The following is a 288358-nucleotide window of genomic DNA, read 5'->3' on the forward strand; positions in this document are numbered from 1 at the left end:
CCGCGCAATTTTCGTAAAAAGGGATGCAAAGTTTTTGCTTCACGTATTAATATATAGATGAGATGCTATTTCATAAAAAAAACGTTTGGTTTTGCTGTTTCTTGTTACAACTGAGAAGCGAGCAGTTTTGTATTGGTCACCCTGATATACATCTTTCATGGTTATCTTAATTATAACATTAATATAAATCTATATCTATAATTAATATAAGTATTAAGATTCAAGTCTAAGAACCGGCCATTGGAATCTTATTATTCGAACCGATCTGGGTTACGAATTCCTATTCTCACGGACTTAAGACATGTCAAAAAAAGTTTCTTCGGTTTTCACCGAGTTCTAGCACCTAATTAAATTCTTACGTTGAATCTCGGTTTATTATTGTCATTAAGCCCTAAAAGTACTTATAATCAAATGTTTCAATGATTGATCTAAATTTCAAATTGCAGTAGCACTGCAGTTTTATGCAGCGACTCAGCTAATCCACCATAATTACTAATGTATTGACATTAGTATACACGGCACATTGGTGCAGTGCATTCAATTGTCTTCTAGTTAAAAAAAAGATGCGTGGTGTTGTGGGACACCGGATAGGAACGAAGTTCCTTATTATAAAAATATTAATTTTAAGTTCTATTCGAGGTATAAAGAAAATAATTATTCGAGTATACTTTTTTTATTATCATTTTTTTATTGATAAAAATAAAAATAATCGCAAGGGTCAGCCACTCCGGAGTGCAATGGAGCAGCTTCGCCCTGGGGGAAAACCACCTGCATGTTCACGGTGTCCTCTATACCAGGTAAGTATGAATTAGCAAAGAAATACGAGAACGTCTATCAACTGTGTAACATTTCGTCACCGCGATTCAGGAATTCTTGAGTTTGCGTGCAGCGACATCTGTTGATAACAAACTAAATAGAAAAAATCTTACGTTACGGACGCATCGTCCCATGAGAAAAAAAGCTGGCATTTTTTTAAAGTTCCATGCACGGAATTTTCGGCAAGAACGTGAGAAGCGAAGTGTCTGTGTTTCTCAGCATAGTCCGTTACTCTTGGTAGAGCAGTCGTGGTCATGTGGAGTCCTTGTTTATTAAGGCCTTAACAGTTGTTCTCCATAGTTCACGAACTGAGGCTTGGTGCTCGCATTTGTTAAGTGGGGTTTTTGTTAGGATTTTCATCTTATTTTATGATTTTCTTCAAGTTTAAACGTCTAATAATATAATGGTGGCTTATTGTCCGTTTAGCACCCGTGTGGAAAATGCCACAAAGCCAGTGAATGTGACTTCTCGGGTTCTTCCAAAAAGTTTACTGACGTCTCCATATTATGTATAACTTTATTGAGTTTTTATTTCATTCCATCTTATCTCGTTTAATTTTTTATTCCAATTGATTACTGTGTTAGTTAAAGTCGACGACATAGCTGTCAAAGCTTGCAGACTAAAGTGGCAATAGGCCGGTCACGTCTGTCGAGCCAACGACGCCAGGTAGGGGAGGAGTGTCCTCGAATGGAGGCCATGGATAGGTACCAGGAGCGTGGGGTGGAGATATAAGGACTGGAGTACTAACCAATTCGATTGTCTCTCCATTAAGACAATTCATTCGCAAGTCATCGTGACTTACAGAAGACAATACTTGGTCATTTGCTTGGATCCTGCGATTTGACTGTACTTGTCTACAGATCGGTGATTTTAAGGAAATTTGTCCCTAAAACGTGTTGACGTGTTGACGTACGACTTTGACCATGAATGAAAACTAACTCGGAGTAATAATTGCTGGTGGTGGGGTGCACGGTGAGGCCGCACGGATAGTACCGGCGTCTTATCTATTTCTGCTGTAAAACCTAAATCAGTACAATTCTACAATCCTAAAATTCCTAGGTACAGTCCCATATTTGATTAATTACCTGCAATAAACATCTCGTCAGCAATACCCAAGCAACCAACCAAGCGACATTCGCAGAGCGTTTCCGTAAATAATCGCGCCATATAACTTTGCATGACGTAAACAATATTTGCACTTAGTTAAGAGTTCGGATCAAAGGCGTCGGTAATGTCAGACCCGTGTTAATTAACGGAACTATAGTGGCGATACGTGGGCTGTATTTACGCTGTAAACTGCTTTATCTAAACGATTCTGCGTTGGAGAATGGCATTAGAATACTGTTTTAGTGCGCGTAGTTTGCAAGTTCGAAGTTTCTGGGTGTTTATAATTTCGTAGTCACGGACGACCAAGGAAGGGTGTAGTTAATATTTGTATTTTAATAACCAAAATCGTAGAGTTTATATTTTTTACGTAATTATTGAAGTTGGGGCGTGTTGTAAGCCCGCACGGGTTGGTGCGTCCTGCCTATTGATGCATCAATGCAGTCATGCGTTCCAGATTGTAGATTGGTATAGGTGTTAGAGAAAAGGAAACGGTCTTCGATATCATCTCTATAAATACAACAAAACAACTCGATTAGAGAAGTCAATTATGTGTTTCATTTAGAACAATTTCGGTGCATTTTATTTTTAAATGTGATACAAGTCTAGTGTATTGTGTATTCGTTTAAGGACACTCCGTGATGTGTACGATCCGAAAAGATCGGAAGTTGTAAATTGTTCAAACGTATCCGATTATACTAAGTTTTTTAAATAAGAGGAAAAGTTTGGTTTTCAAATTTTCTAAAACGTGTAGGTACTTAGCGTAAGTAAGCTGTTTTTTTTTCTTCCTACCTATGCTGATAGCCTTTGGAGGCTATTTCAGCTTCACCTTAACGTGTAGGTGAACTCACGGAGCTCAAATCAGAAGTGTTGCTAACATTGGCCCTAGCAAGAGCAGTGCTTCGCAGAATCTACCACCGGATCGGAAATGCGACCCAATGAGAAGATCCGGCGAGAAACTCAGTAGACAATAAGCTGGTGCGACAATCCTCTTTAAATACATTAAGTATTTCATCATTGCTGAATGTAACAGATCATTTTCATAAATAAAAATAATATAAATAGATTTGATGGTTGAACAAGCTCACGAGCTTTACGGGCCCACTTTATGTCAATGGCTACCGGAACCCATAAACATCTAGAACGGCTGCCCTACCCTTCATACCGAAACGCATTACGGTTTTACGGCAGAAATAGATAGTGGTCGTCTCACAAGTCTCAGACTCACAAGTCGTCCTAACACTAGTAATCACGCAAATTATAATTTGGTGGGTTTGATTTTTATTACACGACGTTGTTCCTTCACCGTGGAAGTTTATCGTGAACATTTGCTAAGTACGTATTTCATTCGAAAAAATGGTACCGGGCGTTTTAATCCTTTAGGCCACGACTATTTCAGAAAACTAACAAATGTGACAAATATTAAACATAAAAAAAAGAAAAATATTTATCATTGTTATTGAACACTAATTTTGAACAAACTATTTCACTTAGATCCATAATTCATCGTGATAATATTTTACCGAGAATTTCATTGTGGTTGCCAACATCGACAGACCCAGTCCAGATCAAGCCATGTCGTTGGTATTTCATTCCTCGAACATTCCATGACAATGCTATATACAACTTATAGTTTACTAGCTGTACCCGACCGCTTCGCTGGGCATTTAAAATTAACATTATTATTTCTCACCCCCACAAAGATTCTCATCATTAACACCCCTACAACTGGTGTAGAGAGTCCAACACTCATATAAATATTAGCCTATCCATTAAGTACATGTATTTTCTACATGGATATCAAGTTTCAAGTCAATCGGATGCATGGTTCAGCAGTTATAATGGAACATCCGTAAAAACCACCGTGGATTTATTGTATAGATTGCACACATTACTATTGTCGGATCTCTGTTTTACTCGTCATAAATACAAACGTGCTTAGAAGAATGTGTCCAGTTTCCATAATCGCCACACGGTGGATCAGTTGCCATAATGGGTTGGTATTTTTCGAATTACAACGATAAATAAACTTATCCGGCCGCGACGGGACAAGGCAAAGCCGCCGTCGCCAGAAACATATCTTGGAGGATCCCCGGATTCACTCTCGGTGTTTTTAAGCCTCTCAAGCACCGGTCACAGTCCCCGTCGAACTCGTCGATTACGACGAGCGAACTAAACCATAGACACAGCCCACGGAGTTTCTCGTCGGATCTTCTCAGTGCGATTCCAATCCGGTGGTAGATTCTGCGAAGCACTGCTCTTGCCACGGGCTAGTGTTAGCAAATTCTCTCAGGTTGAGCCCGTGAGCTCACCTACCCATCCGGACGCAACTGAAAGAGCCCCTTAAACTACCAGCGAAAAGGTAGGAAAAAAAAAGATAAATGAAATTTCTGGTTAGTAATCTTATAGATGTATGTACCTACATCTAAACATATTCTAAATACAATCCAATATAATAACCCATTTAGTACAATGTCCCTTAGTAACAGAGACTAAAAATTCCCACAAAACGCAAATAAACTGAGAGTTTAACAGAAATCTATTTCTCAGTCCACTAATTAAGTTGAGAGCTCGAATGTCTTCAGTACTAGATTTTCCGAAGTTATGTAAATTTTGTTTACAACTTGTAACGAAAGACGCACGCACGAGATTTCGAAACAAGGTTTTTAATGGCTAAGACTATCAGACTATCAGACTAGAAGACTATAAGGCTATCCATCTATGTATAGTCTATAGTATAAAACAAAGTCGCTTTCTCTGTCCCTATCCCTCCTTATGTATGCTTAAATCTTTAAAACTACACAACAGATTTCGATGCGTTTTTTTTAATAGATAGAGTGATTGAAGAGGAAGGTTTATATGTATAATAATATCCATTAAATAGTAGAGAAATCAATAATAAATTACAGTTTCCGAAGCGAAGCGAGGGCGGGTCGCTAGTAGTCTATATAGATAATTTGTGGAATAAGTATTTTTAAATAGGTCTAGTGAATAAAAAAAGCTATCATAATATACGTTTGTAGAAGTTTGTTGTTTGACCGAAGAAGACATGGATGGAGTGTGTGAATGACGATATGAGAGAGAGAGGAGTGAGTGTTGAGCTGACGGCTTATGGAAGAGAATGGAATTGAAAAAATAGCTATGCCGACCCCACCTAGTGGGATAAGGTGAAGAAAAAGAAGATAATATACGTTTTTATTATATATTATCTGTTCACGACTTAACCTAACCTAATCAATCTTAAGAAGGAGGGAGCCTGGAGATCAGTAATACAGATCTTTGAACCTATATAGTACAGGATTTCAGCTCTTTCAAAGGCTTACAAAATAAACTATAACGTTAATTTCCATTTGTATTTGTACTATACCTTTAAGAGAGAAATAAATAAATTATTATTATTATTTATTTAAAAAATAACCATATCTTTATTGTTGAATTCTTCGTACAGAATTGAATCGTGGTTTGTAAGATTAGCTTTATTTACGATTTTGTTTATTCAACATTTGATTTAATCGTTTTGAAGTGGAAATGCAATCATAGCTCTGCTTTTTAAGTTTTTCGAGCACTTGGGTCATCATCATACAAAGGACCCTTGCTTTTGTTTTGAGAGGCTGTATTATTATAGTCTACCTTTGTAGAGTTGTATGTAAATATCATTTTTGTTACCTAATAAAATCTGTAATTCTAGGTATGAGAAGAGAGCCACAGACCTCATTATACAATAAATATTCTAACGACTCTCTTAAGCGTAAGGAGGTTTCTCAAAACGCAATCCTTTTCAATAATGATTGGATATCCTTGATTAAATACTAAATTGATCGTATTTTACATTATTTCACTATTAACCTATCCATAACTCACTACACTTATCATTTAAGAACTGGAATTGTACAAAATATTATTTACAGCGACTTATTTCCCGGCTGCGACTTTAAAATCCAGTGCGAGCCGTATTGAACTTTCATTCGGCGCTAGCCAACAATGTCATTTATCATTAGCAGTAACTTTCGTTCCGCGATAACGTACAATGCGACTGGTCGCCATTTCTGTTTGTTGGAAGTTGATCGGTATGTTTTAATAAATGATTACTATTTTACAGTTTGTTTTTATTGCAAAAGTATGTAATTGTGCGTCTGAAGCGTTAAATTGTGAACAATTGGACCGGAATCTTGACAAATAACCGATATTTGTAGACATTATAATACAATCAGTTGCTTAATATTCATTATGTCGTAATGTGTAAGTAACGTCACACCCAAGTCGGTAATAATATAATGACGTTAAAAAACGTGAGATTAAGCCGTAAAAGTAATTTTAAACTGATGAAAATATTAATAAAAGTATATATTTGTCAAAAAAAAGTTTGTCCTTTAAAATATACTATACGATATTCGACTAGCGGTAATACGGGAAGGCGTGACATTGGTATTCCTTATAAAATGATTTTTTTTAAACCGTTGGAGTCTGTTACGGGCAGTGCTTACAACTTAGCTTAACACCAGGTGGGCTGTGAGCTCGTCAACCCATCTAAGCAATAAAAAAAAAAAAATGTGATATGTGTGTTTACTGGTGGTAGTATGTCTTGTGTGTCCACACGGGAATATCATCTCAGGAACCCGGGAAACAATAAAAACTGAGACCATAGAACTCGTCTCTCAAGGTGGGTAGCGACATTTAAGTTGTAGATATCTATGGGCCCCGGTAACCATTTAATACCAGACCGTGAGCTCAGTCACCCACCTAAGCAATAAAAAAAATGGTCTATTCGATATATCTATAGTAAATCTTCAGGCATTGTTCTTGTAGTCATTTGTTTGTGGTCCATTAAATGTATAGTAACATTGTTTATGTGAGATTCGAATCATTCACGGTAGACAAGAATAGCCAAGGAACGCATATATTTTCTATAAATTCAGTAACAGTGGCGTTTCGGTTGATGTCAATTACAATGTTAAACTGCCTCTTTGTGCCACGAACCAATCATCCATTCCATTGTAGGGTGGGATAGTCTGTATATAATTCAATGAGATGCATGTGACTAGGAGATGTATGGAAATGGTAGAGCAAGGTAAAGGGGGAAGAGGTCGACCGAAAAACGACGTCAACGTCGACGATATGAGACAAACAGGAGTGAGTGTTGCGATGACGGCTGATAGAGGAGAATGGAAGAGAAAAAATTGCTGTAACGACCCCACCAAGTGGGATAAAGTGGAGACAAAGAAGAAGACTACGACCTCGTGTCTTAAGGGCTAATTCATGTTGTTGTCTGTGACACTCGCTAAATGCACAACACCAGTTGGGTGGGTAGGTCATTCACCCGTTTTGGCGGTAAAATTTTTAAACAATATGGCGGAATAGTTTACTAAGGCAATTGAGACTTCGAGTTTCTAATTGTAGGCGAAATAATTCAATTTGTAATTGTCTATGAGCACCAGAATCCGCTTTGGAAAATCTAATTTTAGATTTAAAGCACGTAATAGGAGAGAAGCACATTTTGTCTACCGGAGGAAAAATATGGGAAATATTGGATAACGAAATAAAACAATATACGCATTTTATTGTGTATTTTATTAATTACAATTTCGCACATCAAATTTTACATACATTTATATTGATGAGATCACCATCTTCCCTAGTTGTCCCTGTGTCAGGGGTTGGCGCAATATGTCTTCGTCGTCTATTCATCTTTAGTTTTTACATGTAAACTCATCAGGTAACTTGCATTACTTTCTTTTAGTAACGTCTCCGAACCACGGTGACTAAATTAAATTAATTACAAACTAGAATCGCTATAAGCAAATTTAATTTCGATTAATAATTGAAGAAACGTATTATTTTAACGTGAAAAGGATTTAATTGTCTGCACGCTTAGTATCGAAACAGATCTGTTTCGAAGGAGGATTATATTTTAGTACAGTAGCGGAGTCAATGCCTAAGACATTCTCTACCAGTCAATGAAGGGTGGTGTAGAGTCCTGGGGTAGGTGCATTCCTTTTTGAGACAAATAGTAGAAAAAATAGTAATAGTAGAAAAATAAACTATAGTATTTAAGTGCAGTCGTTGCGCAGATTGTTAGGTATCATTATCAACCTATAGACATTCGCTATTGGATATAGACCACCCCCAAGTTCCACCACAATTGCCGATTTTTTGTTTTCATGTGACGACCGCGCAGACGCAGCATGGGCAAATCTCTCAAAAGGCAGATCGACGCTCTTACGAAAAACGCGGGAATTCGTCCGATATAGGCGTATTTGTATATAAATACATCAGTTAATCTATTTACGTAAAAATCTGTACGAAACTACACAAATAAAACAAATTAAGCTCTTTTATTCGCGATTAAAAATGTTACGAAGTCTAGTGTCTATGTTCAGATTGACAAAGATATTTTGTGCATATAGTACTATCGGTTTGTAAAGCAAATGTTGTTATTTATTCTCCAATAGTCTCAGGGTAGCGTTCGTATTTTCCATGGTACCACCGCCCGCATTGTGCGCTCTGTGGCAGATAGTTAGGTATACTAATGCACAGGAATCTCGGACATTTGACATGTGAATCAAAATATGAGTTCAACAGTAAAACGGAACGTTTCGGATTAGATAGTACATAATTTTTATTATTCTTAATTAAATTAAATTTAAAATATATTACTGTACTAATATCCAATATCATATATTAATATATCATACAAAATTACTATAGAAATTTTTTATATGTATTTACAAAATCTTAAAATCTAAATACTTATTTGATGAAAGAAAATATTTTCATTCATTCAGATTTATCAACATTATAGATAGTTTAAGAGTTGTGCTTAATAGCACAACTCTTAAACTATCTTCTTAATAGAAATTTAATATATTTACAATTCTTATGTACTTAAATAGAGAGATTACTAGATTTATATGTAGCACGTTTTTTGATTGATAAATGTAAATAGCTTGAGTAACGATAACTCATTTTGAAGAATTAATCTTGGAATTGATTAGAACAACACTAAAATAATGTTATTAATGTTGATCAGAGTCAACTTATTATATAATAAAATCTTTTAAATATGACAACACAAGCTCTCACAACTCAACCTCGATTATATTATATTATGTATACCTTATGATTGTTATCTCGAATGGCACGAGTGTTAAATCTATATAAAAAACCCACACGTGAATACATAATAATATTTACCAAAAATAATCATCCGCCTTCGTAGATAACTCCGACTTAGATCTATCATTAACTCATTTGAATTATTCAACAATAAATTGATATTTTTTTATTTTAAACCATAAGATATCTTCAAGGAAAAATACATCCATTTTGGCATGTATTTAATGTGAATATTTTTATAAATGCAATTCGTGTAATGTTAAAATTGAATGAAATATTGAAGCCATAAAACATAATGTTGGTCCATTTTTATTGAATTTTTACTAAAGAAAGATTACTTAAATCATATCCAGTTTTTAAATTACATCTATAATTACAATTAGTTTTGATTGTGTACTTATCAATGAACATTAAAAATCTATATAATTTAATTGTATAATCTATATTACACACATAATAATATGTTGTATTTTAAAATTTAAATCTAAATATATCATAACACACATAAGATTTATATGTATATACATACATCTAATACTTATAAAAAGGAATATTATTTTGCGATTTATTATGCTATTTCACAAAATTATTTTATTTTATGAATACATCGATAGAGCGCGCAGGAGCAGACTATAATGTTTAGTGCGTATGAAATAAAGATAATTTACCTAGATGTATCTAAATATTTTAAAATTGCCAATATTACGATTTTTTTTTATATAATAATTGTTATTAAAAGATTTATGAAAGTAGACACAAAACACACTTGTGTTGATAATAAGAATTACGTCAATTTTAGAATATCAAAATAAAAAATGTTTTTTTTTATTGTGACGACTAAGGGTTGATTAACACATTGATTTCGAGACCATTTTCTAAGGGTTTTCAACTCAGACCATTAGGTCTTTTCCAAGTAAAATTTTACTTCTTTCTTTCTTTCTTTCTTATTATCCTAAAAAAGCGTGATATTCTTACAAACATAAATATGTACATTCAAACATCATTGTCTAATATTAAAATCAAAAGTATACAGACGCTTTCGACTGATGGCATTAATTCTATTTATCGATATTCTATCTCGAACGAGCCATTACAATGTACATCTCAATTATTGCTCTGATAAGTCACCGCAATGTTCCACTGGTCAAAAATATGTTTATAAGGTCTGATTTTTATTTAAGCACGTTCACGCGTACAGTTGTTGTGGGGTGAGGGGGACGCGCTCGCGTCGGTCGCGTCAAATCCACGTGCGCTCGACGGCGTGGGCGGAGGCGGTGGCGGCATGCGGGGGGCGGGCGCGCGTCCCCTCGCCCGCTACGCCGCGCCGAGGTCATCCCGCACTCACCGACGCGTTGTTGTTGTACATGCTATGCATCGAAATCCGGATAGTGCCTACACAAAACCACCAATTTAAACCATCCAAAGCCCGATCGTGGACGGATCGACACCGACTGTGTTACGGGTATCGTACACCAAAACGACAAAACTAAAGCTGTCATAGTAAGGAGACAGTGTAGACAGAAGCCAGTGGATGAGGTTGCGAGCACGAAATGCGATAGACGAGTCTAAGGATGGACCGGCGTAACTACTGGGGGTGAACGAGAAAGCAGACACATTATTCTCACGTGCCATCGGTATATGTATTGAAGTTTGCAACCGGCCTCACATTAATCTTACTTGTATATCTGATTTGCATGAAGCAATTGGGGAGAGCCAGGTGGTTTTTTGATGAATTTTGTAGTCTTGAATAGACCTATGAAGAAGAAGAGAAAAAGAGTGTACATACATCTCGACGATAATCGATTTCAATGAAATCAATCGAGATTTGCATGTCAAAACTTAAAAAATTCGTGTAGATTGAGTTAAATTTTTGGATCAGATTGAACTCTCAGAAGTTTGAAATCGAAAGAGAAAGAAGACGACGATAACATGGACATTTTAAATAAACATGAAATCAATCAATCGAAATAATGAGTCTTCTGGACCTTCTAGCGTTACGCCAGTTAATTTTAATAGCTTCTATTTTATGGTACTAATGATTCCTGAAAACGAATTTCAGCAATCTTTAAACTATGTAATGTAAGTACAGAGGTGACTGCAGTGATATTGGTAAAGTGAATTTACATACTTGTTCCGTTCTTTCGGCTGGGTGAGAGGGAGCGCATGGATCTATCCGTCCTGTCTGGTCCCAGAGCCCTGTGCCTGGCGAGGCCACCACCACCGAAAGCACCACAACACCAGAAGAACTGCTTAAAGCCTCGTCGGAATCTGGAATCGGAAAGGACAATGAAATTTACCAATATTCAATAGCCGAATTACGAGTTATATTCAATTAAATCATTATTACTCACTTTGAGTTCATCCAGCAATAAATGATGGGATTATACATCGAGTTACTCATCGCCAGCCAATAGATGCCCAAGTAGATTTCTTGAATATGCGGGTAGCTCACAACATCAGGATAGTACGATATTACCACAAAGTAAACATGGAACGGTAACCAGCAGACAGCGAAGATGACGACCACAACGATCATCATTTTAACTACCTGTAAAAGATATGTAGCTCTAAAATTGACTTAAACAATCTATAATCTCACGATTTACAAGGAAGTTCTCTTCTGGGTCAATTAAACATTTCAATACAGTAGATTGGGGGGATTAGGGACTAGAGGTAGAATAGGGACAAATCTGGGATGTCACAATACTTTTGTCGGGCTGTTAGAGATTTAACTTTGTTGAACTGAAAATGACTTTTATTTAGTGTTTAACAATATTAAATAGTTTAATTTAGTCATCAAGGTTTTGTAACTCATTAGAGATGTTAAAAATTCCGATTCCCCCCATTTTACCATACGTTTCAGAGTTGAAAATTTGAGGTTCGATACCGCCGTATATCCAAGTCATTGCTCGTTGGAAAAACATCAGGTGTGTCAGGGCGAGAATCAAGTCCGTTCTATAATGACTCAATACAGTTGTGCGATACACGATATCTCGTTAATGACTAATCTATTATCGATGAGATTTTCCGTCAGAAATCACATTAATTCATTAGCAAAATCATTACAATATATGACGTACCAAAGAGTGATATTTTAACCCTGTCTCTGAATCTTATAAACAGAATGTCGTGTACAAATCTAATATCTCATCCAGCTGTTAGTGTCTGTTGAATCTATTTCGATCAAGAAATAAATTGGATTTACAAAGAACTGGCGACCGTCAAAGGGCAACGTTAATTATTATTTCTTTGAATATTGAGGATCGAGATCTCTTGGGAAATCACTGCTTACAAAACGTTGTTGCCATAAATCGAAATGCATTACTACCTATATCTATTTATTCTGTCAGTTTTTGAGATTTAATAGTCAATGTCATTTAATATATGGAAATGGTAGTGCAAGGTGCAGGGAAGGGGAAGAGGTTGACCGAAAAAGACATGGATGGAGTGTGTGAGTGACGATATGAGAGAGAGGGGTGAGTATTGAGATGACGGGTGATAGAATAGTATGGAAGAGAAAAGTTAGCTGTGCCCATCTTGTACCTATCCCATCTAGTGGGATAAGGTGGAGAAAAAGAAGAAGAATTACTAATATATGATTCAATTTTCTATTTACTTTATATTGTTCTTTTTCCATAAACACGTCATTGTACAGCGTAGGTTTTATTCTTGCAAAATAAATTAAATCTCATTTCTCGTAACAATGGAATATTCTCACCCGTCGTTTGCTCTTTACATTGTCTAGTTGTCGTTGCGTGCACTCTCCAATAGACTGCGATCCCCACAGCTCCACCCCGACCCTGGAGTATGCGTAGGTCATCGCTATTATGGGCATGAAGTATGTCAGCACCATGAACAACACATTGTACCTGCGAAGGTTGAGCTATTGTTCGGAAAAAAGGTGTACGATTTCAAAAAGTCAGATGTGTATATTTGTACTCCTATTGAATGTTAACATTTAAATGTTTTGGTCGAAATGTTAACCACTCTTTTTAAAAACTAAACCATCAAACATTTTCACTTAATGCCGAATCGTTGGATATCCTATTGAAATGTAGTATTTTTGTAACGAAGTTCCTTATGGGACGATGCGGAGGGGTACCCTAACCGGGAAAAAACGTCCGTAACGTAAGTTTTTATTAGTAATGCACACAGTGTACGACTCAACTTTGTAATAACGTACAAATCAATAATACACACAGTGTACGACTTAACTTTGTAATAACGTACAAAAAATAACATATTATTTTTTTATCATTCATTGACCACGATCTCAGAGCGTTCGTTTGCGCAATACACTAAGTCTTATGGAAACAACCGTGAATGAAGTGTACCACAATAAGTTCGCACGTTACCGAATGACCGTGGGTAGTTGCGAAACCTCCAGTTTCATTTTCTTTATATCTCGAATAGAACTTAAAATTAATATTTTTATAATAAGGAACTTCGTTCCTATCCGGTGTCCCACGACACCACACATCTTTTTTTATATTTAAAATTTCTACAAACAGAAGTATAATGTAATGATGGTATCGAAATTTTATTTTCAGAAAAGTCCCGGAGAACTCAAAAAATAAATCGAGCCAGGTTAAATTGCCCGTAAGAAAGTCTGACTTGCAATGCTATATTTCATCAATTGACTTAGCTTGCTGTTTTTCAAATGTAAGCTACAGTTGCAAAGAAAGTTACTCAGCGATTATTTTGAATCACGACTCTGCACGTCCTAGCTCTCTGTGTGACGTATTAAAAGATTCGATGTCCAATAAATTTGAATTCGAGGCTATAGTTTTTCATGAAACAGCAAAGCTGGAATTTGTGCTCAGTATAAATTCATACGTACGCATATTCTAAGCGAGATCTAGTCGTCATACCGTCTGGCCAATGGGAGTAGCAAACACATCTGTAACAATTAAATTATTATTTAGCTTTTACATATAGATAAAAAAAAGACATTTGATTGGTATATGTAATGATCATGATCCCGATGCTGAGGTTTTTCCCCCCTGCCTATTCGCTGCTAGCCTAACAGCTACTCCCGGAGGAGTAAGTGAATTCACGAGCTCAGTTTGAAAGATTTTGCTAATACTATTCCTAGCAAGAGCAGTGCTTCGTTGAATCTACTACTGCAGCGGAATCGCGACACACTGCGAAGTTCCGGCGAGAAACGGCTTATTGAGACTATCAGACAGACAGCAAGACAACAAATTGGTCATCCTTGGCAAAACGAACTCCTAAATATGATTTTAATTGTCTTACGCATGGTTCGGATACCCTTGACTCTTTACAGCATTAGAACTGTCACATCTATCAATGTATTTGTATTGCAATTGTACTTCAATATCATGTTCAAACCTGATAGTTCCGTCGGGCAAGGAGACGTTTTCAGTTGTGAAGTAAATGAGGTTGGGGCTGCTGATGAAGGAGCTCCACGCCCAGATGGCTGCGGTGATGCCGAGGGTCGCTCTCTTGCCGAGACGCGGCTGAAGTGGACTCATGATGGCGACGTAGCTGGAGGTGAAAGATTTGGTAAAGTCGTGGTGTACTAAGCAACGGGTGGTTGAGTTATTTAAAACAAAGTGAAACAAAAGTATTTAAGGGTATTATTGTGTATGTACTGCATGTGTTATATCGCTGAATGTTTATCAATTGCGTGAGTATCTACTGCGTGTTTGTGATTTCAAATAATTACGTACTTTTTAAGCTATTGCATAGATTTTATCGCGGGCCTTGAGCGCGGCTTGAGAGCGGAATCGTGAAATTCCGTAACGAAAAAAACCTTACACCCCTCACTACGCCTACTATGTACTACTTTGTGAATATGCGCGCGGCATGACGTCGCACTGCATGCGCATTATGAAAAGTCTGCCTATCTCTCTCTCGCGCGGTCTAGTTTATGAGTGCGAAGGGGACAGTTAATGTTTCGTTTTTTTAATGTTTATAAATATAGCGCGGTCTTATTTTATTATTGTTTTAATATTAAATTACTATTGTCTAATTATAATTTCATAAGTTGATAAAAAAATGCTATGCAATAGCTTTACCGCGGCAGGCCCCGAGTGCCAAACGTGTTTTTTCTGCCTATTCTAGTAGACTCGAAAGGTTATACTAGATTCTTCAAGCGAGACGCATTATTACTCCAAACGCTGCGACAGTTCACAGTGTAAATATTAATGTAGAAACATAATATCAAGTTACTAAGCAAACATGAATCGGATAAACGTAAAAGAAAAGCAAATATTTAAATTGTGACATCGACAATCGTGGAAACTGTGTAATGGATATACCGTGTCAAAGTTCTACGTTTACCGAGTTTATGTAATTTATGAGTTATCAATCTTCCTCCCGAGTTCTTTGTTTACGTAAGAAAAATGTAATATGCCCCAGTCAGCCTATCGGAAAACAATATAATAATTTATTTTGTTTCTCTCTTAAAGGTGTAGTACAAATACAAATAGAAATTAATCTTATAATTTATTTTGTAAGCCTTTGAAAGAGCTAAGATCAGATTAAGACGACTTTGGAATCCAGTATGAATGTCGCTATCCACTGCGCGGAGGACAGAAGTGAATGGAGGAACATAGTCCTAACAAAAATGCTCCGTAAAGTTCACGACCCTCAGCACTGAGAAATACGACGCACGGAGGAGGAGGAAAGAGCTAAAGTCTGTAGGTACTAGGTTCAAAGACTTGTATTACTGATCTCCAGGCTCCTTCTTAAGATAGATTAGGTTAAATAGGACTATTTTAAATATACAAATTTGGAAAGTAACATTTATTTGTTCTGCGCTTCCATATTATTATTCATATGTTGAATTAGTTGCGTATATTAGTGAAGTAATTTGATGAACAGTAATTTGTTATTTAGTGAGTTGATGAACGATAATTTGTGATCAATATTTTTTTTGGGGACCACGGGGGTCGTGTTCTCTAGAGGAAGAGGTAGACCTAAGAAGAAATGGATGGATTGTGTGAGAGACGCTATGGGTAGGAGGGGGGTGAGCGAAGAAATTGTATATGATGAAAGAGTACGGAAGGAGCAAACATGTTGCGCCGACCCCAGGTGACTGGGAGAAGGGCAGGATAATGATGATGATGGGGGTCGTGTTCTACGCGTGAAACAAATAAACTAATGATACATTGGATATTACCATATTCGACCTGCATAGCTTACTGATTCTTGTAAATCTATGGCCTAAATTAGTTGTTGATTAAGCTTGGATTATTACAATACTATATCATGTTTTACTGGTGGCAGGACGTCTTGTGAGTCCGCGCGCGTAGGTATCATCACCCTGCCTATTTCTGTCGCGAAGCAGTAATGCGTTTCGGTTCGAAGGGTGGGGCAGACGTTGTACTGTAAAAACTGAGACCTTAGAACTATTATCTCAAGGTAGGTGGCGGCATCCCTGGACATCGCCAATGCGTTCAACACCCTGCCCTGGTCGGTGATCGCAGGGGCGCTGGAGTATCACGGCGTCCCTGCGTATCTCCGTCGGCTGGTCGGGTCCTACCTCGAGGACAGGTCGGTCATGTGCACCGAGCACGGTGGGGCGGTGCTCCGCTTCCCCGTCGAGCGCGGTGTCCCACAGGGGTCGGTCCTTGGCCCTCTCTTGTGGAACATCGGCTACGACTGGGTCCTTAGCGCGGGGTGCCCTTAGCGCTCCTCTCCCGGGTCTAAGTGTAGTTTGTTACGCGGACGACACCTTGGTCGTGGCCCGGGGTAGGGACTTGCGCGAGTCTGCCCGTCTTTCCTGCGCGGGGGTGGCCTTCGTCGTCGGCAGGATCCGAAGGCTGGGTCTGGAGGTGGCGTTCGATAAATCCCAGGCCCTGTTGTTCCACGGGGCCCGGAGAGCGCCGCCTCAGGGGGCCCACCTCGTGATCGGAGGCGTTCGCGTCGAGATCGAGGCGACCGGGTTGCGGTACCTCGGCCTCGTACTGGACGGTCGTTGGAGCTTCCGTGCTCACTTCGAAAGATTGGGTCCCCGACTGATGGCAGCCGCCGGCTCGCTGAGTCGGCTGTTGCCGAACGTCGGGGGTCCCGACATGGTGGTGCGCCGCCTCTACACGGGGATGGTGCGGTCAATGGCACTGTACGGGGCGCCCGTATGGTGCCACGCCCTGACCCGTGACAACGTCGCAGCGTTGCGACGTCCGCAGCGCGCGATTGCGGTCAGGGCGGTTCGTGGGTACCGCACCGTCTCGTTCGAGGCGGCGTGCGTGCTCGCCGGGACGCCTCCCTGGGACCTGGAAGCGGAGGCGCTTGCTGCGGATTACGCGTGGCGATGTGATCTCCGCTCCAGGGGGGAGCCGCGTCCCGGCGCGGCGGAAGTTCGAGCGCGGAAGCTTCAATCTCGGCGTGCCGTGCTCGAGGCGTGGTCTCGCCGCCTGGCGGACCCCGCCTACGGGCGACGGACCGTCGAGGCGATCTGCCCGGTCCTCTCGGACTGGGTGAATCGCGACCGCGGACGTCTCACCTTCCGAGCGACGCAGGTGCTCACGGGACACGGCTGTTTCGGTCGCTACCTGCACCTCGTCGCCCGGAGGGAGCCGACGCCGAAGTGCCACCACTGCAGTGGCTGCAACGAGGACACGGCGGAGCACACGCTCGCGTGCTGCCCCGCTTTCGCGGAGCAGCGCCGCGTCCTCGTTGCAAAAATAGGACCGGACTTGTCGCTTCCGACCGTCGTGGCTGCGATGCTCGGCAACGATGAGTCCTGGCAGGCGATGCTCGACTTCTGCGAGTCCACCATCTCGCAGAAGGAGGCGGCGGAACGGGAGAGGGAGAACTCTTCCTCCCTCTCGGCGCCGTGCCGCCGCCGTCGAGCCGGGGTCGGAGGAGGGCGTTTGTCCAGCTCCGGCCCCTATGAGGAGGCAGTCTCCTCCCGGTGATGGTCACGGGGCGACCTAAGGGGGCTGAGACTGCGCCGCACGCTACCGTCACTCTAGCGCGCTGGCACCAGGAGGACGGGACGACGCGTCGGCGGCTGCGGACTGCGATGCGGTCCGCATTTTCGTCATCGCTGTCGTCGCCGAACATACTGTGGAAGAGCAACCCGGTCGGCGGTGTATCGCGTTCCGACCCGGCAGGCTGGTTCTGGCCCAGCGGGGTATCCCGGAACACCAGCGGCATCGCCCGGGCGGCCTGAAGGGCCGCCGTACCGCGGAGACTGACGTCGTTGGTCGTCGACTATCGCCTCGACGACCCGTCGGTCGGGCGTCCTCGGGGTGGCGCCGCGTGTCTGGTTGTAGTGTTGACCGCGGGAACCCCCCTACTCTGACCGGGTTTTGACCCCGGACGGAGATCGGACGCCGGGTGTAAGAGTGCAGGGGAGTCGTTTAGTGGGTGGGCCCTAAATTCCTTGGGCCCGCGGTCTGCTCTCAACACCTGCAGATCGTAGAGTCTCACATACCCCGCGCGCCCCCTAGGCGCGGGGACCTCGTAGGAGGTTCGGCCCTCGGCCCGGAAAAAAAAAAAAAAAAAAGGTGGCGGCATTTACGTTGTGATATCTATGGTCTCCGTTAACCACTTAACATCAGGTGGGCCATGAGCTCGTCCACCCGCCTAAGCAATCAAAAATAAAAAAAATGTTTTTCAAAACCCATTATGCTTTTGTACTATGTTGAGGTAAATTTACCTGATTAGCAGTCGACGTCAAACTTCTCCAACAAGGAAAAGCTTCGGACATCTGTTTTGTGAAACTTTTAAGTAAACTCGTCAACCGATTGAGAGATTAACAATATTAACGAGTTTCTAAAGCGAGGGTCCGTATTTAAGCTTCTCCGATAATTGAAAATAATCTTGTCTGTCCAAAATGACTATAAGGTTTGCTTTCCTAAACAAATATTACAAAAAAGCCATAGGCTAGTTTTGTTATTCTGTGATTTATGAAAAATGTTGAAATTGACTGAAAAATATAACGATTTTGTAACCTATAAATTTTTCGTATTATATTTTTCGTAAATTTAAATTTAATTAATTCTTCAGGGGTGAAGGAGTAAAAAAACCTAAAGCAAACAAAAAATAGATCTTAATGCTACTATAGTATACTTTTAAGTGACATGTGATGAGACGGAATGAAAATGAGGTTGGTAAGAGAGTGTTAACTATGAATGTGGAAGGAATTAGGAACAGAGGTAGACCTAAGAACAAATGGATGGATTGCGTGAAAGACGATATGTGTAAGAGGGGAGTGAGTGAAGAAATGGTATATGATAGAGGAGTATGGAAGGAGAAAACATGTTGCGCCGACCCCAGGTGACTGGGAGAAGGGCTGGAGAATGATGAAGTTACTATAATACAAAACATATTCGTATGGTCCAGGGTCTTTGATAGGGAACGAATCGTAATAATATCATACACGAGGACCTTAATAATTGTAACTATGGATATTTCCTCTTAAAACGAACAACGATTTATATAGTGACCAAATTAAATTTTCTTTCAATTTAAATTATTTCTCCGGTTTCCACGAGTCGTAAAAATTAAGATTACTTGTACGGCTTATGTCCAGCAGTGGACGTCCATGGGCTGACAAGAAGAAGAAGAAGTACGGCTTAATCTCGGATTCTTCATAAAATATAATTAAAATAAAAATGCGAGATTAAACCATTAAAGTAATTTCAATTACATGATTAAATATGAATTCGAATACTAAATGAGATATCAATATCAACATATCTTACCGATCAACGCTGATCGCAAGGAGCGTGAAGACAGACGCAGAGATGCTTAGTACCGCTATAAACTGACAGAATTTGCAGTAGAAATGTCCGAAGGGCCAGTTGGAGTTCAGCATGTACGTGAAGTTGAAGGTGACGTTAAGTGTTGACACCATTGCATCGGCCACCGATAGATTCACTATATAGAAAAAAAAGGTTGTTCTGTAAAAAGGTGTTACAGCTATGCGGAAATGAATTTTACTCGATTTACTGGTGGTAGGACCTCTTGTGAGTCCGCACGGGTAGGTACCACCGCCCCGCTCATTTCTGCCGTGAAGCAGTCATGCGTTTCGGTTTGAAGGGTGGGGCAGCCGTTGTGACTATACTGAGACTTTAGAACTTATATCTCAAGGTGTGTGGCGCATTTACGTTGTAGATATCCATGGACTCCAGTAACCACTTAACACCAGGTGGGCTGTGAGCTCGTCCACACATCTAAGCAATAAAAAAAAACCTTTCAGGGAAATAGGTACTACATTTTTTCAACGAAGCATTTCGTTTTTTCGCATTAAAAGTGTACAATTTCCAAAAATATTCGAAATTGAGTTAATATGTGGAATCATTTGGTATCGCCAGTATTTTTCTCATAAATACTGTCAAATGAGGGTAGTTTAGTTTTTTTTTTAGTTTACCTATATTTTGACTACTATTAACAAAATTAATACATAATTTTATCTTACTTTAAAAGACAAAGAATGTAACTGGTAAAAACTAAAAAATAACTGTTGTAAAGATGATTAATATTAAAAATATCGTATGTTAAACCTTTAAAACACTCTCCTGTAATATTTAGTAAGTTTTGAGATTATACAGTTTTTATGCGAAAAGACGATTTGAAGATTAGTTAGCGCTGGACATTGGTATGATTTCGCAGGAGAGCTTCGGTGTCCTGATCATCAGTGCCGTCTACTCATCTGTATGCTTTCTGTAGGGTTTCGCCCTTATTCTTAATACGATAAAGAACTCTTTTCTCTATATCTAAGGCTGTACAAATTCATTTAATCTTTTCAAATGTTCAACCCGGTTTTCTTTATTTTTTAAACCAGTGTTTTATGAGTTTGACATTCGCTGTTTCATAGTGAAAATCTATTACTATCCTCTGTTACAGGTGGCAAATTTATAGGCAAGGAGACAAAAACATTAAAGGAGCACTCTTTCAATTTAATATTACTTATATGTATTTATTTTATGTGTTTCATTATATATGTACGTATATGTATATGTTTATGTTATTTATGTGTGTAATTGTGTATATATATAGTCTGATATATTATATATTAGTGTCTTTTATTATTATTATTATTATTGTTATTGTGTATTGTATCAGTAAATTGATTATATTGTATTCTTCTACCCACTCATGTAAAGCTTTCCTTCTTTAAGAACGGTTAGCTGGTAGATAACTCAATTGTTGAGTTAAGCTCGCCATTTTTATATCTTATCGCAATTACTGTATTATATTAACTGTGTACAATAAAGAATAATAAAAAAATAACATACATTAACATCTGGAATGTTAAACGTGGCTATGAAACCTTCAGCAATTCAGAATACTTCAATTTCCGCGTTATTGAAATATTATGAGTTCGTATTATGGATTCCGCCAATGTAAAATACTTTTAATGACATACCCAAGAAGTAATTGGTGACGCTTCTCATCCGCTTGTTGGTGAGCACTATCCAGATGACAACCAGGTTTCCCACGGTGGCGACGACCACCATCCCAGCGAAAAGCACCGTCCACAGAATCTGCCTCCACCACGGCAGGATGAAGGATTGGTATGGCTGGTTCAATAGGTTCAATTATTAACATCAACTTTTAAAATACCTGTAGAATTTACACCGAAATAGGCAGGGCGGTGGTACCTAGCCGTGCGGACTCTCAAGAGGTCCTACCACCAGATTATCAGATTATCTCAAAATACTCAATACGTTTTCTCTTATATAAACGAACGTAATTTTTATGATGTTTTAGATTTTAGTGAAGCTTCTCTCCGCTCCGGTGAGATAAGATCTAAATCAAAACAATTTATAGCCGTTTGTTAGCACTCGAAGTTTTAATCGATGTTCATACAACTCTCATACTCTGTTTCAAAGTACTTGTAAAGTTACTGAAACCACGTATCAAATTTTATCGTGTATATATATAAAGACTGTTTTAATTATTTTTTTTATAGCTTAGATGGGTGGACGATCTCACAGCCCACCTGGTGTTAAGTGGCTACTGGAGCCCATAGACATCTACAACGTAAATGCGCCACCCACCTTGAGATATAAGTTTTAACGGTCTCAGTATAGTTACAACGGCTGCCCCACCCTTCAAACCGAAACGCATTACTGCTTCACGGCCGAAATAGGCAGGGCGATGGTACCCACCCGCGCGGACTCACAAGAGGTCCTACCACCAGTAATTACGCAAATTATAATTTTGCGGGTTTGATTTTTATTACACGATGTTATCCCTTCACCGTGGAAGTCAATCGTGAACATTTGTTGAGTACGTATTTCATTAGAAAAATTGGTAGCCGCCTGTGATTCGAACACCGGTGCATCGCACAACACGAATGCACCGGACGTCTTATCGCTTAGGCCACGACGACTTCGACTTTAATGATTAGAAACGAGAATATTTGCGAATATTGTAGAGATTTCAGCTTCAGGTTAACAGGTAAGCTGCGAGTCAAAATCAAACTATCGCCTGTCGTACACAACGCACAATTACAAAGTATTTTTTTATATATTTTTACGAATATACCGGACGTCTTATCCTTTAGGCCACAACGATTTTTTATTATGGAACGGATGTAGTACCATTCAAATTGGAAGGCATGACTGCTTTTCGGCAGAATAGGTGGTAGGGTACTGGTGGTACGACCTCTTGTCAGTCCGCACGGGTAGGTACCGCCACCCTGCCTGTTTCTGCCGTGAAGAAGTAATGCGATTCGGCTTGAAGGGTGGGACAGCCGTTGTAACTATACTGAGACCTTAGAACTTATATCTCAAGGTGGGTGGCGCATTTACGTCATAGATGCCTATGGGCTCCAGTAACCACTTAACACCAGGTGGGGAGTGAGCTCGTACACCTATCTGAAAAAAAAAATACGCAGAAAACAGCGATGTTTCTTTATTATTTAAAGTTAATATTGACCGCATTAAATTAGGTATCTTCTTGTTTTCACTATTATCTTTTTAGTTAAAATTTGCCGATTGCTTCACAAGGTGTTTGAAAATTTCTGATTAACAAAAGCATTAATTTTCAATTTGATTTAATGAACAAGTAATTCCCTTCGGCTAGGCAGAGATGAATAACACGCTGGAATGTTTATATTTATAGTTTACTTTTTTTAACACAGTTTTTTTTCCTAAATACAACGTAAGAAACTTCGGTATTGATTTTCATGCTTCTTCCTTTAAAAGTGACAAATTTTCAGTACAATTTTTTAACCTCTAATATAATACAAAGCGTATTGGTCAGAGTTACGATTTAGAATACAACATGATCTTCCAATGGTCTTCCAAATAAACCTTCATCCCGTAGTTTTTTAACCAATCAGGAGTGAAATTTTCAAAAGCCTTACTACATATTTTACGGTTACTAATTGATCGAGTGACCGCTTTTTTTGTCTCAAGTTGGTATAGATAGGTAGAACTGAAAACCGATAGTAATCGTACTGTATTTTCTATTATATTCCCAACATTACGACACTATAACATACCGTAAATAATAAACACTTAATCTCACATTTTAAAAAAAAGTATTGTAATCACATAGACGATTATGTGAGAATAAGATATTTTATTGCGGAGACGTGAGGAAGAAATAAGCAGACTAATAGTACCTACATATGCGGGCTTAAAATACGCATAACTCCTAGTGGTTTAACCTACTAGTATCGGCTCACAGATGCTCACTGCTGGGCATCGATCTTCCTCAAGCCTCGCCACAATAACCAGTTCTGCGCTGTCTTTGTCCAGTGGATTCCCGAGACCTTCAATAAGTTGTCGGTCCATCTTTACTCATGTTACATCTTTCCGGCGATCTGTTTTATGAGGAATGTGCCCTGTTCACTATCATTATATCCTTCGGGTAGCGTTCTTTGTATTATAACAGTATACTGAGATTGATAATCCCAATGCCAAACGTGCCAATTAAGGCAGCCCCAATAACATATAGCCCCAATATGACATTAATAGTTACGCAAATACAGATGTTATTCCTCCATCGTTACCGTCGCAAAATTGGCGCTTACCTGCAGTATTTGAACATCGAGATGGTCTATTGTTTGATATGCGCACACCGGGCGTCTTAACTGCAAGGACATGGCGACTTTAATTAATAATGATTACGTAATATTATGTGGAACCCTTACCTCGGTTGCGTTTTGCGAATCGTTAACATATCTCTCGTTTTCGACATCGTAGAACGTGACGTAGAAGCTATCGAGATCCGCTAGCGAGGTTGACTGGTTGGAGGCCACTGTTGGCCCGAGCTCGTCCAGCATCATAGCATCGGGACCTGCTTTAGAAATAAAAACATATTTATTAGTTTTTTTAAGCTATTGCATAGTTTTTATCGAGAACTTCGAGCGCGGTGACCGAATCAAAAAAATCCGTAACGAAAATAAAACCTAACACCCCACTCGGCCTACCATTTAGCTCCCGTTCAACACATTCACTCGCTGCGCTTGTGTACTGTTTGTGAACAAGCGCACAGCGTGACGTCGCACTGCATGCGCATCATGAAAAGTTTGCCCATCTTTCACTCGCGCGGTCTAGCTTATAAGTGGGAAGGGGATAGTTAATGTTTTGCTTTTGTTAATGATTATAAATATAGCGTGGTCTTATTTTATTATTGTTTTAATATTAAATTATTATTGTCTAATTATTGATAATAAGCATAAGTTGATAAAAAATGTTATGCAATAGCTTTATCGCGGCAGTCCTCGAGTGCCACACGTGTTTTTTTGTTTACAAACTTTCTCCCACAACAACTTCTTTCCTATTCTAAGCAGAACGCATAGATCTCTTACCGTCGAAATAGGAAGGGTGGTAGTAAACATTGACGGGCTCAAAATCCCTCCAAATTTTGTAATTACTAAAGTTTAATTTTTATTTGATAGTTTTTTTTTTTTAATTTGTCGATCGTAAGCCCGTGTTAGGTCTAATAGACACATGTTAATTAGATACCTGCGTCAGAATTTCAGCCGTTATGATCGCACTATGCGATCTACATGCGAATTTAGGTACCTGGTGTCTTGCATATTAGCTATGCGCCATAAAGAAGACTCGATTCAATTATGGTCGGTTAATGCAAACGTTTATTTTTATTTGCTTTTATAATTGGGGTTAGCCCGGCGTTTATCCTAATTTGACATTCTTTAATCGACTCCGAAACAGAATTATCAATTAGACTGTATGTTTTCATGTGAATTACCTCCGAACTGTTGTTCGCTCCGGGCATTTCAATATTGCAATAATTGTTACGTTATAATACTCATTGTAAAAATGAATATTAAAAAAAGACATGCCCGCTGAGTTTCTTGCCAGTTCTTCTCAAGACGGAGGCTAGTTTTAGTGAAATGGCGGTAGTTCTTTTTGACGTTCAACAAGTATGTACTTTCATTTATGTTGAATGATTTTTTTTTTATTTGATTTGAACTGTTTTTCTAGGTGAACCGATTTTAATGAATTTTCGATTTTGTTGATATTTGTTTATTTGAAAACTGGTACATCTCGTGTGATCCCGTTTAATATTATCCAGATCTGACCAGTTGTCTTCGAGCTATATGGATGATATTCTCATCTTATTCTATTATAATGGGTTTTCTCCTTCTTTTTTCTTTTAACTTCGTTTTGTTACTTTCACTTCTGTGGATCACTCTGAATAATCAAATAGCACGAGCGTACCGTCCTTAATAATTTCAGTAACAAACACAATTTATTAATAAAATGAAATACACATTTAAATATATTTCAATTGGCTTGGGTTTTTTTACATGTAAAACCGAAGCACACTCGTCAATATAAATCTAAAAGATTGCAAACTATGGGCGTTCTTGAGCAGATGATGTCACCTATTATAATTATATTAATAGCTTTGCCAGGATCATTCTTAGCAGAAGAATGTACTCAAAAGACTTGACAAGAACCCTCAGGTGGGCTTTCCATTGCCGATATGACTGTAATTACAATCTAGACGTAGGAACATAGAAAGAATACACTCTCTCTATTCATAAGAGAAAAAACTAGCAATTATCCCTCAGACACAGCCCACTGAGTTTCTCGCCGGTTTTTCTCAGTGGGTCGCGTTTTCAGAATAGATAAAGGACTGCAAAGGACTGCTCTTGCTAGGTTAGTGTTAGCTAATTCACCAGGTCAGACCCCCATGAGCTCACCTAGCCGTTCGGTGAATCTAATATGTCCACACCTCAAAGATAGAGAGGAAAAAAAATTTAGCAGTAATTTTTTTTGTGGCTTTGATGGGTGGACGAGCTCACAGCCCCCTGGTGTTAAGTGGTTACTGGAGCCCATAGTCATCTACAACGTAAATGCGCCACCAACCTTGAGATATAAGTTCTAAGGTCTCAAGTATAGTTACAACGGTTGCCCCGTCCTTCAAACAGAAAGCATTACTGCTTCTCGGCAGAAATAGACACCGGGCGGTGGTACCTACCCGTGCGGACTCACAAGAGGTCCTACCACTAGTAATTACGCAAATTACAATTTCGGATATTATAATTTTCGTCACATAACGGATTCCAACGAGTTAAATCAAATTGAGGTGGGATAGGAAATAATATTTTACATTAAGTAGACGGAATACGAAAAATAAAATTATGTTGTAAGGAAATAAAGGAAAATGCTAAGGGGTTTGTCGTATAAATGTCATAACTCCGGCACTTAATCACGCTAGGACCAGGTAGTAGATAAATTTATGGGCTCACGGCTTACGGAATTGTCTGTTGAGTTTACTTAATTTTAGAGATATTTTCGTGTGATTTTTTGTACCATGTGATATAATGGTATTCGAAAATCTAGTTTTAAGGTTAATTAAGGTTGTAAGAATCATAATCAAATAATAAAACGAAAAATGGTAAAAGAAACACTAAAAAAAGAAATAGAAAGAGTTTTTTTTTTGCTTAGATGGGTGGACGAGCTCACAGCCCACCTAGTGTTAAGTAGTTACTGGGCCCATATACATCTATGACGTAAATGCGCCACCCACCTTCTAAGGTCTCAAGTATAGTTACAACGGCTGCCTCACCCTTCAAACCGAAACGCATTATTGCTTCACGGCAGAAATAGGCAGGGTGACGGTACCTAACCGTGCGGACTCACAAGAGGCCCTACCACCAGTAAAGTCATTCCGATAGAGGCACCCGTCACGTGCGGACGTGCTCATCGACCACTCGATCGCCCGGCCTTTGTTCGCCCGGCTTTTGTTAGCCCGGCCATTGTTCGCGCGGCTTGTGTTCGTGATACATCTGCCGATCAAGTGTTTTTCCTGGAAGTTTTTATTTGTATTGTTTCTTTTTGTTATTTCTGTGTTCGTGGTACATCTGCCGACCAAGTGTTCCTGGAAGTGTTTATTTGTTTTGTTTCTTTTTATTATTTCTGTTTTGTTGTGTTCTTTGTCCTGTAGTAATAGCGCCGCATCGCCACCTGCGTTCAATAGAACCGCTCAGGTCCGAGAAATTGGGGCCGCCCCACCTGGGCACTCAGCGATCATGGACGCTGTATTTGCGGAGTTCCTCCGACTTCGCTACCCACAGCTCGCCTCAGAGTTTCTTACCTTCAAGGCTAATCACACTGCGAGCCCTCTCGAGGACTCCGCCGTGCTCGCTGCTCCTGCGTCGCCTGTACCTGCGTGCAACGCTTCTACATCGAGCACCGCAGCCTCCGTCGTGCCTGCCGTTCCCGCGTCGCCTATACTGGCGAGTAAAACTGCTGCGTCGTCCGCCGTGGCCACCGTTCCAGCAGCGCGATCGTCCGCGGCCTCCGTCGCGCCCTCCAAAACACCTGCTCGTAGGTCACCTGCGCCCGCCTCCTCGTCCTCCGACTCTGACTCGGAGATGGAGGTCGACCTCGCCCCCGCCTCATCGACGGATGGATTCACCCTGGTACAAAAGGGTAAGAAGCGTGCCGCGGAGTCTCGAGCTCCCGCGGCCGCTAAAATTAGCAAAGCCGCGAACGCGTCGCGCCCCCGCCCTCAGACTCCCGTTGCGCCTCCAGCCCGTGCCACTCCGTCGCCGCGTCCGGTGGCACAAAATAAAACCCAGACCCCTCCCCCGGTAATCCTCCAAGAGAAGGCAGCTTGGGATCGAGTTTCCCTGGCCCTTAAAGCCAAAAATATCAACTTCACGAATGCCCGTAACCTCGCGAACGGCATTCAAATTAAGGTTCGAACACCCGACGACCATAGGGCCCTCTCTTCTTACCTCCGTAAGGAGCGTATAAGTTTTCACACGTATACGCTCCAGGAGGAGCGCGAACTCCGTGCCGTCATACGTGGCATCCCTAAAGAGTTGGATGCCGAGCTCGTTAAGGCCGACCTTCTCGAACAAGGCCTACCGGTTAACTCCGTACACCGCATGCACACAGGCCGCGGAAGGGAGCCATATAACATGGTTCTCGTCGCCCTCCAGCCTACCCCCGAGGGTAAGCAAATATTCAACATCCGAACGGTATGTAGCCTTTCCGGAATCGCCGTCGAAACCCCACACAAGAAAGGCACACCTAGCCAGTGCCATAACTGCCAATTATACGGGCATTCTTCCCGTAACTGTCACGCGTGCCCCCGATGCGTCAAGTGTTTAGGCGATCACGCCACGGCCCTATGCACTCGCGATCAAAAAACCGCGACGGAACCGCCTAGCTGCGTCCTGTGTCAAACACAGGGTCACCCCGCAAATTACCGCGGATGCCCCCGAGCCCCGAAAATAAATCGCCGCGTCGCCCGCCAAAACCGCCTCCGAGCTTCCAGCCCAGACATCAAAGCCTCGGCACCCTCTGTGTCGCAGGCTAAGCCAGCGTTCGTTCCGGCGCCGGTGCCCAGTGTCTCGGCTTGGGCGAAACCGCTGCCGTACACGAACACGGTTACAACTCCCTCCTCCGCGATTCGTCCCGCCCCCGCAACTCGTCCCTCTCCCGCGACTTGCCCTCCGACCGCGTCCGACAATCTCGCTTTAGCGATCGACTTCTTTCAGTCAATCAACTTTGAGCGCGTTAACGCTTTGGGCGACGCCATTCGCGCTGCCTCCACTGCACAACACTTTATCGCCGTTGTGCAAGAATACGCCGACGTATACGCGTCATTAAATACGTACGTCCTCCCCTCACTCCGCCGGTAATCAATGGCGTATATAAGTAGAATAAAGCCCCTATCCGTAACGATAGGATTTTTTAACGCTTACGGTCTCGCAAATCAACGTGATCAGGTTTCTGACTTTTTGCGTGACCATCAAATTGATATCTTTTTGGTGCAGGAGACCCTACTTAAGCCCGCGCGCCGTGACCCTAAAATCGCGAACTATAACATGGTCAGGAACGACAGGCTCTCTGCTCGTGGTGGTGGTACCGTCATTTACTATAGAAGAGCCCTGCATTGCGTCCCGCTCGATCCTCCCGCGCTCGCTAATATCGAAGCATCAGTGTGCCGAATCTCACTGACGGGACACGCGCCGATCGTTATCGCGTCCGTTTATCTTCCACCGGATAAGATCGTTCTAAGCAGTGATATCGAGGCGCTGCTCGGCATGGGGAGCTCTGTCATTCTGGCGGGCGACCTAAATTGTAAACACATCAGGTGGAACTCACACACCACAACCCCGAATGGCAGGCGGCTTGACGCGTTAGTCGATGATCTCGCCTTCGATATCGTCGCTCCGCTAACACCGACTCACTACCCGCTAAATATCGCGCATCGCCCGGATATACTCGACATAGCGTTATTAAAAAACGTAACTCTGAGCTTACACTCGATTGAAGTAGTTTCAGAGTTAGATTCAGACCACCGTCTCGTCGTTATGAAGCTCGGTCGCGCTCCCGACTCCGTTCCCGTCACGAGGACTGTGGTGGATTGGCACACGCTGGGCATCAGCCTGGCTGAATCTGATCCACCATCGCTCCCGTTTAACCCGGACTCTACCCCGTCTCCTCAGGATACCGCTGAAGCCATAGACATCTTAACGTCACACATCACCTCAACATTAGATAGATCATCGAAACAAGTTGTAGCGGAGGACTTCCTTCACCGCTTCAAATTGTCCGACGATATTAGGGAACTCCTTAGAGCTAAGAACGGTTCGATACGCGCCTACGACAGGTATCCTACCGCGGAAAATCGTATTCGAATGCGTGCCCTACAACGCGACGTAAAGTCTCGCATCGCCGAAGTCCGAGATGCCAGATGGTCTGATTTCTTAGAAGGACTCGCGCCCTCCCAAAGGTCTTACTACCGCTTAGCTCGTACTCTCAAATCGGATACGGTAGTAACTATGCCCCCCCTCGTAGGCCCCTCAGGCCGACTCGCGGCGTTTGATGATGACGAAAAAGCAGAGCTGCTGGCCGATACATTGCAAACCCAGTGCACGCCCAGCACTCAATCCGTGGACCCTGTTCATGTAGAATTAGTAGACAGTGAGGTAGAACGCAGAGTCTCCTTGCCAACCTCGGATGCGTTACCACCCGTCACCCCGATGGAAGTTAAAGACTTGATAAAAGACCTACGTCCTCGCAAGGCTCCCGGTTCCGACGGTATATCCAACCGCGTTATTAAACTTCTACCCGTCCAACTCATCGTGATGTTGGCATCTATTTTCAATGCCGCTATGGCGAACTGTATCTTTCCCGCGGTGTGGAAAGAAGCGGACGTTATCGGCATACATAAACCCGGTAAACCAAAAAATCATCCGACGAGTTACCGTCCGATTAGCCTCCTCATGTCTCTAGGCAAACTGTATGAGCGTCTGCTCTACAAACGCCTCAGAGACTTTGTCTCATCCAAGGGCATTCTCATCGATGAACAATTCGGATTCCGTACAAATCACTCATGCGTTCAACAGGTGCACCGCCTCACGGAGCACATTCTTGTGGGGCTTAATCGACCAAAACCGTTATACACGGGAGCTCTCTTCTTCGACGTCGCAAAAGCGTTCGACAAAGTCTGGCACAACGGTTTGATTTTCAAACTATTCAACATGGGCATGCCGGATAGTCTCGTGCTCATTATACGGGACTTCTTGTCGAACCGCTCTTTTCGATATCGAGTCGAGGGAACCCGCTCCTCCCCACGACCTCTCACAGCTGGAGTCCCGCAAGGCTCTGTCCTCTCACCCCTCCTCTTTAGCTTATTCGTTAACGATATTCCCCGGTCGCCACCGACCCATTTAGCTTTATTCGCCAACGACACGACTGTTTACTATTCCAGCAGAAACAAGTCCCTAATCGCTAAGATGCTTCAGAGCGCAGCCCTAGCTCTAGGACAGTGGTTCCGAAAATGGCGCATAGACATCAACCCAGCGAAAAGTACTGCGGTGCTATTTCAAAGGGGAAGCTCCACACGGATTTCCTCCCGGATTAGGAGGAGGAATCTCATACCCCCGATTACTCTCTTTAGACAACCCTTACCCTGGGCCAGGAAGGTCAAGTACCTGGGCGTTACCCTGGATGCATCGATGACATTCCGCCCGCATATAAAATCAGTCCGTGACCGTGCCGCGTTTATTCTCGGTAGACTCTACCCCATGATCTGTAAGCGGAGTAAAATGTCCCTTCGGAACAAGGTGACACTTTACAAAACTTGCATAAGGCCCGTCATGACTTACGCGAGTGTGGTGTTCGCTCACGCGGCCCGCACACACATAGACACCCTCCAATCTCTACAATCCCACTTTTGCAGGTTAGCCGTCGGAGCTCCGTGGTTCATGAGGAACGTTGACCTACACGACGACCTGGGCCTCGAATCTATCCAGAAATACATGAAGTCAGCGTCGGAACGGTACTTCGATAAGGCTATGCGTCATGATAATCGCCTTATCGTTGCCGCCGCTGACTACTCCCCGAATCCTGATCACGCAGGAGCCAGTCACCGTCGACGCCCTAGACACGTCCTTACGGATCCATCAGATCCAATAACCTTTGCATTAGACGCCTTCAGCTCTAACACTAGGAGCAGGCTTAGGGACCCCGGTAACCGTACTCGTCGAACTCGACAAAGAGTTCGCCGTGCAACCTAACCCATGAATCAGCTCGCTGAGTTTCTCGCCGGATCTTCTCAGCGGGTCGCGATTCCGATCCGGTAGTAGATTCATTCGCGAAGCAGCTGCTCTTGAGCTGTTAGGTCTCCTTCGGAGGCGCTCGGGTAGCTGTTAGCAAAGCCCACCCCTCCTGGCTGAGCCTTTGCTCGCCCACCTGTCCTGGTGAAACTGGAAAGGCCTCCGGGCCACCAGTAATACTTCAATCATAAAAAAAAAAAAAAAACCAGTAAAGTAAGTAAGTCTCTCCCTCTATGGCTGGTAGGCAGTGACTTGGCCGTGCCCCAGGCATTGCTGGCTTACATGAGTGACGGTGACCACTTACCATCATTTGGGTCGTATGGTCGTCTGCTTACAAAGGCAATAAAAAATAAAAACGGTACGTTGCGATGGACATATAATAAATACTACAGGAGATATAACCCAAGGAGGTTTTACGTTGACAGCACGTGTAAATAACAAACTGAACTTACAATTAATTTCATTTTTTAACACGTTTTTATTAGGTTCATACGTACGTTACTGTGTATGTATGTAACGGAAAATTCGAACATGATTTAGACCTCCCTACAAACCGTCGCATTTACTCAAAATTATCAAGAACCGATAACAATTCAATATTTTATACAGTTAGACCCGTTATTTATTCTGTCAATACTGTTCTGTATATTAGATGTAATTTATAAAATTATTATATTGTCGGCTTATTATTATATAAGTCTTTGTTGCGCCTGTAATTTTCCAGTAAATTGGACGTTTCTAATTCCATGAAAATGACGTTTAAAGGTTCTAACACATAGGTACAAACATTTATAGATGGAACTTAAGAACTTAATGTGAATTTTATTACTGTTACGCCGGTAAGAGTAACGTCATCTATCGCCGAATAGTCGAACGAATATAGAAGGATCTAGAATGCTCGAGAATCACAACGCCATCTATTATCAGATAGCGGAAACTACTACTAGAGAAGTGTGGAATATTCTCGATAATTCTAGGGATGAGATATCGGCTATAAAAGCGTTGTAGGGATGGCACGCAGTCAGTAATCGGAACTACTCGAAGCGAAACAGCGAACGGATCACCTGAAGCGAAGCGGAACAAGCGAATTGAGAGTTTTAAAGCGTTTGTTGAGTGTTTAAAAGTGTTTGTGAAGTGTGTAAGTGTTTTAAGTGTAGAATACAGTTTTAAGTTGTACTTTGGTGACATTTTATTTATCCCGAATCCCAGCGCGTAACATTGCCATTAAGTTTTCTTATTCTAAATAAAATTGTAATGTTTGAATCTGCTAGGGAATGCGGCCAGGAAATATTTACTGAAAAACGCCGTGTAATGATATTATTTGTACTTAAATTGCTTTTGAATTACAGATCTTAAGAGCATCCGTAGCTAAACGTCAATAACATTAATTAATGATTAGATTACAAATTAGCAATTCTTAAATGTAGAAACTGAGAGAGATTTTCCTTTCAAGAGTCCTGAAGTTAATTAATTAAGTGGAAATTAAGAGTAGGCACTCTAATATATTGAAAATATAGGACCTTTGATTCAGTTTATTGGTATAAACAGTGGGGTATGAAAGGTTATTTCGGTTTCATTTATTGATTTATATATTATGTTGGAGACGGTCATTAGTTTGGTAGCTAAACGAAACGCAGCACGATTCCCGAAAGATTGTAGCACGACTGCGGTATTGTCGGGACTCGGCTAGCTTCGTGCTACGACAGGCCGGTAACCACCTAATCCATGCATCAGCCCGCTGAGTTTCTCGCCGGATCTTCTCAGTGGTTCGCGATTCCGATCCGGTAGCAGATTCATTCGCGAAGCAATTGCTCTTGAGTTGTTAGGTCTCCTTCGGAGGCGCTCGGGCAGTTGTTAGCAAATCCCACCCCTTCTGGCTGAGCCTTTGCTCGCCCACCTGTCCTGGTGAAGCTGGAAAGGCCTCTGGGCCACCAGTGATCTATCAATAAAATAAAAAAAGCTACGACAGAGCCTAGCCAATGGAGGCGCGTAGACGCCATCACACTTACCAACCAGCCTTCTTGTAGTGCGATGCCTCCGTCCTAAGAACTGTCATTAGTTTTCGTTTGCTAACGTCAAGAGAGGGCTTCTAAATTGTTGTTAGACAATAAACCTGATTGGTGTACTCAATATTTCTTTTAGCTCGATCACCCTATTCGCCCCTACGATGTCTGATGATGGTGTTAATAATGTAGCTTCTCCGACATATATTTATATCTACTAGGTCCTGTAATAGATAATTTTGTTGCAAGGCACCATTTTTACATTTATACTCTTTTCTTCTCCAAATAAGGGTTGAATATATAAATAAATAAGTCATTAAAAATCTAGTAAAAGCAATAAGTAGTCAGTCTCGTAACGAAGCTAAGTGGCAGAATTGCGTTGCCACGGTTGTTGTTAATTAGATATGAGCTAGTTCTTGATAAAATAAAATGCTACAGATTCCATGGACCGCCTTTCGCACCAACGTGTCTATTCTGAGAGAGCTTCATATCAAAGCCAGACTGTCCACTATATGCCTTCGTAGGGTGCTGGAATTCTTCGGACATATTGCTCGTAAAGAGGGTCACAATCTTGAACAGCTGATGGTGACAGGAAAGGTAGATGGCAAACGTCCCAGAGGACGCAGTCCCACGAGATGGTCGGACCAAGTACGATCTTCTCTGAGCATCAATTTCCATAATGCCCTTCATGAAGCAAAGGATCGCGGCAGATGGAGGGAAGTCGTATGGGAGAAACTGATGCAGCGGGGGAGTCTCGACCCTCAGTAATGAGGAAAACGACGCGAGGAGGAGGGAGGAGTTCTTGATCAAGTTGTTTGCGATAAATAAAACTGAACAGTAATTTATTATTTATCATTTGCACCGCATTATGTACAAAATCCTTATTTTTATTATTAATTCGAAAATTTAATGATTATTAAACATCTACGTAAAATGAATAAATTGTGAAAACACAAACTTTATTTACGTAACAAATCGCGTCATTATTATTACGTATTTAATGTAGGTTGGTAGTAATAAGTTCTTGCAAAGCTATTAAGAAAAATGATTAAGTTTTGTGGTTAACAATGACTAAGCACTAAAACGGAAAATGTTCGTTGTAAGTTTGTATAATAATCGTGTTTGTAATGTACTTCTTCTGTTCTGGTATTTGTTTAACTCAATTACATCATAGACTTCAATAATGCCAGGGGCAGAGCCAAGCCGCTGCCTACCTATTTTTCATCGATTGAATTAAATTTTAACAGTCTATTAAAAAACTCAACATAGATCAACGTTTTATATATACTAGAGGTCCCACAGTAGTCGAGATTCGACTATAATTAATTGGAATTGTAAGTTTGTACACATACTATAATCACAAATTTCGCCAAGGCTACACTAAAAAAAAATATTAATAAAGACAAACAATATTTAATCTATTCTCAATTTGACCACAAACGTCAAGAACTAAAGTTTGACAATAAATAAATAGCATGCGTGTGTGCGTCAAATACATGGTATGTAGTGTGTGTAATGTTTTCTTTATAGATTTAATGTATCTTTTATGCATTATTTACAAAAAATTTTAGCATTGTGCACTTCTTCTCTATATTCCCAAGCGTGGAAAATTTCATACTCCTCCGTCCGCGCAATTTCCGTAAAAAGGGATACAAAGTTTTTGCTTCACGTATTAATATATAGATATTTACCCACATGCACAAATAGTTTCATAGACATACAATATTTTCAATCCCAACTAAAGTAATAATTTGGCAAAAAGCCTTTGGATTTCTGAAAATTCGATACATTGCCTTTACCCAACTTTCGGGTGTACCTCCACCGTTCAAACAACGGTATTCACTTACCCGATTGCCAATATTGAAGTTTTTGTTGTGTAATTTACGAAATATTCAATTGAAATTCTAATAGCTTTAATTGCGAATTGTTTTTAAACTTTAGCGGTTAGGTACCACTTAGTGTGTTATTAACTTTACGAATACTATTTATTATTTAACAGATTATTGCTACGGTATTTAATTTGAATTGTTCACGAACTGACGACTTCTATTTTATAAAGAAACTAGCGAACCGCCCTCGCTTCGCTTCGGAAACATTAAATTTTATTATTGATAGGCGAAGCCCGCCATGTTGCGCGTGGTACGACAATAACTGCGGGTGACGCCGCGGGGCGAAGCTAGTCTAAAAAGTAAAGCCTAAGTTACTCCTTATATCATTAGCTACATATTAGTGAAAGTCTCATCAAAATCGATCAAGTCGTTCCAGAGATTAGCCGGAACAAACAGAGAGACAGACAGACAAAAATTGTAAAAAATGTTATTTTGGTGTATGCACCGTATATATATTCATATGCATGTAGGAAAAAGCGGTTATTTCAATACTACAAACAGACACTCTAATTTTATTTAAATGTATAGATTACCTAAGCTTTAATAACATATTGTACACGTAGTTTATTTATCTATCAGCCGACAAACGTTCACGGGTGGATATAGGTCTTCCTCATATTTTCGTAGATATAAGTGACTCCTCGCCCCACGATCGCCTATCTCTAAGGCGAAAAACAAAAAACTAATTCAAATAAACAAAATTTCGTCCCTGAATCATTATACTGTATTATTTTTAAACGAAAAATATTCATATGCGCATCCTACACTCAATTCTAAAGTTATAAAATGAGATTTCAACGCAATTTTCAGTAAAAACGGCATTCCCTTTTCCCTTCTGTGCGATAGAGCCCGCACGCAAATTTTCAGTCTAATCAAGTTCTGAATTATCTCGTTACCCACGCACCTTTTTCGTAAAAAAAAAACGACTAAATTATTAACCTACTCGTGTTATTTTTTTTTGTAATTAGTAAACCATTTTGTTTTTTAAGCGCTCGAAACTATTTTCTACGGAGCGTGCTCTAAGCAGCTCTATAACGCTCTATAAATAGCTCTATTTAGTTGGAGACCGTAATTCTGAATTCCTCATTATATTAAGTTTGTTCGTGTTTCTCAAAGTTCTAGTAAAGTAAGTAGGATTCGTTGAAGAACGCGATCGTCTAGTTTACAAAATGGTTTCATAAATATGTAGATACATATACCAAAAAAACAATTTACCAAATTTACAATGATTCAACGATTTTTCTTATAACTCACCGAGTTTTTTTTTTATTGCTAAGATGGATGGACGACCTCACAGCCCACCTGATGTTACGTGGTTACTGGAGCCCATAGACATTTACAACGTAAATGCGCCACCCACCTTGAGATATAAGTTCTAAGGTCTCAGTATAGTTACAACGGCTACCCCACCCTTCTATCCGAAACGCATTACTGCTTCACGGTGGAAATAGGCGGGGTGGTGGTACCTACCCGTACGGACTCCCAAGAGGTCCTACCACCAGCGAGTTTGAATTGGGACTTGCATTTGCACATATACGGTTCACATTCGTGTGTGTTTTCTGGTAGAACGATAAGAAAATATTAAGTTTATAATGGAAAACAGTGGCTCTCAAATTGTTTGTGGCACTGTTTTGGACACGCGACTGAATTTACAAGCTATCAAAGAGGTAAACTCGTTTCGGATATCAAATTTTCATTCGCGTGGTTCTGGTCGTAACGGGACAAAGGTAAATTGAATATTAGAGAAATGGAAGATCAAAGAGCACGACGAGTAATAAAATACGAATATTGCAACTACTGGTTAAATATTAGGCGAAGCCGGTTACGATTTGTGTAGTTCTAAATAGATTTTATGATCAAACGTGGGTATGATGTAAAAAATCTGAGGTACTTCAAAGGATTATTGAGTGTTCTTGAATAGTTAGACTAATACACGGCTCACCTCGTGTTAAATGCAATACCGTCTTTACCATAAGGGCACACGGGGCCCGTGCCCAGGGCCCCCATTCTCAGGGGGCCCCGAAAGACCGACAATTTCTCTCACACGTTTATTCTCAAAACATTTTTGTCGGGCACATTACACTTTTTTCACTAATCAGTAATCAGAAGGTATTTACAAGGCATATACTATGCCTATAATAGAAGATTTTGCTCAACAGAAATCCCGAAAGAAACCGCTATCGAAATCGTAACCAAAAAACCAGCAGCATTCTAATATAATTAATGACATATTATATAATACTGTATTTGATTACCTATAATAAATGATCTCAAACTCAGTAAAAAAATGTTATTATAATTCGCTTTTTTTACTTTCCAAAAGGGCCTCAAATTCTTGTGTGCCCAAGGGCCCCATCCTAGTTTGAGACATCCCTGGTTAAATGAGCGGATACCGTGGACATCGTCAATTCAATCAATCTTACTGGTGGTAGAATATCTTGTGAGTACGCACGGGTAGGTACCACCACTTTGCCTATTTCTGCCCTGAAGCAGTAATGCGTTTCGATTTGAAGGGTGGGGCAGCCGTTGTACTGTAAATACTGAGACCTTAGAACTCATATCTCAATATAGGTGGCGGCATTTACATTGTGTTGTATGGGCTCCGGTAACTAATTAACCCATATAAGCCATAAAAAATAGGATTGGTCGACAAAACAATCACTAAATCATGCAGTTGAAACCCTTTACGGTTTGACATTGTATTCGTTGTGTGACTTCTAATTTGCGAACACTATTCAGTGGATAAGGGACACCACTCTTCATTATACGCTAAATTTGAATAAAATAAACCCGTAAGTACTATTGGCGGGCTTTGTAATAATTCAACGGGCACCCAATAAATATAAGGCACAATGCGAGTCATGTGAAATGCTATTGTTATTTTGAATAACGACTCTACGTTGTTGTCGTGACCGCACGGCATCGTACTTTCGCGCGTAAAATATTTATTTGGTTTTCAAACGCGAAAATTGTTTTGTGCGCCGAAAGTGTTTAGCATAACCGAATGTCTCTAACGTTCAAAACGAAGCTCTTTGTCAAAGCAACACCGCAAATTAACTGGTGTTCATATTTTGAAGGTACACCGATCTCATTATCTTCCTACCTTAACGGCTGTGATGTTATGATACAGTACCTACAAAAAGATATAATTTTTGTTTTAAATATTTTTGCCTCTAGAATTTCGGAAATAGAAACATTTAGATATTTTTGGAACGAAGTTCCTTATGGGACGATGCGGAGGTAACCGGGAAAAAACGTCCGTAACGTAAGATTTTTATTAGTAATGCACACAGTGTACGACTTAACTTTGTAATAACGTACAAAAAATAACATATTTTTTTATCAGTCATTGACCACGATCTCAGAGCGTTCGTTTGCGCAATACACTAACTCTTATGCAAACAACCGTGAATGAAGTGTACCACAATGAGTTCGCACGTTACCGAATGACCGTGGGTTGTTGGGAAACCTCCAGTTTTATTTTCTTTATACCTCGAATAGAACTTAAAATTAATATTTTTATAATAAGGAACTTTGATTCTATCCGGTGTCCCACGACACCACACATCTTTTTTTTATGTTTGTTTGTTCGTGATATGATTCGCATAATTGTTGTTTATACGATCGTCTTGAAATTTAGTACGTTTGAAGGATCAAGGGCTAGTCTTATTTATTTTTTATTGCCCCTGTAGACAGACGAGCATACGGCTCACCTGATGTTGAGTGGTTACTGTCGCCCATAGACTTCAGCGATGCCAGGGGCCGAGTCAAGTCTCTGCCTACCGTTAACAAAGCAAAGGCTCGGCTTTATATGCTTCGCATACACGTCCGTCCTAGCAATACGTATATTAAACGATACATATAATCACAGAGGTGTGAAGGCGGGGTACGCTGGTGTTCTAAAAAAGAGGCTGTCTTACATGTTCCCGGTTTTTAATTATTTTGAAACGCGTACCTATTGAAGTATGAGTTTTAAATGAAGGCACTAATTACTTTTAAATTTAACGTTATGTACTCGATGAGAAATGTATTTTATGTTTGATATTTTTAAATTAAGATAAAATGATATTAGTAAATAAATAAATAAGGTAGACTGCAAGGTATTTTTTAGTAAATAAATTTCTTTGAAACTAGGACCGCTATTTGAGTCGATAGGAAAAAAGATAAGCAAACATTTAAGCCTTTTGTCACTCCATATCTTTGTATTAGAAAAACAAAATTCAGCTTAGCCCTGTAACAAACAATGAAGACTAATTAAACTCTCTGATAAATATTTAGAACATCACTCAGATCGCTACTAATGTTAGAGATAGGAAAATACCTGTCTTGTTACATTGTATAAATTCGCTTGAAAGGCAAATGTGACTAAGCGACAATGCGTGAACTTTACTGTAGACTAATTTAAAGTTGAAATACCTGAAAAAAATTCTATTTTAACGAATCTAGCTGTAGGATTGAAATTATTTTAATAGACCTAGAAATATAAATTTTTTTGCGCATCGAATATGGTTATTAATAAAGCAGTTAATTAAATTAGTAATAAACTTAAATTAGTAATAAAGCAGTCATTGTCGCTTAGTCACGTTTGCCTTTCAAGCGTCGATATGTACAATTTGAGTTTTGGACTAGAAATTAGCCTACCCTTCATTACGTTGTTAATTGATATAGAGTGTATTCAACGTGGGCGAAACTGCGAGTAGAACTCTAGTTAATAATGAACAAAAATTTCAACATCAAACGGCCTCAAGGTAAATTTTCACCTGTGTTATGTTCGACGAAAACACGTGCGAGATAAAGAAAAGTTCACTCGGACCCTTAAACTCAAATATCTATTAAATGTTATAGACATCTATATATAAATATTAATACGTGAAGCAAAAACTTTGTACCCCTTTTTACGAAAATGCGCGGACGGAGAAGTATGAAATTATAGAGAATATAGAGAAAGAGTGCAGAATGCTAATATTTTTTTTTAATGATGCATAAAAAATACTTTAAATCATTAAAAAAAAACATTTCACACACTACCATGTAATTGCCACAACACATACATGTAACATAAATATAGTCTTTGTTTATTGTTAATTGTCCAACTTTTGTTATTGTTTAGAGTCTGTGGTCAATTTGAGAATATATTAATATTGTTTGTCTTTAAAATGTAGTTTTGGTGAAATCTGTGATTCTATTATATTAAAGAAGTATAATAGTGTTTGACAATAGAACCATAATAATGTATAAACTTATAATTTCAATTAATTATAGTCGAATTTCGACTACTGCAGGACTACTTGTATATATAAAGACAAGTCCGGTGAGTCATCAAACCCTTGATTAAGTTGATATGGCGTTTCAGAGGCGTTTTAATCTATATCGTAGGATTGTTTTTTCCGGAAACCGTGTCAATCGTGACAGCTGGAAGCCAAGGCAATGCCCTAGAAATCCAAATACCCTCGATTTTCTCTTTATAAAATACGCATCGTCAAATTGGTTGTCTCTGTGCGTATTTCAGACGAATCTTTTAATTGATTGGACCAAAGATTGGTCGTATATTGACTCTAATTCGAACTCAATAACTTCGAAGGTCAATGTGATCTGATACTTGATTGAACTACGAAGTTTATTATTCTATTTACTGCCGAACTTTTCTCATAAACATTTTCTTTGATATTTTCATTGAATATTAAAAATTTAAGCATTATTTGTTTTCGATTGTGACTGCACAAAGTTCGCTTGCAATTGCTTTAAATAAATTATTAATTATTGAAAAAACAGCATGTAAAACTTATATCATATCATCATCTACACTAGAGATGCTAGTAGTGAGCTTTATCATATCATATATTCGAATTGCCTCGGTCACTAACAAAAATTCTTAAAGTTTTTATTTAGAAGAAAAACCCTAGTCATAAATTCAAAGTAAATTATGTAATTAGTTCTATAATCGTTCAATTACTGTTTTATAATCCGCCGTGTAAAATGATACCTTAATATCATTATTTTTCTCCTAGACTTAGTTATTACTGTTAAAAATATAAATATATGTAAATTATTTTTAATTACTTTTCTTCTATAGTTAGTGATGGTTTTTTTAATATATCACACATATAACAAATAAACTTTAATGCTACAAAAGATTTCCGACGAAACGATTTGATAGTCTTTTACGATACCCACCTATGACGTTTGACCACAAAATCAAATCAAAGAGGTACGGCTGCCAATGAACCTTTTCAACGTATTGTGATTTGAATATCGATCGATCTCATTGAATAAGCAAATAGCAATCAATAAACATAGGGTCCCGGCTCGTGGTTAGCAATTCCGAGATAATTATCATAGTAGCTATTCATGCTGTGCGATATTTATCTTATATGTGGTTCCAAATTACTGTTATTAGATGTAATTGTTCTATAATGGATTTTTCAAAATTTAAATGTAAGTGAATTTTTCGAAATGTTTTTTCCTCCCTAAACTGATGTTCTAGAGATACCATATCAGCGTAACCTTAACCAGTGAGTTCACGGGGCTCAAACCTGACGATGTTCCTAACACGAACACTAGCAAGAGCCGTGCTTCGTAGAATCTACCACCGAATTGGAAACGCGACCCACTGAGGAAAACCGGCGAGAAACTCAGTGGACTTAAGTCACTCTAACGGATGTCACTAATCATATCGTAATAATTTTCTAATTCAAGATAACGTTCCCAAGAACCACGGCCATTTAAACTAAATTAAACTGTGACACGTGACCAAGTTTTGCCGAACCCCAATATTGGATATTTTTAAGATAGCTGTTGATGTAATTGTGCTTATGTGTAGACATCTTTGAAGAGAAAGCTTTTCACTTTAGGATAGCAGTCTGTTCAGAAAGCGATTTTATATTTTTTATGGTTCTCAAATTTGTTTCTGTGGAATAAAAAAAAACAATAATAAAAAAACGCTATATTTTTTTGTCTATATTAATTGTTACTGGTTGGCGCTTTTCTAACACCTGGGATCCTCTTATCGTGAAGACGAAAACCTAAGTCGAACAAACGGCCAGACGTCAAGATACTATTAATTTAAAATTTATTTGGAAACTTAGTCTCCTTCTGTGTGAAATGAAACGCAAACGTCTGGATTTTTTTTAATATTCAAATTTCGAACAAAAACAAAAGCTTTGGAATATTTGAAACGTCAGAAATAATATAACAACAATAAAAAAATAAGATTATCGGAATAAAACCGTAACAGTAGTTACAATTAAATATTAATTAAATGACCTAATCTATAATAAAGTTTTGTTAATTGTAACATTTTTTCTTGTTAACCTAAGCATCACACACATACATATGTATGTACGTATGTATAAGTAGTAAAATAGATCGTGACAATTTATCTGAGCCTGAGATTTGTTTTGGTTTCGAGTGGGGCCACATGTATTGCGACCGCCTTCAACCAAAGCTTTCTCAAAATTTGATAGGCGGAATTAAAAATTAAGAGCTACCCGTTACCTTATTATGAATTCGCCGAAAAACAGAGTAAACCCCTGCGCCCGCGGTTTGCTCTTGTCCGCAAGATAACCTGGGATACTACCTCAGGAGGTTCGGCCCCGGCCCGGCTTATTTTTAAATGTATTCAACCATAAATCTTCAACCTATTTACGTAGAACGTATGTACTAATAATGACACCTCAGCTTACGAAAATTCGAATATTTTCAGCTATATCCAAATTTAAAAGAGGAATGAACAATTTACCGAGATAACGAGACTTGGAGTCTTTTGTAGCGTTCTTGTGAAATTATATTTAGGGAGAATAAGGCGGAGTTTGTTCTTCGTGTGATTTTGCGTAATGACGTCTCAGATGTCGTTCATATTAAGATTAAAAGTACATAGAATAAATTTACGTCTACATTGAAGCCGGAATAGCTTTATTAATGATTTTGTTGGCTCGATTTTATTTTTGTGAAGGAGTTGTTTTTAAGGTATTGCATAGATTTTATCGCGGGCTTTGAGCGCGGCGACTGAATCAAGAAATTCCGTAACGAAAATAACCTGACACCCCCACTACGCCTACTATGTAGCTTGCGTTCAACACATTCACACGTTGCGCTTGCGTAGTGTTTATGAATAAGCGCGTGGTGTGACGTCACACTGCGTGCGCATCATGAAAAGTCTGCCCATCTCTCTCTCGCGCGGTCTAGCTTATGAGCGTGAAGGGGACAGTTAATGTTTTGCTTTTATTAATGTTTAACATAGCGTGGTCTTGTTTTATTATTGTTTTAATATTAAATTATCATGGTCTAATTATAATTGCATAAGTTGATAAAAAATGCTATGCAATAGCTTTACCGCGGCAGTTCCCGAGTGCCACACGTTTTTTTTTAATCGCCTATATACATATGTACACAAAAAATTACGTATCTCTTATATATGAGTTTAAAAAACATGATGGCTGATGTCATTTTAAGAATACGCTGTCGAATCCTAAACACTAAATAACTTATGTGCATTGATTTTGAACCAAAAAATAAATACAAATAATTTATTATTTATTTTTCTTTGTAAAACAAATGCAAACAGTACCAAATTTAATCCTGAAGTTTTTTATTTAATTACTAGCTGACCCGGCAGACTTCGTAGTGCCTCAATCGATAAATAAAAGACACATCAAGGGGACACATCAAAGGAAAAACAAAATTGTTTGTTTTTATATAATTCCGAGCTTTTTTATATTTTCTCATCTTTTAAACCTTCCCTGGACTTCCACGAATAATTCAAGACCAAAATTAGCCAAATCAGTCCAGCCGCTCTCGAGTTTTAGCGAGACTAACGAACAGCAATTCATTTATATATATATAGATAAATCATTACATCACTCAAATAAAAAGTTCCAACAACGAAATTAATTTTGTTAGGCGCAAAAAACGTAGTTAACTTTAATTTATCGACCAATGAATTGCGATTCGCACGTATGAAATTAGAATCGTTTTCTATACGACTAATTACCTAATTGACTTAATCTACTAATTGTCGGTAGCGGTGTTCTGAAATTGATATGTTGTCGTTGGTCGCGACATAATGAGTCATGTATTTGAGCTACATAGCTCCACGCTTTTGTTTTTCTTAATACTAACTACAAAATATTGTACAAAAAACAAACAATTAATACTGTTTTATATTTTTACTGGTTGTAGGACCTCTTGTGAGTCCGCACGGGTAGGTACCACCACTTCGCCTATTTCTGTGAAGCAGTAATGCGTTTCGGTTTGAAGGGTGGGGCAACCGTTGTGACTATACTGAGACCTTAAAACTTATATCTTAAGGTAGTTGGCGGCATTTACCTTGTAGATGTCTATGGGCTACGGTAACCACTAAACACTAGGTGGGTCGTGAGCACGTCCACCCACCTAAGCAATGATAATAAATAAATATATATTTACGTGTCGGAAGTAACAGTTAGAATTTAAGTGTGTGTAACGGAATACTTAAATAGCTTGCTTGCTAAGTATATATCGACGCTTGAAAGGCAAACGTGACTAAGCGACAATGCGTGAACTTTACAGTAGACTAGTTTAAAGTTGAAATACCTGAAAAAAATTATATTTTAACGAATCTAGCTGTAGGATTGAAATGATTTTAATAGACCTAGAAATATATTTTTTTGCGCATCGAATATGGTTATTGCCTATCATTTATGTACAAAGCAGTTATTGTCGCTTAGCCACGTGTGCCTTTCAAGCGTCGATATGTATCGGATATCGGTCTGTCTGTTTAGCTACTCCTAATAATACCTAAAAAAATTAGCAATAAAAAAGTTTTAAAGCGAGCGCCTTTTCGAAATAGCGCAGTATTGTTTTTTTTTCTTTATTAACACGTGGATTGCACCAGCTCATAATTTACCTGCTAAGTCTTACCGGAGTTCATGGAAATCACAACGCGAATGCAACCCTGCTTGAGACATGAGGTCAATGTCTCAAGGTAATGCTTTTTCGTTCTTTAGAAATAGGCAGGATTCCACGATCTTTTATCCGAAATCTACCCGTACGGGCTCCCAATATAAGGTACCACCAGTAAAAACCGGTTAACGATTGCAATGTGCTAAAACTCAAACTATGTTACCCATCTCCGGTGAATCCCTTACGTCATAACAGTATATGACGGTCGAAAGTTTAGTGGGATATTATTGAAAAAGTCAGTTTTTGAAAAAGTGCACACAGCTATGATGATGATGATGATCATGACATATTTACGAGATAAAAAAAAAAGTATAATAATGGTAATAATATAATATACTGATGGTAGGATCTCTTGTGAGTCCGCGCGGGTAGGTACCAGCGCCCTGCCTATTTCTGCCGTGAAGCAGTAATGCGTTTCGGTCTGAAGGGTAGGGGGCAGCCGTTGACCCGTGCGGACTCACAAGAGGTACTACCACCAGTAAATAAATAATGTAAATAATATATAATACTTCATCGCGAATGTGTGCTCACGTTTGTTCGTTAATGTTTCGCTATCGACCTTTTACACTCGATTACCAGCGTATTCTTAGTTCACAATGCTCTACGTTCAAGATGAATTGGATGGTAATATTTTCAACAATTCGTCAGAAACATCGCTTCGATAGCGCCTTAATAATTTTCAATAATACGGTTTTATGTCGATGGTCCGAAAACTAAATTTGAGGCCAGGATTGGCGAACTTTAAACATGCACACCGCATTGTTTTCTAGTTCGAAGAATACGGCCAGCTGTGGTTTTGTTCTGCTAATTTTAACACTATTTGTATCCAATAACACCTAGAGAGGATCAGTCAGATCCATTAGACGGCTTGTAGGTGTCTACGACTATTCACCACCATTCCGCGTATTTCTACCGTGAACTACCAATCTGCTCCGGTTTGAAGGTTGAGACAATGTGTGTGGTCCGCAGTGGTGGATTTGCAGTCTCGGCCGCCCTAGGCCCCAAGCCATCAGCCGCCCCTTTCTCAGCATCCACCATATATTGCCAACTTTTATCTAAATAGATTTAGAAATTTAATATTATAATAAGTTTTAGTATATAAGAAATTTGTAATAAGTTTTTTGACACGATTGGGGCCGCCCCTAAATCTGGCCGCCCCAGGACCGGGCCTACCGGGCCTCAGGGTAAATCCGCCACTGGTGGTCCGATTTGTTAGGTTCCCTCGGCTTACGGGCTACTGCAACCTATGGAGTATCGCGAGCCAATTTTGTTTTTGCATTTTCTCAAAATAGAACCTTTGACGTTTGATTCAAACATACACAAATAAATACTTCAAATGCAAAATAGGATTTTCGTAGCAATTTATTATTTCATTTGTCCCTTGTATTAATCAAAGTTCGCTAAAGGCATGGCTAAATTCTCGGCACTCGGCACAATGTATTCAACGTTTCATGATATTAAAAAAACATCGATTTCAAATTAAGGGCGTGTTATTAAAACACGACCTATTAATTCAAAGGATATTGGAAAATCCATTTTATACTCGTAGTTGATTTGAGTTTCACGATGTAGGAATAACATCTAAATTAATATTACAAATGTGAAAGTTTGTACATATTATGTTTGATTATTACGTACTAGAGGCCCGCTCCGGCTCCGCTCGGGTCTTTAACAAAAATTTAACGATATTTGACGTTGTTTTATTTTTAAAAATAAAATAACACTTATTCCGGCACAACTATAATAGTTAGACATATGCTATCGCGACACTTTTTGTAAATAATAATGTGTTCTACAAAGTCGTAGTACATTATTTTATTCTATCATCAATAGTTTTCGCAGGGCACGCGATGTAAAGAACATTTTAGGTAATTTTTTTACACCTTGGGTTACATTATTGGGGTTTTAGTAAGGATCCCTATTTTTTTTTTAAAATATTATAGCCTATGTCACTCGAGAATAGTGTAGCTTCCAAGCAGTGAAAGAATTTTTCAAATCGGTTCAGTAGTTTCAGAGACTATTCAGTACAAACAAACAAACAAATCTTTCCTCTTTATAATATTAGTATAGATAGATGGCTAAATTGATTTGTATGAATTTTCGCGCAAAGATAGCCTAGATTAGCATTTCGGATACTTTCACTAAAGTAAATGTCCCGGAAAACTCTTGGTGTGTCTCGTGCAACAAATACAGCAGTGGTTTCATTAAATTCATTAATTTCATTTCATTTACTGATAGTCTGTGGACCTAGGAGTGACAAAGATTGTCTTGGGAAAATGTAACGCTATTCAATCGTTTTGATAAAATTTAGCACAGGCGAAACTGCGTGACACGTCTAGTCGTGTAATAACAATTAGAACAGCTTATAATAAAGGTATTATAAGGCCGTGCATCATCATCCTATTTAGTTCTGTCATGCAAAAGTCATAATAGATATTAAAATAAATATATGTGGGCAGTGTTATTTTTATTGCGTTTTCTCAGTTTTTTTTTTTTTCGAATATTTATTTTGTGCCTGTTGCAATGGCAACATTCTATTAAGTTCAGAAAGAGATAGTAGTTTAAGGTTAGAGAGGGTAGTTCGAAAAAGGAAAAGTTTGAGAAAGACGTGTACTAAGTGATTGTTAAGTAAAATAAAGAACTTCGCTATATTCATCCCACTTTTACTCATGAACGATCCCACATAACTAGTCAGGTCATAAGTACTGTCACATAGTAAAAACTTTTCTTTTAGAATGCTGGCCACAAAAAAGTTTATTGAATTCGAATTTCGAATTATTCATGAAAAAAAAAATGTATACTTTTAGAATTTTACTCATTTTTAAATATGGAGTGGACGCTTAAAGAATACCGTGTTGCAGTTATTGCGTTGCATCGTTGCGGTTACGCGCCAATTAAAATTTTTAACATACTGGAAAATTTTAATATAACCAAAAGATTCGTTTATCGTACCATCAAACGATACAATGAAGACTCTAGTGTAGATGACAGGTCAAGAAGTGGTCGCCCTCGGTCTGTTACGACTCCAGCAGTGATAAAAGCTGTGAAGGCGCGAATTCAAAGAAATCCCAAACGTAAGCAGAAACTGTTGGCCCTTCAGATGGGGTTAAGCAGAACCACGGTGAAAAGGGTGTTAAATGAAGACTTAGGGCTTCGGGCATATCGAAGAAAAACAGGACATCGTTTGAATGCTCGTCTAATGGACCTGAGCGGTACGCGGTTGAAGCGGTACGCGGGAAAAAAATAACGGGAAATTCTTTTTTCGGATGAAAAAATTTTTACCGTAGAAGAGAGCTACAACAAACAAAATGATAAGGTGTACGCACACAGTAGTGAAGAAGCGAGCAACCGTATTCCGCGTGTCCAACGAGGTCATTTTCCATCCTCGCTCATGGTATGGTTGGGAGTTTCTTATTGGGGCTTAACAGAGGTACATTTTTGTGAGAAAGGTGTAAAAACGAATGCAGTTGTGTATCAAAATACAGTCCTGACGAACCTTGTGGAACCTGTTTCTCATACCATGTTCAATAACAGGCACTGGGTATTCCAACAAGATTCAGTGCCAGCTCATAGAGCGAAGAGCACACAAGACTGGCTGGCGGCGCGTGAAATCGACTTCATCCGGCACGAAGACTGGCCCTCCTCCAGTCCAGATTTGAATCCATTAGATTACAAGATATAGCAACACTTGGAGGAAAAGCTTGCTCAAAGCCTCATCCCAATTTGGAGTCACTCAAGACATCCTTGATTAAGGCAGCCGCCGATATTGACATGGACCTCATTCGTGCTGCGATAGACAGATTGAAGGCCTGTATTCAAAATCACGGAGGCCATTTTGAATAAACTTTAGTGTCATAAGAATCTATGTTTTGTTAAGTTCATTTTGCTATATGAATGGTTACATAATGAATAAACTTGTTTCAATTATTTTACATTAAACATGTGACAGAATTTATGACCTGACTAGGTATATTTCCGGATTTATTCTAATAAACGCAACTCAACAACGATACTAACGAATTTAATCAAATCTTCCATTAAGACGTTTGTTTTTTTAAAGTCTATATTTGTAAATGTTTTTACTCTGACAAAAAACGCGATTTTAGGCATAAAAACATTTTTATAACGCCACAATGTAAATTTCTGTACTTGCATTAAGTTTATTAGACGTTCGTGTATCTATTTTAACTATAATACATATATGAGATGGCCTTACAAAGCACATGTCATTCGTATCGGTGGCCCGGATGCTTTATTAACTAAAGGGTACAGAATCTAGATAGTTTTAAAAGTGCCATAACAAATTCCTTCATTGTGGCGGACTGTGGACGAAGCCTACATCCATTAGTGGAGCTGGCTGATGATGATAACGAATTGCAACAAAAAAAAAGATGTGTGGTGTCGTGGGACAACGGATTTTTGTACGTAATTACAAAGTTAAATCGTACACTGTGTACATTACGAATTTGTATGTTATTACAAAGTTAAGTCTTACACTGTGTGCATTACTAATAAAAATCTTACGTTACGGACGTTTTTTCCCGGTTAGGGTACCCCTCCGCATCGTCCCATAAGGAACTTTGTTCCAAAAACTTAATTTAAAACAGCTTTCAATACATTCGTAATCGAAACACAAACACACAAGAAATACCCGATGCGTGTGACGAGAATCCTATTCGTTTCCAAAAATTTCGCTGTTATCCCGAATGCCTCTCGGTATCTCCCTATTGTGCAGGATATGGCTTATTTAAGGAGATCCCGACAATCAAACGAAGCGTTATTGAGCACACAGGGCTGCCACCGAGGAGACATTAAATTCCCGAAAATCCCAAGCCACGAGGTAAAATCGTTTTCGTTCCTTTGAGGAAAAAGCGAATGTACGGGAACACATTAAATATTTGTTATTGTTTAATTGGATTGCGAGATTTCGAGCGTATCTTGTACAAGTAATTTTTAATTAAATTTGATTTCTATTTTGATGACAGCGATCAAGATACTATACAAAGGCCTACCACATTTTTCATAATCGGGAAAATAGCAAAAAATATATTAAAACTAGGTGACCCAGCAGACTTTGTAGTGCCTCAATCGACAAATAAAAGACTTAAACTTTTGTATAAAATAAATTTAAACAAACAAAAGGAATCCGTACGACGGGAGACACATCGAAGGAAAAACAAAATTGTTATTTTTATTTAATTCCGAGCCTTTTATATTTATCTACCTTTTAAACCTTCTCTGGACTTCCACAAATAATTCAAGACCAAAATTAGCCAAATTGGTCCAGCCGTTCTCGAGTTTTAGCGAGACTAACGAACAGCAATTCATTTTTATATACCTAAGTATATATTATAGAAGATAAAAGATTAGCATGTACGTTGTACGAAGGGAGAACATATTTGAAAATTTGTATCAACAGTGAATGATTTTAAGGAGTAATAAATGAAAGTTGGATTTCGAGATATAGAAGGAAGTTATAGACACGAAACATGAGAAATGAGTCTTCATACGTATTGCAATGATGTCTTAAAAAATTAAAAACTACATATGCCAGCCCTAACGGTCTAAGAATTTTCCCCGCTTATCGGAATTTCCGTTGATATTGAATGGCGTTTAATATCAACTATGCCGCGTGCAATGAACATTAAGAGTGCAAGACTATTGTGAATTGTGAAGAAATAAAACTAGAAATATTTTTTCGTTAACTCATTACAACATAATAGTCGACATCAAACATTTTATTTTTATGAAACGAATCACAATTGGAATGTAGTTCGTTACACAAGATAATTTAAAAATACGGGCTAGAACATTATGTTCTTTGTCGATGCACGGACATCGACGATCGGACCGGGAGGAGGACAGCCGCGCGGGGTAGCGGATTAACACCGGCTTCGTCACTTCGTGCAGCAACGCCGCCCGCGACACTTACTTGTGTTCATCTTGTTTTACTCTTTTTATAAACTTACCAAATAATACAGTCCACTCTTTTATTTTATATATCACCGGTCTACCCCAGAGCAGTTCGAAACATTCTTCTTAAACCACTAGCAGAGCCTTTACTTTCATTTCATCGACTTCACGTTATATAAAGGGGACATAAAAGCGGCGGTAAGTGGCTCATCATCATTATGGAGGAGAGCGGCCGTCAGAGAAGAGTAGCGGCGTGCCGTGAAGCTTTCCACCAATGCCTGAACCGTCTGACCACGACCACTCTATTAATAGCAACACCAACTAGAAATAAGAAGAAGAATAAAGCTGAGAATTCATAACTGAACAAAAAAGGTTTACAAACACATTTCTTGAATTTCCTTTATTCACTATCTTAACTTAACGGTTGACTCTGCCTCTGGCATTGCTGAAGTCCATGGGCGACGGTAACCACTCATCATCGGGTGAGCCGTATGATCGTCGACCTGCACGGACAATAAAAAAACCCATCGCCTGGGGAACGCCCAACAGCTGCGATCTGCACACCTTTAGCCTAAAAATTCATCATTTCACCTTGCTAAAGTTTCATTTTTCTATAAAGCTACATTGTCTTTCACTGATAATTGGCCGTTTTTATTTGGTTTTTAAACAGCAAAGTCTGGATGACTACTTGTATATTTGAGATGTGCTCTCGAAAAAGTAACTCTGGCAAAAGTAATTTTAAAATGTTTACGTAAAAAAATAATATTGTATAATTAAGAGTCTTCAATCTCGTCATGTATCTGTACCATATAGCTTTGAATACCGTTTCATATCATTTGCTCAACTTATCTATATCTATACTAATATTATAAAGAGGAAAGATTTGTTTGTTTGTTTGTTTGTTTCGAATAGGCTCCGAAACTACTGGACCGATTTGAAAAATTCTTTTTCCATTAGAAGCCGACATTGTCCCTGATGAACATAGGCTACTTTTTTTTTTTTTTTTTTTTTTTTTTTTTTTTTTTTTTTTTTTTTTTTTTTTTTTTTTTTTTTTTTTTTTATTTCATGTGTGTTTTAATGTTTCCGAAGCGAAGCGAGGGCGGGTCGCTAGTCATAATTATAAACTGCGTATTATAATGTTGTGGTACCAGCTGTGGTTTTGTTGCAGTGAAATGATACCACCAATTACAATTTTATATTTAATTAAATAGCGATAAAATACAAATGTTCATAGCGGAGCACCCAGCGCATGTTTGTCTCGAACTCAACCGAATGAAAGCATTTTGCGTTTTTTTTTTTCTACCTATGCTGATAGCCTTGAGAGGCTATTTCAGCTTCGCCCTAACGTTTGTAGGTGAGCTCACGGGGCTCAACCGGAGAGTTGCTAACACTGACCCTAGCAAGAGCAGTGCTTCGCAAAATCTAGCACCGGATTGGAAACGCGACCCACTGAGAACGGGTTCGACGAGGACGGTAACCAGTGTTTGTGGTGCCTAAAAGCACCGTTAATGGAGCATTTTGCGAGTACCGTCGAATATTATATATAGTGCGATGCTCCAGCGCAGGGCCGTACTCAGCGCAGGGCCGCTCACTCAGGCTCGCTACAATGTAAAAATAGTAGTAAGAACCCGTTAAATAATAGTGGCAATAAACCCACTCACAAATGTTGAGAGTGTTGGAACAATTATCATCATTCAGATCAAAGTTAGCCCGTGAAAAAAAAGTGCCTAAAAATAGCAAACAAACCAACAAAACAATCAACAACAATAAACAAATAAAAACCAAAAAAATCGGCTTAGATCGTGAAATAATGTGCAAAAATCAGAGAAATTCAATTATGACCTTACAAAGACAATTAAGAGATTACGTCACCTAAGCCAATAACGCCAAGAGCTAGTAATGACTTAAAACATTATTAGTTAAGCCTTAAATTACATTCGATAGTTAAACGCTTTGAAGTTATAAATGCGTACTAGCGTGACAATTTATCGAGTTATATTAGTTGTAATTATGATAATACCGTATTCTGTAATTACGACATTTTGACTGTCACAGGCCTGTTGATAATTCTGCTATTTTAAATCAACTAGATCCACCTGATTTTATGTACTAATCGGTACGTGTTTGTTAAATTTAACAATTCTTCTCAGAATGAAGAACCCATGTTTATGGCCCAAAAAGTAATGTATTCGATTTGAAGTTGACGGCCTTTATATAATATTTGAGTCTGATAGTTTATATAAAGGCATTTTTTGGTAATCACTGCTAGCTACTTCACTAGGCGAGGTTTCGTTTAGTCAGCCTTCTTAGAACAAAAAAGAAAACTTTAATTTGGCTTCATAAAACTACAAAAATAATCCAAATAATGAATTTGGTATAAAAAAAATAACTCACAGTAATTACGTAATTAAGTTAAATTGAATTACTAAACTGGTCTTTTTCGAAAAGGAAAACACTTGATCAGCGAAATTGAGCAGGATCCTGGGGAATTTCCACAAAACACCTATAAACTACTGGTAATAGTTTAGTTGCCAGGAGCATAATGGTCTGCGGATCCAGTTACCTAGGGTTGCTCGCTCAATAATTATTTCCTAACAATTAAAAATTGTAATAAAAAAAAGAAAAAACAACACGGTTTCATAGTAAACTAAACTAATAATAACAATAATGATATTTATCATCCCAGTTATCTTAGTCAGGTCAAATATACTAATACTGAGCAAAATTAATACATTTATTGTATTCTCATTTATATTTGAAATATCTCCAAAACTTTCAAATCAATCGAACGTCTTGAAATTAGTAAAAGTAAATTGAAAGATTCCGCTTAATAAATATGAGCGTGTTAAAAAGCATGACTAAGAAATGTGGGATAATCTGAAAGATGCCCAGGTATAACAAACATTATAAACGCAGGATTGCAAACTATTGAGAACTATTAGAAGTCGTCGTGTCCTAAAAGATAAAGACGCCCGGTGCATTCGTGTTGAGCGATACACCGGTGTTCGAATCCCAGGCGGGTACCAATTTTTCTAATGAAATACGTACTCAACAAATATTCACGATTGACTTCCTCGGTGAAGGAATAACAGCGTGTAATAAAAATCAAACCCGCAAAATTATAATTCGCGTAATTACTGGTGGTAGGACCTATATAAGTTCTAAGGTCTCAAGTATTACAACGGCAGTTCTTAAAGCCCGCTGAAACGTAAACAATGGGCATGTCCTATTTTATATTTTTTTCTTTTTTCTTATTTATTTATTATAAGCAAGTTGTATATAATTAAGTTTATCTGGCATTAATTTACTATCTAATTTTCAAAGCCTGAGAGAAAAAAATTAAGATTTATACCGCAAAAGCAATCGTTCCTTACGGTTTGAAGGATGCTGCGAGAGCTATTCATTCGTGATATTAAAGGAGTAATGGAATACGTTTTTCATCCTTCAATGGTTCACGTCCATTGCGGTTTTTTATTTTTATTTTTTTTCTGTTGCTTAGATGGGTGAACGAGCTCACAGCCCACCTGGTGTTAAGTTTACTGGAGCCCATAGACATCTACAACGTAAATGCGCCACCCACCTTGAAATATAAGTTCTAAGGTCTCAAGTAATAGTTACAACGGCTGCCCCACCCTTCAAACTAAAATTATAAACTAAAATTATCTAACTAAGAATTTTATTGTTTTTTTCTGGCATCCTTGGTTATCAACTTTGCCTTTTATTGTCATAAAATACTTTATGGCTATTTAAATATAGATCAAACAATCGATAGAGAATCACCGAGGGATCTAATACGGAAGCTTGATAATACCTACCCGTGCGGTCTTACAAGAGGTCCTACCACTAGTAAATGAATGGTTGATGAAAAAGTCCAATTATGATCAGCCCCAAACAGAGCTACAGTCCTTAAAACCCGCTGAAACGTACTAATGGGCATGTCCTTTTTTTTTTTCGGGTAGAGGTCCGAACCTCCTACGAGGTCCCCGCGCAAAAGGGGCGCGCGGGGTATTTTTAGGACCCACCCACTAAACGACTCCTCTGCACTCTTACACCCGACGTCCGATCCCCTCCGAGGTCAGAACCCGGATGAGGTAGGGGGGCTACCGCGGTCAACACTACAACCAGACGGCGCGGCTCACCCCAAGGACGCCCAGCCGACGGAGCCTTCGAGGCGAATCGAAGGCTCTGAAACGTCGGCCGTCTCGGTACGGCAGCCCGTCGGGCCGCCCAGACGGTGCCGATGGTGTCCCGGAATACCCCGCTGGACCAGAACCAGCCTGCCGGGTCGGGACGCGATACACCGTCGACCGGTCGCTCTATTCACTCCACGGCAGCGCGCTAGAGTGCTGGTAGCGCGCCGCGCGGCCTCACCCCCTCAGGTCGCCCCTTGACCTTCACCGGGGGGAGGCCGCTACCTACAGGGGTCGGGACGTATGGGCGTATTCCCGCCTCCAGCCCCCGGCTCGACGGCGACGGATCGGTGCGGAAAGGGAAGAGCTCTCCCTCTCTCGCTCCGCCGCCTCCTTCTGCGAGATGGTGGACTCGCAGAAGTCGAGCATCGCCTTCCAGGACGCGTCGCTGCCGAGCATCGTAGCCACGACGCGCGGCAGCGAGAGGTCCTCTCCTATGACCGCGACGAGGGCGGCGCGTTGCTCGTCGAATCCAGAGCAACGCGCCAATGTGTGTTCCGCTGTGTCATCCTCGTCGTGGTCCGCGCAGTGGTGGCACTGCGCCGTCGGTTCCCTTCCGGCTATTTTGAAAAGGTACCGGCCAAAACAACCATGGCCGGTCAACATTTGCGTCAGCCGGAAGGTGAGGCATCCGCGGTCGCGGCCCACCCAGTCCACGAGAACCGGGCGGACCGCCTCGACGGTACGGAGGCCGGCCGACGGGTCCGTCAAGCGGCGAGACCACGCCTCCAGCACGGACCGCCGAGATTGGAGCCTCCGCGCTCGAACTACTCCTTCGCCGGGGCGCCCTTCCCCCCTAGAGCGGAGGTCGCTACGCCACCTGTAATCGGCAGCGAGCGCCTCCGCCTCCAGGTCCCAGGGTGGCGCCCCGGCGAGCAAGCACGCCGCCTCGAAGGAGACGGTGCGGTATCCTCGGATGGCCCTGACCGCGATCGCGCGCTGCGGACGTCGCAGCGCGGCGACGTTCTGGCGGGTCAGGGCCTGGCACCTGGTCTATGGCACCATACGGGCGCGCCGTATAGTGCCATCGACCGCAACACCCACCCCCATGTAGAGGCGGCGCGCCACCTGATCGGGACCCTCGACGTTTGGAAGGAGCCGGCTCAGAGAGCCGGCCGTCGCCATCAGTCGAGCTATTTTATACTTTTTTTTCTTATTTATTTATTATAAGCAAGTTGTATATAATTAAGTTTATCCGGCATTAAATTACTATGTAATTTTCACAGCCTGAGAGAAAATTTTTAAGATTTATACCGCAAAAGCAATCGTTTCTTACGGTTTGAAGGAAGGCTGCGAGAGCCATTCATTCGTGATATTAAAGGAGCAATGGAATACGTTTTTCGTCCTTCAGTGATTCACGTCCATTTCGGTTAATTTATAAACTAAAATTATCTAAGAATTTTATTGTTTTTTTCTGGCGTCCTTGGTTATCAACCTTGCCTTTTATTGTCATAAAATACTTTATGGGTATTTAAAGATAGTTCAAACCACCGATAGAGAATCAATGGGGGAGGTCATACGGAAGCTTGATAATATGAATCAGAAACGACCTCTATAACATTAAATCTATTTCACAAAATATTCACAAATGCCGAAATTGCCATTCTACAATCGATTCTGCTTTCGATGATTCTGATTGTATTTATTATCTAAATCCATTCGAACGATTTGATTGTAACAACCCTAATTTAAGTGGATCGTGTCCCACCGGGAATGTCGGTGGATTCCATTGGAGTGGCGACTCGTAAACACGTCCACTCTGCTCTATTGGAACCTCGTTTTAAAGTCCTGTTTGACGCACGACAGGGTTTTACGCCCTCTTTTTTATTTTAATAAGTCGTAAAGCTCAAGACGGAATATTTAAGGCTGCGTTTAATCAATTTTATGTGGTCCGTACTTTTCTATGACCGTCCTCTCTAATTTTTAACACTAATCATGCCAACACTTACTGGTACTTATTTCTACTATAGTGGGTAGATATACGACAAGTATTACTCCAAACAAAACAAAACAAAAAAATTGTATTGGTAAGAATAAGTATTGAAGTCATGTGCAAAAGCAAAAGATGATACGTGAATTTTCAATGCAAAAATTCAAAATGGGTCATTTGAACCCGTTATGGTATGTTTAGTGTTAAATACGTGTTGGGAATTGCATGATATAAATCTTTCATAAAACTTCCCTCCAACAACTCTACTGCTCGAAATAAATGAGGTAAACAGCACACAAATACGAACAAATAAAGTTATAAACGTAAATTTTTATGTTCATGTTTGTAAAGATCATTATGATCATATCATCATACGCCGCCTATAGGTTAGTGGTATTGAAATTTTCATATACATAGATTGATTCGCAAACAAATTTTTTTGGATTACCGGCTTAAACATAATTAATAATGTTAAAAGAACTATTTTAAAATAAAGACGAAAGTCAAAGAGAAGTTTAATGCTCAACAAAGTCGATAGCGATTGTTGACGATGAAATCGCGAAGTTAAACCAAAATATATGTTCATCAATTCAAATCTGGATTAGGAATATGATAAAAAATTAGCTAATAAATATAGTTTAAAAACCATCGTTTACTTAGAATTTTTAAGAGTAGCTAACAACCAAGTTTCTGGATGGAATGAGGAAGGAAAACGTGTAGTTTTTAATAATTCCCTCCGAGGAATTAAGTTATCCTGAGTGCTGGTGGCAGGACGTATTGTGGGTCGGAACGTGCTCTGAATTTAAAAGTGATCACAACATACTCATGTTTCCATTTATGACGTCTCACAGTTACCGGCGAACAGAAACTTTTTTCCTATGCTAATAGCCTTGAGAGGCTATTTCGGCTTCACTCTAGCGTGTAGGTGAGCTCTCGAGGCTCAAACTGGAAGTGTAACTAACACTGGCTCTAGGAAGAGGAGTGCTTCGCAGAATCTACCGATAGAAGATCCGGCAAGAAACTCAGTGGGTAGAGTAGAAACACAAATTCCTCATCGAACAAGTCTTGCGGAGAATACTTAACGGTAGGCAGCGGCTAAGCTCCGTCCATTGCTGACGTCCACGATCGGATGTAACCTTTCACCATTTCATATATTATTATCATTATTAACGAAGGTTATTCGAAAGAACAGAAACATGATATCACTTTACTAGTATCAAATTATTGCGATCTTGTTACTATCTTGCGTGGCTAGAACATGACTGTATAAAACATATTATATCAGAGTTAACTGTTAAATCGATGAAGCGAAAGAAAAGTTTGAGAGCCATTAATAACAGTGAAAACGTATACAAATGTTGAGTAAAAATATATTCAGACGTAGTTTATTCTCTGTTAATTTTCATCTATTTATATATATATAAAAATGAATTGCTGTTCGTTAGTCTCGCTAAAACTCGAGAACGGCTCGACCGATTTGGCTATATTTGGTCTTGAATTATACGTGGAAGTCCAGAAAAGGTTTAAAAGGTGAAAAAATCTGAAAATGCTCGGAATTATATAAAAAACAAACAATTTTGTTTTTCCTTTGATGTGTCCCCCGTCGGACGGATTCCTTTTGTTTTTTTTTTAAGTTTATTTTGTACAAAAGCTTAGGTCTTTTATTTATCGATTGAGGCGCTACGAAGTCTGCCGGGTCAGATTCTTTGAAATAAAAAATAATTTAAATGCACATGAATTTCAAGAAGAAAAATAGACAATCTATTATATTATGCCAACGCTGAGTTTGAAACCGTTCTCGCTTGTGGCAGTGTAAACAAATAAAACAATAAAAAATGTTGCCAACTTATCCTGAGGACTACAGTAAAAATTCAAATTTCACGGAACATTTGTGAAAAAAGTTTTAAGAGTTATAGTTTATAAGTTTGAAACCTTTTTGAAACACCAGTTCTACAGTTCTTTGTTTGCGGAGTACATTCATAATTTTAAAATGCGAGTTCTGTTTGTACTTATACTAGAGCCAAACTGTATAGATTAAGTGAAAAATCATTTTGAAAGAATACAAATATAGCTTATGATAGTAAAATGTGTAATCGTGTTCACATTTTAATATGATCATTCCATAACTTGATTAGGCGTCGTGACCTGAAGAATAAGAGTTAAAGACGAATAAGCTGGAATTTAAATCGGGCAAAATGTATCAAATAAGAAAATACGTAAATGAATGGACACTGTCAAATACTTCTCGATAAAGCAATAATACTGAGTAATAGAAATAGGTAAATTTATGCATTTTGAAAATAAATACGTAATTGTCGGTGCTTGGCCATATATATATTTTTTATTACTTAGATGGGTGGACGATCTCGCAGCCCACCTGGTGTTAAGTGGTTACCATAGGCCCATAGACATGTACAGCGTAAATGCGCCATCCACCCTGAGATATAAGTTCTAAGGTCTCAGTATAGTTACAACGGCTGCCCCATCCTTCAAACCGAAACGCATTCCTGCTTCACGGCAGAAATAGGCAGGGCGGTGGTACCTACACGTGCGGACTCACAAGAGGTCCTACCACCAGTAACAAACAATATATAATAACATAACAATGTACATAGCTCTATATAACAATGTAATTAAGAATTTAACGTGGCTTGCGGTGCTAATATTTATTGGCTTCGCTAACCGCCGAATAACAGAAGGCGGTGAGCGTTGTCTATACGTCTTCACTAATAAATAACTAAACAACAGAATCAACATTTCATTAAATTTACGACAATAATAATATAAAAAGACTATAAAAAAAACATCATTATCATGTTACAAAGAATTCACAGATTCGCAGCTGTGCGTGAGAGATCGAACGTAAAACATGCCGGATTTCAACAAAAAACCAATATTGACTCGGGTCCCAGCTTGCGATTAGAGATCCTAGGAGCAAAGGAAACATATTTTCTCGATCAGTGCCTCCGTATACATTATTTATAAACACAGGTGGTAATTTGGTTATTACTAAAAAACACGGTTTTATAAAGTCACGCAAGATTTTATATTTGTATAAATATATGTTTAAGGGCGAATTTTTTATAAATTTATTTTTTAATAATGTATGACAATATCGCCGTTTTTTTTTAAACCGAATAACAAAGGAGTGCAGTCATTTTATTTTAATAGATCATTTATTTTAAAAAATATTTTAGACTTGGTTTTGACATAGTTGAAGGAATATTACGCTATTATAAACAATAAAAATTTATATTTGCTTAATAATATTGACACATAACTCATTTAGTCATAAATTCAAATATCACTATTTGATTGCAAATCCAAAGGTGTGATAGTTTTTTATAGCAACGTGTACCATAAAGTGCATTAATTAATTCGCACCTTGTGATTAAATTAGCTTTGTTCTGATCGTGGTGTAATAAATTTTAACGTACTAAATCTTACGAGACAACCATTTTGGATTTATGAGAGAAAGGGAGAGAGAGCGAAATATAGTATACTTTATAGTACACAAAAAAATAATACTGCAAAACATTAAGTACAAAAAAACGTACAATTGGCAGACTTATCGCTAAGAGCAATCTCTTCCAGACGACCATCAGGTGGACAAGAGTCACTTTAGGAAACTAATTATACGCGGTATACCTATCGATTGAAATATATACACATATACACGTATGCACCCACCCATATGTAAATACTCATTTATGGAATAAATTCAATGTAAGATTTATTTACAGAATATGCCAGCTAATATTGGATCTATTTAAAGCTTAAAGCTCTTGATATACGATATATCGAATACATGATGTGATTGTTTCGTGAAAACACATTATAGGCAGGTAGGTATCGTGTTCACGGATATAAAGCTCCTCATTCCTGCCGTATTTGGAATTTGGTATTCCACGCTCTCGCAGATCATTTTAGTCAATATATTTTTATTTATTTCTTCATACCTATTCTAGTAACCCCGAGGGGTTATTCTAGATTCACCGAACTAGTAGGTGAGCTCGCGGGGCTCAAACCTGACGTTGTTGCTAACACGAACCCTAGAAAGAGCAGTGTTTCGCAGAATCTACCACCGGATCGGAAACGCGACCCACTGAGAAAATCCGGCGAGAAACTCAGTGGGCTAGTCAATCACAATTCGGATCTGGTTTAAATTTGCTTCCACGTTGTTTCCCGGGCGCCTTGAAATGGCCTTCTTCGAGGATTTGAAAATTGAAGGATATCTATCTACTCAATTATCACCATAGATTAGGGCAGGATTGGCTCGATTTATTGTTGTACAGAAATCATCTTTTTAATAATGAGTGAATATTAAGAAACGTCTCAATTATAGGAGATAAGTTACGGGACCTCAGTACCTCCTCTGTGATAATGTTTATAACCCTTTCAGCTCGATGTTGTGTATGTCGATCGATGACTTTCCCTAGCGAATCATGTTGCAGTAATTTATCATGTCACCGTGTCATTACATGACGTAGCTAATAAGTATAATATATTACTGTAGGCACTGATGACCTAATTTTTTTTTTATTACAAATTTACTCCGTAATCTGTGTCGTGTGGGGTTTTAATTATGTCGCGCCATAACACGTGGGTCGTGACCCGTTGGGATTTACGTCATTAGACAATGTTGTGTGTTTCGATATTTAGCTGCAGTAATAATGAGTTCGATTAAAATTAGTTGACTACGATTATCTAATTTATGTTGATGTCGATATATTTGCAAACCGGAATTTATGGAGTTTGATATATTATACGGTGAATTGGAACGTCAAAGATAGAGAAAAAAGAAGGTTCGATGCACTAAAAATGTGGTGATGGAGAAGGATGCTCTGTGTATCTTGGATTAAGCATCGCACCAACGCGTGCAACGGCTCGATCCTAAAGGAGCTTAACATCTCTCAAAGGTTGTAGTCAACGGTGCAGTCCAAGATTCTCCGATATTTTGGACACATAACGCGACGGCCAGCAGAGTCTACCGAGAAACTTGTTGTTCAAGTTATATCCAACGGTATAATACGGACGAAGTCCCATGCGCTGGACTGATCGATTAAAAAACCGTACGAAAACACCACTTAAGGAGAGCGTGCGCCAAAATTATAATTTGCGTAAGTACTGGTGGTACCGCTCTGCCTATTTTCTGCCGTGAAGCAGTAATGCGTTTTGGTTTGAAGGGTGAGGCAGCCGTTGTAACTATACTGAGACCTTAGAATTTATATATCAAGGTGTATGGCGCATTGACGTTGTAAATGCCTATGGGCTCCAGTAACCACTTAACAACCAGGCGGGCTGTGAGCTCGTCCACCCATTTAAGTAAAAAAAAAAAGAAAAAAAGGCCTCAGTTCGCAAATTATGGAGAACAACTGTTAATAATAAACGGGTATTCCACATGACCACGACTGCTCTGCGAAGTGTAACTAACTATGACGATGGTGAATTTAATAGCAAAATAATATTTGGTGCTAATTTTTTTTCGTTTAAAACCTAACCGAGCTTACAACATTCCCCGCCAACAGTAATAATTCATCATCCAAACCAAACAATGTATTGCTGTTATAGGGTTCAGCACAAAAATATCACCCAGCAGAAACGAAGCGGGGTTTGTACCTAAAAAAATACAAACAAAAAAACTCGAAAGGAAAAATTTCACATTTCCCGTGTCGACTCGGCATAGACGTGAACCATTTATTATACGTAAATACACAAAAAAGTTGGCATAAATTTAAATACGCAGAGAGAACTGGATTCGTGCAGTTTTCAGGAGATTAGAAGGGATGTGTATTTGTTTCGGGCACAGTAGACGGTGATATTGAAATGGAAAAGCCGCGCTGCTTAGGTTAGGTATTTTAGTTTTTTATTCCGCGCTTGAGAGAATAATCGCTTTAGATTTCGTTTTGTTTTAAACGGGATTAAGATTTCACGGCTTTAAGTTTAATCAAGAGACGGCAAGATTAAAACCTCCAATTCAATAATGGCACTTTTTTATTTTTATTTTATTGCTTAGATGGGTGGACGAGCTCACAGCCCACCTGTTGTTAAGTGGTTGCTGGAGCCCATAGACATCTACAACGTAAATGCGCCACCCACCTTGAGATATAAGTTGTAAGGTCTCAGTATAGTTACAACGGCTGCCCCACCCTTCAAACCGAAACGCATTACTGCTTCACGGCAGAAATAGGCAGGGCGGTGGTACCTACCCGTGCGGACTCACAAGAGGTCCTACCACCAGTAAAGATAAACTAAGCACTTAGCCGCAAATAATACTTACTGCAACACCGTCACTGTGATAAAAAAATTAGCCATTGCGGGACAGATACAGGTGCATAAAAATATAGCTTACGGCAGGAAATTCATGATGTGGCATAATGAAAAATGAAATATTAATACCTATATAATGTATGATTTTATTCACCATAAAAGATAGTTTGGCTCACTAAAACTAGAGCAAAAACTGAGTTGCTCTATAAAGAGAAACAAGATTTAATGATATTGCTTTACCAGTTATTATGTTTCATATGTTTCGATATTCAAAATACCATTTATGTCACCTGTATAGATTATTAAAAGCTTTTTTAAGATTTATGTCATAAATCCATATATCGATGCATAAATCATATAGAGGTTACACATATTAAGAAACAGTCGCTTGCACAAGGCGATGCGTCGCCACACTGTACACACTACTACATGTAGACTATATAATTCGACGCTTGAAAGGCAAACGTGACTAAGCGACAATGCGTGAACTTTACAGTAGACTAAATTAAAGTTGAAATACCTGAAAACAAAATTTATTTTAACGAATCTAGCTGTAGTAGAATCTAGCTAGTAGCTGCATGGTTGAAATGATTTTAATAGACCTAGAAATATATATTTTTTGCGCATCGATTATCGCCTATCATTTATGTACAAATAAGTTATTGTCGCTTAGTCTCGTTTGCCTTTCAAGCGTCGTTATGAATATACTTTCATATAGGAGGCGACATGTCGCCACGGCATGCGTCGCCGCGACAGCAATTGGCTTTACGTGCGGCTATAGATGTTTACCATCAAAATAATCATGCGTTTCGTTTTGTAAGATGCAATAGTATCTTCGATCTCAAATAGATTTTAGAGCCAATAATTATGTTTTAGAAGGCAGCATATACAGAAGAAGGAAGAATATTACTGGATTATGAATACTACTGATGAATATTACTGGTGGTAGGACCTCTTCTGAGTCCGTACGGGTAGGTACCACCTCCCTGCCTATTTCTGCCGTGAAGCAGTAATGCGTTTCGGTTGGAAGGGTGGGGCAGCCGTTGTAATTATACTGAGACCTTAGAACTTATATCTTATGGTGGGTGGCGCATTTACGTTGTAGATGTCTATGGGCTCCAGTAACCACTTAACACCAGGTGGACTGTGAGCTCGTCTACCCATCTAAGCAATAAAAAAAAGAGCATTTTTGTTTATAAGTCAATTAAAATTTATTTTCCATCTAAAATGTCGTGCTTAAATCGAACAAGATAGACGAAGATATTGTATGTGTGAAAAACGTTAACTTCATACGTTAAAATGTTCCTCCAAATTTACTAAAGCCGAGATGAGATTTTAATAATGAAATACTTGTTTTTTAATACTCGCATTTAATACGTTGCATTCGGCGGTAGCGCAGAAGTGATTATGTTAATGGTTTGAGTAATGTTGTATCTCGTTCGTCGCGCTGTCATCCCCACAGACCACTGCGGACGACAGTGACGAATATTAACGTAATAAATCATTGTTATTGGGATAGTGTTTCAGTCCTATTTATCTTAAAGCTACGCCAGAGGAAGATAATTCATGGGCCTAATAAACTGAACGTGTGTTTGGAAGATTCGTTTTCTATTTTAGCGGGTAGCTATCACAGATCATACGATATGCCTGAATCTCGCTAACGACATTTTCAAAATAACCTTACATATTATTATAATTTTTTATTTTTATTTATTGCATAGATGGGTGGATGAACTCACAGCTCACCTGGTGTTAAGTGGTCAGCGGAGCCCATATACATCTACAACGTAAATACCGCCGCCCGTCTTGAGATATGAGTTCTAAGGTCTCAGTATAGCTACAACGACTGCTTGCCCTTCAAGCCGAAACTAATTATTGCTTCACGGCAGAAATAGGAAGGGTGGCGGTATCTACCTGTGCGGACTCACAATGGGTCCTACCACTAGTAAAACCCAGTTGACTCGAGGTAAGGCAGTTCGCGGCGCGCTGCTCTAAAGCGCCGATTATTTAGATACTCCTCAAAGGGGTAAGATATACCTAGTATTATTTTTTTCCTACCTAAGATGATTAAGAGCCTTGAGAGGCTATTTCAGCGTAACCTTAACTAGTAGGTGAGCTCACGGGGCTCAAACCGGAGTGATGCACTGACCCTAGCAAGAGCAGTGCTTCGCAGAATCTACCACCGGATCGGAAACGCGACCCACTGAGAAGATCCGGCGAGAAACTCAGTGGGCTCCTAGTATTTCAAAAGTAATCGTACATATATACGAGTTCCCAATAATAACATATGGACTGTCGCTCCGCCGAGCAATTTCAGCGGCTCCGTAAATATTCTTCCCTTTGTGATTATTTACAAAGAAGATTTTTTTTATTTCTTGCGCACTAGATACGAGTAAATTGCAAGCACTTCTGGTATGCTTAATACTGTCATCTTGAAAAGTTTTGGTGTTAGGGCGTGTTTATATTGAATTTTTTTTGTTATTGAAATCTTTTAATTTAATATTCATGTTGTAAATATTTTATAATAAATACAGTAATTTCTCTTATAACACGGTACCCTTATAATGTATTTTCATATTACGCGATTTCGGTACCTCGTATAGCACGGGTGCTCCTTCATAAAACGCGGGGATTTCACACGTTATAGTATTTTTGTACTGTGAAATTTATAATGATTTGTACAATTCATATTTACTGTCGCGTACCTTTTCAAACTGTCTCAATTGTGTTGTTATAAAATGAAATTAAATTAATTTATTTTCCTAGTTTTTTAATTCTAAAAACATTGGTTATATTGTATTATATTTGTATATGTATTATTTGTAAATAACGTGTTATATGGGGTCATATAAGCGCGTTATGCGAGAATACTCTTACAACGCGTTCCTATAACGCGGATCCAACGCGGTGTTATAGGGAGGATAGCTGTGTATAAATTTTAATAAATTTATAATAAATATTTGATTTCATTTGATTATAATATTATTAATTCTAAATTCGGTTACCCATACCAACACGTTTTTCAATCAGGCGGTAAAATATAAAACTTGAAAAACATCGCAAGCCCTACTACACAGAAATACGTGGGCCTGTTTTGATCGTCACATACTGATAGTCCAACGTTCTTTCCAAATCTGTATATGTTATTCAAGTTAGACGTAGTGTACCAATTACTGTGTAAATATTTTTGTTCAGCACATGTTCAATACTTCGGTATTTTTGGACTAATAAATGCGATGTTATCTTTAAATGGCCCCCTCAGAGAATATCAATATTTCATTAATAACGAACGTACTGTGGATAGCAAATTAGCTCACTATTCATTACTGATTCTGTGTAAAAATAATTCCTATTTCTAATTTAATAATGTTCCTTCGGAGTTGTACAATTGCGCTGAACTAATTTTAAGTGAAATAGATGTTTTTTCTAATTGTCTCACCACTTACAGGAAAAATCTGTCGCGGATCATTCCCCAATTAAATATAAATGAATATTAAGCAATTAATCAAATCTAATCAAATCTTAGTTATATTTTTTTTTTTATTGTTAATGCACTGTCGATTGCACCTATGATTGAGGTGACATCTGCCATGAACTTTTGTCAATTTGTCAATGTATTGATGATCACTTTGTTGGTGCAACTTAATAAATAAATAAAATAAAAAATAATTAAGAATAAAGATAATTGTAGAAGAAAAGCAAATAGAGATGAAGTGGAGGTTTTTAATTCCTATCAAAATCCATTAAAGTATATCACAAGGCAAATGTAGAATGGTTATTACTTTAAACCCTAGAGGCTTAAGTTTTATGTTCAGAGACGAGTGCTGTATCCAAGTTAATGTCCGTGTAGTACTTAATACGTGCTACCGGTACCTCGTCTGAATCTACGGCGGTAAGAGTGAATTTAGGAAAATTAAATTATATTGTTACGCCGGTAAGAGTAACGCCATCTATCGCCGAATAGTCGAACGAATATCGAAGGATTTAGTAGCACCTAGAGAATGCTCGAGAAGAACAACGCCATCTATTGTCAGATATCGGAAACACAATACTCGAAATGTGTGGAATACTCTCGATAATTCTAGGGATGTGGTATCGGCTATAAAAGCGTTGTAGAGATGGCACGCAGTCAGTCAGTAATCGGAACTACTCGAAGCGAAACAGCAAACGCGGAAGATGCGAACTGAGAGTTTTAAAGTGTTTATTGAGTGTTTTAAGTATTCTAAGTGCTAATACCTTTTTAAGTTATACATCGGTGGAATTTTATTTATCCCGAACTCCAGCGCGTAACAATATATTTTTGTTTTTGAGTATATTTTCGCGACAACGCTAGCACGTTTCGAAGTTAAACATCACTAATGAAACTCAAACCGCTTGTCGAGCTTGTGGCTTAGGGGTATTACTCGCACTTCTACAGAGAAAGCACGTAAATTCGAGACTAGAGAGAAAATGAGTAAGAGAATAAATTGATATAATAAATATAATAAATTGATAAATTTTATTTGCAGATTTTTTTGTTACATATTTATCAGCCAAATATAGAAACGAAAATATAATATTTTAAGGATTGCATGGGATGCTGTTATGGAAAATTATTCGAAAAACGATGGAAGTTTTTATTTATTTATTGCATAGATGGGTGGACGAGCTCACAGCCCACCTGGTGTTAAATGGTTACTGGAGCCCATAGACATCTACAACGTAAATGCGCCACCCACCTTGAGATATAAGTTCTAAGGTCTCAGTATAATTACAACGGCTGCCCCACCCTTCAAACCGAAACGCATTACTGCTTCACGGCAGAAATAGGCATAGTGGTGGTACCTACCTGCGCGGACTCACAAGAGGTCCTACCACCGGTAAATTGTTTTGAAGATAGGCTGGTTTTTCTTCAAATAATTACCATATCAATACTACGAGTACATTGGCTTTTGTTTTGTGTCAAACTCATTCACCTTTCAAATAGAAAATTTCTAGAGTACCACCTATTCAATTTACAGAATTGAGATTGACCGTAAGTGAATGTAGTGTTCCATTAAACAAGAGGTTCTGTCAGTCATATTTAACGCGCCCAATAATGGACCCGCATTAGTGAGACATTGAAACCGTTCGGTTTTGTGGCTATAAAATCCGCGTGCTGTCTTAAAAAATATTTTACTGCATCGTAAAAAGCTAACCATAAACGAAGCCAAAGAAAAATTGAAATCTGTTCAATAAAATAAAAAAGTTAAAACCGTTTTAACTTTTTTAGAGATCACATTACTGAACAATGACAATATGTTTTTTAAAGCTACCACAGTAAAAGTCCTCGTGACGTTATGTTTAAAGGGCTTTTCCTTAAAGGAATATAATACTAACTATATTTTACATACGAAGAGGACTGAAATGTAAATTAAGCACTCCAACAGGCTACCCAAGCAATTAAGCTTAAGTAATCTTTTAGTTTCAAATAATGACAATCGAGGGAAATATTAAAATTACGGTTTCAAATACAGAATAATTATCTCTTCTAGGTATCTCTCCGCCCCGCCATTACCCCCATAAGATGCTGAAACAACGGTCGTTGGCGCCACAATCACCGGGCCTCTAGGTCTCGGCGGGCTACTCGCCAACATGGCACCGGCTCGTATACCCGGATACTCCGCTGGGATACTCAGAATTTAATACAATTTAATATGTAACAACATTCGTAAGTCGTCGTGGCCTAAAGGATAAGACGTCCGGTGCATTCGTGTTGAGCGATGCACCGGTGTTCGAATCTCGCAGGCGGTACCAATTTTTCTAACGAAATATGTACTTCACACATGTTCACGATTGACTTCCACGGTGAAGGAATAACATCGTATGATAAAAATCAAACCGGCAAAATTATAATTTGCGTAATTACTGGTGGTAGGTCCTCTTGTGAGTCCGCGCGGGTAGGTACCACCACCCTGCTTATTTCTGCCGTGAAGCAGTAATGCGTTTCGGTTTGAAGGGTGGGGCAGCCGTTATAACTATACTTGAGACCTTAGAACTTATATCTCAAGGTGGGTGGCGCATTTACGTTGTAGATGTCTATGGGCTCCAGTAATCATTTAACACCAGGTGAGCTGTGAGCTCGTCCACCCATCTAAGCAATAAAAAAAAAGTATGAATATAGGTTGAAATGGAAGCGCACTGGTTATAAACTGTATAGTGAGGCAACGACATCTATCGTCGAATAGCAGTAACGAATATCAAAACAACTAGTAAAATCGAGAACACTCGAAAAGAACAAGATCCTAATAGCAAACACATTTCACAGACATCCCACATTTTACTTGAATAAAAAAATTTTGAAAAGAAACCCAGCTATCTCCTATTCATTAAATTTATCAATATTGTATAACAGTCACTATATCAAAGCAGTACGATAACAACGCGAAGGGAGGCCGGAGATTAATTAAGTCAGCGGTTAATTAAGATAAATAAATAACTGTCGGCTCTCTTTCATCACTCTTGTTGTGATATTCCAACTTATACTAGGTGGACCACGGTTTCGCTACCGCTAGCGTTATAAAGAAAGAAAACTAATTATGTGGTGTCGTGGGACACCAGGTAGGAACGAAGTTCCTTCGGCTAATGTAGAATCGACACAAATTGCAAAAAAAAAAATCGTGCTCAATTTTATGTTGGTTTTCTTGATTTTTCTCTTAAATTTGGCGGATTAGTTTTTATTTAAGTACAGGAAAGTATTTAGGAAATTCAGTATTCTAGGAAATAATAAATTACGTAAAATAAAAATAAAATCGTAATTCAAATTATCAATTAAAATAACAAAATATGTCCCTTTATTTTTGTTTGACAACATAAAATTACATAGAAATAGAAATAATTACAAAATAGAGAGAGAAGGGATGAGAGAACGAAAAGAAAGAGGGAGAAAGAGAAAGGTATTATACACTACTCGCTTGTGTATACGACTGTCGCGCCTGCGCACATCTCATTTAACGGTTTTATTTCACGCACTTTTTTCCACGGATTTTTTCTTACGGTTTTACTATCACATTTTTTTCAGTTCGGTCGCGCAGCAAAATCGCTGTCCCCTCCAAGCCTGCCGTAAGGAACTTCGTTCCAATTATAAAATTGCATTTTTTCGTGACCAAGAGATATTTTTGTCACTCTTTTGTACTAAAAGTCCTATAAAAGCGATTAATACAGTAACTTTTATTATGCTTGTGCCTTATAATGTAAGCGTTGGTAAATGAAAAATCCGTTTTGAATAGTATTTACGTAAAATCCTCTATATAAATATCAAAGACTATCGGACGGATAGTTTTGGGGATCTCGGGATGAGTGAATTGCTGTAACGCATTTTCAAATCTCAAACACTGTGATAATAAGTAGTACTTGTATAGTATAACTAATGAGCTGGACTTTTGTTTAACGTGTATGGGCAGTCAAACATACGGCTTCACATCAAATAGTCTCCGGAGTCACATGTAGAATAGTGGTATCCTAGTAGAAGTAATTAGCCAAACTAATGAGATTTGTTTTGTGTGGTTTATTATTTTAGACGATGCTGTTCCTTCATCGGCAAAGCATACAAATGAGCACGAACGATGTACATGTGACGGAAGTAGGTATTTAGATAAAATGGTGTATGCCTTAAAGACTCATCAAATGAACTTTGGCACAGAGTATTTTGTATATTAAACTACCGGCAATTATAATAAATAATACTTATATATTTATATATTTTTATTGCTTAGATGGGTGGACGAGCTCACAGCCCACCTGGTATAAAGTGGTTACTGGAGCCTTTAGACATCTACAACGTAAACGCGCTACTCACCTCGAGATATAAGTTCTAAGGTCTCAAGTATAGTTACAACGGCTACCCTACTCTTCAAACCGAAACGCATTACTGCTTCACGGCAGAAATAGGCAGGGTGGTGGTACCTACCAGCGCGGACCCGCAAGAGGTCCTACCACCAGTAAAAATTGGTTATATATTGGTTCATTGCTTGTATGCGTGAGCGAGCTCACATCCCACCTGCTGTTAGGTGGTTATAGGAGCTCATAGATATCAACAACGTAACCTTGGGAGCAACCATCCACTTGAACTGACCTTGAAACATGAGATTTCAGTCTCAGTTGGCTGCTCCACCCTTCATACCGAAACGCATTACTGCTTTACGACAGAAATGGGCAGGGTGCTGGTACCTACTCGTGCGGACTCATAAGACGCTTTACCACCAGTAAAAACATGCAAAAAAATCCTAATAATTTAAACATTGTGGAACATTATATGGGAAATACAACTTAAAAAAAGAAATCAATAATTTCATGATGCGCATGCAGTGTAACGTCACGCCACGCGCTTATTCACAAACACTACATAAGCGCAACGTGTGAATGTGTTGAACGCGAGCTACATGGTAGGCGGAGTGAGGAGTGTAAGGTTTTTTTCGTTACGGAATTTCATGATTCGGTCGCCGCGCTCAAGGCCCGCGATAAAATCTATGCAAAAATATATTTTTGCTGATCGCAGTCGGAACGTCACGCTAATATTCTAAAATTATTTTATTACGACTGATCCTTGACGCGCGTGCAAGCTTTCAAGTTAATCAGAAAGCTTGAAGCTGCACCAAAATTATATTTAAACATTCCGTCATACGAGCATGTTAAAAACTCATTTGTAACGCGAGTATGCTGGACTGCAAGTGTAATGACATGTACTGTCTGTATACCATGTGTATTATTATATTCAGTTACATATGTATATGCATATTATATCCAGTTCTAGTAAAAAGCTTATTCGTTGGATAAAAATAACATTTTCTTCATCGATTTTCGTGAGTTTTGGACATAATTAAAAGTACTTTTGCGGTTTAATCTCAGCTATTTCATTGTCATTATATGTAGGCACTATCGAATGCCTACTGAGTTTCTCGCCGAATCTTATCAGTTTCCGAACTGGTAGTAAATTCAGCGAAGCACTGCTCTTGATAGGGCTACTGAAAGCTGAGCTCACCCACCCGTCCGGGTGTATCTGGAATATCCCCTTAGCGATTAGGTAGGGAAAATAACCTATCGAATAAAGCAGTTTTCGTAGTCACAGACGACGTAGGTGTCATTCGTCGACATTTTAATATTATACTAATCAGAGAGCACAAGAATACATCTATATTTATATATGTATATATAAATGAATTGTTGTTCGTTAGTCTCGCTAAAACTCGAGAACGGCTGGACCGACTTGGCTAATTTGGGTCTTGAATTATTTGTGGAAGTTCAGAGAAGGTTTAAAAGGTAGATAAATATGAAAATGCTCGGAATTAAATAAAAATATCAATTTTGTTTTTCCTTTGATGTGTCCTCCGTCGGGCGGATTCCTTTTGTTTGTTTTAAGTTTATTTTATACAAACGTTTAGGTCTTGTCTTTATTGATTGAGGCACTACGAAGTCTGCCGGGTCAGATAGTTGACAATAAAAAAAGGCGTGATTATACCGTAAAAGGAGCTTTAATTACAACTATTATTTCACTTTGAACTGTCACGTTTATCTGTCTCTTCAGGTCATTATCGTCGATAGCATAATTTCTTTTAAACACTCACGGAAAGTAATAAAAGATGCAATTCCCGTAGCTGAACTGTACCTGCAAACAGAAAAATAAACCGGCTAGTATCGATATAAGTCTGACAGTCGGTTAACGATCGCAAATAAACGGAATTGAATCGGTAGATTTCCGGCCACCGGGATTCATAAATTTCGATTGAAAAATTAAATTCTAAAACGTTTTTGATTGCTCTACCTTCTATAAAAACCGATTGGTTTGGACGTGATTGACGATTTTTTTTGTTTAGTTTTATTATTCCCCTCTATATATGTATGTATGTCGTTATCCGGGTCATGAACTGGTCATTGTTAGTAACTAGTATTTCTGGGTTATCTGATAAAGCTTAAATTGCGTTGCGGGAGGGGGTGACCGCGAGGCAGGCCATGCGTTGCAATTTGAAAGATATGGTAGCCTCTAATGAAATACAATAACTGTATTTAATTAGAGTTATTATTGCATTATTTTATTTAGCACAAGCGGCTCGCTCCGGCTCCGCTCGGGTCTTTAACAAAAATTTCAACGATATTTAAAGTTGTTTTATTTTTTAAATAAAAGAACACTTATTGCGATAGTTAGACATATGCTGTCGCGACACTTTTTGTAACTAATAATGTGTTCTATAAAGTCGTAGTACATTATTTTATTCTAACATCAATAGTTTTCGCAGGGCACGCGATGTAAAGAATATTATAGGTATTTTTTTTACACCTTAGGTTACATTATTAGAGTTTTAGTAGGGATCCCTAAATTATAGCCTATGTCACTCGGGAATAGTGTAGCTTCCAAACAGTGAAAGAATTTTTAAAATCGGTTAAGAAGTTTCGGAGCCTACTCAATACAAACAAACAAAGAAATCTTTCCTCTTTATAATATTATTATATATTATAGTATATAATAATAGTATAGAATATTAGTATATAAGCCATCTTCGAGCACACGAGCGCCAAATCGACGGATAGGAGTCAAAGTGGTCGCCATGGCCGAAATCGGTCGGATGAATCATCATTATCATCAGAAGTATAGATTACAGCACTATTGATATTTGTATAACTACTTAATATTTTAATGTGTATTTATTTAAGTATGTACATATTATATTGACATTTAAGTACTCGTGTTTATGTCAGTCACTGATTCCCTTGGTACCGGTTGTTTGGAATTAGATGACCGCGGATGCCTTCCTGGTGATGTCTAAAAGCGAACAGCGGCATCCGTGATGTATAGCTTCCGGTCTATTGAACTATTCAACAACAGGTGGCGCTCGAGCTCGGAAAAAGCCAAAAACAGCCACTTCATAATTTGTAATAAAAAATGTTTCGCCTACAAGACGTTATCTTTTTCCATTCAATGAAACGAATGGAAATCTTGAAGTGGTACTTATTTAAACAGGCTTTTTTGGCAAAAAAAATCCCCACCTATGCTGATAACCTTGAGAAGCTGTTTCAGCTTCGCCCTAACATGTAGATGAGCTCACGGGACTCAAACCGGAGTGTTGCTAACACTGGCCCTAGCAAGAGCAGTGCTTCGCAGAATCTACCAGTTTTGGGACAGAAACGTCTCCTCAACACGAAAAGTATGTCAGTAAAATCGAGACTGATTTTATGAAGTAAAAAAACACACGATTTGAATGTTCCGAATTGTAATATCTTGTGAAAATTTTAATTAAATTACACTGAAATTTGATGATCTAGATTTTGGGATTCTAAAAATATATGAATATAGCGGCACGAATTCTCATAAAAGCAATATTTGCACAAAGCAGACACGACCTTACGTTAGTTATATTTAGATTTATTTTGCACCTAATTAATTTTTTTAATAAACAAATGAGACATTTTTTTTAGAAGCAGCGGTGCGTATATTAATTACCTTGTCGTTGTATAAATTGTAACGTATAGTCTTTATTTATTAAATCTATAAAAAACAGGATAGTGTTTTTAAAATATTACGATAAAGATCGCTTCACATTTTTTATGTACGAATAAAAATTTCATAGGCAGACCGTGAATTTAAAATTTAAGAATTAATTTGAAATCGTTGCGAAAAGGCTTTTTGTTTACTGTTTGCCATAGGATAGGTCTGTGTGTACTTAAAGCGGGTAATGTGACTTTTATTTAATTAAGCTCCGCCGCGTTTGCGTCAGTGATGACGCATTACAGCTTAGCATTTTGAGCTTTCCGCTTTCGTGTTAATTAGTTTATTTATTATGTTATTAAAAAGTTTTATGTACATTTCTGTGTGAACGGCAGACAGTATGTTATCGGTGGGTGAGCTTTGTTGTTTTGCTTTACCGTATTCTTTTTTATATGTAATTTTAATAAAATTATATTTGGCTTAAAATACTGGAATACCTTTATAGAATACCATTTTATCCCTGTTAGAGCGTATTGTGAGTCCGCACCGGTGGATACCATCGGCCTGCGTATTTCTACCGTGAAGCAGTATTGCGTTTCAGTATGAAGGAAGGAGCCGACGATTTATTACAAAACTGAGACTTAGAAATCATGGGGTTGCATCATTTACGTTGTTGATGTCTATGGGCTCTGGTAACCACTTAACACCAGCAATAAATAAAAAGAATAGTGTAATCCTGTATTATTATTTTTATTTAATTGTGGTAAGGCGTGTTTTAAAACCACACAGGTTAGCGTCATCATCTCGATTAATTCTGCTCTAAAGTATTATCAATTTGGGCCTTCAAGATCGGTGTTGACTTTGACGATGTCAATGGCCTCCGGTAACCAGTTAATACCAGATATGTCTTAAGTTCGTCTGCCGATTTGCAACAATGAAAAAGTTAACGCTATCATTTAGAGCTGTCTTTATTTGGTCGGTCCATCGTAACGGTAATCTGCCGCGCGGTTTTGTACCCTCAATCACACTTTCGAAATAATGGAAGTTCTTTAATTGATTTTCATGTAATTCGTCAAAGTAATAGTTTTAGAGATGCTTATCTTCCTTATTCTCTAAAAAATTTCGAATACCTAATTCTTAATAGGGTCGTTAAATATTTCAATACTTTTTTCTCTAATAACAAAATATCTATAAGGCTATACACAGCCCGTGCGTATTTTATAGAAAAAATAATGATTTATTGACCAGTAACCGCTAACGTATTGTTGTTATGACGGGATTTCATTATTTTTATGGAAACCTTCTTTTATAGCGGAAAGAAAATTGCCAATTAATTTTGTTACGTGGCAACGAAATATGGCTCGGTTTGAAAACTTACAGGGTTATTACGATACCAACTGATTTTATGGGAACATTAAATAAGTTGGCGTCGTTATATTTTTATGGTGGCAACATTGAAACCGGATGGTTTATGTCGTATGGATTTAAGTCTTAATTTTGGTGTTGATGGCCAGATTGTTAACAACAGTAGCTGTTTTGTAGTTTTAGGTGTGAATGGGTTCATCGCGTTGCTTATGTGATTGGAATTAAAAGTTTGTAGACGTGCACAGAAAGAAATTAAATTTCGTCATCTTAAAACACACATAGTTAAGGTCAGCACAAATTTCATTTCGCAGGGTTTTATATCGACTTATCGCAGACTTCAAGCAGCATGGAGACTTCAATACTTTTCGGCATCCTCGAGCGTTGGGAGGGAGCGCTTTAGCGGTAGCTATCATAAAATAGCAAAAATCCCGCAAAGACTTTGTTCGTCCTAACCGCATCCTCAAGAAAATCTTCCAGATACACACGCTCCGAACAAATAACCTAGTGACCAATGTAGGCCACTCGGTGGTAGAAACACCCATAAACCAAGACAGACAAGACTTAAAAGCAAGAAAACTTTTTTAAATATATTATACTTGAGTATAGACATACTCATAGTGAGACCACTAACTTTGTTTTGTCTATTAGCCTTGGTGCATCTTATAATACATACGCTCCACATTACGCAGTGACAAAGCGCTCACAAACTAGAAGCATGCTTAGGTTTACAAATGAATGAAAAATTATTTGTCTTTTGTGCCTGGGTAGTAAATTTTATTTTTGTTACAGTTTCTAAAGCGGTTGCTGGTAGCGCTTTGGTAAGAGTGGTAATAATTATCTTTAAAACGCTCGTCGCATTCATTTTAAATTCATCATTATGACTCGGTGGTGTAATAGTTATAGCAGATGACTGTTGCACTGAGGATCGTATCGATTCCCACATCAGACAAACATTCGTTTGATGAACAGGTTTGTTTGGACTTTGGGTGTTTATTGTCCAAATATGTATTTAATAAAAAAAAAACCTATATAAGTTTGTACATCAGTCTTTCGTACCCATAACACAGGGAACCCTAAATTAGGACGAATGTCCGTGCGTGATTTGTTCCCGGTTATTGATTTTTATTAAATTTTCTTTAGCAAGATAATTTTTAACCTGTCTCTCAATGTGACTCTGAAATTCGCTTTTTTTATAATGATCGCGTTAGTTATTTTGATGTCGATACTCCAAACTGCGATGTTTCTAACGGCTCACAGTGTGCTCTTCTTTTTCTCCACCTTTAACCCACTAGGTGGGGTCGGCACAGCTAATTTTCTCTTCCATTCTCTTCTATCAGCCGTCATCTCAACACTCACTCCTCTCTCTCTCATATTGTCATTCACACACTCCATCCATGTCTTCTTCGGTTGACCTCTTCTCCCTCTACCTTACACTACCATTTCCTTACATCTCCCAGTCACATGCATCTTCTCTCTACGCATCACTGTCCATACCACGCTAACCGTCCGCTCTTTAATTTGTAGATTACTGGGACTACTTTCACACTTTCTCTGATATACTCATTCTTTATTTTGTCCATTCTTGTCACTCCATCTATACTGGTGGTCTTGAGAGACCATTTCAGCGTAACCATAACAAGTAGGTGAGCTCACGGGGCTCAAACCTGACTTCATCGACTGAATCCACGCAAGAAAACAATGAAATACTTCGAAACACCTCAACCGAAACGTAATTACAGAACGATTGTTTGCTAAATCGTTCGTGTCCGATCATCACGTTGTTTGACTTGAGCGAATTTAGTTTATCTCCACCCAACGTCCCGTGCAATTTACAAGATATTATTCACAAGTAATTGATTCGGGCAGTCGACTGAGCGCCGTATTAAAATTCGCGCTGGAGCGTCGGGACCCGGTTATTGAATTTATGCTAAAAAGGTGTGATAAAATACAAATAAAAAGACTGTGTAGACGTGACGCTGTACAGAGACTACGGCACTTATTGTTGTACATTCGGAATATTTTTAGAGCAGCTCGAGCTGGTTATTATGTCGATATTGGATTCCAGACATCCCTACCGTGAATCCCAATGGCCTTGAGGCGTAAGTTTTTAATTCATATTTAAATTTCTAAGCGCGAAAGTGAATTTGTTTGTTCACTTCTGATTTTACTTCTCAGCTTCTCTATTGTACATTACGAAAAAAATGGAGAGCGCTCAACGCTTGTCTACCACCTGTCTGCAACGCACAACGCACTACTTTGGCCACGTTGCCCACAGAGGTGTAGATAACTTGGAACGTCTGATGGTCACTGGAAAAGTAGAAGGAAAACGCCCTAGAGACTAGAGAACGTTTGTCCGACCAGATCTAAGAGCAAACCAACGGACCACTAAGCTCTGCACTACACCAGCTTACTGACCGGAACCGGGAGGCTGGCAGTCGACAAGCTGAAACGGAGTCACGATCCTCAGTAACGGGGGAGCGATGGAGAAGAAGAAGGAAAAAATTACGTACGTATCATCCAGAACAAATGTACCAATTTTTAGGGTATGTTTTGTTTTTTTCTAGATTAACACTAGTATAGTAACTTTTAAAAGTTAGTCCTAAATTATTATTTTTAATAACGAGTACCTTCTTCCGTCATGCAAGCTATACTACCTATTTGTAAAGAGCTTCCTTTCTCCTCCTTGCGTCATTTTCCTCATTACTGAGGGTCGTGACTCCGCTGCATCAGTTTTTTCCGTGCGATTTCCCTCCATCTCCTGCGATCCTTAGCTTCATGAAGGGTATTGTGGAAGTTCAGAGAAGATCGTATTTGGTCCGACCATCTCGTGAGACAGCGTCCTCTGGGACATTTGCCATGTACCTTGCCTGATACTGCCTGTTTTTTTTAGTTTTTTTTATTGCTCCGATGGGTAGACGAGCTCACAGTCCACCTGGTGTTAAGTGGTTACTGGAGCCCATAGACATTTACAACGTAAATGCGCCACCCACCTTGAGATATAAGTTCTAAGGTCTCAGTATAGTTACAGCGGCTGCCCCACCCTTCAAACCGAAACGCATTACTGCTTCACGGCAGAAATAGGCGGGGTGGTGGTACCTACCCGCGCCGACTCACAAAAGTTCCTACCACCAGTAAGCTGATGGCAAGGCAAGAGCTTCCTCAGCCACCTTCAAATAATTTCTCCAATTCTTTATCCCCAAATTCTAATTTTAGATTTTGTGGTTCGAGACGTCGAAAGCACCATCATGCTATTAAGATGATTTGCTATTGATGCTATTGAAATGATGACTACTGCTTTATCTATCTCCAATGCCCGGTTATCACTTAATCTCGAACGAGTATTGACTTCGTGCCACCAAATTAATATCACCATTAGAATGTTAAATTAATTAAATCATTAATTCTCTTAATTAGCAGAAACCGTTGAAAGAGATCGAATGTCTTAGTCGCCGTAAAAGTATTAATACCTTGAAACACTAGATTTTCAAGTTATTGAAATAATAAAGAGCCGTTTTGAATTTTTTGTTGAAGTCGCATTTATGAATCATCAATTGCGAACTGGCCTAAGTCAATAAAATCGAATCAATGTTTCAAATCACAGAACGAGCATAATGCAAAATAAAAAACAAAATTCAGTTATGTATTTTACTTATTGAATTTTTCACGATTGCGAAGATCGCAGAAGCTCCTTGCGATCGTAAATCAAATAATTGACAAGAAATAATGAAGTGATTCGTTCGTAAGAGATTTCGTGCGCAGTCAAAATAATAGGAATGGTTAAAGTCTCAAGATTAAACTTAAATACCTACCTAGTCGTTTGTGTTGTTCTTAATAACAAAGATTCGTGTATGGAAAAACTGATCAAAATTATTTGTATGTAAAGAAACTATATTTCTTTATAGTAAATTTGTATAGTGCTCTAAATAGCTTTTTTTTTTATTGCGTAGATGGGTTTACGAGCTCACAGCCCACCTGGTGTTAAGTGGTTACTGAAGCCCATGGACATCTACAACGTAAATGCGTCATCCACCTTGAGATATAAGTTCTAAGATCTCAGTATAGTTACAACGGCTACCTCACCCTTCGAACCGAAACGCATTACTGCTTCACGACGGAAATAGGCGGGGTGGTGGTACCTACCCGTGCGGACTCCAAAGAGGTCCTACCACCAGTGATTACTCTAGTTATAATTTTGCGGGTTTGATTTTTATTACACGATGTTATTCCTTCACCGTGGAAGTCAATCGTGAACATTTGTTGAGTACGTATTTCATTAGAAAAATTGGTACCCGCCTGCGGGATTCGAACACCGGTGCATCGCTACACACGAATGCACCGGACGTCTTATCCTTTAGGCCACGACGACTACAGCTCCTATGTAATTATATAGATGGCGCTGTCGATAATTATTGAAGGGTTGACATCTGTCATGTCGGGCATATTGTTATAAATTAAATTACATGTATATTGTTTTAGGTAAATCAACAGAGATCCTGTCATCAAACATTCTTAGCTACTCACTTAATTCTTAGTGAATATCTGTGACCTTGCTTGTTCACGAAGCCCGCTATAGAAAGCAGAGTATTAAATACACTTGACATTGGCGAAATCTAAAAGGAAACGCTATAAACCTAAGAGATAGATAGATAATTATTTTAAGGAATTGAGAGTGGTGGACTTTAAATGTCGTTTCTTTGTTTTCAGGTGAGATACCTATAATATGAATGTACTGTTTGTTACTGTTGTGTATGTCATTAAGTTGTAGTTGTAAGTTATGATAATAATAAAATGCTTGTTTTCAGAGCAACGCCATGTTTATTCCAACTAACAATTCCTAATTTATAATTCCGAAATTAAAGAGAAAAAGTCTTATATCTATTTAGGTATTTTCTCTAAGCACTGGTTATGTTTATTTATGCTGTGATATTGGCAAAATCAATACCTAAGGCGTTGAAGCCATTTATAAAATTAAAAAGACCTAGTTATTTTTTAATCACCCCGTGTACACTCCGATGATGTATCAATGATCTCTTGATGTGTCATCAGTTTTTTTTCTTTTAAATTTCAATTATAAAATGAAACAGAAAATATAATATTTAAAGTAAATCTAATCTGATCTATTGATGTGTCGGTGATTAAAGTCGCGGTTCGCTTGGAGATATCCAAACACCAATAGAAATTAAAATCGAAACTAAAATTATCGTAAATTTGTTGCCTTTTTTCAGGGGGTATTGCTTAGATGGGTCGACGAGCTCACAGCCCACCTGGTGTTAAGTGGTTACTGGAGCCCATGGACATCTACAACGTAAATGCGTCATCCACCTTGAGATTTAAGTTCTAAGATCTCAGTATAGTTACAACGGCTGCCCCACCCTTCAAACCGAAACGCATTACTGCTTCACGGCAGAAATAGGCAGGGCGGTGGTACCTACCCGCGCGGACTCACAAGAGGTCCTACCACCAGTGTATGGGGTGTATTAGTTTTCTCTTTGAAAGAAATAAATGTTGAATCGTCGCCCTAAATAAATTCATACTTCAAAATGTTTTCTGCAAATCAACGTCTCATGAAGCAAACGCGGATCCTGGATTCCACTTCCCTAATTCAAAAAGGGCCGGCCTAATTTTATTTCAGTTAACTTTACAAAATCGCTTTTGACATCAGGTTTTGCGGGAACATTCTTGAAATTTTTATGGAAATTCCGTATTCTGAGCACGAAAAAGTCCACTCAAACTTGAGGGTCACGCAGGAAGCTAAATTGGCTATTTACTGTTTTGAAGTGTGTTGTTAATATAAATAAATCACGGCGACATTACGAAAATTAGGGGAGAAATAAACATTGATTTGTGTATTTATACTGCTTCTGAGATAAAGCTTTTTATTTTTGCCTAGATGGGTGAATAAGACCGCGGCCCACAAGGTGTTAAATAATAATAATAAAATTTTATTTCAGAATTAAATTCCATATGAAGTGTTAGTAATAAGTACATTTTATATATTTTACATTGACCATGGCTGGTTTTGAGCCAACATGGACTTCATTCCAGTGCCTCAGTATAGGGCAGCAATAGCGACTCCCTATCGCGGCCAGGAGGCTGTTCAGGCTGTCCCGGATCCGGCGCCACGCGGAGGCCACGCGCTTACGAATGATCGCGTAAAAGCCATCTATGTGAGCCTCCGCGAACATCGTCGACGCGTTACAGTACCGAGACAGCCCCATCAGTGCCCTGAAGCCGTTGTTATATTGGACACGCAGGGCTCCAAACGCCTTTTGAGTGTACTCAGTCCACAGACTGCAGGTGTAAAAGGGTTACCGGAGATATCAACAACGTAAATGCCGCGACGCAACTTGAGTTCTAAGTCTCATTTTTATAGGGTTGCCCAATCTTTCAACCCGAAACGCGTTATTGCTTCACGAACGAAATTAACCTTATTTTAGACAGCTGTTCTTGTGGCCTATTTCAAGAACTAGCATTATAGTTTCACGGCTACAAGGCTATGAGCCCGAGCGGGTTAACATTACATTTTCGATGCCTCCAATGAACACTACTCTAACTCCAAATTCGTAGGTTTACAGGAGGAGCGTTTAAACGAAAAAAGTTAATAAAATCTTTATTATTGCAGATATATTTATGGTTTTTTCTTGTGTAACTAGCTGATTTACTCTTGCTTCAAACCCCATGAATAATGAATTTGTAATACTTTTAAAATAGTGAAGCGATTTGCGTGAAAAACGAAAATTTCAAAATTTTGAGTTAGAGTAGTTAGTGTTCATTGGAGGCATCGTTTTACTGTTTGAAATTAAACGAATTCAAACACATTACGGGTTTAGTATCTATTTTCTTTTTCAGTTTTCGCGGTCGTAAACATAATTAAAAGCACTTTTACGGTTTAATATCGCATTTTTTACTGTCGGTATATCTTTTCTGACGCTTCGTATATTTTACAGTTTTCGTGGTCACAGACGACGAAGTCGTTAGTCAATTTTAATTAATCAATTTTTTTTTTTTTTTTTTTTTTCTCTCTTAAAGTTATAAGTACAAATACAAATAGAGATTAACCTTATAAGTTATTACGTTAACCTTTGAAATAGCTGAAGTCTGTACCTCAGAATACAGAAAGAGCTGTTTTTTCTGTATTTTCAGGTCTATACTAGGTTCAAAGACTTGTATTACTGAGATCCATGGGTTTGATGCTCATTATGTAGTGTATTCCATCTTCGCAAAAATCGCTCAACAACTATTGTTAGATGCATTAAAAATCGGAAAATTAGTACTCGGATGCTTCTGGAAATATCCATTCAGAAATTTCAACTACCCCTTTACACCATCTCGTTACTTAAAGTTTGTTTAAGGTTTTCGAATTCTGGCCCAAAGTGAAAAGTACAGCTAAATTCGAAACTACCAAAATCCAATAATAAACAATGATTGATTGTTTTAAGCAAATATTTACACGACAAATTCGGTTTTGCAAAATTCGCAAAGTTCAATATGCCCTGTTTATATTGAGAATTCCCTTGTGCTATTACACAGGTTTGCTCGCAATTTTTCCTTACTAATTAATTAGAAAATCATCGCCTTGTGTTAGAACGCTTGATTAATTGTGAAGCAAACATGCAAATTGCTGTGTGACGTCATATTTAACAAGGCTACTGGTGTAGGTTACTGTGTGTTCGTAATATATATAAATTAGTTATTAATAAAACACCGAATCCATGTTCCCGCGAGGTTCCAGTTCGGGAAATAAAACACGCAGACATTTTCTATAGATAGATTTAAAAACACATTTATGTTTCAGAATTAAAGAGCAAATTTCACATATCAAGAATTTGTGGGAATGATTCCAATGGCCAGTACTGCAAAATATTTTATAAGATTCGACAAAATTGAAAAACGTTCTGAAGAAAAACGAAGTAATTTTAGTACGACACGCGGATTCGTTTTGTAACAAAGCAACCTAACTATATTGAAGAAGACGGTTGGTGATTTTCAATACTTTTCTTTTCGTGGAGATGTAACTTCATATTTAAAAAAAAACTTTAAGACACGCATTTTTTTTTCTATGCAAAGAAACGTAGCTGTCCCTAATAATAAGTTTTATTAAAAACTAGCTGACCCGACAGACTTCGTAGTGCCTCAATCGATAAATAAAAGACCTAAGCTTTTATAAAAAATAAACTTAAAACAAAAAAAAAGGAATCCGTCCGACGGGGGACACATCAAAGGAAAAACAAAATTGCTATTTTTATTTAATTCCGAGCATTTTCATAATTATCTACCTTTTAAACCTTCTCTGAACTTCCACAAATAATTTAAGACTAAAACTAGCCAAATCGGTCCAGCCGTTCTCGAGTTTTAGCGAGACTAACGAACAGAAATTGTTTTTATATATAACTAGTCAGGTCATAAGTATTGTCACACAGTAAAAACTTTTCTTTTAGAATGCTGGCCACAAAAAAGTTTATTGAATTCGAATTTCGAATTGTTCATGAAAATAAAAATGTATACTTTTAGAATTTTACTCATTTTTAAATATGGAGTGGACGCTTAAAGAAGACCGTGTTGCAGTTATTGCGTTGCATCGTTGCGGTTACGCGCCAATTCAAATTTTTAACATACTGAAAAATTTGAATATAACCAAAAGATTCGTTTAGTGTACCATCAAACGATACAATGAAGACTCTAGTGTAGATGACAGGTCAAGAAGTGGTCGCCCTCGGTCTGTTAGGACTCCAGCAGTGATAAAAGCTGTGAAGGCCGAATTCAAAGAAATCCCAAACGTAAGCAGAAACTGTTGGCCCTTCAGATGGGGTCAAGCAGAACCACGGTGAAAAGGGTATTAAATGAAGACTTAGGGCTTCGGGCATATCGACAGAAAAACAGGACATCGTTTGAATGCTCGTCTAATGGACCTGAGACTGAAGAGATGCCGCGCTTTGTTGAAGCGGTATGCGGGAAAAAAATATCGGGAAATTCTTTTTTCGGATGAAAAAATTTTTACCGTAGAAGAGAGCTACAACAAACAAAATGATAAGGTGTACGCACACAGTAGTGAAGAAGCGAGCAACCGTATTCCTCGTGTCCAACAAGGTCATTTTCCATCCTCGCTCATGGTATGGTTGGAAGTTTCTTATTGGGGCTTAACAGAGGTACATTTTTGTGAGAAAGGTGTAAAAACGAATGCAGTTGTGTATCAAAATACAGTCCTGACGAACCTCGTGGAACCTGTTTCTCATACCATGTTCAATAACAGGCACTGGGTATTCCAACAAGATTCGGCGCCAGCTCATAGAGCGAAGAGCACACAAGACTGGCTGGCGGCGCGTGAAATCGACTTCATCCGGCACGAAGACTGGCCCTCCTCCAGTCCAGATTTGAATCCGTTAGATTACAAGATATGGCAACACTTGGAGGAAAAGGCGTGCTCAAAGCCTCATCCCAATTTGGAGTCACTCAAGACATCCTTGATTAAGGCAGCCGCCGATATTGACATGGACCTCGTTCGTGCTGCGATAGACGACTGACCGCGCAGATTGAAGGCCTGTATTCAAAATCACGGAGGTCATTTTGAATAAACTTTAGTGTCATAAGAATCTATGTTTTGTTAAGTTCATTTTGGTATATGAATGGTTACATAATGAATAAACTTGTTTCAATTATTTTACATTAAACATGTGACAGAATTTATGACCTGACAGGTATAGATAGATTTGACGGTAATTAGCACATATTCAAATGTCGACGAATAACTCTGTAATCGTTCGTATATAGGAGAACTCTAAAGCATTCGAAACGTGAGCAATAATAAAATGTAAATGATAAACGTAAAATTTAACATTGTAAATGGTTTTAATTAGAATTTCGATTGATGAAAACAGCAGCACATCCTTGCGGTTTTCACGGCTTTGTTCACAATTTTTGCATTTCAATTAATTAATACGTCATCATCTCCTTAAGATCGGAGAGAGTATTGCGCCAGAAATTATCTCTTGGGTAGAGCTCAAGGAAATATCTGGTTCTTCAGTCAATCTTCGTTATTATCGCTTCAGGGTAATTCTAGACCTCACGTTGTTCGATAAATCATAACTAGAAATGCATTAAAAAACTATTCATAACCATACTCGCCAGTCGTATGGTTACCAACAAAAGATCTCACGTGGTATTTATGTCATTGACTTTACAGATTGTGTTTTATCACGAAAGTCTTAAATAGCCTTCCCTCGAGATAGGAGAAATGTAGAAATGTATGACAGCATAGTCTTCGTATCATTTATTTTGTAAAGTGTACGAACAAGATTGTGTGCCTCGTAAGTTTAGCTGATGAAAGATTTTTAACGCCAAAGAACAAACTACATTTAGTTTAATACAGTGAGCTTCCTGAATAGGAACCCTCGGAAATTTTCCTTTCCTTAAATTTACAACACTCTTACAATGTTTTCTTAAGTAACTTATTAGGGGTCTATGTGTAGATTTGAATTATTAATTCGTGAAAGAGCATCCTTTGCTGAAGGGATAGATGGAGAAATGTTTTTGATTGAATATTAATTAAACTAGCTTTTGCCCGCGATTCCGACTGCGTGGAATAGTTACTTTGGCATAACGCAAAATTTTACCCCCACTTCATTTACGTAGAAAGTGAAAATATTTTTGAATTATAGAATGTTCAGGAGCTATTTAAACCCCTATTTTGAAACATTCTTTATTGGTGTTCTACTTGTATTGGCCTTACCGTGGTGTTATATAGCCTATAGCTTTCCTCAATAAGTGGGTTATCTAACACTGAATAATTTTTCTAATCGGACCAGTAGTTTCTGAGATTAGCGCGTTCAAACAAACAAAATCTTCAGCAAAAAAGTGAGTTTGGGTGGGTTGAAATAGTCAGTCAGTTTAGTGAAGAGCGAAAGGCTGAGATAAAAAAAAACTTCAGAGGTGTCAAGGGACACCCGGATGGAACGAAGTTCCTTTCGATGAATTAGTGAAGGAATAGTAATTTTTTTTTTAAAGTTATAATAATAAATTACGGCATTATGAAGAAGAAGAAAAACAATACTATGAACTAAATTACTATTGTTGAAACGCTATCTCGAGAAACTGTACTCATTACGCGGACCAATCGGATACGAGCAATGTCACGCGATAAGCGCCTACACGTTGATTGGTCAGAATGACGGATCTAAAAAGTGTCGTGACAACTTTTCGTAAGAATTTTTTCCGTCTAGCCCCCTTTCACAACGCGCGATAAGGAACTTCGTTCCAATAGTAACGCTTCTTGCCCATACCCATGGCCCGTGCGGTTTTTATAATTAGGGAGGATTGTGTGATTTTGGTTAAAAAGTGACTAAGCGTTAACTTGTCCAGCGTTTTTTCTCGTAGACGTGGCCTCCAGTTTCTGTGGGAGACCGCCCGTCTTCACCACTTCTTTTCTGTTATCGAGTAACACTCACATAATAAATTATTTACGAACTAGTTAAAGTACATCATTCAATATAAAGAACTTATTTTTGTCTTATAATATAATTAGTAATTTCATAATCAAGTAAATAGTTGATTCATATTTCTTTATTACTTATAATATTTTATTGGTAATAAATATTAATGTTATTTATGTTATATAATTCGATATTATTAAATAATAATTGTACGTAAATAATCAACACAACAATTAAGATAAACAATGTTTAATATTACCTACTAAGTTCGTATTAAAATAGGACAAGGTGATTGTATAAATGCTGGCGGTTAGCATATTTCTATTTCGTTCGTATTCTACCCGTCCTAACGTGTTATTAAAGATAATATAAGAATATATCGACGCTTGAAAGGCAAACGTAACTAAGCGACAATGCGTGAACTTTACAGTAGACGAATTTTAAGTTGAAATACCTGAAAAAAAATCTATTTTAACGAATCTAGCTGTAGGATTGAAATGATTTTAATAGACCTAGAAATATATATTTTTTGCGCATCAAAGCAGTTATTGTCGCTTAGTCACTTTTGCCTTTCAAGCGTCGATATTATTTCGTGTTGATGTAAAGTGTCTCAATTGTCGCCGTCATCCTGATAATCCTTCTACACTTTACTTCACCAGTTCTCAGAGACGAAAGTTCTCGCCAAAAAACAATGCGGTTGGCAATTGTATAGCTCGCCTTTGAACACGCGATACCGCTTATTTGGAAATTAATTATTTTATGCAGCGGTTTACGCGGTAATATTTTCTACATTTTCAGCGATACTTTTAATATTGTCACAGATTCAATATTCTTATGTAGCGGTGTCAAATAAGGATATGTAGACTTTTTTCAATTTGTATATATCATTATCAATCGCTGTAAAATTTCTAGAGCTAAGAAGATTCCGTCCCAAGTATTCGCCAAAAAAGTAACCTACTATGATTTGGTATCACCATCTAGTATTTTTCTCATGTCTATTTTCGGTTTGGATTTATTTACAATATTTGAAGAGTGACAATGGACTTAAAAATGTGTCACTGAGGTGGTGTAAGCGAAAAACAGATTTCTCGTATAAAAATGATTTTTATTTCTGTATAATGCGTCCTTTTAGTAACATCGTTGTCTCGAATTAACTTAGTGATGACGTCAACGGGAAAATTTATGTTCGTAATCAGGGCAATTAGCGTAGTCCAAGCGTGGTTTAAAACGAACTGGCACACCGGTTTTGATATTAGGTTTGAAATTCGTGACGCGAAATACAAAACACTTAAAAGATCATAAAAAAATTTAAATGTTTTAATGCCGTATTGTTTAATTATGTAACATTTCCACTAATTTTCTTTTCTAAACACTATTCCGTTTATGTTATCACAAAATATTTCCTCTATACGACATTTTTTGTTCATTTAATTGCTCGTTTATGTAATTTCACCGCGTAGATTTAATTATTGTCAAACGCTACGCTGAATTAATTTTGCAATCAAACATCGCCCCGGGTCTGTAATGGTAGCAATTAGCTGGTTTATGAATTTGGAATCAACAAAAATTAAAAAAGAAATTTAATGGCCGACAATATTACCATGAGCGTGATAATATTGTCGGTCACTACATCAAGCGGCAACGCGGTCTGCAGTCACCACCGCATCTTCCCATCCTCCTGGCGCCAGCGCGCTAGGGTGACAGTAGCGTACGGCGTAGCTTCGACCTCTTCAGGTTGCTCCATGACCATCACAGAGAGGAGACTGCTTCTCATAGGGGCCGGAGTTAGACGAACACCCTCCTCTAAGCCCCGGCTTGGTGGTGGTAGCACGGCAACGAGAGGAAAGAAAAACGCTGCCTCCCCCTTTCCGCCACCTCCTTTTGCGAGATGGTGGACTGTCAGAAGTCGAGTATCGCCTGCCTGGCCTCTTTTTTGCCGACCATCGTAACCAAAACGATCGGCATCGATAGGTCCGGCCCTGTCTTCGCGACGAGGACGCGGTTCTACGCCAGCACGTGCTGCGTCGTATCCTCATGCATAATACAGTTCCTTTTGTTTTAGGGCAGGCGGCCGAACCGCTTGACATGTCCGTGCCTAAGGGCATGCGCGGTATGTGGGACTCGACGGTCTGCAGATGTTGGGAATAGACAGCGGACCCAAGGATGTTTTAAGGTCCGTACCCGCACTCTTTCATCGACCTCCGCCCGGGACCAAAACCCGGGCAGAGCAGGTGGGTTCCTGCGGTCAATACTACAACCAGACTTGCGGCACCAAGCTGAGGACGCCCGACGACCACCGACGGCAGTCTGTGCGGTACGGCAGACCGTTAGGCCACCACAGCGGTGCCACTGGTGTTCCGACACAATTCCTACGTTAACTACGATCAATTCAATGATAGGACAGAGCACTGTCTAGTCTAGGCAGAGAGTCTGCCAACCACTTACCCTTCATTCTACATTCTACCCCACCCAAAGCCTGTACACGATTACAATGTTTGTGTCAGAGATGACACATGGTGACTCACATGAGATGATGAGTGAGAACTCACCGAGATCTCAGTTTGAAGTAGCTACTGTATCTTGTAAACGAAATATTTCTTCAGTCTCCGTCTTCGTAATAGAATTTATGAATCAATTTTTAATACAGAAAAAAAACAAAAAAAAAACTGATTCATTTCGATTTAATCATTTTTTTAACACGATCTATATATTAATACGTGAAGCAGAAACTTTGTATCCCTTTTTACGAAAATTGCGCGGACGGAGGAGTATGAAATTTTCCACACTTATAGAGAATATAGAGAAGAAGTGCACAATGCTAATATTTTTTTTAAATAATGCAAGATACATTAAATCAACCAAGAAAACATTACACACACTACCATGTATTTGACACACACACATATTATACTCTTTGTTTATTGTCAAACTTTTGTTATTGCTTAAAGTTTGTAGCCAAATTGAGAATAGGTTAGTATTGTTTATCTTTAATATTACGAGTATTTGTATATAGTGTAATCTTGGCGAAATCTGTAACAATAGGACCACAATAATGTTGAAACTTATAATTTCAATTAATTATAGTCGAATTTCGACTACTGCGGGATCACTAATACAAATAAATATGTATACTAACCGACAGAACACTTTCCTTTTTTAAATGAAAATATTATGTTATGATTCGTCGTACCATTTTAATTATACTTCAACGATGCTAGTAGCACTTAGTGCCGAGTATGTGGTTGTTTTGACGTTAAGCAGAATTAAGTAGCAGTTGGACGGAAAGAGAGGCACTTTACTTTGGTATACATAAATCTTATTCTATTATCAATATCTATACTAATATTATAAAGCTGAAGAGTTTGTTTGTTTGAACGCGCTAATCTCAGGAACTATTGGTCCGATTTGAAAAATTATTTCAGTGCTATATAGCCCATTTATCGAGGAAGGCTATAGGCTATATAACATCACACTAAGACCAATACAAGCGGGGCACCAATAAATAATGTTTCAAAATCGGGGCTTTAATCCCTTTTGAGAGCTTCCACTGCGTGCGCTGCGGAAACGGTTAGAGTTTCGCTAAAGTAATGTATGAGAGAATTGTTGCCCTTTAAAAGATCTAACATTCTATTATTCAAAAATATTTTTACTTTCTACGTAAATGAAGAGGCGGGTAAAATTTAGCGTTATGCCAAAGAAACTATTCCACGCGGACGAAGCCGCGGGCAAAAGCTAGTATCTATATCTATACTAATATTATAAAGAGGAAAGATTTGTTTGTTTGTTTGTTTCGAATAGGCTCCGAAACTACTGGACCGATTTGAAAAATTATTTTTCCATTAGAAGCCGACATCGTCCCTGATGAACATAGGCTACTTTTTTTATTATTTTTTTTATTTTATTTTTTTGGTTTCATGTATTTTAATGTTTCCGAAGCGAAGCGAGGGCGGGTCGCTAGTAATATATAAATCTACAGTGGTTTTTACGGATGTTCCGTTATAACTACTGAACCGTGCATCCGATTTACTTGAAACATGGTATCCATGTAGAAAATACATAAACTTAATGGATAGGCTAATATTTATATGAGTGTTGGACTTCCTAATAATAATGACAATAAATAATAATGTTAATTTTAAATGCCCACCGAAGCGGGCGCGTACGGCTAGTTATCTATAAAGATCTAAGTACGAAAGACGATCGTTGTACGAAACAATTCATTTTTAACCTGAACTGATTTTGAAGATTGGTTTTTTTATTTGAAAGCTGATGCTTCTCATATGCTACTATATAAATTTTATCAAGATCAAGACTAAATAGATTGATAAAAAAATACCAAAGAGTATAATGCATATTTAACTAACTCGACTACAGGGATAATATTATCATTTCATTTTATAGAATTTTATTTTTTTGGAAGAGATGTATGGTTTGCTTAACGTCTCCATTTTTCCACGGTAAACAACTTTTGCTCCTTAGTGCTTTTTCTTCATATTTTTAGAGTGCTTCAAAGTGGTCTAATCACACTACTTTGACTATGGTTGAAACTGTTTTAATACAATACAATACTTAAATAAAATATAATAGGTACATAATAAATATATGTAATATAATATAATAATAATGATATAAATATAAAATATACTATAAACAAAATATAAAACAATAAACAATAAACAAATTGAGGCTTTAAATTGATGTTCCAAGCTGGCTTTAAAGTTTCTATGTCCCAGTTTACCACTAAGGTTAGTGTACCGCAAGGTCTAACTATCAATTAACGAGTTGAAAACTAAGTTTGCTCAGAAATGGTTCTATTATTTTGAAATAGTGAACGGCACGGTCGATTTTAAAGCCGCCTATTCCTTTATCAAGCTTAACTTATTGAGCAATTGAAGGGATTGACAGAAACTTTAACAGGTTTGGATTTGAAGACATCGCAATAACGGTTATATTGACTTACAGACTGTATTGCTGCAGAACAAAAATAGGAAATAGCCAAGGCGCCGATACCAACTCATGTTCAATATTTCACGTAATAGCTATCTGATAAAATGTCGCAAGCGTTAGTGATAGGTACGTTATTTGAGAATGAGTTAATAAATAAAACTATTTTCACGATTTTATTTCGTGTTCATTATTTTAAATTTCTAATATCTTAATACTTTATTCGTATTCACTCACATACGTCTATGGTGTTAGCATTGATGGATTTACGCCTAGTATGTACCTAGGGCGGCATGATTTAAGGTGCGGCAAAATTTCTGAAATGCCAAAATTTCGAAGACGGAATAATATAAGGACAGTCAGTCTCCATTGAAAGTTACTTCAAATATTTTTTTATAAAAAGAATGGTAAAGTTATTTTAAATTTCAAATATAAATATTGGATCAAAATTAATGAAATTTATTCTAACATTAAGGGCGGCGTAATAAACAGGGCTTAGGGCGGCATCAAGCCTAAATTCGTCACTCTCGTCATCTCGGATCCTCCCGATCCACTAACGGTGCTTTTAGGTACTTCAAGCACCAGTCACTGTTCTCGTCGAACCCGTCGCTTGCGACGAAGGGCTCGACGAGTAAATTAACTCTCAGACACAGCCCACTGAGTTTCTCGCCAGATCTTCTCAGTGGGTCGCGTTTCCGATCCGGTGGTAGATTCTGCGAAGCACGGCTCTCGCTAGGATTCGTGTTAGCATCGTCGTCAGGTTTGAGCCCCGTGAGCTCACCTACTAGCCACGGTTACGCTGGAATAGCCGCTCCAGGCTACCAGATTAGGTAGGAAAAAAAAAAAAGAAAGTCCATTAGCCGTCGATACATGAAGATTGTGATACACAAGTAACGAAGCCTTGTAGGCCTACTGTTCTCATTTTGATTATTCAAAGTGGCTTTTCAGTCTACAACTCGCGGCAACTTAAGATAATACAAAGGATAAGAAGTTATATTCAATGAATTGGATTCTCAGGATAAGTAATATAGCTAATAAGGCTAAAGACAAGATAGAAACGTCGCTCTGCATAAGGAAGCCAGCCTTAAGTAAGATTTTCCAGCAGTCATTACTGAAGTTTAAATGCGGAAGAGAGTTTGTATGTTTTAGACATTCTCCTGTGTGATCGCCTTCATGAATTGAAATGTATTTTTATATGTGCAATTGGATAAAAAGCTTTAACTCTTATTTACTTAACTGGAGAATCTTTTGAACCTTATCATCATTCTTGCAGTGCTGACAAACACAAGTGATGTAAAAAAATTACGCTAAAGTGAAGTTTTTTTTTTCAATTGCTGCATGTAGTTTTTTTTATTGCTTGTATGGGTGGACGAGCTCACAGCCCACCTAGTGTTAAGTGGTTACTGGTGCCCATAGACATCTACACGGGTTTTTTACACATCTACGAGTTTTAAGGTTTCAGTATAGTTAAAACGGCTGCCCCGCCCTTCAAACCGAAACGCATTATTCCTTCACGGCAGAAATAGGCGGGGTGGTGGTACCTACCCGTGTGGACTCACAAGATGTCCTACCACCAGCAAAATGTCTTACCACCAGTAAACTTAAGTCTAGCTGACGGACTGTTGTATACTAGTCCAATAGAGAAAACGATGTCGGTCGCCCGGAAACATGCCGTTGAATTATGAATGATTTTTAAATAAATAAACAGGATGATGCCTGCCCACACGTGCCTCTCACGAATAATAACGTGGTTCGTAAATATTTGTGTGTGCCCAGTGCCCGAAACTCAATCATAGTCATTGCTACCTCAAATTTAGATTAATTTTGTGTATTAGATGGTTTTTCTTTTGTGCTTAGATTATTTTTTAAGTAAGAAGGAAACATCGTTTTCCATATTCTTTATTGATGTGCTGAAGTCACCGTGGTGTAAAGAGAGCCCTAGAGAGAGATAATAATACGCCCTTACCATAATATCTTATATTATCTGAATACCTTAATATCTTTATTTACCTGTGACTTACGTGCCACAGGTAATTCATGACTAAGCTACCCCCACTTTCTACTAGAAATACGAGTGACTATTCTCACACAAAACATTCCGGCATAGATAATACAAATAAATCAGTTACATTCCGGCTGAAGCAGTCGAACGGAGCGGAGCTCTCTCGTTGTTATCGCTGTACACTTGAAATGCAATAAATGGAAATCATTTAAATAATGAGTCTTAATTATTATTACTATGGAAGGCGATGATAATGATAAAGATAACGGCGTCAGCGACGCTGACCTCATCATTTTAAAAACACCATAGAACCAGCCTCTCCGTCATATACGCATATAGCTATAGCACAGTAGAATTCGTTCGCAAACGCTTTAAAACAATTAGTACCTTTGCCAGGATTCGAACAACAGTACGTATAAAATTGAATAAACCGGGCGTCTTAACAATTGGCTGTATTTCAATGGCTTTTATGAGGATTGTGGGAAATTCACAAACTATTGTCCCCCTTTGACATGGAATTAATTTTTGAATGGAATAAACACTAAATCAACAAAATTAATATACAGAAACTCTGAATGCGTAATTCTCCTTAATATTGTGTGTCATTGTATAGTGAAGGCCATTTTTGCGGTCCCTTACTTTCTTAAGTGCTTAGCAAATTACAAAAATAATGTGGGTAGATTTTTATTATGTATTTGTATAATAAAGAATGTTTTATACTAAGGGAACAAAAATTGGTTATAATAATATTTTACGTTGCCTGCCAACTGTTTATACAGAGAAATAAAATGTTCCGGTTATATGAAATTCACGGAAAACGTAAATAGATGAACAAGTTCACGGACCGTCTGATATTAATATCGCATCACAAGCGTGACGTAAGATCGAAATTTCTTATTTATTTTACTGCACTAAATAAGTGAACTGGTTAACGTTGTTTTAAGTGGTTACCGAAGCATCTGTCAATTATCTTGCGTTGTATGATGGCTACCCGCCACACACACGGCCTTCGGCGCAACAGTTAGAGACGCTGACTACTACTAAGGGTGGATTCGACCAAACTTAAATTCATACACGAGTAACTATACGAGGAATAATCTATTCCATGATTTTAATCTCGAGTAAATCCATAGTCGTTTTTCCACGTAATCGATAGTATACTTGCGCTAGGAATAACAATACGCGAATGGTGAAAGAAAATAAAACCCGGCAAATAAATGTTGTTATTCAACGGCATAGTGTAAGAGCATACATAATGTTAACTCGATTTTGCCGTATTTTAGTGTGAAAAAGAAAAACGTGGTAATTTTATTTGTTGTTTGTTTGAGGGAATTATCAAGTTTTGTCGTGTGGTTTTATCTTTTATTTTTTTTCGTTAGCAAGTGGAAATGAGTGAAGATAAGCGTAAACGCAGTCCTAATTGGCTGTCGTCTGAAAAGGAACTTCTGTTGAGCCTAGCTGAATTTCATTTTAATTTTATAGAAAAAAAACCAAGTTACGTTCAATTTTCGATAGCAGAAACAAAGTGACTTCTTTGCTCAAACGACACCTCATCGTAAAATCATGGTCATCATAATATTCAAATAAGTCTTTTCTTTCTTTTAACCATCTTGGACGTCTAATAATTTCCTCATCATTATCACTATCATCAATCAAATTGTTCAAACGTTGCATTATATATAATGCCAGACTATTAATAATAATTTAGTGCGTTGCGTTGACTTGAAACTAAAACACAGAATAAATATTTATGAAATGACAGAAATCAGATGATTGGACTGACTGACGCCATTACTTTATTCTAGGAATAGCTCCGTTATTCCGTGCGAAACGGCGGTATAGTAACAATTCCCGAATAGGCCCACTATTCTTAGAATTGTAGATGGTAAAACGTAAAATTGATTTACTCTCGATTAACTGAAGAGTTATTCTAAGAATAAGATTTACACTTGTTTGGTCGAATCCACCCCAAGGTCAGATAAGCAACATAATAATGTTTTCTTGTATAAATTGCTTCCGCGAAATAAAGAGTTATCGGCGAACCGATAGATCTTCGCAATGGACATGCTTACGCACGCGAAAGTGACATAGGATATTCTGCACGTCTACAATCTTCGGTTTGGCGCTGCGACGTTGAGTCGGGTTGGATCCTTGGGTGGGTGGACGGGTTCATCGCTTACTGAGAAACCGTACAGGTTCTGGGGGAGTGTTAGTGAGTGCGTATGAGTTAGACATTGTAGCCGCCAATTTCAATTTTATTTAGATTATATCGAGCGATGAAAGGCTTAAGCGACATTTCTCTCAATACGCGACAATTATCTTTGTTAATTGAAGGAGCGTTTTATGTGGTACTAGCCGTACTTGCTCGCTTCGCTGGGCATTTAAAATTAGCATTATTATTTATTGTCATTATTATTAGGGAGTCCAACACTCATATAAATATGAGCACTCATATAAATATTATTAAGTACATTTATTTTCTACATGGATACCAAGTTTCAAGTCAATCCGGATGCATGGTTCAGTAGTTATAGCGGAACATTCGTAAAAACCACTATGGATTTCTATATTAGTATAGCAGTATCTGTGAAGTGTTTCCTTACTGAGTGTACACGTACCGCCACAAATAGAGAGAGATGGAGAAGTCTCTCAAAAGCCGCCAAACATTAAGACATACGTAACCACGACCACTCCGCCAGGAGTGTACGACTGAGAAGAAGAATAGAGGTATCGATTAGCATTAGCAGTCAGATGTTTTCAATTTTTTTTTATTGCTTAGATGGGTGGACGAGCTCACAGCCCACCTGGTGTTAAGTGGTTACTGGAGCCCATAGACATCTACAACGTAAATGCGCCACCCACCTCGAGATATAAGTTCTAAGATCTCAGTATAGTTACAACGGCTACCCCACCCTTCGAACCGAAACGCATTACTGCTTCACGGCGGAAATAGGCGGGGTGGTGGTACCTACCCGTGCGGACTCCCAAGAGGTCCTACCACCAGTGAATTGACCTTCAATTAAGTTTAGTCCATTCGAATAACTAAAAAAGGTTTCTTTTTTTTTCAAATTTTAAGCTTTAAATGGCTCTACTGTAAAGTCGCAAAAATGGCCTTAAGCCAAATAGGCCCCTCGATATAGTTACGTTGGGCTTAGTGAATAAACGAAAAACACAAAAACGTTACGAAACGAATACAAATTAATTAACTCAAGTTGCTGCTAGTCACCTGAACGTGAATGCCATCTTGAGACGTGAGGTCGAAGATTTTATTGCATTGGTTTCGTCACTGTTTCGCAGATGTAAGCGCAAGGACTGTCGCTACGTACATTCTCATGCCGGCCTACAAGTTTTTTTTATTTTATTGGACCCTCTGGTCCTGGTCCTGAAAATGCTGGGAGTCCTCAACAGAGCGAAGCGGTACTTCACGCCTGGACAAAGGCTTTTGCTTTATAAAGCACAAGTCCGGCCTCGCGTGGAGTACTGCTCCCATCTCTGGGCCGGGGCTCCCAAATACCAGCTTCTTCCATTTGACTCCATACAGAGGAGGGCCATTCGGATTGTCGATAATCCCGGTCTCACGGATCGTTTGGAACCTCTGGGTCTGCGGAGGGACTTCGGTTCCCTCTGTATTTTGTACCGTATGTTCCATGGGGAGTGCTCTGAGGAAGTGTTCGAGATGATACCGGCATCTCGTTTTTACCATCGCACCTCCCACCACCAGAGTAGAGTTCATCCATACTACCTGGAGCCACTGCGGTCATCCACAGTGCGTTTCCAGAGGTCTGTTTTGCCACGTACCATCCGGCTATGGAATGAGCTCCCCTCCACGGTGTTTCCCGAGCGCTATGACATGTCCTTCTTCAAACGAGGCTTGTGGAGAGTATTAAGCGGTAGGCAGCGGCTTGGCTCTGCCCCTGGCATTGCTGAAGTCCATGGGCGACGGTAACCACTCACCAACAGGTGGGCCGTATGCTCGTCTGCCTACAAGGGCAATAAAAAAATAAAAAAAAACCCTTAGATGGGATCACAGCCCACCTGGTGTTAAGCGGTCACTGGAGCCCGACATCTACGACGTAAATGCGCCACCCACCTTGAAATATGAGTTCTAAGGTCTCAGTATAGTAACAACGGCTGCCTCACCCTTCAAGCCGAAACGCATTGCTGCTTCACGGTAGAAATAGGCGGCGTGGTGGTACCTACCCGTGCGGACTCACAAAAGGTCCTACCACCATTAAAAAAGTGTTGAATACGTTCGATTTTTTCGTAATGAATTCGTATGTGCAAAACATTTTTTTCGGTTCCATATTTCGAATTAACGTGGCTTTAATCTATGAAACAGGTTTATTTTCGCGCGGGCATTAAATACGCTGTGAGTCTCACGTAAGTTTTTTTAAGGTTATTATCTTCCCGCCCACTCTCCGAAAAATCCTCTCACTCACATTTAAATATTCGTAACAAACTGTACGTGTTTTGTGTAGATCTGAATAGCTTCACAGTATTAAATAAATATATGGTGATGGTAGGGCGGGCGTAAGTGCCTTTCAACTTATTTTCCTTGCGAAGCAATCTTACGGTTAGTTTGTTGTGAAATATAAGCATGAATGCCTAGATGAACGAAGCCACATTTGCATATTCATGTGCACCCGTAACAGCAAAAAGGTAGATCGTGAGATAATAATTCATTCCAGTAAAATATGTATTAGTATGGACAAAATAATAACTTGCTACGTGCCTTTTATTCAACAGTTTAGCTAGCAAAAAGGCTCGTAATTCGAAGACCAAGATATGACTATTCAAACACGCCCCACGATATATTAAATGTTTTTGGAACGAAGTTCGTTATGGGATGATGCGGAGAGTTACACTAACCGGGAAAAAACGTCCGTAACGTAAGATCGTTAGTAATGCACACAGTGTACGACTTAACTTTGTAATAACGTACAAAAAATAACATATTTTTTATCATTCATTGACCACGATCTCGGAGCGTTCGTTTGCGCAATACATTAACTCTTATGCAAACAACCGTGAATGAAGTGTACCACAATAAGTTCGCACGTTACCGAATGACCGTGGGTTGTTGCGAAACCTCCAGTTTTATTTTCTTTATACTTCGAATAGGACTTAAAATTAATATTTTTATAATAAGCAACTTCGTTGGGGACACCGGATAGGTCCGGTGTCCCACGACACCACGCATCTTGTTTTGTTGTCCTTGTGGGTAGATGAGCATACGACCTGATGGTGAGTCGTCACTTCTGTTCATTGTCGTCAGCAATGCTAGGACCGAGCCAACCCGCTTTCAAACTAATCTGTAGTGCACTTCATACAGCAATGGACAGATTCAATGGCATCTAATAGGTCACCAAATAATGAAATTGTCAGAGCTGAGATCACGAACTTCAGCAGCGAGGAAAGTATGCCTAAGAACTTGAGATATTACGAATTTGGTTTTGTGTTCACACGTAAGCATTTGCAGTTACATATTTATATTCCGATAAAACGAACACTTCTCCGTAAGTATCGTGGAGCGTATGAAAACATTGCTGGAACTATCTTCCTATATACTGCGGATTATACCAGATACCTTCTAGGAGGTATCATAATGAAGAGCTTCAACCGGATTTCAGAAAACGAAGCGCAAACGCTTACCTAAAATTACCTTGACAATCTACTTTTGAAGCGAAAACTTCTCGGGCACCGTTCTAGTTTGAAACTCGGTGAACTGGAAATGACAATCTAAATGCGGCTCTAAAAGGAGACAGTAGGTACAGCTATAGAATTTAACTTCAAAGTTTCACTTAGATTAGCCACAAACTGTACGCCATTTTACAATATGCGATATAACTCAAATGAAACTAATCTTTTTTTTTTCAGCTTAGGTGGCGCGTGTATCTCTCAGGAGGTTCGGCCCACGCAGGGGGCTCCCGCGGTCAACACAAAAACCAGACACGCAACGTCACCCCGAGGACGCCCGACCGACGGGTCGTCGAGGCGGTAGACGACGACCAACGACGCCGGTTTCCGCGGTACGGCGGCCCTACCAGGCCGCCCGGGCGATGCCGCTGGTGTTCCGGGATACCCCGGTGGGCCAGAACCAGCCTGCCGGGTCTGAACGCGATGCACCGCCGACCGGGTAGCTCTTCCATAGTATGTTCGGCGACGACAGCGACGACAACAATGCGGACCGCATCGCAGTACGCAGCAGCCGACGCGTCGTCCCGTCCTCCTGGTGCCAGCGCGCTAGAGTGACGGTAACGTGCGGCGCAGCCTCAACCCCCTTAGGTCACCCCTTGACCATCACCAGGAGGAGACTGCCTCCTTATTGGGAAATAAAACTAATCTGTATGAATTATAAAGAACAATTTACCCTTAGATTTCTTTGATTAAACAAAGAAAAATAAACGCAATTTTCTTTTTCGGAGCCGATCTAGTATCTTTAAAAGAACCTTACAATATATCTACACGTTCCGAAGTATTTAAAATATAATATATCACGCTCAACTTGAATAAAACGGCGACATTTCACGCAGCACGCTGTCCATAATTGGGTCAGCTTAAGTGTCGTTTCGACGTTTGGTCATATTCGAGCGCTTGGACATGACAGTAACAGTTTTAGTGCGAGCCCGTACAGTGTCATCGAACGGAACTGACTGTAATCTCGTTAATGACTATGACGTGAACACCCTTCATTCGATTACGAGCGAGTAAATACGATATCGACGACAACGATTATTGTTTCCGTGGATATGAAACTAGATAAAATCGATTATCTTTAATTAATCGATAAATTCGATCGTTCCTAATCGGTATTCGAGTTTTGATGATTTCTTTACAGAGAATTGACGGCTAAAGAAACTGTTTTAGTTAAGAAACGTTTGTTCTGGTGGCCTAAAGGATAAGAAGCCCGGTGTATTCGTATCAAGCGATGCAACCGTGTTCGAATCCCGCAGGCATGTACCGATTTTTCTAATCGAATACGTATTTAACAAATGTACACGATTGAACGAATAAAACTTCCCGCAAAAAAATCAAACCCGTCAAAATACAATTTGCGTAATTACTGGTGGTAGATTGTCTTGTGTCATCTTGTCTCATCGACACATATACTTTAAAAACATGAAGATAATCTACTGGCCTAAAATTCAAAACTTGCATATTCCAAAATAGTTTTTATATATCTCGAGGGTATCTTGGGGAAAAAACCTAAATGGACCACAAATGTTTCCTCCCAAGACTTCACATTTACGTTTTCCCCTTATTATTCATTCAGGAGAAATCGTTTCAGACCTCCCATTGTTAGAGCCTTGGCTTTTAGTGTTCCGCTGGAAAAAAATAGATACTGTAAGCGTTCCTTTGTCACTCTAACTGAATATTTAATTCAAGAACAAGCAGGTCAACAGGTTATTTTTTTTAAGGGATTTTATGACCTGGTGACTGAGACCTTTAAGTCATGTCTTATTTTAATTTATATTCATATTTTTATGAAAAATGATATTATGGAGTGAAATGAAATAAAGATGATTAATTTGAGACATTAATCAACTGAAATGAAATCAAATGAAATGAAATGGGATGAAATATAATCTCAGTAAAATGGTGGTTATTTACTGAATTTTTTTAGTGGACTTTTTGGAGGACCCCGGGAAGTTACGTCCAGCGGCTTTGTTTCATTTTCCCACATTTGTGCACTTTCACAGATATTAAACAGTTAATAAACCACCGCTATTACACATTTAAACCTGAAGAAACACTAAATAGACAAAATAAAACAAATCACACAACTTCACTCCTCGCGTTCCCGCCAAAAAGACCTCAATAGGTTGTTTTTTTTTAAGAGATTTTATGACCTGGTAACTAAGACCTTTAAGTCATGTCTTATTTTAATTTATATTCTTAATTTTATGAAAAATTATAATATGGAGTGAAACGAAATCAAGATGATTGATTTGAGACATTAATCAACTGGGATGAAATTTAATGAGATGATATGGGATGAAATATAATCGCAGTAAAATGGTGGTCATTTACTGAGATTTTTTCAGTGGACTTTTTGGAGGAACCCGAGAAGTTACGTCCAGCAGCTTTGTTTCATTTTCCCACATTTGTGCACTTTCACAGATATTAAACAGTTAATAAACCACCATTATTACACATTTAAACCCGAAGAAACACTAAATAGACAAAATAAAACAAATCACACAACTGCACTCCTCGCGTTCCCGCCAAAAAGTTCTCAATAGGTTGTTTTTTTTTTTAAGAGATTTTATGACCTGGTAACTGAGACCTTTAAGTTATGTCTTATTTTAATCTATATTCTTAATTTTATGAAAAATGATATTATGGAGTGAAATGAAATGAAAATGATTAATTTGAGACATTAATCAACTGGGATGAAATTAAATGAGATAATATGAGATGAAATCTAATCTCAGTAAAATGGTGGTCATTTACTAAGATTTTTCAGTGGACTTTTTGGAGGATCCCGAGAAGTTATGTCCAGCGGCTTTGTTTCATTTTCCCACATTTGTGCACTTTCACAGATATTAAACGGTTAATAAACCACCATTATTACACATTTAAACCCGAAGAAACACTAAATAGACAAAATAAAACAAATCACACAACTTCACTCCTCGCGTTCCCGCCAAAAACTCAATAGGTTGTTTTTTTTTTTTTTTAATTTTATGACCTGGTAACTAAGACCTTTAAGTCATGTCTTATTTTACTTTATTTTCTTAATTTTATGAAAAATGATAATGTGGAGTGAAATGAAATGAAGATGATTAATTTGAGACATTAATCAACTGGGATGAAATTTAATGAAATGAGATGATATGGGATGAAATATAATCGCAGTAAAATGGTGGTCATTTACTGAGATTTTTTCAGTGGACTTTTTGGAGGAACCCGAGAAGTTACGTCCAGCAGATTTGTTTCATTTTCCCACATTTGTGCACTTTCACAGATATTAAACAGTTAATAAACCACAATTATTACACATTTAAACCTGAAGAAACACTAAATAGACAAAATAAAACAAATCACACAACTTCACTCCTCGCGTTCCCGCCAAAAAGTCCAATAGGTTGTCGGGTCTCTTAGGCACAGGTTAACTTAGCTACATCGTCTTGCTGACAGCTTGTAATCTGTGCGTTTTTTTTTTTTAAGAGATTTTATGACCTGGTAACTAAGACCTTTAAGTCATGTCTTATTTTACTTTATTTTCTTAATTTTATGAAAAATGATAATATGGGGTGAAATGAAATGAAGATGATTAATTTGAGACATTAATCAACTGGGATGAAATCAAATGAAATGAGATGATATGGGATGAAATATAATCGCAGTAAAATGGTGGTCATTTACTGAGATTTTTTCAGTGGACTTTTTGGAGGAACCCGAGAAGTTACGTCCAGCAGCTTTGTTTCATTTTCCCACATTTGTGCAAATTCACAGATATTAAACAGTTAATAAACCACCATTATTACACATTTAAACCTGAAGAAACACTAAATAGACAAAATAAAACAAATCACACAACTTCACTCCTCGCGTTCCCGCCAAAAAGTCTAATCTGTGCGTGAAGATGTTTGTGTCATAGATAATACTAATAAATTATTTATAGATAAGCAATTCAAGCACTCAACAAAAACGTTTACGGGCGTCGGCCACTAGATGGATTCACTTGGATTAGTTTCTCATTGCGCCTGTAGATCGCAGTAACATTAACTATCCAATATTTCATTTTTGATAAAGGATTTTGTAAGTTTTCAGAAACCCCAAATCAATAAAATTTAACAATTTGCCTAATAACAAATAAAGACTTGTGTGATTTTTTTATTTTTATTTTCTGAGTTTAATTATACAATAATTAAATGACTTTACTTTAACAACATATAAGTTTAGTAGGGGCATCTGCTACAAGATGTCGATACTTTCCATAGAAAATAAATATTTGTCTTAAAGTATCGTAATTTCAGGGCCCTGGTTGTTGCTTTAGTTTGATAGTTGACAATGTAACGTCAACGCAATATAATTTAGCGGCTTTTTAATAAAAATATTCTTGTTGTATACAAAACTAGCGACCTGCCCTCGCTTCGCTTCGGAATCTGTAATTTATTATTGATTTCTCCACTATTCAATGGATGTTATTATACATATAAATCTGCCTCTTCAATCATTATCTATTAAAAAAAACCGCATCAAAATCCGTTGCGTAGTTTTAAAGATTTAAGCATACATAGGAACAGACAGATATAGAGACAGAGAAAGCGACTTTGTTTTATACTATGTAGTGATTCCTCACTTCTTCAAAAAGCGCATTCATTAAAATTAGTCAATTCCAGATTTACAAAGCTAACTCACTGACTCATTTTACTCATCAGGACAGGTTAGAAGAACGGAGTAAAATAAAGGTTAAGTTGTTATAAATGCGTAACAAAAAAAAAATGAACAAAAAAACCCTCTCTGAATTTATACTTATAGATGATGACAATTGGTTTATTGTAAAACAGCAAAGTTTAAATTTAAATTAATCAAAAGAAAAGAAAAATGAATATGTTCTTCTTTCACCATAAAATCAATCTTCACTTATCATATTGCTTTTTTATATTGCCGAGATGTATGAGCGTGTTGATGTATAATGGCCATCCGAGTCAATAGGTGTTATAACGTGAATGCCACTCACGTTGAAACATGAGGTTCGAGTCTATCACTAAGTCGTCGTGAAGGGTGGGGCAGCCGTTGTAACTATACTTGAGAACTTAGAACTTATATCTCAAGGTGGGTGGCGTGGTGGGACATTGGTGGGACATTGTAGATGTCTATAGGCTCCAGGAACTACTTAACACCGGGTGGACTGTGAGCTCGGCCACCCATCTAAGCAATAAAAAAAAAGGATAATAATTCCGCTTCAGAAAAACGATGTATCTTTTGAGGCTATCCAAGAATAGATCCATTTTGTAGCTTCTTCATACGAATGAAAGCGCTGGTTAGCTAAGCCATGTGCCGGACGGAATAGTTTTAATTATGTCTGTGACTCGTGAAAATGGAAGTTAGTTTTTTTTTATTTTTTTTTATTGCTTACATGGATGGACGGGCTCACAGCTCACCTGGTGTTAAGTGGTTACTGGAGCCCATAGACATCTACAACGTAAATGCGCCACCCACCTTGAGATACAAGTTCTGAGGTCTCAAGTATAGTTACGACGGCTGCCCCACCCTTCAAACCGAAACGCATTACTGCTTCACGGCAGAAATAGGCAGGGTGGTGGTACCTATCCATGCGGACTCACAAGAGGTCCTACCACCAGTAATTACGCAAATTATAATTTTGCGGGTTTCATTTTTATTACACGATGTTATTCCTTCACCGTGGAAGTTAATCGTGAACATTTGTTGAGTACGTATTTCATTACAAAAATTGGTACCCGCCTGCGGGATTGGAACACCAGTGCATCGCTTCAACACGAATGCACCGGACGTCTTATCCGTTAGGCCACGACGACTACGCTCTAGTCCTACTAGTCCTATGCTCGTATAACGCGGTGAACGGTACTGCCTCTTCTCCTGGCAATCCTTTACAGGTCTTCTACAAAACCAACGAGAAGAGAAGCCGTTGGGTCACTGTATCCAGAATGGGCTTCGAGATATAGTCTCTTTACGAGACGGGAAAAGACAGTTCTTTTTTTCTACCTATGCTGATAGACTTGGGAGGCTATTTCAGATTCATCCTAACGTGTGTAGGTGAGCTCACGGGGCTCAAACCGGAGTGTTGCTAACACTGACCCTAGCAAGAGCAGTGCTTCGAAGAATCTACCACCGGATCGGAAACGCGACCCACTGAGAAGATCTGGCGAGAAACTTAGTGGGCTGTGGGTTAATTCGCTCGTCGAGCCCTTCGTCGCAAGCGACGAGTTCGACACCGTCCTCGTCGGTGACCGGAAAAGTCAGTGAGGTAATGAATGACAACATGCTGCAGCCACACCCGTAGATCAATCGAGATGTTTTGAATTTAATATTAATAAACAAATACTACACATTTTATGTCTCCTGGTTGGAGTTTGTACGATCTCATTGGGAGACTTCAACCGTTTAGCCACATTGCTATTACCCGTAACTGCTGACGAATTTTAGTAACATTAGAGGATATAATATTGTAAGTACGTATTTTAAACGACCAATCAAACACGTTCTGCTCCGAGGAATTTTGAGAGATGATCGCTTCTTTTAACCATCTTTTTTTTTCCTACCTAAGCTGATCGCCTTGAGAGGCTATATCAGCGTCGCCTTAACTAGGAGGTGAGCTCACGGGGCTCAAACCTGATGACGTTGCTAACACGAACCCTAGCAAGAGCCGTGCTTCGCAGAATCTACCAAGGGATCGGAAACGCGACCCGCTGAGATGATCCGGTGAGGAACTCAGTGGGCTGTGTCTGAGGGTTAATTCACTCGTCGAGCCCTTCGTTGCAAGCGACGGGTTCAACGAGGACGATGACCGGTGCTTGAGGTACCTAGAAGCACCGTTAGTGGATCGGGAGGATCCGAAATGACGTGTTTTACCATCGCATCGCCCACCACTATCTACCTATATACTAACTGGAAAGACTTCGACGATCAACAGTGCGTTTCCAGTGATATCTGTTGGCCCGTACCATTTGAGTTTGGAATAAAATCCCTTCTGCGATGTTTCCCGAGCGCTATGACATTTCCTTCAAACGTGGATTAGATATCAATTTGGCCGTTTTCCTGGCCATAATCCGTGAGCGACGGTGGTAAAACGGTAGGTCATGTTGGCAACCCAACAAATCGGTATAAAACCTTTTTTATTGTTGTGGTTGTGGCTTTTGACATTATTTTTGAATTTTGAATTTTGGAATGTCTTAGATTTGTCATTCTCTTTTTTCCGTGCTATTGTACGCGAATTATAAAATTTCCAAAATAAAAATTTTATACGTGCTATCCTCGCGAGTTTATTTATTAAGTTGCTTGCCCATCCTAATCCTACACTACAGGTCATTCGCCTGTCTGCCCAAAAAAGGCAATTATCAAATAATTCCAAATCCTCGAAACAGCTAACCTTCCGTTCTAAGGTCAACAACGAGATCGACATTCGTGAATGACTCACCGTTTTTACGATTAGTGGACTGTTATTTCTCACCTCACCTTCGCTTATCTATGCCAATAAACTGGAACTAGGCAATGAAATGGCTCAAAGTTGTGGTCACACAACCGAACCCTAACTATCGTTGTGTTTACCTGAAAAAAAAAAAAAACAATTTCAATAATAGAACTCGTTTGATTAAAAATGTTTTAACAACACTTTTATTTTTCGAAAAAAAATTATGTAATACATTCATTGATACGTAAATTAGTTCTGTTCATTAGAGGCATGTAAAAACTATGTGAATACGTAGCTTTACTAGGTCACAGCGCGTCTTATACAGTAAAAGTTCCTTATTCGCACGTCCATCATTCGCGTTTTCACTATTCATGGATAAATATAATGCTGCACTATCTATGCTTCCTATATTTGCGGCCAAATATTTCTTTATTCGCGGATCTAATCGATCTAACCGAATATCCATTGTCAGCACGTCGTCAAATAGACAAAAAAAGTAAAATAGACCTTAATACAACTAAGCTTAAAGTATGTTTTATTTTGTCATCTAGGAGCGTATCCCTATGATGCCATATATGTAATTTACCATTCCATATTCACAGTTTCGGTATTCGCAGCATACTTACGGAACAATATACCCCGCGTATAAAAAGTTTGTCTGTATTACACGAAGCTTTACTATTAACACATCACAATCAATGTCGCGCACCACTTATTTTGCGTAATTTCTGGTGGTAGGACCTCTTGTGAGTTCGCGCGGGTAGGTACCACCACCCTGCCTATTTCTGCCGTGAAGCAGTAATGCGTTTCGGTTTGAAGGGTAGGGCAGCCGTTGTAACTATACTTGAGACCTTAGAACGTATATCTCAAGGAGGGTGGCGCATTTACATTGTAAATGTCTATGGGCTCCAGTAACCACTTAACACCAGGTAGGCTGTGAGCTCGTCCACCATCTAAGCAATAAAGAAAAAAAATATATGTTGATACGGTTGAAAGAGATAATGCCCAACCTAGTGTTAAGTGGTTTTCGGAGCCCAGTCTGTATGTGAATATTGCCACTACTATAAGACATTTTGGTGGTGTTGATGGTGGTTGTAGGGTCACCAGTGCCGGGCGGCACAATAAGCAGTCCGTAATTAGATTGACAGTTTATTTCCAATCACAGACAATATAGCAATATTTAGAAGAAGGAGAAATCACGGTACAGAAGGCACAGATAAAGCAGTAGCAAGTTCAAACACAATAATAGAAAATAGACAAAATCAATAGATCGCAACAAAGCAAGAGAGTACACGTAAGTCGAGGAGTGACACAGTCTGTTCTCCGTAATTTCTCCTTCTTCTAAATATTGTTACACTGTCTGTGATTGGAAATAAATTGTCCCTCTAATTACGGACTGCTTATTGTGCCGCCCGGCACTGGTGACCCTACAACCACCATCAACACCACCAAAGACATGAGGTCTAAACCTCAACTTTATAGTATAACGGAAGTTCCACCCTTGATATTGGAACGCATGAAAGCTTCCCCATATGAATAGGCAGGCTGATGGCAATACTCTGGGGACAGACCAAACGCCCTTCAATGACTGACTTAAAGAGTGGGAGTCGAAGGAGTTTATTATATTCTTACATAAACTCCATGCTATATCCTTCTAAATACTTTTGATCAGTCTATTTACCACAAAAACTACAAGTTTTACATTTAAAATCTCGAGCAAGTAAAAACAGACCTTATCACCTGAAAATAGTCACTCAGGTAAAATAGTGAACGCAAATTATAGGCAAAACGCGAACAGTAGGTAATGTAAACATTCCAAAAACATAAAAACCTTCGGGACTTTTCGATGTTTTTGTACGAACGTCGAAAATTTCCATTCTTCGGCCTTATCCCAGACAGGGCGGGATCAATTAATTCCCTTTACTTCAAAACATGAGTTTCGCAAAACAATCCACCGATGTGGCCGATCCGTCAGTGGCCTAGTGGGAATTCTCCGACTATGAGTGTAAATATGAACAGAAAAACAATGTTATCATATATTACCAGCTTCGAAGCTTATCGCGCATTTTGATCTCAGGAAGGGATGTTCAACCTCTGTAACCTTGTACCTTCAGAATATATACTCATTTGAGTGACATTCTGAAGTTTTACTAATGGTTACCACAATTGTGGGATTTTATAGAGTGTCAATTGAATTGAGCTTTAAAACTCGAACATCTGACAGTAAGGAGCCAGACAGTTTCAAGTTTTCAAAATTACCGCGCAAACCTTACAAAAAGGCTGCAAAACGCAACTTCATTGCGCATGACGTCATTTAGGGCCAAAATAAAGAACGTGCAAACATTGGAATGATGATGATGCATTACACGCAAGTTGAAGCATTTGTTTATAGCTATAGTATACACTAAAACCCAATGCAAGATTTGTCCACTTACAACATAATGTGTTAGTGTCAAAAATTGTTAGAAAAATTTCTTTGCTGATGCTAAATATGTATAATTGTTTTTTATTTTGGCTTAGACAGGTGGAAGACCCACTTGAAGCTTAGTGGTAACCGTAGGCCATAGACATCAACAACGTCAAAGCCGCCACCTACCTTGAGACATAAGTTCTAATCTCAGTTATATAGTCCATGCTTATGATAATAAATAATAATTATTATACAGTAATAGTGATGTTAACTAATTAATATTACTTAAAACTTTTAGAGTGGTTGTTGGTACGTAATTCCTGGCTGTTTTTGGGAGACTAAAGCTCTCTATTGCGATATTGTATCGTATACATTTCGCGTTTCGAAAATGAACGTCGATGGTATGGAAAAATGTGAGGTTCAGTGAATTTTATGAATGAATTTATTGGTATTGTATGGGCGTCCAACAAAGAATTTTTGGAATTTGTTTACGATGGCTTCAACTTATTTCGTGGAGTACCTTTTGCTCTTTATATGTAACTCATATTTTGATTATATTCTAAGATGGACATTTAGTTAAATCTCTCTGGACGAACCGATGGTAATTCATATAGAAAATATTCTCTGATAGTGATTAATATCGCGAGCTGGCACGCGTAGGTTTGTGTGGCGTGAAACTTTTGTTGTGGTTCGAAGGATTGGATTTTAATTGCATTATAAATTGAAACTTCGAAATTCAAGTTAGAAGTTTCAAAGTGGAACGCTGGATGCACGAAGTGTTGCCTGTGGGCATCAATAACAACTGAACAGTAGGTACGACGTGATATAATTTTCGACGTGCGTTCTCGTTAGGACGTCTACCTTGTGCCTAAGCCCGGGTATTTGGCCTCGATTACGCGTGATGGTATGACCTCTGCGGCGGTGTTGGAGGGTCTGTGCTGGAGGTGTAGTCTCGTCGATCTGCAAACCAGACCTACGGTCTACGGACTATCATATTAACGACCGACTATACCATATTTTTTTATTGCCCGTGTAGGCAGACGAGCATACGGCCCACCTGACGGTGAGTGGTTACCTCGCCCATGGTCTTCAACAATGCCAGGGGTAGAGCCAAGCTGCTGCCTACCGCAACCAAACCGCTGCCTACCGGTTAGAAACAAGAATGTAATGACAATCTCGAATGCGAGATCAGACCGTAAAAGTAGTATTATTTATGTTTATAAACAGCGAAATCCGAAGAACATATTAAAGAACTTACATTTACGCTACACAGATGTAATACGAAAATAAAATAACAGAAATGCTTTTGTACAATATTTCGCTCATAGCTTCATTTTGAGACTAATTAAGTATCGTTCATATTGTTCTAGAGAACTTGGTTAATGTTATTACACTGTGGTGCAGTAATTAGCGCTTCGCCGAGGGCCGTGAGTTCGATTCCCAGATCGAGCAAACATTATGTGATGAGCAGGTTTGTTTGCTCTTCATTCAGGTGTTTATTATTTATACATATTTAATCGTATGTAACTATGTTTGTCAGTATCTGGTATCGATGAGACAGGGAATCCTAAATTGCCGGCCGGACGACCGGGCGTGATTTGTTACAAATATTTTTTTTTTTTTTTTTAGTTTTTTTTTTTTTTTTTTGTATACCATCTTTATTTCGCTTCACTAAATTCGTAATCGCATAGCTGTCATTTAAATACGTTGTTATCGCTCAAACGACTTTGAATTACGTAGGACGAAATAGCGCCACGAATAGTGAGATTCATTTCCAGTATTAAACGAGGCGTGAACTGTGAGAATGCGATCGAAATTGCCCATTGACGTGGGTGCATTCAAGTTAAAAGGTTGGCCAGCTGTTGATCCAAACCGAGTATCTGAGAATCATCATCATATCGTATCAAGATATTCATCATATCTAAGAAGCGTCATACCGTCTGCTAGTAGACCATACTGAAAGCTTGCAGAGGTAGGTGCTATTATTTTTGCTATTTCTGCGTTATACCAAGCTCGGCTGTCCTCTTTATGAAGAAAGGTCTGAAAATCATCGTAGCCTAAGGGATACGACGTCCGGTGCATTCGTGTTGAGCGATGCACCGGTCGGTGTTCGAATCCCAGGCGGATACCAATTTTTCTAATGAAATACGTACTCAACAAATGTTTACGATTGACTTCCACGGTGAAGGAATAGCATCGTGTAATAAAAATCAAACTCGCAAAATTATAATTTGCGTATTTACTTTTGGTAGGACCTCTTGTGAGTCCGCACGGGTAGGTACCAGCACCCTGCCTATTTCTGCCGTGAAGCAGTAATGCGTTTCGGTTTGAAGGGCGGGGCAGCCGTTGTAACTATACTTGAGACCGTAGAACTTATTGCATTGATTGTAGCATTGACGTCGTAGATGTTTATGGGCTCCAGTAACCACTTAACATCAGGTGGGCTGTGAGCTCGTCCACCCTGTTGGAAACCTAACAAAATGGTATAAAACCTTTTTTATTGTTGTCGTTGTGGTTTTTGACATTACATTTGAATTTTGCATTTTGGAATGTCTTAGTTTTTGTCAATTTCTCTTTCATCCGTGCTATTGTACGCGATTTATAAAATTTCTAAAATATAAAAATTTTATACGTGCAATCCTCGCGAGTTTATTTATCAAGTTCCTTGCTAAACCTAATAATACAGTCCACTACATAAATTGGTCCTTTACGGCCGAAGAAAAGGAATTCTGTAAAGATAATAAACACGCAGAGGCGAAGCCGGCGATCAATATTGAAAGAGCGAAAACCTAATAAATAAAAAATTATATCGACAAGCCAGGAAGCAATGTAAACTGCAGCGAAGAGGAGCAAGCTAAATCAAGGATTATAAAGAGAAGACAAGAGGGCGATACCATTCGCATCCGAAGTCGATCGTCTTTTCTTTATCCCGCGTGTGGTTCACATTTACCATTCCAACGTTCCATTCCAACGAAGACATTTTTTGGACGACGCGCTGCAGTGTCGCTACCTACCGGCGAGTCGCGAGTAACCTAGTGACTTTATTTTTTACTATGGAGAATGCTGGACAATCCGCAGCGAAGCTATTTACCACCAAAGTAGTCAACGCAGTGACCGCTAAGGAGAAGCGAGGATGTGACTTCTGCACTGTTACCGGCGACGACTAGTCAACCCGAGTCAAGGTCAGCCAGAGTCAAGGAACGCCACAGCTTGTCAACACTAAATTTGGTCACATTATTGCGGGTGGTCCGCCACCTCAACATAAGGTAACGAATAGATAGATTATATATAGATATTTTGAAGACAAAAAATAGTTTCACTCAATGACATTTTACTCAATGGTCCCATAGTGCAAAGAGATCTTTTCGAAATTATTACTTTATATAGGGTTGGCGACTACACGTTCAATAGCGATATAAAAAAATGTTTAGGAATGTTATGGTCAATCCAGAATACACTACGCTGCAAAATATTTTGTGGCGCGATAGGCTTGATGAGCCAATTCGGTGCATTCGCTTAGATACTGTCACGTACGGCTTAAAATGCTCAAGTTACCTTGCAGCCAGATTTCTGCTCGAGCTTGCAAACATGCATCAAGCTGACTTACCGTTAGCTTCCTTCATTATAAAGAATTGTGTTTATGTTGATGATGTTTTATATCCGAATAACGATTTAACGGCTTTACATGAGGCGAAACAGCAGCTAAAACGTTTGTTAAGCTTGGGTGGCTTCCAAATGCATAAATGGTCATCTAACTGCGATGAGATCTTAGCTGATATTCCTTTCAATGAGAGACAGTTAGATGAAATTGAAGTTTAAAAAGAAAACAGCAGTATCAAGGCGCTAGGAATGACTATTGACGCAAAGAAAGATTGTTTTGTCATTAAATGTCATTAATAATCTTACCATAGGTAAGATGGTATTATTGAAGGAACCAAATTCACCTCCTCTTTATTGGCCGTTAGCTAGAATTTCTAAGGTTTTCCCAGGTGGGGATGGTAAAGTACGAGCCTTTGACGTTACTGCCCCTAATGGTAAAGTTTATAGAAGGTCACTGTCAGGTGTAAGTTTGTTACCTTTTGACAATAATTAGTGTGTTATTATTTTAATTTCTAGATAAAAATGTCTAAGTTCTCTTGATTAATTCCATTTAATACATTGTTTCACACAAAAGCTTTACAATTTAAATGTTGAAAGTAAATTTATATAGAGTATTAACCTTTTGATAATATTTAATGTGTTATTATTTTAATGGCTAGATAAAAATATGTCTAAATTCTGTTAATTAATTTAATTTAATACATTGTTTCACAAAAGTCACAGAACATGCGAATATAGCTATATATATATAGGTCTAGGTATAAAGATTCCTTATGTATTTTTTGAGCTCACACTTGTATTCTTAATATGATGTACTGATTAGAATCTATCTTTGCATTTCTCATTTTGTGTCTAAAGTTAATTCTTAAATGTTAAATTTTATCATAGATGATTATAAAGATTGTCTTTATCCCATAAAGAAATGGTGAGTGTAAGTTATTACATTAATTTAGTATTGTATAACTTTCTTGAAAATATATCATTTCTGAGGCCGCAGCATGTTGGAAACCTAACAAAATGGTATAAAACCTTTTTTATTGTTGTCGTTGTGGTTTTTGACATTACATTTGAATTTTGCATTTTGGAATGTCTTAGTTTTTGTCAATTTCTCTTTCATCCGTGCTATTGTACGCGATTTATAAAATTTCTAAAATATAAAAATTTTATACGTGCAATCCTCGCGAGTTTATTTATCAAGTTCCTTGCTAAACCTAATAATACAGTCCACTACACACCCATCTAAGCAATAAAAAAAAGATTATATTATCGAAGCTCAGCGGTATCATTAAATAGTTTATGGCACGATCAATATATGGTTGGCTTTTGCATCGTCCGTCTGTCGACGAAGTATAACGTAAAAAATAAAACAGTCATACACCACAAATCCCGAACGGTTTAAGCGCTGGATGGCTTGTTGGCACTAAACTAATAAATTGGCACTAAAATTTTTTTTACGGTGTACCTTTTTTAGTGTCAGTGAGAGTGGTCGCGTAAAAACGTTTTATGTTTTTTTTTTCTCACTGCTAGTTTGAGAAAAGTGTTTTAAAACGAATTGGAAAAACATTTCAAATATTATTCTTGTTGTTTTTCTCAGGCGCCCTTAAAATAAGAGTGCACAGGGCCGTTTTTTTCGCATACAACAGTTTAGAATGATATACCTTACGTAGCTTTTACGACTGAGACGAAGCTAGTGTCAAATCGTGTGTTGAAAGCTGTCCGTTTAGGCCCTAGAGCCTGGCAAAGAATTATAGATACATCCATTCGTACTTCCGAAAAACAGCACCCTCTTCTGGTAGTCTGGTAAAAAAGATGGCCGGTTGTAGAAGAAAGTAATGTATGAGTACTCTTTTGGCGGCAGCTATCATGCAACACAAGATATTTGACAGGTGCCTGAATCTCGATTACGACATTTTCAAGATAAGCTTGTATATATACCAGTTCCGAACAACAACGTTCGGACCGTCGGTTAACCAAGCAATGACACCCGCTCTATGGAAGATCTTCCCTTTTTCTTCACCTTATCCCACTGGGTGGGGTCGGCACAGATTTTTCTCTTCCATTCTCTTCTATTAGCCGTCATCTCAATACTCACTCCTCTTTCTCTCTCATATCATCATTCACACACTCCATCCATGTCTTCTTCGGTCACATGAGGATCTTCCCGCCGTCGATAAACCTCCCACACTGTGCCATCACTAAAACTATAATGGCTTCATTATGTTTCACAGATGTTGTAACATGAGCTTTTGGTAGTAGAGCATATTGTGAGACTGCACGGATAAACTCGACTATTATTAACGTACTCAACCAATAAACGCTTCAGTTTTAATGAAAGTGCAGCGACGAGTATGCCTTTTTGGGATTACCACATTATATCTGACGTACTTTCTTCCAATGAAAATGAGGAATCTCAGCTCAGCTCGGCTCAGCTTTCAGTTACTGCTGGTAGGAACTCTTGTGAGTCTGCATGTGTAGGTACCATCCTATTTCTGCCGTCAAGCAGAAATGCGTTTCGTTTTGAAGGGTGGGGCAGCCGTTGTAACTATACTGAGACCTTAGTACTTATATCTCAAGGTGGGTGGCGCATTTACGTTGTAGATGTCTATGGGTTCCAGCAACCACTTAACACCAGGTGGGCTGTGAGGTCGTCCACTCAACTAAGCAATTAATAAAAGTTCAATGATCCGCCAGTAAAGTTTCAATATGATCTTGTTTCGTCAAACGTAAGACATTGTCCAAGTTTCGCAACTGTCGCTCGCAAGTTTTAATAAATCTAATACGTATTACGTTCCGCCGTAATATTTGTTCTAAACAAATATTTTTTGAACTTATGTTGACGAAATACGATATTAAAGGATGTTAAACAAACGTTGTTATTTTTATTAATATTTACTGTCAACAAATCTCAGCTAGACAGCTAATAATAATAATAATAATAATTCATTTATTTGTATAGAATGCAGGTACAAGTATGGTCTTAGTATAAAATATATTCAATCCCACTACATTCTGCCTGTTGACATACAAATTTCGCAGGAGAAACTTACAGCTAATTTAAACTAGGTATTAAGATAAATTTAAGAATGAGATCACAAAAAGTTTATTATAAATATTGAGATCTTAATAAGGAGAGTGTTACAATTCATTATTTAGGAAATCAGTAACACAGTAATAATACTTATTTAATAACAGCGAAGACAGCAGTTGTTTAAATTTAAGAAGAACGTGTATTAGTTAAATCATCTTTTGTAATATACAATTGGCTCAAGAACGAACCAGCTCTGGTTCCAAATTAAGTATCAAATCCATTTTCAATTTCAATGAAAGTATTTCGGGTCTCACTGAAGTTTCTATTGAGTTCACGAAGAAATATGTGCTTAATGCTTCTCTGAACTTTGCCAGAATAATTGCGCGTAACGAAATTTAGGGGGAGACTAATCATTAAAAAAATTCGGCGAGTCGTCGAGATTCGAACATAATCCCTGTAACTTAGATTCATTTTAGTTATTACATTTATTAAATTGTCATATTGACATTTAAATAAAAAACCGATTCTTTCCAAAGAAAAATATGCCAATACCAATTTTATGAAAAGAAAATCGGTTGGCTAATATAGGAGAAAATGGTACATTTCTGCCACTCATTGCCTGGGTATATATAGATTTGTGTAAATATGTTTTTTATTTGGATCTTGGATTTACCTAGCAGAATTATATTTTTAGAAGAACATTTACAGAAAAAGAACACTCATGTGTTGCTATTTACGTACATATTATGCCTACAATTCCATATTTTTGAGGATAGAAATAGGTTGCGTAATAACTAATCTTAAAGGTCAACTCCACACGAAAAACATGTAGCTTTTGAACTCCAATTTTTGTGTGTTATTTATAAACAAATATTACGACCACACTTTTTTTTGTATTTTTCCCTTCGATCAATTGATCGAAGATTTTTCCTTAATAGAAGCCGTCTTTTTTATTTATTGGTATTATGGATTATGGGGTGTGGCATTATTATGGACAGGCGATATTAAATTTACGAGACAACAATAGCTACGCCAAGATCCTGAATGCCACATTAAAGAAATTACTAATTCTTTAAAATTTCTCGAATGAATAGTCGAGGAAGTTTTAAGGTAATTAATACAAATAATGAAAACGCTTTTCACACAACGAGCCTCGGGTTTAAAAAATCGTGGAAAACAAATAATGAATAAGTTCTTTTATAAATATAGGCGAAAACGTGGTAGAATAAACAATGACATATTTTTTCACAATTCCCTTAAGGTAAACATACCACTAGCTTCCGGCGTACTTAGAGATTTACACTTTCTCACTTAGACTGAGGAAAAAATAGTGTCTTGAAGAATACAGATTTCCTTGTCTTTGATTAAATATCGGAGGTTTGAGTTTTGAAGAAATTTCGTAGTAGCTTCTTAGTATAGGTCCAAAGAAGCGATCAAAGCGAGAAACACATATTGGAAAGGCTTGATAATGGCAAATTTGCGTAAATACTGTTGGTAGAACGTCTTGTGAGTCCGCACAGGTAGGTAACACCACCCTACCTATTTCTGCCGTGAAGCAGTAATACGTTTCGGTTTGAAGGGTGGGGCAGCCGTTGTACTGTAAAAACTGAGACCTTAGAACTCATGTCTCAAGGTGGGTGGCGGCATTTATGTTGTAGATGTCTATGCCAACCACGGTAACCGACAACCTATGGGAACCACGTAACACCAGGTGAGCCGTGAGCTCGTCCACCTATCTAAGTAATAAGAAAATAAAAAGACTACTTTATGATTTTTCAGGAAGAACAATGACTTGTCCGTATAAGGAAGCGACAAAATATGCTGCCAACATGTCACTTATCAAAGTCGCAAAAGTTCTTATCGATCTACTTCAAGGGGTTTCGAGTGGAGTTTGTTCCACTTTATAAAGCTCGCTCTACAAATACTACGATCATCTGTACTGTTGACAACTTAACCGATAAGTCCAACGGTAAACTAGGTTTCGCTAGGAATACGATTTAAATCGGAGTAACAAATCGAAAATAGCAATGTAATTTATTTTTTAAATTCAGTTTAACAACCAAATGTTGACGTCGGTATTTGTAAGTAGTTGTTCTCTCACGAAATGACTTGTTTCAGAGCACGCCTGTTAATTATTCTTTCGGACACTAATCTATATATTGATACGTGAAGCAAAAACTTTGTATGCTTTTTTACGAAAATTGCGCGGACGGAGGAGTATGAAATTCTCTACACTTATAGAGAATACAGAGAAGAAGTGCACAATGCTAATATTTTTTTTAAATAATACATAAAAGATACATTAAATCAACAAAGAAAACATTACACACACTATCATGTATTTAACACAACACATATACTTATATAAACAGACTCTTTGTTTATTGTCAATTGTCAAACTTTTGTTAGTGTTTAAAGTCTGTGGCCAAAATGAGAATAGATGAATATAGTTTGTCTTTATTATTATTTAGGTATAGTGTTGTTTTGGCGAAATCTGTGATTATATTATATAAGTACAATAGCATAATAATGTTTAAACATAAATTGTCAATTGATTAAAGTCGAATTTAGACTTCTGCGGGACTACTAGTTACTACAAATGCTTAAGAGCTGCTGCAACCTTATCTCAATACATTAAAGCATCACATTAGCATCAACTGTTTGCAGCTAAATTTTGAACAACTAATATAGGCAGATGAGTTTCGGGTAATCTGATACTAATTGGCTACCGTAGCCTAAAAGTCTAACATTAATAATAGCTCCCTATTAGAATGTCGTAGCTTTGAAATACGAATGCCTATCTGTGTTTCCAGTAGGTGATGTTACTGCCTATACATACGTGTTACAGTATGTGATATGACTTATTATTTATTCGTAGGATATATCACGTGATTTGTGATTATATTTGCCAATAAAAGTTTTGTACTTGATTTCTTCATCCCATTAAGTGACGGCGCTTTATGCGTCAATCTCTGTTAGGACACAAAAGAACCTATAACTCGCCTGAAGTTCAAACAATATACTGACAGAAGTCACATAAGAACACAGCAGGAAAGCTACCTTGACCATCATAATGCATCTACCATTGTTTTATCTGCGTTACCTTTGGTTGACTGCAAGAGAATATCTTAGGCGTTAAACCCGCCAATGTATACGAATGCGTGAAGTGTAATAAATAAAATTAAAACCGAAACATATCACAGTCCTCCTCCTCGCGTCGTTTTCCACATTACTGGAGGGTCGTGACTCCCCCGCTGTATCAGTTTCTCCCGTACGATTTCCCTCCATCTGCTGCGATCCTTAGCTTCATGAAGGGCATTGTGGAAGTTGATGCTTAGAGAAGATCGTATTTGGGCCGACCATCTCGTGGGACTGCGTCCTCTGGGGCGTTTGCCATCTAGCTTTCCTGTCACCATCAGCTGTTTTAGATTGTGACCCTCTTTACGGGCAATATGTCCGAAGAATTCCAGCACCCTACGAAGGCATATAGTGGAAAGTCTAGTTTTGATATGAAGCTCTCTCAGAATAGACACGTTGGTGCGAAAGGCAGCAGAATATCACAGTAAGCTCCGTATTATTCATTCAAATATATACTGTGAACGAATCGCATGACTGTGAAAACTGTACGCAGCACTTACGGAACGCAATAATAAATCCATGAAAAGAATGTTTGTTTACGCAGATTGTGAAACCGCACGCATTAAAATTCGGATCGGGCTAACTAAACACTAAATGAGACGTCTGTGATATGTTTATTTCTGAACTTTGTTTTAAAAATGTAAAACGTCGATACGTGTTGGTTTTGGCGGACTGTATATTTAATTAAAGTTTTTTAGTTATTTAGTTTGTTTAGTGAACGCTTTTTTTTTCCCCTACCTATGCTGATAGCCTTGAGAGGCTATTTCAGCTTCGCCCTAATATGTAGGTGAGCTCAAGGGAGTCAAACCCGTACTCGTCGAACTCGACAAAGAGGTCGACGTGCAACCTAACCCATGCATCAGCCCGCTGAGTTTCTCGCCGGATCTTCTCAGCGGGTCGCGATTCCGATTCGGTAGTAGATTCATTCGCGAAACAATTGCTCTTGAGTTGTTAGGTCTCCTTCGGAGGCGCTCGGGCAGTTGTTAGCAAATCCCACCCCTCTTGGCTGAGCCTTTGCTCGCCCACCTGTCCTGGTGAAACTGGAAAGGCCTTCGGGCCAACAGTAAACTTACAATCATAAAAAAAAAAAAAAAAGGGAGTCAAACCGGAGTATTGCTAATACTGACCCTAGCAAGAGCAGTGCTTCGCAGAATCTACCACTGGATCGGAAACGCGACCCACTGAGAAGATTCGGCAAGAAACTCAATGGGCTGTGTCTACGGGCTAATTCGCTAGTCGCGCTCTTCGTCGCAAGCGACGGGTTCGACGCGGACGGTGACCGGTGGTTGTGGTACCTAAAAGCACCGTTAATGAATCGGGAGGATCCGTAATGACGTGCTTTGGGTAGAGAACGCGCGAAGCCACCAATCTATATTTAGCTGGCAGGGAGGGAATGTGACGCTTGATCGCATGTGGACACTTTGAATTGCAAGGGGACCCTTATGTTTATTACCGCGTCCTTAAACTTCAGATACTTCTTTAACCCCTTGTAGCCCTTTGTACCATTTCTGTAACAAACTATAAAAAATCCTACAAATTTCACACAGACCATACTTATTTCCTTTTAACTCGTTGTATCTTCACTGTTACATTCCGTACTAAGGAAATAATAAACCACCTTACACAGAGATACCTAGCGTTACCAAATTGAATTTTTATTTAGATCAAATTGGGCATTGGCAAGTTTGGTCAGAAAATAGGATCAGGTGCAAGTTCCCTAAATTCAAGCTTTATGTGATAAATGTGGTGTGACTCTATGCTACAATCAGAAAAATGATAAAATTGGCTCAATATTACACATATGTCACATTCCCTATTTTCTGAAATAAATAAACAAATTAAAAAAAAATGAATTTTCTGAAAAATACGTCTTTCATTTTAGTTATTATATTATTATATAGTTTAGTATAGTTCATTAGGAGGAAATGTCCTGGCATTATTTTATTTATATATTTAGTTATATATACATAAATTTATGCACAAGAGTACAGTGGTGGACTTAATTTCGCATTTAACCAAAACCAGTGCAGATAGAGAGTTGTGATATTATTTATTGCTCCTGCATTACTTTATTGAAAAAAAAAGCATACAAAACACATACATGATATATATTTAACACTTAACTCTTTATTATCTAACTAAACTCATTCCCGAGCGCTATGACATGTCCTTCTTCAAACGAGGCTTGTGGAGAGTATTAAGCGGTAGGCAGCGGCTTGGCTCTGCCCCTGGCATTGCTGAAGTCCATGGGCGACGGTAACCACTCACCACCAGGTGGGCCGTATGCTCGTCTGCTTACAAGGGCAATAAAAATAAAAATAATAATAATAATAATAACTAAGCAATAACTTCACTTCACTGAGATCACGATTCTATTGGTGGTTTTGTGTTAATGAGAGCTCTTGGACATCACAACGTGCACGCGCGTATTATCCTTGAGAATGTCGAAGTTCTTAATCGTATTGCAAAACCGCTAGCTGATGGTAAGCATCTCAAAAACTTATTGGATGCAATAAAAAAATGATAATAGATGCTGTTAAAAGAAGTTTCAGGCTTAAATTGATTGCTCAAAAATATTTCACTATTATAATATTGTTATGCCGGTAAGAGTAACGCCATCTATCGCCGAATGGCCGAACGAATATCGAAGGATCTAGTAAATGCTCGAGGAGTGTAACACCATCTATTGTCAGATAGCGGAAACACACAATACTCGGCTTGTGTGGAATATACTCGACGATTCTAGGGATTTCGTCTCGACTATAAAAGCGTTGCAGAGATGGAAAACAGTCAGTCAGTATTCGGAACTACTCGAAGCGAAACAGCGAACGGATTTAAGCGCTCTAAGAGTTGACACAGCTATACACAGAATACAGTTTCAAGTTGTACTTTGGTGGCACTTTTTATTTATCCCGAACCCCAGCGCGTAACAATATATTATGTTTTCAAATTTAATAGAAGTACAAGCCGCAGAATACTTTAGACACACAACGTCAAGCAACTGTTCGCCTAACTAGGCTGCAGCCGTCGCCACTTGAAATGTTTAGGTAACTTCTACGTTATATGAACATTATTTTATGACTAACTTGTGGCGACTGTCTTGAAATATCTGACGAGAATAATTAGGTTTGCACGGGCGCAAAAATAAAGACAAATTCCACATTTCAACAGTTAACGATCGAACAGTTAAAAGCGATCATCATCATTATGTATCAAATTAAATATAGTAATTGGGGTTATTTAAAAATCACTGCTCTTGCTTGCTTTTATTTATTTAAAAATAGGGAGAAAAAATATCTATTACTTGGTTACATACTATTTACATATTTGATTAACTGTATACTTATTAATTATTGATTACATATATGCTACCTACAAATACTCTTAGTAACATCATTTGTCAGAGAAAAAACTAGGCTTAGCGTTAGAATTGAAACAACACAACAATTGTAATACCTATATTCTTCGATTTTCGCTAGAATCTAATGTTTGATGTCGAACTCTCAGAGTTTCAAGCAGAAAATATAATATTATTATACACGAATACAGTAACAAAAAGAAATAAGTAGGTATATTATATGAGTCGAATATTATCAAAGCCGGCAATGTGACTTTTGGACAATTATTGGTAAATCAGAAAAACGAATTATTGACTTTGTATTCCATTGGCAGTCACAAAACTCTTCTGAACGACATCTTAGATAAATAAAAGGTTAAGTTAATACTTTATTTAATGCAGGTTTTGAACCGTATTCTTTGAAGGAGACGATTATATTCAAATTAATCTGTATTGACAAATCAATAACATTTTTTTGTCCAAATGCACAGATTGCCACCTTTGATAATAGACGACTCATATAGTAAATAAGATTAAGAGCTTAAGAACTAGGAGTTAAAGCAGATTATGTGTTTATAAAGAATTGATATATTAGAGTGAGGGGCATAACATAACATCGTAAAAGTATTATAAACTAGCGACCCGCTCTCGCTTCGCTTCGGAAACATTAAATTTTATTATTGATAGCTAAGTCGAAAGAAGCAAGTCTAAAAAAAGTAGCCTAAATTACTCCTTATATCATCAGCTACCTACCCTATCAGTGAATCTTGTCAAAATCCGTCCAGCCTTCCAGAGATTAGCCGCAACAAACAGACAGACAGACAAACAGACTGACAAAAATTAAAAAAAAAAAATTGTCATGATAATATGTACTGTGGTATACATACTTACGCACTTAGTAAAAAGTGGTTAATTTATTATTACAAACAGACACTCAAATTTTATTTATTTGTATAGATTATATTTATGAAAATACAAAAAAAATTATAATATATTCTTTCCATGTGTTCGGTTTTGTGACGATTTCGAAAATAGGAAAACGCTAGCTAATAAAACTTTGTTCCATTTAAGTTACTGAAAGTGGAATAATTACGTTCAATTAGTTTTTCATTGTCAAACAAGGCCACTGTCGTTCAAGGGATACTATTTGATTATATTTTTAGTGATGCATCGTGTTAGCGTCCAGAAGAAATCGCAACGTAAGTGGGGTCGAAGGGTCAATATGTTAGAATAATACACGACTAAAATTTGAAACTTCCTAACTTGAAAGCTGTGATACATTTAATGATTAGTAATGAATAATATCATAATAAGCATCGACAAACAATCGACCTTAATGGATTCATGTAAAAGAGTTACCGATATTTTGGCGTCGGTGTAAGCCCCATGACCATGGGTAGACAGACCGTTCTCGGGTATACCGTTGAATGAAAATTTTGCTAAAAACCACTTAAATAAAAGTAATTTTTTTATCAGTCCACGGACGTCCACCCCTAGACATATGCCTCCCTCAAGGTTGGCCAGAATGACCTTTTTTTTTGTTTTTATTGCCCTTGCAGGCAGACGAGCATACGGCCCACCTGATGGTGAGTAGTTACCGTCGCCCATGGACTTCAGCAATGCCAGGGACAGAGCTAAGCCGCTGCCTAACCTGTTCTGCGAAGCCTGCATCGAACGGGCTCTTGGAATTTTAGCAGGTCGTTGGTCCATCTCAAGGGACGCTTACCCACACTGCATATATGGAATAATAGTGAAATATGTTAAGCTATTGCATAGCTTTTATCGCGGGCGTTGAGTGCGGCGACCAAATCAAGAAATTCCGTAACGAAAATAAAACCTAACACCCCCCACTCCGCCCACCATGTAGCTCGCGTTCAACACATTCACACGTTGCGCTTGTGTAGTGTTTGTGAATAAGCGCGCGGCGTGACGTCGCACTGCATGCGCATCATGAAAAGTCTGCCCATCTCTCTCTCTCGCGCGGTCTAGCTTATGAGTGTGAAGGGAACAGTTAATGTTTTGCTTTTGTTAATGTTTATAAATATATAGCGTGGTCTTATTTTACTATTGTTTTAATATTAAATTATTATTGTCTAATTATATAAATTATTGCATAAGTTGATAAAAAATTATATGCAATAGCTTTACCGCGGCAGTCCCCGAGAGCCACATGTGTTTTTTGCTGTATCTTTGTCCAACGTTCTAACGAGCGACATTCCAACCAATGTCAAGTGGTCACCGCCGCCTGTAGACAACGACGAATATTACACCGCTTCTTAACGTTTACCAAGCGAGTTTTATCTGGTAGATTTCTTGGATATTGAGATGGTTGAAATACTGGAATAATTGGGGGTCATGAACATAAAGTGAAGTCAAATAAAAAATGAAATCGCTTTCACAGAAACATGATCTTAAGCGCGGCCACTTGAGACAGATACGCTGAGGTGATTTGTAATTGAATGTCTGTCTGGTACTTTCTTTTAATCTGCTGTGTTTGTCCTTAATCGAATCTTAATCCGTTGTTAAGTTGTATTATTGTAAAGCTACTAGAAATTAATGGCACTATATATTATATTACGAGATCTGAGAAAAAAATCCTTTTTCCAATACATTTAGTAATAACCACAAAATGAAATCGGTGCTCAAGAAAAGCTTAAAGCTGAGATTAGACCGTGACAAAGAGGATTTTCTGTATCAATCTTCTTAGTATTATAAATAAGGCTTAATTGCTTGTTTGAATTTTTTATTTTATAGATCCGTAAATTCCCTACATTTTTCAATTTTTCATTATTGAAAAATGACTCATGAAAACCGAAGTGAATACTGCACTAAAATAATATGTTATTTAATAAATTATTATTATTATTAAATCTTTATTTCAGTAAAGAAACCATACATTTTGTTAGTAAGCATTACTTATAATCTTTTTTAGTAACTTAAAACCCTGACACATTACTATCTGACTATTTATTACAATTTTTTTTAAGTCTTGCCAAAGTGCCATCTGCAAAGGCTGTTGCAACAGTCCCTCAATCTTGCTCGGTATGATGTTCAGAAGAATAACTTTAAACAGCTCTCAACTGTAATTACTATTAAGGTCAACAAAATTAATTGTAATATCCAACAATGACGTCATACGAACAAACAGCCTATTGCCGTAATACGAATTGAACATAAAACGTAACGTAACGTACGTAACGTAAATGTATTCGTAACAGTTAACGTGACCCGAAACATAACAGATACTTTAACAAATCACGAAAACTGTAAGTCGGTTTGGCAAAAAAGGTCAACAAAGTTATGAAGTCGGGAGGTCGGAAGTCTTTTCAACTCCCTAACCTATTAAGGATCTTAGAATTGAATCCAAGGAAAATTGTAATGATCTCATTCTTTTCGAAACTTTTCTGTTTATTCCTGTGTCTGTGTACTGATATAGCGGATTTTATATTTGTTTTCGAGACGCGTTCTAAACTAGTTAATTAGTATGACTAATTAGTTTTGAAAGTAAATTCATTTCATTAATCACACCGCAGTTTTCATTGTATAATAGGTGAACCATGGCCCATTTAATTGCTATCGGGGCCCATAGACATCAAAAGCATAAATGCCGTCACTAGTTCATTACATTATAGCTCTTTGGTTCTTCAAATCGGAATATTGCTTTGCGATATAGGAATACACAAAATTATGGTATCAACCCGTGCTAAAGCCGACTTAACCTAATAGGTGTATGTATGGCACTAATAAAGAATGAAAAAGAAAAAAAAAACCGTGCTAATTTACAACGCGTCTTTATTACTAGTAATTATAGTGTTATATGATATTAGCTCGCGTTGTGGAATTTAACAGCTATACAGCATGTATATATTTAACAAAACCTGCTTCCGAGATTTGAACATCGGCATAGTCGCATCTCTGTTAAGAGTACGCCAAATGGTTATCTTTATTCCTTTCCTTTAATAAAAATACATAAAACAAAAACTCCGTCCAGGACATTAGCATGGATAACACCTCCATTAATCTATATCTATACTTATACTTATACTTATAATATTATAAACATAATATTATAAAGAGGAAAGATTTGTTTGTTTGTTTGTTTCGAATAGGCTCCGAAACTACTGGACCGATTTGAAAAATTCTTTTTCCATTAGAAGCCGACATTGTCCCTGATGAACATAGGCTACTTTTTTTATTATTTTTTTTATTTTATTTTTTTGGTTTCATGTGTGTTTTAATGTTTCCGAAGCGAAGCGAGGGCGGGTGGCTAGTCCATAATAATTTCCCATAATATGTTAGCTGTTGTAATGAGGGGACTGATAAAAAACAATTGCTTGTTCTGCTTCTAACCTGGATACCTCCATTCTTCTTATTGAACCGCGAAGCGAAGAATTTGTATTTTCCGATTTGAGGGATAGAACGTTCGTTATTACAATTAAACTAAGACATGTCTCTAGGTGGACGGCAGCATTAATGTTCTAGGGTCTAATTCAAACGAAACTCTCAATCAAACTAGCCGTATCGATTTTTTCAGAGATTGTCGTACGCCTGGCCACGAATTAATTTGCTAATTAAAAATCCGGCGAAATTAATTTTTACCGCCGTAACTGGAACATTGTGAGTGATACTCGAAGTCATATGACTCGATACTAGTACCTACAGCGAATTTCTTATTCGTTACAGCACGAACTTTTAAATTTTATAATTCACATGCATCTCCTCTCTGCGCACGCTCTTAAGTTAGACTAAACTTAAAATATCTGCAGACTTGATTTTAAACACGATTTACTTGAGTTTTGATTGAAAATCACAGGGTTGCGACTTTTTCTAAATCAAAACCCGAAGCAATAGGCTTATACATATAACGATTAACTAACATCGGCTTGTACTTTCTGATGTAGCGAGCTTAGTTTAGTTTAGTCTGTGTCGAGTCGTGGCACCTTCGCTAGAAGTAATAGTGTTCTGTGCGTGGCACAACAAACACGTTGCAAGCTGTCGTATGTATTATGTAGGGTAATCTATATATTAATACATGAAGCAAAAACTTTGTATCACTTTTTACGAAAATTGTGCGGACGGAGGAGTATGAAATTTTCCACACTTATAGAGAACTAGCGACCCGCCCTCGCTTCGCTTCGGAAACATTAAAACACACATGAAACCAAAAAAAAAAATAAAAAAAAAAATAAAAAAAGTAGCCAAATCAAATCAAATCAAATCAAAAAATTTTATTCAACATAAATGAAAGTACATACTTGTTGAACGTCAAAAAAAAAACTACCGCCAATTCACAAGAACTAGCCTCCGTCCTGAGAAGAATTGGCAAGAAACTCAGCGGGCATGTCTTTTTTTTTTTTTACATATGAAATTATTATTTATTTATTTTTTAATATTAGATTTTTTTTTTAAATATGAATTTTTTACAATGAGTAATATAACGTAACAATTACTACAATATTGAAATGCCTGGAGCGAGCAACTCATTCCCACTTTGTGCAATCTTCTAGATAATCTTTGACTTTATAGTAAGCTTTATTGCACAGATGTTCTTTAATAGTTTTCTTAAACCTATGTATATGTAGGTTCTGAACATCTTGTGGGATTTTGTTGTACAGGCGCACAGACAAACACCCGAATGAATTTCGTATCTTATGTAACCTACTCATCGGCACAACAAGCTTGTGTTTGTTCCTAGTATTTCTATTATGTATGTCCGACTGTTTAGGAAACTCCTCAATATGTTTACGAACATACATCAAATTTTCAAAAATGTACTGGGATGGCATAGTGAGAACTTTAATTTCTTTAAATTTCTCCCTCAGGGATTCCCTTGAGTGCATGTTATAAATAGCACGTATAGCTCTTTTCTGCAGAATAAATATCATTTCTACATCGGCCGCATTGCCCCATAGCAAAATGCCATAGGACATGACACTGTGGAAGTAACTAAAGTAAACTAAACGAGCCGTGTCCGCGTTTATTAACATTCTAATTTTTTTTACTGCGTATGCTGCAGAGCTGAGCTTACTCGCCAATTTATGAATATGAGGTCCCCATTGCAGTTTGGAGTCCACTGTTATACCAAGAAATACGGTTGACTCAACAAGCTCCAATGATTCCTCAGAAACAATTACATCACTCTCCACTTGTCTCACATTTAAAGATGGTTTAATAAATTTTAAAGTAAATTTAATACATTTAGTTTTCTTACTATTCAATAATAGGTTATTGATACGGAAACACACGAAATCGCATCTTTCACTTCGTCATAGACTTGTAATTGTCGTTTAATTTTAAATAATAAAGATGTATCATCTGCGAATAATACGACCTCGTGTAGGGACTCAATAAAACTAGGTAAATCGTTTATATATATTAGAAATAAAAAAGGACCCAAAATGGAACCCTGAGGTACACCCTTTTTCAACAAGGTGCCTGAAGATCTTTTACCTTTCACATCTACTGTTTGTATCCTTCCTGATAAATAGGAAGTAATAAGTTCCAATGCACCATCCCTAATACCATAGTGATGTAGTTTCCTCACCAATGTTTCATGTTCAACACAGTCAAATGCTTTGGACAAGTCACAGAAAATTCCAAGACAATCATGCGATTGACAGCCTATGTTCATCAGGGACAATGTCGGCTTCTAATGGAAAAAGAATTTTTCAAATCGGTCCAATAGTTTCGGAGCCTATTCGAAACAAACAAACAAACAAATCTTTCCTCTTTATAATATTATAAGTATAAGTATAAGTATAAGTATAAGTATAAGTATAAGTATAAGTATAAGTATAAGTATAAGTATAAGTATAAGTATAAGTATAAGTATAAGTATAGAGAAGAAGTGCACAATGCGAATTTTTTTTTTAAATAAAGCATAAAATATACATTAAGTCAATAAAGAAAACATTACACACACCACATACCATGTATTTGACGCACACACGCATGCATACTATTTATTGTCAAACTTTTGTTCTTGACGTCTGTGGTCAAATTGAGAATAGATTAAATATTGTTTGTCTTTATTAATATATTTTTATAGTGTAGCCTTGGCGAAATTTGTGATCATAGTATGTGTACAAACTTACAATTCTAATTAATTATAGTTGAATTTCGACTACTGTGGGACTTCTAGTAATGATAAAATGACACGACAGCTTGCAACCTGTTCATTGTGCCACGACTCAACATAGACTAAAATAAGCCCGCTACATTTACATTAAAGGTACCTTTCTTTATTTAACAAAGTCCTGCGTAATCTTTAGAGATTCTGAACATTGAATCTTAACAATATTCTCTTTAACAATGGCAAATTGTTTTGTACAAAGCTCTATTGGATAGTGCTGTGAAAGATCAGTGATCGTATTACGTCCGCACCTACGCACCCGTTCACTTCGAAAGCATTCGTTTTAAGCCGATGAAACGACCACCCAGTGTAAATATCTTTGCAAAATTAAATTTCCCAGTAAGCCTTTAGTAAACGAAGACTTTGATTGATTTCTTACGTCATAACACGAACAATAACCTTAAAAGGCATCTTAATAAGACTTGAATGGAGTCTGTGAAATTGGATATACGTCAGAAACCCTTTTTGATGAGTGCAGAATTAATTATGTATGGCCTTAATGGAAAAAGAGGATATTCTGTTACTGGTGGTATAGGACGTCTTGTGAGTCTACACGGGTGGGTACCACCGCCCTGCCTATTTCTGCCGTGAAGCAGTAATGCGTTTCGGTTTGAAGGATGGGGCAACTGTTGTACTGTAAAAACTGGGACCTTGGAATTCATATCTCAAGGTGGGTGGTGACATTTACGTTTTAGATGTCTATGTCATTCGGTGACCACTTAGCATTAGGTAGGCCGTGAGCTCGTCCACCCACCTAAGTAATAAAAATGAAATTGCTACTCGACTACAGTGAGATAAAGATAAAGAAGGAGACTAACAATAATACACTCGTCTATTTCTTGCTCAAAGTAGACATTCGTTCGAAATTGAATGATATGATAGACAAATTGAAACTTCAATCGTTTTCAGTAGTCCCCGCTGGGATGTCTATAAACTCTTGGGTATTCACTTAACACCACGTCATGCCACCCCCGCTCATTTGCAGTGTTTATTGATTGCGAAATATATTGATTAACATAAAAGTACGACTACCCTACCAACAATATGTGTCAGTCGGGATTCAAACGATACCTCAGCTATCTAAATTTGCTCAATAATTTAAAAGCTATGGTGGAGTAAAAAAAACTCAGTTGGGAAGCGGACCGGATATTAGTTGACTTCTTTTTTTTGGCAGTCGGACTTTCAGTTAGGATTTTTCTTTTGTGTAAAGACATTACAACGGTATCGCCTTCAGAAACGGTTTCCTTACAAAGTTTTTTTGTTACTTACATTAAACAACGATGTATAAGAAACGTCGGTTTTGTTCAAGACGACCGGTATACTTGATGTGAGTCGATTATGTACGACTCCCACAATGAACCAATAAGAAGACCTTTTGACAAAAATCGGACACGGAAAATTTGGCATTGTTACACATGGAACGGTATATTGAGTTACTGTATTTATTTCTGTTATTCATTATAGTTTGATGACTAAGAGAGCTTTTACGCTACAATCTTTACTTGTAATATAAGCGGCAGTAGCATGAAGAAAACCACAGTTTTCTTTAGTATCATTATTGCGCTAAATCCACATCATATTTAGTGCTATTGTTGGGTCCAAAACTATGTTAAACATTTCAACACAGAGTCAACAACACACAGATATTGACAAATATATACCCTGTTGGATACAGAATTTTAGTTTTCCATAAAAACTCTACCCCGAATTAGAAATTCAGTTTTATGTACATAATATATTATAAAGTTTTAAGAATTCCAATGGCACCTCTCTCACTTCATATTATTACTCAACAATAAATTACTATTCGTTTTATTAAAAGTAAAATTGGCATACTAATCTTCACCCACAAACATAATTTCTTATTGAGATATCCGTGGCGCAGTGCCAGTGTAGATAAATCTTCTAGTCAAGTCTCCGCTGCAACTGTAGTCATACGCATCTATCTATATATACACTTAAAAAAGTCGATGTGTGTACTGTTATACGGAATTGAGAAAATATATTTTAAAAAAATGATTTTATTGATGAAATAGACATATAAAGATTTTACGACGACAATGACGGCAACCGTGCCGTGTGGAATTAGGAATAGGACTGACTAACTAGGGAGGGGATTGTTTTCTAATAAGAGATCATAAGTGCTGATACTATTCGGGAAAGGTGATGATGAAAGCAAAGCTAGGAACCAGAGGGTATCATAACAGTACGTATATAGTTAGTTCCCTATAAACTCTGAAACCGCTTGACAGATTTCAATGAGATTTTTAAAAAATATTTATTTTGGCCTAGCGGGCGATGCTGTGAAGCTCGGTAGCGATCGGATCGAAATCAAATCAAAGATCAGAGAACAAAGTGCGCCGGATTTGACTAGTAGATTATAAAATATTATACAAATACTAGAATTGTCTACAAGTCGTAAATACTTCGAAAACAGCTACTTTTGCAACTCCATCACCGGCTATCATCATTTTGCCTATTTCTGCAGCATCATGCATTCCATAATGGAATTTCGACTAGAGGTCTTTGCATGGTTATTGGTCCTTCACATTGTTTTTTTTTTGTTGGCAATCACCTCGTCTGATTATAAACATAAAGAAATAATCAAAAAACAATAATAAAGAGATAGATAAATAGCATAATTAATGATTTGAAAGCTACAGAGCACATTTGATTATCTAGTGGAATTTAGTAGTGACGTAACTGTTTTTAATTGCACTACATCAACAACTCTAGCCGTAGTCTGCTCAATATGTATCTATTCATGCATACATTCATGAAATCTGCTTGTTATCGTCGGCACGCATGATCCTTTGAATTCACGGCAACTGTAGCGTAATGCTTGTGATGTGGTAATGTTAAAAAATACTACGAAATTGGTATGTTTTTTATTACCATCGCTTACGGATATGAGCCAGGGGTTGCCGGGTTTGTTGAAGAATAGTAGTTGTTAAAACACATCGTGAAGAGGAAGGAGGTGATTTCAGGGCAGGAAAATTACCGGCTTGAAATACAGCGTGGGGTTACGCAACTCTGCTAAGTAAGATTGCACTCCGCAGTGTTGGTTGATGCTATAATAAAAATCCAATAGCCAAACGATTGCTTAGGATACACCCAACAGAATATACTAAATATAACTTTTTGTGTGAACATTGTTCTTAGAGTCAATATAATTCTATAACTCAAGAAAACTTAAAACACAATTTTTAAGTATAGAAGTCGTTATCTATACTAATATTATAAAGAGGAAAGATTTGTTTGTTTGTTTGTATTGAATAGGCTCCGAAACTACTGAACCGATTTAAAAAAATCTTTCACTGTTGGAAAGCTACGCTATCCCCAGGTGACATAGGCTATATTTATTATATTTTCAAAAAAATTAAGGATCCCTTACTGAAACTCCAATGATGTAACCCAATGTGTAAACAAATTACCTAAAATTATTTACATCGCGTGCGCTATTTCCCAAGCGAAGCCGGGGCGGGCCGCTAGTTGTAGGATATTATAGGTTTTGAGATAAAAGTGTTTACCAGATATAATAACACGCAAATGAAATAGTTTATTTTTTGCGTTATCCACTTAACATTATCGTCAGTGGGAAGTTCACTGTGCACTGCTGCACATACGATAAATAAAACTAAATCGAAATAAACACGCACACACACACACACATTTAAAATACAGCGCTTAGTTATTTTTAAGATTGTTTTATTCAGATAATTTACAATTGTTATTAATTAATAACGAAAGAGCTCTAAGCAATACTTATAATTAGATTGTAACAAAACTTCACCTAACAGGGAGAGCGAGTAATTAAGTATAGTTAACATAGGTTTTGAAAACGATTTCATTGGATTCATGAAAAAATTAATACTCAAAATATCACTTCGAAAGTGGTCGATGACAAATTGACTTCTGTAAACAGTAATTTTTTTCGTATTTTTTTTATTTTTTATTTTTTTTATTGCTTAGATGGGGGGACGAACTCACATCCCCCATGGTGTTAAGTGTTTACTGGAGCCCATAGACATCTACAACGTAAATGCGCCACCCACCTTGAGATATAAGTTCTAAGATCTCAGAGTATAGTTACAACGGCTGCCCCACCCTTCAAACCGAAACGCATTACAGCTTCACGGCAGAAATAGACAAGGTGGTGGTACCTACCCGTGCGGACTCACAAGAGGTCCTACCACCAGTAAATACATTATTTTGTCTGTATTGTATTCAGGAACCGTAATTCTAACTATAGTTACGATTTATGTTCAGATTCGCGATAGTTGTTCGTTCTCAATCGGATTAAAGTCTCAAGCAGCCACCTGCAGTCGTAACAAATCGTTATAACTTTCATTCAACATAAAGCTTAGGAATTAGAGCAAATCATAAGTTTGATTGTTGTTTGATTGATTGAGCGTGGTATAGGTATGTGATGCGTAGAGAGAAGATGCATGTGACTAGGAGATGTATGGAAATGGTAGTGCAAGGTAGAGGGGGAAGAGGTCGACCGAAGAAGACATGGATGGAGTGTGTGAATGACGATATGAGAGAGAGGAGTGAGTGTTGAGATGACGGCTAATAGAAGAGAATAGAAGAGAAAACTTAGCTGTGCCAACCCCACCTAGTGGGGTAAGGTGGAGAAAAAGGAGAGATAATTTTGATTGTTTGTTGATTGGATTTAGAAAAAAAATACACTATACTTTTCGAAATGGATATCATAAGTGATTTTTTTTATTGCTTAGATGGGTTAACGAGCTCACGGCCCTCCTGGTGTTAAACGGTTACCGGAGCTCAAAGGCATCTGCGACGTAAATGCCGCCACCCACTTTGAGACATGAGTTGTAAGGTCTCACTTTTAACAGTACGGCTGCCCCACCCTTCGGTTCGATGTTTGACCACCAGGTCGATGGCGGGCGGCCTCTACCTCTCTTTTGTTCTGGCAAGCTTAATGCGATTTTCACCACATGGCCTTCGTCCCGTCTCATTATATGGCCATACCATCTAAGGCGATTTTCCGTCATTCTGTCTGTGATTGATGCGACTGTAAAGTTCTACTGATTTTATTATTGACTTCTTTTAATAATAGTCAGTTTAATGTATTTCACTAAAACACCGCGGTGTCTGCACAATAATCCTAGTCGCTGTCGTTTATTTATGAAAGTTATTTGATATTTTGGGTCTGAGTTTACTTGTAACGTATCTGTTTGCAATAGGCAAACATAATAGGAAATTCTAGCTTGAGGCCGTTGATCGTGAACAAATTCATTAGCCAAATTGATTTCAAAAAGTTGCCAAATATTTTACAATTCAGCAGGCAGGAGCAGGAGGGGTTATAAAAAAACCATACCCGAAAATTTAAAGGTCGGTCTGGTATTCGGCGATTATAAAGCTGTGGCTATATTTATCGCTTGTGTCTTACGGCCGTTTTCAATAACGTATCTGAGTTTTCGGATAGATAGCTATCTCCGAAAATCAGCAAGAGCGTATCTATCCTTAGTTTGCGTTTCACAATCACGGATAAGTGCTATCTCTCTTTAACCAACAGTAGATAGCTTCTTCCCTCCGATTTATCCGAGCCTCTTGATACGTTTCGTTCTACTACAAATACGAAACAACATCAGGATCAAGACTTATTTTATTTTATTCTAAATTATAACTATAATTTAACCAGCATATTGTAGACTATCATAAACACATTTGTTTATAACAAAAAGTAATAAAAACATATGTAGATTTTTTTAAATTGGACGTATTGCTATTTTTATCCTAGTCGAAATTATGAAACGAAACGTTTTGACAGTCCGTTGAAATAAAATGAATTCTGTAAGTATCTATGAACTACATTGATAATAATAATTTTACTTTGAAAACTTTGAGTTCAAGTTTAGAAAATATATCTTTTTCAGTCAAGAAAGGCAGCAGCCATGACAAAAGATGAGACGATGATTCTAGCAGAACTTGTGGCGGCGAAAAAACATTTCAATAATAAGGCAACAAATGCCACAAACAATAAATTGAAGGAGCAGGCTTGGCAAACCCTTGTAAATGATTTTAATTCGTCGATTCGTCGTTTCCCACGAACTCCATCGCAGCTTCAACTAAAATGGGAAAACTTAAAGAACGCTACGGCAACATAAGAAACAACCTTAGTAAGGTTAGTATAATTAGTTGATTGTTTGTCTCTAATAACACATTGATAAACATGATTTTTTCTTCAGGTTGCCGTAGTATTTGAAATAATTATGCTCTTTGTTACAGGCTGGAGGTGGTAAGGATTGCAGATGAAATTTTGGATAAAGCATGCACATTGTTGTAGGTCACATATAATATTTTTAACACTTTTACAGCCAAGCGGAAACAAGATGGAAGAAAAGAAATGCAAGGCTAGCATAGGGACAATGCATTAGCAGAATATCTAATAGCAAAAAAGAGACTTGACTTGGAAAATAAAGAAAAGGAGATTGTTGTAGCAAAAGTTAAGTTATATTTAGATAATTAAAAAAATTAAAAATTACTTAAAAGGAATATTAAATTTCATAAATTAAGTAGGCAATAATAATTTTATATTAGATAGTTTTTTAAGTATATGTACAAATTCTAAATTAAATATCTTACATGTACTAACTACCATGTAATTATCATTTTGGAAAATAAAAAATAGTCAAATTATCTTTGGAGTTTATTTTATAAATTATCTTTGGAAGCAATTATTTATAAGTACATAGTTGTATTTCAGATGTAAGTTTTGAAAAATTGTTACGAACAATTATATTATTTTCCTGTAATGTATCTGCGACTGAAATTTCTGATTCTAATTCTTCTAAATTCATACTTCTGACGATATTATGCAGCATGGCAGCTATAATAACAGCTTGCATATTTTCTAGTTTTAATCTACTTTTCAATGATATACAGGGAGTCTTCTTTTACAAACACCAATGCATCTGAAAATTATACATTATTCGCTTAAATTATTTTACAATACAGTATAACAAGCTCTTAACTAAAAAAAAAGATTACCTCTCTATAGTATTTCTTGTTTTAATATGTGATTCATTTTAAATCGTTCCGATTGAGTATGTGGGTTAATTAATCACGTTAAAAGATAGGGTTGTGGGGATAGCCTCTATGGGCAAGCAAATAGCAATTTCCAAGTCCACTTTGTTATCAATGTTCTCTTGATATGTAGATAATTTATTATAATAGTGTCATATTAAATTCATATAAACACCTAAATATATAATATAAATAAATAAAAATATAATAATAATAATATAAATAAGGTAATATAAATAAGAAATACCTTTTCAATCGGAATGGTTAATTATAGTTGTATCATGAGTAGACCCACGCCATCAAGCAACAACATTTTGAAACATCAATGATGCATTGCACACAAATTACACATTCAAAATACTCTTTTTCTATTTCTAAATTCCTCTCCTATATTTGAATCTGTAACACAAATATAAAATGTAGAGGTATCAGTGTGTAATAAGAATGAAGGTAAATAGCCTACCAGGTTATTGTATTAGTATATGAATGTCATTTAGGGCACCATGGGAATCCAGCAGTATTATAGAATTCCTGTTGAGTGTGATTTTGTAACACAACAAAAATTGGGTATAATTTTGCTATTGCTATAAACAAATATAAGTTGTAATAACGAGTACTTTTATGGTTAAAATTTATCTTACCTTTTTGACGTTACACTCAAATATGGTCTCATTAAATTAATCAATTCATTCACAACACCTTTGCTCAGAAATCTATAGTCAAATTCGTAATTATTGATCTTCGCCATGTAATTCAGACGATCTTTATTTTCCTAACCATATGATATCGGCCTCACTATCACTATCTGCATCACAATCCATTATCATTTGAAATAATTCCATATCACTATCATCACTGCTACAATATGCCAATATGAAGAGAAACAATTATTAAATTATAGCGATTTACTTTCGAAAGATAAACATGTAACCGGCCGATTTTGACAGATAAGCGAATGCCCATACTAGAGATAGCGCCGCCTACCGGAGAGTTACTTAAAACTCATATTGAAACGGAAGTAAGCACGATTTGTATGAGCGTTCTATCTTTAGCAGGCTATCCGTCCTCCCGACGATGGATAGATAAATCCGATAGGAACTGCTGCCCGTCGATAGGTTATTGGAACGTAAGTAAGGACAAAAATATAGATTTGTCTATCTTTAGTAACCGAAACTAGGGATAGATAGGTTATTGAAAACGGCCGTTATAGCATATGCCGTTCGCGTTATAGATTATCAATTTTTTTTATGGCGAAATTAAAAATGATCTTGCGCTCACCGTGTCCTGTTATAATCTTGACTACGCAATTTTCGGGTAGCCGTATAGATCTGGGCCATAAAACATTATCGTTGGTGGTTTACACGTAATAAAACCATTTAAAAGAGTTTGGTTATGGCTATAATGAAATTTATTAGAGTTTTTTTTCCAAGTTTCTCTCGCCAATCCCATGATTTTACAAAAAAATCGCTAGCCAGTTTTTAACGCTCAAGAATTCTACAACGAATTCCTTTCTCGAAAAGACTCTGAACGATGAGGTTCAGATAACCCGAGGGAAATTTAATTTATCTTAGATCCCGCAGCGAACTTCATCGAAAGAATATATGAGGCTTTCCTAGGCCTCATACATATTCTTTGTTAATAAATTCTTATTTACCCTAGATACCGACTGCTCTCCCCGCAAAGGAAGAAACAATGAAAAATTTATGAAAAGCCAAAGACTGAAGAGCTGTATTCAGGCGAAGCGACGGCTGTAAATAAGGCAATGAAATTAATAATACGTACATTTTTTAATCTTCACCTTATCTGTGTACTCACGATGAAGCTTTAATTTAGGAAGCCACATGGCCATAGCTATTTGAAGATTCGTTCAGTTTATTTTTACAATGTCTTTTCTGCTTAAATATCTCCTGTTGGGTCAAAAAATTATTAGATATTCCACCAAAAAAAACTTTTACATTGATAAGTATCTAATTTATCCGAAACGAAAAAAATAATTCAACTGGGAACTTTTTAGGTGCGCAAAGGAAAAGTGATGAGAACAAGGCATTAATATTACCTCTGTTCCGTCCCGTAACAGTTTGTTCTAAAATACATATTTATATTATTATTACTTTTTTTTATTGTGAATAATTACTTTTCTTTTTTTTATTCTTTGAGTACGCAACGCGACACAATTTGGGTTTATATGTATTATTCATTTCTTATTTTTTTCTTGTACTGGGTCTGCGACATATTGCGTGTATCGGAATGCACCATTTCCGTGGGAAATGGTTCTTCGGCGCGACACTAGCGCCACCACCTGCCTACCAGTTAGTGCGGAAAAACAACAAAAACAGAGTTTTTCGCGCGAAGCCGCTGTAGCCGCATCGGCACGCGCATTATATTTAAATAGTGTGTAAAGTTCCCCCTTTCATTAAAAAACTGGAAAATAGTGACAGTGACCTATGACTTTTTACATGTGAAGGATATATGAACTGATTCTGTCGGCAATACTCATCCTCGACCAGGACCTTCGGACGTGGTTGCGGGACGATTCACGGTAAGTCGTCAGACCTAGGCCATATCCTAATCAACCTCTCACATTGACATTCAGGTTAAAGTCTCAATTGTGTTATATTATAAGAGTTGACCCACCCTTCAAAACATATCGTATGTGTGTCTTACGGTAATGATAAGCTTGATGGCAGTAGCCGCCCGCATTAAGAACTGAAGCTCAAACCACTCTTTTGTTTGTTTTAAATTTTTCTCATTTATATACCTTACTTTTTTATTGCTTAGGTTGGTGGACAAGCTCACGGCCTACCTTGGTGTTATGTGGTTATCGGAGCACATAGACATCTATAACGTAAATGCCGCCACCCACTTTGAGATATAAGTTCTAAGGTCTCAAGTATAGTTACAATGGCTGCCCCATCCATCAAACCGAAACGCATTACTGCCTTACGGCAGAAATAGGCCGGGTGGTGGCAACTACTCGTGCGGACTCACAAGAGGTCCTACCACCAGTATGACTAGATCCTCTTACTATATTCACTATTGTATTCGCTTACGTCCCGCAAGATACACAAAAAAGGACTGATGATCATGGAAAATCTCACATCGTATTCTGGGCTGGATATTTAAATATCTATCAATCGAAAGCGATTTTAAGTCATGCAATTAAAACTTTACCAATAATTTATTACTCGAGACAACTTGATTTAAATGCTCCTAAAATATGAGAGTATTCGACTGGATTTGCGATTTCTGCGTAAACTTTTCCAATTTGTCGACAGTCGAAACTAGGCAACTACTGAATTTGTCGCGAAGGGGAAAGAATCAAACCTTTAGTTACGAATCATTGCACAACTAGAAAAAATCGACTCCAGGATGCTTTGGACGAATTTCAACTTTAATCTTTTTCAATGGGACGAATTAACTAGAGTAAAGATAATTATGTACTTTGAATACTGTACTGTACTGTATTATGTACTTTGTAAACTCTTTTTGAAACGGCAAACCTTTTATTTAAATGCTCCTAAACTATGAGAGTATTCGACTGGATTTGCTATCGTTTTCTGCGTAAATTTTTTCAATTTGTCGACAATCGAAACTAGGCAACTACTGAATTTGTCGCGAAGGGGAAAGAATCAAACCTTTAGTTACGAATCATTGCACAACTAGAAAAAATCGACTCCAGGATGCTTTGGACGAATTTCAACTTTAATATTTTTCAATTGGATGAATTAACTAGAGTAAAGATAATTATGTACTTTGAATAGCTAAGTGTAAACTCTTTTTGAAACGGCAAACCTTTTAATGTTGACACTGGATTTATAATACGATTTAACCAGCTGGAATTAGCTGGAATTCATTTAATTAGCTTCACTTAATTTAGTTGGAATTCACACAGTAAATTTGTATGATGAATTTCGAGAATTCTTCATTAGATTTGTGATAGGCAGTCCGTGGTTCACTAACTGACTAATTTAACATAATCCGCCAACAACTAATGAGCTAGACATTCATTTTAAATGTTTACGTTAGTAATCTGATTAACTGATAATATTCAAATAATCCCAGCATTAGAATATAATGTGATTGTGACGCTATTTTATCAAAGTCCGTTAAATTTAAAACCATATTGTGTTATTCCACGGCCGTGTATCCAAAGACCAATCTTTGTTCGTTTTTAAAACAATATTCAAACAATCATTGCGCGTAGATGTTTAGATAAGCATCTCACGGCCAGATGTTGGATGCTACACATTTTTACCGGCACGCGATCCATTGCTCGCATTCCAAGAGACGGATACAGTACAGCGCCAATACGCACAGCAAGAGACAGCGAAATTACACAGCATTTCTGTATTTAAATTGTAATAGAAACCCAATTTATTACCACATGGCCGTGATTCGGATATCAAGTTATACAATCAGACGTTAAATTTTAACAATCTCATCAAATTCGATACGCGCGTTTGCTGGGAGACTGAAACAATTAAAAACATTTTAATGGCGTTCCAATTCTCTTTTTGTGTTGGCGTTAGTTGGTATACGCAAAATTTTGTAATTTGTATATATACGTTGTAGTTTTAATACTTAAATCGTTAAATGAAAGATATTACAGATAGCCATCCTATAACACGATAGATACGTTGCTACAAAGTTCCGTGTTGTGCGAAACAGTGTTATAAGAGCTAGAACCCAAACAGGGACAGTGATTTTTCTGAGTAAAACCTCTCAATTATGCCTTTATGTATTATTTTCCTATTATAAAAAAAAACATAAAATTTCGGTCATTCTCATATATTGTATGTTCATAGTGCATAATGTAATTTCATAAATAATTTAAAACAAAAATCTCGTTATCATGTTGTAAAAGTAGCGTGGTAAAAGAGGATTTTCGTGATCTTACTTTTTGTCCGAGTATTAGAGTGGAATCGTGTTGTAAAATACCGTGTTATGGAAGGATAATCTTTATGTTAAACACGTCATTGCGGATCCTCCCGATCCATTAACAGTGCTTTTAGGTACCACAAGCACCGGTCACCGTCCTCGTCGAACCAGTCGCTTGCGATGAAGGGCTTGATTAGCGAATCAACCCATAGACACAGCCCATTGAGTTTCTCGCCGGATCTTCTCAGTGGGTCACGTTTCTGATCCGGTAGTAGATTCTCCGAAGCACTTGCTAAGGCCAGTAGCAACACTCCGGTTTGAGCCCCGTGAGCTCACATACACGTTAGGGTGAAGCTGAAATAGCCTCTCAAGGCTATCAGCATAGGTAGGGAAAAAAAATTATCTTAAGTTATGACATGGACATGTTGTTGAGATATCTAGAAATATGTTTGCCGCGTTTATCTCGGAACCGCCATTATGCATGTATTTCGTTTGCCATATTGAAGTTATTGAGTTCATCAACTGCCATCTCATCATGAAGATACATTACTGGTTATTTATCTCTTCAAACACCAGCGTGTACCGTAAACTACGCTTCGGGGAACCCCAAAACTAGCATAAACAGTATTTAATTGCGTTCCAAAACACTCGTCATAATTGCGAACAAACAGATAAAATTGTAAAATGTATGCGAAGTCATGACGTTGAAGCTTTATTTGAACAATAAAACAATGTTTTCATTGGGACTTCGCATCTGATTGGAATTATTTCGGAGTGCTCTGGCGATGCGTTTTAAATTATTTTAATTATGAAAGCTTTACAAATTAATTTTCAAATTCGTATTGTTGATTAATTTTAAAGATACGCTGATCTTATATTACGGGCTTTTCTTTAGCGTCTAAGTATGTCATTAATATCAGTCAGCACGTTAAGATAGAAATCGAATACTGTCGTGCTTTCAATTGTCTTTAAAGGCAGTGGAGTTTAAAAACCTTTCGATACAGTTTAGAGGTGTTTTAAGTCCGTTCAAATACATCTGCTTATTTCTGCTGCAAAACAGTTCGTTCGAAGGATGGAGCAGTCATTATACAATAGTCGTCGACCTCATGTCTCAGGGTGCGTGGAGGTATTCACGTTTTGACGCGAAATGGGTCGTGAACTCATTCATTAATATACTCATTAGATAAAAAAAGAGCCTTTTATGAATGCGAACATCAATTAATATTTTAATTAAAATTTGAGAATATTTGATTTGTCTGTAATGTAATGATTTTGACTGTAGCTACATATTTACTAATTATTAACGAATTCATAAAACAAAGTCGTGATACGTCATAGGATTTGGAGTTTACCCGACACATCGATGTTACATGCTGTCCAAATAAATCTCATTACCCGATGCACACAAATTTCAGAGTACATTATTTGCACTCGATAAACATTGACGTCATTTGAGTGATTATTATTATATATCGATCGTAACGTTGAAAGCCAAGTACCTTTTTGAGTGTAAATTGTTTAGAAAGTAGAAGTGTTGTATTTTGGAAGATGCTGTAAATCAGTACAGTGGTGCACAAAATTTATGAGTATCATCATCATCATCATCATCATTTCAGCCTATCGCCGTCCACTGCTGAACATAGGCCTCTCCAATAGATTTCCAGTGCGACCGGTCCATTGCCACCTGCATCCAACGAGACCCAGCGCTTTTTACTAGGTCGTCGGTCCATCTAGTAGGTGGCCGTCCCACACTGCGCTTGCCAGTACGTGGTCGCCACTCCAGGATCTTTCTGCCCCATCGACCGTCCTCTCTTCGTGCTATGTGGCCGGCCCATTGCCACTTCAGTTCACTAATTCTACGGGCTATGTCAGCAACCTTCGTTCTTCTACGGATCTCCTCATTTCGGATTCGATCACGTAGAGAAATGCCGAGCATAGCCCTCTCCATAGCTCGCTGCGCTACTTTGAGCCTTCTAAAAAGATCCCTAGTGAAGCACCACGTCTCCGAGCCGTAAGTCATCACTGGTAACACACATTGGTTGTACGCCTTTGTCTTAAAGCACTGAGGTATTTTGGACGAGAAGACGTTGTGCAGTTTACCGAACGCTGCCCAGCCGAGTTGGATCCGTCTACTGACCTCTCTCTCAAAGTTGGACCTACCTAATCGGACTGCCTGTCCTAGGTATATATATTCGTCAACAACTTCAAGAGTAGAGCTCCCAACAGTAACTATGGTGGGTGCAACATGGACGTTGTACATGATTTTTGTTTTGTCCATGTTCATTTTAAGACCCACTTGTTGAGAAACCCTACTGAGGTCACCGAGCATACGCCCTAAATCTTCCAGCGTCTCTACCATGACCACGATGTCATCGGCAAACCAAAGATGAGTGATGTATTCGCCGTTAATATTGATGCCAAGTCCTTGCCATTCCAGAAGCTTGAAGGAATCCTCCAGAGCAGTGATAAACAGTTTCGGAGATATCACATCTCCCTGTCTCACTCCTCTCTTTACAGGGATTTCCTTCGTGCAATGCTCCTGTACTCGGACTGACATGGTGGCGTTATTATACAAACACTTCAATACTTCTTTATGAGTATACTTTAAGTAAATTCAGCCGCAGCTCATTGCCTACACAGAAGATATAGGTCGGTATCCTTTTTTATTTTTATTTTTTATTGCTTAATGGGTGGACGAGCTTTGAGATATGAGTTCTAAGGTCTCAGTATAGTTACAACGGCTGCCCCACCCTTCAAACCGAAACGCATAACTGCTTCACGGCAGAAATAGGCGGAGTGGTGGTATCTACCCGTGCGGACTCACAAAATGTTCTACCACCAGTAAAAAGTTCCACCTACAATTAGATTTTCTCAACAAAGTTTAAAAAGTGCCGGGTTCAATAAGCCATATCACTAAATTTTACGTGTGACTTTTGATTATACAAGTAGTTCCTCAAACTTGAAGTCGATGAAGTCGTTCGTGAAGATTTCTTTTATAAGTGTATAGATACTACAATTGGTAACTGCATGCAGGATTTTAATTTCAACCATTGTAGCATTACTAGATATGAATAGATCTTTCACGCTAGGCCTCAACTTCACATCCCAGGCATTTTTGAGGCAAGCAATTCTGGACTGTATGCCTACGTCATAGAAAAACCAATTTAGGTAGATACGGTCGTCTCAATAACGTTTACAGTTAATTTACGGGGCACTGAGCTCAAAGCAAATAGAGACATGTTTTATTAGACCAGTGTATTAGGGATGACCCTTCCAATAAAATATATCATGATAGATATGACGGCGTTAACGATATTTCTGTTTAGCACGTGCAATAGGAGTGACTCACACAAGCCAGGTGCGCCGGCCGTGTCGTTCGACTCACAAACAACAGCTGCAACAGAAGTGACTCATAAGCCAGCTGCGCCGGCTAGTATAAAAAGGCGGAACGTGCCTTGAAATGAACATTCGTTCGACTGCGTTTGCCCGGTGCACTTACTATATCGTTGTTACGTTGTGTGATTCAGTGACTGTTGTACGTACTGGTTAAAGTTGGACAAGTGTTAAAGTGAATTGTCAAGTTAACATATTGTTGATTAAATCAGAAACCAAAGGTGACTTCGTTTTACTTGGTGTTCAACAAGATAATATCTACCCTCAAGCTTACATCAGAAGTGAGATCAGGACTCTACTCTCACTGGCGTGACGTGTTTGAACATGTTCGAAGTACAGCAAAAAAAACATGATGCAGATCAGAATACTAGTAGTGGTACGCCACAAGAGCGTGAATGCAGCATACGTAAGTCGTGTAATAACGTCTCTGTTACCTCGATGGAAGATCTGAGCCACGAAGAAATCGTCACATCTTACGTTCTGGTTCATGTTGCCCAGTTTGACTGTCGACTTCATCACATGGCATTTACTAACGGAAATACATCACGTAACAAGCTATTGCAAGAAATTAAGGCAAGTGCAAATCTCAAGTGAAACTTCGATCGCAATAATGGATCTGTCATGACGAGTGGGTAGTTCCGACACGAATCGTTTTTTAGCCAATGACTACTGCTAGAGTTACATGGCACTAGTACAGTAAACCAGGACATGAGACTGTGAATTGTCGCTGAAATTTTAGAATCTACTCGATTCAATACCAATAACACTACACGTTCGATGACTTCGGGCTCCAGCAAGCAAGCAAACAAGAAAGCAAGCAAGTTTCCGTGGGGAAGAAAAATTGACACATCTGAAGTCGTCGTGACCTGTAAGATAAGACGTCCGGTGCGTTCGTGTTTGGCGATGCGGCGGTGTTCGGGTTCCGCTGGCAGATGCAGGTTTTTCCGGTGAAGTGCGTGCTTGTGCGTGCTTGACATGTGTTCGCGGTTGGCTTCCTTAGTGTGGGAGTAACATCGTGTAAGAGAGGTGGAACCCGTAAAATTGTAGTTTGCGTGGTGGCTGGTAAGATTTGTTGCGGTAAGAAGTTTGCATGGTGGTAAAATGTCTTGTGAGTCTGCACCGGTAGCCGGAGGTGAGACTTCCGCGGTCGCGGCCCACCCAGTCCGCGAGAACCGGGCAGATCGCCTCGACGGTACGGAGGCCGGCCGACGGGTCCGCCAAACGACGAGACCACGCCTCCAGCACGGACTGCCGATATTGGAGCCCCCGCGCTCCGGCTGCACTTGCGCTAGGGCGCGCCGCCTCGTAGGAGACTGTGAGGTATCATTGAATAACTCTGACTGCGATCGCGCGCTGCCGGCGTCGCAGCGCGGCGACGTTCTCGTGGGTAAGGACATGGCACCAGACGGGTGCTCCGTATAGTGCCATCGACCGCACGGGTACCATCACCCTGCCTATTTCTGCCGTGAAGCAGTGGTGTATTTCGGTTTGAAGGGTGGGGCAGCGGTTGTAACTATACTGAGACCTTAGAACTTCTATCTCAAGGTGTGTGGTGCGTTTACGCTGTGGATGTCTATAGTAACCACTTAACACAAGGTGGGCTGTGAGCTCGTCCACACATTAATACGAAGAGCATAATAAAACGAAATTAGATACGAAGTTTAAAGGGCCGTTTAAAGTAGTTGAAGTATTGGATGGTGTCGATTTAATTTTGACTCTCACACATTCGCTTAAGGCTCGAGCTGCTACTTGCCTCGCAAAAATACAGCCTGGTAAGATATCCTGGCCTACTATTAAAGAGATGCTGACAAAATTATCTAATGATGCAAGACCACTTCGACCTGGTTATTAAATTTGAAATGGAAAGCAAAAAGGGACCAGCTGAAGCCGGTATCCGGCTATGGCAACTTATAAAGAAGATTCCCGACGCTAATGTGCCAGAACAAATAGCCACCGGATTTGTTATATCAATACTGTCGCAGTGTGATGAAAGAATCCGTCGGGAATTGAACTCTGTCGTTATTACCACAAAAAATCGTCTATTTCACACATTACGTGGCTTTACCCTCAAAAGAAAAAACGAAGATCCTGATAAAGAACCAAAACGCTCTCGAAGTTTTTTTTCCGTGGAAGCTGCCATTTCTGCGGAAAACCTGGGCATCGTGCCGAAGGGTGTTGCGACAGATACTGCTCTCAAACTTTTTTCGATATTCCAGCAAAACCTGAACAACCTCCTCATCCGTGGGCGCCCGGCTCTCGCCTGCAAGTCAGCTGTTACGTGTGCGGTGATGCGAGTCATGTAGCTTCTGGGTGTTCCATGCGCTACAAGAAGAAAAACGACACTGCTCCAGGTGCTGTGGCAGGTGCAACCAGAGACGTCAACGTGTGTTCCAGAGCTTCAGTGTGTTACAGATAAGTGGTTTTGGCTTCCCCTTTATGTTCCATTCAGGGTCAGAATGTAGTCTTATAAAACAAAGTCATAGTAATTTATTCAATGGTAAGCGGTTTCATGAACAAGTCACTCTTTGATCTGAAAGTAACTTAGACCAATCATGATGGTAAGAGCACTTAGGGGATATTCAACTCGCCCTTAATAGTGCACGTTGTCGAGTAACAGGGTTTACTCCAATAGAATAGACGTTTGCAGTTCAGGGTAGTTCACTTGAAATATCTTAAAGTTTCAACAGAGTGATAATCCCTCTAGATTAGATCTTGATTTAGCACGGTCGAAGACCGGCGAAAACATAAAAAAAAAGGGGCACAAACAGAAGCTTGGTTTAGTCGAGGCAAAGCTAAAGTCAACCTCTTTTCCGCTGGGGATTTTGTTTTCGTAAGTTGACCGAAAATGTAAAGGTCCCTTCAACATTACTGCAGTTTTGGAAAACGATAGGTATAAATTGAGACATGTAAATAGTTCTAATAGAGTGTACAAATTTCCCCATGAAAACTTACGTGAAATACCTCGAGGCCCGTCAGGCCTACTAGAAATTTCTGAAAATTATAGTGACGATGACGTGACGGCGTACACAGATGGGTTAATTAATCTTGTTCATGAAACTGATCTTAATGATGACGACTCTATCACTGACAATAGAAGCGACATTTTTATCCGCAAATAGCGATACTATGTCTGTGGGTGGTGATACAATGTCTGTTAGGTCAGGCACCTCGGGTGCAGGTGTTGGAAATGTAGAAAACGATGGTCGGTCTCGCACTATTTCTGAAGAAAGTCCGTATAAATGTTCTAGTCTAAGAAATGTTTCAACAAATGCTACCGTACACGCAGAGTGAAAAAAAAAGAGAGAAAAAAAAAGAAAAAAAAAAAAAAATTAAAAAAAAAGAAAAAAAAGAATTGTAAGTCATTGAAGGGTGTATCCGGTCCAATGACTTGGCTAAAGGGATGTTAATCCGGACTAGCAAAAAAAAAAAAAAAAAGAGAAAAAAAAATGTAGGTCGTTGAAGGGTGTATCCGGTCCAACGACTTGGCTAAAGGGATGTTGATCCGGACTAGCAAAGAAAAAAAAAAAAAAAAAAAAAACAAAGTGTGAAGTCATTGAAGGGTCTGTCCGGTCCAATGGCTTGGCTATAGGGATTTTCATCCGGACTAGCCACAACAATTAGCTACAGGGATTGCGATCCGGTCTAGCATTATTCGGTCCAATTCGAAAAACTGAAGAGATAAAGTTAAAAGGGACATACTTACATACCTGAAGAGTTTTAAATGAACTGACCCAGGTATATAAGCAGTCAGTATTTATAGCCAGTATAGGATTTTCTGAAGAATTATGCGAACCGAACCGTACTAGATTGTTAATATCATAGACCACGTTTTAAGTTGCATCCGTTAATGTCAGGATGAACGAACACGTTTGTTGTTCACAGACATACCATAAGAATGCGCGCACGAGGACGAGCGCACGTCAGTATGGCCGTGACGGCGTTAACGATATTTCTGTTTAGCACGTGCAATAGGAGTGACTCACACAAGCCAGGTGCGCCGGCCGTGTCGTTCGACTCACAAACAACAGCTGCAACAGAAGTGACTCATAAGCCAGCTGCGCCGGCTAGTATAAAAAGGCGGAACGTGCCTTGAAATGAACATTCGTTCGACTGCGTTTGCCCGGTGCACTTACTATATCGTTGTTACGTTGTGTGATTCAGTGACTGTTGTACGTACTGGTTAAAGTTGGACAAGTGTTAAAGTGAATTGTCAAGTTAACATATTGTTGATTAAATCAGAAACCAAAGGTGACTTCGTTTTACTTGGTGTTCAACAAGATAATATCTACCCTCAAGCTTACAGATATATATTTTATATTTGTTTGTTTTAAAAACAACAAGAATGAGCAATTTTACCGATTGTCAGATTAATTTTATGCAGCTAACCAATTACTAATGACAGAATAAGTAAAAGTAGTAAAGTAGTCAAAAAAATAATGGTAGCAGAACCGGTCATCGTTCTCGTCGAACCCATCGCTTGCGATGAAGGCCTCGGTGAGTAAATTAATGCACAGACACAGCCCACTGAGTTTCTTGCCGGATCTTCTCAGTGGGTCGCATTTCCGATCCGATGGTAGATTCTGCGAAGTATTGCTCTTGCTAGGATTATTGTTAGCAACGTCGTCAGGTTTGAGCCTCGCGAGCTCAACTACTATTAAGGTTACGCTGAAATGGTCTCTCAAGACTATCAGCTTAGGCAGGAAAGAAAAGATAGCAGAATTTTGACGCATCAGCGAATCATTACTAGCGACGGATTAAATTATTTTGCCATTATTACCCAATGTTAAATGTACTGCGGCATTACTCATAATGAACATTGTTCAATGTCTAGTCTGTCTAGCTCTAGTCTAAAAAAACGCAATGTGCTTGGTTAAACTTAGCGCATTGACGATTGTGAATGCCTCAGAGATGCGTCGCGAGTTTTCTGATGTCATCATAGTCATCTGAGAGATGATGATACAATGTTTTGCCAAAATGATACCTTAAATTTGAATTTTTAATGGAAGCGGAGTGAAACATTTTAGTGTCAACCCTATAGGTAAGAGTAGTAAAATACAAGACAGACGAAATTGTATGTTCAAACTCCGCGGTCAGTACGCGTCAACACCTCCGACGAGGGTTCCAAGTTACATTATGTTTCTTTGCTTATTTCGTGAATTGTTAAAAGATGTTCTGATAAATTTGCTCAGGGCTGTTTTCACGTTATTCTCGTGCGATACTATTTTTTAATTCAGTGGAATTAGGTAGAAAAACCCGACTCCTATTTCAGCTGTTACAGCCAGACCATGTAGAATAAGATCTTGTTTTTTCCCTTACCTGTTCACTAATAGCCTAGGAGGCTATACCAGCTACCGGACAGGTAGGTGAGCTCACGGGCCCAACCTGTGAGAGTTTGCTGACACTAGCAGAGCAGTGCTTCGCAGAATCTACTATCGGATCGGAATCGCGACCCACTGAGAAGATCCGGCGAGAAACTCAATGGACTGTGTCTATGGGTTAGTTTGCTGGTCGAACTCTTCGTCGTGATCAACGAGCTCGACAAGAAAGATCTTGATACAAGTAAATTATTAACTGTGATACAGCGACTAAATCTCAAAGCAGAAGGCGAGCTGGTTTCACAGTGAATTCAACCTAAGAAAAACGAAGTAAATACTGTAGTACAAGAATAGAATGCTAGCTTTAAAATCGCATATACTCACTTAAAAGAAAATCACTCACTTTGTTTACGGTAATGAATACAAAATGCTGTCTAAATTTTTATCTCTACATAAACTGACGGTCTCTCCTAAGGAAAAACATCCGCGAAGCGCTATATTTACGGACACGTATTTCGTTTAATTTTTAATTAAAAATAGCTCGTAAACAGCCAATATTTTACGTGAAAAATATTATGTTACTGTCAACATAATTAACGTTTTCTTCCTCCTGTCTAATCTATGTCGGGGCAATATGTATTCCTTGCTCCTTTTTTATTTTATTTTTATTGCTTAGATGGGTGGACGAGCTCACAGCCCACCTGCTGTTAAGTGGTTACTGGAGCCCATAGACATCCACAACGTAAATGCGCCACCCACCTTGAGATATAAGTTCTAAGGTCTCAAGCTTAGTTACAACGGCTGCCCCACCCTTCAAACCGAAACGCATTACTGCTTCACGGCAGAAATAGGCAGGGTGGTGGTACCCACCCGCGCGGACTCACAAGAGGTCCTACCACCAGTCCTTTACTTTAGTTTATTAATTTTAATACGAACTGACAGACAAGTTCACCGCTGTTAAGTATTTACTGGAACTCATGATCGAAGTACTCGATTTGAAACTACGCACACCCAACCTTTCCTGTGATGTCGCATTCATTTATATATGCTTTGCAAAATGAATCTTTCTTCTGTTCCCGTGAAGGTATATTATTTACTGTTCAGCCCCCAAGAAAGCTACCTTGCATGCTGGGAAAAACCAATGTACATGTTACTTCGTGGTCAAGCCATAAATAGATAAATAAACGATCTATAGTGGTACAATAAAAATTACAGTGAATGCAACAGATGCTGAACTCATCCTGCATATTTTTATCACGATTTATTAATACGTAGCTGTTTATAGAGTAGGATAATTTCTTAATTTTAATTAATTCATTTTTAATCTTACTCTTTAAAGCCATGCCATCGATATCCTGCCTCAAGGTGAACATGGGTAGTACGTATTTGATTACAAAAAAAAACCGCCAGCAGGATTTGAACATTGGCATAGTTCACACGATTTGAGTATACAAAGCGCCTTATCCTTTAGGCAAACACGACTTAAGCTTCAGGTATTACTAAGTAGATTGTGATTGGATCTTTGATTTGGATAAATTACGGCCCTGCTACTTTGAATTTAACATTCAGAATTAGATTTATCAAAGCTAGTCTGGTCTGCAGCTTTACTGAGAAGCTTTTTTATTAAAAATGACGCTCATGAATCGATCTTTCTGGAAACAAAGTTTTACTCATTTTCCTTTCTAAAGCGAAAGATGAATGTAAAAACTTGGACGTTAAATTAGACAATGATCAAAGGTAGGCGATTTATTTCTAAAGATAATGCTATTATTGCCTTTATCTGGTAATATCTGTGCTTAAAGCAGTTGAACGTAGCAAAATTTTCTAATTCAATTAATGTTTATAAGAGAATTTGTTTCTCATTTAGCTTTTTGCTTGGGCATTCCTTCCCATGAATACCATCAAAGGCGATTAAGGGAATTACAGGACGGTGGTGAACAGCATACTCTGAGTGTTATATGTACTAGCGTGTTCCAATCGTTAATCGAGTCTTGAATGTTTTAGGGCGTATTGTGTGTCCGCACGTGTAAGCACTATTAGTCTGCATATTCCAACCTCGAAACAGTCATGCGTTCCTATTTACAAGGTGGCTCACAAAAAGATCACGCATCAAACAATTCAATTGATATAAATAATTTTACACGAGATAGAGCATGTTGTAGAGACCGCCCGGACCATTTTGACTATTTATACTATACCAAAGCAGTTAAGACTTAAACTTTATTGGTGGCAGGACCTCTAGTAAGTTCGCACGGGTAAGTACCACCACCCCGCCTACTTTTGCCGTGAAGAAGTCATGCGTTTCGGCTTGAAGAGCGGGGCAGCCGTTGTAACTGCACTGAGATCTCAGAACTTATATCTCAAGATGAGTGGCGCATTTATTTATTTTATTTTTTTTATTTATTTATACTTTATGCACAAAACAAAACTTGTACACAGGCGGACTTAATGCCATGGGCATTCTCTTCCAGTCGACCATAGGGTGGTGCAGAGATAATGCATGGTAGGTGCATTGACAAAAGAATAACAAACACAACAACAAAACAAAAAAAAAAAGAACAAACTCAAAACAAAAATCTTCCTTAAAATAACATCTCAGTATTATAGAATACACATACTACAATTCAATATACCTATAAATAAAATAGTAAAATACATACATACACATAATTACACACAATAATATACATGTAAAGTAATAATATATAAATACACATGAAAATACACAATTTAGTATTATAGTTAAGAATGGCTAAAAGTAAATATATATAATATAATAATAATAATTGAAAAATGAAATAAACTAGTTTGGAGATGATTCTTCCAGTTTTTTGTGGATGTGTTCGCGAACTTTGAGTTTAAAAGTAAAGCGATTGCTGATCATCCTGATTTCTTTGGGAAGCGAATTCCATAATATTATGGACTGTACAAAGAAAGAAGAATGTAAAAAATCTGAGCGATGGATAGGACATTGTAAGAGACGATTATGTGAAGAACGTAGAATTTTCTCATGGCTTGCGTTCAAGTATCTAAAATGCGATTTTAAGTAAGAGGGTGAGGGGGCAGAGTCCAAAATAGAAAACAAGGTAGTAAGCGCTCTCTCCTCTCTACGCTGACGGATCGGTAACCATTTCAGACGAGTTCGGTGCGCGGACACATGGTCATATTTTCTAAGATTGAAAACGAATCGAATGCAATTATTGAGAAGGCGGTCTAGTTTGTTGAGGAGATCTGCATTCAGGTCATAGTAGCACACATCACCGTAGTCTACCATAGGGAAAATTAAAGTCTGCACAAGCATGGCCTTTACATTCGATGGTAGCATATTTTTTAGCCGATAGAGAGATCGCAAGGTCCTGATGACTTTTTGACTAATGGATGTTATTTGCGCTCTCCAACCAAGTGTAGTGTCAATGTGTAATCCAAGATTTTTCACGTTTCGGCTAAAGGGGATGATTATGTCATTGAAAACAACAGGCGGCAGCTTAAAATTACTGATCTTACTCATATTTCGATGGCTACCAACAATTATCGCCTGGCATTTGGTAGGATTCACCGCCAGACCAAACCTATCGGACCAATTTTTTATTGATTTTAAATCATTGTTTAGTTTGGTAATAGCGTCCGATATGTAATCTACATCGGTTTGTGCGTACAGTTGTAGATCATCGGCGTAAAGATGAAATGCACACCGTAGCTCAGGGGTGAGAAAATTTATAAAAATTGAAAACAAGAGAGGAGAGAGGACACCGCCTTGTGGGACGCCAGATTCAAGATTACACCAGTTTGATGAGAGTTCGTCATTACGAACAGATTGCTGACGTCCCTGAAGATAGGAAGAGAACCAATCCAACGCCCCTTTTGAGACGTTGAGATGAGAGAGGATGGAAAGAAGGATATCGTGACAAACGGTGTTAAACGCGTTTGAGAAATCAACCAAAATTAGTATAGTGATTTTGGATTCTTCCAAGCCCACCCTGATATCACCTGTCACTTTCAGAAGCGCGGAAATGGTACTGTGGCCTGGTCTAAACCCAGATTGAAAAGGGCTAATTAGGGAATTATTAAATATAAATCGAGAAAGCTGCTTATGGACACAGATCTCGAGCACTTTGGATAGGAAGGGTAAGATTGAAATTGGGCGAAAGTGATTAGGAACAGAAGGGTCAGGAATTTTAGGTAGGGCACGAACATAAGCTCTGCGCCATAGGAAAGGAAACTCTCCGGAGTCAAGAGAGAAGTTAATAATATGATAGATTGCAGGTAGGAGACAGTCTAGGATAGTTATAATCATGCGGCGAGATATGTTGTCATATCCCACCGCATTAGATTTAATGGAAAGTATCACTTTTCTTATCTCAGAGGGGGCAACTGGAAAGAGCTGAAAGGGGACAACATCTGGACGCTTTAGGCCAGACAAATAAGCTAACGTTTGATTTTTAGTTAAGGGATCTATCACGGAGGATGTGGAGAAGTGTCGGTTGAGATCATCTAGTTGAATAATATTTGGAATGTCCAAACGTCGCGATCTGCCGATACCCAAAGTTCCGAGAAATTTCCAAACATCGGCAGGAGAAGAAGAAGCGATATTATCCAGAATGTGACGGCGCTTGGCATTGCGTATCATTTGATTACACCTATTCCTAGCAGACTTAAAAAGGACCCAATTATCTTCGATGCGATTCTTTTTGTATTTTCGAAAAGCGCGATCTCTGCGACGCTTGGCCATCTTAACTCCTTCAGTCATCCATGGTGCAGGCGTTCGTTTCAGTTTTACTTTTCTAATTGGGGCATGAATTTATGTTGTAAATGTCTATGGGATCAGTAACCACTTAACACCTGGTGGCTGTGAGCTCGTCCACACATCTAAGCAATAAAAAAAATAACTTAAGGCCTAATCTTCACGCGTTTTACGCAAGAGCATCCGGGTGATGGAAGGCCGGCTATCCTCGACCCACGCTGGTTCTGGCCCAGCGGGGTATTCCGTAGGGTAACCCACTCTAACCGGCGCCATCTAGGCGGGCTTCGGACAGTCTGCCGACTGAGAGGGCTGGTGGTCGTGTCGCCGACGACCGCCAGTCCGACGTCCCGAGGGGGAGGGTGATGGGAGAGATGTGCTCCGCACTAAACGCTTCACTTTCCCCCCTTTGCCTTGTCATGAGTTCTGTCTCATGCGAGGTTTGGACGTTGGTTGTTGAGCGACAGGAGGTTTTAGTCAGTTCGACTCTGACATACCCCGCCCAGTATCCCCAGAAAAGGGCGGAAGGCGATTTCCACCTGACCAAAAAAAAAAAAAACCTGACAGATTGGGTCATTTCAGATGTGTGAGATATCAAACTAATTTCTAAATACATTTGACATTTGTCATTCTCAAATGTAGCTACTACCTCGCTCCTTACTTAACTTCTCTCTTGTTTTTCCTAATAGTGTTCGATTAAGTGTGTGTTCATATTACATAATGCTTATCAATTAATTAAGTGTTTTAATTCTATATATGAAAAGATGAAAATTTGATTGAAGCAAATGCTTGAAAGAGATTCTACACAATTGGATAGGGAAACTAAATCACGAATGGTAGGTATTAATTAATTTTGTTGCCGTCAATATCAGAAGAGCTTACCGCCGACCAGCTGGTGGATGGTTACCCTCGCTTATATATTTCGCTACGCAACGCTAGAGGTACAGCGAGACCATTTACCACTGAGAACTGCTGTCAAAATACATTTAAAGAAATACGTATCATAGCACTCAGGAAGCACTATGAAGACGATTTACTTCCCAGGGTGGGCCTTAGTCTGGTCCAGTATGTCTCTCCAGGCTGCTCTGTTCAGGGCTTTCTCCTTCCCGTTCCTGACACCGATAACGTTAAGGTCGTGCTCTACGCCATCTGATCATCATTTCGAAATACACGGTCAACTAACCGGACACCAAAATAGAAATAGTTAATTATAGTTATTTTCTGTGGGAAGTATTTCTAAAGGTCGCTTCTGATGTACATTTTTTTTTAAAACTAACATGTTTTCTATTCGCACAAATAGGAAACATAATATTGAAATATCAATCAACACGGCTAACAAGAAACGCGAGGTTTTGAAATTTAATAACGGAAATAATTTGGTGAGCTGTTTCATATGAACAGTGATGTGAATTTTGAATTTGTTTGCATAATTTCGGTTTTTTAGTAGAAGCCGAGTACGTTAGGCTTCGCTAGATAAAAATTTTGAACTAAAACATAACACCTTAAATAAAATAAAAACTCAGGTTCAATATTTGAAATAACAAAAGGGCCAGTTTTTTTTTGTTTTGTTTTACTCCTTTCTAAACTTTTGGGTTTTCGATTTGTGTAGCGAATTTTCATAAATAAATCAACGAGCCGTCAAATTGAAATATTGTTTCGCGGTTATTCTAATGGAGCTATCGATTAAATTATTCTCGTAAATCAAAGGCTATTAAAAGTTTTCGCTTCCATATCAGGGCTTGGAAACATTAATGTTGAAGTTGAAAGTTTTGTTTGGTTCGTTCAACTGGGGTTGCGAGATGATGTTTTCCGAACCCAACACGGCTAAGGCGTAAATAAAAACAATATTCATTTGCTATCTTGAGTTAAATAAATTGTTGTTTAAACTATTAAGAAAGCTAACGCAAATACAGCTGGCAAATTCTACATGCGTTTGCCCAAGTTTTTTTGTTTGTTTTTTATTGTATAAATGAGTGGACGAGCTCACAGCCCACCTGGTGTTAAGTGGTTACCGGAGCCCATTGACATCTACAACGTAAAGGCCGCTACCCACCTTGAGATATGAGCTCTAAGATCTCAGTATAGTTACAACGGCTGCCTCACCCTTCAAACCGAAACGCATTACTGCTTCACGACAGAAATAGGCAGAGTGGTGATACCTACCCGTGCGGACTCACAAGAGGTCCTACCACCAGTAATTACCCAAATTATAATTTTGCGGGTTTGATTTTTATTACACGATGTTATAGTTAAGTATATTTGGCGCCTTTATTAGTTGTTTATATTCCGTTCCACATTTTAAAACATTATTTTTATATGATATTAAATCAATCGTTTTTATGAACATAATTTCGATGCCTCCAATGAACACTACGCTAACTCCAAATTCGTAGATTTACAGGAGGAGCATTTAAACGAAAAAAGTTGATAAAATCTTTATTATTGCAGATATATTTGTGGTTTTTTTGTGTAGCTAGCCGATTTACTTTTGCTTCGAACCCCATCAATAATGATTAATTGAAATACTTTTAAAATAGTGAAGAGATTTGCGTGAAAAACGAAAATTTCAAAATTTTGAGTTGGAGTAGTTAGTGTTCATTGGAGGCATCGATTTAATGTTAAATTTTCTACACACATGTATCACCGAAACCCCTGAAGGGTTGTTTTCATGAATTAGTTTTATTTTCAAAATGTACGTCTTAATTCAACGTATAGCATATGTTCTCAGAATTTCGCTACACAAAATGTACACGAAGATATCACGATTTATTTATGTTACACGCTCAAATAATAAGTACAATTTTCAAATGAAACTAATATCTGAATAACTGCCAATTAGTAAACTATTTACAACAATACAAGGTCGAACTAAATCGTCAGCTTATACATGATGTTATTTTAAAAATAACGCGCGTTGATGCCTGGTTTTTGTCGCTGAAAATTTGTATCTATCGTAACATTTTATTATTATTAAATTTGGTTACAGTTTTAATAAAAACTTACAAACCTTTGATAATATGACGGATAGGCCAGAGGCGTATCCCACAAGGTACAGAATTGTGATGAAAAGATTGATTAAATTGATTTTTATTTTATTGCCCTTGTATGCAGACGAGCATACGGCCCACCTGATGGTGAGTGCTTACCGTCGCCCATGGACTTCAGCTATGCCAGGGGCAGAGCCAAGCCACTGCCTACCGCTTAATACTCTCCACAAGCCTCTTTTGAAGAAGGACATGTCATACCGCTCGGGAAACAACCTGGAGGGGAGCTCATTCCATAGCCGGATGGTGTGTGGCAAAAAAAGACCTCTGGAAACGCACTGTCGATGAACGCAGCGGTTCCAGATAATATTGATGAACTCTGCTCCGATTAGGGGTGGGCGATGATAAGAAGGAGATGAAGGGATCATCTCAAACAATTCCTCAGAGCAGAACATAAAGTATACACTAAACATTTCATCAATTGAATGGATCCGCAATTGTCGGCAGTGCTTTGAAACGAAGTTTTCGTTGATACAAGCTGTTTTATGAATAATGCAGCCGCAGACCACGTTAAAACATGAAATCGACAGCTATACTGCAACAACAACAACGACTTCAATACCCAAGCCAGATAACTACGTGGCAGGAATAGGTGGATGAAGCAGTAATGCGTTTCGGTTTAAAGGGTGGGGTATCCGTTGTAACTATACTGAGACCTTAGAACTTATATCTCAAGGTGGGTGGCGCATTTACGTTGTAGATGTCTATGGGCTCCAGTAACCACTTAACACCAGGTGAGCTGTGAGCTCGTCCACCCATCTAAGCAATAAAATAAAAAACATCATGCCGTGTAAGCTCAAAACATACTAATTTAAGTTCAAAAAAGTTATTCTAACTAATATACATGTAGTATAAATTATGATAGGACTTCTATATTACTCTATTAATAACGTTGTTTTCTTACACACCTAAAAATGTTGACGTGAGAAAATAGGTCGAAACCGCTACATTATATGAGCGATTCTGTTAGTAAAACTCTACGTGTTGTCCTATATATACGATATTCCGTGTTGATTTTATTACAGTAAAGTACATCTATAAAACTTCTGAGGAAGTCGCAGAATATTTAACCTCTCCGTTTGATGTGACAACCGAAGTGGCTTATGATTTAAAACGTTTCGTCTTAAATAATTTTGTTTATTTTGTTATGAATATACGCCATGAAATGTTGTAATGTCTCTAGAATTCCTTACAGGCCAAATAGTGTTTCAATGTTAGTGAGACTTACCATGTAGTTTTTCTTATAAATTCTCTCAAAAATTTATTGTAATTTTTCCTCATTTATAAATACGACCTTTGTGCTCGAATGTGTTTTAGTCGCGATATTTGAAAGAGGAAATAATTTCTCGTTCACAATTCATTCGATTAAAATTATGATTATTACTGTTTGCTACAGTCAGTACAACAATGTGCTTTTTATTACGAAAAACATTTGGGGCAGTATTCATTCAGAGCTTATGATTTATGTATTATTTGATTAACGAACTTCTAGAATGAGTGTTTTTTTTAAGTTACTGGTGACCTGGATTTCGAATCTCAAGAGCAGCTGCTTCGCGATGCGTCTAGATCAGAATCGCGAGCCTGTGAAGATTCGGCGAGAAACTCAACAGACTGTTGTTACGTAATCGTATTCATGACGCACAATCATCGAACACGAACAAACAGATAAATAAATTACAGTTTTATACATCTTTACATATATATTTCTTCTGTGCATGTGTTTGTCACTGAACTCCTCCTAAACGGCTGGACCGATTTTAATGAAATTTTTTGTATCCATTTGGGTGGCGCCCTGGATGGCTTAGATTCACAAATCAGCCCGGCAGATGACGCTGCAGTCGGTATCTAGGTTATTTATCTTTCCTATAAATAATTTATATGGCGAAATAAATTTGCCGGGTCAGCTAGTATTGCTTTAAATTAAACAGTGAAAAAATCTACAAAACTCTCTCTGCGTGATGTTTAATTTCCTCTCAACAAATTCGACCGATCTTGTACTGATTTTTTATGCAATAAATACAGTCCGGGTATACGATGGAAGACCCGTGTCGAGCCATCCGTCCCTACCCTTGTTTATTAAGGAAATACCTTCCAGAATCAGACATACAGATGCTTCAAGAAACGAAAGATCTTATGTACCTTTTTATCGGTCTGAATTAATACTTTTGTACTAGACTTATTTGGTTACAATTTGGAATATGGGATCAAATTTACATATACAATAACAGTTGCTTTACCACCAAACGGGAGTGTATCATTACTTCGTGATCACAAAATCACAATATAAAAACACGCGGGGCGATTGTAAAAATCCGACTTTACAACTAACTTGGTCATTAGTAGAGACTTCAGTTTGAGTCGAGGGTCAGGTAGGTGTTGAAGCGATGCACCGGTGTTCGAATCCCGCAGGCGGGTACCAATTTTTCTAATGAAATACGTACTCGACAAAAATTCACGATTGACTTCCACGGTGAAGGAATAATATTGTGTAATAAAAATCAAACCCGCAAAATTATAATTAGCGTAATTACTGGTGGAAGGACTTCTTGTAAGTCCGCACGGGTAGGTACGACCAACCTGCTTATTTCTTCCGTGAAGCAGTAATGCGCTTCGGTTTGAAGGGTGGGGCAGCCGTTGTATCTATACTGAGACCTTAGAACTTATATCTCAAGGTATGTGGCGCATTTATGTTGTAGATGTCTATGGGCTCCAGTAACCACTTAACACTAGGTGGGATGTGAGCTCATCCACCCACCTAAACAGTAAAAAAAAGGTAGGTGAATTAAAGATACTCTCCCAATAATGGAAAAGCAGTCGTAGCCTGAGGAAGTACGTCTATATACCGTTTCAACTATTTAAAAATCCAAGAAAAAATTAATATAGCACTGAATTCATTTACTCGTAGAGGTAAAATAGGCTATCGCGACTTAATGTGTAAGATGTCCATTACATAAGCCCATAGTCGTCCACTGCTAAACACAGGCGTCTTCCAATTTAAACCACTGAGCCCAGTCTTCGGCTCTCCTCGTCCAATTCTTGCCGTCCACCCTTCGAAGAGCATCACATCACATATTTCCTATGTTCGCGAAAAACAAAACATCAACATATTGCAAATACCCTATTTCTCTCTTTTGGATCACTCTTCTATTCCTTTTTGACAAACAAATAGGAAGTCTCAATACATTTAAGACATTTAAGCAATCGTCGATTTTGCAATTGCGAATCCTTAATATGTTTGGACATACATCCGTAATGATAGCTCATTGGAACGACTAATGGTTCAAGGAAGAGTAGACGGTCAACGCTCTCGCGGCTGAACACACACATTTTTTTTTTTTTTTTTTTCCTACCTATGCTGATAGCCTTGAGAGGCTATTTCAGCTTCACCCTAACGTTAGTAGGTGAGCTCGCGGGGCTCAACCGGAGAGTTGCTAACACTGACCCTAGCAAGAGCAGTGCTTCGCAGAATCTACCACCGGATCGGAAACGCGACCCACTGAGAAGATCCGGCGAGAAACTCAGTGGGCTGTGTCTATGGGTTAGTTCGCTCGTCGAGCCCTTCGTCGCAAGCGACGGGTTCGACGAGGACGGTGACCGGTGCTTGTGGTGCCTAAAAGCACCGTTAATGGATCAGGAGGATCCGTAATGACGTGCTTTGGGCGACGTCGACGGTTTACCATTCGGTCTACTGGGTCGGGTATGTAATTTCCAGCGGCTACGATGAGAGGGTTCTCATGTCGTGCCGCCTTCTCAAAATGGCGCAGCGATGCCGACTGTATATACTTACTAAAAGAGTCGAGCTCCAGGTCGTCGTGGAGATCCACATTCCTAAGGAACCAAGGCGCTCCGACGGCTATCCTGCAGAATCGTGATTGAATAACCTGAAGGGATTTCAAGTGGGTGCGGGCTGCGTGAGCGAACACTACGCTTGCATACGTCATGACGGGGCGTATACAAGTTTTGTAGAGAGTTACCTTATTACGGAGGGACAGTTTGCTTCGACTACAAAGCATTGGATAGAGTCGTCCTAGAATAAACGCGGCGCGGTCGCGTACCGTTTTTATATGGGGACGGAATGTCATCCCTCTGTCGAGGGTGACGCCTAGATATTTGACCTTCGAGACCCACGGTATGGGCTGGCCAAAGAGAGTGATGGGACTAACGGCGGAGGTGTTTGCGCGCCTACTACGGAGTGGGATGCTCGAAGTGATGTTCGGAGGGTGACCCCTTTTGAAGAGCACCGCTGCGCTTTTCGTGGGGTTGATGTCTATTCGCCACTTCCGGAACCACTGTCCCATGGTGGCTACTGCGATCTGGAGTCGCCGATGAAGCAGCGACATCTTCCTACACGAGTAGTAGATAGCCGTGTCATCGGCGAAGAGCGCTAGATGGGTCTCCGGAGACCGGGGTATATCATTGATATACAAACTAAATAATAACGGGGAGAGCGCGGAGCCTTGCGGGACTCCGGCGGTCAGTTGACGGGGACGAGAACGAGTTCCCTCTACTCGATATCGAAACGAACGGTTCGTCAAGAAGTCTCGTATGGTGAGCACGAGTCTGTCTGGCACTCCCATGTTGTACAGTTTATAAATTAAACCGTTGTGCCAGACTTTGTCGAACGCCTTCGCGATGTCGAAGAAGAGGGCGCCGGTCGGGATTTGTTTACGCCTATTTAGTCCTATCAGAATGTGCTCCGTGAGGCGGTGCACTTGTTGTACGCACGAGTGTTTAGAGCGGAATCCGAACTGTTCGTCTATGAGAATTTTGTTCGCGGTAACAAAATCCCAGAGACGTTTCCTAAGGAGCCGTTCGTAAATTTTTCCTATCGTCGAGAGGAGACTAATCGGACGGTAACTAGAAGTTTCGTTTGTCGGTTTGCCCGGCTTATGTATACCGATAACGTCCGCTTCTTTCCACACCGCGGGAAAGATGCAGTGCGTCATAGCGGCATTTAAAATTGTAGCCAACATTGCTATCAGTTGGACTGGCAAGAGTTTTAGCGCGCGGTTGTGGATGCCGTCGGAGCCGGGTGCCTTCCTAGGTTGGAGGTTGTGGATCGCGTCTCTAACTTCGTCAGTGGTAATGGGGGGTAACGCGTCCGAGGGCGGCAGGGAAGCTCTGCGCTCGACCTCCCTGTCGACTAACTCGGTGTGTTCGGGGTCCGCGTGTTGAGTGCTGGTGGTGCACTGCTCTTGCAGTGCATCGGCCAGCAGCTCAGCCTTGTCATCGTCATCGAATGCCGGTGGTTGGCCTGAAGGGCGTATGAGGGGAGGCATAGTAGCGGTAGTTTCGGATTTGAGAGTCCTAGCTAGTCGCCAGTATGCTTGGTGGGAGGGCGCGAGTTGTTCTAGATAACTATGCCAATTATCGTTACGCGCGTCGCTTAAGCGGGAGTGGACTTCGCGTTGTAGACGACGCATCTGAATCCGGTTTGAATTCGTGGGAAGACGATCGTAGGCCCGGATTGCCGCGTTCCTAACTCTTAAGAGATTCCTAAGATCGGGGGACAGTCTGATGCGGTGGAAGCTGTCCTCCACATCGACTTCTTTTGAAGATCTAATGATCGCGGAAGAGATGTGATCGGTAATGATGTTTATGGATTCGACGGTGTCCTCGGGGGATGGATTCGAATCCGGGCCGCAAGGGAGGATTGGCGGAGCGGCGTCGGCTAGGCACGTGCCCAGCTTATTCCAATCCACCATGGTCCTCGTAACAGTGACTGGGTTGTGAGGGCGACCGAGCTGCATAACGACAGGTCGGTGGTCTGAGTCGAGCTCTGACATTGCTTCGATGGAACGCAAGCGCAGAGTTACGTTCCTAAGCAATGCCAGGTCTATAGTGCTCGGACGAAGCGCGATGTTATACGGATAACATGTTGGAGTTGGGGGACCGACTATTTCAAAGGTGAGGTCGTCTATAAACGCGTCGAGACGCCTACCGTTAACGTTTGTACGATGGCAGTTCCACCTAGTGTGGTGGCAATTTAAATCGCCTGCCAGGATGACAGAGTCTCCCATGCCGAACAGTGACTCGATGTCACTGCTCAGAAGGGGCTTGTCCGGGGGGAGGTAAACGGATGCGATGACGATCGGCTGGTGTCCCGTCAGCGAGATACGGCACACTGACGCCTCGATATGTGAGAGCGAGGGAGTATCGAGAGGGACAACGTGCAGGGCCCGCCTATAGTAAATGGCAGTCCCGCCTTTGGAGGCGGTGAGTCTGTCATTCCTAACCATGACGTAATTCGCGACTTTCGGGTCGCGACGCGAGGGCTTCAGACAGGTTTCCTGCACTAGTAGAATATCTACAAGATTATCGCGGAGGAATTCGAAAATTTGATCGCGTTGCCGCGCGAGTCCGTTAGCATTGTAGAATGCTAACGTAAGGGAATACGGTTTTTCTCTACCTTTTTGCGCCATTGATTACCGGTAAAGATTTTTATAAAGTGCGGGACACGGACTCGTATACGTCCATGTGATCGAACGCGGCCGCGAGTCTCTGTTCGGGGGTTACCGACCTACGTATCGCGTCTGCGAACAATCGCAGACGGTCGAAGTGAACAGCGGTGACGAAGTCGCGCACGAGCGCGAAGTCGTTGACGGCAGAGGGTTGCGGGGGGCGGAACGCGGGCGCGGGGCGAGGTGCGAGCAGGGGCTGGGGCGCGGGGCGTGTCGCGAGCGGGGGCGGGGGTGCGGTTTGCGTTCCCGCCTTCGTATACGGCAGCGGCTTTTTCCACGCTGAAACCGTGGGAACTGCAGCCGGCACGAAGGCAGGTTTCGGCACTGAGGGTGCCGAAGTCTTTGGGCCGACGGTTCGCGGAGCTGGGAGGGTTGAACGCTTGCGCGGAGCCCTAGGACATCCACGGTAGTTCGCGGGGTGCCCTTGCTTAAGGCATAGGACACAACTTGGGGGTTCGGTCGCGGTTTCCCTATCTCTAACGCAATCTAACGTAGCGTGATCGCCGAGGCACTTCACGCAGCGGGGACGCGCGTGGCAATTACGCGCCGAGTGGCCATATAGCTGGCATCTGTAGCACTGCCCGGGAGTGCCACGTTTATGGGGGGCTTCGATGGAGACCCCGGATAAGCCGCAAACTTTCGAGAGGCATGAAATTTTCTTTTTGGCCTCCGGGGTTGGCTCCAACGCGACAAGAATCATATTATAGGGCTGCTTGCCCCGCCCACTGTGCATCCGATGCACACTAACTATAGGGAGTGACTGAGCGATCAGATCCTCCTTAACGTAGTCGATGTCTAACTCCTTGGGGACTCCGCGTATTACTACGCGGAGCTCGCGGTCCTCCTGAAGAGCATAGGTGTGAAAACCTATGTTCTCCTTTCGGAGGTATGAAGAGAGGGCCCTATGGTCGCCCGGCGTTGCGACCTTTATCTGAATCTGAATGAATTAATTACACCCATGCGCGTAACGTCGCGCATGGGTGTAATTAATTTTGTTTGCCTGAAGGGCCTGGGATACTCGATTCCACGCTGTCTTCTCTTGAAGTATCAGCGGGGGCGGGGCAGCTACTTTAGGAGCGGGCGCGGGCTTGGGACGCGGCGGTGGGGTTACGCGGCGCGCGGAGTCCGACTCCGGTGTAACTACTACCTTCGGTCGAGAGGCGGGCGCGGATTTCGTTTGTTTTGTTGTGGAGCTCCGGGACTCCACGACGCGAGTACGTTTTTTACCGCGGGTAACCGTTTGGAACCCATCCGAGGTTCCGGGCTGAGGGCTGGGCGCGGATTCAAAGTCCATCTCCGATTCGGTATCGGAGCCTGAACTATTAGAGACAGAGCTATTAGAGACGATCGAGGTCGCGACGGACGAAGTCAGTGAGGCTGACGCAATAGACGCGGGCGCGGGGGTGGGGGTAGCGCTAGGCGCTATGTGAGCCGCATCGTCGGAACGTGCGCTCGAACTTAACGCGGCGGTGGGGGGCGCGCGGCGTGCCTCCGAGGCACGGTTGAAATACGCGGCGACGGACGCGGGGGGGGAGGGATTGCCACGAGAGGCCCTATAGCTGAGATACTCGGCCCTAATTGACGGGTACCTATCCCGGAGGAGCCCGACAATGTCCCTAGCACTATCACGGTCGCACACAAAATCTTCGCTCATCTTCGGTCTTCTTGCCCGGGGGGGCGGCCCCGGGACTTTTGTTGAACTCGCCGAAAGGCGAGGCCCCGGTTAGGATTTGTAACCCCCCTGTGCTGCAGGACAGCAAGGAGCAGGGGGGGGGAATGCCTATGCCGTGAAAACGGCAATCGGCGGGGAAAAGGAAAGGAACCCGCTCGGGCTGTATAGTGCTACAGCAGGCAGAATCGCGAGCGGGGGTCTAGTCTTGAAAAAGACTGTTGTTTTGGGAAGGGTTAGGAAATCGCTAGCCTGTGAGTGCCACAGGAAGCCTGATCGTAGCGATTGGTTTTGCCTTGAAAAAGGCAGTTGGTAAAGGGTGGGTTCGCGGTTACAACACTTTAGCGCACAAAAATGGACCCCGATACGCAGATCGCAAGCAACCAACGGATCGGAACGTCCGCACTACCGAATTGTAAGCACGATGTATTCACGGTCACTACACTGTCGAGCACAGCTGTGAGTTCAGAGACGCAGCTCGCAAGCGGGCCACGGATCGGAAAGCACGTCCGCGCACGACCGAGTCGTGAGCGAGAATGAACACACACAAGATGGTCAGATTTGATTAAGACATCTACTAAGTGCTCCGTTATTGAATGTACACGTATCGCCACAAATAGAGAGAGATGGAGAAGCCTCGCAAAAGCCGCAACCAAGCAATAAGACATACATAACCACGACCATTCCGCCAGGAGTGTATGGCTGAGAAGAAGAAATACTTAAGACCAGGTGGGTTGTGATCTTGTACAATAGTGCAAGTAGTATCTAGTGCAATAAGAAAGAAGTCGATCAACAAAACACAAAATAACTAAATAAGAGCCAACAACTCTTGTAGATTACATTTTTTTCGACAAGTATTAACTAATAATTTTTGGAACTCCGAAAGAAGGATAAGTCTTTATTAATCTGCTTAATGACCGATCGATTACGAACTATAACAGCCTCACGGTATGACCAATAAATTTAACGTTAATTGGATAATGCGACGCTATTTTATTGGCCTCGTTTCATAGCTTTGGTCACATAAAATCACCGACCGCCGAAAAGTTGATCACGGTTTTTCTTAGATTAAAAAAATACACATAAATCATATCCTATTGGGGATTAGACATAATTAAAGGTACTTTTATGTTTTCTGAAATAGTATAACGATAATAATCAACACGAGATCAAACCGTAAAAGTGGTTTTAATTATAACTAAATAAATTATGTATATAGGTAGGTCTATACATTGGATTAACTAGTGAGATGAGTTCACGGCATATCTGGTTCTAATTGGTTACTGGAGCGCCGAAATATTACCAACTTCCTCAAGAGCTGTTTTGGGCAAAGGCTGGTACACTCCTCAGATCAAAACACATTATTGCTTGGTGGCCGAAATAGACACGAAAGTGGTGCCTAACCGTGTGAGATTACAATTCGCCCTAGCATTCTATGCAAAAGATCGATGATACCTACTAGATACGATACCAAAATTTGGACAATAGCCGTCCCAACCATTAAAGCCCTTTCATATTGAAATCAAAATGGATAGGATAGATGGATGTAGTCTAGTAGAATAACATCACGATTATTTCAAGAAAAGCTTTCAATAATTTTAAGGACTTACAGTTTCTCGTTAACAAAAATATTGTACTTGTTTATCGAATTTAAGTATTGCTGAGAACAAATAAAATTATCAAAGTTTCAACAAACGTACTAAAAGTATGACTGTATCTTCAGGAATCTTCGGAACTTAATGTTAAATTATTCTGTCGGTTTCATTTCATTCAAGTTTTCTTTGTGACTGTTTAAATATTTTCAGTTTAAATATTTTCACGACATAGAAAATAAATGGAATTTTTAATTATTGGTTGAATTGTGGATGAATGAATCGTAAATTATATAATATTATAATATCTTGCACTGCACTAAAATTCGCATGTCAAATAATGACAAAGCATACACGCTGCTTTTAACTTATGTAATAACTCATTTTTACTATGCTTGGCGAATTTCTTTCTTTCTTTCTTTCTTTCCTTCTTATTAAATTCAGTCAAAACTCCGATGAGAATTTCCAGACTTAGTTTAACTTTTGCTGGAATCAAATAAGATCTTTGTAAGAAAAAAACACTAGAACAAGTTCATGTGGCTGATCTACTACCCGTGCTGATTTTGCTGGGTCACTATTAATAAACGCAAACGCATGAGTATATCAGAGGAAGTGTGAAAGTGGCCCCGGTAAACAACAAATTAAGGAGCGGACGGTTAGCGTGGTATGGACATGTGATGCGTAGAGAGAAGATGCATGTGACTAGGAGATGTATGGAAATGGTAGTGCAAGGTAGAGGGGGAAGAGGTCGACCGAAGAAGACATGGATGGAGTGTGTGAGTGACGATATGAGAGAGAGAAGAATGAGTGTTGAGATGACGGCTGATAGAAGAGAATGGAAGAGAAAAATTAGCTGTGCCGACCCCACCTAGTGGGATAAGGTGGAGAAAAAGAAGACTATTAATTAACGCAAAACAGTTTTTGTGTGTTTGATTTTATGGATGATTTAATATACTATCTTAAATAAGTTAACGATCATGTATGATCAAAATACAATATGAAGGTATAAGTGGGTCAAGTGCTCCAAACAGTATTTGAATATGCAAGGTAGTGGATTAAATAATTTTTTACGAGACCTAATACAGTCCGACTCATAAACTCTGATGTAGTTATTATAAAGTGTTTTATACAGCATTATTGAATCACGTAGATCTTAATATTGATAAATTTTCTGTCCGTGAATGTTAGTGAACTCCTCCTAAGCGGCTAGACTGATTTCGATGAATTTCGGATTCGAGAATTAGTTAGTTTAGATTCACGAATCGGCTCACTACAATTGTATTTTCTTTTAATGAAAGCTTGGAATTTCCGGATTAAAGACGTGTGTACAAAACAACGTCTTTCGGATCCGCCAGTAATATAATAATATATATTACATTTGTTATAAAATTATACATTGTTTTACTAATAATTTAATTTTTTTTTTTTTTTGTAATTAAGAAAAATTAAGATTTCTTTCAAATTTTATTTATTAAAAATAATTTTAAATTTGATATCCTATGAAGGTTGGGATTGTTCTGGCGGAGTAGTAACGAGTCACACTTAGATTAAATAAGTAATGTTGAATTTCGACGTTTCTCCACTAAATTGTAAGTATAATTGGTTGCTAATGAAATAGTGGTGAAACTGGAAAGGCCTCCGGGCCACCAGTAATACTTCAATCATAAAAAAAAAAAAACACCGCGGTGCACATACTATTTTTTCTCCTACCAGGCCGAAAGTTCGTGGAGTACCGAGCCGGGGTCCAGGGGCGAAGCCCTGGCCGAGGGTAAGGGGGACGGAGCCCCCCCGTACTCACAAAAAAAACAATTGAACTGTTTTTTAATTTTTAAATAAACTACTACTATTTGAATAAGAACTGTCTGATGACCTCATCTTTGTTTAATACTTTACTATAAAATTTTATTGCATTTTGTTTATTTCACTTTTACACTAAACACAATATTGCAAATAACCCAAACACAACAATGGTGAGAATTTTAGGTGCGTGAGAGCAGACATAGACACTAACGCGCATACGCACTTGTACCCAAGAAGAAAAAGTTACACTTTCTTCCCTGTGCAGCGGGAGGAAAAGTTACACTTTCTTCCCTGTACAGCGGGACGAAAACCGAACTTTCGGCGTAGGTAGGAGAAAAAATTCATTTAATTTCTTTCCGTTATATGTCTTGTTCTAAACGAAACTAATAAAATCAAATACTTACTTGATTGATTGAATTCTATTACTAGGTATTCCAAGGTAGCCAGCAGTTGTCGATTTCTTTCCAAGAAATTTTCATGATTAAATTTCGAAATTGGGTTTCTTAATTACCATTCTAGTTAAAGGGACGCTTAATGGTACTGTTATCAGAGGTGTCACGAGGGACGCAGACGGTAAGTCGACGTATTATGTCGTTATTCCGACCGCCCATGTAATAAAAGCCAAATTAAGATACTTCGCATGCGATAAAATGAAAGGTCTATTTCCGTTCGCCACAATTCAGAAGAAATACAGAAGGCTAGGTTGTGTGGGAGTTGTACAACTCATTCTTAATTTGAATTGTACGTTTGGTTGTCGTCGCGTCGTAATCTTTATTTTCACTTTGCGGAAAGCAGATGATTGACATTATTATTAACACGGGTTCTGTTGCGTTGGTTAAAAACATTTTTTCCCCTCCCGGCGGAAAGTGGCAACTTTCCTCACGCTGCGCTAAACAAAGTTGCCGCTTTCCGCCTTTGTCGGACAAAAAAATAGTAAACAGCCCTTGGAAAGTAAAAAAGTAAACCTCAGATCACATGTTTGTCGACCTCGGCTTCTCTTATTTTCCTTCCCAAAGGGCGTAATATAATACTTTTTCTTACGAATAGCATCGGCTGCTATTACATAATAATACCTACATCAATTAAGCTTTACTCAGTGAATAGATAATCCCTTGTACTTTAGAATTTCGAATAATAACCGTGCATCAGAAGGTCTCCAACAATGTGGACCGACGCCTGAGCGAAGATCCCAGAAATCACTTTTTAACTGGTGGTAGGACCTCTTGTGAGTCCGCATGGGTAGATACCACCACCCTGCCTATATCTGCCGTGAAGCAGTAACGCGCTTCGGTTTGAAGGGCGGGGCAGCCGTTGTAACTATACTGAGACCTTGGAACTTATATCTCAAGGAGGGTGGCGCATTTACGTTGTGGATGTTTATGGGCTCCGGTAACCACTTAACAGCTGGTGGGCTGTGAGTTTATCCACCCATCTAGGCAATAAAAAATAAGCTTGAAGCCGGTAGCGTATTACTGGTCTGTATGTATGGTATTACTACCTTGGAACATGTCATTCGGATTTTGATGACAGTGATAAATTCGTTGCTGATAAAAAAACATTTTATCAGCAATTATATTAAAATTTATATTTAGTTATTTATTTATATTTTATATTTTTATTTCTCAAATAAGACGAAAAATATAAGTGAACTCTCTGAAATGTATTTGCTTTTATCAAGGCCCTTATTTTAATATAGAGTAGAGAGTATGTTTGAACGCACCAAAATCCCCTACTTAAGACTTTTAAATACGAATGGTAATGAGATTACGTAATTGAACAACGCGTGATTCACACAAAGATAATATAATACAATTTTATGAGTAGTTCATGAATCGCTATCCTAATTTTAAGTTTTGGCCATATTTCATTTTTATTTTACAACCTTTTTAGTTCTTCGATTATGTTGGTAGAATTATTTTTCACTTTGATTTGTTTTACCATGATATTTTGAAATCTGATTGAACTACTTTAAAAAAAAACGATATCATTAAAAAAGTTATATACAAATATGTGGGTTCGATTATCACAACATTTTTTTTTACTTGTTTTACCGCCATTACAATGCTGACGTGTAAAAAGAGATGATTATAAAATATGTTTCCACTAAGCCATCCTCTTTGCCTTTTACTCATCCTCAAAATACTTTTCTTCACGTAGGATTTTTCACAAATCCGATTCCTTTAAGCCTTTATCATCTGTCCTTAAAATATAAATTGGATTTAACAATTTACAACTATTAATACAGATTACAAGCACTCTCCAGGCGATTGCGTTCGAAATACAGATTACAGGGGCCAATAATCGTGATGCCGGTCATGTCAATCATATCATTGAGACGACAAAGAGTAATAACGTTAATGATTAAGACGTGTTGCCAATTATAACAATTAATAACACCTACTCAAATTATTGTCACGCGCTGGGACTAAGGATAAATAAAATTCTTCACCGAAATTTATATAATAATATTGATACTTTGTACCCCTTTTTACGAAAATTGAGCGGATGGAGGAGTATGAAATTTCCCACACTTATAGAGAATGTAGAGACGGAGTGCAGAATGTTAATAGTTTTATTAAATTATGCATAAAAATACATAAAATCCAATAAAAAAGCATTACGCACACCCGTGCTTACCTACGGAGCCGAAACGTGGACACTGATTGTGCGACTAGTCCACCAACTAAAAGTTACTCAGCGAGCTATGGAGCGAGCTAAGCTTGGTTTGTCATTGCGAGACCGAATACGCAATGAGGTCATTCGGGCAAAAACCAATCTTTGCTCGGTATTATAATTTTTTTTTTTGATAACGCCATCTTGTTCTGTCTTTATAGCAATTAGTTGCTCTCAATTAAGAAAATAGTATTATTATTCGCCAATAGATGTCGGGAAGAGTCACAAAGTTGATTATCGAAAACACGAATAAAACAACATTTTCTGAAAATAAATCGTAGCTAGATCGATTTATCGCCCTCGAAATCCTCTGTTACTAAATTTTATGAAAATCATTGGAGCCGTTTCCCAGATTACAATTATATATATACAAGAATTGCTCGTTTAAAGGTATAAGATAAGAAGATTTGACTAAAGTTTAGTCTTGGCGAAATCTGTGACAATAGAATCATAATAGTGTACAAACTTATAATTCTAATTAATTATAGTCGAATTTCGACTACCGGGGACCACTAGTACTGATTAAAACTCAATTTCTCAGGGATACTTGAATATCGCCGTTCACTCAATTCTTGCGCTTCGCTTCAGGTGATGTGTTCGTTGTTTCGGTTCAAATTGAACTGATTACTAACTAGATTCATGTCGTCTATGCAACGCTTTTATAGCCGCCACGATTATGTGTAGAATTTTCCAGGACAGTTTTTTTTTTTTTTTTTTATGATTGAAAGATTACTGGTGGCCCGGAGGCCTTTCCAGTTTCACCAGGACACGTGGGCGAGCAAAGGCTCAGCCAGGAGAGGTGGGATTTGCTAACAGCTACCCGAGCGCCTCCGAAGGAGACCTAACAGCTCAAGAGTAGCTGCTTCGCGAATGAATCTACTACCGGATCGGAATCGCGACCCGCTGAGAAGATCCGGCGAGAAACTCAGCGATCTGATTCATGGGTTAGGTTGCACGGCGAACTCTTTGTCGAGTTCGACGAGTACGGTTACCGAGGTCCCTAAGCCTGCTCCTAGTGTTAGAGCTGAAGGCGTCTAATGCAAAGGTTATTGGATCTGATGGATCCGTAAGGACGTGTCTAGGGCGTCGACGGTGACTGGCTCCTGCGTGATCAGGATTCGGGGAGTAGTCAGCGGCGGCAACGATAAGGCGATTATCATGACGCATAGCCTTATCGAAGTACCGTTCCGACGCTGACTTCATGTATTTCTGGATAGATTCGAGGCCCAGGTCGTCGTGTAGGTCAACGTTCCTCACGAACCACGGAGCTCCGACGGCTAACCTGCAAAAGCGTGATTGTAAAGATTGGAGGGTGTCTATGTGTGTGCGGGCCGCGTGAGCGAACACCACACTCGCGTAAGTCATGACGGGCCTAATGCAAGTTTTGTAAAGTGTCACCTTGTTCCGAAGGGACATTTTACTCCGCTTACAGATCATGGGGTAGAGTCTACCGAGAATAAACGCGGCACGGTCACGGACTGATTTTATATGCGGGCGGAATGTCATCGATGCATCCAGGGTAACGCCCAGGTACTTGACCTTCCTGGCCCAGGGTATGGGTTGTCTAAAGAGAGTAATCGGGGGTGTGAGATTCCTCCTCCTAATCCGGGAGGAAATCCGTGTGGAGCTTCCCCTCTGAAATAGCACCGCAGTACTTTTCGCTGGGTTTATGTCTATGCGCCATTTTCGGAACCACTGTCCTAGGGCTAGGGCTGCGCTCTGAAGCTTCTTCGCGATTAGGGACTTGTTTCTACTGGAATAGTAAACAGTCGTATCGTCGGCGAATAAAGCTAAATGGGTCGGCGGCGACCGGGGAATATCGTTAACGAATAAGCTAAATAGGAGGGGTGAGAGGACAGAGCCTTGCGGGACTCCAGCTGTGAGAGATCGTGGGGAGGAGCGGGTTCCCTCGACTCGATATCGAAAAGAACGGTTCGACAAGAAGTCCCGTATGATGAGCACGAGACTATCCGGCACGCCCATGTTGAATAGTTTGAAAATCAAACCATTGTGCCAGACTTTGTCGAACGCTTTTGCGACGTCGAAGAAGAGAGCTCCCGTGTATAACGGTTTTGGTCGATTAAGCCCCACAAGAATGTGCTCCGTGAGGCGGTGCACCTGTTGAACGCATGAGTGATTTGTACGGAATCCGAATTGTTCATCGATGAGAATGCCCTTGGATGAGACGAAGTCTCTGAGGCGTTTGTAGAGCAGACGCTCATACAGTTTGCCTAGAGACATGAGGAGGCTAATCGGGCGGTAGCTCGTCGGATGATTTTTTGGTTTACCGGGTTTATGTATGCCGATAACGTCCGCTTCTTTCCACACCGCGGGAAAGATACAGTTCGCCATAGCGGCATTGAAAATAGATGCCAACATCACGATGAGTTGGATGGGTAGAAGTTTAATAACGCGGTTGGATATACCGTCGGAACCGGGAGCCTTGCGAGGACGTAGGTCTTTGATCAAGTCTTTAACTTCCATCGGGGTGAACCAGGACAGTTCCGATAGTACTAGTCGTTTCGATATCCAATTTCGCTATTTGACGTCAGATGGCGTTATTCTTACCGGCATAACATTATTACGTTTATTAACGGCTTGATAATATTGATAAGCGTTGTTCGAAAACGCTCCAAGCGCTCACGGCTAAGCTGGTATTTTCATGTGCCCGTTGAATTCACCACAATCTTCGTGTCTTTAAATTAGAGGAGCCATTTTACCTAAATCCTAGGCTTTCACTTGAATTACAGATCTTATAAAATCTAAGGGAATTTTTCGAGAAATTCGTATTCGACATTGAATTCTGTGACTTTCGAGAAAATTTGAGACTTGGTTTTTTTCGGGTTTCTCGTGTGTAGCTTCTCTTTGAATTCACGCTCGAAAAACGCAATTATCTTTGGCGAAATCATTCAAGACTTATTTTTTTATTATCAATATGCAGAATAATAAACGAACCATGAAACACCTTAAGTAAAGTATTCGATAAATACATTTTATTTATGAATGAATCATATAATAATCGCTTCTTTCTAAGTAGCTTTGATGCCGAAACTCTATTGCGGGACCAAGGTCTTTTGATGACGTCACAATTTCCATATAACCATTAAATTGCAAAAATCAGCACGTACAAAACTACAAATGTATGCGATGCTATAAGAAAATATACAATCTACAACGAATGTAGCTATGCTTGATTATCAAAATTCGCGGACGGAGCACGTGTTTCGGAAAATGTTTATATTATTGCACTAGAGCAGATGTTTACGTGTTACGTGTTATCACGTTAAGTATCACAAAACGATTTGTAACACGAACAATCTAAACAAAAGATCGTATAGAAATGGAAGGAGCTGTTGCTATTTAAACATCTATACTGATCATTCTGAAATAGAACGATAGCATTCCTGACTTGTTTTAAAGTTTTTCTTTGTTAATCCTATTCGCTCTCGATACAAGATATTGTGGTATATATCCCATTTAATATCTTCCCGACCATTGATGGACTGCGAGATGAGTCAGAGCAAAAGTTACAGTGAAATACTCAACAACTTTAGACTGATTTTAGAAACGCGATGAAGATAAATAACGTTTACCAGAACTACCAAAATAGTAACAAATAACTTAGTTTGGTAACACAATTATAAGTCGCTCACGCGAATGTCTGAAGTAGAAATCGTATTTCGGAGATCCATAACTCCGGTCGTGGGTTCTATTGATAATAATGACTAAAGATATAAAGATATGGAGTCGAGTTAGTTTTTCCTCATAATCAAGGTTAAGATTGAAACATTAAGCCTCTGTTAGAATCAAAAATATACGTCCGTTTCTTTAATACACATAAACTAGCTGGCCTGGCAAACGTTGTTTTGCCATATAAATTATTTCTAAACAACCTAGATACCGACTGCAACGCCATCTGCCGGGTGCATTTGTAAATCTAAACGATTCTCGAATCCACCTGAAGGTACACAGAAAATTTCATTAAAATCGGTCCAGCCGTTTAGGAGGAGAGCTCAGTGACAAACACACGCATGGAAGAAATATATTATATACCTATATATTAAGATAATTAGTCGCTAATTATATTATCTAATGTAAAAGTATTTTTTTATACACATTGCACGTTTTATTTGTAATTGCTTCACAAAAATCACAGACAATATCACAATACACATAAAGATCGCTCTGGCGCTAATATGTTAAAATATTGTAGTAAAATATTGAATTGGTGATTAGTGTGGCATGTCCCTCCTCGCGTCGTTTCCTCACTGCTGAGGGTCGTGACCATTATAATTCGACATGATTTTACTCCTTGTGATGTCCCGCCAGCGCCTCCGATCATTGGCCGCATGAAGGGCGTCGTGGAATGGGACGTGGAATGGGAGTGTGGCATGTGTACACCTGAAAATGTTTTAAAATGAAGAAAAAAAAACTGATTGATCGTAACGACTGGAACGTTTACTGGTTGTAGGACCTCTTGTGAGTCCGCACGGGTAGGTACCATCACCCCGCCTATTTCTGCCGTGAAACAGTAATGCGTTTCGGTTTGAAGGGTGGGGTAGCCGTTGTGACTATACTGGAGACCTTAGAACTTGTATCTCAAGGTGGGTGGAGCATTTACGTTGTAGATGTCTATGGGCTCCAGTAACCACTTAATATCCGGTGGGCTGTGAGCTCGTCTACTCATCTAAGCAATAAAAAAAAAACGAATAACAGAGCCAAACCGACATAAAAAGGGTTCGTTACTTTTTACAATATTCAACATGAATATTTCATAACTCCGTTATTCGCCAAAATTTCAACGAGAATCGCTTACTTAGATTTCTGTGATGTTTTTCTTGTGACTTATTTCGTAATATCGAAAACCTTTACAAGACATTTTGTATTATACTCGTTTATACTAGCAACGTACCATGCGGCTTTGGAATGAGCTACCCTCCACGGTGTTGCCCGAGCGCTATGACATGTCCTTCTTCAAACGAGGCTTGTGGAGAGTCTTAACGGTAGACAGCGGCTTGGCTCGGCCCCTGGCATTGCTGAAGTCCATGGGCGACCCTAACCACTCACCATCAGGTGGGACATACGCTCGTCTGCCTACAAGGGCAATAAAAAAGTCTGGTAAGGTAATTGTAACTGTATGTTAATCACTACATAGTATAAAACAAAGTCGTTTTCTCTGTCCATATATCTGTCTGTCCCTATGTATGCTTAAATCTTTAAAACTACGCAACGGATTTTGATGCGGTTTTTTTGATAGATAGATTGATTGAAGAGGAAGGTTTTTATGTATAATAACATCCATTAAATAGTGGAGAAATCAATAATAAATTACAGTTTCCGAAGCGAAGCGAGGGCGGGTCGCTAGTCTTATAATAAAATCCACTACATCCAGTGTACGTTACAGGCGGAAGCGTGTTTTAAATAAAACACAGGCGCCCGTGCTTTTCACCGCTTGTCACCGCGCCCACCGCCCAGTTATTATTGTCTTGTACATTTTTTTACGTATTTTTGAAGCGTCAATGCCCTCATGCGTAAGATGCGTACACGGAAATCATTTGTGAACAAAATCTCGAATGTCTTCCAAGATGGACGAATAACATGGTGTAACAAAAATTAAATGCAAAGAAAATCGTAACTAATGTCGTAACTAATTACATCACATATTGTGAGTTTTTTTTTTTGTGAATTTAGGATTACTACTCGCCCTGAGGCTTTTCCAGTTTCATCAGGACAGGTGGGTGAGGAAAGGCTCAGCCAGGACGGGTGCGATTTGCTAACAGCGACCCAAACGTCTCCAAAGGAGACCTAACAACTCATGAGTAGCTGCTTCGCGATACTACCGGATCGGAATCCCGACCCACTGAGAAGATCCGGCGAGAAACTCACACTGAGGTTGCACGTGAACTCTATGCCGAGGTCGACGAGCACGGTTAACGGGATTCCTAAGCCTGCTCCTAGCGTTAAAGCTGAAGGCGTCTAGCGCAAGAGTTACTGAATCTGATGGATCCGTAAGGACGTGTCTAGGGCGTCGACAGTGACTTGCTCCTGCGTGATCAGGATTCTGGGAGTAGTTAGCGGCGATGTTTTGAGTCTGCACCGGTAGATACCACTATATTTTTGTCACAAAGCGGTCAAGCATTTCAGTTTGAAAGGCGAGAGGGTTCACGTTTTTATTAGTTTGATATGTTTGGTATGATTATTAGTTTGGTACTATGTATGTAATGTATGTTTGTAACGGAATATTTGAACGTAATTTTCACAAATTTCAAGATGTCCGATTAACTTGTTGTTGGTTTGGTTTGCTATTTAAACTATTTTTTTTTTTAAATTATATATTTAAACTTCGTTTATAGTTACAATGAGGACTTCCGTTTGCCTTTTAAGTAGTGTTTTTTTAGATTTTATACCACGTTTATTACAGTACAATAGAGACTAAAATCCCTTGTCTCATGATAGGTGGTAGTATCCTCATTGTATTAGTTCGACATCGTTTTCATTCGACACGGCAAAGGCCAGCACTGAAATAAACTGGGACAAAAATGCTTTCATCTACAAATACTTAACAAACAACTTAGCTTAAAAATCGGTAATCACAAAACGGTAAATACGATAGTTGGAATTTCAACATAGGTTCTCATTTAGTGAATTATTTATTTAGTGAATTACCGTTCCGCTTACGATTAATAAATAGTTCCTGATAAATACTCGTAATGTTTTTAGAAAATACTATTACAAAATATTAACAAAAACGTTAAAGTCGAAGTCAATGAAAGAGGAATTTTCCTTCTTCTTTTTTCCATCTCACGGACGCCCACTGGTGAACATAGGCCTGCCCAAAGTTCGCCACAATAACCGGTCCTCGCCAGTCTACATCCAGCGGATTCCCGCGACTTTTATCAGGTCGTTAGTTTATCTCGTGGGAGGCCTACTTACGCTGCGCTTTTAGTTGGCATCTCTTCTACGAGCAATCTGTCCTTTGCCACTTCAATCTTGCAATCCTTCGGGTTATGTCAGTTACCTTGGTTAATCTTCTCATCTCTAATTCGATTTCGCAGGGCAACTCCGATCATAGCCCTCTCCATTAATCTTTGAAGCTTTTGATAAAAACAGTTTTTCCATAAATCTGTTTTTACCCAAAACTTATTCACAATTAATTAATAACATGAGGATTTACTTCGTTCAAACGCTTTCAATTAAAATACACTGAATTCAATCTCGTTACGTATGTACTACACTGCACTAAATAAGTCCATTCATAAAACTTTGGTCATTATTTCGGTGGATTCGTATTTATAACTATATAGGTAATATTTAAGTATGTATTTCTTTATTACCAAGACGGGTTAACGAGTGTCAAATGGCTAATATAGCTCCACTTTACAAATTACCATTTTTGCGGGTATTTATTATACGATGTTATTGTTTCATCGTGGAATTCATTCATGAGCATGAGTAAAGTGCGTATTTCATTAGAAAAATTGGTACCGGCCTGCGAGATTTGAACCCTGGTATAATCGTATCATCCGATACAAGTAAACCGGGCGTCTTATGCTTTAGACCACCAAGACTTTATATCTCAATCTTGCTTATCTGCCACAAAGCGACGCGCTCCGGTTTTGAATGCTGTAGTTCTTATATAATAGCTGCGAGTGCAGTTTCATGTCTTACAGTGAGTGGCCACATGTCCATAAGCTACAATAACTATTCAATATATTTTACTGGTGGTAGGACCTCTTGGGAGTCCGCACCGGTAGGTACCACCACCCCGTCTATTTCCGCCGTGAAGCAGTAACGCGTTTCGGTTCGAAGGGTGGGGGGGGGTATCCGTTGTAACTATACTGAGGCCTTAGAACTTATATCTCGAGGTGGGTGGCGCATTTACGTTGTAGATGTCTATGGGCTCCAGTAACCACTTAACACCAGGTGGGCTGTGAGCTCATCCATCCATCTAAGCAATAAAAAAAATAAAAAAAATCAAAAAAAGCACGCGTGCTCTGGTCTAACCTGGTATTTTTTCCACCTGCCTGTGCTGTAGCCTTGAGAGGCTATTTCAGCTTCACCCTAGCGTGTAGGTGAGCTCTCGGGGTTCAAACTGAAAGCGTTGCCAGCACTGGCCCTAGCAAGAGCAGTGCTTCGCAGAATCTACCACCGGATCGAGAACGCGCCCCACTGGGAATATCTGGCGAGAAACTCAGTGGGCTGAAAACCTCCTCTGGTCTGATTTAATATTAAATACATATTTGAAAATTAAAAATCGAACAGAACGAAAGAGAACAAATTTATGAAAAAGCAAAAAACAAATGAGATTTTTTCCCACAAATTCGTTGATAAGGATAATAACCCTTGAGTTCAAAGAGCTGTAATAAGAGGGCTCCTGATAAGTGGGGAATCGTGTTTAATTATCTTTTATCTCGGGTATGTTCAAGTTTTCATAAAAGAAAGTAACGAGTAATCATTGAGCCTGGAATAAATAAATTAAGTGTATTTTTAGAAAGGTTTTATTCTTATTTTTTTGGGACGGAAGGATAGTTGCCCGAAGGCCTTCGCCAAGACGGGAGGGCAGCCAAGACGGGAGGGCAAACTCAAGGCCTCAGGCTAGGTGGGGAAAGTTTGGTAATAGTATCGTTAGAACGACATCCGGTTTTCTCGGTTTAACTGTATTTCTTCTTGACTGGGACATGTGTGTTGGGAAATGATACAGTTGAATGTGGAACATGTTATATTTTTTTTATTTATACTTATTGTACACAAAAAAGAAAATACAATAAAAACAGATTTAAAGAATGTCTAAATACTATGTACAAAGGCGAGCTTAACTCATTCATGAGTTTTTTTCCAGCTAACTATTAGCAGAGAGAAATACGATGTATAAAAGGGGAATAGTGTACAATATAAGAGCTATTAAAGCATGATTTTTAAACTAAGCATTAAAAAAATAATCTAATATTAAATGAAAAATACATATAAATAAATACATATATACAAATATAAATAAAATACATAAAACAATAACTTAAATACGATTAAAGTGACCGGAAATGTTTCTGCATTTGACTTTTAAAAACTTCTAGAGAGGAACTAGCACGAATAGGTTGAGGGAGAGAATTCCATAATCGCACTGCTTGTATTGTGAAAGAGTCACTATAGCGACTAGAGCTGTGTATGGGAGTTTTTAAAAGAAGAGAAGTGGCTTGTCGACTAACTTTGCCGTCAGGAATCAGATATTCAAAGCGTTCATGGAGATAGATAGGGGCATCAGGATTGTGAAGAATAGAGTAGAGAAAAGAGAGAATGTGGCAATCTCGACGTCGCCTAATCGGCAGCCACCCCAGCTCAGCCCGGAAATCAGACACATGGTCATACTTTCGGAGACCAAAAATGAAGCGGATGCACAAATTCTGCAGATGTTCGAGTTTATCTAAAAGCAATTCAGAAGCATCTGGAAAACAGATATCAGCATAATCGAGAAGAGGAAGTAAAAGCGTTTGGGCAAGAGAAATTTTAGTGCGAAGAGGCAAGAATTTTTGAAGGCGTTTCAGACTGAAAGGAGTAAACTGTTTTTCTGCTTACTTCGGAAACGTGATTAATCCACGAGAGGTGACTGTCGATGTATAAACCTAGATTATATTTATTTATTTATCCGAAAAAACACCCAAAAATATTTTTTTTATTGCTTAGTTGAGTGGACGAGTCATAGCCATTAGCTAAGTGGTTATTGGAGCCCATAGACATTTACAACGTAAATGCGACACCCACCTTGAGATAAGTTCTAAAAGGCTTATTACACTTGGCTGAATTTAGTCGCTACTGAATTCAGTAAGTAACAGCATTAAGTAAGTTAGTCTACTGAATTCAGTAGCAAGGATGGTTTCTGACTGACTAAATCATTTAGAAGCCTAATTAGAAACGCATTTAGGAAGGTATAATCGCATTTAGTTACATAATGATGTCAGTCGTCCCATAGCTCTCCGTGCGTAAGGACATTTTAGTTTTTTTTTTTTTCCAAATAAAAAGTATTTATTTATGTCACCTTAATTTAATATGCCAGACATTTATAAATGGCCCGACATGTTTCAGGGATAAATTTGTCAGCAGGGGTTGGGATATTAAATCAAATCAAATCAAATCAAATCAAAAAATTTTTATTCAACATAAATGAAAGTACGTACTTGTTGAACGTCAAAAGAACTACCGCCAATTCACAAGAACTAGCCTCCGTCCTGAGAAGAATTGGCAAGAAACTCAGCGGGCAAGTTTTTTTTTTTTTTTTTTAATAAGAAATTATTATTTATTAACTTTTTAATATTACATTTTTTTTTAAATATGAATTTTTTACAATGAGTATTATAACGTAACAATTACTACAATATTGAAATGCCCGGAGCGAGCAACTCATTCCCACTTTGTGCAATCTTCTAGATAATCATTGACTTTATAGTAAGCTTTATTGCACAGATGTTCTTTACCAGTTTTCTTAAACCTATGTATATGTAGGTTCTGAACATCTTGTGGGATTTTGTTGTACAGGCGCACAGACAAACACCCGAATGAATTTCGTATCTTATGTAACCTACTCATCGGCACAACAAGCTTGTGTTTGTTCCTAGTATTTCTATTATGTATGTCCGACTTTTTAGGAAACTCCTCAATATGTTTACGAACATACATCAAATTTTCAAAAATGTACTGGGATGGCATAGTGAGAACTTTAATTTCTTTAAATTTCTCCCTCAGGGATTCCCTTGAGTGCATGTTATAAATAGCACGTATAGCTCTTTTCTGTAGAATAAATATCATTTCTACATCGGCCGCATTGCCCCATAGCAAAATGCCATAGGACATGACACTGTGGAAGTAACTAAAGTAAACTAAACGAGCCGTGTCCGCGTTTGTTAACATTCTAATTTTTTTTACTGCGTATGCTGCAGAGCTGAGCTTACTCGCCAATTTATAAATATGAGGTCCCCACTGCAGTTTGGAGTCCACTGTTATACCAAGAAATACGGTTGACTCAACAAGCTCCTTAAAGAACTAAATTTTAAATCTTGATACGAATTTCTTGTTGCAAGAAATCTTAATGTTATAACCAATATTTCTTTTGGACTTATACTATCGTAGGATTAGAAATGTAATAGTTATATAATATAGATTTATAATAAACTATCGTAGTATCGTAGGATAGTATCCTGCTTTTGAAAAAACGGTGTCACAAGGTTTAATATTAGGTCAAACGATCTCGAATCCATTCGTAGATAATTTCTGAAGTCTGATGGTTCTAAATCACTCATAATGTTCATATTTGCTAACATTCTGCGCACCAATAAATATTTCTTCACCGATATTCTTGTTTTTTTTTTTGGAAATTGAAACAAAAACCAAAAAATAATAATAATAATAATTGTTGACTATAAAATATTGGGGCCATCCTCTACGCACACGACACGTCCTACTTCGTCGCGTTTAAACTGACAATTGATTCAGTAACTGAATTTAGAACAGTGTAATCAGGAGCTTCTAAATTTGCTTCTGAATTAAGTGGACTAAATTCAGCCAAGTGTAATAAGCCTTTAAGGTCTCAGTATAGTTACAACGGCTGCCCCATCCTTCAAACCGAAACGCATTACTGCTTCACGGCAGAAATAGGTAGGTACCACAAGACTGACGGACTCACAAGAGTTCCTACCACCAGTATTTACGCAAATAAATTTGCAGGTTTGATTTTCATTACACGATGTTATTCCTTCCTTATCAGGTTATCGGTAATATAAAACTGCATATTCATAAACGCACGCAACTTAAGTTACAGTTTCCATTATTGATTTACTTCAAACATTTTCATTTATTAAATATCAATTAACTTATAAAGTTACCGTAAAAACTTTCGTATTTACGTAAAAAGCTTGCATTACCCATCACAATATGATTGGCCATCTTGTTTCAGAATCAATAACTCTCCAAATTCGATAGGAAATTAACTTCTCCGGAACCTATTCACTGAAAGTCTTCGTCGATATTTGAAATGCTGTAATGGCTACCGATTAAAATCTGGAGTGGGCTCGATCTGCCTGTAGCTGATTGGCATTTACGTATTATTTTTCCGACTTCAAAAAGAAGGAGGTCTTGAATTTGACCATATTTTTTATGTGTGCTACCTCAAAATTTTGTTTATTTACATTTATCTGAAAGCTAGTGCTTCTTATGTGGTCGCATTTAAATTTTATCAATATGACCAGAAGTTTTCGAATTATCATCAATAATTCTTATTTGGTGGTAGGACCTCTTGTGAGTCCGCGCGGGTAGGTACCACCACCCTGCCTATTTCTGCCGTGAAGCAGTAATGCGTTTTGGTTTGAAGGGCGGGGCAGCCGTTGTAACTATACTGAGACCTTAGAACTGATGTCTCAAGGTGGGTGGCGCATTTACGTTGTAGATGTCTATGGGCTCCAGTAACCACTTAACACCAGGTGGGCTGTGAGCTCGTCCACCCATCTAAGCAAAAAAAAAAAATTGTCACGCATCGTCGAAGCCGAAGGTGAGTTATGTGCTCACCGTTGATAATGATGCCTAGCCATTTCCAGTCCAGAACCTTGAAAACGTACTCCAATGCAGCGGTGAGCAGTTTCGGAGAAATAACATCTCCCTGCCTCACAGACTAGCAAAAAACCACGTCAGAGTGCTAATTCAATCTACTTTGAAAAATAAAAATGCAAAATATTGTTTACAATTACATTCGTAACTGCCCCACCCTCTGAATCACAGGAATGAATCAAAACGACTTATAGCTTCTCAGCTGAAATAGGTAAGCCGATTTACCCTCCGGCGGCTTGCATTAGACCTTAATACCAGTAAAATATTTATTTTATTGTAAATTATTTAATAAGGAAACCCTTATTTATTATTCGATTGCCGTGTGCTTAATTTACATTATGAACTTGCTATTGTTATTTGATAAACAACACACAAATGCATACAATATTTAAAATGCTTTGGTATTTAGGTTTTCCCTTTTAGTCAGCTATAAATATTACTAAACAAACACATTTTAAACAGACTAATGCAATTGTTCTGGAGCATAGTATTCTCTTCGGTTTTCACGAGTCGTCTCTCTGTGCGTCGTGATCCTCAGTGCTGAGGGTCGTGACCTTTACGGAGCACTTTTGCTAGGACTATGTTCCTCCATTCCTTCCTGTCCTCCGTGCAGTGGATAGCGACATTGATGCTGGAGTCCAAAGTCGTCTTAATCTATCGGACCAGCGCATGGGATTACGCCTCTTCCCTTTCGCTTTTCCGGTGATGAGTAGTCTTTCGAGATTGTCACCCTTTTTCCTCGCAACGTGACCGAAAAACTCGAAAACCCTACGTAGGCAAGTGGTGGAGAGTCTTGTGGAGACACCTAGTTCTTCCAAGATTGGTGTGTTTGTCCGTTGCGCCGTCCAGGGAATCCGAGGCATTTTCCTCCAGCACCAGATCTCAAACGCGTCGCCCCGACTTCGATCAGCCTTCCTTAGAGTCCATGTCTCCGCCCCAGAGTCGTAGACACAATGAAAATAGCTTTTACGGTATAATCTCGTATCTTTTATTGTCATCATATACTTTTTATTAATTTTTAATGCTTAGATGAGTGGACGAGCTCGCAGCCCACCCGGTGTTAAGTGGTTACTGGAGCCCATAGACATCTACGACGTAAATGTGCCACCCACCTTGAGATGTAAGTTCTAAGGTCTCAAGTATAGTTACAGCGGCTGCCCCCCCTTCAAACCGAAACGCATTGCTGCTTCACGGCAGAAATAGGCGGGGTGGTGGTACCTACCCGTGCGGACTCACAAGAGGTCCTACCACCAGTAGATACTTTCCGACGTTTCGTGATCAAACCATCAAGAGTTCGATAGTCTCGTCTGGAATAGCCCCTTAGGCTACCAGCGAATAGGAAGGAAAAAAAATCGACTCTGATCGTCTTACGAAATGTAATATTCATTACCAAAACAGATTAACCCATAACGGTTTATAAATGTTCTAAAATAAAATGCTACAAAACAATGGAGCTAAATCTAGATCAAACAGGAAAATTTAATTAGTTGCATTTTTAATTGGCACACACAAGTACTTATTGCACATTGACACGCCAGATAAGTTTTTGTTACATTTTTTTATATTTAAATCTATAGTGCGACATTTGAATAACAATGTTTTTCAAAAATCGTTATTTGATTGCCGAATGAAAACATTGCAAATTGTAAGTATGGCGCAATGGCCGTTTTTTTTTTTCGTTTTTCCTGCATATCTAATTGTTGTTTTGGAAGAATACGCTTTCAATATTCTGGATCAGCACTGATAGTTATTCCATCCTGTTTTTTTTTATAAAGAAGAGTTGAAGTTCCAAATGGTAGAACTAAAAACTATCCAAACACAAATATTCAAATAAAACTCGAAACATACTAGAATTATCAACACTGTCCTAACCAATTATCTATATATTAATACGTGAAGCAAAAACTTTGTATCCCTTTTTACGAAAATTGCGCGGATGGAGGACTATGAAATTTTGCACACTTATAGAGAATATAGAGAAGAAGTGCACAATGCTAATATTTTTTCAAAATAATGCATGAAAGATACATTAAATCGCTAAAGAAAACATTACACACACTACATACTATGTATTTGACGCACACACGCATGCATACTATTTATTGTCAAACTTTTGTTCTTGGCGTCTGTTGTCAAATTGAGAATAGATTAAATATTGTTGTTCATATTTTTTACAGTGTAGTCTTGGCGAAATTTGTGATTATAGAAGTATAAAATACAATCATAATAATGTACAAACTTACAATTCCAATTAATTATAGTCGAATTTCGACTACTGCGAGACCTCTAGTTTATATAAAGTCGTAAATGAGAGTGCTTAAAAATCAGTGATTTCGTCCAAAGCTTGATTTAATTTAATGAATTTTATTGCATTTAATTTTGTTATCATTCATCGGCTATTTGTACAGCACAGTTTGTGATCTACACGTGTTCTTCAAATACAATAATTCCAACATTACGATGAAAAGAATCAAAGGGAAAATATATCAGGCTATTACACAATAAAATACTTGAATTTGTTATGATTCTTTGAGAAGACGAGTTCTTATAATGATACGTTCTATGTATTTTTTTCCTTTGTGTACTACATTTCCTTTGTGTATGATATGTGCGAACGAATCCTCGGCATCAGAACGCACCCAAATCTAAACGGCTGGTAACACCAGCCCCTTTATTCTTGCCGCGAAAACAGGAAATCTTATAATAGAAGTATCTGGTCATCTGTAACCTAGCACTTAGGTATCGCGAGCATTATCTACATTCATAATAATATGTACATACATACATACATACATACATATGTCATGAAAACTATAAGAAACCTACCGCTGATCATTAGATAGACGTTCCCTTCCCATATCATATTAGTTACGAAGAAGTTCAAAGTTCTTGCTGTTGTTTTTGTCAGCTGTGTCGTTAAAAGCCTCGGTAAAATGTTTGCGAAGTCTACATTTACTAAATCAACAAAGATATAATTCGTAGGGGTCATCGACTACTGGCGACCCTTAAAATTCTTCAAGCGATACACTGTATTTTGATATTTCGATGCAGTAAAACTGCTAACTGCTTTGGAATAGAAACGATTGGATAAAAGTGTTTTTTTTGACATTTTACTGGTTTTCTTTACCACCTAATCTAAATGAAATTTAAATATAGTATATTTACTAGTTGTAGGACCTCTTGTGAGTTCGCACGGGTAGGTACCACCATTCCGCCTATTTCTGTCGTGAAGCAGTAATGCGTTTCGGTTTGAAGGGCGGGGCAGCCGTTGTAACTATACTGTGACCTTAGAACTTATATCTCAAGGTGGGTGGCGCATTTACGTTGTAGATTTCTATGGGCTCCAGTAACCCCTTAACACCAGGTGGGCTGTGAGCTCGTCCACCCATCTAATCAATAAAAAAAAACATTTATGCTTATATGACATAATTTTCGTATTATTCGATTATATTTCGAATTCTCATTTTTCTTATTACTTTGCTGTTTAGGACTGTTTTCCTAGCAATTCTCCAACTCATTATACCACCAGTAGATGCCAGATGGCTATCGCAGGCGGGGTGGTGTTTCCGTAGTCACCTTTTACGGCACCATAGATATAGACTGATATAGACCAAAATAGAGACTAGTGACGTCAAAGGCACCGAGCCGTGAGCTTAAATACCATTAGAATAATTAAAAATAACTGGAATTGTGGCGGGTAACCATCATTCAACATAAGATATTTGACCGATGCCTGAATCTCGCTTACGACATTTTAAAGATAAGCTTGCATATATATGTCGCCGCAAGAATTTTTAGAAAGCTAATTTTGAGTTTATTCATTATAAAATCATTGATTAAATTATTTTATATCAATAATGTCGCGATATCAATTACTACGAAAACGAATTCCTTTAATTACTCCCATTTTTTGACTATCTGAGATAGTAATAGCCACATTTATTGTAATTAATCAATTCTAGACATGAAAAGTAAAACTTCATCAATTACATTAATAATTGTTTTTATAATAAAATGTGTGGGTAACTTAAAGTGTAATGGTGTCGAACAAATGATATAAAAAGGGAGTGAGTGACCTGCGTCAGTTATTTTCGACATATACAAGTTCCGAACAACAACGTTCGGACCGTAGATCTATCGAGAAATATCACCGCCTCGGTGGAAGACCTCCCCTCCGTCATTAAACTTTCGAAAAAATAAAATAACCCTTTTTTTATTTTATTTTTATTGCCTTTGTAGGCAGACGGGCATACGGCCCACCTGATGGTGAGTGGTTACCGTCGCCCATGGACTTCAGCAATGCCAGGGGCAGAGCCAAGCCGCTGCCTACCGAAATTGTATTAGTATCGCACCAACCACAATCTTCCTTGTTTCATCAGCTTTATTTAAGCATGCTCTTTGACACGTATGTATGTATGTACAATGCACATTTCGAGTGTTATTATCCTAGGCATGTTTGATGAAAAACACGCAAGCGTAATACCTCAAAGCGAAGTTCATTTCCGAGTCTCCGCAGGGGGAAAGCAAAATAAATTCGATGAAAGCAGGATCAGTCAGCTTGGAAAAACTCGTTGCGAAATGTTATTTGTTACACAGGAACAGAAAAAGAGGTGTTATTTAGACTGGTGAAATAAAGTTATTTAATTATGTTTTTGGCTAAGCTCGAAAGAGCTGTGGGAATATTATGAAGAGTTTATTTATTTTATTAGGCTCACAATACACATCACAAGCTAAAGATACAAAAAAACACAAATAAAAAGAAACAAAATCTGGCTTGCAACATAAGTTACTACAGCTTGAGGATAGAAAGATTAATATGTGGCAGATTTAACAGGCATTATGACGAAGCTGTGACATTAAATGCATTATTGTACTGGTGGTAGCCACACGGACACAATCCGCTATTTTTCTCGCCGGATCTTCTTAGGGAGTCGCAATTCCGATCCGGTGGTAGATTCTACGAAGGACTGCTCTTGCCAGAGCCAGTGTTACCAAATTCTCTCAGGTTGAGCCCGTGAGCTCACGTACCCATCCTCGAGAAACTGGAATAGCCCCTTAGGCTATAAGCGAATAGGTAGGGGGGAAAAGGGGGATACAATCAAGTCCCTGTTTGCCGCTAAGTACAAGAGAGTACAAGTTCAAGAGACAAATTTTTATTTGGACAAAATTTAAGCAGATGACCCACCGATCTTTGTATGAAACAATATTTTATCTAGACGCATCACACGAAAGACGATTCTGGATTTTAAACGGAGTTTTTCCCGTTCTGTACAGGACGACTTTTGTATTTTTTAGTGGGCAAACAAGAACGCAGCACAACCGATGGAAAGGGGTCATTAGTACTTATGAATACCGACAAAACCAAAAGAGATCTAAAACAAAACATTGTCAGCATTTAAAAATAGTAGAAAAAAGGAAAATTTTTATCATAACGAAATATTAAACCCATGGTATTAGTTGATTCTTCCATCTTAAACGTAAATAGCAAACGCAAATGCTCCTAGTTCCGGTATACAGAATCAACAATGCTTCAGTATTAGTCCAAATACGCTTGTGTATTTAGAGATGCAAAGAATGCATTGCTAATTTTTTTTTATATATTTAACTTTCAGTCTTCAATTTTAGTTTAAATTCAAACCTTATTTTTTAAACACATAATAGGCGTAGTTATCTTTAGAAATATGTTTATCTGAAAGCTGTCAAGAACTGAAAAATATAAATTTTGAGTACACTAAACAGAAGACGAATGAAGCATCTTAGTGACTTACTAGATTAGAAATCTTACTTATTAGATTATTAATTACTGACTTATTAGATTATTAATTTAGATTAGCAATCACCTCTCGCAACCTCCAACATCTTTGTGAAATGTAATAGGTTTGTTGAACACAAAACCATTTATACATACATATGCGTAGAAATCTAACTTGCACTATATAAAAGAAAATTCAACGATATTGCACTGGTGGTAGGACCTCTTGTGAGTCCGCGCGGGTAGGTACCACCACCCTGCCTATTTATGCCGTGAAACAGTAATGCGTTTCGGTTTGAAGGGCGGGGCAGCCGTTGTAACTATACTGAGATCTTAGAACTTATATCTCAAGGTGGGTAGCGCATTTACGTTGTAGATGTCTATGGGCTACATTAACCACTTAACATCAGCTGGGCTGTGAGCTCGTGCACCCATTTAAGCATTTAAAAAAAACATACGTGTGGACATTTTACTTACACCTTATAAAAAAAAATTCAACGGTATTGCACTCATACACGGAAATTACTTCAAATTTGTTTTAGGTACTTTTTCAATAGCCGAAGCTAATATCAAACGGCCACTTCACTCAGAACTATCAGTGCATTACGTTACAAAACTGCCGCAGAAAATAGAAGAAGACCCAATTAGCACGCACGCATTTCTTATTCAGTGACGTTACATCGTAACGCAGAATTTTCTGTTGTCAAGGGTTCGCGTGGTTTTCCGCCACATCAGCGGTGATGCTCAGAACGTGTGACATGACCGAACTCGACAGAAATGAAAACGACCTCCTTTATTACACCGGCTCCACGGCGGAGGTTTTAGGGCGTAAATACTTCGAGCCTTAGCAGCCTTTCTCGTCATTATTGCAGACTTTATGCAGAAACTGTGTCGTTTTGCCGTTGAATGTGACTGGTGAGTGGAAGTGAATATCGTCGCTGTCAAACAAAAATCAGCTATGCGCAAAAACTCTATTTTGAATTAACGAGTAAAAACATTTTCGTATAAAATTTTATATGAAGGTGAATTTTTAAGAACTATATATCAAATGAAAGCTATAGATAAATATTAAAGCTATATACACATATCAGTTTTTTTTATCCGGTAGATAGGGCTGTAATAACAGTGGCTATATAACAGTGGCTGGTAAAAATTGGCTGAACATCGCCAAGGATAAGAAGAAGTAGAGTACCTTAGAGGAGGCTTTTACCCGAAGGGGGTCCATACAGAAATAATGTAAATAATATTAAAATTAATATAAGAAAAAAACTAACTTTTTAATCCTAAACTAACTTCTTAACTTTTTAAACTTTAATATTTACTTTATAATAAATAAATAAAATAAAAAAAACCATTAATGTATCTTCAAACTGTTTGTAATTATGTATTTTTGTGTGGAATAAAGAAAGCTTTATTATTATTATTAGATAGGGCTGTGAACTATACGAAAAGGTCCAAAAATAAAAACCTAAAAAAGTGCACATAGCAGGTTTTTGTTTTGACAAAGACGATATAATATTTATTTGAATACAACTCTGTATTTCAGAGAGTTAGCTTTTTTTTTCAGTACTGGTAAACCTTATTCGAAAAATGTGTAGTTTTCTTAAATTATAATTAAAAATGGAATATTAATGGAATAATGAAAAATAAAAATAGTATTTCAACTTATAACGGCAAGTGTATATTTTTTTAAAATAAGTTAAATCACTCGTCCTTAACCACGAAAGCAGTAATGTATTCGAAACATTAGAAATAATAAAATGACAAAACTAAAAATATAGGAATAAATAAACCGTAAAAGTGAATTTCATTATGTCTGCGGCTCGCGAAAATCCAAGAAAACACTAAGTAAAATAAGCTATAGTCACAGACATAAAAACAACCCACCGAGCAGCTTTATCGATTTTATTAGTTTGTAATTTTTTGTGTTACGAAAAATAATATCGTACGAACAAGAACTAATTAAATGGACGTCTAAAATCTACAAGCTCTGCTTTCCAATTTCACCTCTCGGTAAATATTTTCATTTCCACTACTTCCCGATCGAGCCGATAGATATTGGACCTGACAATACAGGATTACGAACGGACGCCTTTCGTGCAATGTGTTCAGTGTGTGTTTTCGATATGAAATTCTCTAAATACACAGTTGTCTACATCCATGACATTTTATATTATATTTTCGAGGTGGGTGGCGCATTTACGTTGTAGATGTCTATGGGCTCCAGTAACCACTTAACACCAGGTGGGCTGTGAGCTCGTCCATCCACCTAAGCAATAAAAAAAATATATTATTGAAGTTAATTTACTTGGCATTTATGTAATAATAATAATAATATAACTCTTTATTTGACACCACATGTACAGAGTAAGCATATAAAACAAATAATAGACGGTGACGTAAATTCGCGGCCTTATCACTGAAAGCGATATCTTCCAAGCAACCTTGCAGGGAGAGGAATAAGCAAACTAGCATGGACGGTGCTATATCTTAATAAACTTACATAAAAATATATACTTATATACAGATGTGAAAAAAAATACAATATAAGATAGACTTACATTCGATTAAATACAAATAAATATTAAAAATATGCAAGTAAATACAAAATAAGTAGCAACTTATACCGTTATATGTATATATTTGATTTTAATAAAGAAATATTTAACTAAGTCTACCGGTCGTTTAATAACTGCAATTAAGTAAATTTATTAATAGTAGTTTTATTTTAGTAAAAACAGACTTAACTTGGCAGAAAATAGTACTATGATATTCTGAAGCTCGGCATTAGGGACTGATTAAATTAACACCGATTGAAATATAAAATACTGGTCAAATATAAAGTGCGTCTCGTCCATAATTACCTTGGCCGAAAAGGTCACACTGAAATTGATAACAACTATGAATGACCTCACCGAAGAACATTGTCTTGGTGTTCTTTAATGGAATCAAACAAGCTATAATGGATGCCTAAAATAAAACTGAGATACGATAGCCAAAAACTGGTACCGACGAATTTTACGTGTTAATGTGTATTGTACGGCCAGTTTAAGAATGTAAATTAAAAATACCACATCATGCCCAAGAAGAACGACTTTGTATGTTTCTGTAAAGTCTCCCATCTTGTCTGGGCTAGCTTTTTATTGCGACTTCAAGAAGCTTAAGCTAAAAGTTTTTTTATTTTATTTTTATTGATTGGATGGGTGGACGAGCTCACAGTCCACCTGGTGCTAAGTGGTTACTGGAGCTCATAGATATCTATAACGTAAATGCGCCACCCACCTTGAGATATAAGTTCTATGGTCTCAGTATAGTTACAACGGTTGCCCCTTCAAGCCGAAACGCATTACTGCTTCACGGCAGAAATAGGTGGGGTGGTAGTACCTACCCCTGCGGACTCACATGAGGTCCCACCACCAGTAAGTATTCATGCTTAGTTTCGTTGCCACTCAATAGCTTACATCGATTTTTTTAATCCAATTTTTTTAAACCTCGTGATCCTGAATAATAGGCCAAAGTCATAATTTCATTGTATCTTATCTTCGGTCCTTGATACGTGTGCAAATTTTGAAGCAATTTACAGGTCTTATAATTGGTGAAAATTACGTTGAAAGATTCAGTTATAGACTTGTAGCCCACTGAGTTTTCTCGCCGGATCTTCTCAGTGGGTCGTGTTTCCGATCCGGTGGTAGATTCTGCGAAGCACTGCTCTTGCTAGGGTCAGCGTTAGCATCATTCCGGATTGAGCCCCGTGAGCTCACCTACTAGTTAAGGTTACGCTGAAATAGCCTCTCAAGGCTATCAGCTTAGGTAGGGGAAAAAAAAAGACTTGTATACAGTTCAAGCTAATAAAACTTAGTTAACAAAGATGTAATTTCGTTCAGGTTTATTCAACTACTTAAAATATGTATACGACAGTGGCATTCGAAAAATGACATTCGTTCCACAGGTGGACTATTTCTAATGAGAAAATACGTCAACTTTTATCCTCGAAAGAAGACGTGAGAATATTTTTATTGTGAACATCTCGCTCGCGTTTTATTATTGCCGTGTCAATTTTATAGCTTTGTTCTTTTATTTTTATTTAACCCACAAAAATATTTTATTGATGTAATAAATTATAGTTCAAATTCTTTTTAAACAAATGCGTTACCACGTGACAAAAAAACGCTTTTCTACAAAAGTAAAATAAGCAAATGATTGTCTGTTGCGGCGGAACAAACGCTACATATAGTATTTTCTTCAACTTTCAGTAGGCCTAATTAAGTTTTAATTAAGACTTAGTCTTAAATAAAGACTTAGACTTGAATAAAGTAGTTTTACTTTTACGGTTAAATCTCGCGTGACCCGGCAACGGTCAGTCAGTCAATCCGTATCCACAAAAACCGATAATGAAATGATAAATAACCGATAATGACGATAAAAAACGCGAAATTAACGTAAAAGAGGTTTTAATTATATCATGCATGCAATGCAATGCAAATGTAGATTATATTAGAATTACAGACAATATTATATTTCATTATAGAATTACAAAACTGATTCGCTAAATATTTTATAGGATAAGTGAAGGACAAAAAGCTTAAACATACATACACACTCATCTTTAGACCGTTATTATGTGTAATTCAAAATCAAAGCACAGTCCATTGCAAGGATATATAATTGGGATTTTTTCTAAAAACTCACCGTTGGTCTCTCTCCTTCTTTTTTATTCTGTTCCAACACTAAGCTTCTTGAAGCGCTCACTCTTTTCTCACTAACACACCTTTACAAAAACTATTTCAGTCCAAAATCATTAATAAGGATTCAAAAGCAACCACAAGTGATACAAAGGCATTCTAAGGTACACATGCTCAATAATGCCAATCATCACGAAGCACGAAGTCCAAGTCTGAATTATACACCTGTCTCATTCTCCAATCCGTAATCCATAGATTTTTACCCATAATATATTTATTCTGTGTTTTGTACTATTAAAATTAAATAAACCTTCAACTTTGAAACGCCCTCGATAAAGTCCCCAGAGTAACAAATTAATTTGAGTTTCGTCATTGTGTAACACGCACTCACCATATTCTATAACAATAGTGATGCAATAAACGCACATGTGATACAATTAATACAAATAAATAATAGTTTAAAAAAAACTAATAAAGCACGCTTTTCTAGAAAATCCAACTAAAAAAATAGCAAAATAAATTTATTGTAAAAAAGCTAACTGTTTAAAATATTGAACTTTCAGTGGCCTTAATAAGTAGGTATGCCAAATTTCGAGTTAATCCGACGTTTTGAATGGGATCAAAATATTAACATAGACACTAACATACGTATGTAGCTAAAAAAAGCGTATTAAAATATCCACATTTCTCTCGAGTGTTTTAACAATATTTAAGTTCAAGCGTAGCTTAGGACCGGTACTTATAAGGGTTGCCATTGTGACTGCTTAATCCTGTGACATGCCCCGGAGGACTCGTAAGGATCCAGGTTCTTATCAGACGATAGCGTTCAGGGACATCGGCACAGGTCACAGATAACTTTCAAGTTTTAATGCTTAACATAAAATTTGCAATTGTAATTTTGTAACAAACATTTACTTAACCCGTTTGGAAATTTAAAATTTAAAACCTTTTCAGGAAGTGAATAATTAAATACTTTGTTTTCTCGTTTCAATTTGAAGCCGTATTTTGTGATCAAGGAGTTATTGAGCGTAATGTTTATGTTTCATTACTAAGATGACTCAAATAATTACTTTAAGTCGTCGTGGCCTAACGGATAAGACGTCCGGTGCATTCGTGTTGACCGATGCAACGGTGTTCGAATCTCAAGCGGGTACCAATTTTTCTAATTAAATACGTACTTAAGTAACATTCACGATTGACTTCCACGGTGAAGGAATAATATCGTGTAATAAAATGAAACCCGCAAAATTATAATTTGCGTAATTACTGGTGGTAGAACCTCTTGTGAGTCCGCCGTCCATCTTCAACGTAAATGCGCCACCCACTTTGAGATATAAGTTCTAAGATCTCAGTATATTTACAACGGCTGCCCCGCTCTTCAAACCGAAACGCATTACTGTTTCACGGCAGAAATAGGCAGTGTAGTGGTGGTACCCACCCGCGCTATGCGAGCAATAAAAAAGACAATCATTGCAATTCCTATTGCTATTCGTTATTGCAAAGGTCAATCGTAAATACGATATTATATTCTGTTAAGTAAATATTTATTTTAATGTCTATAAAACCGTCCTTTTAGAAAGGGATATAGGCAGTCTAAAGTATTATTATTAAATTAATTAAGCCAAGTAGATTTTGATATGATCTCTGGACCCATCTTAACAAAACTTTTGGAAAATAGCCTAACTCCGTGATTGGAATGAAAGAAATTCGCAAACATCTTTAGAATATCTTTGAAAGAGCAAACACGCCTTTACGAATCTTCGAATATAAATATTATTTTAGTTGAGCATTTTCGATCTGTCACGATTGCGTTATCGTGTTTCAAATTAGAAGATGTTAAAGGACCCTTCAATCTAGATCGAGGATCGGCAAACTTCTTTGGACCAGCCGAAGCGCAAGAATTGATATCATAACTCGCTACTGGGTCATAGAATAACTTGGTGAACATGAAGAATATATAGTTCACCTGATATTTCTTTAGATAGTTTTAATATTATTTCATTACGTCAGTCAGTCGCTATTTGCGGGAAAAAAAGAGTCGATATTTGCAAAAACCTCACGATACAGATAAGCTCTTTAGATCCACGAATAAATAAATCTTTAACCGTGAATATATATTTATATTGCCGTATGGGCAGATGAGCATACCTGATGGTGAGTGGTTACCGTTGCTCATGGATTTCAGCAATGCCAGGAGCAGAGCCAAGCCGCTGCCTAGCATTAAGTACTCTCCACAAGCTTCGTTTGAAGAAGGACATGTCATAGCGCTCGGGAAACATATAGGAATTGGGCGCATTTTTTTTTTTTTAAAACACAGATGAAGGAAACGCCTATAAAGAGCTTTTACTGTAATTAAGCAACCACTTGGAAGTTGAAATAGAAGAGTGGACCTACATGGCCAGTGAGATTGATAGTTGTACTTAGCCAAATATAGAACCGAGATATTCTTTCATATTGACGTGAAAGAACACATATTTGATACAAAAAAATAACTTAAACTCCCAAATTCTTCTCACGTAAACGTGTAAGCTTCGTAATTTTTACAATAAAAGAGAGAAAGAATAAAACAAACTTGACGCTTAGCTGTATTTAATATAAAACCACTCAAGCCTTAAGTACTTCACTTTATCCTGATGAAAATATAGTGTTTAACTTTCGAACACATTTATCAAAAAGACGGCGATGGTGAAAAGGATGAGTGTAATGATAGTAGAACAAATATACAAATCACAGAACAACAAATCGACCCGGTAGTCTTTAGTATCATTGGTCTGAAATAGGTTCCTTGCTTTATTTGCAAATCGTCTTTTAATCCCATCGGTAATACCATTTCTTTCTTTTCATCCCATGACAGGCAAAAGCTAATGTTACTCTTTTAATAATTCACCTGTATCCTGACAGCTTCTAAAATATTTTATGTATTTGGCAAATAAACATAAAATTCGTCTTAACATTCTGCATAGCGTAATCGTTATAAACCAACATAAGACCATAGATAACACACATACACTAGTTATAGATAAGCAACTCAAACACTCAACAAAAATGTTTACGGGCGTCGGCCACTAGATGGCTTCGCTTCAATTAGTTTCTCATTGCTCCTGTAGATGGCAGTAACATATTACCTATCCTATATTTTATTTTTAACGAAGGATTTTGTATATTTTCAGAAACCACTAATTGATAAAATTTAATCAATTTGTCTATAACTTATAAAGATTTGTACGATTTATTAATTTTCTGTGTTTAGTTACACAATAATTAAAGGTCTTAACTTTAGCAACATACAAGTTTAGGGGCATCCGCTACAGGATGTCGCTGGTTTCCATACAAAAAATATTTGTCTTAAAGTATCGCAGTTTCAGGGCCTTGCATAAGACCTCAACTTTTAATAAGAAAAAATTTAAAACGGATCACAAGCGACAAAAACAACTTAAGAAACTAACATTATTAAAGATAGGATTCTGATTAACCATTTATATTAAATTCTGATATATAACCAAAAACACCTAATCTCTAACAATAAGGTCCCCTTATTGGTTGGAATATTCTACAAGGTCCGCGCTGGCTAACTTTATCACTAATATTATTATCGGTATTCACGTTGCTACGATTAAATCCTCTTGTAACGTTTTCCCACAACTTAAGACTCGATCAACTCATTGATGCTTAATAAAAGATAACGAAATCAACCAAAAGTTGAAATTTGCTCGTAAAATAATGAATGTATTAAGTTGTAGTTGTTTGTTAAGTGAATTTTTTTATTAAGATATTTTTATAAGAAATTGTTTACTGGTGGTAGGACCTCGCGTGAATCCGCACGGGAAGGTACGACCACTCCAACTATTTTTGCCGTGAAGTAGTAATGCGTTTCGGTTTGAAAGGTGGGGCAGCCGTTGTAATTGTACTGAGACCTTAGAACACATGTCTCAGGTTAGGCGGCGGCATTTACGTTGTAGATGTCTATGGGCTCCAGTAACTACTTAACAGGTGTGCTGTGAGCTCATCCACCAATCTAAGCAATAAAAAAAAATTTGTCAATATGTTGCTTTGAATACTGTATAAACCACTATATGTGTATATATATATGTATATTTTTTGTGTATGTATTTGTAATTTATTATAAATTTCATTGCACCTACCGCTATTTTCTCTGCACTACCTTTGGTTGACTGGTAGAGAATGCCTTAGGCATTACGTCCGCCAATGTAAATTTTAGACGAAGCGTAATAAATACATTAATAAAATAACGCGAATACCACTAATGCCCTCCAAAATAATGTTATTAATCATCTAGATTACAATTTGTACATATCATAACGGCCAGATGTGAGACGAGGCGTAGAGTAAATACACTATAACGATTAATTGACAGCAAAAAAAAAAACCTAACATCTGTATTAGTTATTCTTTTATTTTTTTAAATGTTATATGATTTTGCAATTTACGTCACAGAGTATAAATTTTAACTTGTTGATTAATTTTGAAAGATCTTCGAGTGAACTGCGAGACGGAGTTAGAGCTCATTGATGGTTCAGAAACTTTTGAAGTGAAAACTTCTTTAGAATCGTTGTGATTTCAAACCGGATGCAACGGAAAAAACGACAGGTAAGAGACACAAATACAAAAATGTGTAGGATGAAGCCAGCAAAGAATGAGACAGAAATATACATACTATTTAATACAGCGCCATCTGTGAGATTTTTTAATACTAACGCGTGTATGAAAGCTCTTGTAGTGAATTTTAATTTAGGATTATACGTGAAATTAAAATATCAATTCACAGAGGGCGCTACCTTACAATTATTTACTAATGACAAAATTTTACATATACTTACGACGTTTAGGATAATTGTATTTTAATTTTGGAAGGTTTCACTTCTACCGCGTGTGAATTGCACACATGTTTTTTTTTTAAGAACCTATGCTGATAGCCTTGAGAGGCTGTTTCAGCTTCACCCTAACATGTAGTAATGAGCTCACGGGGCTCAACCTGGAGTGTTGCTAACACTGGCCCTAGCAAGAGCAGTGCTTCGCAGAATCTACCACCAGATCGGAAACGCGACCCACTGAGAAGATCCGGCGAGAAACTCAGTGGGCAACTTTTCTCTAGGACCTGAAGTTCAAAGGGTAAACTGCAGAGAATCTAAAAACGAAATAGCCCTGATATACGGACGTCTTTGTTATGTTTTGTAACCCGTTTTTATATTATTTTGGATCAGTACTTTTTTTTTTTTTTTGTTTAATTAGGTTCACACAACTGGATGAAAACTGCACACATAAACATTGAACTTATTTACATAAAATAATACATTATCGAATTCACCCTTTTGGATGTGAACACATCTTGCTTAAGAGCGTTTGTGCTTAAGATAAAAATATCATTAACTAATATTAAATTAAGACAAAGAAAACAAAAAACTGCATACTTATACAAACTTACAAAAAAAAAAAACATTGAAAATAAAACAATTAAAAGAGGGAAATTAATGTTCTATAGAAATAAAAATAAATGTGGTTGGTCTACAGCTCGGTGTGGATCACGGAACTTAAATTTATTTTAAGTGAGGCTAGAGAAGCATGGCAGACAAATATGTCAATTTCATCACGTATACTATTTGCCAGTACTTATTACCTTTGATACATTAAATTAAGAGGAAATCATCAAGTTTAAGTTTTCTGCTATTATCAAGACGCTGGTGGGTAAAGAACTATTAATAATTTGCGGTGGACCCGTCGCCTGTACAGTGTCAATCTGACATGACATTAGATCCTAGAATTTTTTTTATTGTTTAAATAGGTGGACGGTCCCACGACATATATTTTGTTAAGTAATTACCTGCCTATTTCTGCCGTGAAGCATTAATGCGTTTCGGTTTGAAGGGTGGGGAAGCCGTTGTGTTGTAAAAACTGAACTAGTTTAGAAGTAGAATTAGAACTAATATCTCAAAGCAGGTGTCAGCTTTTACGTTGTAGATGTCTATGGGCTCCGGTGACCACTTAATATCAGGTGGGCCGTGAGCTCGTCCACCGTAAATGCCACCCACCTTCGGCAATGAGTTCTAATTAACTATTTTACAGTACAACAACTGCCATACCCTTCAAGCCAAAACGCATTACTGCTTCACGGCAGAAATAGGCATGGCGGTGGTACCTATGTAGACAGCGGCTTGGCTCTGCCCCTGGCATTGCTAAAGTCCATGGGCGACGGTAACTACTCACCATCAGATGGGCCGTATGCTCGTCTGCCAACAAGGGCAAAAAAAAACTTAACTGTACGGGCCCCCAAGACCCTATCACCGTCGATTACCTGATTCTAAAATTACCGTTTCAGTCCGTACAAGGTACCGCGATTAAACATGTGTTTTTTTTTTTAAATATTCTTTGGTTTTCATGAACCGTATTTAAAATGGCTTTTAGGGTTTGTTTGGACGGATAAAATCCTTTTGTGAAAACTGAAAAGTATTTAAAACATCGGAAACAATAAAAGCAAAATTAAGAAAGTAGTTTTTTTACCGTAGTTTTTACAATATGCTTGTGAATTTTCTCAACAAGTTGCTATTTCGGTGAAAACCTCGGGCGAACAAACAGAAAAATAAACAGAATTCCAAATTTATTTAGTTAATTATATAATTGATTATATCGAAATCGTAGAGCCAATATTGTTCGATTGTATCGAATGAGTTTCCTTATCAATGAGAATTGTATAACAATTGAAACCAAAGAGTATTTGTTATTGAGAAGTTCAAAGTCGCGACTGCTTTTGTTTTCATGATCAAACCGTACAATTAACGGGCAGCTGTTGAAATCGAAGAGCCGTATCCTTAATTAATGACGTACTGTTAATTTTATTGGCCATTATCATCATAAAGATTTCGGATTCGAGAATTTTATTTATACTAGTGGTCCCGCAGTAGTCGAAATTCGACTATAATTAATTGAAATTATAAGTTTCAACTAATGTTGAATGTAACAATAGGACCATAATAATTTATGGTCCTATTGTTACAGATTTCGCCAAGACTACACTATAGACAAATACTCGTAATATTAAAGATACACAATACTAACCTATTCTCAATTTGTCTACAGACTTTCAGCGATAACCAAAGTTTGACAATAAACAAAGAATATATATGTGTGTGTCAAATACATGGTAGTGTGTGTAATATTTTCTTTATTGATTTAATGTATCTTTTAAGCATTATTTAAAAAAAAAATTAGCATTGTGCACTTCTTCTCTACATTCTCTATAAGTGTGGAAAACATACTCCTCCGTCGGCGCAATTTTCGTAAAAAGGGATACAAAGTTTTTGCTTCACGTATTAATATATAGATTTTTCTATGAGGTTTTTTTACAAAGAAATATATTTTTTTATTTGTTTTTGTCCGATCGTCGAATTTGGAAACGATTGAAGTGATTATTTTTTCGTGCTCCGGTAAGAAGATCCCGTAAAATACTTTTTTTGCCCTACCTATTCGCTGGTAGCCTAAGAGCTATTATGTTGAGTGGTTACCGTCACCCATGGACTTCAGCAATGCCAGGGGCAGAGGCAAGCCGTTGCCTACCGTAAATGTAAATCATAACTAATTGTACAAAACTATTTGGAAGTCGGCTTTTTCCTCCGATGTCCTGAGCATCAGCAGCTCGGCTGCGCTCCTAGAATTAGTGATGTCCATGGGCTACTATGACCGCTCACTTTTAACCGGGCTGTGCGATCTGTGCCTTTGAAGGTAATAAAAAAAAAGCTATCGGAAAAACCATGAAAATCATACGTATCCAATAACAAACCTGGGACCTTTTGGTAAAAAAACTATGCCTAGTCAACCAGTCCGTAAGTAGAATATACACTATTCTGACTTGACAATAGTGCTCAATTGTAAAATAATTTTTGACTATAGTTCAACTTGTAACAAAAGACCGTGGACCGTGCAAACTTTGCAATTGAATAATAAAGTAAACTCCTAAACTTCTGAACTAAAATATACTATACGCTAAGAGTTATTAAATAATTCAACATTTGCTCGGATTTCGTTCAAGGATTGTATTGTATTAATCAAATATTTAAATAAATAGAATAACGAATTTTAAAAAAACTCACCTTTTGCTTCCTCGAGAACAGCTATCGATGCTTATCAATTTGTATTGCAATGCTCACTATTCGACACTCAAACAAATTTAATCATATCGTTCGGTTTTTAAATTTATCATAACTAATAACAGTAACACAACAAAAATGTAATAATCGAAATTAAACACAGATGTTCTTTTTTTTTTGTTCACGTACGTAGTTTTATTCGGCCAGTGTTAACGTAACACAGCCGGAGTCGTGTTCGGAGCTAAGTCGGAGTAACACTGATGAAGCGACGCCTCGACGCTCGCTTGTCGCGATTTGAACTTCGAACGTGGAATCGCGCAAACGTCCTAGCGTTATGTGCGATTTTTGGCATTTAAGGTACGGTCACTCTATGACTCATACGTCATTCGAATTTAATATGTCGGTTCGTTTATTTAATGAACTATTAGACCTAGTCTAACTACACATCCAACTACAAAAAAAAAAAAAAGCGGAACATTTATTTCATTTCAATTGATTACAAACAAAAAAAAAAATTGCGTTCGTAAATTAAAATTGAAAACTTGATGGTATTGCCTTAGTCAATTGCGCGGCTGTGCTCCTGGTATCGGTCATGTCCGAGGGCAATTCGGTCGAGATTTGACGCAATTTCGTGTACCTATTAAGGCAATAAAAGTCAAAGCCAAACGAATATTACACGTGAAAATTTAATAAAATAAAATCGAAATAACTACTGCCGATCTCATTAAAAAGACTTAAGTCTTTGTAGACGCCAAAATTTCTCTCCCTAAAATCTTTGCTAAAATTTCACACAAAGACCTTTGTCTATCTGTTTATGTAAATAAGTCATGAAGTTCATTTTGCGAAGTAAACGCACCTGCCTTTCCTGAGCACAGCTTGGGGATATAAGTGAGTTTATTTCTCGTTCATCTTGATTTTTGCTCAGCGTCGAAATTCCTTGAATGTTCAATTATTATAATTTTATTGCGTTCGTCTTGTCGCCTACTAAGATTAAACGCGTGCTTCACGGAGCGGCTGTAATCGATTTGAATATGATTTCTGTCCGAAACACTTTTTTGGGGAACACAGATACAAATCGCACTACCGTGAAGATTCTCTTGTGACATAATTCAAACTTATTTTATTATTTTCATATTTAGTGTCACCGATGTTTTTGTTTTTTTGACTTCGTAGGCAAGACAAGCATACCGCCATTTGCTTTTTGATGAGTGGTCACTTTTTCTCATAGAAATCATCAATACCAAGAGCACAGCTGAGACCCTGGCTAAAATATTTCGAATACTTTGAATTTTTCTTGATCACAGAAGTTCACAATCTTTTATTTTTTTTTTAAGAGATTTTATGACCTGGTAACTAAGACCTTTAAGTCATGTCTTATTTTACTTTATTTTCTTAATTTTATGAAAAATGATAATATGGAGTGAAATGAAATGAAGATGATTAATTTGAGACATTAATCAACTGGGATGAAATTTAATGAAATGAGATGATATGGGATGAAATATAATCGCAGTAAAATGGTGGTCATTTACTGAGATTTTTTCAGTGGACTTTTTGGAGGAACCTGAGAAGTTACGTCCAGCAGCTTTGTTTCATTTTCCCACATTTGTGCACTTTCACAGATATTAAACAGTTAATAAACCACCATTATTACACATTTAAACCTGAAGAAACACTAAATAGACAAAATAAAACAAATCACACAGCTTCACTCCTCGCGTTCCCGCCAAAAAGTCCTTCACAATCTTTTATACAGGGCGTAAAAGATAGATGCCGTAGCCAAATATGTTTCTACATAGATTACAGTAAATGTTCGTTAAATAAGATATTTTCGGTTGTAAATATTTTTTGGTTTTATTTATGTTTTACCACAGAGCATTGGAATAAGAATAAAATAACTATCGCACTATTTACATGTGTAATTTGAGCTGTAATTGTTTTAAATAAATGTGATCTATAATAATGTATTAGTTATTTCTGATAATAGCAATGCTGTTGTGCATCACATCACGTATGGATAAAAAAAGTGAGTATTAAGAACGCGCGTAGTCCAAGTACATTATTGTGTGTAATTGTTTTTACTGGTTGTAGGTCCTCTTGTGAGTCTGCGCGGGTAGGTACCACCGCCCTGCTTATTTCTGCCGTGAAGCAGTAATGCGTTTCGGTTTGAAGGGTAGGACACCGTTGTAACTATACTGAGATCTTAGAACTTATATTTCAAGATGGGTGGCGCATTTACGTTGTAGATGTCTATGGGCTCCAGTAACCACTTAACACCAGGTGGGCTGTGAGCTCGTCCACCCATCTAAGCAATAAAAAAAAAAGGTGGCGATTCCGATCTGGTGGTATATTTAGCTAAGCAGTGCTCTAGCTAGGTCTAGAGTTATCAAGTTCTCATCTAGTAAGATATTAATAATAACAAATATAATAATTATTTTATTTAACAGATAAAAAAATCTAAATTTTCTTTGGATCGTGTTAATTTACAATAAGATGCAAAACGTTAGGTTAGAAGTTTGATGTTGCTAATAATATTTTCTCGAATGTATGCGAGTCTTGCATGTTTCTGCGAAAAACTATTTAGGTGTAATATGAAAGGTGTGTCAGCTGTTATCTCTATATATAAAAATGAATTGCTGTTCCTTGGTCTCGCTAAAACTCGAGAACGGCTGAACCGATTTGGCTAATTTTGGTCTTGAATTATTTGTTGAAGTCCAGAGAAAGTTTAAAAGGTAGATAAATTTGAAAATGCTCGGAATTAAATAAAAATAACAATTTTGTTTTTCCTTTGATGTGTCCCCCGTCGGTCTTTTATTTATCGATTGAGGCACTACGAAGTCTGCCGGGTCAGCCAGTTACGAATAATTAAGATTTCAAACCTAAACAACGATATCAGAGTGGGTGTGGTGACTCACTCAGCGGTTCTCATGGACTCACCATTAATTTGCCAATTTGTCTGGTTCAATCTCGTAAATAAGAAACTGATTGTTTTGAGCTTGGGATACTTAATTGAAACTGCTTACTGTTTGAATGAATGGGAAGATGTTGAAATCTGCCTTACTCTTAAATAATCACTGGTGGAAGCCATTCTTGTATATAGAGGGGTAACCCCCCCTTTCTGCCGCGAAACAATAATGCGTTTAGATTTCAAGGACAGCCGCTTTTTATAGAACTGAGACTTAAAAGTCACGTCTCAAGGTAGGCGGCGACCCAGTCAACACCAGGTGGTCCGTCAACCGCCTAAATAATAATAAAAAATAATAGTTTAAAAAAACTAAAAAACACGTTTTATATAAAATTCAACAAAAAAATAGAAAAAAAATTTTAATAAATTTAAATTGAAAAAGCGTGGTGTTGTGTATTACAAATTAAAGTCGGAATTCCAAAGCAGACTGATTTATTTTTGCATCTACCTGCCCTTTTATAATGTGACTTAATATCTATACATAACATTGTCCTCCTCTTAAATTAATGAATACAAATTCCCGAATGCTGAATAAATGAGAAAACATGGTTGAAACAACGCGTTATATGATATTGCTTACACATGACAGTAAAAACAGGCAATTTCAAAAGTGAGTGTTCACAAGAAACAAATATCCTATGATTATAACTAACATAAAAATACATATACACAAATTATGTTTATACTGCTATTTCCTAACTAAATGATATGCGAACAATAACCCTATAAGGCTCTAAACACAATTTTCACGTTGTTCTTATTCTCAACATTTAGATTACTAGTATACCTGTCATAAATACATGTATATATTCTTATACACACATATGTAAATATTATTTATTAATTTTGGTCCTTAATTCTCTGAATACACGTTAAAGCAGCTTTACGGCGCTGACGCGATGGTTGCAAGACCATCGGCGCCGGCGAGTGACTAGGAGTCACAGGTTGTGGACTTTCCGGTCCCGTGTCATAGCTGGAGTTGAGCTCATTTTCTCCGGTCATACACGGACTTTCCCGAACTTCACCCACACTATCATTTACTGATTTTGTCTCGAAATCAGTGTTTAATTTGGACAAAGAATAACCTCCCTATATCCGGCTGTGCCTGCATTATAGCTTTCGCTTGCCAGCTGTGCTTCTCCTACTATGGAGCTGGTATTGGGACGCAACAGATCCAGTCTTCCACGCAGGCGACGTCTGAACACAGCAACTGCTGGTTCGCGCCCTGTAGTGCTATGCTCAGAATTTCTGTACATAAAGAGAAATTTTGTCAAGGCGGTATTGTCGTCTTCCTTTTCAATTTGAGCCTTTTTCAACACCCTTTTTATGGTTTTTACGGCGTTTTCCGCTGCACCATTGCTAGATGGATGATACGGAGCCACCGGTAAATGTTTTATACCGTTTTTACTTAAATATGATCTAAATTCGACCGACGAGATTGCTTTTTAAGATATTATTGAAATAATAATTCTTCTACTCATATCTGTCAGAAAAATATTTATAACTAATAACACCATGCACCCCACGCTTTTTTTACAATAAAATATAATATAATTTTTTATACACTATTTTCAATTTAAATTTATAAAAATTTATTTTCTATTTTTTAGTTGAATTTTATGTAAAGCGTGTTTTTAAATATTTTTTTAAACTATTATTTATTATTCATTTTTTAGTTGAATTTCAATTACTTCAATTTTTTTTTCAATTCTTTTTCTTTAATTTTTTTTAAATATTGAATTGTCATCGCACCTCGATAAATCTACAAAGTTTGAATGAAATCTGGCCGTTTAAAGTAGGTCAAAATCGCGTCTAAAGGAGTCAGTTACAAATATACATACAAGTGAAGCTAAGATAAAGTGTGTAAAAATACGATTGATGTGTGCGTGTGATTGATAACCTAATAATAAACATGTCAATGCGACTCCAATGCCGACATACAAATTTTCGATTTCATTAAATTTATATCTGCTCAAATAATGAAGATACGAACTGAACAGATCAATGAACGATTCCCGTGATACTACGCTGTAATTCAATGACATTAATTGAAATTTTATACCTATTATGTGGTAATTTGTGGTAATTTTTTTTTATAGCTTAGATGGTTGGAGGAGCTCACAGCCCACCTGGTGTGAAGCCCTCCTGGTGTGGTTACTGGAGCCCATAGACATCCACAACGTAAATGCGCCACCCACTTTGAGATATAAGTTCTAAGGTCTCAAGTATAGTTACAACGGCTGCCCCACCCTTCAAACCGAAACGCATTACTGCTTCACGGCAGAAATAGGCAGGGCGGTGGTACCCACCCGCGCGGACTCACAAGAGGTCCTACCACCAGTAAAAAACTACGTAACTTCTTTTAGAACATCGATCTCTGATGAGTTATTTATCGCCTTCTCTCGGTCAAGAAAACGAATGCATATACTAAATATAATTTATGTTTTGTTGATCTCTGTTTTAATGTTCTTAATAATTTCTAATATGCGTACATAATTATATTTTGGGATTTGTTTGTATTCGATGTGTTCATGCGTCAGCTGTGGTGGAACGCGAATACTTAAAATTCATCAAACTGTTGTATCCTTAATATTATTTACTAGCGGCCCGCTCCGGCTTCGCTCGGGTCTTTAACAAAAATGTCAACGATATTTGACGTTGTTTTATTTTTTTAAATAAAAGAACACTTGATTGAGGCATAACTATAATAGTTGGACATATGCTGTCGCGACACTCTTTGTAAATAATAATGGGTTCTACAAAGTCGTAGTACATTATTTTATTCTATCATAAATAGTTTTCGCAGGGCACGCGATGTAAAGAATATTTTATGTAATTTTTTTACACATTGGGTTACATTATTGAAGTTTTAGTAAGAATCCCTAATTTTTTTCAAAAAAGATTTACCCTATGTCACTCGGGAATAGTGTAGCTTCCAAACAGTGAAAGAATTTCCCAAATTGGTTCAGTAGTTTCGGAGCCTATTTAATACAAACAAACAAACAAATCTTTCCTCTTTATAATATTAGTATAGATTGTCAGCGAAGATAAGCCGTAAACATGCGTACCTAATTGTGAGCCATCATCTTCGACTCTGGGCATCAGACAATGCCAGCCGCTAAATCAGTGTATGAATGAAAACTTAATTAATTCCCTTCGTAACTACTCCTGAATATCAAAATTTACAAAGTATTTTTTTTTACTTGTGGTAGGACCTCTTGTGAGTCCGCGCTGGTAGGTACCACGGCCCAGCCTATTTCTGCCGTGAAGCAGTAAGGGTAGGGCAGCCGTTGTAACTATACTGAGATGTTAGAACTTATATGTCAAGGTCGGTGGCGCATTTACGTTGTAGATGTCTATGGGTTCTAGTAACCACTTAACATCAGGTGGGCTGCGAGTTCGTCCACCTATGTAAGCAATAAAAAAAAATGGAAAGGGTCAAACCGAAATGAAAGCTTAAAATTAGTTTTATTTAATTAATTCTACGATCAGCGAAAACCGAAAAATTCCATGAGGTCTCTTTTTAAAGTTCTAGTTGTGGAATTGTGACAAAGTTATCTATATATTAATACGTGAAGCAAAAATTTGGTATCTCTTTTTACGAAAATTGCGCGGACGGAGGAGTATGAAATTTTCCACACTTATAGAGAATATAGAGAAGAAGTGCACAATGCTAATATTTTTTTAAAATAATGCATAAAAGATACATTAAATCAATAAAGAAAACATTACACACACTACATACCATGTATTTGACGTACACACGCATGCATACTATTTATTGTCAAACTTTTGTTCTTAACGTCTGTTGTCAAATTGAGAATAGATTAAATATTGTTTGTCTTTGTAAATATTTTTTATAGTGCAGTCTTGGCGAAATTTGTGATTATAGAAGTATAAAATACAACCATAATAGTGTATAAAATTACAATTCCAATTAATTATAGTCGAATTTCGACTACTGCGGGACCTCTAGTTATCATAATTTACCTCGTAACGTATTCACACTAAGACACTGTTTTAGCTTTCACTACTTTCTATTAAAGGCGCTTCGAGGACACATTGTTATGGAGAAATGCTTCAAATTCGTAAGGAAGAAATGAAAGTTCTCAATATGATGTGTTGGGGCCAATCGCTCCGTATAATGCACCGCTAAACGTCGAACCGAAAATGAACACAAATAATCTATACTAATATGTAAATCTACACTGGTTTTTACGGATGTTCCGCTATAACTACTGAACAATGCATCCTATTGACTTGAAACTTGGTATCCATGTAGAAAATACATGTACTTAATGGATGAATATTTATATGAGTGTTGGACTCCATACACCAGTTGCGGGGGCGTTAATGATGAGAATCTTTCTGGGTGTGAGAAATAATAATGTTATTTTTAATTGCCCAGCGAAGCGGACGGGTACAGCTAGTTAATCTATATACTTGAAGCAAAAATATTGTACCACTTTTTACGAAAATTGCCCAGACGGAGGAGTTTGAAATTTCTTACACTTCTAGAGAATATAGAGAAGGAGTGCAGAATGTTAAAATTTTGCATAAAAATACATTAAATCAATAAATAAAAACATTACACACACTGCCATGTGTTTGACACAACACATATAACTTATACATACTCTTTGCTTACTGTCAAACTTTTGTTATTGTTAAAAGTCTGTGGTCAAATTGAGAATAGATTAATATTGTTTGATTTAATATTATTGGTCTACACTGTAGTCTTAGCGAAATCTGTGATTATAGAATTATAATATATAGAATCATAATAATGTTTAAACTTACAACTACAATTTATTATAGAACTATTACAATACTACTATAGAACTACTACAATTAATTATAGACGAGTTTCGATTACTGGGGCACCACTAGTTAATGCTTAATGTTGATTTGTTAATTGTAATCCACATTCAAAGTGCCCCTTTGTTTGATTTAGTCACTATATACATGTACAGAAGCCGCGTTTTCATCTTTGCACGCAACTAATTCATATTAACAACAAGTACGTACAAGTTTTATTATAGCAAATTAACACGTTTCATTAAACTAGTTTCTGTTTGATTATGTCACACCTACATCGCCTACGCGTTTAATCATGGTATTAGACATCGAAAATAGAAGTTATGATGAAAAATACGAAATTACAACTATGAGAACATTATATTAATAGTCAAAATTGTAAATTTTATGTATCACTGAACATCGATCGTCAAGCAATTTATTAAAAACTAGCTGAGCTGGCAGACTTCGTCGTGCCTCAATCGACAAATAAAAGACCTAAACATTTGTATAAAATAAACTTAAAACAAACAAAAGGAATCCGTCCGACGGGGGCCACATCAAAGGGAAAACAAAATTGTTATTTTTATTTAATTCCGAGCATTTTCATATTTATCTGCCTTTTAAACCTTTTCTGGACTTCTGCAAATTATTCAAGACCAAAATTAGCCAAATCGGTCCAGCCGTTCTCGAATTTTAGCGAGACTAACGAACAGCAATTCATTTTTATATACACTTCTTCTTCTTCTTCTTCTCAGTCGTGTCACTCTTGACAGAGTGGTCGTGATCGTCATGTAGTGTTGGAAGGGGCAGACTTGATGCGTCTCACGATGTCGCGCCATCTCTCCCTGCTCGAAGCCATTCTACTGCACTCATTTAAGGGACCTCCCACTGCAGTTTTAATTTTATATACACACAAGTACCATAATAGCCTATGTAACTCAGGGGTAGTGCAGCTTCCAAACAGTGAAAGAATTATTAAAATCGGTTCAGTAGTTTCGGAGCCTATTTAATACAAACAAACAAACAAATCTTTCCTCTTTATAATATTAGTATAGATATAGATGGAAGAAGAAGACTACATTTGTAAACACATACATCGCGTAATAATAATCAAACCCGCAAAATTATAATTTGGGTAATTACTGGTGGTAGGACGTCTTTTGGGTCCGCATGGATAGGTACCACCACCCTGCCTATTTCTGCCGTGAAGCAGTAATGCGTTTCGGTTTGAAGGGCGAAGCAGCCGTCGTACTGTTACGGCTGAGAATTTCGAATTCTTGTCTTAAGGTGGGTGGCGGCATTTACTTTTTAGATATCTATAGGCTCCGATAACTATTTAACACCAGATGGGTCGTGAGATTGTTCACCCATATAAGTAACAAACAAAAAAACTTTTTGTTATAAATCTGTCGAAGAACTTACGCCGGTGTTTGGTGATAACTGGTGCCCACCTACCTTGAGTCACGAAGCCAAAGTCCCATCTGTATTTTATAACAGGCTGCCCCATTCTTCAAACCGAACCTTCAAGGTCACTAGAACAAATGTTTCCAGAAGCTACCATTGATCACGATCGAAATCAAATTCCTTTATCTATTTTAAACTAAACTAAACTAAAGCAAACTATTTTTAGATTACGTTTTGTAGATTCCGTCGACGTAACGTTAGGAACCGTTTGCATTATTAATATTGGTCATGTTTTACGCTGTATACGTTTAAAAAACAACTCAAATTAGCGAAACATAAGGTTTGTTTTGGGATGGAATTATGAGCCCAAAAGCCTTTTTAGCTATGCCAGGACAGATGCGTGTTTCTGTTTTTTATTTTTATTGCTTAGATGGGTGGACGAACTCACAGCCCACCTGGTGTTAGGTGGTTACTGGAGCCCATAGACATCTACGACGTAAATGCGCCATCCACCATGAGATATAATTTCTAAGGTCTCAGTATAGTTACGGCTGCCCCGCCCTTCAAAACGAAACGCATTTCTGCTTCACGGCAGAAATAGGCTGGGCGGTGGTACCTACCCGTGCGGACTCACAAGAGGTCCTACCACCAGTATAGAGGGTTCAGCCTGTCACTTCAAACTCTTCGGCGAATTCTACGAATACAGTGTTTTAATTTCAGTTTTGTGATAGCAGCGACCACAAAATCAGGACTTATTTATTTATCATCATTTAAACCTTTGACTGCCATGTAAGTCACCTGTCCTCCAAGTGGTGGATTGTCCAACACTTCTTTTTCGTCAACTTCTTTTGTTTATTAATGTAGGCTAGCGACGGTTAGCGTGCTATGGACATGTGATGCGTAGAGAAAAGATGCATGTGACTAGGAGATGTATGGAAATGGTAGTGCAAGGTAAAGGGGGAAGAGGTCGACCGAAGAAGACACGGATGGAGTATGTGAATGACGATATGAGAGAGAGACAGAGGAGTGAGTGTTGAGATGACGGCTGATAGAAGAGAATGGAAGAGAAAAATTAGCTGTGTCGACCCCACCTAGTTGGATAAGGTGGAGAAAAAGAAGAAGAAGTATGTTTTAATCCTTTAGGTCTCTTATAATTACACTAGGTTTTGCCCGCGACTTTGTCTGCGTGGAATAGTTACTTTGGCATAACGCTAAAATTTACCGGACTCTTCATTTACGTAGAAAATGAAAATATTTTTGTAGAATGTTAAGGAGCTATTTCAGGTACATACTAAAATCACGCTTTTTAACCGACTTCAAAAGAGGAAGTTATCAATTCGACCATACTTTTTTTATCGATGTATGTTCACCGATTTCTCGAAAATGCTTGAACTGATTCTTATAATCCTTTTTTCTTTTTTTTTTTTGTTCAAAAGGGTAGACTTCCCGAATAGTCCTGTAATCATTAAGATCTGATGATGCGTCTTAGCGTCTTATATAGCATATAGCCTTCCTCAATAAATGAGCTGTCTAACCCTGAAAGAATTCATCAAATCGGACCAGTAGTTCCTGAGATTAGAGCGTTCAAACAAACAAACTCTTCAGCTTTATAATATTAGTATAGATTCATTCTCAGTATCTTCGGATTCGTCTTTCCCAGAGTCTAATAGAGATATTCCGACGCCTTAGTAACGGAATTTAGCATAATTACTTCAATGCGACACTTAGGGCACCACCTACATGGAAGTCAAAGAGTTAAAATGTTTAGTATACCCACGCAAAGCTAATAATATATGATTATTTCTTCACTCCAACTCCTCATGACTTTAACTGTGACAAATCTCAGATTTCTTAGTGAATTATAAGCCTAAAACCAGTACAAAGTTGGTATTCGCGTATTAAAATATTTAATTTCAATGTCGGTGCTGGGTGATTTTCGAATGACATAAAAAATTCAAATCTCTTGTTCTTCATAAATGTTAAGTTTTTTTTGACACAAAATACTTTCACAGACACATTTAACGTAGGAATTATATTCTGATGTAGCTCATCAGCTTCAACAAATAATTCCCATAGAATAATATTTAAAGCTACTACAAGCTACAACTCTAGAACTTGACAGATAGGTCGACAGATAACTGACATTGAATCATCTATATATTAATACACGAAGCAAAAACTTTGTATCCCTTTTTACGAAAATTGCGCAGACGGAGGAGTTTGAAATTTTCCATACTTATAGAGAATATAGAGAAGAAGTGCACAATGCTAATATTTTTTTTAAATAATGTATAAAAGATACATTAAATCAATAAAGAAAACAATACACACACTACCTACCATGTATTTGACGCACACACGCATGCATACTATTTATTGTCAAACTTTTGTTCTTGACGGCTGTAGTCAAAATGAGAATAGATTAAATATTGTTTGTCTTTATTAATATTTTTTTATAGTGTAGCCTTGGCGAAATTTTTGATTATAGAAGTATAAAATACAATCATAATAGTGTACAAACTTATAATACAATTCCAATTAACTATAGTCGAATTTCGACTACTGCGGGACCTCTAGTATAATTAATTTCGCCACTTTTCCCCGGTAATGCGACACATATAACAACGTTATAATTAAAGAAAATAAACTTCATGTTAAATATAAATGAGCAAATGTACAAACAAATACTTCTAACAGCATTTGTTTAATATAAGACTCCCAGTCGAAAACCGGTTAGATTCATAAGGTGCCTAATTAAATTCTGTGAAATATACGAAACCAAAAAACAAACTTGAACGCTTTAATAGTACTCCATTTTTATGGCATATAAATCCTCGAAAAAGTAATTAAGACTATATTGGTGTTAATTGGTTACTGGAGTAAACTTTAAGTATTATAGTATTATCTTAGGTTTTAGCGAGTCCTACAACAAAATTAAAAATACTTTTTATTCGGTTTTTATACGGTTTATTTTTGCGTTTAACCAGCCGTCCATAACCGCAAAAAGTTTAAGCTATTAGAAGCTTTGGAAACAATATTATAATGATAATAACTAAATGAGAGATTAAACCGCAAAAGTAATTTTTATGTTAGACTTTTTGTCGAAGTCCCATTTTATTTTATATACTAACACCTGGCTTACCCTCCAAATGTTTCGCCGTGAAACCACTACATTAAACACTAGGACACGAGCCCGTATATTCCCATTTTGCGTTTTTACAAGTCAAGTTGTAATTTGCTCTTACGTTTCCAGCGCCGGAGGCTTATGGCAGTACTTTGTCGCCGCACGCTACCGTCACTCTAGCGTGCTAGCACTAGGAGGATGAGACGATGCCGGAGACTGGCGTTATTCGTCGTCGCCTATCACCTGGACGACCCGTCGGTCGGGCGTCCTCGGAATGGCGCCGCGAGTCTGGTTATAGTGTTGACCGCGGGAACCCCCCTACTCTGACCGGGCTCTGACTCCAAATGGAGATCGGAGGTGTAAGGGTGCAGGGGAGTTGTTTAATGCGGTAAGGCCCTAAAACTCCTCGGCCCGCGGTCTGCTCCCAACATCTGCAGATCGTCAAGTCCCACATATCCGCGGCGCGGGGACCTCGCAGTAGATTGGGCACCGGCACGAAAAAAAAGAAGTTGATAGTAAGGTAAGGTAAGGTAACAACACGTGTGACGTAACGCTTAACAAATGTCCAAGAAGACAATCAGTAAACGAGTAGTCGGATCGGTTTGCTGATGCAATTTACATCGCATAACTATGTGATACTATCTTTGTGCCGGTAAAAATCTTAATAGTTTTTCATTTTGTTGTATTACATAAATTTCTCCACTCCACGAAGGTACTATATAATAATCTTTCTTAAACAAACGCAGTATGGTTTTCTTGAGTGAATTGTATTGTATTGTGAAAGATACTATTGACTATTTTGAGCACTTATGGTAAGGCTTTATTAAAGTGTAACTGAGATTCTCACCTAATATCATAAAATTGGCGACATCATTCACGGTGTGGTTACCTATACACAACGAACAAACTAAAATTCATTCATTTCAAATATCGAAATAAGAACGAGCGTGTATAAGGAATTTTAGAATATGTGTGTTTTCTTCATTCTTGATTTTTTCTCTCTCTTCCATTTGGAATGACTACTTAACGATGCCGAAATGTTTGAGGCCTCCCCGTAATTTTTGGTACTCTGTCTTTAATTGCGATTATTAATTTTCTTCGTGAAAGGTAACGAGCACTTTTTGTTCAATTAATTCTATGCGAATTTTAATCTTTAAAAGAAATGAGAATTTTTATTTTATTTTATTTATTTATTTATTTATGTACACACAATAAAGAAGACATAGTACAGAGTAAAGAAAATTATGTACAAAGACACTGCTTATTTCTTTAAGAAATATCTTCCAGCAGACCTGCGAGAGGATTATGAGAATAATAATTAAAAGTCATGAGTAGAGAAGAAAGAGATTATAGTAATGCACAAACACATAGCAAATATTGTTAAACATGATCTTTTATGATCGCTCGATATAACAATATAGTAAAGCTAATATGTAAAAAAAATATGTGCCTGTCTGAGGGATTTATAAATCATACAAAATTATAACTACAAACGCGTCTTATCCTTGAGGCCGCATCGACTATGTGGTAATTGATCGATGACTGTGAAGGTTTTTTTTTATTGCTTAGATGGGTAGATGAGCACACAGCCTACCTGGTGTTATTGGAGCTTACAGACGTCTACAAATTACAATTATTTCAGTTTCTACTATTTATACTCCAGAGAGACCCACGCCAAGGTCACGTGACTACACGTCATCTAAGGCCACAAACACTTCTCGTGGGTCATGAGACCCATACAAAAGTCGTTTACTAATAAAAGGATATCCACGAACTGGTTTCAAGCGCTGTCCGAACGATCCACTTAAAAAAAAAAACCGCCAAATTACTTTGTAAGCATTCGGAAGTATCAGGACTTTTTTGGACTTTAGTTCTGAATTTTACTGGTTTTTACTGGTGGTAGGACGTCTTCTAAGTCCGCATGGGTAGAGACCACCGCCGAGCCTATAAAAAAAAAACGTATTTTACTTTAAAAAGGTTTTTTTTTCTATTTCTGTTCTACTTTATTTGAAGTTAGGCTCAATTCCAAAACAACAAATGATGAAAGATACCTTAACAATTTAAGCAAACACATTATGGACATATAACTTTGACAGTTCAGTTGATAAGGGACTCGATTCTGTACGTTACTTGCTAAACTTTCAAAAACACTCGCTAGTGTGATGAAATTTGCATGAACAGATATCAAGAACTCAAAGTGGTTGTATATCCGAAGTTATGCAACTTATTTAGACATTTCTCGCAAGTGTATTAGGAAGAGATAATATAGAAGAAGTAACTAATTAGGTAGATAGAAAATAATTAAAGCTACCTCCGCTTGTAAGAACTTCAAATCAGTTTTTTAGTAAATCGGCTAATCCACCCTTAAAAATTAATCGCATTATGGCTTCACGGCAGAAATAAGCAGAGATGTTAGTTACTATCCGTGGGTGCTCACAAAGCGCTCTGCCGCCAGTAATTATCCTTCCATCCCCAAAAATAGCTTGACGCTTCAGGTGAAAATTTCAAGATTAAACTAACATTGCATTTTCTCGATCTCCGAAACATTCTACAAGGTTTGTCCCAACGCCCAAAAAGAAAGCTAGTAACGTATTGCCGATTCAACTTCGAAAATGATTCAAGTATCTTCTACTGTAAGATAAATGAATTTTATTTTCCTGCCTACTGTAGTGGCCTCGAGGGGTCATATTGATTCACCGTGCGAGTAGGTGAGCTCACGGGTTCTGACCTGTGGGTAAATAAATCAAGAATCCTCATTACTATATCTAATATCAACAGCCTAGCTACATTCCACCCAACTAAACAACAAAAAAAAAAAAAAGTGTGTGTGTCCGCTCCGACGCACGACTGGAGTTTACTGGATATAAAAAATTAAACGAAACAATACGAGAAATAGTTCTATATTACGACAACACGATACACTACAGATTATTAACAAATTAACGAGACACAAAACAAACGACTAACAAATATATGAAAATACAATAATGAGAGAAACGCGCGATCAGTACGAGGCTTTGTGGCGGACTGCCGGCGCAGCAGCCCGGCGCGCATTTCGTGTGACATGCGCATAACGCATTTCGTGTGACATGCTAGTACGATTTTGGTCCCCATAATTTTCATACCCCGGGCCTATATATGTAAATCGATTCTAAAGGAGTAAACTCCAAAAAATATTTAAAAACATATTGCTATAAAATGTAATCACTACAAGAATCAAGAACAAAAATTACTTAAAAAGCTTTCATCGTAAAACCGTTTTATGTAGCACTTCAGCACCCAAATAAAACTGATATTCGGACAGCACCGCTAATGGCCCACCTTGGCATCGACCTCATAAATCCACAATTACTAGTAAAATAACAGTACGTTTTTATCCAATATAGTTTTTCATCGTTTCTGTTACACACCCATTTCTGTTGTTGTAGTCGGGATTTGCACAGAACTAATACATTTTAATTACATTTAAACAAGTGTAATTATTTGTAACTGATAAGTATCACTGGCAGAAACAGGCATAGAAATAAACATAATAATCTAAATGCCTCCGTCACTTTTTAGTAGTCGTGGAGTCGAATTTTTCATGTGATTATTAATTAATTAATTATTATCCTTACTTTCTTTACTTTAGATAGACTTGGAGAAGATGAAACTGTGTTCAACTCATAAAGTAGTCGATTTTGAACGAAACCATACTTTTAAGGCTTAAATTATAGACTAAAAGCAAAAATTATAACTTAAAAAGCAAATTAAAAATGTATACTGCAGTAATAGAAATTGATCTTAGAACATAAATTAATCCAGTCTTTTGCTGGGTGCAAATTTGTAATATTTCGAAACGTCATTCACACAAATTTTGCAGGTCAAAGACTTTAGAAATAAAATACCTCGTGCATAATTAAATAAGTAATAGCAGCCATTTAATATAAACCAAATAAAGTAGGCGATGTCAAACAACCCAAAATTTGCTTTAAGCTGAAAATTTTAACTACGAATAAAAATAATTGCAGCGAATTAACTACTTAGTGAAATTATCTAATCTTAATTAATGTCAGGCCAATGAATACAAATCACTGGTATGTTAAATCCATTAAAACTACACGAAAATTCACTTTGTACGACGTCCAATGCTATGGGCCATCGTTCCTAAATGAATTGTTCTTGGAAACCCCAGATAATCGCTACTGTCGTATATCTCTCCCGACACCATTTTCCGTATTTCAAAGTTCTTGTGCACACCAATCGAACTCTGCTAACTTTAAGCTATAAAATACAAATTATTGTTTTTTTTTTTAATTCCCTACCTATTCTAGTAACCTCCAGGGGTTATTCTAGACTCACCGGGCTAGTAAGTGAGCTCACGGCGCTCAAACCGGGAGTGTTGCTAACACTAGCCCTAGCCAGAACAGTGCTTCGCAGAATCTACTACCGGATCGGAAACGCGACCCACTGGGAAGATCCGGCGAGAAACTCAGCGGGCTGTATTGGGGTTAATTTACTCGTTGAGCTCTTAGTCGCAAGCGACGGGTTCGACGAGGACGGTGACCGGTGCTTGAGGTACCTAAAAGCACAGTTAATGGATCGGGAGGATCCGTAATGACTCTATTGTTTAGAGAAAATAACCGCTATTTAAATATTTAAAAAAAATACATAATAACCAAACAAAAAAATTTTTTTTATTGCCCTTCTAGGCAGACGAGCATACGACCCACCTGATGGTGAGTGGTTACCGTCGCCCATGGACTTTAGCAATGCCAGGGGCAGAGCCAAGCTGTTGCCTACCGTTAAGTATTCTCCACAAGCCTCGTTAAATACGTACAGGATAACTTAACTGATATATGCCACAGATAGTGGCTGGGTATAAGCAATTACATAAATTTGGAACAAGACTAGAAACGTCGGTCGATGTACATTTTGGGGCAACGCTTTTACTTCTCTATAGATGGTCAATCGAGATAACGACTTATCTGATACTGAGTAGTCACCGCAGTCTATATGTTTATAGACTTGAAATGTGGAATAGGTTGGGGGAAAAGTTTCTTCGCATCTTTTAAGAAAATTCACAACATTTTTTAATATAGTTTATTTACATTTAACTAAAGTATATAGGTACCATTTTGTTCAATAACTTTTTGCCATCTTGTAGGTAGGGACATGATCCCATTGGTATAAATTTTGAGGCTTCTGATGAAAGTACTGCGACAATTGGTTGTGGCAGTCCTCTCGTGATGTTAATTAACCTGACACTGCCTTAAGAATCCTGAAAAGACCGAAACAGGTGGAAATCTGAAGGTGCAAAGTCAGGACTATACGGCGGATGCATTAACACCTCAGAGCCAAGCTCTCTTAATTTTTGCTGGTGGCTAAAGATGTGTGAATTCTAGTGTTATCATGATGAAAAATCACACCCCTTCTGTTGATTAATTCCGGCCGCTTTCTCTCAACTTCCTGCTTTAATCCCATCAGTTATTCGCAGGAGAGTTCAGAATTGATGGTCCTGCCTGGTGGTAACAGCTCATAATGAATAATACCCTTCCAATCCCACCACACACACAGCATCACCTTGTTGCGAGCTAATTCGGGTTTCGCCACAATCTGTGAAGCCTATCCGGCGTTTGACCATGACTTTTTTCGCACGTTCTTGTCGTACGTGATCCACTTTTCATCACCAGTTATCAGCTTCTTCAATAATGGTTCGGTTTCATTGCGTCGTAATAAAGAATCACAAATGAGTACACGGTTCATTAGGTTTCTTTCAGTGAGCTCGTGAGGTACCCAAATATGGACCTTTTTTATGACGCAGTTTTTTTCAAATGCGCCAATACTGTTTTGTTGTTAATTCCCAGTTCTTCAGCTACGTCGTAACTACTGATATGCCGATCTTGCCCCACCTTTTCAAAAATGGCATCCATTTTATCCGTCATAGGGCGACCAGAGCGACGTGCATCTTTGACACCTAAATTTCCGGTTTGAAAAGGTCCATAATAGGTCCATAAATATCGCAAATTTGTAGTAAAATTTTAAAATGTATCGAATTCCTTCATTAGATTCACTCATCTTGACAGTACGAAAAATAAATAAAAATCACAGATTTTCTAAATTTTAATTTGGAATTAAGTTCTTTAAAATTCAAACTTTTAATGATACCAAAACCATAAATAGTATAGCCAAAGAGATTTTATTACAAGTTAACACATACTATAATGCGAAAAGACCTTTTCCCTAACCTATTATAACCATTGTAATAAAATAACAGCTCTCACAACCTTCAAACCGAAATATGACTACGTCACGCCAAAGGTGGGTACAATCAGGTTGGATCTGACTAGTACAAGCTCACAATACTTAAGTAGTGCTCAAGATCATTAAATTTACATATTCTTTCCAATATCAAATTTTAAGCGCAAAAAATATTTTATTCATTTATTGCTTAAATGGGTGGATGAGCTCACGGCCCCCCTGGTGCTAAGTGGTTACCGACGTCCAACGTGTACGGAGCAAAATAATTCTCATTCCTCGGAAGACAGTGCCACATTAACACGGTTTCGTGAAACACGGAAACTAATTGTCTCTGTAGATTTAATTAAAATAACGTCTTACGCGAACGCTCCGTAAATGAGGAAGGGGGTGTGAGCATCTATATCTAAATTCGGAATGGCTGGATACACTCGAAAATTGAAAATGTCTGATCAAAGTTTTTTTGTTATTGAGTTCCGGATGTTTTTCGACGGGCATGACAATTTGCAAGTGATATGGTACTAGATATGGTATGGATATGGTATGGTACCTACCTTGTGTAATGTGTTTAGCAATCACATGGACATTACAATGTAAATGCCGCCTCCCACCCCGGCAACCCTATTCGTCGAATTCATCGAAGAGTTCGACGTGAAACTTAACCAATACTGCTCCCAACTAAAAAATAAACAAATTCGATATTGTAAAAGCATTCGACATAGTCTGGCACAACAGTTTGATTTACAAACTGTACAACACGGGATTACCAAACAGACTTATTCTACAAGACTTCTTGTCGAACCGTTCGTTTAGGTTTCGAGTCGAAGGAAGCCACTCTCTTCCCCCAGTTCAAATCCCAAGAGTACATGTCTTAAAGAAAATCCTAGTGAAAGTTTGTTGAATGTAAAACATTGACTTGTTTTTCCACTATTTTACTATTACCTATGGTGACAGAGTGATCGGTTTTAAAAAAAGAAGACATTATAATTAAATAATAAATAAATATTTACTAACGATCACGCCACGTTAACTGGTCCCGTGATAAGTTCGTAAAGAACTTGTGTTACAGGTGCCAGATAACGGAAATTAATTTAAGATTTTTAATATACACATGCATATATTTAATATTATCCATAACCCTGAAAAGACATTTATATTTATCATACAAATATCTTCCCTTGGCGGGATTCGAACCCGCGACCCCCTTATGTAGTGACCGTGTCACTTACCACTACACCAGACGGCCGTTTTCATTAGCCTTGGAAAGATGTGTTTTCGCCCGATAAACCGAAAAACATAAGTGCTAATTTTCGGAACTCGCATATGTACACAAAATTTCTGAAAATTATCGTTCAGACTTCTATATTATTATGATAAAAATTGCTTCAATAAATTTAAATACCAAAAAAAAAAATTCACACTCATTTTCAAAATTGAAATTTATAAATTTACAAAATTGGAATATTGAAATTTCCACTAACGTTTAATTTAATTCACCAACACGTGAAATCTAAGGGTTTTGTAGAATCACTTTTATTAGCAATATTTTTAGCCGGCATAAATTTTATTAAAACGACAGGTATTTTTAGGTTCAACTTTTAATGATAATACAATTTACTATTCGAAAAAAAAGACACAAAATTCAATTATTTCACCTTTCCTCTCGTCTCCTACGTCAGTCTTTATTAATAGTATACGCTGATCGAAAATGCGTCAGAAAGCAATATTCTAGCAATAAATCATGACAGTCTTCCGGTAACAAAAAATAAATAAATTCATACGTTCATAATGTAATCCATTTTTCTTACCTGGAATTGGTTTTAGGATAACATCGAATCGTAAAAGAAATATTTCTAAGCTTTACATCTGTTCCAAAATCGAGTCATGAAGGTATTGATGTGCCCGTAATGTTGAGGATACGATGCTCGGCGCATTCATGTCGACTCGACTCTGACGAAATCAATTCCAATTTTATTAAGAATCAATCAAACCCGCAAAATTTATGATCTGCGTAATAATTTTTTTTTATTGCTTTGATGTATGGATGAGCTCACAGCCCACCTGGTGTTAAGTGGTTACTGGAGCCCATAGACATCTACAACGTAAATGCATCACGCACCTTGAGATATAGTTCTAAGGTCTCAGTATAGTCGCAACGGCTGCCCCACCCTTCAAACCGAAACGCATTACTGCTTCACGGCAGAATACACGGCAGAATATACCTATTAGGATATAACATGTAAGTCCTTACAAGTAGCGTGATCCTGCTTATAGTTGTTTTACTTCATTACAGATTACAGCCTCATGTCTCCAGGTGGGTGACTGCATTCCCGTTGTAATGTCGCTAGACTCAGATAATCATTTCTGACTAGACATTCCGTTAGCTCATCTATACATACCAAATAGGCCAACTCATACTTAATAACTAAATATACCATATTATATGATTATATGAGTATCTAACTCCATCTGTCGTCAGATAGCAAAAACGGAGAACATTGTCGAATATTTTACTTCTATCGAGAAATGTATAGTCATAGTTAAAACGACAATAAAAGGTGACACAGGCGAGATGAAGAAAGTTCTATTTGAAGCGAAGCGACGAACGGATCACTTCAAGAAAGCGAAACAATTAATTTTGATAATGAAGCAGTAATGCGTTTCGGTTTGAAGGGTGGGGCAGCCGTTGTAACTATATTTGAGGCCATAGAACTTAAATTTCAAGTTGGGTGGCGCATTTACGTCGTAGATGTCTATGGGCTCCAGTAACCACTTAACACCGGGTGGGCTGTGAGCTCGTCCACCCATCTAAGCAATAAAAAAAAATGATGTCTACCTAAACTGTCGAAATAATTGAGTTTCTATTAGAATACCGGTGAGGAATTTTATTTATCCTGAGCCCCAACTCATAACAATACTACATATGGTATTTTGATATGATCCCTTTCCTTCCATTATTCTTCCATCATTCCCTTATTAAAATATACGTCATAAACAGCTGCCAGCCTATAACTGTTTAATCATATTACTTTAGCAGTGCAATTCTTCTAAGCCCAGTAACTTGTATGCCAGAGCAACTGCTCCGTCTGTCTATGTCACTTCTACAAAAACAACATCAAATCATTGTTGTCTTGCTGCCGTAGCACAGATTTCAACTTTTACGGCTTTGTCAGAAAAATATTCTTCTTCTAAATTCAACAATCCCAGCAAAGTTATCATTGGATGCCTTGTATTTTAGTTTCCAACATGCATACGTTGGCAGCTTTCTTGCATCTGGATTAGCAGGGTTGGATAGCTAGTATTAGAATAAAATGGAAGACTTTTACTGGTGGTAGGACCTCTTGTGAGTCGGCGCGGGTAGATACCAGCACCCTGCCTATTTCTGCCGTGAAACAGTAATCCGTTTCGGTTTGAAGGGTGGGGCAGCCGTTGTAACTATACTTGAGACCTTAGAACTTATATCTCAAGGTGGGGGGCGCATATACGACGTAGATGTCTATGGGCTCCAGTAACGACTTCACACCAGGTGGAACGTTTGCTATTTATAATATTATCTAGGCAGTAATAAAAAAAAAACCTCGACCATCGGACCTCTACAGCTGCGGGGTGTCCGTAGCACGTCTAGATAGTGTACCATACACCGAGGAGCTTACCGAGTCAGAACCAGTCAGTGTCGAGATGCGTGGCCTCCCGCATTCATGTCCCAACAGCCATGAATGGTGAACTTTCTAATTTTAGCAAAGCTTTCACGGCAGGAAATTTGAAGCATAATTAGCAATTTCCTTTGTTTTAACTCAACATTGGCTTGTGTGCTTTATTTGAATATTTCAAAAGTTCCGTGAATTTATTTCACTCGTGATTCCTTTAATGCTCTTAACATTACTTTAAAACTGATAAATACCATTAAAAAAACTGCGAATTAATATACCATCATAATTATCTACAATTAGGTTAAAAGAACTGTTCTCAACTGTATAACAATTACAGAACAAATAATAAACCTCACCCTCCTCAGCCCAAACCTGTTGCTTCCATGGACATCCAGTTTATGACGTCGCTAACGGCCAATAAAAATAGTTTATAACAATTATCGCACCTACACAGCATGCCTATAAGGTGGAAAGTCCCGTAAAGAAATGAGAATGTTCGAATATAAACTATTCCACCGTGAATGGATTTAATCGACCAAACCAGTGTCGTGTCAATGAAGTTAATGGTTTCAGGGCTCTTTTATCGGATTATACGGTGAGAATTCATAGCTTCACATTTTCCACTACTTTGATAACATAAATGTATTTTACATAACATAAACTGTTAGATGGCGAAAGATACCTTTACGAAAATTAAGATAATCTTTCTTGTCTTTATGACTGTTGTATGTATCAGGTCAGAAAATCTCACACTCGTAAGTGTCTATGTAGCTATTATCAGACGACACAGGTGTGACTCCGGTTACGTCTACCTCTACCTACTGCAAATTTCCTCAATTATCATCTCCTTCACAAGTTACTGCTCTTCCTCCCTTCATAGCAGAACTTCATAGCATAGTTTTTTTGCTTGAGAACGAGCTCATGGTTCACGTGGAACTTATTGTATACCGGAGCATATATACATTACAATGTCAATGCCCCATTAGCCTTGACATGGCATAACACGAGGTCAAGTATCAACTGTACTGCTTTCCCACCCTTGAAATCGGAACGTTGCTGCTGAACTCTTTCGCGGCCGAAATAAGCAAGGTTATGTTACCAACCGGTACGGCCTTACATTACACCTTACCACCACAGTACACGATGTTATTCTTTCTTGGTAGAAGTGATTCGTGAATACGCATAAAGTGCTTGTTTCAAAAGAGTGGTACCTGCAATTATGATTTGAGCTCTGGTACAGACCTGACATCTAATCCTTAAAGCCACGATGACTTCTTAAGTTCGAGCATCTCTTCTCCAACCTTTGTCCACCCGATGCCGAGTTTAGGTCTCTTCATATTATGCACTCTATTCTTTTAGGTCTCTTGCCTTTCGCATCCAGTCCTTCGCAGCTATTTTGATCAAGTCGTCAGTCCACCTCATTGGTTGCCTGACCACGTTACCACATCCAGTATAAGGTCTCTGCTCCAGTATTTTTATGCTCCACCAATTGTCAGTGCGAAGGCATATGCAGCTGGTGCACTTCCACTTTCTCCAAGAAACCACTTTGGCTATATCAGTCAAATCAATTCATCTGTGGATATAATCGGGCATTAAGCCAACACAGGTGGCACAACCATCTTGCCATTGCATTTGTACGCAAAAAGCATTCTAGAGATGAATCTTTCATCTAGTGCCGTTCAAGTATACCAACCCAGCACTATCCTTAGTAGACTTAAACTGGCAGGATTTTTACTGATTTTTACTGGTGGTAGGACCTCTTGTGAGTCCGCGCGGGTGGGTACCACCACCCTGCCTATTTCTGCCGTGAAGCAGTAATGCGTTTCGGTTTGAAGGGTGGGGCAGCCGTCGTTACTATACTTGAGACCTTAGAACTTGTATCTCAAGGTGGGTGGCGCATTTACGTTGTGGATGTCTATGGGCTCCAGTAACCACTTAACATCAGGTGGGCTGTGAGCTCGTCTACCCATCTAAGCAATTTCTAGTTCCCAAACATTCTTCGTACCAATAAAAGTGTCAATTTACATAAAAACCACTCAAACGATATATGACACTACGAAGGGACAATGTTATTCAATGACAAGATGTAGTTGCGACTTCAATCATTTTTTATTTGGAATATTAAATTGGTTGTGCTTTTAATATTAAATTAATTGGAAATTGAATATTAAATTGGATATGAAACAATGCAGTTTGATAACGTAGTTAGTAGGATCATTTATGTGGTAAATATTATATAACAGTTTTTAAGTCTAATAATTTCGTAAATTAAATCAATCTACGTAATCTGTGTTATAAGATGCTCGAATGAACCAAATACAGAAAAAGAAAATGTTAAATTCATAATTTAAGGTCAAGCTAAACTCCGAGCCGCAAGCATTTGACTTTTACAAAATTCGATATACAGACAGACGCGATTCTGTTACAATTTTATAACAGTATAGATAAAGATTGGTTGAATATTATTTCCTGTGATATATGAAGGAATATGCAAGCTGACACCATATGGGTCGAATCAAATTTGTATGCCGTCAAAGGGTTGAGCATTTCTGGGTTACGTTCAATGAGACGTATTTTTTTTCAAGAACTTATATTCGAGTACGTATGAGTGTGTGTTATGAAAGTAGGTCAGAATTAAGCTTAACGACATTTATTGGAAACGCTTTCGTAGAATTTCGACAAATTAGATTCTAGAATTAAACCAATAAACCGTAATGTTTCTATGTATATGACAAAAAAAAACTCAAAAAAAGCAAAAAATTGCGGGAAAGAAGTAGACAAGTCAAAAGATGGATGGTGGTGTAATCAATGTGGGAGGAGAGACTGCACGGAAGCATATTATGGTCTCAAGGGACTCGGATGCCTTTTTAGCGGAAAAAACAGGTGTTTATAAATTACAGGCAGCATTTAGTGCTCTCAAAGTAAAGTTACATGTAGGTATCAGACCTTTTTTTATTGCTTAGGTAGATAAACGATCTCATGGCCCTCTTGGTGATAAGTGGTTACCGAAGCCCATAAACATCAACAACATGAATACTGCCACCCACCTTGAGACATATGAGTACCTGTACCCATATGAGGCCTTACCTCAATATTTACAGTAAGTACAACGGATGCCCTACCATTCAAACCGAAACGCATTACTGCTTCACGGCAGAAATAGGCATGATGGTGGTACCTACTTGTTCGGACTCACGAGACGTCCTACCATCAGTAATAATACAGATTATAATTTTTACGGGCTTGCCTTTTATCACGCGATATTATGTGTTTACCGGATTATGATTTTAGTTACCGGAAGTCAATTGTGAACATTTGTTAAGTACGTATTACATTAGAAACATTGGAACCTGCCAACGGTATTAGAACACCGGCACAGTCGCATCGATAGATACGAACGTACCGGACGTCTTTATATCTCAGGCCACGACGACTTCACACTAAACTATAACTTCTAAAAATTTCTTTGGGCAAAGTATATCGCCGTTGAATTTGTAGATGCTGATGCTTTGTGATCAGAAGGTTGCGTGTTCAGATCACGTCGGGGTCACCACTGTAGATGCTGTAGTATTAGTGCTGCTTCATTAACTGTATTGGGTAGGCGCTGACACAAAGGATGGCTTACACAGTGAGTATGAATATCGTCATGATAATCGCCTTATCGTTGCCGCCGCTGACTACTCCCCGAATCCTGATCATGCAGGAGCCAGTCACCGTCGACGCCCTAGACACGTCCTTACGGATCCATCAGATCCAATAACCGTTGTATTAGATGCCTTCAGCTCTAATACTAGGGGCAGGCTTAGGGACCCCGGTAACCGTACTCGTCGAACTCGACAAAGAGGTCGACGTGCAACCTAACCCATGCATCAGCCCGCTGAGTTTCTCGCCGGATCTTCTCAGCGGGTCGCGATTCCGATCCGGTAGTAGATTCATTCGCGAAACAATTGCTCTTGAGTTGTTAGGTCTCCTTCGGAGGCGCTCGGGCGGTTGTTAGCAAATCCCGCCCCTCTTGGCTGAGCCTTTGCTCGCCCACCTGTCCTGGTGAAACTGGAAAGGCCTTCGGGCCACCAGTAAACTTTCAATCATAAAAAAAAAAAAAAGTATGAATATGTACTGCCCTCAGATTTTCAAGATTGCCGAAGTTGTTGAACAACAATAATGGATGATTGCCTAAAACCATAAGCGATAGCGATTTTTTCGAATTGTAAGGCGGTTGCCCAAGTAGTGGCGGGTAAGTGAGTCGCCACAAATTGAATAAAACTTCCGATTGTCCAACAACCGAAGTCCGAGCCTTGAACGAGGCAGAAATCAACCATGGTAGGTAGGTGAAAGCTCCATGCGCGTATTACGAAAGTTCAAGAAGACGATAGACTTTTCACGCCAAGTTCATGATGACTCAATCAGGCTTAGCATAGCCATGTTATGGTAAGATCGTGGCCCTAAGGAGGATTATAGTCAGTGGCGGGGAGAAGATGATAGATGATTACACTTTCCTCAAGTTCATGATGACTCAATCAGGCTTAGCATGGCCATGTTATGGTAAGATCGTGGCCCTAAGAAGGATTATAGTACAGTGGCGGGAAAATATGTGTTCAGCGCTGTATTACTTTACTTTACTTTACTTACCGCTTTGCCCTTTTAGATTTTGTCTCATCCAATGTTCGGTGCTAGGTTATAGAACGATTAAGTAGTGTCGTTTATTATAATACGAATAAAAACCGTTTTTCTAGGTTCACACTAATACCAACAATTGTATCGCTATTCCTTCTATACAATTTCAATTCTCTAGTGTACTAGTGAATAATAACAAATGAGATGTATCGCAAACAAATTGAGTTGCCGTGTGCTGTATCTCGGAAATGGTTTTTAGAGTGTAAGCCCAAAACGCTTCGGAATGGGAAATGGGATTGCAGCCTGCATGTCAGATTCGTACTCGGATACAGAAACTTGTTCTGTTTGTTCTACTGAGGAATTTAATTTACTTAAGCTATTTTTCTTTCTTTACTTGTGCACATATTATATATATATATCGTCGTGCATTATATTATGGTTGACCAAATTCAACGTTAACCAATTAAGCGGTAAGAGCCACGATTTTAGTACCCATCCCGACCCTTAAATCCTTTTTTGGGATGAATCTAAAGTTTTGGCCGAAGGCATTTTTGGCATCCCTAGGATGGGTAGGCAAACTCAAGGGCTCAAGGAAAGAGGAAAAGGCATGCTAACAATTGCCCGAGCGCCACAGAAGGAGACCTGATAGACTAGACTCAATTGCTTCGCGAATGCATCTACTACCAGATCGGAATTGTGACCCGCTGGGAAGATTCGAGGGAAAATATAGAAACGTATGCTAAAAACAAGTATTAATATGTCTGGTTTCAAGTCGTTGTGTATATGAAAATGATAAGTTTTAGAGTTGTCTTATGTTATATTAGACAAAAAATGTATTTCTAATCCGTACTTTAAAAACCGAATTCAATTATTGTTTCCTTTATTTTTATCTACACGGGTAAACGAGCGAATTAACAGGCAGTAAAAGTTGTTGAGTAATTATTATAGCCCATAAGCGTGGTGGTGATATAAAGTTTTATTGTTTAGCGGCTATCTTACCTTCAAACCTGGGGCATATGCCTTTGCGGCTGAATGGTATCTAGCTTTGCAATGTCAAATCAAATCAAATCTAATCAAATAAAAATAAAAATTATTCAACATAAATGAAAGTACATACTTGTTGAACGTCAAAAGAACTACCGTCAATTCACAAAAACTAGCCTCCGTCCTGAGAAGAACTGGCGAGAATTTCAGCGGGCATGTCTTTTTTTTTTTTTTTTATATTAGGTTTTTTTTAATGTTTATTTTTACAATGAGTATTATAACGTAATATGATTTTTCCCACCGTGTATTTTATAAAATTGCTAACCAAATTGCTAGCTATGAGATATGAGCAACACAAACTCAGCTGCCTCTGCTACTAACAATGTTAAAATTAAATGTTTGCTGAGAGACTGCCGTCAAACATTCGGAAACTCGTTTTACGTAAGGACACGAACATTTTTAGCTTTTTGTAGTTTGACGTGACGTACTTTGAAGTGACCGTTTGACAGAGTTGAGCAATAAAAAATACTTCCAGGAACCAAAGACATTGAGTGGAAATTTTTCCTGGTGGAAGGTCCGAAAGTTTATGTTTGGAACTTATGCGAGTGTGTTGAAAATATTGTTAACATAATTAGAGTTTTTCTCAAATGTCTTCTACTCCCTTCTACTATGGCAACTGTCTAAATTATTTATTGAAAAAAAATAATTAAATAATATTTCAGCATAGTTTAAGAATAATTAATTAAAGTTTTTAGGTAGGCAGCGGCTTGGCCCTACCCCTGGCATTGCTGAAGTCCATGGGCAACGGTAACCACTCACCATCATGTGGGCCGTATGCTCGGCTGCCTGCAAGGGCAAAAAAAAAAAAAAATTAGGAGGTAATTAAAGAAGGAGAATTGCGATTCTACACTTTTTTAATTAAAAATCTTTATTGATTATGACGAAGGCGTCCACTACTAACATAAGTCGCTCCAAAAATGGTGTCATAATAACCCTAGTCTAGAGGCTCCTAGAGTCTTATGCACGAGACATAGTATATTGTATCGCACACTCTAGAGAACATCGGAGACTCTATGCTCAACCGTGAATATTGTGTACCACACAAAGCATGTGTGTCACAGATCGAAAATTCAAGTTAATTCGACGAACCTGAATCAGGTGTGAAACGCTTAAGAAAATCAAAAGACTCTTTATCTCAAATACTCTATACCCAAATAAAGGACAAATTTATTAAATGTTATGATCAGTGTGTGATCAGTGATGATTTAGAGTTCTGAAGCGTGGTCTCTCTCAATAGGCCTCACCTTATCAAGATTCAGCTTATCCAAAGGGCGACGGTGAGGGCAAGATTATCAGACTCAAAAATTTAACAATTTAAATTTTCTTTTAAGAAATTGCGGACCAAAAATAAGTTTTAATTAGAAGTTTCAGTAACTGCATTTATCGAGCTTCTAAGCCTTAGAACTAACTAATCATTTTGAATAGAAGCGAACTTTGAAAATTACCTATAAATACGATATATAATAATATATTTTTTTATAGGATGCCTTACGTAAATATGTAAATCTATAAAATTTGCGTTGAATTTCATAAAACTCTATAGTATTAATAGTATTAATATGAAAAATTCGATCTTTCAATTATTAATATTTCATTATATTTTCAATTTTTTAATGAAATTGATTCACTTCAACTGAGATGCTATTTTTTACTAGTTATTACAGATCATTAGCATTTTGATTCTTTGACAATGATCACAATAAAGCAAATGTTCAATTCCATATAAATCAGACATTGATCTTGTAAAAAAACCGAGCACAATCATTGTTGCTAAGTAAATTCCTAAATAATGGATTTTCGTTAAGCTTAATTATACTTGAGAGAAAAAAGAAGAATCAAATATCTTAAAAGACATTTCCTATTTTTTTAATAAGTTGTAAAATAAACGAGAATGAACCAGTAAATAAATAAAACAGCAGTTTGCCATGTTCAATAATAACGAATTTTATTATAAAAAATATATAATTATTAAACGAATTCGCCTTGTTCTTTTTGATAATAGAATGTCCTTTTTTTGTCATGAGGAAATCACCGGACTTCCGCCCTCCACTGAGGACGGAGGGCGGGGCATGTCGGAGTTGAACCGACTAAAATCTCCTGTCGCTCAACAACCAGCATCCAAACCTCGCATGAGACAGAACTCATGAAAAGGCAAAGGGGGGAAAGTGAAGCGTTTAGTGCGGAGCACATCTCTCCCATCACCCTCCGCCTCGGGACGCCGGACCAGCGGTCGTCGGCGCCACGACCACCAGCCCTCTCGGTCGGCAGGCCATCCGAAGCCCGCCTAGATGGCGCCGGTTAGAATGGTCGAATAGAATGTCCTTACATTAATTTATTTCGAATTCCCAAACATTAACCTGAAATTATCAAACCTGTAACACAAGTTCTTTTCGAACTTATCACGGGACCAGTTAACGTGGCGTGATTGTTAGTAAATATTTATTTATTATTTATTATTAAATCGTTCTCAAACTTATATTCAGATTTATTACCATTACAGCTTATTGTGTGTTCCATAAATATTTGTATATGACGGCGTTAACGATATTTATGTTATATAGCACGTGCAATAGGAGTGACTCACACAAGCCAGGTGCGCCGGCCGTGTCGTTCCACTCGTAAACAACAGCTGCAACAGAAGTGACTCATAAGCCAGCTGCGCCGGCTAGTATAAAAAGGCGGAACGTGCCTTGAAATGAACCCACTTCGATAAAGCGGCACGACACGAGAACCCTCTCATCGTGGCCGCCGGTAACTACATTCCCGATCCTGCGGACAGAATGGAAAGCAGTCGACGTCGCCCAAAACACGTCATCTCGGATCCTCCCGATCCACTAACGGTGCTTCTAGGTACTCCAAGCACCGGTTACCGTTCTCGTCGAACCCGTCGCTTGCGACGAAGGGCTCGACGAGTAAATTAACTCCCAGACACAGCCCACTGAGTTTCTCGCCGGATCTTCTCAGTGGGTCGCGTTTCCGATCCGGTGGTAGATTCTGCGAAGCACGGCTCTTGCTAGGGTTCGTGTTAGCAACGTCATCAGGTTTGAGCCCCGTGAGCTCACCTACAAAAGTTAGGGTTACGCTGACATAGCCTCTCAAGGCTCTCAGCTTAGGTAGGAAAAAAAAAAAAAAAAAAAAAAAAATTATGAAAACATTCGTTGGACTGCGTTTGCCTGGTGCACTTACTATATCGTTGTTACGTTGTGTGATTCAGTGACTGTTGTACGTACTGGTTAAAGTTGGACAAGTGTTAAAGTGAATTGTTAAGATAACATATTGTTGATTAAATCAGGAATCAAAAAGTGACATCGTTTTACTTGGTGTTCAACAAGATAATATCTACCTTCAAGCTTACATCAGAAGTGAGATCAGGACTCTACTCTCACTGGCGTGACGTGTTTGAACATGTTCGAAGTACAGCAAAAAAAAAAACATGATGCAGATCACAATACTAGTAGTGGTACGCCACAAGAGCGTGAATGCAGCATACGTAAGTCGTGTAATAACGTCTCTGTTACCTCGATGGAAGATCTGAGCCACGAAGAAATCGTCACATCTTACGTTCTGGCTCATGTTGCCCAGTTTGACTGTCGACTTCATCACATGGCATTTACTAACGGAAATACAACACGTAACAAGCTATTGCAAGAAATTAAGGCAAGTGCAAATCTCAAGTGAAACTTCGATCGCAATAATGGATCTGTCATGACGAGTGGGTAGTTCCGACATGAATCGTTTTTAAGCCAATGACTACTGCTAGAGTTACATGGCACTAGTACAGTAAACCAGGACATGAGACTGTGAATTGTCGCTGAAATTTTAGAATCTACTCGATTCAATACCAATAACACTACACGTTCGATGACTTCGGGCTCCAGCAAGCAAGCAAGCAAACAAGAAAGCAAGCAAGTTTCCGTGGGGAAGAAAAATTGACACATCTGAAGTCGTCGTGACCTGTAAGATAAGACGTCCGGTGCGTTCGTGTCTGGCGATGTGGCGGTGTTCGGGTTCCGCTGGCGGATGCAAGTTTTTCCGGTGAAGTGCGTGCTTGTGCGTGCTTGACAAGTGTTCGCGGTTGGCTTCCTCAGTGTGGGAGTAACATCGTGTAAGAGAGGTGGAACCCGTAAAATTGTAGTTTGCGTGGTGGCTGGTAAGATTTGTTGCGGTAAGAAGTTTGCATGGTGGTAAAATGTCTTGTGAGTCTGCACAGGTAGCCGGAGGTGAGACTTCCGCGGTCGCGGCCCACCCAGTCCGCGAGAACCGGGCAGATCGCCTCGACGGTACGGAGGCCGGCCGACGGGTCCGCCAAACGACGAGACCACGCCTCCAGCACGGACTGCCGATATTGGAGCCCCCGCGCTCCGGCTGCACTTGCGCTAGGGCGCGCCGCCTCGTAGGAGACTGTGAGCAAAACCTGAACAACCTCCTCATCCGTGGGCGCCCGGCTCTCGCCTGCAAGTCAGCTGTTACGTGTGCGGTGATGCGAGTCATGTAGCTTCTGGGTGTTCCATGCGCTACAAGAAGAAAAACGACACTGCTCCAGGTGCTGTGGCAGGTGCAACCAGAGACGTCAACGTGTGTTCCAGAGCTTCAGTGTGTTACAGATAAGTGGTTTTGGCTTCCCCTTTATGTTCCATTCAGGGTCAGAATGTAGTCTTATAAAACAAAGTCATAGTAATTTATTCAATGGTAAGCGGTTTCATGAACAAGTCACTCTTTGATCTGAAAGTAACTTAGACCAATCATGATGGTAAGAGCACTTAGGGGATATTCAACTCGCCCTTAATAGTGCACGTTGTCGAGTAACAGGGTTTACTCCAATAGAATAGACGTTTGCCGTTCAGGGTAGTTCACTTGAAATATCTTAAAGTTTCAACAGAGTGATAATCCCTCTAGATTAGATCTTGATTTAGCACGGTCGAAGACCGGCGAAAACATAAAAAAAAGGGCACAAACAGAAGCTTGGTTTAGTCGAGGCAAAGCTAAAGTCAACCTCTTTTCCGCTGGGGATTTTGTTTTCGTAAGTTGACCGAAAATGTAAAGGTCTTTTCAACATTACTGCAGTTTTGGAAAACGATAGGTATAAATTGAGACATGTAAATAGTTCTAATAGAGTGTACAAATTTCCCCATGAAAACTTACGTGAAATACCTCGAGGCCCGTCAGGCCTACTAGAAATTTCTGAAAATTATAGTGACGATGACGTGACGGCGTACACAGATGGGTTAATTAATCTTGTTCATGAAACTGATCTTAATGATGACGACTCTATCACTGACAATAGAAGCGACATTTTTGTCCGCAAATAGCGATACAGCAAACATAGTCTGTGGGTAGTGATACAATGTCTGTAAGCTCAGGCACCTCAGGTGCAGGTGTTGGAAATGTAGAAAACGATGGTCGGTCTCGCACTATTTCTGAAGAAATTCCGTATAAATGTTCTGGTTTAAGAAATGTTTTAACAAACGCTACCGTACACGCAGATTAAAAAAAAAAAAAAAGAAAAAGAATTGTATGTGGCTAGAGAGATGTTAATCCGGACTAGCAAAAAAAAAAAAAAAACTGCGTTTGCCTGGTGCACTTACTATATCGTTGTTACGTTGTGTGATTCAGTGACTGTTGTACGTACTGGTTAAAGTTGGACAAGTGTTAAAGTGAATTGTTAAGATAACATATTGTTGATTAAATCAGGAATCAAAAAGTGACATCGTTTTACTTGGTGTTCAACAAGATAATATCTACCTTCAAGCTTACATATACATTTGCATTAAAAGATCTTCTCTCAAGAGAATTGAAGCTGTGTAATTGCGTAATACGAGTATACCGAATCTATTTTATTATTAAATTAAGCATTAATATTTTGTAATAAAATTAACGTTTCAAAACCTTTTCTTTTACGTTTATCGGTGTTCGAAATAATTTTAAAAGTGTTAAAGTGTTAAATATTCGAAATATTCGATAATTCCACGTCATCATGCGAATTTGCTTACAAAAAAATACCCCTTAAAGATATTTGAACTGTGTGGTCTACATCTTTTCCCCTAAGTGCCGTAACACGCGACTAAAGATGAATTGCCTTATAAACTGAATATTGCAAAGAAGAAAAAAAAAACGTAAAAAATGTATTTCTTCGAAGTATAACTGCTACACTTTTCCATCCCGAGACAATATAATTTATACGTTTACGGTTGAACTCTCGAAATTTTTACTCAATTGTAATTTTTTTAACTCAATTTTTACCAATAATATGGCGATTTGGTACAAATAATACAATAGCATTGCTGCAACATAGATGGCTAGCAAGATAGTATTTTGCGATTAACATTATACAAGTTACAAGTACGTCTGACTTCAACGCCATTAAAAAAAGGGTCAAGAATCGCAGATATGGCATCGTCATTATCATTAGTAGTAGACAAAAAAATCGTCCATTTCTTAAACAATTTTGTTCTTCACTTGGAAACAAAGCAGCAAGCGCATGGCACGGATCGAATTAAAAAAAACCTTAGCCTTTTTCGTGTCCTTCCAATAGATTTGGTATTCTTCAAGTGTTCTCCGTTATTTATTTAAGATCGTCACAGAGACTTGTGCGACCGCCCTTCTTCAAATAAAAGTGGAAATGGAACAAATTCAATCGAAGTGCGACTGTTGATTTCATTTCTTACCGTGTTTATTTATTACATTCTAGACAGTGTACACAGAGACACAGATATGTAGTTGAAGAATGAACTTATTTTTACACGCTTTATATTAGCTTCACTTGTATGTATGTTTGTAACTGACTCCTTTAGACGTGATTTTGACCCACTTTAAACGGCTAGATTTCATTCAAACTTTGTAGATTTATTGAGGACCGGTGACAATACACTAGTTTGATAAGATTGTTCCATTATTCGATCTGAAAAATAAGATTTTTGCCAATTTATATCATTTTTATCGAGAAGGCAGGAATTGATGTTAAAGTACTTAATAGTTTTAAAAATACGTTTTTATAGAAAATTTAATTAAAAAATGAAAAATCTATACTAATATTATAAACAGGAAAGATTTGTTTGTTTGTTTGTTTCGAATAGGCTCCTAAGCTACTGGACCGATTTGAAAAATTCTTTTGCCATTAGAAGCCGACATTGTCCCTGATGAACATAGGCTACTTTTTTGAATTTTTTTTTGAATTTTTTTTTTTTTTGGTTTCATGTGTGTTTTAATGTTTCCGAAGCGAAGCGAGGGCGGGTCGCTAGTAAATAATAGTTTAAAAAAACTAAAAATCACGTTTTATATAAAATTCAACTAAAAAAAAGGAAAATAAATTTTAATAAATTTAAATTGAAAATAGTGTAAAATATATTTTATTGTAAAATTATTTACTGCAAGAGAAATTGTGTGAAGCGCAAATCTTTGTAATTTTTAAATAGCAATCTTTTAAAGTAACTTCCGAATCGAAAGCGCCTTATTCCGCATATTTATCACAACGTCCAGCCATCTTTTTTTTTTATTGCTTAGGTAGGTGGACGAGCTCACAGCTCAAATATAGTTACAACGGCTGCCTCACCCTTCAAACCGAAACGCATTACTGCTTCACGACAGAAATAGGCAGGGCGGTGGTAACTTCCCGTGCGGACTTCCAAGAGGTCCTACCACCAGTAATTACGCAAATTATAATTTTGCGGGTGTGATTTTTATTTTTGTGATTTCCTTCACGGTGCAAGGCAATCGTGAACATTTGTTGAGTACGTATTTCATTAGAAAAATCATCGAAATCCTTCTAGAAAAATCAGCGAAATCCTTCTACAATTACAATTAATGAAGAAAAAAAAAACAGTTACAAACAGTTATAAACGCATAGCGCAGGACTTACTAAACTTAGCCGAAAATATATTGCGAAAATTAGACCTATAACTCTTGTTTGATAGTTTTGTCTAGACGTATTCGTTTTACGATCGAGAATGTTAATTAGGCTTACATAAAATCGAGACCGCTATCAGATTTTTACAGTAACGAGATTCACGCTAAGCAATAAAATTCGAACGCACTTGACATGAAATTAAATTTTTTTTTTTTTCATCGAACACGATCGTTGTTAAGTAACTACTTTGTTTTATTTTGATTATTGAGATTTTGGAACGAAGTTCCTTATGGGACGATGCGGAGGGGTACCCTAATCGGGAAAAAACGTCCGTAACGTAAGATTGTTATTATTTATGTATAGTCTTAGTATGATGGCTATACAGTGTCTAATGTATAGTCTACGTGATGACAGTTATTATTATTATTCATATAAATAGCTGCTTCTTTGTATATTATTATTATATATTTTTTTTAAAATCATTGTGAATAAAATAAAGTTGATAACTTTGTAAATTAGTTTTTATTTATTTTTATCAATAAAAAAAACGAATAAAAAATGTATACCCGAATAATTATTTTCTTTATACCTCGAATTGAACTTAAAAAAATTAATATTTTTATAATAAGGAACTTTGTTTCTATTCGGTGTCCCACGACACTACACATCTTTTTTTAATCTTCGAAAGTAGATCGAAGTTTATCGTCACCCAAAATACGTCATCTCGGATCCTCCCGATCCACTAACGGTGCTTCTAGGTACTTCAAGCAACGGTCACCGTTCTCGTCGAACCCGTCGCTTGCGACGAATGGCTCGACGAGTAAATTAACTCCCAGACACAGCCCACTGAGTTTCTCGCCGGATCTTCTCAGTGGGTCGCGTTTCCGATCCGGTGGTAGATTCTACGAAGTACGGCTCTTGCTAGGGTTCGTGTTAGCAACGTCATCAGGTTTGAGCCCCGTGAGCTCACCTACAAACGTTATGGTTACGCTGAAATAGCCTCTCAAGGCTCTCAGCTTAGGTAGGAAAAAAAAAAAAAAAAATGCTCTCGAGCTCAGAAGCGAGCGAGTCGTCGTATCAGATGGAACGCTCCTGCGTAATATACGCTCTGAGTTAACATTTCTGGTTTTATTGACTTACGAAGACCGCCCGTTTACCATGTCGCTACCCGAAAGTAGAAATACTCCAACATATATTGCCAGAACAGGGTTAATTCACGGTCAATTTGTTGTCTAACTTTTAGGGGAAGGGCAAGCACTTGGCCTCTTCAACTTTTGAAATAGCTTTTTTCCTTCCTCTCCATTCCAATATCCATCCAAATACTGTTCGCATGAGTTATGTAATAGCTTAGGAGAACCCGTAGGTAAATTGGTTTGAACATCCGTTGTCTAAGATGCAAGATCTTTCAAGTAGAATCTGCTGGTTGCTTCATCAATTTTTGTTTCGGGCAGAATGGCACTGTGTAAGCCTTAAATGTGTGAAAAAAAAGTATCTTCAATCATAGAAACTTATCTTGCATTTCCATCGTTATCCTCAGTTACTGGGTCAATTTATAGTACACGAATTTTAAGACTTCATCGATTATTAATAACGAATGTTTCCTATATATGTTCACTGTCTTATACGGTTACCAAAATACTATTGCATCGAAATGATTGATCAAAGAATGTGTTAGTTCTAAGTTATTTGATACATGAACCTCCCTTATCACTGTATTTAGAATGATACAAACTGATCTATTTTAATGAATCAATAACAAATTAGCCTCGTTCGGTTAAAAATGTATATTTTTTAAATATAAAGATAACAAACCTGTACAAAATCAATCGTACCGAATCAACATTGTTTCACACTTGAAGTACGACACACGGCCAATCACTTTTTGGCTGAAACACAATTGAAATGTAAATTTCGTTGTAATTTTAATGTATTAGATGAATCAAAGTATCGTTGAGGAAAGCGAAGGAATAACGGTAAGGGAAATAAACAAAAGCAACATCTGAAAGATGGTTCCATCTCGTTACCGTTTGAAAAGGGCTCCTTCCGACAAGCCTCCGCTTTGTGAGGCCGAGCCGGCCGCGACCTTGTCGAGAGTCCCGTCATTACTTCAGAACCCAAAAGAAATGAACTAAAACAATTGAAACCATTGTACAAATTAATTTATAGGCTATAGGGCATATTGAGAGCCCACAGAGGTAGGAAACAGCTTGCAGCCTGTTTCTTTTTTTGCTTAGACATAAAAAAAGTAAATGCCGCCCGCTTGTTAGAGAATTATTTATTGAGAAATACAGATTATTACATCTATACTAATACCTAGTCAGGTCATAAATTCTGTCACATGTTTAATGTAAAATAATTGAAACAAGTTTATTCATTATGTAACTATTCATATACCAAAATGAACTTAACAAAGCATAGATTCTTATGACACTAAAGTTTATTCAAAATGACCTCCGTGATTTTGAATACAGGCCTTCAATCTGCGCGGCCAGTCGTCTATCGCAGCACGAACGAGGTCCATGTCAATATCGGCGGCTGCCTTAATCAAGGATGTCTTGAGTGACTCCAAATTGGGATGAGTCTTTGAGCACGCCTTTTCTTCCAAGTGTTGCCATATCTTGTAATCTAACGGATTCAAATCTGGACTGGAGGAGGGCCAGTCTTCGTGCCGGATGAAGTCGATTTTACGCGCCGCCAGCCAGTCTTGTATGCTCTTCGCTCTATGAGCTGGCGCCGAATCTTGTTGGAATACCCAGTGCCTGTTATTGAACATGGTATGAGAAACAGGTTCCACAAGGTTCATCAGGACTGTATTTTGATACACAATTGCATTCGTTTTTACACCTTTCTGACAAAAATGTACCTCTGTTAAGCCCCAATAAGAAACTCCCAACCATACCATGAGCGAGGATGGAAAATGACCTCGTTGGACACGCGGAATACGATTGCTCGCTTCTTCACTACTGTGTGCGTACACCTTATCATTTTGTTTGTTGTAGCTCTCTTCTACGGTAAAAATTTTTTCATCCGAAAAAAGAATTTCCCGACATTTTTTTCCCGCGTACAGCTTCAACAAAGCGCGGCATCTCTTCAGTCTCAGGTCCATTAGACGAACATTCAAACGATGTCCTGTTTTTCTTCGATATGCCCGAAGCCTTAAGTCTTCATTTAACACCCTTTTCACCGTGGTTCTGCTTAACCCCATCTGAAAGGCCAACAGTTTCTGCTTACGTTTGGGATTTCTTTGAATTCGCGCCTTCACAGCTTTTATCACTGCTAGAGTCCTAACAGACCGAGGGCGACCACTTTATGACCTGTTATCTACACTAGAGTCTTCATTGTATCGTTTGATGGTACGATAAACGAATCTTTTGGTTATATTGAAATTTTTCAGTATGTTAAAAATTTGAATTGGCGCGTAACCGCAACGATGCAACGCAATAACTGCAAGACGGTCTTCTTTAAGCGTCTTTTTTTTTTTTTTTAAGAGGTTTTATGACCTGGTAACTAAGACCTTTAAGTCATGTCTTATTTTACTTTATTTTCTTAATTTTATGAAAAATGATAATATGGAGTGAAATGAAATGAAGATGATTAATTTGAGACATTAATCAACTGGGATGAAATTTAATGAAATGAGATGATATGGGATGAAATATAATCGCAGTAAAATGGTGGTCATTTACTGAGATTTTTTCAGTGGACTTTTTGGAGGAACCCGAGAAGTTACGTCCAGCAGCTTTGTTTCATTTTCCCACATTTGTGCACTTTCACAGATATTAAACAGTTAATAAACCACCATTATTACACATTTAAACCTGAAGAAACACTAAATAGACAAAATAAAACAAATCACACAACTTCACTCCGCGCGTTCCCGCCAAAAAGTCTCTTTAAGCGTCCACTCCATATTTAAAATAGAGTAAAATTCTAAAAGTATACCTTTTTTATTTTCATGAACAATTCGAAATTCGAATTCAATAAAAATTTTTGTGGCCAGCATTCTAAAAGAAAAGTTTTTATTGTGTGACAATACTTATGACCTGACTAGTTATAACTATATATATACTTATAACTTATATATAGTTTATATAGTGTTTGTTTATATACGATACAATGAAGACTCTAGTGTAGATGACAGGTCAAGAAGTGGTCGCCCTCGGTCTGTTAGGACTCCTGCAGTGATAAAAGCTGTGAAGGCGAGAATTCAAAGAAATCCCAAACGTAAGCAGAAACTGTTGGCCCTTCAGATGGGGTTAAGCAGAACCACGGTGAAAAGGGTGTTAAATGAAGACTTAGGGCTTCGGGCATATCGAAGAAAAACAGGACATCGTTTGAATGCTCGTCTAAAGGACTTGAGACTGAAGAGATGCCGCGCTTTGTTGAAGCGGTACGCGCGAAAAAAATATCGGGAAATTGTTTTTTCGGATGAAAAAATTTTTACCGTAGAAGAGAGCTACAACAAAAAAAATGATAAGGTGTACGCACACAGTAGTGAAGAAGCGAGCAACCGTATTCCGCGTGTCCAACGAGGTCATTGTCCATCCTCGCTCATGGTATGGTTGGGAGTTTCTTATTGGGGCTTAACAGAGGTACATTTTTGGAGAAAGGTGTAAAAACGAATGCAGTTGTGTATCAAAATACAGTCCTGACGAACCGTGTGGAACCTGATTCTCATACCATGTTCAATAACAGGCACTGGGTATTCCAACACGATTTGGCGCCAGCTCATAGAGCGAAGAGCACACAAGACTGGCTGGCGGCGCGTGAAATCGACTTCATCCGGCACGAAGACTGGCCCTCCTCCAGTCCAGATTTGAATCCGTTAGATTACAAGATATGGCAACACTTGGAGGAAAAGGCGTGCTCAAAGCCTCATCCCAATTTGGAGTCACTCAAGACATCCTTGATTAAGGCAGCCGCCGATATTGACATGGACCTCGTTCGTGCTGCGATAGACGACTGGCCGCGCAGATTGAACGCCTGTATTCAAAATCACGGAGGTCATTTTGAACAAACTTTAGTGTCATAAGAATCTATGTTTTGTTAAGTTCATTTTGGTATATGAATGGTTACATAATGAATAAACTTGTTCCAATTATTTTACATTAAACATGTGACAGAATTTATGACATGACTAGGTATATATCTGCAGTGGTTTTTACGGATGTTCCGCTATAACTACTGAACCATGCATCCGATTGACTTGAAACTTGGTATCCATGTAGAAAATACATATACTTAATGGATAGGCTAATATTTATATGAGTATTGAACTCCCTAATAATAATGACAATAAATAATAATGTTAATTTTAAATGCCCAGCGAAGTGGGCGAGTACCGCTAACTAAATTATAATTTGAAGATTGAATACAAACATGCGCAGCGTGCATTTGTGGTGATCCGAATGAGAACTATCTTTTTTAAACTCTCACAGAGTAAAGCGATGCAAAGGGCGCTGGATCCATACGGCTTTAATGGCATTAATGTTGTTTTGCATAAACACCGCTGCCCACCTTGAAACATAAGTCTCAATTTTAAAGTACAAAAGGTGCCTCCTCTTTCAAACGCCAGGGTGGTGGTGGTATCACCATTCAATAGTTATTACGCATATTTTTTTTAAAAGAATATATATTCTATTCAATATTCTATATTCTATTCGCTATATTCAAAAGAATATTTGAATATAGCCGTAAAATAAAAAAATTCTGAACGTATATCATTCGAAAAGATCGTTCCTGTCTTCAGGATTCGAACACCGGTACAGTCGCATTGCTTGATACGAATACACCGGGCGTCACATCATTTTGGCCGCGAAGAAGTCATACGTTCCAGTTTGAAGGGTTGGGCTAGCCATTATACTATAAAATTGAGACTTGACCTGAAGTATCAAGGTGGGTGGCGGCATTCATTGTATAGTCTATATATAATGTATAATTACCAAATTACTTAAAACCAGGTGAACCACGAGACTATTAAACTATGTACAATTGCAATAAAATAAATGTTAAAATTAATTAATTACAAACATCATTTACCAAATTTGATTTATATAATTTTTCTTACTTTCTCGTGTCCTTTATCCAGTTTTTGTTCTGTAGGAAAGTTTTCTGACCGTCGTAATTAGTAATTAGTGGTTTGTAAGTTAGTTTTAGAAATGCCGTATCAGAGAACCGGAGTGAAGCGAGACTAGGTTAGTTACACATACAATATGTGTACAATTAGTACGAAACATATCTCAATCTCCAACTCCTACTTATCATTAGCGTATTATTATTGTCTGCTTCGAGAGCCTGATGTTATAATAATTTAATAATATATTGCATTCCGGCCTAAAGTAAAATTGTTCAAAGAGACAAAAAATCGTGTACAGACTTTAAGTGGAGTGGAATGAAGGAATAGCATCATCATCATCAACAGCCCACAGTCGTCCACTGCTGGACATAGGCCTCTCCCAATCCACACCACTGAGCCCGGTCTACGGCTCTCCTCATCCACTTCTTGCCGGTAACCACGCGGAGGTCATTGCACCACCTAGTCAGGGGGCGTCCCACGTTACGTCTTCCGCTGCGCGATCTCCACTCGAGAACCCGTCTGCTCTACGTCACCCCTACGGCATATATGGCCAGCCCACTGCAACTTCTGTTTGCTGACTTTTTGAGCTATGTCGATGACTTTAGTTTTCTGTCGAACAACCTCATTGCGGATTTTATCCTTCAGAGAAACTCCGAGCATGGCTCTTTCCATGGCTCGCTGAGTGACCTTGAGCTGACGGACCAACCGTTTGATGAGTATGGCCCTAAAAACATCCTTGAGCCCGCTGTCCGCGCCATATCGGTCCGAATTGTGAATATATGTAAAACACTAAACATAAAAAACATTACCATTCCGACATTAATCCCAAAATCAGTAGTCAAGAACCTGAAAATTATGCTCTCCACTCCGACAAATATACGAACTAAAGCTACAAGCATCCCATTCGGTGAGCACGAGCGAGACTTCAGGTCACTTTAAGTAAATAAGAAACAACCCTATAGATATTTGTAAAATGCTTTAGGCCAGCAACGAAATATCTCCAAGTGCCTTGTCAAGAACGAGTTTACTGGGCGCTACGAGAATGCAGCTAGGAAAAGTGGCACTTTACGAACTATAGATTGACTTAAGTATACAGTGAATTCGAGATCGGATGTGCGCAAATTGAATACAATCGGGGGCAAAAATGTGATTTTTTATTTTATTTACTTAATTTTGATTGTATCCAGAAGAAATGTTAAATCAGAATTGAGCTTTTATCCAATAAAGAACAAATATAGACAAATGAATTATTTGAATTTATATGAAATAAATAAACCATTTGAACAAAGCCACCATCATAATGTAAAAATCTCCATTGTGTTGTTCCTACAATCATCCCGAAAGGTCAATCAAGGAATCATCACTCTTTGCCGCGTAAATATGGAGGATCATATTCCTGTCTATTTCTGCCACGAAGCAGTAGTAGTAGTAGCTTCTAGTGCGAACTTACAATACGCCCTATCAACAGTGATCGATTGGCGTTCACAATATGTTGACATAAAACTCAAAGTATCTTGCAGCCGATTTTCCAGTAAATCAGTAAAAATCCCTTTTATTTCAACATCTGATTTTAATGAAACTAACCCTCTGCTCCATGCTGCCAAACGAATTTAATATATTAGTCAACTAACAAGCAGACAGACCAAAAAATAATTCTAATTTTAATATACGTCGGTTCAAACTGGTTCATTGTATGTTTTAACTGATGTTATCCCATCATTATCATCATTATCCTGCCCTTCTCCCAGTCACCTGGGGTCGGCGCAACATGTTTTCTCTTTCCATACTCTTCTATCATATACCATTTCTTCGCTTACTCCCTTCCTTTTTTTTTTTTTTTTTGGTCAGGAGGAAATCGCCGGACTTCCGCCCTCCCCTGGGGATGGAAGGCGGGGCATGTCGGAGTCGAACTGACTAAAACCTCGTGTCGCTCAACAACCCGCGTCCGAACCTCGCATGAGACAGAGCCCATGAAAAGGCAAAGGGGGGAAAGTGAAGCGTTTAGTGCGGAGCACATCTCTCCCATCACCCTCCCCCTCGGGACGCCGGACCGGCGGTCGTCGGCGCCACGACCACCAGCCCTCTCGGTCGGCAGGCTATCCGGAGCCCGCCTAGATGGCGCCGGTTAGAATGGTCTATCCTACGGAATACCCCACTGGGTCAGAACCAGCGTGGGTCGAGGATAGCCGGCCTTCCATCACCCGGATGCTCTTGCGTAAAACGCGTGCAGAGCAGCTTGCACGTCGTCTTCTTAGGCCCCCTTCGCCTGTCCCCAGACCGACATATGAAGGGGACCCGAAACACTTAGCGGGCCAGGGCTTGGGCGAGATCCGCCTCCCTGGCCCCCGCTCGACGGCGGCGGGCTTGCGTGTCTCTCACGCGCCCCGCCGCCTCCTTCTGCGAGATGGTGCACTCGCAGAAGTCGAGCATCGCCTTCCACGACTCGTCGTCGCCGAGCATCGATGCCACAACACTCGGCAACGACAAGTCGTTTCCTATTTTTGCGACGAGGACACGGCGCCACCCCTCCCATGCGGGGCAGGCGACGAGCGTGTGCTCCGCCGTGTCCAAGTCGCAACCACAATGGTGGCACTCTGCCGTCGGCTCAGCTCCGGTCCGGTGCAGGAACTCACCGAAGCAACCATGTCCAGTGAGCACCTGCGTGAGCCGGAAAGTGAGGCGTCCTCTGTCACGATTCACCCAATTCACAAGAACCGGGCGAATCGCCTCGACGGTCCTACGACCAGCCGAAGGATCGGCCAGCCGTCTGGACCATGCCTCCAGCACAGACCGCTGAGATTGGGCCCTCCGCGCTCTGACCACACTGGGGCTGGGACGTGCCACGCCCCGGATACGAAGGTCAGCCCGCCACTGATAGTCAGCAGCGAGCGCCTCCGCCTCCAGGACCCAAGGCGGCGTCCCAGCCAGTACACACGCCGCCTCGAAAGAGATGGTGCGATAACCACGGATGACCCTGACCGCGATGGTGCGTTGCGGCCGTTGCAGCAGCTTCGCTACCCCCACGGCCAGGGACTGGCCCCACACGGGCGCCCCGTATAGGGCCATTGATCGCACCACCCCTGTATAGAGACGGCGCGTCACCTGGTCAGGCCCCCCGACATTGGGAAGGAGCCGGCTTAACGCGCCGGCCACCCCCAACAAACGAGGGACCAGATTCTGAAAGTGAGCACGGAAGGTCCAACGACTGTCCAGAATGAGGCCGAGGTACTTCAACTGCACCCCGACCCCGATACGGACGCCTCCAACCACGATATGGGCATCGACAGGTGGCACTCTCCGGGGCCTGTGGAACCACATGGCCTCGGATTTACTGAGCGCCACGTCGAGGCCCAATCTCCTGATTTTGCCGACGACATGCGCCACCCCAGCCGTAGCAAGATGGGCAGACTCAGCAAAACTCCCCCCCCGGGCCACGACCAACGTGTCGTCTGCGTAACATATTACACTCAGGCCCGGGAGGAGGGTACCCCTCAGCACCCAGTCATACCCGATATTCCACAAAAGAGGGCCGAGCACCGACCCCTGTGGAACACCGCGCACGACCGGGAACCGGTGTACGATCCCACCGTGTCCGGTACACGTGACCGATCTGTCTTCCAAGTAGGAACCCACCAGCCGGCGAAGGTAGGGGGGCACTCCGTGTCGTTCCAGCGCCCCCCCTATCACGGACCAGGGCAGGGTGTTGAACGCATTGGCGATATCGAGTGACACCGCCAAAGCCACCCCACCCCCGGAGACGGCCTCATCCGAGAGGGCCCGCACGCGAAGGATCGCGTCTACCGTTGAGCGGCCCTCTCGGAAGCCATACTGCTCCGCCGACAGATCGGGTCCCACCATGACCAGATGCTGGATGATGCGGGCTGCCAGAATGCGTTCCAGCAGCTTGCCCACCTCATCCAGCAACACGATGGGACGGTACCCAGCGGCAGTATCCGCCGGGCGCCCCTCCTTTCTCAACAGCACGAGTCTGCCCGTCCTCCACGACGAAGGAAACCGTCCCAACTCGAGGCAGGAGTTGTAAAGCCTCAAGAGTCGGTCCCCCAGGGCACCAAGAGCGAAGGCCCAAACCCGGCCATGGACGCCGTCCGGGCCGGGTGCAGTGTCCTTCGCGCACATTTTACGCACGGCCACATGGAGCTCCGCCCCCGTTATATGGGGCACCTCAGCAGTGACGTCGCCGTCGTATTCTGACGGGGGGTCCATAGCGGGAGCGACAAATCCCTCCCGCTCCTGCGGAAACAGCGCCGAGACGATTTCCCGCAGCTGCTGAGGCTGGAGACGCTCCGTGATTGGGGGGGCCCATGGGCGCATTTTATTGCGCACCATATGATAGGGTCGCCCCCACGGATCCCCATCGAGCGTCTCCAAGAGACCCTCCATGTGTTGATCCTTGGCTCTTCTGATGGCCAGCTGCAAAGCCCTCTGCGCGACGCGAAATGCGCCGTACAGCCGGGCCTCCACCAGCGCGAACGCAACCGGATCGTTGCGACGCGGCAGGCGACGGCGGCGATGCCTAGCGCACTCGCGCCTCGCCCGAACGCACTCCACGCGGAGTTGCGCGATTTCGGGCGACCTCCAGTACGCCTGGCGATTGGGAGACCGAGGGCTGATCCGGGGCATCGATACGTCGCAGATGCGACGCATCGTGTCCCGGAACCACCCCGCTTCGCCCTCGACCTCAACCGGATGTGGACGAATGGGCGCCCACGCCGCCACCGTAGAGGCTTCCATCAGTAGCGCCTTATTCAGGCGCTTCAGTGCCCACCTGGGGAATGACCGGGGCGCACCACGTGGGTAATCCCCGTGGGCGTCCGCGACTGCGGAGCGGGCGGAGAGATCAAACCGAATATATCGGTGATCGGACAGTGTCTCCGCCCCCTCCAAAACCCTCCAGTCGCAGATACGGCGCGCGATGGCCGGGCTCGCGAACGTAACGTCCACAATAGACTCGCCTTGCCACCGCACGCACGTCGCAACCGACCCTCTATTCAAAAAACAGAGGCCGGCCGCGTTCGCCCACCTCCCCAGTAGCCTACCACGAGCGTCCGAGCGGGGGGAGCCCCATGCGACAGATTTCGCATTTAGGTCCCCCGCGAGAATCACTGGACGAGGAGCGAGGCGGCGAGCAATCGCCCCGATCCCGCCCAGGAAATGCCCGAACTCGACGGTAGGCCTGTTCGGAGAGAAGTATGCCCCGATCACGACGGTCCCTTCCAGCTTCACCGCGACGAACCCTTGGCCCCTGGTCACCATCGCCAGGGGGGGGATCGCCGCGTCTCTTCTTATGACTATGGCCGCCAGGCCGCCGTCGTCCCCAAACCAGCAATCATTTGCCGGGGGAACGAAGTACGGCTCGGCGACCACAGCCACATCTATGGACCACTCCGCCATGCTCTGAGACAGCATGTCCTGAGCTCTGGCGGAGTGGTTCAGGTTTCCTTGGAGGAAGCGATAGGTGCGGTCCATTACTGTTGAACCACATCCATCGCCCCCTCCCTTTCACTGCTGCCCCCGCCCTCCGGCACCGGCGCCGCAACGGGGATTACAGCGTTGGCCAGTGCTCCTCTGGCCAACCTTCTCTTTTGCCGGCGCTTTGATCTCCGGCGCCGGTTTCGTTCGGTGTTGTTACCGGACGGGAAACACGCCTTGCCTCCCGCCCGGTGGTTTGCCCTGCGCCCGGCCGCAGCGCACAGAGCGCAATGCGGGGTGGCCGTGCAGGACGCTGCTTTGTGGCCCGGCTGGCCGCAACGGAAACAAAGACCGCTGCGGTCAACCGAGCTGGTGCACCTAGCGAGGCCGTGCCCCGTGCTAAAGCATCGGAGGCATCGCCAGGCACGTGGTTCTTGGAGACGCACGTGGGCCGCTATCCAGCCCACGCGCAGTCTCCCCGGATCCCCCGTCGATCTTCCCGGTGGAGGGGTGGCCAAGGAAGTGGCCGCCTCCACAGGGCAGCGCGCCCACGCCGATCTGGCCCCGGAGTACCCTGAGCGAAGTTCGCCCACGGTCACGCTCTCCGGAGCACATCCCCCCTGGGCGGCTATCGCGGCTGCCACCTCTTCCTTGGTGGCGCAGTCGTCCAGGCCGGTGATCCTAATCTCGGCCATCCTCACCGGCCTGTGCACGCGCACCTTTTCCTCCGGCAATGCCACGCGGAGCGTCGCCACTAGTTGGTCCGCGATGCCAGAACTATCGGCACCGGGACACTCCAGCATTTTCGCCCCATTGGCGGTCTGCCGGAAGCGTAGACCTTCCTCTGCCCCGATTTCGGTCAAGTTTACAGCTGCACGCGCCCGGGCCATCACCTCATTATAGGTGAGGCCCTTTTCGGCAGCGGCCGGCAGCAAAGTCACAACCACGGCAGCCGACCCCGCTGCGCGCGGCTTCTTCCTTTTGTTTTTCTTTTTGCCAGCGGCCGGTGCTCGACCCTCGCGGGGAGCAGTCACGGCCGCCAGCGCTGTGTTTCGGGATGTAGCGGTCGGCGCTCGACCCCCTCGGGGAGCTGCCAAAGCTGCTATCTGTCGCCGTGCTGTGGTGCCCCGCTTCACCACTTCTGTCCAGCCCTCGTCCATGCTTAACGGGGGCGGAGGAAGGGGGCGAGGCTGTGGTTGGGATCGCGGGCTGGGATTCTGGGCACCCGCACCTCTGATATTCCGGCCTCCACGTCGTGCCACCCTTGCGGATGGGGCAGGAGTGGAAGTCGGCTGGGCGGCCTGATCCCGTAAAGCGGTCGCGGCTGTTGGTGCCGGGACGCCATCTCCGGAACCAATCGAGGAGCGGAGCATCTCCTCGAGGCCGGCAAAGTGTTTGCGGACCTCAACCGCCACCGCCCGCGAGATGCAGGCCGCCATTTCCTCTCTGCTTGGCGGCTCTGCAGGCCTGGGCCGCGGCAGCGCCGGCCACTCGTCTATCATCCTCGCCAGTGGCGAACGGATGTCTTCAGCCTGCGCTGGCGCAGGCCTTAACCTTCCTCTTTGTACGGATGCAGGGGTGGCCGATATTTGGGGAGGCGGCGCAGGCCTCAACTCAACCCTCCGCGGGGGGTGAGGGAGCGCGAGAGTAGGCACTCGTGGAACAGGGGCCACAGAAGTAGGCGCTGGCATGGGCGCCGCCACACTCATCACGGGTCGTGAGGGCACGCTGGTGTCCATCTTCCTCGCGGGAGGCCCAGAGTGTGCCAGCGCAGGCATCGGCGACAAGGGAGTCCCCTCTTGCAAGACGGGGGAGTTCCTCAGAATGCGACTCTCCATAGAGTCCAGCTGCGCGACGAGTTTGGACATGGTGGGGATCAACTTTGTCCTAACCATAGCCGCTCCCTCCCGGAGCCTTTTCCGGTAGATGCTGCCTGGCTCGGCGCCCTTGGCAGCCACGGTCGACAGCAGCTTAGCCAGATTGACCAGCGCAAGGTCGAGGTCGCGGAACGCCTCGTCCCCGCTAGCCAGGGACGCGGCCGACGTCGACATCGACTCCACCGACGTCGCTGGTGACACTGCGCCCCTCCTCCTTACTGGTGCCCACTGGGGAGCGGGCATCGTCTCTTTCTTTGCGGCAGGCCCCGCAACCACCGGAGCCACCTCCTCGATGGCCATCGTCTTTTCCGGCACCTCGGTGCTGGAGGATGACGCGCCGCCGTCGTCGGACGTTGATAGTGGGGTCTTCCTTCGCCCCCTTTTTTTCCCCACCGATGGTCTGGTGGGGTTGACCGCACCCGAGTCGCTGGCGAGCGCAGAGCGCATCGAGCCGGCGATCGGGGAGCGCCTCGGTTCGACGGGAATTCCGCTGCCCGTCGCACAGCCTCCTTCGTCCTGGCAATTGTTGCCCCCCCCAGAATACATGGGGCAGCGTGCTTCCACTGAGGTGGAAGCACGGAGGGATTCTCCGCCCGACTCGCGGGCGGTACCCTCCTGGGATACTAACTTTGTACAATTGTCCATCATTTCTATTTATTCCTTTTTTATTAACCAGGGGTTTAGTCCCCTGGGATCTACGACACCCTCGGGACTGGAAACCCTCCAGCCATACATCCCATCGCCGGGTGTCGAGCTTGAGATTGGGGCATTTTTGAAGAGGTTTGCGTCCTCGCGGCTCCGACCAGTAAAGGCAGGAGCCCCCGTTCCCCATGACTGGGGTTTACGGTTTGGCCGACGGTGGCCGAGGCCTGTCCGTCGCCCACAACGCGGTGTGGAGCCACGCCGGCGAGCCGGTACCTCCCATATCTGGAAGGCTTTCCCCTGTAACCGAAGCCGGGGACATGGCAACCCGCAGCCGGAAGACACAAAAGTGCCGCCGGCTCATCAGGCTCCCGAGAGCCAACCCCTCATCCCCTGAATGCCTCCCTTTGCCAGTGCAAAGGGCGTGGGGAGAGAGTCCCTCGCTCTCTCTCAAGGAGCACCCGCTGTATACGGAGGCAACCAAGGAGAGCTGGGTGCAGTTCTCTTGGTCGTGGCGTCCCACACAGATTCCTCTGCACGCGATTTTAGGGACGCACGCTTAAGCCCCACCGCCACGACAAGGCGGAACTACATTCGGTGGGGTTACTCCCTTCCTACCCATATCGTCTTTCACACAATCCATCCATTTCTTCTTAGGTCTACCTCTTCCTCTAAATCCTTCCACATTCATAGTTAACACTCTCTTAACAACCTCATTTTCATTTCGTCTCCCTATCCCTTCATAGTAAAAGTCGTTCGTAAACACGTGTTAAATATGTATTTCCTTAAAAAAATATTGTTTTGTCAAAAAAAAATTGCGATATACAACAGTTGCTTGCTCGATACTCGTACCCCGTGTCATTACTGGTGGTAGGACCTCTTGTGAGTCCGCGCGGGTAGGTACCACCACCCTGCCTATTTTTACCGTGAATCAGTAATGCGTTTCGGTTTAAAGGGTGGAGCAGCCGTTGTAACTATACTTGAGACCTTAGAAGTTATATCTCAAGGTGGATGGCGCATTTACGTCATAGATTATGTATGGGCTCCAGTAACTACTACACACCAGGTGGGCTGTGAGCTCGTCCACCCATCTAAGCAATAAAAAAAAATCCTTTAGGCTACAACCACTCTATTCTAAACACTTAAATAATCGTTGGTTTCAAACTACAACAAATAAACTTGGGTGGACGACAACTTTGCTATAGGTAGGTACTCTTATTCCCATAAGCGACAGCAAAGATTGTAAATATAATATTTGAGAAACAAATTTTATTAATAAAAAAATCGGCCTTTCCTTACCACGGAATTAGAGAAGTACTAGAAATATTATAAATTTTTGAACGAATAAATTAAACACGGGATATTTTTCATCAAGTCTCATATTACAATAATAGAAACCCGAAAATCAACATTCAATTTAAAATAGATTTCTCTCGGCAACTGTACCGACGGACAGCAGGTGTAGAAGCCACTCGAATTTCTCAGCAATGTACCCATTCAAATCTTTTCGATCGAAATGCTCCAACAATATCCTCTTAGGCTTGTAAAGATTGAAAAAAAAAATTTTTTTTTTCATTATTTTCAACTTTTTTTTTTCATTATTGTCAACAACTGATCGTCGAAATCACAGCCTACTTGATTTTAATCGGTTACCGGATAGATACCAATACCAATAGAATTTACGATGCGGAGGCTACCACACATTTTGAGATGTGAAGTCCTGGTATATATTATTATAGTCTTATCGCCCTACCTTTAAAAATGACCGCTTTTATTTTCTACTAGCGACCCGCCCTCGTATCGCTTCGAAAACTGTAATTTATTATTGATTTCTCCACTATTTAATGGATATTATTATACATATAAACCTTCCTCTTCCATTACTCTATCTATTAAAAAAAAACGCATCAAAATCCGTTGCGTAGTTTTAAAGATTTAAGCATACATGGTTACTTTGGTCATATTGCTCGGCGGCTACCAGACAACCTTGAAAGATTGATTGTGGTGGGCAAGGTAGAAGGGAAAAGCCGCCGGCCGGCCACCAAACCGTTGGTCGGATCAGATAACTGCGCTCACTGGACTCTCTGTTGCGAACGCCCTGAGAGAAGCCGAAAACCGAAGCAAATGGAAGCTGAGGGTACAAAGAGGCACGAAGGGCTTTCAAGGACACGACCTTCAGCAATGAAGTATTCGACTAAGAAGAAGAAGGGACAGACATATAGGAACAGAGAAAGCGACTTTATTTTATACTATGTAGTGATTCTACAATTTATATTTTCGAGCAAACACCGACAGTTGCTACAAGTTTTTTTCGGCAAGATACCACCAGTAAATCTTTGTTTAAAACTTCACGTCGTTACATAATAGCGTATTGTTCAAAACAACATGTTGGTAGTTCGTGTAAAGTTTCCTTAACTGGCACACGGGAGCTGTTCGAAACATATGAAATATACCCTTAACTTTCTTCTATTCGAATTCCGAAACTTGCCTGGCCACGAAAAGTGGTACTACAACTGTAACAATTAAAACTAGTGCTCGTCCGACGGTAATCGAAATTCGACCTTAACCACTTTAATATTTGGTTTCGTTTTATGCGTTACGGTTTTCGGCTTTGTGCTGTGTGTGTGAGAGACATTTTCATTAATTTATAACACTAAAGCCGGTAATAGCTTTATACGGGCGTTACACAACAAAAAAAACTGTTTGATTTAAAGAGGAACAAAAGGTGATGAAATATTTTATTTGGTCGTATTATTAAATCATGCTTATGACAGACAAGCTTCGTATTCATTAAGCTTAATGAATATTTATCGATTGCCGTGCACAATGTCAGTTTCTCGATAATTATCAATGGCGGCTGTACACCATTTGTGAGCGTTCGCGGGATGGCGCTTTCATGCTATTACTTACTGCATGACATCTTAACCCTTTTAGTGCTGAGCTTATTTTCACAAGCGGCCCGCTCCGGCTCCGCTCGGGTCTTTAACAAAAATATCAACGATATTTGATGTTGTTTTATTTTTTGAAATAAAAGAAAATCAAACCAAACACTTATTGCGGCATAACATAACTATAATAGTTGTAATGTTGTCGCGACACTTTTTGTAAATAATAATGTATGTGTTCTACAAAGTTGTAGTACATTATTTTATTCTATCATCAATAGTTGTCGCAGGGCACGCGATGTAAAGAATATTTTAGGTTATTTTTTTACACCTTGAGTTACATTATTGCAGTTTTAGTAAGGATCCCTAATTTAAAAAAAAAAATCAATATAGCCCATGTTACTCGGGAATAGTGTAGCTTCCAAGCAGTGAAAGAGTTTTTCAAATCGGTTCACTAGTTTCGGAGCCTATTCAATACAAACGAACAAACAAATATTTCCTCTTTACAATATTAGTATAGATATTTTGCAGAAATTGCTAAAGGATTTTTGAAAAAAAGTACTTTATAAAAAAAATACAAAAATTCGAAATGTTATTAACTTAGTAAAAAGTTATACATGAGCGCCCTATGATACGTCCGTTCAGGTCGATATTTTTAATACCTATAATCAAACTGCGCAAACAGATAGCTATGGAGGCTAACGTCTTTACGAAATTTACACAACTAAAGTCCCCAATGATAGCTATGGAGGCTAACGTCTTTACGAAAATTATACAACTAAAGTCCCCAATGGAGCTAAATCCAAGATCATGACCAAGCACCGTGTCCTCAAATCGAATTAATTACCGAAACTCTAAAAGGTAAGGTCTGCGAACGACGATAAAAATCACGAGAATCTCCCGAGCGTAGCTTTGGCTTCAAAACTGACGCTCTCGCTTATATTGGACAGTGAGCAAAGAACTCCGCAAAGTTAGACGTGAACACGAATACTTGAACTTGTTCACTCAACGCTAACGCAGAGACGAATCTTGTGAGTCCGCGCGAGTGGGTACCACCACCACCCTGCCTGTTTCTGCCGTGAAGCAATAATGCGTTTCGGTTTGAAGGGTGGGGCAGCCGTTGTAACTATACTTGAGACCTTAGAACTTATAGCTCAAGGTGGGTGGCGCATTTACACGTTGTGGATGTCTATAGGCTCCAGTAACCACTTAACACCAGGTGGGCTGTGAGCTCGTCCACCCATCTAAGCATTAAAAAAAAATTGTTTGCGAAGATCTTACGTGAGTTTTTTCTGCTTAATCGGAAATACGGGTGTGATCACTTGGATATTTAATACAATTCTACTTTACAAGAAAACGGGTACCAGTGCTCTGTGAATATCCTTTTTATATTTTTGTTGTCTTTGTAGGCAGACCGGGCGTAGGACCTATCCGATAGGGAATGGCTACCGTCGCCTTTTGACGCAAGCAATACCTTGCTTTTGAAGAAGAACATTTCATAGCGCTCTTGAAACGGCCGAATGATACGCGACAAAAATATATCTGGGATAAGGGTATATTCCAGCTACTCACGGATCTAGATTACAGGGATGAACTCTGCTGCGCTTGCCAGAGGTGGAATTGTAAAAAGTTGATAGAGGAATCGTCTCGAACGATTATCCAGAACACGCCCCATAAAAGGCAAAGCAGGAAACAGTGATAATTAATTGATGAAGCGACCTGAATTGCGCAACTCCCACGGTCTTAGTGAACGCCGAACATTTCCCTTTTCTATATTACGAGTACACTAAACTTAAATCCACCAATACCTCCATATTTATGGCAAATTTAGTAAACTAATATTGTTTTTCGTTTCGGGGCAGAGTAGAAATTTATTTTCTTTCATCTTCGAGACTGATGTCACATAATGAAATAACACGTAAAGTTTCTAAACTAAATCTTATTTATTTCTAAACTCTCGACCCCTTCTGCATAGATCGCTTCTGGGCAAACCGTTCTCAATCTAGACCTGTCACGACAATACACGTTGCCTTGTTCATTTAGTGTTCATAATAATGCTTTGAATAGGTTTGATATTGAAACATTATTATTAATCTTAGGGAGGTATCTGGAAAAAGAGAAACATGCACGTCTTTCGGTTCGTCTAACGGGTGAAAATATCCGCCTTTATTATTCAATTTTGATCGCGGTTCACTCAAACTTGGTGCCTTATCCCGGGATTTAGTATGCACCCCAAAAAACCATCCTTGGTCCTGTGGTCTGCTCCCAACATCTGCAGTCCATCAAGTCCCACATAATTTCGGCCGCCTATCCAAAAACTTATTTCCTACGTCACCCAAAGTTAATAGGCAACAAAACCCAACAGATACCAGGCATGAGCAATTCTCAAATGGTTTAACTGATTTCACAAATATGTGTGTCTAGTTGAATAAACATTCCGAGTGCCAAACAATGTCATGTACGGATCTTATTTGTATTCTCGTCGCTTTAGTAATATCCAAACATATCGTAAAATAAATTCGATAAACATATTTGATTTTCTATCAGAACGATGCGTAAAGGAATTTAATATATCGAAAAGCTTATAAATGCCATTTAAGCTCAGTCAATTTATAGTACCTATACAAAAGAATATAAATTTTTCAAAATTTCATTACTTTGAAATTAAAATTGTCATTTTCTATTTTCAATTTCAAAGAAAAATGTAAGACGAATAAATAGTGTAAATATGTTAAATTTGTGATTATTATGGAGGTATTGCGAACTTGAATACCTGGTTGATACATTAGATGGGTGGACGAGCTCACAGCCCACCTGGTGTTAAGTGGTTACTGGAGCCCATAGACATCTACAACGTAAATGCACCATCCACCTTGAGATATAAGTTCTAAAGTCTCAGGATAGTTACAACGGCTGCCTCACCCTTCAAACCGAAACGCATTACTGTTTCACGACGACAACCTTTGAGAGATGTTATTCTACAGAATACTGCTTCACGGCAGAAATAAGTAAGGGTTATATCTGAAGTCCTGAATATTCATAAGTTTCAGTTGAAGGGCGGGTCATTAGGCCACGATCCGATTTTGATGCTATTAAGGCTTCGACTTCATTACTGAAAATGAACATTATTCATATGATGTCCATAGCCTCTGGTATCCATTTAATACCTAATTAAAAACATAACAAACTTCTTACAATATACCGATAATGATTTTAAGCCCGACTATTCTGAACTCTTAAGGCAGTAACTCTGTAGCAAGAATTAGGAGGTTACGTAAAAGTGGGAATATTACAACAGAAGGATGATAATAATTAAGTCTTCCATACTATTCAAAATATATTCCTACATTATAGTATACCATAGAATGATTTTTGCAACGTTGAACTGAAGTGCTTCTATAGTTATCGATGTCTTCTCCTATGACCCCTAACTACAGCAGCATCTCGATATTACAAATATGAGGGGAAAAAACTTCAAATTATTGAAGCTTCTACTCAACAAGAAATTCCAGATGTTAAGTATCTGATGGCTAAAATTCTGTCTTATGAAGACGCGATTATTGAGTATATTTTTCGAGGAGTCTAAAATTTTATGCACGATATATACAAAAATGAATAGGAAATTTGTTCTTTTTATTGCTTAGGAAGGTGGACAAGCTCACAGCCCACTTGGTGTTAAGTGGTTACTGGAGCCCATAGACATCTACAACGTAAATGCGCCACCCACCTTGAGATATAAGTTCTAAGGTCTCAGTATAGTTACAACGGCTGTCCCACCCTTCAAACCGAAACGCATTACTGCTTCACGGCAGAAATAGGCAGGGCGGTGGCACCCACCCGCGTGGACTCACAAGATGTCCTACCACCAGTAATAAATTAAAATGCCTACGCAGTGAAATAACATTTTGTAAGAGTTGCAAAGTCTAAACAATTCGAGAGTATTTGAGGGTTTATTTGAAGGCAAAGACATTTTTTCGACTCACTGAGGATTTCGACTTAACAAGACTCGAATTATAGAGATTCCACTGTACTAATTGAACAATAAAAGATCGTGCGTCTGTCTCTCGTTATATAGAACCGGTAATAGAGGCTCAAAGTTACAGAGAAATACCCGAATCTTCTGACATTTTTCATCAAGGCCTTCTCGATGCCTCCAATGAACACTACGCTAACTCCAAATTCGTAGATTTATGGAGGAGCGTTTAAACGAAAAAAGTTGATAAAATCTTTATTATTGCAGATATATTTATGGTTTTTTTGGGTAACTAGCTAATTTACTTTTGCTTCGGACCCCATCAATAATGATTAATTGTAATACTTTTAACATAGTGAAGAGATTTGCGTGAAAAACCAAAATTTCAAAATTTTGAGTTAGAGTAGTTTTTTTTTTTTTTTTTTATTGCTTAGCTGTGTGGACGAGCTCACAGCCCACCTGATGTTAAGTGGTTACTGGAGCCCATAGACATCTACAACGTAAATGCGCCACACACCTTGAGATATAGTTCTAAGGTCTCAGTATAGTCACAACGGCTGCCCCACCCTTCAAACCGAAACGCATTACTGCTTCACGGCAGAAATAGGCGGGGCGGTGGTACCTACCCGTGCGGACTCACAAGAGGTCCTACCACCAGTAATTACGCAAATTATAATTTTGCGGGTTTCATTTTTATTACACGATGTTATTCCTTCACCGTGGAAGTCAATCGTGAACATTTCATTGGAGTGTTCATTGGAGGCATCGTTCTGACCTCTCGTATTTCTCTTCTTAATACAATAGGAAGATTAAATGATATAGACATCAATTCACCCCTTGATTATCGTGTATAGAAATGTCGTAAACCGATTACAGAAGACAACACGTTTGTATCAGCGTGAGATAACAAACTTCCTACGTTCAGTAACTACGCAAGTTTCTTTCGATGAACAATTTTCTATCTCACAATACAATATTATAGTCCATTTATTTGTCTAAATAATATCTACACGTACGTGTTTATCTGTTTATATGTATTATTTATTGATTTGTGCAAATTATCAAGGTTTACTTTGTATTTTTTTTAGAATACAAGAGAGTATTTTTTATTACCAATTCATACTCAAAACTAACGCTAAACTTTAAAGAAAAAAAGGGTGCGTGTACTTATGTACGTGCGTAAGAAGTTATACTTTATTTTTATTAAATTTATTTCTTTTTTTTTATTTAAATTTTAATCAATTTGAAAGAAATCGATTAAACAACATCCTCAAACACGCATATTGGACATCCCTTTTCTTGACATCGTCTAAATTTGGTAATTCTCGGTACGGTTCGGAAAGTTCACCTGCAGCTATATTCAGACTCGCCAAGTTACGTCGGTCGTATTGTAATGAGCGATTTAGTGGGCAACTTCATTTCTGTTAAATTCGTGCCAGGGTGCGCGCACATCGTAAAATTTCACTCTCATCAATTTTTCATAACGCGCGTAAAGAAGTATAACTTCAAAAAATGTTCAATGGGCGGTCTTATAACTCGTCCAGACAACCATCAGATAGACAAGAATCATTTAAAGAAAGAAATTAATCGCGTTGTACTTACTGATTGAAAAAGAATAAAGCAGTATTATAAAGTACAAATATAAATAACAATATTGATGATATTACTTTCTTATACACAAAAATAAATAAACAATATAATAGTTTGATATAGATACTACTTTCCCGTCGAACTCGTCGAAGACCCATAGACACAACCCACTGAGTTTGTCGTCGGATCATCTCGGTGAGTCGCGGTTCCGATCCGGTGGTAGATCATGCGATACACTACTCTTGTTAGCGCTGATGCTAGGGAGTCTGCCCGTCTCGCCACAGCGGGAGTGGCCCTCGTCGTCGGAAGGATAAGGAGGCTGGGTCTCGACGTGGCGCTCAGTAAATCCGAGGCTCTGTGGTTTCACGGGCCGCGGAGGGCGCCACCCGTTGACACCCACATTGTGGTTGGAGGCGTCCGGATAGGGGTCGGGGTGCAGTTGAAGTACCTCGGCCTCGTGTTGGACAGCCGGTGGGCTTTTCGTGCTCACTTTGCAGAGCTGGTCCCCCGATTGATGGGGACGGCCGGTTCTTTGAGCCGGCTGCCCCGCTTGGGAGGTGCAGCGCCGTGTCCTGGTCGCAAAGATAGGACCTGACTTGTCGCTGCCTGGCGTCGTGGCGTCGATGCTTGCCAGCGATGAGTCATGGAAGGCTATGCTCGACTTCTGCGAGTGTACCATCTCGCAGAAGGAGGCGGCGGGGCGAGTGAGAGAAAGCTCGCCTCACTACGCAGAAACCCGCCGCCGCCGAGCAGGGGGTCGGGACCGGGGTCGTATCCGTGACCTGGCCCCCTAAGAGCTAGGGGTCCCACCCGTTTTGTGCGGGGAGAGACCCAGACGTGGGGTGGCGTGCTTTGCACGCTCACCCGCAATAGGAAGCCGGGTGATGTTAGACCGCGTTCCCCCGACCGCTCTGGGGGAAGGTGTAACGCGGCGCCATCAAAGCGGGCTCTCGGCCCGCTGAACGAGGGAACCGGTGGTCGTGTCGCTGGCGGCCACCGGTCCGGCGTCCGTGGGACGGTGGGATGGATGTAATGTGCTCTGCGTCAACCCTGTCCCGCCGTTTCAATAGCCCCGACTGGGCTCCGGCCCGGTCCGAGGTAGGGCGCCGGTTGTGAGCGGCAGGAGTTTTTAGTGAGGTTCAACTCCCACATACCCCACCTGCCGCGCGGGTGGGGATCCAGCGATTTTCTCCTGTGGAAAAAAAAAAAAAAAGGGCTGATGCTATCAAATTCTATCAGGTTGAGACCCGTGAGTTCACCTACCCGTCCACGCGAAGCTTGAGCCCTTGAGCATAGCGCCTTGAGCTTCCAGCGAATAAGTGGGTAAAAAAGATACTACTGATATAGGTATAACAGTGCTTCCATGCAATTTTCTAATGGCCGTTCGTCGATCTCAGCTTTATGCCAGTTTTTTCAGCTGCTTTTCATTTTTTACATTTAATGATAAAAATCTGGATTCGTCGTCTAACACTTCTGAATCTTGTATAAGCTTGACAAAAGACTTATTACATTTCAAAATTATATATGGCACCTTTGATCTCATTTAGTATTTTCTCCGGTATTCACGAGTCGTAGAGATAATTGAAACTCTATAGTTTTATTCAATGACGAACGAATGTTATGTATTCGACACGTCCAAAATAATATAATGCGAATAAAAACGCGAGATTAAACCGTAAAAGTTGTTTCATTGATTTCGCTTTTTCGTAACACGCCTATTACTCACTTCAGTATATATAAATATATAGTTATATAAATACAGACATATATACTTATATAACATGTAATGAAACACTTCAAATATTATGTTATTTTAGCCTAATATTCCGACCATATAATCAAAAGAATAAACAATAAGATATTCAATATTTAGTTCTACGAATAAATAATAAGATTTAGTTCAATATTTAATTTAGCATCAGGACGACACTAGTATCTATCTTAATATGGTTTATGATTCCTTACTTACAGGGAATCCTAGTTTGAGGCCAGAAACCTTTGTTTGTTTCCGATATTTATGATCATAAATGCTCTACAGATACTACAGGAAATAAGCTTTAATAAAAGTGCATTATTTACAGTGAAATTTAAAAAATCCTCCCACTTCAGAGATGTTCTCCTAATTACTTACAGCAAACTAATCTTCTTTGTTCCTAATGAAATGGATTACAAGGAAAGCTCGAGTCTCAGGTAATCTTTCAATTACAACTTGTAAGGGAATAAATAAAATTGTGAGTAACGGCTTTAAGCTGCTTTTAGACTAGTAATAAGACTACGCTATAATATGTATAATAGCATATAGTACTATATACTTATAATTCGCGTTATTATTAGTCCATACATTGTTATGGACACGTTCACACTGTACTGTACTATATATTATTGACTAAGTATACGCTGCTATACTATATGGCACTATACTATAGTGTAGTCTAAAAGCAGCTTAATTAATTTTTTATGCATCTAGGACATTCTAATTTTTCCTTCGACTATTAAAAAGACGTCACCGATCTGTATAATTACTGTTCAATCGTTGACGAGCTTGGATTGTCATATAACACACACTGGGTGTCTTATCCATTAGGCCATAGCTACTTGGTACTTCTTACCTAGATGACGAATTATGAACGGTTGATGGAAAAAATGTCGTAGAATCTCGTGAAGAGTAAGACGCTCTGTGTACTGGTATATTGACCAAATTTTCTGAACTTTACATACCGAGGACGTACTCAGGAGACACTACTACTAATAGTATGATACGATCTTAGTGTGATATAAATTAAACCCATAAACATTTTGCATGATTACTGATGATAGGGCGTTTTGTGGTGTGATTATGATGACATCATGATGACGCACACCTAGATCTAAAGAGGTATTAACTCAAAAAAGCACTTTTTTCAGAAAACACGAAAAACTGTTTTCTGTGTCCCTGTGCACTGCAGGAGCGTTTTGTTTTTATAGTTTACTTTATTTATACACAATAAGAATTATCTTGTAGTCATTTTGTGTTTTATACACGTTTTAAGGTAAAAAATTGGAATTTTTAAGTTATTTCCCTTTTGCTTATTAATGTACGTATATTTGCTATACTAATTTGAATTGAGCCTGTGTTGGTGAATTAAGTTTTTAGTTGACTCTCTTTTGAAGAGGCATTATACAATTAGATCGCAATAACTTTTTGAATTATATAAGATAAGTCAAATTAACAGAGTGTGGTGTGACCAACAGTAAGAGTATAATTTTGCTAATAAAAAATAAAAAAAACTACTGCAGTCAATCAATATTGTATATTAGTTCTATTATTATTAGTAGCATTAACTTATGTCAGTCTCATAAACCCAAATGGGTCATAGTAACTCTTAAACATTGTTGAGGGCTCTAAAATTTTGTGTACTTGAGTACCGATATTTAGGCTTTATTTGCTGCGAGTGGCGTACTATGAATTTTCTTTGCCTTTCAAGATCGCTGAGTGCCCAATATGCGTCAAAGACCTGTTGTCTTGACATCTCGTCCACTTTATCTTTGCATTTTAGGCGACATTTGTCTCCACAGGGTGGTCCAACCTTTCTTTCTAGTATTAGTTTCTTAGATTTTGACAAGGACTGATAGGCTTTGCCAGAACTTCTCAGTTGTTTCGCGATTTTCGACTTCCACGTTGCTGGTTTACGTGCTCTCTTTTTGCCCTTTTTTTCGATCTCAATACCAGATTCAGGAACCTAAACATTTTCCGGACCTACTTGCTTACTATCATCTTCGGTATCCGACGAACTCGAGTTGCTGCTGCTGGTGCTGGACGAAGTCGCCGATAATAATGAAGGTATGACCTTAGGTGGGAGCTCATTTTTGTTTCACAGTTGAAAATTAGGATCTTCATCAGAGTCGTCAATATCACTTTCATCGCTCCGGATCGGTGAAATATAGTAGTTCGGAGCAACATAATTTTGTTGTTTAGATGGGCTACTGCTAGGTACAGATGTTTAACCGGTGTCAAGACAGCATGAGTTTCATTGGATTAAAACTTCATCACTTGATGATATTATCTTCAAGTCATCTTCCACGGTTGCATGTTGCGTAGAAGTGATAGGAGGAGCGATATTTTCTTCATCCCGTTTTTTTATCATATTTACTAAAAATCGCCCGCAGTGCATTATTTTCCTGAAATATAAAATGTTTATGTTACGAACTTACCGAGTCACGTGCTCCAAATCGATTTAGAAAGCCGATAAAAAAACATTTTGAATCTTTTTAGCTATTTTGTAAAAAGATATTTGTTAGAAATCATCTAAAGGGATCTAGCTTGAAAAATTGGCAGTAAAAAAGGAATAAACTTTGTTAATGCTAAGATGAATATTAAATTGTACTAAGACCTAAAAACTCCAATCGCCAATAACGAAATAAGTTTAATTTTGATAAGATTTTACAGATAAAGGAGGGCATAAAATATGACTCAACAAAATAGACACAACTACAAAATCAAAAATGTTTCAAGAATAGGGTAACAACTCAAAATAAAAATAAAAACTTTACTCACCTTGCCAGCAATATAGGTTTAACTTAAAATGTTGCATCTATTTAATCAGCAATAACCATCTAAAAGGTGACAATTCAAAATAACTCCAATTTTTTTACGGAGAGCACGTGTACTCCGCTCGTAATTCTGATTGCAACTAGCGTTGTTTCCGTTTAGGCGCGAGAGGGGCTGGCTCGCTCGTTCAACAAAAGGTACTCTAGGTGCCATCTAGCGTTGAGTTTTGTACTTATTTTTAAATCTGTTTTATTGGTCAGATAGGTATCCGTATAGGAAATTAAATGGTGAGCATAACTCAATCATACAGATTTTTGACTTAACTCTCTTTAGATCTAGGTGTGCGATGTGATGATATTGCAATTAAAAAGACCGAGAGTTCTTTCTTTCTATCTTTAGTTTTATTTATCTTTAGTTATATTACTTATTGATTACCAGATACGTGGACCAATATTATTATTAACCGATTCCTTGGCTGTAGTGATATAACTTTTACCAAAGATTTGAATAGGTTTGCATTTCAAATTCATCATCTACTATTACATAAATTTCGTGCTTCGAATTGAAATTTTAGTTAGACATGAAATAATAAACGAACTATGAAAGAAAATAAATGAAAATACTTAGCTAAATACGCATGGTATTTACTCTCGCTGTAATATAACGAAATAGGTATACGATATATAAATTTAAAAGAATTAAAACAGATCTATATTTCACTGAATAGTTAATCTTTATTTCAACGTCAATTCCAGTTAATCAACTTATCTTCAGACCATAAATAATTGCGATGAAGAAATATGTTTTTGAAAACGTTAATAGGAATAAAATGGCTATAAAAAATGTTGCCAGTAAATAAATATATTTATTGAGTAGTATTTAACTGTGGCTCGTTTTTTCACGTTCGTCACGTAATATGGAACAATACATCAAATGTCAATACTTACGTCGGTGCTGCCACTCCAGAGAAACATTTCGGGACCGTACATTAATCCCAAACGAGAGATTGTGGCGGTTTTTATTTTTTTATTTCTAACGATTTAGTGTTGCCAAAAAAAAACGCTTTGTCAAATGGGAACAAATACGTTTATTTTGCGAACAACAGTTAACCAATAATAACATTATTGGCACGCAAAAGGTTTTAGAGGATAAATTTTTACGTTAAAAAACGTTTTTTTTTCTGATTTTGACTCTGTGACTTACTTTGTTGATGATAAAGATTTTGTTTCACAGTATCAATACATATATATATAGTTATAAAACAGACTGGCGTTGATGAATGAACATGTCGTTATGGTAATCGCTTTATCGTTGCCGCCGCTACCTACTCCCCGAATCCTGCCCACGCAGGAGCCAGTCCCCATCGACGCCCTAGACAAGTCCTTACGGATCCATCAGGTCCTATAACTCTTGCATTAGATACTTACAGCTCTAATCTAAGGCTTCGAACTCGGCAAAAAGTACGACGTACAACCTAATCCATCAGCCGCTGAATTTCTCGTTGAATTTTCTCAGTGGAACGCGATTCCGATCCGGTAGTAGATGCATTCGCAAATCAGCTGCCCATGTGGTACTCGGTCTCCTCCGGAGGTGCTCGAGCAGCTGTTAGCAAATCCTAGCCTTGGCTGAGCATTTGCTCGCCCCACTTGTTCTGGTGAAACTGGAAAGGCCTTCGGGCTAACAGTAACACTTCCTTCCTAAAGAAAGGATGAGCATGTCTAATTATTTCAATTTAAAATTCAAAATTGACTATTAGGATGCATAATAGGCAATAAAATCACATGTTACGTCACAAAATTAAAATCACAAGTTATGTGGATTCGTATTAAATTCTCCTAAATAGGAAATCTAAGTGATTCAATGTATTTTGAAGTAAAAGCTTATGACAAAACAGCTACGTCTGTAGGACCTTGTATAATTCTTCTCAGTCGCACACTCTTGCCAGAGTGGTCATGATTGCTTTGACAATGTATATTGAGGAGCACCCGTTAGGTCGCTCATACTCCCAAGGACCACCCTCCAGGCAATATTCTTCCAGGTCTGCGCCTTGAGGGCTATTTCAGCTTCTCCTTGAGGTGTAGGTGAGCTCAAGGGGCTCAAACCGGAGTGTTGCTAACACTGGCCCTAGCAAGAGCAGTGCTTCGCAGAATCTACCACCGGATCGGAAACGCGACCCACTGAGAAGATCCGGCTAGAAACTCAGTGGGCTAGGGTTTTGCGTAATGCATTGAGACAAGCATTTAGTAGTCAATTTGTAGCGTTTATTAGTAGCAGATGGTTTTGCATTTATTGCTTCGATGGGTGGTAATTTTACTTTGAAATATAATCTGATCATTTATAGTATTAAAATAAACCGTTTTTCTTAGAATCCTTAATTATTAATACCTTTCCTTTGTTCTTAAATATCACGAATTCAGCCGTTAATATTCGGTCGCCTAACGAGTATAAGTAATACTGAAATAATGATTATAATGATTAATATTTCAAACATCTCTATAATAGCAGTCGTGATCATATTAATAAAACTTCGAGAATATTCGAGCACGAGACAACGTTTTGATCGTATTATTTATCGCCAAATAAATCTATTGGAGAAAATTCTCACGTACGTAGCCCACTACTCTAGTTCAGGGACAATACAGAGACGGACTCAGTTTTAATGAGGCAGGGGCTATTTACGAAAACGTTCTCTTTGCCATGACCCCCGTTGCTTCGGTTGAGTCCTTTCTCATCTAACTTACGCTTCGAAACTTACCCTGCTTGCTATCCCCAACGCACGAATGGATGTTCAGGGCATTCTACTTAAATCAAAACAGAAGAGGTTTACTCTTGATCAACAAACACCTGGAATATCTCATTTTATAATTAATAATAGTTTGTTAGCATGACCCTATCGATTTCCAAGAAAAATCATGGATCTGCAATTAGATGAAATTATTATCTCTACTGTAACAGCCAGAGGCAAATCAAATCAACTAAAATCAAATATATTTTTTTATTCAACATAAATGAAAGTACATACTTGTTGAACGTCAAAAAGAACTACCGCCAATTCACAAAAACTAGCCTCCTTCCTGAGAAGAACCGGCAAGAAACTCAACGGGCATGTCTTTTTTTTTAAATATTAGATTGCGATTGCGGCGCCTCTAACGATAAATGCCTAGCGTCACTCATGGAGATTATAACCTGGTAACCCCAGGAGACCAGACGAGCTGCTCCCTGTGATAAAATAGGTGCTGCCTTAACAAAAAAATTTTTAACAATATTTTTTTTTCTTTATTTATAAACTAGCGACCCGCCCTCGCTTCGCTTCGTAAACTGTAATTTATTATTGATTTCTCCACTATTTAATGGATGTTATTATCTATATATTAATACGTGAAGCAAAAACTTTGTATCCCTTTTTACGAAAATTGCGCGGACGGAGGAGTATGAAATTTTCCACACTTATAGAGAAAATAGAGAAGAAGTGCATAATGCTATTTTTTTTTAAATAATGCATAAAAGATACATTAAATCAATAAAGAAAACATTACACACACTACATACCATGTATTTGACGCACACACGCATGCATACTATTTATTGTCAAACTTTTGTTCTTGGCGCCTGTTGTCAGATTGAGAATAGATTAAATATTGTTTGCCTTTGTTAATATTTTTTATAGTGTAGTGGCGAAATTTGTGATTATAGAAGTATAAAATACATTCATAATAGTGTACAAACTTACAATTCCAATTAATTATAGTCGAATTTCGACTACTGCGGGACCTCTAGTACATATAAACCTTCCTCTTCAATCACTCTATCTATTAAAAAAAACCGCATCAAAATCCGTTGCGTAGTTTTGAAGCATACATAGGGACAGACAGATATAGGGACAAACAAAGCGACTGTGTTTTATACTATGTAGTGATTTAATATTTGTCCAGTGAACTAATTGTACGGATCTGTAACAACAATATATTATTATTTTTTATTTGTTTTCTCACCTCTGAGTTTCACGCGAGTTAAACTTTTAATAATAAATTAGAAGGTGCTCTAAGCATTTAATAAAGTTGGAACGTTCAAATTTATCAATTGCCCGTAAATAAGAGGAGAGTCTAGACAATTGAAAAACTGCAAACGATCTACACGACAAATGAATTACGCTGCTGCATTTAATACCAAAGCGAAAGACAGCCAGATCGTATTTATATTCTGTTTATATTTTTAACTCTATGTATATTATTACATTCGAAATATTGAATTTAAATATTTGCTCATAAAATGTGCATAAACACTAAAACATATTGGCGTCTCGATTTGTTTATTTTAAAACGTGATTTATTTTAAACAAGTCAAAATACTTTTTCACGGGCGATCGACGTTGTCTGTCAAATTATTTAAACTAGAGGTCCCGCAGTAGTCGAAATTCGACTATAGTTAATTGGAATTGTATAATAAGTTTCTACACTATTATGATTGTATTTTATACTTCTATAATCAAAAATTACGCCTAGGCTACACTATAAAAAAATATTAATAAAGATAAACAATATTTAATCTATTCTCAATTTGACAACAGACGTCAAGAACAAAAGTTTGACAATAAATAGTATGCATGCGTGTGTGCGTCAAATACATGGTATGTAGTGTGTGTAATGTTTTCTTTATTGATTTAATGTATCTTTTATACATTATTTTTAAAAAATATTAGCATTGTGCACTTCTTCTCTATATTCTCTATAACTGTGGAAAATTTCAAACTCCTCCGTCCGCGCAATTTTCGTAAAAAGGGATACAAAGTTTTTGCTTCACGTATTAATATATAGGTATAGATATTAAGAAGTGGTCGAGTTTAACAGAATAACTACCGAAGATGCCTAGACATTCATGCGTTCCAATTAAAACGGCATTCTTAAATTCCAAGTTGACCATCGGCATTCATGGTATATGCTAAATTTCAAGTGAGCTGTGAATGGGGTGGGTAAAAAATTCGCCGATTTCGTGATTAAGACTTCGAAATCGAGTCTCACAGTATTTACGTTCTGTTCTTTTTTACGATCTTAGCTGAGAAAATGAGCTCACAGTCTGATGCTATGTGGTTAGCAGAACTAATTGAAATCACTATTTCAATGCTATCAGACATGGCCGACCCATGCGTGCGAACCCACAAAACATTCCACCACTGCTTCTCATTATTGCTTTCAAAAGCAGACTATTTGTTTTTTATTGCTTAGATATGTATCTAGGACTTGTCTAGGGCGTTGTCGGGGACTGGCTCCTGCGTGAGCAGGATTCTGGGAGTAGGTAGCGGCGGCAACGATAGACAAACATTTCATTCATGTCTGCGTTCATTTTTGTTCAGTCTTATTAGAAGGCACCCACGAATCCGATTATTTACTAAAAATTTTTATTTTTATTTTTTATTATTGCTTTTGATGGGCGAAAGAACTCACGGCCTACCTGATGTTAAGTGGTTACCGGAGCCCATAGACATCTACAACGTAAATGCCACCACCCACCTTGAGACATGAGTTGTAATATCTCACTTTTAACAGTACAACGGATACCCCAGCCTTCAAACTGAAACACATTACTGCTTCACGATAGAAATAGGGAGGGTTGTGGTACCTACTCGTGCGGATTCACAAGACGTCCTACCACCAGTAATACTATACTAGCCTGTGGATATCAACAAGATTCTCATGTTGTATTTGTTATTTTAGTTATGTGTTATTTGTTCTACACACACTCATCACTTTTTATTATTATTCTCATTATCCTCTCGCAGGTCTGCTGGAAGAGATTTCTTCAAGAAATAAGCAGTGCCTTTGTACATATTTTTCCATTACTCTGTACTATGTCTTGTTTTCTGTGTGTACATAAATAAATAAATAATAAATAAAATAAAATAAGATCCAAAACAGCCAAACTACTGCATACAATGTCCCATTTATTCTTAAGCACGCGACGATGCGTATTTCCTTTTAAAAAATCTGCAGCGAGATCGAGAACACGGCCAACCCCATCATCGTTCGAATTTAAAAACGGTCAATTTCGTAACGATTATTTCGGATGTATTTTGGCTGCGGCATTTCCTACAAGTGGCCATATAAGGCCACACATGATTTATTTATTTACATTGGCTTGTGTTCAAATACTATAAAGCACACTTTATTCATTTTAAGGCACTCCTAAGTTTCCGTCGCAACTGAAATAAAATCTCTTGAAGAAATATTAAAAAGGGGAACGGTATATTAAGTTAAATGACCAGATTCTGTTTTATATTGTACGTATTAATCTCGGCTGTTGTGTTTTCTTGAAATTTAACGAAACTCCCATTTTCAATTAGCAGCTTATTGATCTGGCCAATTCTTTATAACGGACGGTTAAAAAGCTAACTTAAGGGTCGCTGAAGACATTTGAACATATAATTACCGGGAAGATTTTAAATAATTGTTTATGATGATTATTATTGTGAATTAGCTTAGTTTCAATCATTTCTCATGGATACACGGTAATAGTAATAAGTATTGTAAATCGTCGTAGGTAGATTTCACCTATTTTTGCCAAGAAGCAGTTACCTTGAGGGGTGAGACATTCATTAGACCTCAAAGACCACAACCAAGAATCGAACCGTAGCCACGGAGTCCAATAGGCACTAACTACTAAACCGACAAGTCGATAATATGCGAATACAATTTAAAACTCCTTGTAACTCTAAATCTGTTAACAAAATTAATATTAGTCGAAGACTGTCGATTTTAACTGAACCCTGTAGTATCCTATAATATCCTGAAATTAAGTTTCGCAGTTTGACAAGCTTGACAGTTTGCTAATTTTTAATTATAGAAATGGAAAACGATTTCTAATTACAATTACATTTAGCCTAAGAATAGTTAGAATGTCTTACTTTTTAATTCGGCTAAAGTATCTTTATTTTTAAGTAATACATAAAATACGTGAGTAATAAAAAAGTTTTATGTATTATACATACATTGTGACAGAATCTAGCTCATGTTCGCGCGTTGGCATAATTAAAGTTCATATACAGTAAGATAAAATAAAAAACAAATATAAAAGCTTATTAAACAACGTTAAGACTAGTTTGAAAATAAAATTAAATAGTATAAGCATTCTTACAAGCTAATTCATATTTCATGATCTTCATTTGAACTCGATAATACTGCGACATTTATTTGTAATTAAAACCATAATCTTATTCTCTAATAAACTTAGCTTACATCAAAGGATGAAATACTATAACCACTCAAAATAGTAATCCAAAAACTCGTTACTCGAAGACAAGAATAAATAAAGCAACCATTACGAACCTCCTTAAACAAGGTAATATGGGTTAATGCGGGAGCTCAACGTGAAATATGAGTACTATTCTGCGTACTCTTTGCAACCGATATTGTTACTTACATCTTTATGAGCCTCTTAAATGTATTCGATAAATCCAAACAAGTATTCTTTTGAAATAGATTTTTAGACTGGATTATCGACGGTCGAACGTTATTCCACCGATCAACTTGTTCTGGGGATTTACAATTTTTTTTGTCCCAGTTAATTTCTATACACTGGCTGGGAACCACATAAATAACACCATCCTTCCTATTTTTGGCGCAATTTAGTTTTTCAATGAGATTTGAAGGTACGAACAAGCGTTATACAATACAATTAAGATTTACTCCTCGTGGTATACACGCTCAGAGGTTCCGCACTTCACATGGACAGTGACCTGTTTGCCTATTTGTTATTTTTTATTTATTGCTTAGTTGGGTGGACGAGCTCACAGCCCACCTGGTGTTAAGTGATTACTGGAGCCCATAGACATCCACAACGTTAATGCGCCACCCGCCTTGAGATACAAGTTTTAAGGTCTCAAGTATAGTTACAACGGCTGCCCCACCCTTCAATCCGAAACACATTACTGCTTCACGGCAGAAATAGGCAAGGTGGTGGTACTCACCCGCGCGGACTCCCAAGAGGTCCTACCACCAGTAAAAAGTAAGTAAAGTAAATGATAAGAGATGATTAAAGTATTTAGAGCATATCTTAAAGACTGGTAGTAAGATGTATCAGCACAGGCTAGTGGGCGCTTCGATTACAACACACACTACCAGTTCTACCGAAAAGGACAAACACGTTCAAGTTCTAACCAAATACCAGCGGCTGAAGATCAAATCTCCCTATCTACACCAACAAAAACTCATCACGTCTTAATGAAGATCTCACAAAAGACCATAACGAAAAAAAATTAGGCAGTCTCGGCGTAGCTCTGATACCCTAGTGACAGCCTACGTTGTCACAAATGAGGCATATCAATTCCCTAAGAAAACAATAAACCGCAGCTATTTTTGTTGCCGTAACTGATTCTATCTGACTTGATTGATCTACGAACGGACAAACCCATTCATCTGTGACCTCTGTTATTTGTAGCTATTGTTCAGGGGTAATAGAAAAACCAGGGCTCAGAGTGTAATGGATAGTTACGGTTGTATATCTAATGTGTGACAGAAGATTACGGTGGCTGCGTCTTGCCCGTACATATGTACTATCTGTGTTTTTTTAACGAATCTTATTTTCCAGGTAATGCATTTTTAGATCATGTCGAACATAAAATATTACTCCATGTATTGCTTGTAAGCCAGCAATGATACGTGCCACTATCCTACTCATTTCTCCCGTGACGCAGTCAAGCTTTCCGGTTTGAAGGAAACATCAGGTATTGATGTTTAATTTGTTTTCATTAGCTACATATGCTCGTATGTTACAATATACCTTCTAATATTTTAAAAAATATAATACAAATATTTGCATATTTATACATATATTTCTTCTGTGTGTGTGTTTGTCACTGAACTCCTCCTAAACGGCAGGACCGATTTGAATGATTTTTTTTGTATGCATTTGAGTGGCGCCCTGTATGGTTTAAATTCACAAATTGGCCCGGCAGATGGCGCTGCAGTCGGTATCTAGGTTATTTATCTTTCCTAGAAAAAAATTATATGGCAAAACAACGTTTCCAGGGTCAGCTAGTATTACATTATGTTATATTACATTAGGTATATATTTATGTGTTTTGCCTTTATTGGAATATGGTAATATAATTTCATTGTATAATTTATGTTATAATGCATCAACTATTACTTTCTTTGCATTGCGTTTCGATACCTACCCTGTCGCAATAAACGCAATGGCGTTCCAGTTTTTTTTTTTCCGCAGTAGAAAATCGCCGGATCCCCATCCGCGCAACGGGTGGGGTATGTGGGAGTTGAACCTCACTAAAAACTCCTGCCGCTCACAGCCGGCGCCCTACCCCGGACCGGGCCGGAGCCCAGTCGGAGTTATTGAGACGGCGGGACAGGGTTTACGCAGAGCATATTACATCCATGCCGCCGTCACATGGCGTTTGTTTGCAATGCACTTGATGGATAAAACCGTCCCTGGTTTCGTAGCGGTTTCAACGTATACTCCTAAAATGTTTATGCCCATATATATCTAGAGAGTATACAGCGCAACTTTCTCTTGCCTCTAAACCATTTTGCTAACTCACTTGAAAGTAACTTTTGCAATCTTGTCTGTCAGACTATAGCGGTAAAATAAAATGTTTATTGTACTCACGATAATCACTATATTTAAATATCATAGGTCCACAGTTTCCATGATTTTAAGTAGGCTTTATTTTTGGGAAAATTTTCGAATATCGTTTTAACCGACTCCAAAAATTAGTAGGTTATCAATTCCACAATACTTTTTTATGTGTATTACTATTCTATAAGTAATGCAATCGGAAAGACTTCATATGTACCTATATAATAATAACTGACGTCTTTATTTACGTCGATTAAGCTGTTCTTAATTATTAATTATGTTTTTTTAACTATGGGAAAGACAGATGACGGTAAGTACGAAAACGCGAGATCAAATCGTAAAAGTGTATTTAATTAAGAACCACATGATTCCTTTTAAAACGTCGCATTCTAGTGTCGCTTCGGATCATCGCCCCCGCCATATTTCACTTCTCAGCAAACTTCAGACCGATCGTTTAACAGTTATGCGAGCTGACAGCTCAGTTCGTGCACGTAGAATTAATTGTTTGACTGCACCTTCGATAGGGGAGTAACGGTAATGCAAGATGATTAATTTTTTTTTAGTTTTTTTATTGCCTAGATAGGTATACGACGAGGTGACGGGTTACCCGGAGCTCATAAGCGTCAACAACGTAGATGCCGCCACCCACCTTGAGACATGAGTCCAAAAGTCTCAGTTTTTCCAACACAAAATCTCAGAATTTTTTTTCGTTTGCGACCTGCTAAATTTACATCAATTTCTTTTGCGATCTGATACCTACCTGACAAAAATTATGAAATTTTCTTTATTGCTAAGAACTTACTGTTCAACTTGTGTTTGATTATTTATGGTGACTTTACGATTACCTGACCCTATGATTATGAGGTTAAATTATAAAAGAAGGTAAGATATCATGTGAGCCCGCACGGATATTACCATTCTGCTTAATAATGCCTCAAAGAAGAAATGCGCATCGTTATGAAGCAGTCATTATAGGGTACTATTACGCCGGTAAGAGTAACACCATCTATCGCCGAATAGTAGAACGAATATCGAAGGATCCAGAATGCTCGAGAATTACAACGCCATCTATTGACAGATAGCGGAAACTACGACTAGAGATGTGTAGAACATTCTCGATAATTCTAGGGATGAGGTATCGGCTATAAAAGCGTTGTAGGGATGGCACGCAGTCAGTCAGTAATCGAAACTACTCGAAGCGAAACAGCGAACGGATCACCTGAAGCGAAGCGGAACAAGCGAATTGAAAGTTTTAAAGTGTTTGTTGAGTTTTTTAAAGTGTTTGTGAAATGTTTAAGTGCTTCAAGTGTTGAATACAGTTTTTAAGTTGTACTTTGGTGAAATTTTATTTATCCCGAACCCCAGCGCATAACAGTACGATTAAGACTAATGTCTCAAGGTGAGTGACAGAGGTCACGCAGTGATATCAATGGTTTGTCAAGGTCATTTAACTATACCTTACGTTGTAACTATACTGAAATTTTAGAACTTATTTCTCAAGGTGGCTGGCGCTTTTACGTTGTAGATGTCTATGGTCTCCAGTAACCACTTAATTAACACCAGGTGGGCTGTGAGCTCGTTCACACATCAACACAATCAATAAAAACATTTAAGAACATGTAAACAATGAGCTTGTCTGCCAATCTAAAGCAATTAAAAATGCTTTTTATTATAATATTTATTTAAAACTGTTTCCATACTGTTTTCGTAGCATTGTGAACAAGGGTAAGTTAAATGGATTTGTTCATTATACCGAGACTGCGGTAAAGCAACGCAAACTAAATCAGAACAATATGCAGAAACAAAATTGAACTGCTCCTAAGCACAGAAAGCATATTCTAAGCTTAGGTCGTTCAGGACTAGTGGTAAAGAAGAGCTCGTATAAATAGTCCACTTACTGGTGGTAGGACCTCTTGTGAGTCCGCGTGGGTAGGTACCACCACCCTGCCTATTTCTGCCGTGAAGCAGTAATGCGTTTCGGTTTGAAGGGCGGGGCAGCCGTTGTAACTTGAAACCTTACAACTTATATCTCAAGGTGGGTGGCGCATTTACGTTTGTAAATGCCTATGGGTTCCAGTAACCACTTAACCCCAGGTGGGCTGTGAGCTCGTCTACGCATTTAAGCAATAAAAAAAAATAAAAAAAGTCCGCCTTGAACTTGTGCTCCTGTAGAGCAAGAAATAGAAACACGTTGCAGTGCATGCCGTGAAAAATCAGACGTTGACCACAAATACTGCTACATAACCGTATTACCCATAATTCCCAAGTTCATTTCAATCGTGTTTCCGAACCGAAAATGTGACTCGACTAGAATCTTACCTTCTGTAGCTTAAACGCCTATCTGATGATTCATCCGACCGATTTCGGCCATGGCGACCACTTTGACTCCTATCCGTCGGTTTGGCGCTCGTGCGCTCAAAGATGGATAAAGCCTATCTTCGAGGCAAAACTCCTTGCGCATTGAGGGCACGTAAGCACGCCGCTCTTATAATTATGGTTATGGCAGCAGGAGGGCGAGCCTTCAACTGGTCGCGTTTGTAATCAAGGTCTGCTTTACGCTGATCCTCGAACTCGCGTACTTTGCTGTTCACCATCCTGCAAACGCCTATCTATATATTAATACGTGAAGTAAAAACTTTGTACCACTTTTTACGAAAATTGCACGTACAGAGGAGTATGAAATTTCCCACACTTATAGAGAATATAGAGAAAAAGTGCAGAATGTTCTAATTTTGAAAAACATTACACACACTACCACGTATTTGACGCACACACGCAAACATACTATTTGTTTATTGTCAAACTTTTCTTATTACTCATAGTCTGTGTTCAAATTGAAAAGATATTAAATATTGTTTGTGTTTATTAATATTTACCTAAAGTGTAGTCTTGGCAAAATCTGTGATTATAGAAGTATAATAATAGTCTTTGACAATAGAGTAATAATAGTGTACAAACTTATAATTTCAATTAGGTAATGATAGTCGAATTTCGACTACCGTGGGACCAATAGTTTCTATAAAACTAAAGAAGTTAGAAGTTTAGAAGTCGTCGTGGCCTAAAGGATAAGACGTCCGGTGCATTCGTATCTAGCGATGCACCGGTGTTCGAATCCCGCACCAATTTTTCTAATGAAATACGTACTCAACAAATGTTCACGATTGACTTCCACGGTGAAGGAATAATATCGTGTAATAAAAATCAAACCTGCAAAATTATAATTTGCGTAATTACTGGTGGTACCACCTCTTGAGAGTCCGCACGGATAGGTACCACCACCCCGCCTATTTCCGCCGTGAAGCAGTCAGTAATGCGTTTCGGTTCGAAGGGCGGGGCAGCCGTTGTAACTATACTGAGACCGTAGAACTTATATCTCGAGGTGGGTGGCGCATTTACGTTGTAGATGTCTATGGGCTCCAGTAACCACTTAACATCAGGTGGGCTGTGAGCTCGTCAATCCATGTAAGCCATAAAAAAAAAAAATTACGTCAAAGTTTCGCTATTTAAGTTTAAATTTACGTCTAATAAAAAAAACAACTGGGTTCACGCGTAGTCACGCAATAATTCTTCAAATCCGTGATATCAGTTTCCCAATTCGAAACTTTCCTTGTTGCCAAGCTTTCATACAGCGATTATTAATTTTATTGAGTTCGCCATATTTCGATACCTAGGCAAAATTCATGAAGATTTATCCAGTTCCAATAGTAACGCCCAAAAACAAAGTAGGAGTTTCTGGCGGGAACATGAGGAAATAAGTTCCTACAAGAGGTTTCTAGTTCAAGTCTCGATAAATTGTCAATATTGGAGTATTCAGTTACAAACTTCATTTCATCTCAACTCATTTTACTGGTAGTAGGTAGGGTAGGTACCAGCGCCCAGGCAATATTTTTTTTTTTTTTTGCTTAGTTGCGTGGAGGAGCTCACAGCCCACCTGGTGTTAAGTGGTAAATGGAGCCCATAGACATCTACAGCGTAAATGCGCCACTCACCTTGAGATATAAGTGCTAAGGTCTCAGTATAGTTACAACGGATGCCCCACCCTTCAAACCGAAACGCATTACTGCCTTACGGCAGAAAAGGGCAGGGTAGTGGTACCTACCCACGCGGACTCACAAGAGGTCCTACCACCAGTAAGAAAACACTCTGCCACAAAGCTATAATATTCGTCGGATACTTGAACACCTAACTGGTGCTAGGGTTATTTGTTGATTCCCATTAGAACATTTTGCACAAGAGAAAATATAAAAGTTTATAATATAAAACACAACGGTATATTACTACTTAAAATTGAAATCGATTTAGCTATTGATAAATTCAAACATGTATAAATGTGAAAAATGATAAAGCGTGTATAGATTTTTTTTGTTACATATAACATTTGGTACATAATATATATTATAATGTAGTACATAGAAACCCGTGCTAATTCAACATTAAAAAGAAATACGAGATATATATCCTAATACCTACTAAGAAGCAAAGCTCGCAATTATCAACGACCAACCATCTTATAGAACGTATAATCTCATTATATTAATATTCCGTGGAATTAATTATTTCAATGGGAAAGGAACAGACTTTTCATATTAATTTAACGATTTAATTACTTTACTTTAAGGACGCTTTGCTGCTTAACTTTTAGAAGTCGGCTTTATAAAATGGTGTAATGTTTTTGTGCAAAAATAATTTATTTATTATTGTATTTTTTTAGTTGAAAACTTTATAATTATTTTACATGAGTGCAAAGCTCTAAGAGCTTAACGGTGAACCTGACCCCTTAATCAAGAAATTACTGGTTCTGTTTGTGGTACCAGGGTCTACGGAAGATTGCGACAGCTCACTCTTGTACTTCTCCAGCGAGACTACAGACCTTCTGGGTTGAAAGCATCAGAAGACATCTCCCGGCTCCCCACCGATCGCTCACGGTTGGCGATTATATTTTCCACAAACACCATTTTTTTTCTCTTCATAATTTGAATCAATTTACTTCTGAATTGCGTTTAAAACGCTCCCTCATAGCTGAGAATAAATTACTAAAAACAATTATCACTGTCCTGACTTGTTCTTCTTCTAGCAATAATGCGAAGACATTTTGTTGGTAGCATAAGTGTGGTCTCGTGTTTTTTGAGGTTAGAAACTACCTCGCATATTTTTCTACCAAACTGTCTAATACCTTACCCCTTATTTTTCTGTATGTGTTACAAGCAAGGCATCGGTACTTTAATTACAGCTGCTTTTAATTAAATAAAATGGCGTTTAATCTGACGTTTTTGATTAACATTATATTATTTCTGGCTTTTCACTGTCGCGGACGTCTAAGTTGTTGTTCATCGATATTTTAATACTATTCTAAGTAGCGTCCATATTTTTTCTACAAAAAATATTTCTAGACTTTTACGTTTCATTTTATACAGAACTATTTTGAGGTCTGGCAGTTTGTTTGACTTGGGTTTTCATCTTCATATTAGGAAGATTCCAGGTGTTAAATAATTGGTATTTTGTTAGCTTGTCACCACCTTGTGGCGTATATGGGGTCCGAAAAGTAATTACCACCAGTTGAGTCGTAAAGAACACTTCCGCTGGGCCAAGCACGCGTCCATTCAGTATTCAACCCGCATTGGAAACCCAATATAAATCTTAGTGTAAGAAACTTTAAGACCGCTTACTGAAATCGTAAATCAATCCAAGAAGAGCCAGCAGTAACGTACAGGTCCTCTTTTATTCCCAACAGTTAACTTTATTACCATTTGACTAATTAAACTCGTCTCAGCGCTAAATCCTCTATTTATTTCCACCGTCAAATTTCACTGGATAGTAATAAAGCAATGCATTTTAACGTAATTACTTCAACTTAACTTAGAGATATTAATGGTGATTCTATTTTCAAAATCGAAGACATCACAGTACTTACACGCTCTTTCATTTACGGATAACTGGTTAGAAAAATTGCAACTTTAAAACTCAACTCTCTTTTGCGCGTCTTTTAGTCAAATGAGTTGAAACTTTATACTATTTTTGATACTTTTACAATTGAAATAATACATGTTTGTAATCATAACCTTATACTCAACGAACACGTGTGCGCACAAGCTTTGGTACTAGTGTTCCGTCAACGATTGAATTGAAATTGAAACTTTGACTTGGTGTATTTAGGTGTCGGTATACACCTTGTGATGTGTATACACCCTGTGATGTGTATACACCCAGGTGAGCACTCAACTATAGGTTCGTCTTGAACTGGTTCAACCATTTAGATGGTTAGATGCAACAATCCAATGGTCGGTAGATGTAATGAAAAAATGTTTTGAATAAAACTGTAATAATAAAACAAAATGAATGATTTGGAACATTTAAAATTGTAATAATAAAACAAAACCATTCCATGGGTGTTAACTTCACACAGAAAATCGTTGTTACTGCTCTAAGAGATTTTTTCACCAAAGTAAAATAGCTGTGCTTCTATACTATCTAGAATTTTACTTCCGAGCATAAAGATTATGTATATAGGATTCAAATTTTATTTAGTTGCTAATGAAAATACTCATTAAATACATTGTAGAAGAGAAAAAAAATAGCGTGTTGTCTTCAATAGCTTATGCTTAATTGGATTCACTTCCATGACTTTAAACTAAATGGAACATTTTACGAATTAAATCTACATTACTAAATCGTAGACTCAAAAGCTTAGGAATGCTCAGACGTAGATGGATTTATTGATGGCACACAGCCAGCTCTATTCGCTTCTTATTTAAAGACTTTTCAGCGAAGAATACATTTAATGCGGATTTAACATAGATTAATGCATCGGATTCTAAATTTTTAGCTAGTTCGAAGGTGTGTGTTCATTTTCTTTCATTTATTTTTGATTTCGCATTGCCCTAATTACTATAACTAGTGGATACCCCGGTAGTCGAAATTTGACTATAATTAATTGAAATTATAAGTTTATACAACAATACAAACAATACTTAATCTATTATCAATTTGATCACAGACTATAAGCAATATGAAAAGTTTGATTATAAACAAATAGTATGCATGCGTCTGTGTCAAATACATGGTAGTGTGTGTAATGTTTTTATTTATTGAATTAATGTATTTTTTGTGCATAATTAAAAAAAATTGTAACATTCTGCACTCCTTCTCTATATTCTCTATGTGGGAAATGTTATACTCTTCCGTCCGCGCAATTTTCGTAAAAAGGGGTAAAAAGTTTTTGTTTTACGTATTAATATATAGATATTCGAGATATTAATATATAGAACTCGATTCTGCAATTGCTAGGGTTATTATTAGCAACGTCCTCAGGTTAGAGCGCCGTGAACTCACCCACCTCACCCGGCTACGCTGGCATAGCCTCCTAGATCATCAGCATAGCTAGAAAAATAAAACCACTGGTCAAAACCTAACGTTGCTTTCCTAAGTAACTAATAAAATCCAAAATTAGTATTACCTAAGTCTTTGCGAGTCTTTGTTTCTTAAAATTACTTTATAAATTCGTAATATTTTTTCTTTAAATTAAATTAATTAAATTTTCAATCTCGATTTTTTCTTGTACTTCATAGTTTTAGTAGTCGTGGGCTACAAAGATTACCTGTGTAAAATATTCCACTAACTACCACTTAATTTAACTTACTGCTAATTAGATATTATTTTGAAAGTAGATTTTCGTGACATTTTAAAAGTTTAATACTATAGTTACAATAAAGGTAATTTTTATGTACGATTTCAACTTGGAAAGTCCTTTGTTTTATTCTAGCGGTTGAACCAAGGTGATGTGATGTTGAGATGTTGCTTTTTTTTAAAGTAGATGGTGTGCTGACTTCATACCGGAGCTCTTAAAAACTTCGCAGTAAAAATTGTGCATCGGTGGCAATGTGTTTTAGTTACATTACTTATAAAAAAAAATGGCTGCAACTGAATACAGACCACGGTACATTCGCAATATAAATAATACACCGGGCATCATATTTATTGGGACATGCGGACTCCCAGTGAAAACTCGTGCTCTGACACATGAATAGAACAGCATTAAGTGTAATATTTTATTAGATTTATTAATCCTGTTAACTGATCAATGAATACTAGCTACTTGGGTTGAAAGCACGTCGCAAAATCACGTCATCTATATGTATATATTAATACGTGAAGCAAAAACTTGGTACCCCTTTTTACGAAAATTGCGCGGACGGAAGAGTATGAAATTTCCCCCCACACTTATAGAGAATATAAAGAAGCATATCCTAATCTTTTTTTTTTTTAATTATGCATAAAAAATACATAAAATCAATAAAAAAACATTACACACACTACCATGTATTTGATACAACACATATATATAAATATACTCTTTGTTCATTGTCAATTGTCAAACTTTTGTTATTGTTTAAAGTCTGTGGTCAAATTAAAAATAGATTAATATTAAGTTTGTCTTTTAATATTATTTATCTAAAGCGTAGTTTTGGCGAAATAGTGTTTGACAATGGAACCATAATAATTTTTAAACATCAAATTTCAATTAATTATAGTTGAATTTCGACCACTGCCTGGACCACTAGTTTATCGAATTTTAAAATGTCAACAGTCAAGAACAAACCGCGCAATAAGTCAATGATAAGCCAATAAGGAAACACGAATACAGACAAAGAATGTCAACGTCAAAATCAAGGCGTTTCATATTAATTCCTGCGTAGCTATAACTTATCTTGTCTTAAGACGCGGAGCGAAGTTATCAAAGTTGAAACTTATTCAATAATAACTCCCGGAAAGGATAAAAACTCGGCACCTAGCGACCATCTGCCGCCCGACGACAGATAAGGGGAAAAACTTTGTCTTAAGAAAATTCTGTAAAATGTTCCCAAAAAAAATTTATGCTACTTCTTTAAAAGACAATTGATCGACTCGTCGTTCGAGCTGGTGGATAATTAATAACGATTCTCTCAGCTGGGTTCAAGTTTCGCTCTCACTCAGAGCCAATAACTTTGTTAAAGCTATTTGGTATTTTGGGTCGTTTCAACAAAGCAATGTAATACGTCCAACTAGAGAACAACATAAATGTCGCTTCTTTTAAAGATGAAATCTAAGTCCTTAATTGTGTATACCTACTGTCTCACCATTCAAACTTTACTACCATTGTTAGGGCTTAAGCGAAAAGTAAAGTAAAGTAAAGAAGTAGTTTTTTTTCCTACCTGTGCTGATAGCTTTAAGAGGCTATTTTAGCTTCGCCCTAACATGTAGGTAAGCTCACGGGGCTTAAATCGGAAGTGTTGCTAACACTGGCCCTAGCAAGAGCCGTGCTTCGCGGAATCTACCACCGGATCGGAAACGCGACCCACTGAGAAGATCCAGCGAGAAACTCAGTGGGCTGTGTCTATGGGTTAATTCGCTCATCGAGCCCTTCATCACAAGCGACGGGTTCGACGAGAACGGTGACCGGTGCTAAAAGCAGCGAAATGTAGTAAGTAAGTAAAGAAAAAACGACGCAATAGTGATTCACATAACGAACCCACTTAAATCTGGCGCGAAGTAATCGTTCATCCTTGCTCGAAGAGTGGGACCACCTCCCCAGTCTTTTGAGATTGTTATATCTAGATTGTGTCTCCAAGATGAAAGAATTCACGTAAAAAGCTAAGTGCGGGACACTCTTGTGCGAATCCCAAAAGATTCAACTAGAATTAACATAATTAGAAGCACGTACAAATTCAAATTAAAGATCTAGGCTTTCAAAAGAATATCATAATAGTACTGAACGTACTATGAAACGAATGTGATATCAAAAACATGTCGTAATTAAGACCTTCAGACTAATGTGACCACGAGATTGTCTTATTGATAGATTTAATATTTACAAATTCTATTTTATGTATTTTTTATTTATTTTTCTATTGAGTTCCTTTAAGTGTGTGAGAATCACGTTGTGATGTGACCCCCTGGCGTTGAAGAATATATTTGTTTCTGACGCATTTCAATTGAGCACAATACGAAAATGCACTAGAACTTTATAATAAATTGTATTGAATTGAATAAATAAATATATGACATCAATAATATAAATACAACCAAATATGGTGATGGAAAAAAAAATGAAATCGTGTCCACCTTTTAAAGCTATACATCTCCCGTGACGTTTGAGTAAACCGATCACTGCCCATCTTATGTTAAGTGGTTACCGGAGCCCATAGACATCAACAACTAAATCGCGCCATCCATTTTAAGATATGAGTCTAAGTTTTACTTTTTACAGTACAACGACTGCTTCACCCTTACGCATTACTGCTTGACGGCAGAGATGCCCTACCACAAGTATTATATGCGTGTGACGAAATTACGCGAAATCTATGTAAAATATATCCTAAAAAGACAAGTTCATAAAGTCCTAACACTATTAATAGAGTTGGTAATGTTAGCAATGAACTACGCAATTACTACCAGCTATTAATGATCACGTCACCACTTCCTATAAGTCTAAGACCATCTCGATTGGCCATAAGCTGCGAATTGAATATGCCCCTGGTATTAACATTGTTTATGGCTGTAGCAACTTTGAATCCAGTGGAACGTGGGTTTGTACTTATGTAGGCAAACGTTTGTATTCCTATTCTGCTACAATAGCAAGAAAAAATTATAAATAAGTCCTTTCAAATATTGTAATGTTCGCAAAATGTCACGAATGGATATGTTAACGCGAAAAGTAGGTCGCCTTTTGATGTAAGCCGTCGATCTTGTCATGAAGATGAGACCGTCAAGCTTTCTCGGAACGGTTTAACATACAAAAGCGTCTTTTCTTTTCTTGGAAGTAGGAATTCCATGGTTAATGTGAACGTCGAGTCTACCACGCAACGTAAAGCAATTTTTGAAGTGAAACTTCTAATGCGACTTCTAACAAGGTAGCTTTAAACATTTAACGCTATCATACTAGAAAGAGACAGAGCGAGAAAAAAATGGGTGTCAGTCGAACGTATGCGTGTAGTATATCTATCTTTAAGTTACAGGCCAGTGCGAGCGTTAGCAACGAGTAGCGTCCAATATTTTAACGAAGTATTTAATAAAATAAAATATTTGCAAAATCCTCTGAAGACATCACAAGAATGATAAACGAATTATCAACGGAGAGCGAGAAGGCAGGGTTAAAACTGAACCTGGAAAAAACAAAAATAATGACAAACGGAGAGAGAATTCCCATAAACTTAGGAAACAACCAAATTGTAACTATACTTGAGACCTTAGAACTTATATCTCAAGGTGGGTGGCGC

The 288358-nt window shown here is 38.7% G+C and overlaps 2 protein-coding genes and 1 long non-coding RNA gene across 5 annotated transcripts; 1 reads left to right on the top strand and 2 right to left on the bottom strand.

Moving 5' to 3' along the window:
• Positions 1–9967: 9967 nt before the first annotated feature.
• NGR-A24 (neuropeptide receptor A24) lies at positions 9968–205159 on the bottom strand. Of its 3 annotated transcripts, none has more exons than XM_089729935.1 (10): positions 204843–205154; positions 24122–24267; positions 21383–21536; positions 19716–19890; positions 14386–14541; positions 13874–13933; positions 12752–12902; positions 11385–11581; positions 11162–11301; positions 9968–10425 (listed from the first exon to the last, which is right to left on the bottom strand). In XM_089729935.1, exons 2-10 carry the CDS (start codon positions 24254–24256, stop codon positions 10364–10366), a joined length of 1230 nt encoding a protein of 409 aa, XP_089586061.1. In that variant the 5' UTR covers positions 24257–24267; positions 204843–205154; the 3' UTR covers positions 9968–10363. The 3 variants fall into 3 exon arrangements, with proteins under 3 accessions (XP_089586061.1, XP_028028937.2, XP_028028935.2); XM_028173136.2 differs by having other exon boundaries at positions 24122–24270; XM_028173134.2 differs by lacking the exon at positions 9968–10425 and adding an exon at positions 10471–10786 and having other exon boundaries at positions 24122–24270; positions 204843–205159.
• On the bottom strand, positions 137766–139365 carry LOC149502364 (uncharacterized). The gene is made up of 2 exons (XR_016323573.1): positions 138403–139365; positions 137766–138043 (listed from the first exon to the last, which is right to left on the bottom strand). It is a non-coding gene; the product is annotated as an uncharacterized LOC149502364 (long non-coding RNA).
• Positions 146360–150673, top strand: LOC149502365 (uncharacterized). Its single transcript, XM_089729936.1, has 2 exons — positions 146360–147813; positions 148643–150673. Exons 1-2 carry the CDS (start codon positions 147528–147530, stop codon positions 148840–148842), a joined length of 486 nt encoding a protein of 161 aa, XP_089586062.1. The 5' UTR covers positions 146360–147527; the 3' UTR covers positions 148843–150673.
• Positions 205160–288358: the final 83199 nt, after the last annotated feature.

Source organism: Bombyx mandarina, chromosome 09 (genome assembly GCF_030267445.1).
Source record: "Bombyx mandarina strain Sakado chromosome 09, ASM3026744v2".
Taxonomy (NCBI): Eukaryota; Metazoa; Arthropoda; class Insecta; order Lepidoptera; family Bombycidae; genus Bombyx; species Bombyx mandarina.

Coding starts and splice junctions, on each gene's coding strand:
- LOC149502365 (XM_089729936.1), top strand. CDS start 147,528: ATGTCTTGTGAGTCTGCACCGGTAGCCGGAGGTGAGACTTCCGCGGTC. Junction 147,814..148,642: donor GCGCGGCGACGTTCTCGTGG/GTAAGGACATGG, acceptor TCGATATTCCAG/CAAAACCTGAACAACCTCCT.
- NGR-A24 (XM_028173134.2), bottom strand. CDS start 24,256: ATGATGCTGGACGAGCTCGGGCCAACAGTGGCCTCCAACCAGTCAACC. Junction 19,891..21,382: donor CGTCACCAATTACTTCTTGG/GTATGTCATTAA, acceptor TTTTCTATATAG/TGAATCTATCGGTGGCCGAT. Junction 14,542..19,715: donor CTTGCGATCAGCGTTGATCG/GTAAGATATGTT, acceptor TTTCACCTCCAG/CTACGTCGCCATCATGAGTC.